At 43.5% G+C, this 270,942-nt stretch overlaps 6 protein-coding genes across 12 annotated transcripts; 3 read left to right on the top strand and 3 right to left on the bottom strand.

Moving 5' to 3' along the window:
- Nucleotides 1-12,955: 12,955 nt before the first annotated feature.
- LOC134573687 (DNA damage-regulated autophagy modulator protein 1-like) lies at nucleotides 12,956-24,824 on the bottom strand. Its single transcript, XM_063433469.1, has 8 exons — nucleotides 24,697-24,824; nucleotides 24,194-24,261; nucleotides 19,925-20,070; nucleotides 15,862-16,039; nucleotides 15,507-15,556; nucleotides 13,879-13,962; nucleotides 13,187-13,372; nucleotides 12,956-13,062 (listed from the first exon to the last, which is right to left on the bottom strand). The coding sequence occupies exons 1-7, from the start codon at nucleotides 24,822-24,824 to the stop codon at nucleotides 13,286-13,288; spliced, it is 741 nt and encodes a 246-aa protein (XP_063289539.1). The 3' UTR covers nucleotides 12,956-13,062; nucleotides 13,187-13,285.
- A 32,063-nt stretch (nucleotides 24,825-56,887) lies between these two features.
- On the top strand, nucleotides 56,888-80,280 carry LOC134573688 (volume-regulated anion channel subunit LRRC8A-like). The gene is made up of 3 exons (XM_063433471.1): nucleotides 56,888-56,929; nucleotides 58,153-60,256; nucleotides 80,023-80,280. Exons 2-3 carry the CDS (start codon nucleotides 58,160-58,162, stop codon nucleotides 80,278-80,280), a joined length of 2,355 nt encoding a protein of 784 aa, XP_063289541.1. The 5' UTR covers nucleotides 56,888-56,929; nucleotides 58,153-58,159.
- Nucleotides 80,281-89,535: 9,255 nt separating this feature from the next.
- PHYHD1 (phytanoyl-CoA dioxygenase domain containing 1) lies at nucleotides 89,536-130,817 on the top strand. The gene is made up of 11 exons (XM_063432645.1): nucleotides 89,536-89,655; nucleotides 107,273-107,431; nucleotides 108,167-108,242; nucleotides 109,241-109,288; nucleotides 118,322-118,377; nucleotides 118,456-118,518; nucleotides 118,760-118,781; nucleotides 121,449-121,577; nucleotides 128,595-128,711; nucleotides 129,211-129,337; nucleotides 130,625-130,817. Exons 1-11 carry the CDS (start codon nucleotides 89,623-89,625, stop codon nucleotides 130,668-130,670), a joined length of 876 nt encoding a protein of 291 aa, XP_063288715.1. The 5' UTR covers nucleotides 89,536-89,622; the 3' UTR covers nucleotides 130,671-130,817.
- A 4,651-nt stretch (nucleotides 130,818-135,468) lies between these two features.
- On the bottom strand, nucleotides 135,469-140,158 carry DOLK (dolichol kinase). Its single transcript, XM_063432637.1, has 2 exons — nucleotides 140,099-140,158; nucleotides 135,469-137,535 (listed from the first exon to the last, which is right to left on the bottom strand). Exon 2 carries the CDS (start codon nucleotides 137,416-137,418, stop codon nucleotides 135,853-135,855), a length of 1,566 nt encoding a protein of 521 aa, XP_063288707.1. The 5' UTR covers nucleotides 137,419-137,535; nucleotides 140,099-140,158; the 3' UTR covers nucleotides 135,469-135,852.
- NUP188 (nucleoporin 188) lies at nucleotides 140,159-183,429 on the top strand. Of its 2 annotated transcripts, none has more exons than XM_063432633.1 (44): nucleotides 140,159-140,230; nucleotides 147,118-147,172; nucleotides 147,821-147,894; nucleotides 150,845-150,929; nucleotides 151,282-151,362; nucleotides 151,438-151,482; nucleotides 152,801-152,893; nucleotides 153,367-153,489; nucleotides 154,387-154,598; nucleotides 155,178-155,292; nucleotides 155,386-155,586; nucleotides 157,587-157,676; nucleotides 159,174-159,239; nucleotides 160,389-160,505; nucleotides 160,607-160,733; nucleotides 161,083-161,238; nucleotides 162,138-162,264; nucleotides 162,358-162,445; nucleotides 162,557-162,627; nucleotides 163,013-163,121; nucleotides 163,197-163,317; nucleotides 163,408-163,471; nucleotides 163,560-163,685; nucleotides 164,083-164,216; nucleotides 164,792-164,898; nucleotides 165,384-165,590; nucleotides 166,186-166,355; nucleotides 166,450-166,519; nucleotides 166,605-166,672; nucleotides 166,864-167,056; nucleotides 167,489-167,566; nucleotides 169,712-169,797; nucleotides 170,139-170,284; nucleotides 170,435-170,616; nucleotides 171,326-171,526; nucleotides 172,130-172,225; nucleotides 172,673-172,837; nucleotides 173,146-173,283; nucleotides 178,278-178,352; nucleotides 178,428-178,637; nucleotides 179,286-179,417; nucleotides 179,823-179,887; nucleotides 182,127-182,256; nucleotides 182,708-183,429. In XM_063432633.1, the coding sequence occupies exons 1-44, from the start codon at nucleotides 140,199-140,201 to the stop codon at nucleotides 182,867-182,869; spliced, it is 5,193 nt and encodes a 1,730-aa protein (XP_063288703.1). In that variant the 5' UTR covers nucleotides 140,159-140,198; the 3' UTR covers nucleotides 182,870-183,429. The 2 variants fall into 2 exon arrangements, with proteins under 2 accessions (XP_063288703.1, XP_063288705.1); XM_063432635.1 differs by having other exon boundaries at nucleotides 179,826-179,887.
- A 1,820-nt stretch (nucleotides 183,430-185,249) lies between these two features.
- On the bottom strand, nucleotides 185,250-239,956 carry SH3GLB2 (SH3 domain containing GRB2 like, endophilin B2). Of its 6 annotated transcripts, none has more exons than XM_063432640.1 (12): nucleotides 239,794-239,956; nucleotides 207,362-207,503; nucleotides 205,854-205,982; nucleotides 203,811-203,944; nucleotides 199,676-199,768; nucleotides 194,756-194,818; nucleotides 193,473-193,496; nucleotides 191,951-192,040; nucleotides 190,606-190,706; nucleotides 186,001-186,015; nucleotides 185,693-185,864; nucleotides 185,250-185,617 (listed from the first exon to the last, which is right to left on the bottom strand). In XM_063432640.1, the coding sequence occupies exons 1-12, from the start codon at nucleotides 239,854-239,856 to the stop codon at nucleotides 185,510-185,512; spliced, it is 1,134 nt and encodes a 377-aa protein (XP_063288710.1). In that variant the 5' UTR covers nucleotides 239,857-239,956; the 3' UTR covers nucleotides 185,250-185,509. The 6 variants fall into 6 exon arrangements, with proteins under 6 accessions (XP_063288710.1, XP_063288708.1, XP_063288711.1 ...); XM_063432638.1 differs by having other exon boundaries at nucleotides 185,693-185,915; XM_063432641.1 differs by lacking the exon at nucleotides 186,001-186,015.
- Nucleotides 239,957-270,942: the final 30,986 nt, after the last annotated feature.

Genomic DNA, 270,942 nt, shown 5'->3' on the forward strand with positions numbered 1-270,942 from the left:
CCTGGCCGGACTGACAGGAAGGTGCACACTCAGTGTGCACCTTCCTATCACTCCGGCCGGGCACCGGACCGCACAGCAGCTCGGCCACGCTTCAGAGGAGGGGTGGGTAAGAACAGAGAGGGAGGGGGTGGGGGGGAAAATGAACAGAGAGGGAGGGGGTGGGGGGGAAAATGAACAGAGAGGGAGGGGGTGGGGGGGAAAATGAACAGAGAGGGAGGGGGTGGGAAAATGAACAGAGAGGGAGGGGGTGGGGGGGGGGAAATGAACAGAGAGGGAGGGGGTGGGGGGGAAATGAACAGAGAGGGAGGGGGTGGGGGGGAAAATGAACAGAGAGGAAGGGGGTGGGGAGGGAAATGAACAGAGGGGGTGGGGGGGAAATGAACAGAGAGGGAGGGGGTGGAATGAACAGAGAGGGAGGGGGGATGAACAGAGAGGGAGGGGGTGGGGGAAAATGAACAGAGAGGGGGGGATGAACAGAGAGGGGGGATGAACAGAGAGGGGGGGGGGGAATGAACAGAGACGGGGGAATGAACAGAGAGGGGGATGAACAGAGAGGGGGGAATGAACAGAGAGGGGGATGAACAGAGAGGGGGGATGAACAGAGAGGGGGGGAATGAACAGGGGGGGGAATAAACAGGGAGGGGGGAATGAACAGGGAGGGGGGGAAATGAACAGGGAGGGGGGGAATGAACAGAGGGGGGGAATGAACAGAGAGGGAGGGGAGGGGGTAAGAAGAAAGAGGGAGAGGGGTAAGAAGAGAGAGGGAGGGGGTTAAGAAGAGGGAGGGGGGGTAAGAAGAGAGAGGGAGGGGGGTAAGAAGAGAGAGGGTGAGGGGTAAGAAGAGAAAGAGAGGAGGGTAAGAAGAGAAAGGGAGGGGGTAAGAAGAGAGAGGAAGGGGGGTAAGAAGAGAGAGGGAGGGGGGTAGGAAGAGAGAGGGAGGGGCGTAAGAAGAGAGAGGGGGGGTTAGGAGAAGAGAGGAAGGGGGGTAAGAAGAGATGGAGGGGGTAAGAAGCGGGGGGACGGGGGTAAGAAGAGGGGGAGGGGAGTAAGAAGAGGGAGGAGTAAGAAGAGGTGGGAGTAAGAAGAGGGGGAGGGGGGTAAGAAGAGGGGGAGAGTAAGAAGGGGGGTAAGAAGAGAGTGAGGGGGAGTAAGAAGAGGGGGAGGGGGGAGTAAGAGGAGGGCAATTGCCCCCTCCCCTGTCCGCAGGCACCGTGCGGGCAGCCGGCAGGGGAGGGAGGAAGAGAGGACCCGGGAGCTCAGCCTGCAGCTCCTCTGGGTCCTTCTTGCACGAGCACAGATCGTTACGGCTCTTGCGAGAGTAAACTCTAGCCCTGGAGCTATGGGCTAGAGTTCACTCTCAACACTGTGACCACCAGGGATTCCTGGTGGTCGCAGTGGTGAGAGTGAACTCTAGCCCCATAAACACACTGCCCCCACACACCATACACATTCACACACTGCCCACCATACACCCACACACACCATACACATTTACACACATTGCCACACACACACATACACTGCCCACCCATACACACACAGCCCCCCATACTAACATTGCCACACACATACACAGCCCCCTCATACACACATTGCCCCACACACCCTACACATTCACACACTACACCCCCTCACACACACTGAACCTTTCACACACACTGCACCCCTTACACATTGCACCACTGCTCCTATACCCTACTACAGCCTCATATCCCAGCAGACCCCAGGTAAGTTGTCAAACTGTTCTTAAACGGTTTGACTACTTACTCTGAAAGGGGGGTCCGGCCCTCCTGGCACCATAACGACTACACAGAGCAGTAGTGGTTATTGTGCATGGATTATTTCTTTAAATAATCTACAAGTGCCCCAGTAGCCAGCAAGCCAGCCAGCCCACAGGCCGGCCAGCCAGCCAGCCAGCCCACAGGCCACCAGTTAGGCTTACAGCCAGCAAGCCCGCAGCCTGCCAACCGCAGCCAGCAAGCCACAGCCAGCAAGCCAACAGCCTGCCAGCCGCAGCCAGCAAGCCAACAGCCTGCCAGCTACAGCCAGCAAGCCCACAGCCTGCCGGCAGTAGCCAGCAAGCCCACAGCCTGCCAGCAGTAGCCAGCAAGCCCACAGCCTGCCAGCAAGCCCACAGCTTGCCAGCAAGCCCACAGCCTGCCAGCCGCAGCCAGTAAGCCCACAGCCTGCCAGCAAGCCCACAGACTGCCAGCCAGCAACAGTAATTAAGGTAAGAGGAGCTAACTTGGCCTGGGTATCAGCGAGCTATGTTGTGTTGCTATATTGTGAATAGGAACCAGAGTGTTGGAGAGACCCCCCTCCAGGCCCCATTAGACTCCATTGTAGTCTCTAATGGGACCTGGAGGAAATTCTTTCTAACACACTCTCTAAAGGACACTGAGATAGCCTCTGCTAGAATGCTCCCCCCCCTCCATGGCCCATTAGCGCTCAAATGTACTCTCTACTGGGGCCTGGAGGCGACTGTTTCCAGGAGGGACACTGAGATGGCCTCTGTTAGAAAGACCCCCTTCCAAGCCTATAAGACTCCATTGTAGTCTCTAATAGGGCCTGGAGGGGATTCTTTCTAACACACTCTCTAAAGGACACTGAGATAGCCTCTGCTAGAAAGACCCCCCTCCATGGCCCATTAGCCCTCAATTGTAGTCTCTACTGGGGCCTCGAAGGGATTATTGCACTTTTGTTCCTTGTGTCTAAAGATTGTGTAGGGTGTGGCTGGAGGCGGTGCATGGAGGCGGGACATGGGTGGCGCTTGCTGTGGAGTATGGGTGGGGCCTGTAAGGGGGCCCTTGATTTATTTTGCCCGGGGGCCCTGAGGGTTCTCAGTCCGCCCCTGTTTGTATGTTCATTTCTGTCACTTACATTGTTCCAGCGCTGATGTCACTGTCACTTACATTGTTCCAGCGCTGATGTACACCTTGGCTACCCCCTGGCCATCAGCCGGAGAGAGTGACCTAATGCGCATGCGTGCCAACTGCTGTACTTGCATTTGAACAGGTTCATAGGAAAGCATTATGCAATTCTTTCCTATGGGTTTTCAGATGACGTTGGATGTCCTTATGCACAGTATGAGGACGTCTAGGGTCAGTCGCCTAACGACCTGGAAGTTCTCTGGGACAGCCACTAGAGGTGGAGTTAACCCATAAAGTTAATTATTGCAGTTAATTAAGAAAATACAATAATTACCTTTCATGGGTTAAGGGACCTGGAGAATATGCACCAAGACCACTTAAATGAGCTGAAGTGGTCTGGGTGCCTGTAGTGTCCCTTTAATTAAATTGCATAGGTGATGTAAAAATTACAAAGTAGCAAATACAGGGAGAACAAATTCTCAGATTAAACATTTCTTATTCCTTCTGCTCCTGTTGATCGAAGAGAAGGCAAAAGTCTCCACTTAAGTTTCAAATTGTGCCTAAAAAGAAAAAAATCCAATTTGAATCAAAAGTGACAATAAGGTTAACTTACAGCACTAAATGCAGGGCCGGCGCGTCCATAAGGCGGCACAGGTGGCCGCCTTAGGGCGCACGGGCTCTGGGGGCGCAAGATTTCAGTTAGCGGCAGGAGGGAAGCAGGGCCGGTGCTTGGATTTTTAGGTACATAGGCGAAGATGCATTTTTCCGCCCCCCCCCCCCCAAAAAAACATCTTCACCTATGTGCCTCTTAACCAGCCCCTCCCTGGTCCCTTCCCTGTCCCTTAGTGTTCTTCTCCCCTCCCCCCTCTTTTCCCTGTCTCTTGGTGTTTCTCTCCCATTCCCTCCCTGTCCCTTGGTGCACCCCACACCCCTTTAGTGGTCACACTCCCCTTCCTGGTGTGTCAATGTGTACAGAGTGTAGCGGAGCGCGGTACAGGAGCTTCAGTTTTCTGTACCCGGCCGAACTGACAGGGAGTGCTCTCTCTGTGAGCACCTCCTGTCAGTCTGGCCAGGTACAGGAAACAGAAGCTCCTGTACCGCGCTCCGCTCCGCTACACTCTGTACACACTGACAGACACAGACTCATTGACAGACACACTGATAGTCACACACAGACTCAATGACAAACATACTCTCACTGATTTGACAGACACACGCCATCACTCGCACACACACACACGCCGTCACTCGCACACACACACACACACGCCGTCACTCGCACACACACACACACACGCCGTCACTCGCACACACACACACACGCCGTCACTCGCACACACACACACGCCGTCACTCGCACACACACACACACACCGTCACTCGCACACACACACACACACACGCCATCACTCGCACACACACACACACGCCGTCACTCGCACACACACACACACGCCGTCACTCGCACACACACACACACGCCGTCACTCGCACACACACACACCGTCACTTGCACACACACACACACACACACACGCCGTCACTCGCACACACACACACACACACGCCGTCACTCGCACACACACACACACGCCGTCACTCACACACAGACACATACACTCACACACAGACACATACACTCACACACAGACACACACACACTCACACACACACAGACACACACACACTCACACACAGACACACACACACTCACACACAGACACACACACACTCACACACAGACACACAGACACTCACTAATTATTTTACAAATACATATTTTCCACCCAGCCTCCCTACCTGGAGAGCTGGTGTGGATGAGGAATCCTTCCCTGGGGTCCAGTGGGGCTGCTGGGCGGCGTGCGGCTGTGCTGAGATCAGATGCGGCGAGGGAGCTCTAACCTCTCTGCTCTGCTCCCTCGCGCGCTGCCTGTCTGCTGATACCGCGGGAGCCGGAATATGACGTCATATTCCGGCTCCCGCGGTATCAGCAGACAGGCAGCGCGCGAGGGAGCAGAGCAGAGAGGTTAGAGCTCCCTCGCCGCATCTGATCTCGGCACAGCCGCACGCCGCACCGGGGGCTGAGATGGTGGCCCGGCAGGAGGGAGAGCTTCCCTCCTGCCGGTCACTGAAATCTTGCGCCCCCAGAGCCCGTGCGCCCTAAGGCGGCCGCCTGTGCCGCCTTATGGACGCGCCGGCCCTGGAGGGAAGCTCTCCCTCCTGCCGGGCCACCATCTCGGCCCCCGGTGCGGCGTGCGGCTGTGCCGAGATCAGATGCGGCGAGGGAGCTCTAACCTCTCTGCTCTGCTCCCTCGCGCGCTGCCTGTCTGCTGATACCGCGAGAGCCGGAATATGACGTCATATTCCGGCTCCCGCGGTATCAGCAGACAGGCAGCGCGCGAGGGAGCAGAGCAGAGAGGTTAGAGCTCCCTCGCCGCATCTGATCTCAGCACAGCCGCACGCCGCCCAGCAGCCCCACTGGACCCCAGGGAAGGATTCCTCATCCACACCAGCTCTCCAGGTAGGGAGGCTGGGTGGAAAATATGTATTTGTAAAATAATTAGTGAGTGTCTGTGTGTCTGTGTGTCTGTGTGTGAGTGTGTGTGTGTCTGTGTGTGAGTGTGTGTGTGTGTCTGTGTGTGAGTGTGTGTGTGTCTGTGTGTGAGTGTATGTGTCTGTGTGTGAGTGTATGTGTCTGTGTGTGAGTGTATGTGTCTGTGTGTGAGTGACGGCGTGTGTGTGTGTGTGTGTGCGAGTGACGGCGTGTGTGTGTGTGCAAGTGACGGTGTGTGTGTGTGTGCGAGTGACGGCGTGTGTGTGTGTGTGTGCGAGTGACGGCGTGTGTGTGTGTGTGTGCGAGTGACGGCGTGTGTGTGTGTGTGCGAGTGACGGCGTGTGTGTGTGTGTGTGCGAGTGACGGCGTGTGTGTGTGTGTGTGCGAGTGACGGCGTGTGTGTGTGTGTGCGAGTGACGGCGTGTGTGTGTGTGTGCGAGTGACGGCGTGTGTGTGTGTGTGTGCGAGTGACGGCGTGTGTGTGTGTGCGAGTGACGGCGTGTGTCTGTCAAATCAGTGAGAGTATGTTTGTCATTGAGTCTGTGTGTGACTATCAGTGTGTCTGTCAATGAGTCTGTGTCTTTCAGTGTGTACAGAGTGTAGCGGAGCGGAGCGCGGTACAGGAGCTTCTGTTTCCTGTACCTGGCCAGACTGACAGGAGGTGCTCACAGAGAGAGCACTCCCTGTCAGTTCGGCCGGGTACAGAAAACTGAAGCTCCTGTACCGCGCTCCGCTACACTCTGTACACATTGACACACCAGGAAGGGGAGTGTGACCACTAAAGGGGTGTGTGGTGCACCAAGGGACAGGGAGGGAATGGGAGAGAAACACCAAGAGACAGGGAAAAGAGGGGGGAGGGGAGAAGAACACTAAGGGACAGGGAAGGGACCAGGGAGGGGCTGGTTAAGAGGCACATAGGTGAAGATGTTTTTTTTTGGGGGGGGGGGGGGGGGGGAGGGGCGGAAAAATGCATCTTCGCCTATGTACCTAAAAATCCAAGCACCGGCCCTGACTAAATGTCATGCTTTGCCACTCCCCCTTCCTCCCCTGTGTTCTCCCTGGGGTCGAGTGGCTCCTGTAATCTTCCAGTTCCTCACTGCTCCTTTGTGCGCTGTTTAGTGATGCTGGGGCAGGAGAGCCATCATACTATGGTTCCTGGCATCACCGCAGGGCAAGGGAGCAGTGAGGGACTGGAAGGTTACAGAAAACACTGTACCCCAGGGAGAAGATTCCAAAGGTGGTGGAGGTTGTGTGTGTGTGGGGGACAGGGCTGTGGGGTTGCTATAACATTTAACCTTATTGTCACTTTTGATTCACATTGTTTTTTTCTAGTCTTTTGATGCTCATCTGTGCTCCCTCTGTTGCCTCTACCCACAATCAGCAGAGTAGATACCTGCTATCCTGTTAAGTAGGTGTCTACTCTGACTTAGAGACTAAGGGGCGCCCTAAGGTGACAGCCGGCCACCTCCAGGGCCATCTGTGACTATCTATTGCGCCCCCCCCCTTAGTGCTCCCCCACCTTCTGGCACCTAGCTAAAACATTAACGAACGGTTTGACACTTACTGGGTTCTGTGGGCTGCGGTAGAAATGTTGCTTAGACTACCCCTTTACACTACTGGGAAATCCATTTTATTCCCCACAGCTTCCTACCCACCATCTCATTCCCCACTGTAGAGAGAAATGTGTTGGAATACGTTAGGGGTGCTAAATAGGTAGATCCCCAGATGTGTTAAAACTACAGCTTCCATGATGCTTTGTCATTCTAAAAGCATGCAAAGCGTCATAGGAGTAGTGGTTCTACACCTGGGGATCTACCTTTTGGGCACAGTTAGAGGATGACACTGGTAATGCAGTGAATAAAATGGATGAGATTAAACTAGCTCACCTGTCTCATAAGAGAAAGAGAGTGAGGGTTATTTGATCAATCTTACTCCTCTTTTTTATTCACTGTAGTGCCTTCCTTATCCTCTAACCTAGAGGATTGGTGGGAGGCACTGTGGGGAACCAATCATTTCCCGGAATAACATTATGGGCACCCTCCATTAGTAATCTGTGAAACCATTTTACAGGACTGCACTCTTTGGCTAAAAGCACTCAGCTGATGGCGCTGCTTAGCTTGTTAGAACTCACCGGATTCTAAAGGAGAATATGAAAACAGAGGCACTAGGTGAGTATCCTGGGACCATAACCACTACAGTGGGCTGCAATGGTTATGGTACATATATTTAAAAATAAAAGTAAAGGGGCATTCCCACTGACTTTTTGCTGTTTTCAGGTTTCAGGTTTATGTTTGGATATTAGTATTGGTATAACATAACAGTACTTATTACAACTCTTAGATAGATATCACTTCATATTTGTTATGTCCTGCATTAGTGTGAGATATAATCTTGGTTTTTAAAGCACCTGTCACTTTAAAGCAATATTTGCTTCTTAAATATAATTTAATTTTCATATGTATTTTGTTATCATTGATTATTTCGATTATGTTAATTTATATTTATTTATTGTATGATGAATTATAATATTGTCCATTGTTTATATTTTTGTGATTTTGCGAAGATCAAATGTAATACTCTATGAATTATATATTATAATTGTGTGTATATATATATATATATATATATATATATCATTAATCATGGCTTTGTCATTTAAGAGCATTAGATGAGCTAGCTTTTAAATACACATTTTATCCAATTATACATTATCTAATTTTTCTCCATATCAAATATCATTAATTACATCTAGATACTATCATTATAACGGAGAGTAATAATGTTTGCTGAGGTTTGTTTATTAATATCATTTGGTTTATGTGAATATTCCATTGCCTTGCCACAAGGGTAAGCACCTGTGGCTTAAAAAGGCTTTTAATTAGATTGGAATTCCTTCATTTAATCAATTTATATTGGATCTTTCCTGTGTATAATAAATCTATTAAAGAGATTTGGGTTCATTGATTAACAAATTGTGAATTCATTGGCTGTGCTCACCTAGGCTCCTTGACATCCCTGATTTAGAAGTTGATGATTGGTGAGACAATTGTATTTTACTCAGATGTTTAACTTTGATGTTATCAATCAATTATTGTATCACATGTGTATTCACTGATTTAATATGTTATGCACCTATATATTGCATTATCTGTGTGTGCTTCAGTAGCTTGATAAAGACCCTTAGGGGTTGAAACGTCGCTTTGTAGCTGCTGGTTCCAATAAATTGCCTTTTTCTTGGAATTCGTTTGGAGTGCCTGGATTCATTTTCTATTTTTACTATTATATTTGGTCCATTTTGGTACTGGGACATATCCAGTGAAGCACCCTGGATTCCTTGGCAAGGGGTGGAGTGCACTTCCATCAATTTTCTACATTTATCAAAGATGGGGTACATTGACGTTGTGGCAGGCTTATGCAATGTATGATCATATAATGTAACTAAACCCCCATTATTTTTGCTTAGATTAAGTGCTTTAAAAAAAAAAAAAAAAAAAAACTAATGAAATCTGTCAACACTGAAGTTTCTGTTTAGTGGATAGGTGAGTACGCTGATCGTGTGTATATAATATAAATTGATGAAAAAAAAACATTTCTAAACAAATAAAAACGCTAACTTTGGCCAGCGTTTATGACTAAGTGGCTACTACAAAAGACTGGATATACCCCATTTTGAATACCCTGGGTTGTCTACATTTGAAAATGGTATGCCATGATGGGGTTATTTCACATTTGACGGCGCTCTATAAATAATAGAATAATAATTCCTGGGCTAGCATATGGTCTCAAAAGGCAACAAAGACTCAGCAAACCAATCTGGCAAACTGAATTGGGCAAGCCCTATATTGACACTGTAACATTTCAAAACACCATAAAACCTGTACATTGGGGGTATTGTTATACTCGGGAGACTTTGCTGAACACAAATATGAGTGTTTAAAACACCTATCACGACGATTAAATCACCAGTAAAAGTGCAGTTTTTGTGTAAAAACAAAAAAAAAAAAGCAAACGAATATGAACTTTGGCAAGCATTTGTGGCTAAGTGGCTACTACAAAAACTGGAGACGCCCCATTTTGAATACTGTGGTTTAGAACTAGTAAAGGGCTCCTTGTACTTATAGCCTTATAACTTTCCAAAAAAAAGGTAAGAACACGTTAGCATTGGGTATTTCTAAACTCAGGACAAAATTTAGAAACTATTTAGCACGGGTGTTTTTTGGCGGTTGTAGATGCGTAACAGATTTTGGGGGTCAAAGTTCGAAAAAAGTGTGCTTTTTTTTCATTATATTTTATAATTTGTGTATATTAAAGTATATAAAATGATGAAAATAATGGTATCTTTAGAAAGACCGTTTAATGTCAAGAAAAACAGTGTATAATATGTGTGGATATAGTAAATGAGTAAGAGGAAAATTACAGCTAAACACAAACACCGCAGAAATGTAAAAAAGAGCCCTGGTCCTTAACGGTATAGAAAATTGAAAAACGGTCCGGTCACCAAGGGGTTAATTTAGAATTTATTATCTCCTGCTCTATTAATAGCTCCCTAGACCCTGCAGGAGACTCCTATGTGTATAAAGTTCAATTTACAGAGCAGGAGTTACAAACTTTTAAAGTAAGTAAAATCTAATTGAAATTTAAACCATTTTCAATCTATATATCTTTTTAATTTATTTTTCAAAGTGCAGAATGTTACCGATATTTATTTACATTCTAATTTATTGCAATCATAATTTTAGAATATATGCACACACATTAGCTGACGTTATTAATCAAAATTTTATTAAAATAATTGTTTTCTTGACACAGTATTTAATATATACATATTAGTCTGCATTGCTAGGCATATCCAGGCATATTAGTCTGCATTGCATAACCAGGCATATCCAGGCACTATAATGAAGTCTTCAAAAGGTCAAAGATGCGAGTTTCTCTTGAGCCTGTTCGTTGGTCTTTTAGCCTTTTTAAAAAAAAAAAAAAAAAAATTTTTTGTTGTGCACAAAAAAAAAATTACAAACAGCCTTGGAGCGCCACAACAGCGGTGTCAAGGTATAGATATCTTCAAGATGCAGTACATGTCATGGTTTTTGCTAGTCAGGCACATTTTAAATTTTTATAATAGTTTACAGATGTAAGTGTGTATTTCAAAGATTAATAAGTGAGGTGACGCTAGTGTGATATATAAGCATTAAAGACACAGTGAGGAGGGTAACATGTTAAACAAGCTGAGGTAACAGGGTACTGTGTAGTGCTAAGTGCTGAGAGCATGTTTGCTGAATGTACGGAAAGATTTAAATGATATGCTACAACGATAAGCTTAACTTATAAGCATGATGGGGCTAAACCTCATTTTAGGTATATACAAACAGTGCACGTCAGGCTTACTGGTTGCCCCGGCAGATTTAGCTTTAAATTAGAATACATGCAAGGTAAGCAATCTGGGGAGAGACTAGCTAACATGTTAGACCACACTAAGTTATCTAGAGGCTAGTTAGCCTTAGATGTGTCACATAGTAAATATTCACTGTGGTCTGGGGATTTCTCAAGTGTCCTGCTGCCCGGTTCAGTCCATGGATTTGGTAAGTGGCGTGGCAAGGTCGAGGCTGTGTAATGCCCGGTTCACAGCACAATTAGGATGCCTCGGATATTGTCTCCGTCATCCGACTCCCTCTCTCAGGAGGCAGCTGGCTTTCGCCAGTGGAACTTTGCAGGTTGCCGCGTTGTAGGTGCGAGGGAGGATGTCCCTCCAGCCCCATGCTTGTGTGCAGTCCGGCATCTCTCGGCCACTTACTCGGTTGCCCCTTGGGTTCGAGTAATCTCCACTTGTGGGAGGAACGGAGGATCTAACAGCTGCTCGTCTCTTGGAAGGTTTGGTCCTCCGCCCGTGTGGGTGATGCCTCTGGGCTCTCGGCCCTGTGGTCTGCAGCCCGGGTGGGCCAGGGAGTGGGTGGAGCGGCTGGTGCGGCGGTCGTGCGCCCGAGGGTCTTCCCTTCGCCTCCCGTGACCTGCGGCTCTGCTCCCAGGCTGGCTGTGGTAAGATCGATTCGGAGTGGGACATCTGTTGCCGTCTCTTCAGCTTGTCCCAGAAACTGGCGAAGATGGCATCTAGGCGCTGTGATAGGTCTGGTAGTCCCATTGGTACATGCGGCTTGTGCTGGGTAAGTGGAATGCCGCCAGTCGCCATTTTGCCTGTGCCACGTGGAGTTGGGTCGCCGGGGACGGTTTGGCTGGTTGCCCCAGATGTCCAGTGTGGACCGGGATTACCCCTGCCGGCCCATAGGGGGGGGGAGGGTAAGCAGGGGGTTTGCTGAGGAGTCTGTCCCAGGTTTCACCGTTATGGAGAGCGGCCGCCTCTCCTCGGCTTGACCGTGGGTAGGCCCCATCTTCTTGCTCGGGTTCCCGGGCATTGTAAGTCTTGAGTCGGGTGTCTGTAGATGCCCCCGGGTTTCCCTGGTTGTGTGCCTGCCTCCTTGCTGGCGTTTCTTTTGATTTTTGTGGTAAATACCCCGTTTTTCGTCGCTTGTGAGCCGGAGCTGTGTCTCGGCGCGTCTATCCAGCTTGGCGGCTAGGCTCCGCCCCCCCTTTTAGCATTTTTTAAGATGTTATTATAACCTGTAGAAAAAAAAAATAGAATACAGTTCTATTAAGATTTGTACATTTCTAGAGATAAAGATAAGTTATTTCATCATAATGGTTAGGTGCCTTTTTTATATTATAAGTTTGTTTATACTATTAATTTATTATTAAAATTGGGTAACTATCTTCTTATTAAATGCATAACTTAGCCATTGCCACTGCCTTTTCGAGCAATAGAACAACTTCAGCAATTTCCAGTAATAATCTTATAGAAGTATTTTTACAAAGACCAGTGCTTAAACACAAATAACAGGTAACATTTAAACTAAAATACATGTATACAAAGTGGAAAATGAATATTACAAGCTCCTTCGTAAGATTTACATGAACTCCTAACGTGAAGATGTTAGTCTGGTTAAAGGAACACTGTAGGCATTGTAATTGTTTAATCGTATTGAAGTGTCTACAGTGTCCATTTAACAGCATACTTAACTAAATCTAATAATTAATAAATGTTTAAAAAATATCTAGTAAACACTGTGTAGGAACAATGAAGTGTGGAGATGATTAGGAGCTCAGTTTAGAGCTTATTGTAAGATAGTGGTGGCGCGACAGGATGGGTAGGTCCTAGGGGGCGTGGCCAGTGATGTAACTTGCGTTCACTGGTGACACCTATAAAGGTCTGTGCAATCCAATAAGAAGGGCACAGGCCTGTCCACTGCAAGTGCACGTTAGCCTGGTATCAACACACGCTCACCTGACTGACAGCCTCCAGGCCCGCCGCACACACAAGGCCTTTCAGCAGCACTCTCTGCATGGTCTTGGTTCCCGCAACCCAATGTCAATGTATTTAATGAATCGTTAGTACTGTAAACACATAGTTAAATCATGAGTGAGATATGCAACAAAAACACAGCTTGATCATCAAATATACATTTACTTTACTTACCTGGAGAGAAACGCCTCTGGATAGTCTTAGACAGCTGTTGAACAATGCTCACTCTCTGTTCTTCCCTAGTGTTCCCAGGAGCAGGATGCGATGGTTCAGAAATTGCCCCAGGACTGTCAGAATATATTAGGGAGAAATATAATATCAGGTGCCCACACAAATTGCTAAATAAAATACAGTGCAATCCAATGGATGTCAAACTACTAAAAACAAAACAATTAGATTTAGAAAATCTACCTCAGGCAGTCAGGGCAGTTGAAACTTAATGTAATGCCAAATGGATCTTGCGGTACCAACTTCGGCAATGTTTAGCGTCATGTCACGTCGATGTTATCTTTATGGAAGGTCTTCCGGGTCTTGGATTTTCTGTCTCAAGACAATCCAGTTCTCCTTCCAGTTGTCTGGCCTTCTGAACGTTAATTGCTGTTTTCAGAAAAAGAAATCTAAGGTGAATCTTATCATAGACTTCGTTTTTAAAATGTATATTTGAAAACCAAACGTATTTTCATTATATTTAATAAATTGAAATTAGGTTTATATACATGTTAATTGCTATAATGCTGGAAACCTTGTATTCAAATATTGGAACCCTCTCTCCTACAGTGCTTTAAATGAATACTGGCCCTCTTTTCTTGAGATAGATAAATAAGTTTTGATTAGAAATAAACATGTGACAAACTTTAAGTGTATGTGATGGTTCACCGTAGATGCGTAGTTTATACCCGCTATCAAATGAAACTGTAGGGTTGTGATTTTCGTTGCCATGTATTTTGCAAATCACCACAAGATTTAGAATGCAGGGTACTTTTAAAATGCTAATAATGCTTAAAGAGTAATAACTGGAAAAATAAATAAACTATTACAGTATTAAAACTAGGAGAGGAGATAAGTTAAATGTTTTCTTCTAAGATTTTTATCTATATACAAACCTGAAACTCTGGAAAGAAAGTCAGCATGAAGCCCAACAATCCAAATGTGGACAGCCACTCAAATAATGCTGTGATGAAATAAATCTAGAAGAGAGGATGCAAGACATGTAGGATGTTGTTATACTGTAATTAAATGTTTATATTTGCTAAACATGCTTATCTTTTCCACTGTTTCTGGACTTGCCGTCAAGCTCAGGCTTTCTGTACTACCGTCGACAAATTTATCACTCCTTACCTACTCTTACAATTTCCACTGACACCAGAAATTGGAATGTTTCATATTCTACCAGCCACTGTTGATCACCATTCACGCTCAACACATTTGGCAGCGGTGGCTGGGAAAACTTTACTCCAAGTCTGGGAACAACCCACCCCCCATCCTTCTCTTTATTTAAATATAAATTGTTTGTCGCTTTCGAAATTGACAAGTTCGGTATGTTAGAAAATAAAAATGTAATTGCCAAAAAATCCTACAGTGCTGGAAAACTTGTATCCAAACATTGGACCACTCTCACCTACAGTACTTAAACTCCTCCTTAGAGCAGACCTCATGGTTCATGCAACAATGAATACTGGCACGTCCGCTCCTTTCTCGAGTTATACATATATATGTATATCTGCAGTATACCAATGTCTATCCTCTTCCTTCCACTTCTAATCCATAGCAGTTTTTGTTTAGTGTTTGTTTGGTTTTTATGTTATTTTGAATCCTAATTTGATGTTTTGAGTTGTTGATACATTTACTTGTATCTTTGGCCAGAATGACTCATCTGTTTATTGATTTTTCTTTGCATAATTTATTGTGGGCCTGTGAGCAAGATTTGTTTTGGTTTTACTTCGTTCCTCCTGAAGTTTTCTTATGGCCGTTATATTCAATAAAAAATTGTGCAGAACTGTGCTATTTCTTACATTATGAGCAGTACATAATTTGCAATGTGTTTAAACAAATGGAGGAATATTTTTTAAGTTTGAGAAACAATTTCCCGTGAGACTAACAGGTCAGTAAAGGGGATTTATGCATAGAGGGATTCAGAACCGTCTTAAAACATCCTCGGTTACTAAATCTTTTCCATTAAAGTTTTTTGCTCCTTACTGATCAAGTAATGGGTGTGTCTATCTGATTTACTTGTGCCAAATTCTATAAAATTATCACTGTGCTGCTTCCCCATAAGAATGTTAATAAAAATTGGCTCAAATTAGTGTTACAGTTTTTTTCCTGTGGTGTGCATTTCTTACTTCAAAGATTCAATAAAAGCAATAACCTTTAAATGGAGGTCCTAACGCACTCAGACAGACACTTCAAAATGCTTTGTGCTATTATATGTGCATTTTTCCTGCCAAGGTATATCTTTGGTAAATCATGCATACTTTTGTATTCAGAAATGATGCTACTTTTGAAGCATCTGTTTGATTGCATTTTGCATTTGAACATCCATATAAACTGATGTGAAAATGACAACAAGCTAGACAGCCGCATTAAGGAAGGCTATGAGAAGAGCTCTTTCGAAATGCTCATGTATGGGATGAAATGCCTGGGAAATTTTGCATTGCATGGAAGCGCTGGGTTTTTCTTTCTGGGTGCCCACTAGGTCTGTCTAACCAGGAAATTTAATGACATGAAAACTTACTGTTGGGTTACCATAGCCTTTCACCTGAAGATGGATCGTGCACACAGCAACTGTTAACATATTATATTAAGGAAAATGTATAATAGATTAATTAGGTCAAAATTGCAGACTTGGGAAATAAGCCTTCCTCAAAAGGAAGACAGAGCAGGGTGACATTCCGTGAAATACTGGAAGTGGTCCATTGTTGACAAATCTGCTTTCAGTGTGAGCTAAGTTTCTTAATAAGCGATTGCACTACCTGCTTGTGGTTCCCATTATGTCCTGCATATTATTAGGGTATTTTTTAGAACCAGGGCCGGTGCCAGGATTTTTGACTACACATCCTAGTGCAATATAAGATCATTTAAAAGGATACAAGGCAGCAAGAAAATCAGTGTAATCGAAGCCAGTCCAATTCTGATGTTACACACGGTTTTGCTGTTCCATCGAGGACTAGCTCTGTAGGTGATTACTGCCAGAGATATTATGTAGATCTCCCCAAACAGATATGCACCTCCTCCTCCAATAGCATGTACGAGTCCGTATTGATTTGACTGGAATAAAAAAATCATCTAGTCAGCATCACAGTGCACCTTACTGGTGCTGCAAATAGCATCTTAAAAATAAAAGTATTGCGAGTCATTTGGAAATTGTGTGTATCGGTAGTTCACCTTCAGGTATAATTTTAGTACATATATGAATTCTAGGATGGTATTGCAGGGTTGGTACACAATGAGGTGCAAATGGTATCCCTATTTGTAGTCTTTACTGGTGTGCCATAAAATAAAACATTTTCTAAATTTTCAAGGACTAAGGGATCCTGGGTAGAAATGTAAGCTTATTGTTGATGACTGTTTGAAGTGAACCTGTTACCACTCCAAACCCTCACCTTCCTAAAGGGACTCTCCAGTGCCAGGAAAACAAACCGTTTTCCTGGCACTGCAGGTCCCCTCTCCCTCCCACCTCCCATCCCAGGTTGCTGAGGGGGTTAAAACCCCTTCAGTGACTTAACCGTATCCACAGTCAGGCTCCGCCAACTCTCTCTGCTGACATCGGCGGGGGAGACCTAATGCACATGCGCGGCAATTGCTGCTCGCGCACGGCAACGGCCGCGCGCACAGTACACTGCCCCATAGGAAAGCATTATTCAATGCTTTCCTATGGGCATTCCGGTAACACTGGAGGTCCTCATGTATTGCGTGAGGACATCCAGCATCTCTTAAAACACTAAAAGTGTCTTAAGAACCCAGAAGCTCCTCTAGTGGCTGTCTCATAGACAGCCACTAGAGGAGGACTTAACCGTGTTAGGCAATTAGTGCAGTTTATGGAAAACTGCACTAATTACACTTGCAGGGTTAAGGGTAGTGGGAGTTGGCACCCAGACCACTCCAATGGGCAGGAGAGGTCTGGGTGCCTGGAGTGTCCCTTTAACCCCTTAAGGACCAAACTTCTGGAATAAAAGGGAATCATGACATGTCACACATGTCAGGTGTCCTTAAGGGGTTAAAGGGACACTATAGTCACCAGAACAACTACAGCTTAATGTAGTTGTTCTGATGTCTATAGGATGTCCCTGCAGGCTTTTGTTTTAAACACTGCCTTTTCGGAGAAAAAAAAACAGTGTTTACATTGCAAACACCTCTAGTGGCAACTCCTCAGACATCGACTAGAGGTGCTTCTTGATTCGGCATTCAGCATCTCCACAATTCAATGCATCTCTATGAGGAGATGCTGATTGGCCAGGGCTGCACCCGCCCCGCCCCACCTCCTTGGCTGAGATCATCACAATGGACGATCTCAGCCAATCCAATGCTTTCCTATGGAACTTTTGATGATGTCAGCCAAGGAGGCAGATCTGGGACGGAGCCAGCTCCAATAGACCAACACGGCACTAGAAATAAGGTAAGATTTTAGTTATTTAGGGGGGGTATATATTGATTTTTAACACTATAGGGTCAGGAATACATATTTGTGGTTCCTGACCCTATAGTTTTCCTTTAATAAATTTATCCAGAACAAATTATGAATAGTTAGACAGCCTTGTAACTAAAGGCAAATCAAGATAAACAATAAAAAAATGTAGTAAAAGTTAAAATTAATAAATGTAATTATGCACTATAAAGTGTACAATTGCATGTAAAATAAACTGATTTGGGGGCGGGGCCGGACCGCCGACGGGATCAGACATGCTTGGTCTGAGCTCCCGCCTTGGGACCGGGAAAACGGCGCTAACTGGAGGTAAAACCTTCAGAAACATCCGCAACGACACTCACCCTGACCCCCAGACTCTGAGGTACAAGGGGATACCCTCCACGAGGTGCTCCGTGACCCGATGACGGCCCGAGGCGTGAGGAGCTTGAGCCGGGACGAGACGGCCGCTCTCCCGGGTCTCCGGCCGGTGTCCGGCGCCCCCCCCCCCCCCCTCTGGACCGGGGGGGTCATCCCGGTCCGTAAGGGAACCAAGCAGCTCGCCAAACCAGGCTCCAGTACTCACCCGAACGCGAGGTGACCACCGCATGGCGCTTCTCAAGATGGCCGCTATGACAGCCTGCACCAGGGCTAGGCTGGCGGACTGCGCCGAGCAAATAAAGACGGGACCCAGCGGTGGCACATACAGCCAGACGGCGCAAGTAAAAACCGGAGCGTTACAGGGCTGACAACACCTGCCAATTGCCGTGCGAGCAGAGAAGGCCGTACATGTCCAAGGGTGCGAGGTGGCATTATTGAATGTAGCTGTGAATCATTACCTCTCACACATCGTCCTATCCCAGGTTAATGCAATCCTGACCAAAGGATACCCACTGCCATTGCTGGATCACGTGCAGCTCACCGACGTTGTCCTGTCAGAAGGAAAACGGTAGGCAGCTCAGCTAGACAACATGAGCAGGACGGGTCCGAATCACAGCAGAGGCCGGACAGGCAGCTGCTTCAAGACACAGGAAAGCGGTACTCACCTGCAGCACCTGGCAACCTAGCCTCCAGAAGGGGCATCGGCTGACCCAGAGACTCTAAGCCAAGCGACCTACCCTGGGACTTACAACCCACGCAGAGAGTCACTGGAGCAAACCTCCCTACGCCGACAGCATCACTATACCCTGAGAGACTATCACGGGTCAAAAGGCAGGAATTATAATGTTAGCAACATTATTAACCGATAAATACCCAGCGACACAAATGATTTAGCTAATCTGTTTTAGCTGCCAGATAAGCCTGTTGCCACATACGTGTCACTGCTTGATATGCTTAGTAGGGCTAGCACTTACTCAGTTTCCACGCATGCTACCATCCCTTAGCAATGATACTTACCTGCTATTAGACCCTCCAGGCTTAAAAGGTTTTCATTAGTTTTCAGCTTGTATTACTGCTCTACTTCCCGGTTTAGAGTTACCCAGGCTAGCCATGCTGTCAGAACACACACCACATTAAGTTACAACATAGTTACTCACATTCGACCCACCATGTTATGCATGCTAATGTTGCTGTTTGACACCCTGGTGACTTACAACTAGATGTACATACCAATCTTGTTTATTCACATATAAAAACAAAATGTGCCAATACTAAATGCCATTTATGTGAAATACCATGTTTTCATAGGCTTGTATTATGCTGTTGTGGCATCGTCAGCTTGTATGTTATCTCGTGCACAATAAAAATAAAGAATTAAAAAAAAAATAAAAAAAAAATAAACTGATTTTATCCATGCTTGAAATACTTGTAGGGAAACTGTCATACAAAATGAACAAATATTAATAAAACATTCAAAATGAGTGCATTATAAAGTGTATTTATTTTCAAAAGGCATTGCTATGTGTCTTATGGCCCGTAATGTAAATTCACTTGCTATTAATACGCACAAGTTCCTTGTTCTACATTCAGCATGTGAAATGTTTCTCACAGTTTCTCTAAAAGCCTAGCTTTTCTTTTTAATTTCCCCATTGTGTACCTGTGACTTTAGGAGTGAATGCACTTAAGAAGCCTTTTGCCATTGTGTAATTATAAATCTAAACAACTCAAAGGGGTGACAAAATGGCAGTCAACGTCAGAGCAATGAAAGCATGGAGATGTACCGGTCTTGTCGACCTCTCCCCCCCCCCCTTTTCCCCCTTTTTTATTCTGTACCCCCCACCCCCTTCCTTTTGTTTGTATGAAAATAAAAACTCTAAATGTGGAAAAAAAACTTGTAGAACAAATTAGTTAGACATGTTACATAGTTACAATATTGACTTTTCAATTAAATTATAAAACATGTGATGATGTGCTTATAGGAAGATTGAATGGTGCGAGCTAAACCCATCCCTCACCGTGGGAAAACTACATTACTGATTATTCTCAACCAGCCTAAAGGGGTGTCCAGGTGAGCTGTTACCAAATCAGGTGGAAGTTTTTTCAGATGTCAACAATGGACATAGTAGGCTTTTTCCCCAAATGTTACTCACCGGTACAATGCCAGCAATTTCAAACCCAATGCACCATAAACACCCGGTGATGAAGGAAGCCTTTGCACAGCATGGTGATATATTAAAATCGCTCATTTGGCTTTTCAGCTGCATGAATCTGTATATTGCTCCCGCTGTCACTATTCCTAAAAAATAAAATGAATGAATTAATAAGCTTTGTAAACCAGCACTCGGACAGAACATTTTACAAAAAAGCACACTCCATCAAAGTATGTTGTCCAAATCCATATTGGCAATACATTGGGTGAGGGGCTTGGCCGGTGTCTGTGAGACCCTTGTTATGTGTCACAGTGCATAACCAGGAAAACGGACTCTGGTGATTATGGTGCTGAGACTGTATTTTTTTTAATTTATTTATTAGCAGACCCTTAGTTTGCAGAAGCCATACCTTCCCACATTTGCTTGGCACACAAACAAAAATGAAAAATTGCATTAGAAAGCAACAGCCAAACATTTCTTGACTCCTAAATGTAACACATTTAACAGATGAGAAAAATAGATTCTGACCAGTTGACTGCTCTTTTACAGGGGTTATGACGCTTGGGAGAAGAAAGATTTGGTCCTTTATATGAAAGAAGTGTGATGCCCCTGCAATTCAAAGGTCAGCATTTATAACCTCTGGGAATCTTGGCTTTCAAGTCCTGCCTAGAGAAGTCTGGTTAATCATTCATAATTAGACAGTTCATCCTCTAACACCTGCTTGTTTGTCTCCTCACATTTTAGTTTATTATCCTAGGGCTGGGCCCGACTGTCACGCCGGCCGCACACGATCGAGGGAGCTCCAGCTCGTGGCCTCCTAAAACGAGCAATAATCCTGTACTTCAACCCCATCGACAACGCTACTTGCCTTAACAGTATTCCTGCACTGAGTGGGGTTACTCTTGCAGTCTCTTTACTGTCTTTAGATGTTTACGCTACCAAGCGGCTGTGTGTTGTATGCCCCAAGAGTCTGAGGGAGTGGAGAGGTGGTCGATCTCTAGTATTGTGCTGTGCAGTTGCTTGGTGCACCGTTTCCCCCTCCTTTGTACCGGTGGGTGTGATCCCAGTCTACCTCTTGGTGGCTCCTCTCCTGTGCTAAGGGCATGCGGTATACCTGCCGAGACAGCGATGAAAAACAAGTGCGCAAGATGGCAGATGACGCTTGCTCCTCCGGCCCTCATGGAGGGAACAATGATGTCCTGCAGTGACTAGGCTGAATTTTTTAAGCTTTCTGGGACAAGTTGAGAGCACACCTAAGACCCCTAGCACCTTGGGAAGAGACTATCGCTAAAAGCTCAAAAGATTGTGACCTTGCAGACGGTTGATGCGGCCTATCATAATTGTACCAGAGTGGTGCGACGACACTATCAGACAACTACTCTTGGACTGGCGGTAGATGACCCCTCGGAACACTGCAGAGTTCTCAGCCTGTACCACAAGCTATACTGGGTTTCAAAGCCATGTAGAAGAATCTGGAGGAACCCACCAAGTCTACCTGACTACCACCCTGTGACCATATACTTACCCTCATGTGGGCAACTCGACTTGACACCGGGACTACAGTGGTGGAAATATGTATGGCGCCGGGGGGTATACTTTGACTACGGAGTTGTGCTGTTGTGCTCTCTTTTTCTGGTATAGTGTTCCAGCATTACACATAAAGTTATTATACACTATGTGTGAATTTTTACTTTGAGTTTCTTCTACGTGGGACTCATGGTTAGCTTGCCTAAGGCGCCTCCTGTAGGTTATTTTTTGTTTTCAGCTGTTCTACGTACATACTGCATGTTATACTTTATATGCAAAGTGTGTTTTATCTGGTCTTTAATTTTTCATATTTCTCTAAAAGTGTAGTAGCATTCCTATCATGTTGTGTTTTAACTTTCAAATTCTGTTTGATTTATTTGTCTTTGCCAACACGTTATATGCTTGTATGTAACTCCCTGCACCCAAAATAAAGAATGTGAGGAAAAAAAAAAAGTTTATTATACAAACCCTGGTTTTCACAAGTAGAAAAAGTATCCAACACAGTTTAGATGTTCAAAGTACATTCACTTGTCAATATGCATTATGTGGTTGCTTTTGGCATCTTTTATTTGATTTCACAATTTCATATACAAGAAATGAGGATTCCTTTGTACACTATTTTTGACAGTTATTGTATCAAATATCCCTTTTCTATAAATGTCTGCAATTTCTTTCAGTTATGGAAGGTTTTTTATCAATACTTTGATTTATAGTAAGGAATATATATTGTAATTGTAAATATGTCAACATGGGCTCTAAAAGTGAAACTAGAGGGGGGCGGGGCCTGACCGCAGAGCGGAGCAGACAAGTTACTTCAGCTCCCGCATCTGACCACACATTGCGCTGATTTTCGCTGAGCAGAGGCTGTGACCCACTTTAATTTGGCTGCTCGGCGATCTGGGATACCAAGACCTACACGATGATATCACACAAGTGGATTTTCGCACCGGTTCGGACTGCTCAGACACTGCGGCCTACAAGCGCGGCAGAACACCAGGGCCTTTCCGTGGCGCCCATGCAGGGAAAGACCCGGCCTCAACGAGCTCCCGAGTCTGTGGCACGCAGATGCAGACCCTACATGAGGCCTGTGGAGAGGCTAACAAGGCAGTCCGTGAACTGTGTCCACGCATATGACCGAGTGTAGTGCCTGGACTGACACCTAAAGAAAATCAAGCCACTATTGCCGAGTATTATTTAACCCACATAAGCGGACTTTGACTTTCAAAGCTCCATGCACGCTAAACGTTAAATATCCAGTGACCCCTCTAAATGCCTCAGCTACTACACATTTCTTTATTTTAGCTGTAAATAAGTTTGTTCTGATTTTTCTTTTGGAGTCCCCACAACCGCAGTTGCCATGTAGATAGCGATATATGTATGTATGTGTGTGCTAAGGTGCATATCAGCCTGTTGATTTAAGCTAATACTGTTAACTTTTGCATAGTTAAGCATGATTCACTAACCCACTGCTCCAGTTAGGTTTTAAGCTGGCACCTGCCTTGTGTTTGCTAAGTGGGACAGATGCCAGATTACTGTTTCAGCTAGCTCATATACTCCTATCTCATCACAATTGCCATTACTGCACGCTTTACTTGATCTGCCCTTCTGCACCCATGCTGGTGATGTTGCCACCAATCTTATGCTACCACTGTTTTTAAAACTACATGTTTATATATGGCCACATCCTACATTATGTCAAGGCAACCCAGGGGTCACCTCCGCTAGTAACATTACACAGGCAGCATTGACCAGCTTTCTGTAAGACAAATATTTAATGTATGCACGCCAAGTTTAAACCCTAGCAGCGCACTATGCCGAACTTGTTTTATGAATGTGTATTATTGTCTACGCTAACAGTTCAAGCATGCCACTCTCTACCACACTGTGCCTAGTCTGACCTAAACTGCGTAACTCTTATGTAACACAGTCTTCCCTCACACATATACTATATTTCGCTACTGCGACACATCAGTTAAGTCTAGATTGTTCATAAAACAAAAAACAATTTGCAACTACTCATGCCACTGTCTTGCCTGTATGAATCTATACATGCTGTAGTGGCGTTTGATGATGCTTTGTACCTACCTGCACATCAAAAAAAAAAAAATGTAAAAAAAAAAAGAAAAGAAAGTGAAACCAAACATACTGTAAAATATTTAAAAATCACGTTTTCAGAATGTATGTCTGTTTTTCACGTTTTCATAGTTTTTTTTAAATAAACCTTTAAAACTCCCCCCCCCCGCCAAAATATCTAAATATTTCAAAATATATGTAATATCGAAAAAATATATCAAAGGTTTTTAAAAGTTCAAACTTTTACACTAATTATTTAAAAAGTTTACGCAAACATATTAAATCATTTTAAAAAAACGTATGCAAAATATTAAATAGAGCTGAAATCGGGCATTTCTATTCTACAAGGAAATCTAAACTATAGTTTTGCAGTGAACCTGTAGGTATCTGTTGATTAGGGGAATGGGAGGATAGAATGTATAGTCTACCTCTATGTATAGAGATAGGCAAACTGTAGGTGCGTTATAAATATTAATGTATATGTATGGTGCAAAGGGTCTTATTTACAGTAGAAATCTCTACTTCATTCAATGTATTACGTCAAAGCCATGAATGTTGCAAGATAGTTACTTAGCACAAATAATATACAAGTTAATAATATACAGTATATGTATAAAAAAAAAAAAAAAAAAACAACAACTGACACTTGGCAGTAGTGGTGACACTTACCCAATATGGTGGAAATGGTAATAACCACAGCATGGATAATGATCTGTGGTTTGAAATTACCGAGATAGCTGGAAGAAAAGATAAAATTATGCTTTCAGTATGAAGGATACATTTTTTGAATAGATTATTGCAAATGTATATCTGACATGTGAAATATTTCTTATAAATAGTGTGTATTTATCACAAATACAGTATGTAGTTTTCCTGGAAAGTTTTCTACAATTATAAAACGAAGCCAAGCACATTTGTGCTGCCATTGTTACTTTACTATAAAATTATAATTATGGGCAAGTTATTGAAAGTCACCCAACATGATACAATGGTGAATACGTGAAAGCAGATGTGATGCCATTGTATTTAAAAGCATAAGTGCACACGTGGAAATATATTTCTGACTTTGAAATCTATATGTGCCGTTCAAAGTGTAGGGTTTGTTTAGAAAGGTTTTCCAAAGCTGTGCATTGACACTCAGTGTGTATTCTAAAAACAGCGACAATGCTTACCTTATTGTCGGCAGAATATGCTTAGGGTCTTGGTGTAAAACCTCATATATCACTAAACTAGTGACGAGACCTGAAATTGTCCAGATCGCAAGAATGAATGGCAGTATTGCTAATCCTTCACATGCCATCTTCAGTACATCAGACTACAAATCACAGTCAGGATCTTCAATAATCTCCAAAATGAGTGCAGTCTGCAACAGAAGTGTCACTAGGAATAATGTAGTGTGTATGTATACCTGAGCATACAAAGTGTCACAGTCTGTGATGTCATGACTATGTTTGTGATGTCATTGATTTCTGACTGAATACTTTTTTTTTTTTTTTTATTCAATTCTTTATTTATAATCAGATCATGGACGATACACCACTTTTGATATTTCCTTCAACAAAATCCGCTTTTCAAAAAAAGTAAAGAAAGTTAGATAACATAAGTGAGTGAACTGATTAATAAAGGAATACATAGTTTAGAGTAAAAAAGAAGAAAATACATTTGCTGTGTGTTTGAGAGTAGAACCATTATGCCTAGTGGTATGTGAGGTTTCATGAGTTTTGGTATGTTTCCCAATGGGAGCCATATTTTTCTTAGTAAAGAAATAATATTTCTCACTTGTGCTGTTCGTTTATACATTAAAATATTATCTTTAATCTGTAAGAGTACCATCTCTATGATAGGCAGTTCTGTGCTTAACCATGTTTGAGCAAATGAGACAGAAGTGTGAGAGCAGTGGAACACATAACCGAGGACAGCAAGTGGCAAGACAGCGAGTGTAAGGAACTGTTCCATACTATTCCCCAGAGCCGGAAATAGTGTGGACGTGTCAGAAATGGCCCATGTTAGTAGGCGAGGTTTCTCCTGAAAAGTGTGAGCAGTGTTTAAAATTCTATATATTTTGAATTAAAGATTTGTGCAGAGAGCACTAATGTAGCCCCATGTAGCTAGAGCGCAGCTAAGCGGAAAAAGGCCTTGACAGGGGTTAGGAGGCGGGCTTAGGAGGAAGTAAGCAAGGGTTGGATTATGGGTAAGTAGGATTGGCTATTTAAATGAGCAGCCATTTTAGGTGAGTCCTTCTAACTTTCTACCCGGTTGAGTTTGTGTTCACCTCGGTGTGCGCGGACTTTGCTCGGTTGGATTTTCTTTGTCTCCTCTGCAGGACCAATGGACGACGTGGAGCGATTGCTGGAGGGGATCAGGTCGGCAGCACGGCATCAGGGTGTGGACTGGCTACGGGCACAGCTCGGCCCTGCCCTGGCGGAGGCGGCGGATCGGGACGGCGATGGCGGGAGACCGGTCAGGGCCCGGAGGCCCCCGAGGAGGCTGAGCCCGGGCACGGGGCCCGGTGAAGTTGTCCCAGGTAGCAGTGGGGTTCCGGTTGCGACCGGCAGCAGGCCCGGGAGCCGCGTGGTCGAGGCCTTGCCTCCCCGCGTGCGGACGGAGCCTCGGACGAGCACTCGGAGGCAGAAGGATGTCGTGGACGGGGGCGCTGCTGCTGTCGTGTCGGACGTGGCCGGGCGGCCCCCTGGCGTTGCAAGACCCACGGAGGGGAGGTCGGGGCGGGCTTCCTCCCCCATCGGAGTGTACCGAGGATGACGAGGCCAGATCCGGGAGACCGCATGGCCGGCCTGGGAGGCAGCAGGCAAGTGCAGGGGGCTCCGGCCGGGGCCCTCTTGGCGGGAAGGTTGTTAAGGGGAGCTCTGCCACGGAGAGAGGCGGGAGTAGGCCAGTGGGGGGTGCCCAGGCCTTAGTCCTAAGGGGGGAGGGTCCCGGGGCCCCTAAGCGTAAGCGTAGATCGAAATGGGTGAGTTCCAGGGGCAGGGGGGGGTCTCGAGAGGTGGCCAGGTCGGAAAGCGGGTCCCCCGTAGGGGTGGTGGGTAGGTCCGGGCTGTCGGGGTCTAGTCAGAAGGGGGGTAAGGGTAAAGGGGCGGTGGGGATAGGCGCAGGAAAAGGGGTTACGGAAGCGGTCAGTCGGAGGAATGCAGGAGGTCGGGGATCGGGATCCTCGGTAGTGGTCGGGCGGCGGGGGGGCCCGGATTCTGAGAGTGGTAGCGATAGTCCATCACCCGTTAGGTCGCAGGGGTCCCGGGAGGCGCGGGGGAGGTCGGGTCGGCACTGCTCCCCCTCGGACAGCTCGGCAGGGGAATGTGCGGCAGCCCCTAGGTATGGTCGGCAGGGGCGGCCTGCTAGTAGAGACGGGAGGAGTCGTAGCCCCAGGGGTCCCAGGGTGCCACGTGGTGGTAGAGGTCAGCGGGAGGCTTCGGTACAGAGCAGGCGCTCCCGGGGTCGTGACGGGAGGGGTATTGATGTCCGTTACACCCTACCCAGGACTTCTTCTCCTTGTCCTAGGTCTCGGAGCCGTTCCGCCTCCTTGCAGGCTGATCACCGGGTGGGCTCCCCGGTCGGCGAGACAGCAGTGGAAGTTCCTCTTCCTGGATGTCGGGCGATCCGCACTGCAGCCCCCGCCGTCCCGGTTTCGGGGGGCTTGGCCGGTGAGTCCAGTGGGTCATTACACTCTAACGCATTAATTACCACACTTCAGGCACTACTCCACTCATTGGGGGCGGGGGGTGACACTAGCGGCATTGGTCAGGTGTGGGCCACGGGCGTTGGGGCTACGGGCTCGCGGGTTGGGAACTCCACTGGGCCTAGTTCGGGCGGGGATATGGTGTTGCCGCAGGACGTGGGGGAGATTGGGAGCGAGAGGGCTGAGTTGACAGGGGGCATTCCCGACGCGGCTAGACAGCACGCGTATGTGTCGTTTGCGGGCCCGTTGGGGGTCCATCTGAAACAGGAAGTGAAGGATAAGATATGGAAGGGGGAGTTTTGTGAGATCTTCTCCCTCCTCCCCCTGGAGGACTTTATAGACCTCAAGGAGGAGGATAAGAAGGACGAGAAGAAGGAGGAGGAGGAGAAGAGGAAGCGGTATCGCAAGATTCCGAAATCCTTCGGGAATTGGCTGAGGGCCTTTTGCGTGCTGGCTAGCGTGCTCGGCGAAAAATCGCCGGGGTTATGCTCCTCGCTGTTTTGTTATTTGGATGGTATTTGGGAAGCGTATCGGACTTACGGAGGGTTGGCGTGGTGGCGGTACGATGAGCAGTTTAGGCAGCGGCTGGCGGCTAACCCGGGTATGCGGTGGGACCAAATGGACCTGCCGCTCTGGATGAAGTTAATGATGGCGCAAAAGGCGCAGCCCTTTCAGAACTCGGCCGGCGCTAGGGGGCAGTCCGCCTCGTCGGCCGCCTTACCAAAGGGCTTATGTTGGCTCTATAATGAGGGCCAATGCAAATGGGGGACCACCTGTCGCTTCAAGCACGAGTGCTCCGGCTGCGGAGGCGCTCATGGGCTCAACCGCTGCTTCAAGAAAGGGAAGTCCGGTGGCGCCGGTGCTGCGGCCGCGGCCGGTGGAGGGGGAGCATCCGCTTCCCCTGGGCTTAACCCCAGTGAGGCTAAGCGCGATGGAGCCATGGCTAAGCCGCTACGTTAACAGGGCGGATGCCGCTGTGCTCCGGGCGGGTTTTGAGAAGGGGTTTTTCATTCCGTTTCAGGAGCGGGAGGGGGGATCGGGAAGGCTGCGCAACCTGAAGTCTGTGGCTGACTTCCCGGACGTGGTTAGGGAGAAGCTGGGCAAGGAAGTCGGGCTAGGCCGCATGGCGGGCCCATTCACAGTGCCTCCGCTGGAAGGCCTGCGGATTTCCCCGCTCGGGGTGGTTCCCAAAAAGGAGCCGGGTAAATTTAGGCTCATTCATCATCTCTCGTACCCGAAGGGTGAGTCGGTGAATGACGGTATTCATAAGGACTTGTGCTCGGTGTCTTATGCGTCTTTCGACCGGGCGGTCGATTTGGTCCGGCGGGCCGGGCGTGGGGCTCTGATGGCGAAGGTGGATATTGAGGCCGCGTTTCGGCTGCTGCCGGTCCACCGGGACTGTCATCACCTGCTGGGGTGTTTCTTCGAAGGGGACTACTTCGTGGACTTGTGCCTGCCCATGGGTTGTTCCATCTCGTGCTCCTATTTTGAGAAATTTAGCACTTTTCTCAAATGGGTGGTACGGGTGGAAGCAGGGAATCGTTTTATTGTACATTATTTAGATGATTTTCTGTGCGTGGGGCCGGCTGATTCCTTGGAATGCCTGCGCCTGCTGCGGACGGTTGAGTGGGTGGCGGGCCACTTCGGGGTTCCGCTGGCGGCGGACAAAACTGAAGGCCCGACCACGTGTCTGAGTTTCCTGGGTCTGGAGATTGACTCTGGGTTGGGTGAATGCAGGCTGCCTCGAGATAAGCTGGACAGGCTTCGAGGGGCGGTGGCCGCTGTGGCGGGGGCGCGCAAGGTTACTCTGCGGCAGCTCCAGTCTTTGATTGGGCTGCTCAATTTTGCGTGTCGGGTAATCCCGATGGGAAGGGTTTTCAGTCGCAGCCTGTCGGCTGCTACTGCGGGGGTTCGGTCTCCGCACCATTTCATCCGGGTGTCGGCGGCCATGAAGGAGGATTTGAGCATTTGGGATGCCTTCTTGCGGGATTTTAATGGGACAGTGTTGTTCAGGCAGGAGGGCCAGTCATCGGCCGAGCTTGAGCTTTTCACGGATGCTTCGGGTAGTGTGGGTTTTGGGGCATACTTTGGTGGCTGTTGGTGTGCGGAGAGGTGGCCGGACTCTTGGGGTTCGAGCCCTCTTATGCGCAACTTGGCTTTCCTTGAGTTATTCCCGTTAGTGGTTGCGATGGCACTATGGGGCGACATGCTGCGTAATCGGAAAGTGGTCTTTTTCTCGGATAACATGGCGGTGGTTCACGCGGTGAATCGTCAGTCTGCGGCCTCCAGGCCGGTGGTTAGGCTGCTTAGGCGATTGGTATTGCTGTGTATGTCTCGGAATGTTGTTTTTCGCGCGCGGCATGTTCCCGGTTATTTGAATGAGGTGGCTGATGCTCTGTCTCGTTTTCAGTGGTCCCGATTCTGGCTGGTGGCGCCGGGGGCTTCGAAGGACGGGCAGGCTTGCCCGGACGAGATTTGGCAGCTGGGAACATCCTGCTTGGAGGACTTGTGAAGGCTTCTCTGGCACCGGCCACTTGGGCCTCGTACAGTAAGGTTTGGGGCCTGTGGGAGCGGTCGCTGGACGGGCTGGCCGTGGACAGCGGGGAGGCCCTGCGGGATGCTTTCCTGTGGTACACTTGTCAGTTGCTGGCAAAAAGGGCGTCTCCTGCCATGGTGGACAGGTCCATGGCGGCGATGGCGTTTTGGTTCAGATGGCATGGGAAGGAGGACTTTACTAAGACCTTCATTATCAGGCAAGCCCTGAAGGGCTATCGCAAGGGACGCAGGTCGCCGGATACCAGGCGCCCGGTGTCGGTTCGACTACTGGGGGATTTGGTGGGTTTGTTGCCTGAAATCTGTTTCGATGGGTTCGAGGCTTCTCTGTTCAAGGTGGCGTTTATTTTGGCGTTTTTTGGGGCATTCCGAATTGGGGAATTGGTGAGCGCTAATAAGATGGTGCAAGGGGGCTTGCAATTTTCGGGGGTTCGTGTCTTGGATGGGAAGGTGGTGGTGCACCTGGGCAGCTCCAAAACGGATGTCCGCGGCGTGGGCCGGGACGTGGCACTGGGGGCCTTGCCGGGCTCGGCTTTGTGCCTGTTGGCTGCTACGGCAGAGTACCTGGCACGGAGGCCAGTGATGAGGGGTTCCTTGTTGGTGCATGCCGACGGATCCTCCCTCTCTCGGTTTCAGTTCACGAAAGTTTTTCGGTTGGGCTTGGGCAAGTTAGGGCTTCACGCTGCACGATTTGGAACACACTCGTTCCGTATTGGGGCTGCCACGGAGGCGGCTCGGTTGGGATTGGGGGACGAGGTGGTGAAACGGATCGGGAGGTGGGAATCAGTAAGATTCCGTTCCTATGTCCGATTGGGTCTGTTGGAATAATGAGTTTGGGGACCGTTTTATGCAAAAAAAAAAAAATGTATATATGCTGGGGATGAGCGATCTGTAACTGGCTGTACTGTAACGGTTCTCTGTGTTATTTGGGCTGGGGTGGGGGTCTCTGTCGGACTTCCCTCATCATTTGTTTTTCCCCCCAGGGCGTGAAGCATGGATCGTGGGCCATTCGTTTGTCTTCTGGGCCGAGAGGAGGGCCGCAGCTCGAGCGCAAGGCCAGCAGCTGGGTTTTCCAAGGGGCCAGTTGGCGGTTCGCTGGTTTGGGTATCGGGGTTTCTGCTGGGGGGATGTTTGTGGTAAACTGTTTGGGATGCTGGCGGCGGGATACACGCCGGACTTACTGGTCCTGCATATTGGGGGTAATGACCTGGGCCTTACGCCGCAACGACGGCTGGTGAAGTGGATGAAGCAGGACATCAATAAGTTGAGGGGCCTGCTTCCGGGGGTCATGTTGGTGTGGTCGGAGATTGTCCCGAGGCGCCGGTGGCGGCACGCTCGGGATCCGGTAGCTATGGATAGGTGCAGGAAGAAGGTAAATAGCTTGATGGCAAGCTTTGTGCGAAAGGTTGGGGGTGTGGTAGTAAGGCACCTTGAGCTGGAGGAAGGGTTGCCGGGATACTACCGCTCGGATGGTGTTCACCTCTCGGAGGTGGGTTTGGACCTGCTCAACTTGGGTTGGCAGGATGGTATCCGGATGGCTCTGTTTCTTCGGGGTGGCGGAGCTCAGACAGCTTAAGGGGTCAAGGTCTGAGCTTGTGGCGGGACGGGGAGCCGAAGGAGAGGAAATAGGCTCCCCTGGATGAACGTGAGGTGGAATAACAGATTGTGGTCATCGGTGGTTGAGAGGTTTCGAGTCCTGGAGGTGACTCAGAACCTGGTGTGGCAGGGGTATCCGGGTATACCCCTGCCGTGGTTAATGGATGGTTGGCACTTTGGAATGTTGGTGTATGTTATAAATATGTTATAAATATGTATATGTGTTATTATATGGGGGTCATTGCCTTTTGTATGGTAGCCGAAGGAACAGGATGCGAGGGGGCGGAGTATGGGGGGCAATGACCCATGTTTAATATGTTAATTTATTAGTGTTATTATTATTATTATTATAATTATTGGTTAATAAAGCTGTGGACAAATTTCCCCATAATACTTAGTGTCCGTGTGTTATTGGGTTAGGTTATGGGGGTGGTTTGTCCTGGATTCCGACTGCCCAAATGGCGACTATACACCTGTCATGCTTCTTTTTAGGTTTTTAATTTTTTTCTAGATGGACAGCCCAGTCACAAAGTAACGGACCTTTCTTTATGGCCCATTGCTTACATTTGGACATATGTGCACGGTTGTCTCTGTGTCAACCAGACAGCTAGGCGAGGCCACCCCACAGGTGCCTTACAGGGGAATTGATCCTGAGTCCTTCTGTATCCTAAGCCTGCTCTCCTGTCTCTGTGCCACTTCTGAACTTACGGTTATATGCGAGTGCCGTTTTGGGCCCAGGATACAGGGATATTTGGCGATATTGATCAGGCTGTGTCGGAGCTAGCAGAGATGGCGTCTGCTCAGGTTAGTCGGTTAGCCCCGCCCCTGGACATATTTAATTGGGACTTTTCATCTGGACTGATTTTAGTGTCAAGGTCTTAATTATCCTCTTTTGATTCAATATATATTTTTATTAGTTTTTTTTTTTCTTCTAAGTGCTACCTTCCTGATGTCGTGTGAAATACTTTTTTTCCCTTTGGCTTTATTTTTCAGTTGAACTTTATTTTGTCTCCTCTCAATCATTACACTCTTGGAGGGCTAGCTCATCCTCCCACATGGCAAGGGATCTCTGTTTGTTGGCCTTTGGGTTGCTGGGGAGACCTGGGTGGGTTTAACTTAACTTTTGTGTTATACATTTACATAGTTGCCTTCTTTAATTTTTTCACTGCTTACGCCTCTGTCTTAATGCTGGCAACTTTATTATTCTCCTTTGAAGTATGTAGATCATTATCACAACAGCTGTTTATATGCCTTTAAATGGGGGTCATGAAAAAAGTGGACTGCAAAACTGAAAAGAGTTAGGGAAAAGCAAAACAAAAAATAGAGCAATATTGTGTAACACTAGGGTTCGACCGATTATCGGTCTGGCTGATATAATGTATTTTCTGCAATTTCGGTATCTGCCAATAAAGGTATTGCCGATAATGCAGACCAGGGCCGCCATCAGGGTCCTGGGGGGCCCATGGTGGTCCTTGGGGGGCCAGCACACTCTTACCTTCCCAGCAGCTCAATTCAGCTCCCCTGTCTAAATTTCGCAAGCTCGCGGCCGTCAGAGCGTTGCCACGGGTTACCATGGCAACTCTCTGGGTGGCACGCAGGCTGTGAGAGATAGACAGGGAACCTGAATGGAGCTGCTGGGAAGGTAAGTAATAGTGTGCTGGGCCCCCTCTGCACAGTCCATGCCACAGGGCCACCAGGGAATGCCATATCTACATCCCTGGGAAAGAGAGAGAGCTAGGAATGCAGAGTAGAACTATAGAAATGTAAAAATGAAAAAGTATGGGAAAAAAACCTTTTCTTTTTGTCTTTTCTCTTCTTTTTGCCCCTTCGTATAACTCTATAACTTCAATACATTGTCGCAGCTTTAATCATCACTTATTCTTCTTATGTGCTTGTATTTTGTATTATGGCTATGTGATCAGTTTAAGGTCCAGGGATCCACATCTCCTGTGTGAGTTCAGTGCTGGAGGTGCTGTGGCATGCACCTTGCAGGGCCGTCTTTAATATTGATTGGACCCTGGGCAAGCATCTGCTTGGGCCCCCCGGGCATGCAATCACTCCCTCCACCCCAACCTAGAGGAGAAACTAATGTAGAGAGTGCCAAAAAAAATAAAAAAATTCAGGCCTGCCCTGTAGCACAAGATTAAAGAAAATATAGATCCCCATCTGTCATACAACTCCTGCGATGCTATGCCAGCTGGGGATCTACCATCCTTGCAGGGTTGTATTTTTTAGCAGTGTTTATGCAATTGAATGTCAGCATGTAGGGGTGTATTTAAATGTACTGTTACCATTGGAATGCAGTGGTGTACTTGTGTGTAGTGTTTGCGTTTGAATGCAGGGATGTGTGATTGTCTGTAGTGTTGGCTTTTTAAATGCAGGTGTACTTTTGTGTGTCGAGTTGGTGTTTGTACATAATTTTAGCGTTTTAATACAGGAATGTGTTTGTATGTAATGTTTGTATTTGCATGCAGGGGGGTGTTTGGATGTAGTGTTGTGTTTTAAATACATTTGTACATTTGTGTGTAGTATTGGTGTTTCAGCAAACTGGTGTGTTTGTATGTAATGTTTGTGTTTGCAGGGGTCTGTTTGCATGTTGTGTGATTTCTAAAACACATACACATTAATATGTAGATACACACATAAGCACACTGACACATGCTCACACCTTGACACATACTGGCACATACACACACACACACACACACACACACTCAGATACACACCCTTTGACAAACAGATACAAGCACTTTGATACACATACACACTGGCACATCCACACACAGAGGTACACACACACACACTGACACAGGTATGTATACATACACTCAGATACACACATACATAAAGGTATAAATGCAGGGGTGTATATGTGTACAGTGCTAGAGATGGAATGTAGGAGTGTATTTGTGTTGGCATTAAAATGCTGGGATGTATGCATTACCACACACTCAGATGCACACTTATACACACTGACACATACATACACACACACAAACACACACACATGTACACATACACACTGACACACAAGTACACATACATACTGACACACAAGTACACAGGTATACATACACACAGAAACACTGACACACAGACAAACACAGCCAGATACACACACTGACACAAACACAGCCAGATACATACAAGGACATAAACACAGCCAGATACACACACACACACACACACACATATGTGTACATTTACATATTTTAATCTCTGCCTTCTAAAAGCTCTTTGGACAGCAACTCCCAGCAACCTTGGCCAATATAATGTCTCAACTTACATACCCTGGTCCAGAATTTGGCAAAAGTGACATTTGGAAATGGTGTACAGCCTTTGATAACACTTGATGCAATAATATGTTAAAATAAATACTTTTTAAATTTATATTTAATAGGGAACTGTCAGGTTCTTCTAAGATTTTTAACATGTACTTATTCCCTGTGTGTTACATTACAAACACCAACACTTGAAGTGATATCAGAAATAAGCAAAACAAAAAACAAAACATATTTAGCCACCCTCCTGTCTCCTTACCTTTCGGGTACAGTGGGGTGGCTTCCCCGGTGTCCAGTGAGAGCTTGCTGGCCCAGGCTGATGGGAGTCTGCCATCAGCTTTCTCAGTGCCTCTCCCCCACAATGCTAGTATTCTCCTCCTGTGGTGTGTGCCTCCCCCCCAGCATCACCGAGGAGGAAGTGATCTGACCTCACTTCCTCCCAGCATGCCACAGAGAAGAAAAGGGATCACAGGGCAGTGTGTGAGGGGGCTAGCTGTGAGTATGTATTCAGCCAACCCACATATTACAGGGACCTGGTCCAGAGCAGTATTAAAGGGCTGTGGCCCCTGATTACCTCAGGTGCTGCAGGGGGCCCATGGGGCAGCTGCCTTAGGGCCCCTAGGAGTAACTGGGCCTGGGGCAGCTGCCCCTTTTGCCCCTCCTTAAAGACGGCCCTGGCACCTTGTAGGTGTCAGGCGATTAGTTAAGCCCAGACAATTTGTACTAGTTCTGTTCTCTTCTTTTTCTGTAACTATTCTTTTTTCCCTCTTTCTTTCTTGTGTTGCTCAGGGGTTCTCGGGATGGCTGGAGCTGGTTGGGTTTAAGCCACTGGAGGCTCCCAGAATGATTTAGTACTAATCTGCTTCTCGTGAATAGGAGTGGGTGATGACATGGATCTCCCACTTAAATATTGGTCATGGATTTAAAAATTATTTCCCTCAATGTTTAATTAGGGCATTACCACGGGGACTGCTTATATTAGGATGGGATTTTAATTTGGTCAACAGGCATTATAGATGTGTGAAGGGATCATCATCTGAGCAAGGTCAATTATACCTTTCATTCTGCTCTTTATGATTCATACTCATGAATTGATTTTTTTATGTAACGGGGTTTTGGGGATGCCCCCTAGTGTCTTTGGGGTCCTTAAACCTAGTTAATTCACTATGCCTGACAGGCGGATCCTGAGCCTCCGCTATCTGGGAGCTGGGGTACATGTCTGCGGCAGCGCCTCCACCCTGTGGAACATCCGGGGTAGGGATGTGGGGTCCCACTGGGAACATACTTGGTGCAATAAGACTGACACAGCCTAACTGGAACTAACTTTATATGGTAAATAGCAATTAAACCGACACACATAGGAAAATACAATGGCGTAACAGATAACAATGCAAATGTGGATTTTCCCCACTCACCCACCAGCACACCTGCGTCCCACCCCCTTATCTTCGCCCTAGCGGCTGTTGGTGCACATAGGAGAGTTGGGGCCCTAATAAGTCCTGCTCCACAGAGTCACTGACACAGCCTCAGATGTGTAATGTCTGTACGGGACCTCAGAGTCTTTACTGTGAGTGAGAAGACAGGTGCCCTGTGGTGATACAGGGAGAGGTTTGGCTTACCCTCACAACACAATTAACCAGGTAGTCAGTAGCAGTCTCCTCTCACTGGATTCACCAAACGTCTGGGCTCAATGCTTGTCTTTGCCAGCAGGTCCCTCTCTCATCTGGTGTGATCTTGGGTGAAACAAGTTCTCTCTGCCAGGTTCCATCTCTTTTTACAGTCTCTCACATGTCCTCCATTTCAGCTCAGCATGTCATCCTTCTAGAATCCTTTTAGGCCCTCCTTCCCCAGAGCTGTGCAGGAAATCCTCCCAGGAACTGATGATGCCACACTCCTCCCACTGATTTCAGCAAGTCATGTGATCAATGCTCAATGTTTTATTAACAACATACTGGGGCCATGTGCCATCTACTGGGCATTTCAGATAATGCAGCCTGTGTAACTTCACAGGGTTACATTTAGTTAACAATTTAAGTTTAGCACAGGTTACTAACACGACCATCGGCTCTATCACGTGGTTAGACCATGCCGATATATCCCTCTCGTTGGGAAATCTTTGTGCAGCCTCGCCCTGGATATGGAGGCCTTGATAGTTTATGCGATCCGCAAGGATTTTCAGGAATATGTCATTAAAAATGATAGTACAGATTTAACTCCTGGGGCCATTTGTGCGGCTCACAAAGAAGTGATTAGAGAGATTAGCAACTTTGAAAAATAAACAAAAGACTGGCTTAATTACTGGAAACATTGTGATCCCTAGAGCAACACAAAATAAACTCCAGTGCTACCATACTGCTACAATTAAGAGCAGTACAACTGTCCATTAGGGAGCTGCTCCTTGATGATACTGCAAGATCTATTATATGGTCTAAACTGACTTTTTAGGAAAAAGCTAATAGAAAAACGTATATTGCTTCTGTCTTTATGAACTTTTATAAGAAACTGTATAATTACTCTACCCCAGGATTCAATTCTTCAGGACAGTTAAGGTGAGCTCACTCACTATTTCCTTTCTAGGCGTGATCTACCAAAGCTTAGTCTAGAGGTGCTGGATAACTAGTGAAGACATTGATAATGCTACATCAGCACTAAAAGGGAACAAAGCCCTGGGGCCCAATGGCTTTGACAGGGGATACTATAACATTTTTGGAGAAGATTCGACGCCCAGATTGGAGCTACTGCTAAACTATTTCAGAGACGTGGGACTCCCCGACAGGGGTATGTCCTTGGCTATTATAGTTTTGATTTCAAAGCCAGAACATTTCTCTTATCAATTATTATACCAAGATATGGGGGGAAATCATAGGTGATATTAAGGAGATTAATTAACACCGACCAAGTAGGATTTATCCCCGGGTGTCAATTGTTTGAAAACACTCATAGGAATATTGATCTTATTTGGCAGCAGTCGCCACTAACACGCCTACTTTAATTGTATCCCTTGATGCCAAGAAGGCATTCGATAGAGTGAATAAATAAGGCCATTTAACCCTATCGTTTTTGAGCTTCCCAGAACCTTACATCACTGCTATTAAAGCAATGTATAGTAATGTAAAAGCACAGGTGTAGATTGCAGATGCCCCCAAGAAGCCCTTCCAACTGGGAAATGGTACACCACAAGGGCTGCCAGTTATTTCCCCTCTTTTTGTTTTTTTTCCTTTAGAACCCCTCTTGCAGGCAACACGTAAACACTGTAACATTCATGGAGGAGGTGCTGGGACTATATGGCTCCCCGTCAGGATATAAAGCTAATATGGATAAATCTGGTGCCCTCCCGATCGAACTGTCTGCGGCAGATATGGCATCCATTTAGACTATTCACCACATTCAAATGGCACAACGCGCTATTAAATATCTGGGTATTCATTTATGGCGGAGTCTTTCAAACTGTTTGAGTTAAATTATACTCCGTTGTTAAGAACTTATGGAAAGTTATGGAAAATTGCCTGGATGAGTAGATATCGTGGATTGGATGGGTTCATTCATTTAAAATTAATATATTTCCACATATATTATTTTAGTTCCAAGCATTACTGATTCCGATATCTAAAACAGATTTAGCACCCCTGCAAAAAACAATAGTTTTTTTTCATTTGGCAGAACAAACGACATAGGGTATTAAGAAATGTTTTATATCGCCCTAAATTAAATACTGCATCTTTACTTTTATTATTTTGCAGCACAACTTGCCCAAGTTGTGATGTGGCACATTCGAATCAAAGAAAGGAAATTAGTGGATCTGGAATCATTATTGATGGGAGCAAATCTCTTTCAGTTTTACATGTGGAGACAATAGGGCCGAACAGATTGAGGGACTGGTACATGACCCTGCCCCTCTCGAGTATCATTGAATTTCGATCGAGGAAGCATAAGAAAATATTGAGGCTCCTGTCCTGACCTGCGGTTGAGGTTATATGAGTAATTTTATTTACAAGCATATCATGGATTTCTATTAAATTGATCAGGAGGGCATGTTAAACTTACTGTTTTTGACATTTGTCCTGCCCCCCCAAAATACCAGTGGGTCACCGATTGGTTGAATCTCCCCCTGGGGTGGATGTGATTTATCCCTCTCTGTCCTCGTTCCCATTCTCAGATTGAGAGAATACAGATATAGATGTATTATCTTTTTTCCCAGATCGACTGAGTGGCTGAGGTTAGTGGGCGTTCAACAGTTCAAATTTACCAGACTCAGTCCCGATGTCCATCATAGGAATTATGACTGCAGCTTGAATCTATTGGTTTGACATTTGGTCCCGTCCCTTGAGGAAATGGTGGGCTATCGATTGGCCGATTTTTCAGAGGGTGTGTCCTCAATGACAAAGATTGGTGAAGATTGGCTTAGCCTCCAAGGGAGAAGGGACTAATCCACTTTAAAACCCGGTGGATTACAGATGTAAGTTTACTCTTGATAAAAGCATTTCCTACTGCGTCAAGCCTTTTGTGCTGATGCACCTTCTTTGATTTTAATTATGATTCCCTTTTTTGCACTCTTCAGAATGAGAGATTATGAGGGCACTTTTGCATCTTAGTATCTAGATGAATGCAGGAAGATTGAAGTAGGGGGCTGCATTGAAGCAGGCAAGGTCTTCTTACTCCCCTCCCCCCTGTCCTTCTTACTCCCCCCAACCCCCTCCCGTGTCCTTCTTACTCCACTCCCCATTTTATTTTTACTCCCCCCCTCCCCATGTTTCTTTTTACTCCCCCCCTCCCCATGGTTTTTTTACTCCCCCCCTCCCCATGGTTTTTTTACTCCCCCCTCCTCCCTCTGTTCTTTTTTTTTATTTATTTTTTTATATTCTTTATTTTATTTTATTTTACTCTGAGGTGAAGTGTAGGTTGAACTCATTGATATTACGTGCAAATCCAAATTTATTAAAGAGTTCCCTGGTGCCTGTCCAAAGGATCAAAAAATCATCAATATAGCGGGCCCAATGATGGATAAAGGGCCTATATGATGAGAAAACATATACTGCGAAGAACAGGTCCAGTCCAGGAACCTAGGGGTAAAAGGATGCTAGCTGGCCTGAGGCGTGTCACTGGTATGCCAAGTGTAAAAATGTAGAACGTATGGAAAGGAGTGTAACAGCGAATCTGTAGCGTAAGAACCAGTGTAAGCTGAGGGATCTGAACGTTGGTCCAGATATTTTGAGACAAGCCCCTGGATTCCCACAAATGTGCATTACTTGTGAAAGATACGAAGGCAAAGTGAGGCCTTAGAAGGAACGTAATCGTAGTGAGTAAGATTAATGATACCTGATACTGAAACATCGGGGACCAGTTAGCCTGTTAGTTTGTTGATGGTGTAGAAGAGCTAATGGACAAATTGAGCATGGAGCCGAATACATTTAAGCGGCTTGATGGGCTTGACCTATTGGCTGTTAGGAGCACAACGTGAGATCCTGAATTGAGGGATCTGAAAGGTTTAGTATACGGCTGGGACGAGTTTGCGTTCAGGAGAAAGGCTGAATGAGGCCTTGGGGTAGTGATTGCCGTACATGAGTAAAGGACGTAAGTACCTGGTGGTATGGCTGAGTACCGGGTCAGGTAGGTTGGGTATTGGTTGGGTCAGTATGACCGTGGGCCTTGATTTAACGTACGGGAACAATGATGAGCATAACTGGTTTAATGTGTAGAAACCGGAGGAGGCCTGGAAACCAGTGGAGGCCTAGAATAATACTGGAGCTAAGGATTAACCAATTGATATTTCAATAGTTAACGACAGATGTGACAGTATGTAATAAATCCCAACAGTTTAATTGAATTTGAGGCCTAGACCTAGATGAAACCAGCATGAGAAAAATACTATACGTGTTCCTGTAATAAAATAATTTGAAATAACAACTTTTTGAGAAGAAAAGCGAGAAACCGATGCAATCTGTAAAGCTAAAAACATGTGACAGAGGCAGGAATAAATGACTGCGTGATTTTAGGAGAAGATGTAGTACAGATGTGGATTTAACAGAATTATCCTAGAAGATCGTGTTTAATAAATTTATATCTGTATGTAGGGTTTGAATATGGTTGGTGTATAGTTTAGAAACTAGTTTATTTATTTGTGTGACATGGGAAGTCTATAAGAATTACTAAAATGGAATTTAAAACGTGGGTTATTAGTTAATTAGGTGTAGGAAAAAGAACCGTATGTTATAAATAATTGTAGAGATTTTAAATGTTTTAGATATATCAAACCGGCCGACATAGTTTAAGAAAAAAGGCTGGTAGTTAGACCGGGTTGTATAACCAAATACTGACATGTAGGTATCAGCAGTTAATTGACCGAACAGGGAATATACGTTTATATTTAGAATTCGTGTAAATGAAATTCGTGAATTTGTTTAGCATGGTTTACAAGAAATAACCGTAATAGGGATTTGCACCGTGCGTTCGTCTAAATCGTACGAATAGATGTATATATTTTGCAGTACACTGACCGAACGGAAACATAGAAAAACAACGAATAATATGAGCGTTATACTTATACATGATTCGGTAGTTTCCGTACGAATGTGTGAATACTGCGTAAGTGTGACGAGCGTTCGTCCTTTTTGGTGCGAACGCTGAATACGTTAGAACGAGCATGGATATATGTAATGAAGATAGAGGGAGCCTATCCCTACGTTTTTAGGCCCGAACGGAGGGAAATAGCCGAACGCTATTTCCCTCACTTAGCTTACGTGAGCATGCCGGTCTCGTGACCGGAAGCCGGGTACCGCGACCGGGAGGAAAACCGAGTGGCAGGACCTCAGAATGGACGGGGGATTGCTCTGGACCTCTTGCTGCAGGAAACAGAAGCTGTTCTAGCGGGAAGCTTGGACCGGAAGTGCTGGTCGCTATGGGGACAATCAACTGAACGGCTGAGTAGGGGCTGGGAGTTTAAGTAGGGTACTTACTCCTCCCACAAATTCAGGCCTAATGGCCTTTCTACATGTGTATATATACATATATATATATATATTTAAAGCACTGAACAATTCCAGCCCCTCTTATATCTCTTCACTGATCCAGAGGTATGCCCCTCCTCGTACCCTCCGCTCTGCCCGCGACCACCTCCTGACCGCTGCTCGCACCCGTACGGCCAACTCACGCTTGCAGGACTTCTCACGGGCGGCTCCTCTCCTATGGAATAACTTGCCTACTGCCATCAGACTCTCCCCTAGTCTTCAATCATTTAAGAAGGGCCTTAAATCCCATCTCTTCAGGAAAGCGTATGGCCTCCCAGAGTAATCTCTCCCTTACATACCTGTCCCTATGGGATAGTGCTTTGCTCTCTCCTCCAGCTCTGCTTCACTCCTACTTGATATTTCCTATCCTAATGTTTCTAATACCCCACTTCCTATAGACTGTAAGCTCATTTGAGCAGGGTCCTCTTCAACCTATTATTCCTGTAAGTTTTCTTGTAATTGTCTTATTTATTGTTACATCCCCCCCCCTCTCAAAATATTGTAAAGCGCTACGGAATCTGTTGGCGCTATATAAATGGCAATAATAATAATAATAATAATAATATGATATATACATATATATAATGTCATATATACATATATATATGATATATATAATATATAATGTCATACTAAATGTATTTTTATGTATATATGTACACTTTTTTAATTCTTTTTTTTGCGTGCTGCAAACCCACAATAGGTTTATCATATGCATAATAGCAGGTATTAACAGATTTCAACAATGATTATACAATGCATGTGTCAGAGCTTAGCACAAATTTTTCTTTTGGTTATAACAAGCAGATAATCCTAGGTGGTGAGTAAGGTCTAGAATATGTGTAGCTAATGTATGAGATTGTGGTTTTGTTACCTAGGTCGTGGGTCGGTTGCGGAGGTCTGGCCCAGTGTGAGTGTTATCAGCGGGCTGGTCGTGGTTCTGGTTCCTTGCTTGGGTCAGTATGGCTTTGGTAGAGGTTGCAATGCTGGTTGTTGAGTCCTGTGAGTAAGTCTTCAGTATGCTCTACCTCTCGGTAGAGGTGTAGTTGGCTTGAGCTCAATAGAGACTACTCATGAGTGGTGGTAGCCCTAACCTAGTGGCTGTCGGGGGGGTGTGTTCCGTCTTGCGCCGTGATACGTGTTCTGTGGACGCAGTATTGTGTGTCAGCGCAGGCTCTTATAATAAGCATTAAACTAGTGTTGTAACTTGTGTAACATTAACAAGTATGCGTGTACGGTAAATGGTATATAGGCATTTTATAACATGAACATTTGTATCGCCTTTAAACAGGCAGGGGTAGACTTCTCCCCCCCCCACCTGTCAGGTGGCCTGTGTGTCCAGTCTCTGCCTTCTTGGAATGAATATTTCCGTTTGCTGGGTTCCAGGCTTGGGCGGTGTTTTGGTCGGGTTTGTTCGGTAGGCCCAGCTTCGTTAGAAGTGCGGGTGCTTCAGTCCCCGAGGAGAGTTTGTGTGTGGTCCCTTTGTGGGTGACTAGTAAGGAGCATGGGTTACCCCAGTGGTATGGTATCCCTGCTGTACGCAGCTGACTGGTGAGTTCACTGAGTGATTTTCTCTATTGGAGAGTGGTTTTGGTTAAGTCCTGAGAGAAGGTTAGTTGGGACTCTTTGAAATCCAGTGGAGTCTTGCCTTTGATCGCATTCATGATGTGCCCCTTGTCTTGGGGTAGAATACAGCGGACGATGACATCTCCAGCAAGCGTGGTGGTGGCTCTGGGAGGCGTGGTAAGCGGTATATCCCCGCTAATGTGAGCTTCCTTGCCGTTGCAGGTGGTAGTAGTGATTGCATGAGTCTCCTAATATAGTGCGGTAGGTCCTCTTTGTTTACTGAGGCGGGTATGCCTCTGATTTTAATGTGATTGCGTCGGTCTTTATCCTCTTGTGCTGCCACTTGTACGGTCAGGAGTTGGTGACTGTGTTGCAGCTGGAGGAGGGACTCCTTCAGCGTGGAGACTTCTCCCTGGATCATTCTAACTTCACCCTCTGTATTGACAACTTTCTCTGTGATCTGTTGCATGCTTGTTTTGAGCGCAGGTAAGCCTGCTGCCAGCAGGCGTTGTATGTCCTGCAGCATGCATAACATGCAGATATATTTAAATTCTACGTGCATATTTATGTAATATTTTTACATAATTAAGTAATTTTAATGATTGCAATTTGAGGGACCTGCCTGCCAACCCAGGCCGAAAGTCCAGAGAATTTTATTTGCTAGCACTGTATTTAACCCTGTAACTTTCTATGCCACCCTAAAACCTGTACATAGGGGGTACTGTTTTACTCGGGAGGCTTCGCTGAAGACAAATATTAGTGATTCAAAACAGTAAAACATATCACAGCGATGATATGGTCAGTGAAAGTGACTTTATTTTTGCATTTTCACACACAAACAGCACTTTTACTGATGATATAATTGTTGTGATACGTTTTCCTGTTTTGAAACACTAATATTTGTGTTAAACAAAGTCTCACGAGTATAACAGTACCCCCCATGTACAGGTTTTATAGCATTTTTGAAAGTTACAGGGTCAAATATATGGGTCAAATATTTTTACATGAAAATGGCCAGGTCGGTTACGTTGCCTTTGAGAGCGTATGGTAGCCCAGGAATGAGAATTAACCCCATGATGGCATACCATTTGCAAAAGAAGACAACCCAAGGTATTGCAAATGGGGTATGTCCAGTCTTTTTTAGTAACCACAAACACTGGCCAAAATTAGCGTTCAATTTAGTTTTTACTTTTTTCACAAACAAATATGAACGCTAACTTTGGCCACTGTTTGCGACTAAGTGGCTACTAAAAAAGACTGGACATACCCCATATTGAATACCCTGGGTTGTCTACTTTAAAAAAAAATATGTACATGTGGGGTGTTATTCAGAGATTGATGACAGATAATAGTGTTACAATGTCACTATTGATAAATTTTAAAAATGTATGTTTTGAAACCGCAATATCCTACTTGTACTTATAGCCCTATAACATGCAAAAAAAAATAGCAAACAAGCATGTAAACATGTTTTTTTTAAAACTCAGGACAAAATTTTGAATCTATTTAGCATTTTTTTTCCATTCGCAAAAACATGTATTTTTTTTCAAATGTTTTTAAATTAAATTACATGAGATTATATAAATAATGGTATGTACAGAAAGCCCTTTTTGTCCTGTAAAAACAATATATAATTTGTATAGAAACAATAAATGAGAGAGCGGAAAATTACAGCTAAACACAAACACCACAAAAGTGTAAAACGAGGACTGGTCGCAAATGTATAACATCGCAAAAAACAGTCCGGTCCTTAAGGGGTTAAAGGGAGTGTTGTAGTTATATACATATCATTTAAAACAAGGTAAAATAAAAAGAAGTTATATAAATTCCATAAAAATATAAAAATGCCCTAAGATATCCTCTTAAAGGAAAAGGTGTGATTACATACATATAATCATTAAACACAAGATGCAATGGAAAGAAGTTATGTGAATTCCAATAGGTCTCTGTGTGCATATCTGAAAGTGCACAAATTATGTAAAAAAAAATGCAGTGAAGGACCTTAAAGTGACACTATAGTCACCTGAACAACTACAGCTTAATGTATTTGTTCAGGTGAGATCTATAGCTCCCTGCAGGCAATCTAATGTAAACACTGTATTTTCAGAGAAAATACAGTGTTTACATTGATTGATAGGAATACCTCCAGTGGCCGTCACTCAGACGGCCACTAGAGGGACTTCCTATCATGCAGGGCCCTAAAAAGGCCCTGTACACGTCAGACATTTGAAAATACGTCTGACGTGTGCAGGAGAGAGAAGGCACTGTGTGCGCGCCTTCTCTCTCCAGCCTGTCAGAGAGGAGAGGGGGCGGGCAAAGACCGCGAGCTGAGCTGTCAGTCAGCTCAGCTCACGGCCGCGCACACCGCGTGCATGCGCGGTAGTGCGCTCATGACTTCAGAGGGCGGCATGAATGCCGCCCTCTGAAGTATGTGCGCATGTGTGGCGAAGCCGCGCATGCGCACAAGGGAGCAATGACGCTTCCAAATAGAAGCGTCTGATTGCTCCCTGCTTGCGCCCGCCTGTTTCGTCATTTTAATGAAATAGGGGGCGCGGCTTCACGAGGCTCCCGGCGCTGGAACCAGGTGAGTAAAACTGCTTGGCTGGAGAGTCCCTTTAACACTAATTGAAGGTTAGCCAATCAGACACACCCTGTGTGTTCAGGGCCGGCGCTACCATTAGGCGGCCCAGGCGGCTGCCTTAGGGCGCACCGGCCCTGGGGGCGCAAAATCAGGCTGACTGGAAGGAGGGAAGCGTACTGCGCTCCCCTCCAACCGACGACCTATTGTAGCGTGGCCGAGCGTGCCCGCCTGCCAGCGTGCCCACCTGCCAGCCTGCCTACCCGCCCGCCCAGGAGCCCAGCAGCACCACTGGACCCCAGGGAATCCCTTCAGCACTGCAAAAGGTAAGGAGGCTGGGGGATTAAATTAAAAAAAAATATGTGTTAGTGTGTGTGTTAGTGTGAGTGTTAGTGTGTGTGTCTGCTAGTGAGTGTCAGTGTGTGTGTCTGCTAGTGTCAGTGTGTGTGTCTGCTAGTGTCAGTGTGTGTGTCTGCTAGTGAGTGTCAGTGAGTGTGTCTGCTAGTGAGTGTCAGTGTGTGTGTCTGCTAGTGAGTGTCAGTGTGTGTGTCTGCTAGTGAGTGTCAGTGAGTGTGTCTGCTAGTGAGTGTCAGTGTGTGTGTCTGCTAGTGAGTGTCAGTGTGTCTGCTAGTGAGTGTCAGTGTGTGTGTCTGCTAGTGAGTGTCAGTGAGTGTGTTACTGTGTGTCTCTTACTGAGTGTGTTTGTGTGTGTGTATTAGTGAGTCTGTTTGATGTCTGTTAGTGAGTGTGTGTTTGTCAGTGAGAGTGTATGTTTTGTAAGTGAGTGTGTATGTATGTCTGTCGCTGAGTGTGTCTGTCAGTAAATGTGTGTGTCTGTTAGCTGGTGTGTATGCATCTGTTCATGAGAGTGTGTGTGTGTGTGTCTTCAGCACTTACCTTTCTCTAGCGCCGGACTCCCTTGGCGCTGGGGATCCCTCCGCCTCTCAGCTCCGAATGCTCTTGCCGCGCACGCATTCAAACCGCCCATAGGAAAGCATTACTCAATCACTTCTGAAGAAGCCTATCAGGCGAAACGCGTTAAGTGGGACTAAATTTTATATTTTATATCTTATCATCTATTATTTTGTTTGTTTATATTAAAGTATACTTTTAAAGTTACTTTTTATATCTACTATTTTTATTTCCTGGTATCCTGTATATCCTTGGTGGGGATTATACCACCTAAGCTGTTTATACTAGAGCAGGTCACATGCTCTGGAAATTGTAAGTACAATACTATTTATTATCTATTATATTATTGGTACTTACTTCACCATATTGCTGGTATCTTTCTTTTATACCAACTACGCACATTGCACCCTGAGAACATCTGTGGCAACTACTGCAAATCCAAAGACGGGGATTGTACCGTCCAAGCGCTTCACAGCAGAGCTCTGTTATAGCTCATCTCCATGTGAGTGGACTGTACATAGTTATTAACTGCCCACCTTTAAGATAAAATTTACTGTATTGCACTATTATTTTTTTCTTAATTTCTTTTTTTGAGGTTACGATTAATTGGAATATCCAAGGATACATGTATGTATTTTTTGCATATATAAACTAATAGGCGCGGTATACGCCCTTTTTCTTTCTCTGTTATTCACTCACAAGGTTGGGGAATCCTTGTTCTGTATACTGCTGCCTGATCACTATAGTGAGCGCCTATTAATTTTTCTCTTTCCTATGGACGTTCAGTGTTTTAGAATAGCGGAAGCTCCTCTAGCGGCTGTCAGTGAGACATCCACTAGAGGCTGGATTAACCCTCGGTGAAACATAGCAGTTTCTCTGAAACTGCTATGTTTTCAGCTGCAGGGTTAAAACTAGAGGGACCTGACACCCAGACCACTTCATTGAGCTGATGTGATCTGGGTGTCTGTAGTGGTCCTTTAAGTGTGTGTGCATCTGCATGCACTGGCGTACCGCGGTCGCAGAGTAAGCGCGAGAGGGGGGGGGGGGGGCACGGATCAATTTGCGCACAATGTGTACGCCACTGCACCTACCCTGGTGTCTGCCGCAGGCTGTGTGGAGGAGACTAGGATATGAATGACATCATATCCCTGCTCCCTGTGTACCACACAGCGCGGCTGGCACCCTGTGATGGGGCTGGGCTGCAGGACAGGACTCCAAGGAGCCAGACAGCATGCATCCAGGGGACAAGATTGAACTGATGTAAGTATGTAATTGTGTCTCTGTATGTATGTATGTCTCTGTATGTATGTATGTATGTATGTCTCTCTATGTATGTATGTATGTATGTAGGTCTCTGTATGCCTGTATGTCTCTGTATGCCTGTATGTCTCTGTATGCCTGTATGTCTCTGTACAAAATGTATGTGTCTGTATGTTTCTGTATGCCTGTATGTCTCTGAATGTACAAATGTATGTGTCCGTATGCTTGTATGTCTCTGTATGTACAAATGTATGTGTCTGTATGCCTGTATGTCTTTGTACGTATGTGTCTGTATGCCTGTATGTCTCTGTATACCTGTATATATGTATGTGTCTGTATGACGGTATGTCTCTGTATGCGTGTATGTCTTTGTATGCCTGTATGTATGTATGTGTCTGTATGCCTGGATGTCTCTGTATGCATGTATGTCTCTGTCTGTGTCTGTATGTCTCTGTATGATTATTTCTGTGTTTGTATGAACCTTATTTTAAACGAGGGTGGGGGGCACCAAAATGCATCTTCGCCTGTGTAACTAAAAATCCTAGCACCGGTCCTGTGTGTGTTTATAAGTTAACCTCCCCTTGCCTCAGTGCCCTGTTGTGGTCTTTACTTATCCCAATAGCGCGTTGTACTTTGTCTGGATATTCTATTTACTGATGTTTGGCTTGTCTTACATTTTATTCTTTCTTCTCTGCTCCCTGACCTTGGCTTGTCTCCTCGTATCCCGTCTCTCTATTTCCCTTTGTCCTTGGCTTGTACTTTGACTATCCTTTTGCATAACCCATAACCTTCCACTCTAAGGACCGGTATTGCAAATCTGTCTGTTGTGTCCTGTCTGTGAGTTAAGGTTCCCTACCAATTGTGACAGCGGCACTGTCATCACCCCTTCAAAAATGAGTATTTCTTAAGATATAATTTTTATGAAATACTCATTATCACTGAAATTCCAACCCAGTCAAGAGATACACAGAAACAACATAGGGAACGACTTTGTCTCTGTATCTTTGCTCCAGTCATAGGCGTCCACAAGGGGGGGGGCACTTTCTCCCCCCTGGATTTTTGAGATTGTCCTGGATTTTTTTTTAAATTCAGAATACACTGCAATACTGGCCCCGGCCAGTATGTGGTGCTGTGTGTGGAAAGAGGCAAGGATAGGAAGCTACATCCCTGCTTCTCTCTCCTGACTGTATCCACAGGGGAGCAGCACATGCAGCCAGCAACTCCTAGATTGCAGAGACAGCCTACAGATCAGGTAAGTGAGGCATGGGGGGCAGCCTACAGATCAGGTAAATGAGGGATGGGGGGACAGCCTACAGATCAGGTAAGTGAGGCATGGTGGGCAGCCTACAGACCAGATATGTGAGGGATGGGGAGACAGCCTACAGATCAGGGAAGTGAGGCATGGGGGGCAGCCTACAGATCAGGTAAGTGAGGGATGGGGGCAGCATACAGGAAGGGTCAGCAAGGAGCAGTAAGGTAAAGTAGGAGAAGGAACAGAAATGAGCAGGAAGGTACATCAAGGAGCAGAAAGGGTCAGCAGTGAGCTGGAAGGGACAGAAGGAGCAGAAAGGTAAAGTAGGAGAAGGAGCAGAAAGGAACAGAAATTAGCAGAAAGGGCCAGAAATGAGCAGGAAGGGTCTGCAAGGAGCAGAAAGGGTCTGCAAGGAGCAGAAAGAGGCAGCAAGGAGCAGAAAGAGTCAGCAAGGAGCAGGAAGAGGCCTAAAGGAGCAGGAAGGGGCTGCAAGGAGCAGGAAGGGTCTGCATGGAGAAGGAAGGGTCTGCAAGGAGCAGAAAGAGTCAGCAAGGGGCAGGATGGGACAGAAGTACCACAAAGGTAAAGCAGGAGAAGGAGCAGAAGGGAACATAAATTAGCAGGAAGGGGCAGCAAGGAGCAGGAAGGGTCAGCAAGGAGCTGGAAAGGTCACAAGGAGCACAAAGGTAAAGTAGGAGCAGAAGGGAACAGAAATTAGCAGGAAAGGGGCAGCAAGGAGCAGGAAAGGTCAGCAATGAGCAGGAAGGGTCAGGAAAGAGCAGGAAGGGGCAGCAAGGAGCAGGAAGGGTCTGCAAGAAGCAGGCAGGGGCAGCAAGAAGCAGGTAGGGGCAGCAAGGCACAGGAAGGGTCTACAAGGCGAAGGAAGGGTCTGCAAGGAGCAGAAAGAGTCAGCCAGGAGCAGGAAGGAGCTCCAAGAAGCAGGAAGGGTCAGGGAGGGTCTGCAAGGAGAAGGAAGGGTCTGTAAGGGGCACAAGGGACAAAAGAACACAACGGTAAAGTAGCAGAAAGAATCAGAAGGAGCACAAAGGTAAAGTAGAAGAAGGAGCAGAAAGGGCCAGCAAGGAGCTGGAAAGGGCAGCATGGAGTAAAAAGGGGCAGGAAGGAGCGCAAATGTAAAGTAGGAGAAGGAGCAGAAAGGAATAGAAATGAACAGGATGGGGCAGCAAGGATCAGGAAGGGGCAGCAAGAAGCAGGAAGGGTCTTGAAGGAGCCAGAAGGGTCTGCAAGGAGAAGGAAGGGTCTGCAAGGAGCAGAGGATCTGCAAGGAGCAGGAAGGGGCAGCAAGAACCAGTGGCGGATCCAGGGGGGGGGGCAACGGGGCAATTGCCCCCCCCGAGAATACCGACGGTCTCCCTCTCCCTCCCCTGCCAGCCCTGCAATGTGCGTGCGGACCGGAGGAGAGATCACAGATCTCCCTCCCCGGTCCGCAGGCACTGTGCTGGTGGCCGGCGGGGGAGGGAGGGAGTGAGTCAGAGGGAGGACCCGGAGGTCAGGCTGCAGCTCCTCCGGGTCCTCCTCTCGCGAAATTTGGAGCGTTGCCGCGGTTACCACGGCAACGCTCCAAATCTCGCGAGAGTGAACTCTAGCCCGGGAGCGTGGGCTAGAGTTCACGCTCACCACTGGGACCACCAATGAATCGCCCACCGGACCACCAGGGAAATGTCCCCCCTCCCCCCAGTAAAGGTAAGAAGGGAGGGGGGACATAGAATATTTATTTAAATAAAAAATGTATATATATATATTAAAAAAAAAGCCCCCATACCCTTATATCACACACACACACACACTGCCCCCATACTGCCCCCATACACCCATACTGCCCCCATACACCCATACTGTCCCCCATACACCCATACTGCCCCTATACACCCATACTGTCCCCATACACCAATACTGCCCCTATACACCCATACTGTCCCCCATACACCCATACTGCCCCTATACACCCATACTGCCCCCATACACCCATACTGCCCCCATACACCCATACTGTCCCCCATACACCCATACTGTCCCCCATACACCCATACTGCCCCTATACACCCATACTGTCCCCCATACACCCATACTGCCCCCATACACCCATACTGCCCCCATACACCCATACTGTCCCCCATACACCCATACTGCCCCCATACACCCATACTGTCCCCCATACACCCATACTGCCCCTATACACCCATACTGTCCCCCATACACCCATACTGCCCCCATACACCCATACTGCCCCCATACACCCATACTGTCCCCCATACACCCATACTGCCCCTATACACCCATACTGTCCCCCATACACCCATACTGCCCCTATACACCCATACTGTCCCCCATACACCCATACTGCCCCTATACACCCATACTGTCCCCCATACACCCATACTGCCCCTATACACCCATACTGTCCCCCATACACCCATACTGCCCCTATACACCCATACTGTCCCCCATACACCCATACTGCCCCCATACACCTATACTGCCCCTATACACCCATACTGTCCCCCATACACCCATACTGCCCCCATACACCCATACTGCCCCTATACACCCATACTGTCCCCCATACACCCATACTGCCCCTATACACCCATACTGTCCCCCATACACCCATACTGCCCCCATACACCCATACTGTCCCCCATACACCCATACTGCCCCCCATACACACACACACTGCCCCCCATACACACACTGCCCCCATACTGTCCCCCATACACACACACACTGCCCCCATACACACATACTGCCCCCATACACCCATACTGCCCCCATACACCCATACTGCCCCCATACACCCATACTGCCCCTCATACACACACACACTGCCCCCCATACACACACTGCCCCCATACTGTCCCCATACACACACACTGCCCCCATACACCCATACTGCCCCTCATACACACACACACACTGCCCCCCATACACACACACACTGCCCCCCATACACACACACACACACACTGCCCCCCATACACACACACACTGCCCCCCATACACCCATACTGCCCCCCATACACCCATACTGCCCCCCATACACCCATACTGCCCCCCATACACCCATACTGCCCCCCATACACACACACACTGCCCCCCATACACCCATACTGCCCCCCATACACCCATACTGCCCCTCATACACCCACACTGCCCCCCATACACCCACACTGCCCCCCATACACCCATACTGCCCCCATACACCCACACTGCCCCCCATACACTGCCCCCATACACACGCACTGCCCCCATACACCCATACTGCCCCCCATACACCCATACTGCCCCCCATACACCCATACTGCCCCCCATACACCCATACTGCCCCCCATACACACACTGCCCCCATACACACACACTGCCCCCATACACACACACTGCCCCCATACACACACACTGACCCCCATACACACACACTGACCCCCATACACACACACTGACCCCCATACTGCCCCCATACACACACTGACCCCCATAGACCCGTACTGCCCCCCATACTGCCCCCTCATACACACACACTGCCCCCCATACACACTGCCCCCATACACTGCCACCCCATATACACACATTGCCCACACTCACACATACACTGCAATACTCACACACACACACACTGCAACTGTTACACACACATACTGACCCCACACATACACTGCATCCCTGACATACACTGCCGCTCTCACACACGCTCACACACTGTCCCCCTCACACACACACTGCAATACTCACACACACTACTGCTCCTATGCACTACTACAGCCCCATTTCACAGCAGACTTCAGGTAAGTTGTCAAACTGTTCTTAAACGGTTTGACTACTTACTCTGGGAGGGGGTCCCGGCACTATAGACACCATAACCACTACACTGAGCTGTAGTGGTTATTGTGTCTGGATTATTTCTTTAAATAATCTACAAGTGCCCCTCCCGAGATCAGGCTCTGGATCCGCCACTGGCAAGAACTAGGAAGGGGCAGCAAGAAGCAGGAAGGGGCAGCAGGAAGCAGGAAGGGGCGGCAAGGAGCAGAAAGGGTCTGCAAGGCGAAGAAAGGGGCAGAAAGAGCACAAAGGTAAAGGAGCAGAAAGAATTAGAAGGAGCACAAAGGTAAAGTAAAAAAAGTAGCAGAAAGGGCCAGCAAGGAGGTGGAAAGGGCAGCAAGGAGTGGAAATGAGCTGAAAGGGGCAGAAGGAGCACAAAGGTAAAGTAGGAAAAATAGCAGAAAGGAATAGAAATGAGCAGAAAGGGACAGAAGGAGCAGGAAGGTAAAGGAGCAGAAAGAATCAGAAGAAGCACAAAGGTAAAGTAGGAGAAGGAGCAGAAAGGTAAAGTTGGAGAAGGAACAGAACTGAGCAGGAAGGTAAAGGAGCTGAAAGAATCAGAAGAAGCACAAAGGTAAAGTAGGAGAAGGAGCAGAAAGGTAAAGTTGGAGAAGGAACAGAAATGAGCAGGAAGGGTCAGCAAGGAGCAGAAAGGGGCAGCAAGGAGCTGGAAGGGGCAGAAAGAGCACAAAGGTAAAGAAGGAGAAGGAGCAGAAAGGGATAAAATGAGAAAGTAGCAGAAAGGTAAAGGAGCAGAAGAAGCAAAAGAGGAGAGAAGACAGTGTCAGAAGAATAAGAAGACTCTGTCAAATGAAGAATAAGAAAAGGAGATTGGAGCAAGAAGGACAAGTGAAGTGATCCCTCCACTTTATTCTGGACACCACATCATAAGGCTTTTGAACCTGGGCCTGGCAGTGAAACTTTGGACCTTCTCCCCAGGTAAAAAAAATCTCAGTGTTAATGTGTATTTTATTTACTGAGTGTCAGAAAGCAACGAGTGCCATTGGGTAGGGGTGTCGCTGATTGGCTAGAGCGATCAGCTGGCACTCTAAGCCAGTCGGTTGCTCCCCATTCATAAAAAAGTTAAACATTTTTATGAACCGGGAACAAGCGATTGGCTTAGAGCGTCAGCTGACTCTAGCCAATCAGTGGCACTAATGCCTGATGTCAATTTGCACTTCCTGACACTCCGTTTCAGAAGCTGAATACCACTGAGTGACCTGGAGCTGGAGGGTTAAACCATTTGAGAGGGGTTTAACCGCTTAAAGGAAAGAGAGCACCCAGGGGCCTCCTGGCATCATAGCATTTTCATTTAGATGAAGTTGTTATGGTGACCAAAATGTTCCTTTAAGTTGATTAAAGGAACATTATAGTTTTAGGAATACATACTTGTATTCCTGACACCATAGTTGTGAAAACGCTATTCACCCTGGCTTTATGTGATAATGACTATGCCCCTCCCCTTCATGACACTGTCAAAAAGGGGCCAAACATAGATGTCATTATAACTATGCCACCCAAGGAAAAATTCCTGCGGATGCCCATGGCTCCAGTTGACTTTTCGTGGCACAAGGCAAAACCTAAGTGTCAATCCCTCCTGCTGACATAAGTGACAGCTGCAGGGAGTTGGCTGTGTCTACAGAGGATCCCGTGGTTTCGTTGGATCCCCCATAGACCTAAATGCTGTACTCTCACGCATGCTCAAAACTACAGCAGTGACGTCAGCTCCGAGGAGGACCACGCCGGACCAAGATGGCGGAGCTGCGAGGGACAGGGTTTGTTAAGTAAACTCACCTTTACATGCCCCCTTTGGCCACCGGACCCCCCTCAGTGATGTCACTGTCAGGGGACTTTGAGAATTCAGCAAAGTTCCCAAACGGTGACAGTGCCACTTTAACAGGAGTAAAGTAAGGATTAGCAGGAGGTAATGGGAAGGAAGATGGTTAGTTTAGTTATGAAGAGAGTCTGTTTCAGGTCACCTTTGGACATTCTAGAGGAGATGGCAGAGTGACTGTGAAAGTGAGTTAAGAGAGAGCATGATAGTGGTTTGAAAATAGCCAAATTCCTGCACTTTACATTAATTTTGGTTTAATATTGTTTCAGCCGACGTGAATTACCCAGAACTAAAATTTCAGATTTGAAAACAGCTAACGTTTTTTTAGGTGGAAAAATGAATTTTTTATAATAAACATTTCCATTATTGACATTCAACTTCCTCCATGGCACATGAAATATAGGAATAAAAGAGAGGCTTTTGATTGGTGGGGCATCTTCCTGGTTTGGGAGGAAGTTGTCTGCAGCTGTAGATGGCCTCCCTCTGTGCAGCAGCAGCTGGAATATTGAAGGTGCGTATATTGTTAGTAATTATTTTAATATCATTTATTTGCTTATTTATTTCTAGAGGGTCACCCTAAGCATCAAATCCTCTACAGCCCACTGTTTGCCCTGTAATGGGAAAATCATTCGGCCACGGCTTGCCCTCTAACCTTGGTCGCCGCCAGGTGCCAAGGTTCCTCTGTAGCCGGTGATGTGCAGAATTGTAGAAGCCATATGCTCTAAGCCAATGAGTGCAACTCTGTGCCTACAAATATGCACATAATTATTATTTTTTTGTTAATCAGTTAATATGCACAGAATTAACATTTGCCAGCCTGGAACTCATGTTACTGGCTGTCTAATGATGCCCCAATAATGCTGTACGCTGGTTAATCTACATATATGTGCAGAACTTCATAGCAAAATGCGGCACTTACAGATTTCACGCACCATTATCACTTCATATCACTGCAGTGGTCATGGGGCTATGAGCAGTTCTTTAGTGCAATATGTATGTAAAGTATTACAAATGGGAGTCCTGCAATGTTAGTACTGTAAACACTGCCCTTTCAAAGAATAGTCTGTGTTTACATTGTTTGGTAGGAATACCTCTAGTGGTAGCTTCTCAGATGGCCACCAGAGGTGCTTCCTAGGGTCAAGTCTCCAAACTCCCCATAGGGATGCATTTATTCAATGCATCTCTATGAGGAAATGCGGGTTGACGTACACGGGGGCGTTTTGCTGTGCATGCGCAATGGTCTCCCAATGCTTTCCATTGGGAAAGCACTGGATTGGCTGAAATCATCAAAATTGACAATCTCAGTCATGGAACAGGGGCCATGTGGCAAAACTTGTGCGGCGTGGGAGAAAAAGTAAGTAACATCATCTCTTTATTGCACAGAGAGAGGACCAGTCCCCTACACAGCCACTTCGGCACTATAGTGTCAGGGATACATGTTTGTATACCCGACGCTATGGCGTTCCTTTAACATGATAAAGCAAAGTTATAACAGGTTATGTTTTTTTTTACTTTCAGTTTTCCTTTCCTTTTATGCCCCTTGTATCTTAATGATTATATTCTTCTTTTTAAGGCTTGCCTTTATTAATACCTATTGTTTTTTTAATCTTTTCTTCCTTGCTCCAGATATTGGCGTCTGGTCGCCTCCATTTTGTTCTACTCTACCCACGGAGTCTGCAGTTTGCCCTTTGTGGGAATATTTTGACTGATGGATTGTGGGTAAATTAACTGAGCAACTGAAATGGAACTTTGCTCAAGCTCCGCCCATAGTCTTTATTTTGTATAACTATAACTAAAAAAAAAAAAAAAACGAAGGCGAATTTCAAATAAATAATATCAGTCAATCACAGAGCAGCAGAAAAGTAACATTAGCTGCGCCAGGACCAGCGCTATACGAGCAGCCAATGAAAATGCACAGTTCAGTAAGCGACAGATCCCCTGACCAATAGCAAGTCCGAGAAGAGGCGTGTCCTGGAGCCGACTGTGGTAAAAGCGGAGGAGCCAGCCATCAGCATTCACTTTCTCCTGAAGACTGACTGACAAGGTTCGTCTGGTCCTGAGTTTGCATCACTGTTTACATTGCGCCTCTTGTTATATAAAAGCAAACTAAGCAAAAAAAAAATATGAACAAAGCATTTAAAATCACAGATAAGTTATGTTAACCTTTTTTTACAGCACAGCTCAGTTTTTTTTTTTTTTTTTTAATTTATATTAAAGATTATAACGTGTAATCCATTTCAGACAAGGCAAAGCCAGGGCATACAATGCAAATAAGGAGGAATATAAACCAGCCTCCACTGGGACAGGTTGGGTGACACCCCCCCCAGTTTTTTTTTGTTTTTTGTTTCTTGCAAAATTAAATAAATTCACAAGTAGCTCTTTAATTGGGTGAGTTAGGTTTTGTGCTCTCTGGGGCTTTGCTGCTGCCTAACTCACCAAAGGGCAGACTGATATGTTGGGCCCTTGGTCCGTGAGCGAGGGCCCGACACTAGCGGCTTACCGTGTATGTCTCCAGGTGTGCGACCCTGCCACTCAGTCCCCCACTCAGAGAGGGATAGAGAGCCGAGCATACCCTCTGGTCTGCAGATGAACTGGGTTCAAAGTAGCAGATTATAAAGAATTTGTCTCGCAAGCTCCGGCCAATCAGAGTGTTGCCATGGGTTACCATGGCAATGCTCTGACACATCAAGTGCCGGAGCTTGGGAGATAACTACCACCTGGTCTACAACTCTGCAGACCAGATATCTGGCCCATCAGAATACCAGGGAGAGACACCACAGGGACGAAAAACACTGGTCCACCAGGAAATTGATTGCTGCATAAACACACTGTCACACACTGTCATTCCGCCACACTGTCACCCTCCCACACAAAAACATATGGCCCTATACGGGACTCATGTTTGAGTTTAGCCTAAGGTCTCACAAATGCTAAAGCTGCCACTGCTGCAGATAGTTTTAAATTTAGGTTTATATTTTACATGTCAAAAATGCTTATTTGTTAACTATAGAGATTTGTAAAAAAAAAAATGTAAAAAGGAAGTGACAGTATTTCTTTAAAATAAACCCTTTATGGGTTTATTTTCACATTTGATATGCTCTTTTATTATAGTTATTTTTGTTTCCACTACATTATTAATTACAACAATCTCTGAAAACCAAATCTCTGTTTCTATCTTTCTACTTATCTATCAAGTGCCTCTCTTTCTCATAATGTAACTTGGGGCCCTGGGCATGTGCTGACTTGTGTTGTATTTGCTTTATTCAGTTAAGCCATGATTCCAATCTCTGATGTGAAACGCATAGCGGAAAGCCCACCAGCCTATCGGATTATGAAGCCATTGTGGGATGTCTTCTCGGAGTACATCTCCATGGTCATGCTTATGGTAGCAGTGTTTGGAGGCACCCTTCAGATCTCCCAAGACAAAATGACTTGCCTTCCTTGCGTATCGATGACTGTAAACAGCTGCTATATTTCATTAGAGACCTGGACTATCAATTCCGAAGATTCAAACTCTAACAGCACGTCTACATCTGTACCCACAGGTATTATTTATAACATGGACAGACAACAATACGGCCTTGTGGATGCTCTCTGTTATGAGATCCATATGCACTGGTTCTCCAAATATTTTCCTTACCTTGTGTTGCTCCATACTGTAATCTTTCAAGTTTGCAGCAACTTCTGGTTTAAATTACCCAGTACCAGCTCCAAGCTGGAACACTTCCTTTCCATACTTCTAAAGTGCTTTGACTCCCCCTGGACCACACAAGCTCTCTGCCAGGCTGTTGAAGAAAAGACCCCCAATCCTAAACTCAGAGAAGACGTGGAAGCCAATTTTGAGGAATCTCAAAGAAGCACACTCCATGTGGATCAGGGTATTGTGGATAAACAGAAGATAGGTGACCTTGACAAAAAAGAAGGAGAGCAGGCAAAGGCACTATTTGAGAAGGTAAAAAATTTCAAGAAACACGTGGAAGACGGAGACATAGTATACAGCCTCTACATGCGTCAGATAATCATTAAGGTGATTCTCTTCATAGGAATTCTCTGCTACCACATTTACTATGTCCGCAGAATTATATTTGATGTGCAATGCAGGGTCGAAACTGAGACTTTCACTGGATATCGATTGTACCATTGCATCTATCCATTGGCACGCCTCTTCAGAATTCTGGCGTCCTTCTACATTACCTTAGTAGGCTTATATGGACTGGTAACTTTGTACACGCTGTGGTGGATGCTGTGGTGCTCCCTGAAAGAATATTCCTTTGACTCTATCAGAAAAGAGATCAAATACAGTGACATTCCAGATGTAAAGAATGACTTGGCTTTCATGTTGCATCTCATTGATCAGTATGATCCGTTGTACTCCAAACGCTTTGCTGTCTTCTTGTCAGAGGTCAGTGAGAACAAGCTCCATCAGCTCAATCTCAACTATGAGTGGACATTGGATAAGCTTCGTCAACACATTACCAAAAATACCCAGGACAAGTTAGAGCTTAATCTCTGTATGCTTAGTGGAATACCTGACAATGTATTTGACCTGGTTGAGCTGGAAGTATTGAAACTGGATAAGTTTGAAAGTATCATAATCCCTGTGAATATTGCCCAGCTCAAGAACCTGAAAGAGCTGTGGTTGGACTGCAAAGCTGTTAGTATTGATGTGCTAGCCCTGACCTTCCTTCGAGACAATCTGAAGACCTTACATATCAAATTCATGGATTTCAAAGATATCCCGTTATGGATTTACAACTTGAAATCACTTGAAGAGCTGCACTTGATTAGTATTTTAAATGAAGAGAATAAAAAGCACCATGATATTGATCCTCTTCGTGAGTTAAAGAGACTAAAAGTGTTGAGGCTGAAGAGCAGCCTTAAAAAGATACCTCAGGGGGTGGCTGATGTCGGTGCTACTTTGCAAAAGCTGTCAATCCACAATAAAGGCACTAAACTGATGATTGTCAACAACTTGAAGAAGATGGTTCAGCTCAAAGAGCTGGAGCTGGTACGGTGCAACCTGGAGAGGATCCCCCATATTATTTTTAGTCTTGTTACCTTGCAAGAAATTGACTTGAAGGACAACAACTTGACTTCCATCGAGGAGATCATGAGTTTACAGCACCTCCACCGTCTCACCAGTTTGAAGCTTTGGTTTAATCAGATTTATTACATACCTGTCCAGATAGGAAATCTGGAAACCATTGAACGGCTATATTTAAATAACAACAAGATAGACAATATCCCAGTTCAGCTCTGCTATTGTCGCAGGCTCCGGTATTTGGATTTGAGCCACAACAACCTCAGTTATATCCCACCTGAAATAGGGAAACTGCAGAACCTTCAGTACTTTGCTGTTACTGCCAATCAGGTGAGTTCAAAGTTTTTATACCTTTACAATGATTTGTTTATTTATTTACGAAAGACATAGCTATAGACTATAAATTGCAGAAATCCTAAAAGAACACAATAGGCACCAAATCAACTTTAGCTTAATGAAGCAGTTTAGGTGTATTTATCATGACCCTGCAGTCTCACTACTCAATTCTCTGTCAATTAGGAGTTATATCACTTTATTTATACAGCCCTAGTCACACCTCACTACATGTGACTTGCATATTCTTCCTAAACACTTCCTGTAAAGGGAGATCCAATGTGTATACTTCCTTTATAACAAATGTCCAATTTAGAAGGTATTATCTCCTGCTCTGTTAATAGCTTTCTAGAACTTGCAGGAGTCGCGTGTGTGATTAAAGTTCAATATACACAGGGTGACCAGATGCACCATGTTTCTGGGACACATATTGCATTCACAATTTGATAGGCAGCACATGAAAAGGGTGGCCCTGTAGTATGTAGAATTCGGAAGAAGGTGTATTAGATCAAGCAATTAGGCAATGAAGAATCCTGCAATTAAGCAGTTTGGCAGTAGGCAATAATGTAGAATATGCATTATACACACTGCAGGGCAACCCTTTCCATGTGAATTCATAAATATGAGATGCTTATATGTGTCCCTGTAAACATGGTTGATCTGGTCGCCCTGAATATACAGAGCAGGAGATATAAACTTCTAAAGCAAGTTAACATCTGATTAAAAATTAACACTTTTTTTTCAAGTAGGCTGTGTGAGTCACAGCCAGGGGAGGTATGGCTAGAACTGCATAAACAGAAACAAACTTGATTTAATTACTAAATAGCGGAGAACTGAGCAGTGAGACTGCAGGAGCGTGATCTATACACCAAAACTGCTTCATTAAGCGAAATTTGTTTTGATGCCTATATTCCTATGTCACTATCAAGAGTTCAAGAGGCCTGTACAAACGAATACATAGCATTACTATTCTAGTACTAGAAACACGTTTTTTTTCAATTGATAATACTTTTAGAAACATCAAAAATAAGGTTTGCTAACCAAATTTCCACTAATTTACGGTAGATTATGAATGGATGCAAGAAAGCACTTAACAGCAGGTGACAAATTTCAAGACGTTCGGGATAAGTGGCATAGGAATATCCCAGAAAACTAGCTCCCAAATAGCACAAGACTCGCCCTAGACACAATCACCTAATAGCAAAGACACAGGGGGAAAAAAAACACTTTTTTTTGTTGTTGACATTCTGTGTTTATTGAGTTTTCATATTCAAAAAGTAGCATTACAGAAAGGAAACTGTTATTAGGCAGATCATTTATAGCGTTTAACCATGTCTGTTGTTAGTCAATTACATGGTTTGTTGTCAGTAGGGCTGGCCTTAGGGGTTTGCGAGCTGTGCGACTGCACAGGGCGCCAGGCAGCCGACACAGCTCACACATGGTCGTCCAGGCTTATAATTTTTTTATTTATTTAAATCACCCAACATTGCAGCGGGGGTGGAGCGTACAATGCCGCAGGGCGGAGGCGGAGCTAAATTTGCCGGGTAACTGCAGCATGGGAAGCAGGAAGGAGTCCCTGCTTCCCCAAAAAACAGTCTCCAGGAGCTTCAAGGGATGTGGAGGTAAGAAGCAGGTCAGGAAGCTGTCATTAAGATGTCTCCAGGAGCTGCACTTCCACCCCTCCTCCATAAAGAACAGAGGTAACTATGTGTGATTATCTGCCTGTGTGTGTGATTGCCTGCCTGTGTGTGTGATTGCCTGCCTGTGTGTGTGGCTGTCTGTGTATGTGTGTGTTTGTGTGTGTGACTGTCTGACTGTGTGTGTGTAGGGGCTGACTGAGCGGTCGGGCACTTCGGACATGGTCCGAGGGCCCGTCCGAGGAAGGGGGACCGCCGACCAACTATTCTGTGCACAGTCCTCGGGCCCATCGCTGCTTACCCGAGAGGGGGCCCATCGCTGCTTTCCTGGGAGCTGCGCTTCCCCACGTACTGACGTTGGCATGCGCCGCCCTCACGGTGCTTCAAACAGTGCGCGGCACAGAAGGATCTTTCTGCTCGCTCCACAATCAATCGGATTTGGGCCACATCACTCTCCTTAATGTAGGTAGCATTTCCTTCTTCTTATTGCTTTTTTATTAAGAGGCTGGAAGGGGTTTTGGAGGGGGAGGGGCTCTGTAATAGAGTATTTATGTGTATCTGTTTGTGTCTATGTAGATGCATGTGATTTGTGTGTGTGTATATATGTCTGTGTATGTGTGTGAGTGTTTGTGTCTATGTAAGTCCATGTAGCTGCATGTGTGTCTGTATCTGTTTGTGTCTGTGTTTTTATCTGTATGTGTATCAGTGTTTGTATGTATGTATATGTGTCTGTATGTTTGAGTGTTTGTGTGTATGTAGCTGCATGTGTGTCTGTATCTGTGTGTGTCTGTGTATGTATCTGTGTGTTTGTGTCTATGAAGCTGCATGTGTGTCTGTGTATGTATCTGTTTGTTTGTGTCTATGAAGCTGCATGTGTGTCTGTGTATGTATCTGTGTGTTTGTGTATATGTGCATACATCTCAGCATCTCTTCAACACTACACACATATACACCCCTGGATTATAATGTCAACATTACATACAAACACACCCCTGCATTCAAACGTCAACACTACATACAAACACACCCCTGCATTCAAAGGTCAACACTACATACAAACACACCTCTGTATTAAAACACCACCATTACATATAAATACACCACTGCATTCAAAAACCACACTATACACAAATACTCGCCTGAATTCAAATGCCAACACTACATACAAACACATACACCCCTACATTCACTCACTCATACTCCATACAAAAACATGCTTACGTTCAAACACACTAACACTGCTCAGTGGTAAAAACATAAAAAAATATAGAAACCCTGCTCAGTGCTAAATACATTAAAAACATATAAAAAATTTGCGGGTGTTTTACATTTTAAAGTTGAGGGGTACCAAATATAGGATCCGCAATGGTTGCAAAATGCTCTAGGTATGCCCATGGGCCCATCACTGTGTGGCTGTCTGCCTATGTGTGTGTGTGTGTGTGGCTGTCTGTCTGTGTGGCTGTCTGCCTGTGTGTGTGTGTGGCTGTCTGTGTGTGTGGCTGTCTGCCTCTGTGTGTGTGTGGATGTCTGCCTGTGTGTGGCTGTCTTCCTCTGTGTGCGTGTGGCTGTGTGTGTGTGGCTGTCTGCCTGTGTGGCTGTTTGCCTATGTGTGTGGCTGGCTGTGTGTGTGTGTGTGTGTGGCTGTCTGTCTGTGTGGCTGTCTGCCTGTGTGTGTTGCTGTCTGTGTGTGGCTGTCTGCCTCTGTGTGTGTGTGGATGTCTGCCTGTGTGTGGCTGTCTTCCTCTGTGTGCGTGCGGCTGTGTGTGTGTGTGTGTGGCTGTCTGCCTGTGTGTGGCTGTCTGTGTGTGTGGCTGTCTGCCTGTGTGTGGATGTCTGCATATATGTGTGTGTGTGTGTGTGTGTAAGAATGTATGTGTGGCTGTATGTACGTGACTGTCTGCCTGTAACTGTGTATGTGTGTGACTGCCTGTACCTGTGTGTTTCTGCCTGATCCTGTGTATGTGACTATCTGCCTGCAACTGTGTGTGGCTGTATTTGACAGTGTACATTGTAACGGATCACCTGGCACCCCGACTGGTCACCTCCATTAACGGATGCTTCCTAGCTGACGCCGAGGACTATAAGACCGCACCGGACACCACAGCCACCGTAGACTCCACAACCGCCATAGCTTACTTAACTGGAATCTCGCCGTCTTCCTTCCACCCTGGATCAACCTCTGACATCCAGGACCGTGTGGATGAGACTTCTCCTCCAGGAGAGCGTAACAGGAAAAGATCTTAGAAGATCTAAGTGATTTAAACCCAGGGGAGTATACAAAGTATAGCAATCCCCAGTGTGATTATAGCAGTTCCCCTCCAATCACGAGACAAGACTACGTGTTGAGGGTCAAACAGGAACAGCAGATCTGAGGGTTTATTGAACAGCTTGGTCTTTTATACAGTTTTCCCCACATGTTTACCACCCAGGTGGGCCAATTTTCACTCCCATACAGTGTACACAATCCCTCCCCTCTGCCTGTGATATAATTAACGAAGACAATGGACTAACTCAATTAACTCTAAGCAGAAAAAAAACATACATATTTACAAACCCCCCAAAGTACCCCAAAATACAACATATCCCCACAAAAGTCACTTACCCTGATTGCCCTGCTCTGGGTGAATAACATATCCAGAAATCACCCAGATCGGGTCAGGGGTTCAGGAATTTCCTGGAAGTCTTATTTTTGCCTCACCGTGCACATGGTCCCATGCCCAAAACAGTTCCATACACTCGATGACAAAACACTGCTGGACAATTGAAGATGGCCGCCGCCACATGTTTGAATCAGTTCTAGTTAAAAGTCCAAGTGGCAGAAACAGGGTAGGAGACCGGCAAACAGGCCCCTCCAAAAACCAGTGGCGAAGTTGCTTTTGTCATATATATGTATAACTGTAGGACTGTGTGCATGTGACTCTGCAAAAATATACACCTGCATTTACACATAGGCCTAAATGCGTATTTTTAGCTCAATTAAATACCCATCACACACAGCCAATAAACCCAGCACAAATATCACATACAACCAATCCATGCATATCACACACAGTTAATCCACACATTACAAATATCACACATAGCCAACACATAGCATACATATCACACACAGTCATCACACCTATCACCATGGGCGTAGGAACCCCCACAAATCTGGGGGGGATAGCATTCTTACTCGCCGGGTATATTCTTATTCAGTAAACTGGGAGTTGTTTATCCCATTGTACAGCGCTACGGAATTTGATGGCGCTATGTAAATAATAAAATAATAATAATAATGTTAAATTTTAAGTGTGTGTGTGTGTGTGTGTGTGTGTGAAATAATATAATGTGAAGCATATCAGTGTATCGCATAGCTCCAAAGCAATACAACTGACAGTAATGTGTGAGGTGCAAGTACATCACAGAACACCTCAGCAATAAAATGCATGGGAAAGTGCAGTGTGAGAGTGTATCACAAGCTCTACAGCAAAATAACTCACAGGAACGTGCAGTTTGTGAGCGTATTACAGATCACCTCATCAATACAATGCACAGGAATATACAGTGTTTGAATATATATCAGCCAACCCAATGCGTGGCAAAACACTGCGCTGCACTGATACCGGAGAAACTGACGGAAGCCAAGCACAGAGAGATGGACACAGGTTTCTTCAGGAAGGAAGAGATTCTTTATTGGATCACCGATCGGGACTCAGAGGGACTAGCGTCACCAAAATACAGCAAAGTCTGAGTACTGAATACATAGAGTACATTCCTTATATAGCACTGTAGCTCCTCCCACAATTAACTACACCCACACATACCCTTAACCTATTTAATAAATAGAGTCTAAACTCATCCATCCGGTCTAACCACGTGGCTCATCTGATACAAAGGAGAGGGACGCGTAATTCCAGTTCTTACATTCCTGCACCTGGTCAGTACAGTGATAACAGTATCTTAGCTACGTGTTATTAACTAACTGATACTACAAACACATATACATACATATGCCTTGTGGCAATCTTAGCCTGCTAAACTTGTATTTTACTGGAATTACATCACATTCCCCCCTTTGATGCCTCTGATATTTCACAATTACTTGAGGCATCACTTAACCTTGGTTTGCATATACCTCAGGTTACCATGAACCAGACCAGACTTATCTTATGATGTGAATCTTTTAACACTCATCTTCCTGCATTGGTTCTCCTTGATCTAGAGCCTTATACTTATATATCGCCATTATCTGTGCAGCAGCCTTCCTCTCTGCTATACTTCCTATCAGGCTTTGCACAGACCTAACTACTAAGGGTATAAGACACGGTAGGAGTAGACACAACAGTAAAATCAGTAGGACTCCACCTACCACTGCCTTAAGCCCTCCAAACCACTCATACCAGCTACCAAACCAACTACTTGGATTGTACCCTTTCCATACCTGAGTAGGCACATGCGCTAGTTTAACCATATGGCTAGTAAGCTCAGCTATTGCTTGCCCTTCGTCATCTATTTGAAGACAGCAATTGCTCAGGTTAAACTTCCCACATACACCTCCCTCTACTGCCAAAAGGTAATCCAAGGCTAATCTATTTTGGTACACTGCTGTCCTCATCCTGGTATTATGCTTCGCTAGAAGATTGAGCGCTTGTGAGGTCTCATTAGTAATAATCTCAACCACCGCCTGTAATCTTATAATACGGTTGAGCATATAAATTGGGGTTCTATAACCAAAGGTACCATCTTCTGCCCACGTGGCTGGCCCATAATAATCTATGATACGCTGGGGAGGCCATTCATTATCTTCCCAGGTGCCTATCTCTAAGGGTCCCCTTTTCTTCCTATGATTCACATCATACACTTTAACACCTAAAGTCTCACCTGTTTCAATCGGTAACAAGAAGAAGGATGGTTTGAGCATACCCAACACACATGCCCCTTCCCAGTCCTGTGGCAACTCCGAATAGGCTTTCTTACCACAGATCCAGTACAAATTTGCTGGGGCTCTCCAGGTAGATGTGATGGATAGATCAAACCACACATCCTTTAAATTGGCATATCTAGCAAACGGGTTAGATGGTTCTGAGACATTTGAAGCCGACCACCAAGTTGTATTTTTAGTATCATCATCATAAGCTTTTTGCCCTAGACAAGTTAATTCTCCTACAGAAGTATTATACATTATTCCTTTCCTTGCTATGCAAACATAACCTATGATGGAGGTCTTTAATCTCCACTCAGATTTACCTCTAACACTCAAATGATAATCGGCTTGTGTAGATATTAGTTGGTCAACTGCCTCAGAACCGGACATTACCTCCTTTGCTTCCCAAGGCCATTGGTCTCCCATGTTAGTACCTCCACACACATAGCAGTTGGTAACATTAAGACTACCGGCAATACTTTCAGCTAGGTCAATGAACAGGTTTTTAGCGTTATGGGGGATCTTATTATCTATACTCATCTCTTCATAAAAGGAATGGTATACTTGATGAGTCTGGGAGGATACCGTATCAGTCTCTATTCCTATAAACAATAATGTCCCAGGATCTAAACCCGTCCCGTATATCTGAAACCCAAATAAATTTCCATACTTATCTAGGAACTTGTCGGGGTTATTAATAAGTATATGGACTGGGTTGCATTCCATAGACTTACAATAAGGGCTAGTCGGCAACTTAGTCACTATCATGTCTTTATCTACTGTCTGTCCCCAAGTCGCCCACCCCACACAAGACCAATATGGACAAAAGTTATAGTCTTTATTTGGGCATCTAGGACTCACATATTTATTTTTACTACTGGGACAAATATATTTATCATTAGACCCATACGTCCTCTCCCATCTAAGATCCCCACATACATTCCACGGTTTTCTACCACTTGATATCGCCTTACATGCATCAAATAGCAGAACACCCGAAGAATGTACGGATTCTAACACCGTCTTATTAATTAGGGTCCCCTGAGGATCTCCATTCCTGAGAGTCAACCAAATTGTACGAGGTTGATACTCTGGACTGAAGCACTTAGGTTCTCCTACTCCTAAATGGCACACACTATAGTCTATATTTAGGTATCTACATCTTGATACCTCTCCTTTACATTCGTATTGTGAATGCCAAATTAGGGTTTGGGAAATATGGTTACCTGTTCTCGTAGTCTTAATGCATACCTCACAGCTAGGAGTGTCGGTACCTCTACCTTCCTGAATATAAAAACACATATAAATAAACACAATCAAAAGCACATCTTTCGCCGTCATCCTCAGTCTTCGTCCGTGCGATGGAACCTCAGCTTCCAGGATGTGAGGGCTGCAGGGAATGGAGTTCTGCTCATCTTCACAGGTGTCCCTTCGAGACTTTCCTGGCTTATACACTATGTGATGGTAAGCGGACAGGCTTTATTATGGCCTTCTCACTCACACCTGTAACAATAAAATTTGTAATCCACAATAATTCCTCGTTACTCCGACTGAGTAGTGCGTTTTAACCGGATCTTGCAGGGATTCTCTGGATCTGCTGTAACTTGCCAAGAATCGACTGCTGCTGGTTTAACCCTGGAGTGATGTATCCACGGAGTCACTTCGGCTACTTTTATCGCTGTAGGGGTAGACAAAAGAACAACATAAGGACCTCTCCACTTGGGCCCTAACGGTACATTATTCCACTCTTTAATCCACACTTGATCTCCTGGATGATAACTATGAACAGGGGGATAAATATTCACAGGTAATCTATCTTGTACCCATTTCTGTACCTCCTCCATAGTCTTACCCAACTCTACAACCTGCTGCCGGGTAATTCCTTCTCCCAACTGACTCAAGTCCCCCCTTAAGTTACCAAGTACGGGAGGTGGTCGCCCATACATGATTTCAAAAGGAGAGAGGCCCATCCTTCTGGTAGGGGTACTGCGGATTCGCAATAAAGCTATGGGTAAGAGAACGTTCCACTTAAGTTGGGTTTCCTGACACATTTTAGCCAACTGGTTCTTTATAGTTCTATTCATTCTCTCTACCTTACCAGAACTCTGGGGTCTATATGCAGTATGAAGCCTCCACTTTATACCAAGCATATGAGTCAGTTGTTGTAGGCACTGATGAACAAAAGCTGGACCATTGTCCGATCCTATAGAACAGGGTAGTCCATATCGGGGTATTATTTCTCGTAGCAGGAATCTTACAACTTCTCCTGCTTTCTCTGTACGAGTAGGACATGCTTCTACCCAGCCTGAATAGGTGCACACAATTACCAACAGGTAACGATGTCCACCCGATTTAGGCATTACTGTAAAGTCTATTTGTAGATCGGACATGGGGAGTCCCCCCATAAACTGGACTCCTGGTGGCTTTACTGGTCCTTGTCTTGCATTATTCTTAGCACACGTTACACATCTGCGTACAATGGCCTGAGTCAAGTTGGACAATCTTGGTATGTAGAAATGTTTCCTGAGAGATTCTTCAGTACTGTCTCTCCCAGAATGTGTCCCGTTGTGATAATTTTGGACAATTTCTACCGCTAGTGATGCTGGTATGACTATTCTTCCATCTTCTAGCTGATACCACTTGTTCTCCAAATACTTTCCCGGTTCAGTCTTTAACCACTCCTCTTCTTGAGCTGTATAAACTGGAGTCCATTGGGACAGTGGAGTTGGTATAAGAGCAGCTATATGCCCCACATACTCCTGTCTTCCTGATTCAGCAGCACGCTTAGCTGCACTATCTGCCATCCGATTTCCCTTGGTTACATCACCATCTCCTCTCAGATGCGCTCGACAATGTATGATACCGACTTCTTTCGGCTCCCACACTGCTTCCAATAGTTGTAGGATTTCGGCTGCGTACTTGATTTCTTTGCCTTCTGAATTCAGTAGTCCTCTTTCTTTATACAAAGCTCCGTGGGCATGAGTGGTTAAAAACGCATACTTAGAGTCCGTATAGATATTTACTCTTAAACCTTCAGCCAATTGTAACGCTCGTGTTAGTGCTATTAATTCTGCCTTTTGTGCTGATGTTCCTTTCGCCAGTGGCCGAGCTTCTATCACCTTGTCTATTGTTGTCACTGCATATCCTGCATAGCGGATCCCTTCTTTCACATAACTACTGCCGTCGGTGTAATATTGAACATCGGGGTTCTGGATGGGAAAATCACGAAGATCTGGTCTACTTGAAAATACTTCATCCATTACTTCCAAACAATCATGTTGACTTTCAGTAGGTTGTGGCAAAAGGGTAGCTGGATTTAAGGTGTTTACAGTCTCTAAATGCACTCTTGGGTTTTCACACAACATTGCTTGATACTTGGTCATACGGCTGTTACTAAACCAATGATTTCCTTTGTAATCCAACAACGTCTGTACTGCATGTGGGACTCGTACATAAAGTTCTTGACCCAGAGTGAGTTTATCGGCTTCAGCTACTAGCAGGGCGGCTGCAGCTACGGCTCTTAGACAAGGTGGAAGTCCGCTGGCCACTGCATCCAGTTGCTTAGACATGTAGGCAACAGGTCTTTGCCATGATCCCAAGTACTGTGTCAATACTCCCACAGCCATTCTTCTTTGCTCGTGTACATATAAGTAGAATGGTCGTGTGTGATCAGGTAGACCTAATGCTGGGGCACTCATCAAAGCCTTCTTCACATCTTCAAATGCCGTTTGCTGTTCTTGGGTCCATAAGAAGGGGTCGTGCTCTGTACCTTTGATAGCTGCGTACAGAGGTTTTGCTAGTATCGCATAGCTGGGAATCCATATCCTACAGAAGCCTGCTGCCCCCAAGAATTCTCGCACTTGTCTTCTATTCTTGGGTATTGGTATTTGGCAGACAGCTTCTTTTCTCTCTGGCCCCATAATCCTTTGACCTTCAGAGATATGGAATCCCAGATACTTGACAGTTGGCAAACACAACTGAGCCTTCTTTCTAGACACCTTGTATCCTGCCTTCCAGAGAATGTGTAGTAGATCGTGCGTTGCTTGCTGACAGATTTCTTTTGTAACTGCTGCTATCAACAAGTCATCTACATATTGTAACAATACACATTCTCCTGGGATAGACTCGAAATCCAGTAGATCTTGACTTAGAGCTGAACCAAATAGGGTAGGTGAATTTTTAAACCCTTGGGGCAGTCTTGTCCAAGTCATTTGGCGTTTTGAGCCCGTTACAGCGTTCTCCCACTGGAAAGCGAAAATACATTGGCTTTCTGCGGCAATTCGGAGGCAAAAGAAGGCATCTTTGAGATCTAAGACTGTGAAGTAAGTAGCCCCGCCCGGAATTAAAGCAAGCAGGTTATATGGATTGGGTACAACTGGATGTATGCCAACAACCGCATCATTGACTGCTCTTAAGTCCTGTACAGGTCGATACTCATCTGTACCGGGCTTTTGAACAGGCAGCAATGGGGTGTTCCAGGGGGAAGTACAGAATTTTAGGATACCATACCGTATGAACTTATCCAGATAGGATTGGATGTTCTTCTTAGCCTTCTGCGGAATGTGATATTGTCTTAGGCTCACTGGATAAACCCCATGTTTCAGTTCAATTTTTATTGGTGGAATATTGCGGGCCAGTCCTGGTGGGTTGTTCTCTGCCCAAACTCCTGGTATGTTAAACAATGTCTCATCACTCCTAGGGTTTTGGCTAGTCAACACTGTATAAAGTCGCCACTCTTCTTCCTTTGGTACGGATAAAGTCATAATACCTGAAGGTCCATTAAACTTTAAGGATGTTGTTCCATTTGGTAGGAACGTAATCTGCGCTTGTAATTTTGATAGCATATCACGTCCCAGCAATTGGACTGGACATTCAGGCATATAAAGGAATTGGTGTTTTACTACGTGGCCTCCCAATGTACAGAGTCGACTTTTAAGAACCGGTTTTTCAGCACTTCTTCCAGTTGCTCCTATCACAGTAATAGTCCTTCCAGATGGAGGAGCAACTAGATTAGTCACCACTGAATGTTCAGCACCAGTGTCGATCATGAACGCACTCCTTTTCCCCCTATTGATACATCGACCATAGGCTCCGCTCGACCAAGGGGGATGGAGCCCGGTCGGTATCAATAGTCCTCCATGACCGTGTCAGCCAATCCTACGAAGTCCCTACCTTCTCTATCGCGGGACCTTTGCGCTGCTGGAATATACCTGTCTTCCCTAACACTTCCTCTGTTCCCATTACTCCCTCTATAACCATTACTCCCTCCGGGGCCTCCTCTACCTCTCGCTCTGCCTCTAAAGTTTCCGTAGCCTGCCCTGGGTTGGTCTCTCTCGTACTGCTCTCTTTGCGGACATTCGTTCCTCCAATGCCCTTCTTCCTTGCAATACGCACACTGATCCCTACTCAAAGGCTCCCTACTCCATCTATTATTGCCTCTATCTGGGCCCCGTTTATCTACGCCTGCGATCGCTACCGCTAGCATATCAGCCTTTTTACGCATCTTGCGCTCCTCCTCTTTCTTGCTTTCTGTTTCCCTATTCATATAGACCTTATTAGCTACCTCCATTAGTTGGGAGATTGACATACCTGCAAACCCTTCTAACTTTTGTAGCTTGCGCTTAATATCTCCGTATGCTTGGCTGACAAAGGCGGAGTTAACCATTCGGGAATTGTCTGCGTCTTCCGGATTAAAGGGGGTGTACAAGCGGTACGCCTCCAATAATCGGTCATAAAAGACACTGGGCGCTTCATCGCTTTTCTGGATCACCTCAACTGTCTTCGACATGTTAATGGCTTTCTTTCCTCCGGCTTTCATGCCAGCAATTATAGCGTCTCTATAGGCTCTGAGTTGAACCATATCAGCACCATTTACGTTCCAATCGGGATCGGTGTTGGGATAGTGTGTCGCGGCCCATGCTGCTGGATTGGCTTGGTTCAAAGCACGGGCTCTATCCTCTAATGCTTTAATGGCTGCTTGATTTATTCTTGTCCTTTCCTCATTGTTAAATAAAGTCATTAATAACTGCTGGCAATCAGCCCATGTCGGATTATGCGTCTGTACTATTGAGGTGAACAGATCAGTCATAGCTTGTGGTTTCTCAGTATACGAGGAATTATGGGTCTTCCAGTTTAAAAGATCGGTTGTGGTAAATGGGACATATACGAAGACTGGATCAGCGTGTGCCATTTGACCTGCGGCATCGATATAAGCTGACCCGGGATTCAGACGAAGAGGCATCTGATAGTGCTTTAATTGTTGGGCACCAGTCAACTGTCGGGTTTGGATGGGGCTACGTAGAGAGGCGTCAGTCATGGGTTCCGGTCGGGGAGAGATAGGGTATGGGGATGTGGGAGGTCGGTTTTGGGAAAAGGTCGTAAATAAAACACTTCGAGCCGAGCTAGATGAAGCTTGACCGGAAGTCTGAAGTGGCGCCAAATCAGGATATTCGTTTCTAATGGAGGTTGGTCTATCTGGTTCCGGAAGGGGGGATTTAGTACGAGGGGGGGTGGATCCTGCACTGGAGGAGGAAGCGGAAGTGGATGAGGGTAATGAGGGAAGGGTTACAGGACTTCCTGTATTTGCGTCACTTCCTCTTACCGGAAAGTAAGGGGGCGGCAAAGGGATCTCGGACTCAGGGGGCGTGTCCAAAATGGGCCTAACACCAGTCCTAGTGGACGAGCAAGTCCTAGCTACCATGAGGCGACACTGCTCCTCGTGGCATGTCTGGAGCCATTTTGGCGAGTCATTTACGGCCTGTCTCCAACAGTCAATATAAGGAAACTGGCCGTAAAGTTCAGGCCTACCCGATACAGCCACGTGTAAGCGCTGTACCAGAGTTGGATCCAAACTGCCACGTGGCGGCCATGCCGCAACCAAAGTAGGCCACTCCCTAGTACACAAAGTGACCAAACGTACAGGAGACATCTTTACCCCAAAATCACAAACTTTGAATCCCTTTTTAAAATTCTTAACCATACATCCTAAGGGATCCGGAATCGTTGACTGCGACGCACCCATACTTAACAATGGAACGTCGTCGACAACGAATACTATACACGCGTACTATTCAACAGTCACACCCGTTTCCTCTGGCAACAGCACCACGTGGTACGGTTACCAAGTGAAACGTACACAATAACAATAAACACTCAGGGAATTCCCGTACACACACAGCTGCTACACCAGTCACTATATAATCAATATTATGCCCTTTGGCGTAACTACACAGTCACCCACGCTATAATTCTCTATATACGAATTACCCGTCTATAACACACCCCAGTAACATCGTCTTTTACAAATAGCGGTTACAGTACGGTTAGCATAGGTCAAAGCACAAGTTAAGGTCACAATACAATTATTAGTGGTTATGGTGTTAAACATGCAATGGACGACAATGATTAGTACTTATTATATAATGTCAGTAAATATACAGGGTTATGGTACCGTGCACTATAATACAGCAACACACTATTAACACTCTCGCTAGACGGCTGAGCTCGCGCTATCTAACAAGATATACACTTTACTAAACAATCGTTAACACATTTACAATTCCCAACTAAACTATTGGCCAGTACCTTGAATGGACTACCTAAAACTATATACACCCGTTTTGGTTAGCCACACTGCCCAATCACCACATATATAGCGAGCTAGAGAACCGAATTTACACAGGCGCCTCTTAGTCGCACTATACAACGAGCTAGAGATCCGAATTTACACAGGCGCCTCTTAGTCGTACTATCAAAAGTCTAGTGGGTTCCAAATTTACACGCCTTCCCACTTAGCCCAGATAGGATGAGAACTAGCGAACCGAATTTACACAGGCGCCGCTTAGTCTCCCGGTCCCTCCGACCTAGCGAACGTAATATACACCCTAGAACGCTAGTCTAGACAAGACACCGGTGTCCGGCTAGGGCTATCTTACACCTGGACCCCGCCTGACTAACCAAATCAAACGGTCTGACTAAAGAGCGTTCGATCGAGCGGTGCGCCTTCGCTCCTTCCCTCCGACAGAGGGGGCAGATACAGATTCAAAAACCCCTTTGGGCCTACCGCACAATCGGTATACCCCTAGCGGGTCCTGCCGTCTAAAACAGCAGTTATCTTACCTCCTCGTTCCTGAACCTGAGTTCACACTCATCGACGGGGACACCCCAGCACTTCTCACGTAGAGGCCGATGATCTCCTGGACAACAGACCAGTGGCGCCGAGACGAAGGGAGGTCCACGCAGAAGTTCAGGGGTGCAGCCGTAGAGAACGTGGGCAAAGATAGACCGTCTCACGCCTCTGCCTCTCAGCTACCGTTGAACGATGAGCTTCCCGGCCAATGCACCAAATGATACCGGAGAAACTGACGGAAGCCAAGCACAGAGAGATGGACACAGGTTTCTTCAGGAAGGAAGAGATTCTTTATTGGATCACCGATCGGGACTCAGAGGGACTAGCGTCACCAAAATACAGCAAAGTCTGAGTACTGAATACATAGAGTACATTCCTTATATAGCACTGTAGCTCCTCCCACAATTAACTACACCCACACATACCCTTAACCTATTTAATAAATAGAGTCTAAACTCATCCATCCGGTCTAACCACGTGGCTCATCTGATACAAAGGAGAGGGACGCGTAATTCCAGTTCTTACATTCCTGCACCTGGTCAGTACAGTGATAACAGTATCTTAGCTACGTGTTATTAACTAACTGATACTACAAACACATATACATACATATGCCTTGTGGCAATCTTAGCCTGCTAAACTTGTATTTTACTGGAATTACATCACAGCACCAATCAGCATCTCCTCACAGAGATGCGTTGAATCAATGCATTTCTATGAGGAGTGTTCAGCGTGAATGCTAGTGCTGCACGTTGTGCAACACTGGACTAGGAAGCACCTCTAGTGGCCGCCTGATAAGGTATTCCTCGGCAGTAATGTAAATACTGCCTTTTTCTGAAAAGGCAGTGCGCTTACATTAAAGGACCACTATAGTGCCAGGAAAACATACCTGTGCCCCCACCCTCAGGGACCCCCTCCCGCCCGGCTCTGGGCAGAGGAAAGGGTTAAAACTTACCTTTATTCCAGCGCCGGGCGGGGAGCTCTCCTCCTCCTCTCCGCCTCCGATCCTCCCTTTCGGCTGAATGCACGGCAAGAGCTGCGCGCACATTCAGCCGGTCGCATAGGAAAGCATTTACAATGCTTTCCTATGAACGCTTGCGTGCTCTCACTGTGATTTTCACAGTGAGAATCACGCAAGCGCCTCTAGCGGCTGTCAGTGAGACAGCCACTAGAGGATTTAGAAGCTGGCTTAACCCTTATATAAACATAGCAGTTTCTCTGAAACTGCTATGTTCATATAAAAAAGGGTTAAACCTAGCTGGACCTGGCACCCAAACCAATTCATTAAGCTGAAGTGGTCTGGGTGCCTCGAGTGGTCCTTTAAAAAGCCTGCAGAGACATGCTATAAACACCAAAACTACTACGTTTAGCCGTTGTGGTTCTGGTGACTATAGTGTCACTTGAATATAGAGGGAAAAAAAGAATCATCACAAATGTATGAAATAAAAATGTCTATCATTTTTTTTGGGAAACAATGTGCAGATAGTACTGTACTAATGATATCCCTGGCTGGATGGGAGTATTCCATGTAATCAGTATGATATCCCTGGTTAACCCCTTTATCCACCCGTCCCTAATTGTCTCCCCTCCAACCACCTAGCCTCCTAACCCCCATAAAACAAGTAATATATCTTCTTGTACTTACAGTACTGAAGACACCAGCAGTGATCTGGGTTCAGGGCTGAAAGCGTGAGGCGCTGCTCTGCAGTTGTAGGAGACCGGAGCTCACCCTAGCGTTGTCGTGACATCATGGAACGCGCGTACGCAGAGGGCAAGGGAGGTCGGGAGGAGCAAACAAAGTCCTTTAATATGTGGCGATGCCGAATAGTGGAGGATTGAATCAGATCAGGATTTGAGAGGGAACATTTTTAGCATATTATTGTGGGCAGCGGGGCTCAAGAGGCAGCTGCCTTGGGCCCCCCAGGAGCAACTGGGCCCGGCAGCTGCCCTTTTTGCCCCGTGTTAATGGATGCCCTGACTTAGGGTGACCACATTTCCTAACTGCCATTTAGGGACACTTACTACCTCCTCTACCCCTTCCATTCATATTACTACCCTATCCCTTCCGTTCATATTACTACCCCCCCATACCCCTTCCGTTCATATTACTACCCCCCATACCCCTTCCGTTCATATTACTACCCCCATACCCCTTCCGGCCATATTACTACCCCCCATACCCCTACCGGCCATATTACTACCCCCCCATACCCCTTCCGGCCATATTACTACCCCCCCATACCCCTTCCGGCCATATTACTACCCCCCCATACCCCTTCTGTTCATATTACTACCCCCCGCATACCCCTACCGTTCATATTACTACCCCCCGCATACCCCTACCTTTCATATTACTACCCCCCATACCCCTACCGTTCATATTACTACCCCCCATACCCCTTCCGTTCATATTACTACCCCCACATACCTGTTCCGTTCATATAACTACCCCCTCCTATTCATATTACTACCCCCCCACAGCACCACCCCCTCTAGTCATATTATTAGCCCCCTTACCCCCTTCATTCATATTAGTACTCCCCTCCATTAATATTAATACCCCCTCCTACCCCCCTCCATTCATATTAGTACCCCCACCCCCTCCATTCATATTAGGATCCCCTTCTATCCCTATTAGTACCCTTCCACCCCCCCCCCTCCATTCCTATTAGTAGCCTCTAACCCCTTCCATTCATTTTTCTACCCACCTCTTCCCCCTCCCCCTCCCCAAATTATATCTCCCCTCTCTAACCCTTCCATACTAAATACCTGGCAGTGGCAGGGCGGGCAGGCAGCTGCTTTTTTTTTTCAGAGCCGGCGTCTGAGCTTATAATGACGCCGGCTCCACTCTCCTCCTTGCACACTGTTGTCCCCCTCCCTGCCGTTTTACCGCACAGAGCAGGGGAGGGGGACCTCTTCAAGCGGCGCACGGTGTCAGACTGAGCGCCGGGTAGTCACGTGACACCCGGCACTCCTATGCAGAGCGGGAGGGGGAGGTGCTCCCCCTCCCAGCGTACACTCTGTGCGGTTCCATTATGGAGCCGCACGCAGCCTGTCAGGGGGACGGCAAACATCACTTGTCAGTCTGACAAGTGATTTTTGCGCTCCCCTTTGGCCGGCGGACCTGGGGGGGATTTCTCCATTATCTGTCCCTCCCAGATGATTTCCTGGGGGGGATGCGTCCCCCCCATCCCCCCCGGTTCCTACGCCCGTGCCTATCACATACACAGACAACACAAACATTATATCATATTATAGTGAGCTGTATTACAGTGGAGCTCTGGTATATAAAATGCACATTACTTGTGTTTTATAGTTAGGGTGCTCGGTGATCAGTGGCGTACAGACAATCCATGGGACCCCAGTGCAAAACTGATCCGTGCCCCCCCCTCCACTCCCTCTCCCTGACAGACACACACACGCACATATATAGAGACACACACACACATACACACATACAGACAGATACATACACACATACAGACACACAAGGGACGCACCGAAATTTCGGCCGAAAATGGGCCTATCCCATTTCGGCCGACAATGGGCCAAATGTGCCATAAATTACACCCCCGGCAGGTTGTTAATTTTTTTTTGGTTTTAGTCCGGCTTCAGGCTAGCAGGAGAGGACAAGACATTGATTGTCCCACAATAAGAAACCCAGATTAGTGAGCTGCCAGATATATATAAAAACTACTTATCTGACCGTCAAACGTGCAGCGCACAGGAGTTGTAAACACCAGAGAAAGTAGCGCGCGGACGTAGCATAAGCAGCATTCGCTCGTGTTTGTAACCCCTGTGACCTCGAAGGCACAATAGGGCGAGGTAGTTTTTCCCCTCTTCCTGTATATGTGTACTCCCCCACTGCCACCATTTTTATTAATTGTTAGCTGTTATACTATAAACATCCTGTCACTCCATTTCCATGCAGCAGAAAGACCAATCATAGAACGTTGCATCTATTTTACCATACTGTGTGCAACAATTACTGCAACGTTGTATCATACTTTATATTGGAGAGGTTTAGCTCATAGTACTTTTGCATTCTACTCTAATTTATTGCTGAGATTGAGTATAGATACATACTATTAAATTGTCACCACTATCGTTGCATTATTGATACCACTCAATATTAAAGGGACACTATAGCCACCAGGGCAAATACAGCTTAATGTAGTTGTTCGGGTGAGTATAATAGCTCCCTTCAGGCATTTTCATGTAAACACTGCCTTTTCATAGAAGATACAGAAGGCCACTGGAGGTGCTTCCTGCTGGGATTTAGTAGAGGGGGGGACTGGGATTTAGTATATGGGGGGTGCTGTTTTTTTTTTTTATACTGTACCTTTTTAAATCAACCTACGTTTCTATGAAAATGTAAGTTTTTTAATTTTTTTTGCGGCCCACATAAACCTAAACCTTGTTTATTTGGCCCGTGCTAGACTTTGAGTTTGACATGCTTGGTGTAAAGCTAATATTGGATCTTTACAGATGCTAAGTGTATTTGAAGCATACACTATGGTTCCTAGTTCTTTTTTTCATTTTGTTACCCTGGGTTCCAGCAAACTCAAACAGAGTAGCAATAGGAGAGGGGAACATGGTAATTGGAGACACTTAGGGGGTGTGGAATAGGCGGTGGTGTAAGCTTCCTTTTGGGATGCCCCTGAAGGTACTCAGGAGTACAAAGAACATTGTTTGAAGGCTGCCAAGTGATGTACTCTAGTCATAAAGTGCTGCTTGTTTGACAGTTATTTTCAATTCAATTACAGACAAGATTCAAGCACTATACAATTGATACTTGATGCTACTGAATTATCTGACTGTTCCTTGCATTATTGTCTTGCAGATGTTTCTCAATAAAAACGATATTAACCACAATATGTGTGTGCATATGAATGTGTGTGAGTGTATGATTGTGCATTTGGGTGTGTGAATATGCATGTATGTGTCTCTCACTGACACACGCAGGGTTTATTAAGCCATTGACATGTAATGGTTATGGTGTCAGAGTGACCATTTAAATGTCACAAAGACTCCTTCACTGATTGACTAATCTATCTAAAGACCTGACCTTTTCTTTGTTTTTCTGTTGAAGATTGAGACGCTGCCGCCTGAACTATTCCAGTGTATCAACCTACAGACCCTCAACCTTGGGAGCAATCAGTTGGATTCTCTGCCATCAAGAGTCGGAGAGCTCACCAAATTAACTCAGTTGGAGCTCCGTGATAATCAGCTAGAGCGCCTTCCAGTGGAGCTGGGAATGTGTCCTCTTCTCAAACGCAGTGGGCTATTGGTGGAGGAGGAATTATTCAATGCCCTCCCTCTGGAAATAAAAGATAAGCTGGAAGGGTAGGGCAGAGAGGTTCTTAGTCTCGTTTTCTTGTGAATTCACCATTTTCATTTGTTGCTTATGTTTTCACACAGGTTTGGTTCTAAACATGTGCTGAGACAGTTATTGTTTGCAGTTAGATTTCTTCCATTGATGTTTGAATCATTCTTTCTATCTTCTTTAAGAGTCAATTCCCCTATTGACCTCTACTGAAAAAGAGCTATTGGATTACAGGAGATAAGGATTAAGTTCTAAATTCCCCCCAAATTTACCCTGTTTATTAAATGAAACTCAACATTAAAAAAGTGTGAATACAGGGACACCCACTGATGGAAGATATACTGTATTCCAGGGGTAGGCAACCTTCGGCACACCAGGTGTTGAGGACTACACCTCCCATAATGCTTTTACACCCATAATGCTGACAAAGCATCATGGGAGGTGTAGTCCAAAACATCTGGAGTGCCAAAGGTTGCCTATGCCTGCTCTATTCCATGAGGTAAATTTAAAGGGACAATATAGTCAGCAATACAACTTTAACAAACAGTGTTTGGTGTATTGATCATGCCTCTGAAGTCTCACCACTAAATTCACTGCCATTCAGGAGTTGATTCACGTTTGTTTCTGTTTATGCAGCCCTAGCCACACCTTCCCTGGCACTGACTGACACAGCCTGCATAAAAAAAATGGTTTTGTTTTCAACCAAATGTTGCTTACTTTAAGTTTTTATCTCCTTCTCTGTAAATTGAACTTTAATCACATACAGGAGACTCCTGCAGGGTCTAGCAAGCTATTCACCGACCAGGGGTAGGAAATTCTAAATTAAACAGAATTAGCAATAAAGGAAGTGTAAACATTAGATGACTGTTTACAGGAAGTGTTTAGGAAGGCTGTGCAAGTCACATGCAGGGCGGTGTGCCTAGGGCTGCGTAAATAAAGTGATTTGACTCCTAAGAGGCAGAGAACTGAGCAGTGAGACTGCAGGGCATGAACTATACACCAAAACTACTTCACTAAGCTGTGGTTGATTTGGCTCTACTCACAAAGTGCAGATTTATATTCACATTACTCAAGAAGGTAATGTGCATTGTATATTATGGTATCTCAATGATGTTGGTTTACTCAGATGTTGTGTAAATTGTCTAATACTTCAGCATAATAAAATTAAAATCCTTCTGGGTACAATTGAACCTTTTGAGTCTGGATTTCCTTTTTTTTTGTAATTAGTTTCCATTACAATGTTTATGTATCTCCTGTCTATCAAACAAAATATATTTTTTTAATTCTCATCAGGAAAATCAAAAGACATTCTCAGGAACATCGGTGGTAAATTTGGGTAGGGAAGCTTAGAATTCCCTCTGCAAACAAGCATTAATTAGGGACATTGGTCTTTGCAAAATAATAGGGAGTGTACATCATGTTTTAAATTGTATATATGCTACGGCAGGAGTAGGCAACCTTTTAGTAGTACGGTGCCAAAACAAGATCCTATTTTTTTGTTTTTAAATTGAGGTGTGTATGTTGTCGTATACTGCTTGTGGTATTTATGGGTGCCGCAGTTGCTTTGGAGAGTTGTGTTTGTGCGTTTGTTGGCTGTTATTTTGTATAAGTTCATTAATAGTTTGTGGTATTGTGTATGATACTATCAATGTGGGCTCTGTATTGAGGCTTGTTACACTGTTACTATCTATAACTGCTACAACTAACGTTATGCTGGATACTTTACAAAGAGCTGTTGTCACACTGGAAATACAAAACTCACGAATGGATTTATACCGAGGTTCGGCAAACGATCGACAGACCCCCCAGTTCTTGGCGTGTGCCACCACTTAACCCCGGCCACCTCTGAAAGTACCGAACGGTCGACCAATTGATCACCCAGGGAGTTGCGGTTTGCGGTTAACGGCAAGCTAATTGACGACTCTCGACGAGGCCCGTTCGTGTCGGATCTCCCGATATGGAAACTACCGAGCAGGACACGAACGGGGACCACCTACGACCAGGCGTGTGGCCTCAATCAGTAGGTGGAATGTTGTGGTTGACCGCAGACTAAGTGCTCCTTCATGGCGGTCCCCATTCGTTTACCGAACAGTGATAACACCCAGACAGAGAGCGGGGATTCGTATATCACCTTAGCCGGGGAGAGCTCCATAAGATCACGCCGAGGTACCGCTGCCTATTGTCACCGCTAAAAACATGGCCGGCCACCTCGTGTTCGGGACAAAGAACACACGAAAGACTTGTATCCAAGAGACTGACTATGTTATTCGTGAGGTCTGAGCGCTATTCACCTGGATGATGCACTCAGACCTGAGCTATATAATGATGGGTAGGATGTGAAGGATTCCTGGCAAAATGTTGTAATTATATATTTTCTACTGTTTTCCCGTATAGATATTCCACATGGGATTTTGAGCCCTTGGGGATAATCGAGGCACACTAGCCGTTGGATTCATTATCCCCAAGGAGGGAGGGGACTTATTTCAAAGGATACAGTGCATTGTAATTGGTTGATTGTATGTTTTGTCCCGACATGCCACCCGGTCCAGAGGGGGCTGTCCCTGGACCGGGAATGGTTGCATAAATAACGCTGTCCTGTGTCAGTAAAGCCAGTTCTTATTTTGACCCTCAAATCGCAGCCTCGACTCTTTTTGTGGGGAAAGGGTATCCTAGCTGAGCTATAGCTAGTGGGAGATTCTACACTTGCAGGTCTCTACCGATTACAGCTCCGTTCGACTCTTCGTGTTCGGGAACCAGGACATCCAAACGATCCAACCTCCTGCTAGACCGTAGGCAATCGTAAGAGGGCTGCTTATGGATTTGTGTGTGTGGATGATATGTCATGTGTGTTTGGTGGTGTGTGTATGTGTGGCGCTGCTTGTGGTATTGAATGTGAGAGACTGCTTGCGGGGTTGTGTGCGTGTATGTGGATTGTCAGTGGTGTTGTGTTTGTGGGGACTGTGTGTGTATGTGTTTGTGTGTGTTTCTGTGTGGGATATTTGTAATTTGTATGAGTGGAAGGTTTATTCTGTAGCCATATGTATATCTAGCAGTGTGGGTGACTCCCAGTGGTCCAGTAAGGACGAAACTGGCTAAGTAGGATGGGAGCTGCAATAGCTGATGCAGGCTGCTCTACTCCAGTGCAGATTATCATTCACAAGTGGTGGGAGGAAGTGATCTCAGATCCCTTGAGTACTTTTTGCCCTAGCAGATATCTGAAGTTCCACTGGGACTCCTGATAGGCCAAAGCCTGTTTGGCTCTGGCAGCCTTAAGTGCTGTGCAAATGCACATCAATTGCCATAGGTTGCTGACCCCTGTGCTAGGGAATTGTTTGCTATAAATAGGTAAATTATCAGTGGCGGTCTAAGAACTTGTGTAAGAAACTAGGGATACGACTGGTACAACTCTAGAAGAGGTTTCTGTTACGTTTCCAGTATGGTCACGGTTATAACATTCAATACTTTGTTATTACCGTGTATTAGTAACTATCCCCAAATATCACTGAAACTCTGGAACAACTCAAAATGGCTTTCAACTGTCACACAGAGACCTAGACAATCAAGGAGGCATGTCCTGCTCTTCTTTTTCCCCCCAATCTTTTGTGTTGACAAAGATACAAATAATAGTGATGTGGGGATATTTATGGGATAATAATAGTAAACAGTTGAGAATTGCCCACTATTTCAATTCTCAGATCCCAAAGATCGTTATCATGTAAGTGAAATGTATTCCATATAAATAAAATCACAATTTGTTATAAAAATAGATACAATTTATTGTGACAAATTAAATAATAATAATATGTAACATGCGTGATAATAATCAATGAATATTTAGTATAACATAGCATGCAATACAAATGGCAATACACATTCCAATGGTTAACACAGTCAATTGTCAAGACAAGTTTTATGATGGGCTTCACAGAGACAAAGAAAAACTTTCTTTCACGGAGCTTGCAGTGTAAGGCCATAAAACTTTAGCTAACAGTTAGAATAACCCTTTCAATGCTGGTTAGATCTTTCTGGACATATAAGATCTATTCTCATGTAATTTTAAATAACATAACATTTAAACCAGCTCATTAGTCATTTCCTGGAACCATCCAATAAGAGTAATCTACCATGTTCTATAAGCAGAATTTTAACTTTCCTAAACAGTTATCTTATCTTATTTTAGAACAAATCAATACACCTGGATAAATATCACGATATGCTAACATGTGATTTAATCACACTAATATATAATTATTATTTTCCCACCTGCAGAATGGGATGCTATAACTATATATTCTTTAGTAACTAAGATTTCTAAATATCGAAATCTGATCGTGATTTATCCAGTCATATATCATGCTATTAGAAAATGTTAATTAATTTAGATTAATTAAATTAAACCAGTATAATTACCAGTTGAGTAGACATTCTCATCAGATGAGTAGGTAGTCTCAGGAACTGAATGGATGTGTGATTGGTGTGTAAGAAATTCTGAGTGCCCTGGAGTGGATATCTGTCATGGATTTCTCTGCATGGCCGAATCTGAAACCCAAACTCCAACTCACTTCAACTCCGACTCTTTGACTTAGCCTGCTTCCGACTCTGACTTTTTTTCTCTCTTCCCTTTGTCTTAACTTTTTAAAGGGAAACATTCTCTGTTCGTCACCAGGTGATAGACCAATAGAAAACTGGAGGTGTGGTTACCTTCCAGATAGCAATTTAAGTATTTGGTCTATAGAGGGCAGTCTCGTCCCACTAAACATTCCTATCCAGGAAAGAGTTAACTTTTCCTGGTGGCTATTCTGAGGTTATTTAGCTTATCTTTATGGTTATCTATAACTCAAGTTTTCTGTCAGTTCAAAGAGTTCTTTGAATTTTCTTCAGACAGTGTGTCTCCAATTCCTGCTTTAATTTCTAAAATGACAGTTAGAAACTTAGTCTCACCTTTCACTTACAATGGGAATCTTGTAAAATTTAGAAAGGAAAATGAATTACTAATCTTCTCTGTCACTAATGTCTGGGTTTAGAATTATTTCTATTCCATTAGCATCTAGACAGAGAATCCATCCCCCGTTCTCATTTCTTATCACTTGGTTTGTATATACAAACATTCCTAAGCTCCTAGCTCAGTAGTTAGCGTTACAGAAAGGATAGAAATCTGTGTCTTTGTTAGCTTGAAATCCAAAATGGAGTCTGCTCTGTTCTGAGTGACTCTGGCAATATACACTTTTAATTTCTATCATAGCACAAAATGTCTGCCGATATAAATATCCTGACAGTGATCACCAAGGCTTGTGCAGAAGTCTGATATCAGCAAAGTGTAGTGCATAACATTGTACATACTGTGCTTTGGTCATCAGGTTGTTTTTGCATCACTACAATTGTTGTGATGGTACAGTGGTATAATCAGTCAGCTTGTAATTAGAAACAGAGTTTTTGTACTGCTATTCTTAAAGTTGTAGTCAGCTAAAAAGTTTTCATACCTCTTCCAAGAACACACCCCACAGGGCCATATAATTATATGGTATCGTAATAGGCCATCACCAGCCCATATAGCTTTGTAGAAGGATAGATTGTGCAAAGACAGGTGATGGCCTGTTTGTAAGGTGCTAACTAAAGTCAAATCTCCTTCATAGTCAGATCAAAAGGATCCAGACTGGGATGAAATTTAGGACATCGAGCATGCAGTGGTCCAGGTTGACATGGGAAAGAGACCACTTGAGTATCCTAGTGAATTGTGTTACATTATATCTATATAGCTCAGGTAGTCCTAGTCCATGATTTGGTTGGATGAGGGTATGAAAAGCCAATCTTGGTCTCCTACCAAACCCAACATAGTCTGTGAATAAAGAGAGGCAAAAAAAAAAAATGTATTTTAAGTATATTTATATGTCCCAGCCATGAAAAATTTAAGTTTATTCTATTTTGATAGATTTTGTATAAGTGAGTGTTATACAATCCAAAGGATAATTTATCATAAAGAAGGGGAACCTTACCAAGTTCCAGTCACATTCAGGTATGGTTGCAGATATACAGTTGGGCGCAAAAGTTAGCATACTCTTGGAGAATTGGTAATATATGTACCATTTTTAAAGAAAACGTGAGTGAGCAGGAAAAACACATTTATTTTATTTCTTATGGGATTCATATTTAACTGTAGGTTATAACAGAATGGCGCAATCATAAAACAAAACGTGGCAACAAAGAAAAAAATGGAATGGCCTCTGTTCAAAAGTCTGCTTAGCCTTAGTTCTTAACACTGTGTATCCCCCCTTTCCCCCCCCCCCTTTAGCATCAATGAAAGTGTGCAGTCTTTTGTAATAATTGTCTATGAGGCCCCTCATTCTTGCAGGTGGTATAGCTGCCCATTCGTCTTGGCAAAATGCCTCCAGGTCATGTAAAGTCTTTGTTCGTTTTGCATGAATCGCACGTTTGAGATCTCCCCAGAGTGACTCAATAATATTAAGGTCAGGAGACTGTGATGGCCACTTGTAAAATATTCTATATTTTGGAAATGCCTCTTACATACATTTCACACTGAGGTGAGGTTGATCTTGAGTGACATGAACAGATGACAGTAAGTGTTGTAAGCTCTTATCTATTTCTGAGTGTCCATGGAACATGGGAGGACCTAATAGGGTTATTAGAATTGCCAACAAGCATATTGTATCAATAGCATGTAGAATGTATTATATGTGTAAGAGAGAGTCTAGGAGAATGAGACACAGACACTGAGACACGGAACATGAAGGGCAGAGTGGCTTCACACTTTAAATGTCCAGCATGTACCATCAGCTGTTGACCTATTTAACATCAATGACATTGTAAGTACTGACTTTGCGAAGCAAGAAGAATAAATCTCTTTTATAAGAAAAGCCAGGAAAGTCTTCAATTTTTCTGGTTTTTGACCAATTCTGGGCATCTTTAGAGGCACATCAGGCAGTCATGTCACGTATACTTGAATGGGAATTGAATATGCGAGATCCGGGGGGTTGATGAGCCTCCTTCAGGCAAACCAATGTCTCACATTCTAGTTCCTGCTATTATTTGCCCACCTGGGCTGAGGGAAGACAGGGAGAGACCTCTCTGCATCGTCCCCACGGACAGAAGGCTGACCGCAACCAGTATACACATACCATCAAGGTATTTTGTTTCCCCTCTATGGGGATGGACTTGGACTCCATGAGCCCCCGAGTCCATAGTTCAAGGATGCTGGCAAGGATACCGGCCTAGGGCTGGAGGGATGCCTTGTCTAGTATCTGCTGTGCTACTACCATGAATGATCTATATATATCTAACAGATGCTCTCCACTACTGGGAATAGGCTAAACATCCTACCATGTACCAAGCCTCTTCTTTTTCTTGTCGACACATGCAGCTTCTGCAAAGCTGTCGAAGTCAGATACAGATCAGTCGTTCATTGGCTGAGAGTGTCATTTGGGTGCTCTCTGACCCATTAAATGAAAACATCTGCATAGAATATAAACAGAATTGACATGAGCCAGCCCAAAACTCTTGTTTCAGGTTCTCTAATGACATACTAAAGACGTTGTTGGCGGGGGAGAGTTACACTTCTAGCAGCTGAAACGTTGCACCATGACCACTTCAAATTATGGTGCTTGGAGTAACCCTTTAAACATCTCCTTTGGAGGCAATTAAATCAGGGTTCGATATTGTGCCACTGAAAAGTCTGGATGAGGGGACGTCTGCAAGGCAAAATGTTTAAAAATGTTTTATTTTGGACCGGTTGGTCTGACTCACTTAAAGGACCACTCTAGGCACCCAGACCACTTCAGCTTAATGAAGTGGTCTGGGTGCCAGGTCCTTCTAGGGTTAACCCATTTTTTCATAAACATAGCAGTTTCAGAGAATGGGTTAAGCCTTCCCCTATTTCCTCTAGTGGCTGTCTCATTGAGGCATCATTTAGGCAACCAAAAGTCGCCTATCCACCCGGAAGTCCCTCTAGTGGCTGTCTGGTAGTCAGCCCCTAGAGGAGGAGTTAATTCTAGCAGGTAATTATTGCAGTTTACAAAAACTGCAATAATGACATGCTCAGGGTTAAGAGTGATGGGAGTTTGCACGCAGACCCCTTCAATAAGCTAAAGTGGTCTGGGTGCCTACAGTATCCCTTTAAAGTGCTCCCTGAGGTAATTTTTTTTATTATGTACATTGCAGAATTGGCATTATACTAAATAATGGCCCTGTTTGGGGGAGCACTGGCCTGCCTCCCCTCCCCCCAACCAGCGGAACTCTGGGGATATAGCTATCATAAAGATTCTGGTATTCCCCACATTGGTCCTAATATATATATTTAACATTTAGAGTTATTCACTAAAGCGAGAATTCAAGGTGAATTTACATTTTTTTTTACATTTATTTGTATCATCCAGCATGAGAGCGACACAAAAAGTAAGACATTGTCAAAAAATACACAATAATTGTCAAAAACGATGGCATAGTCGCATTAACAATAATCCATGCAGAATTAGATTTTGTTATTAAAAAGAAAACACAGGGGAAAAAAAAATCACTGGGGCAAACACAGCGAAACCTAGGGGGTGCCCCTCTCCAGGGACTTAGGTTAAGCAAGCAAGAGTATAGTATTGATATAGAGTGGGGGGGATGACTCCCTCTACTGCACTTAGTAAAATCTGTTCAACCCTTGGGTTGACTCATCCTTCCGAGGTAGATAAAATGAGTTCGATTAAATCGGGTAATAGTAACAACCCCTGGATGTTGGGCTAAGGTAACATCCCCAGGATGTACTTAAAAAAACAGAGTAATCTGAATGTCTCTTACCTGGTTAGATACTTTATTATTAATATGAGCACCTTCAGGGCTAATCTCCACATGTGCAATAAACAAATTAGAAACATTTTCAGAGCGATTTGACATCAATTTTGCAATTCAGTTGTAAACACATCACCACTCACTTTCTATGAGGGTTTATTTGTTAATCCAGCAATTGTTACGATTTAACACATTTTTTTTCCCTTCATTTTTTGAGGGGCAAATTATCTGAGCAGGAAAAACAGAGTTTATTGGAGATTTTTTTTTTTTCAATTCAACTATTGTGGCCTAAAATGTGCCATTTCCCCCCGTCAGTTCTCTACAGTTTTTAGTTTAGTGAATAAACGTATTAGAGACCAAATTCCAGTGTGAAATGTCTCCCATGAAGCTTTGGCCTACATTACTTTCACAGGGGACATCTCCTGTCTGATCACATGACACGAGGAGGAATGCAGATTGACCCTTTGTGTTCATCAGTCAATCTCTCCAGTTCTCTTTTCCTCCCCCTCTCTTTACTCTCTATCCCTGCACTCACTTGGCTGAAAGCTTAAAGACGCACAATACTGACATTCGGGACTCATGACGCTAATCACTGATCAGCAAGTCCAAAAGGTGAGTTAATATTACGTAACAGGATTAATCACAAAAGTATGAATTCAAAGTGAATTTCACATATCAGTCCAAAATAGCCGATTTCGAAAAATGCTCCAAGCAAGATCTGCTTTCAGTTTGACTGTTTTAGCCTAGCATTCCAATTTCACTTTGAAATCCTGACAATTCACACTTTATTATTGTTATTGCCATTTATCTAGTAAATAACCCTGTCAGTCTTTTAATTCAGATTATATAACGTGATCATACTTCTCTTTAAGGGGAAGACCCATGAAACGTAGTTTGCAGGGCAGAGTTGATTTTATCTCAGCCTTGTCCTATGTATCAATGTTTAAAGGACACTACACTAAAGGACTTGTGCACAAATGCAATTCAGCTGTGGCAGCATTTGGACACAAGTCCATTTAATACCTACACTGCCATTAATGGATATGTCTTATAGTTTTTTTTTTATTATTATTTATTTAATTTTTTTTACTACTGCATTGCAACATATTGGACTATTTGTTATAATGCTGGATGTACAGCCATGTATTTAAAAAAAAAAATAATCAAAAATGTTTAAACAAAGTTCTGCAGTGTTTTGAAGTTTATAATAAATATTTTATACTAGCACTGCAATTAATGGGCTATGAAAATAATATAATAATATAGTTACATAATATTGTGCTGTAAGGTAACAGCCCCCAATCCTCTCCATGCCAGTGGCCCAGGCGGGAAATGCCCTCTGCTCCCCTATCAAGCCCTGTCCTGGCTGCTGGGGCTATCATGTTAAAACTGCTGCCATAATTCCTGGAAATTCAGAAAATCATCCTCTATTCTTTAGTCTATTCTTATTCAGAGTGCAGCTTCCGTCCTGTTCGGTATAGTATCAAAATGTTGTCAGCCCCTGTGCTAATCCCATAATCCTATAAACCTCATAATAACTACAGACAGAAGAAATCGCATACACCATGTGTTCAGTGGAATCGTAAAAACTGAGTGGCCATTCTAGTTTGTTACCTGTATGCATTCCACTAATTGTACAGCGCTGCGGAATATGTTAGCGCCTTAAAAATACCAGTAATAAATATGAAATATACCATAGCTCTTATGTAGCAGTGTCACGTGACATAAATATTGCATGGTCAATGTACCAAGCATCAGCTTATAGGAGGCAGTATTTAATTAATACATCGCAGCTGTTAGAAATCATACGTCCTCAAACTGTGATACCCCCTTTACAGGACCCCTCTACTGCGCTTAGTTCCAGAGGACTCTTCCTACGGGAATCATTAACTGGATTCCTGGCCTTTTTGTAAAAGTAGCAGGATGGGAAAAAAGTTAGAGCTTAGCTGGGATTGCCAGATTCATAACATTAATGCATTACCCTGATTATTAGAAAATAAAAAAAGAGGTTCTCTGTAGATATAGATTTTATATGCTGCATGATGGAGATATGTTAATTCAGGCAGTTCCTCAAGATCCCGTCTTGGTTAACTGTTCTTGCCCAGGGCCAGATTAAGAGCCCAGTGGGCCTGGTGCTGACAATTATGACGGGCCTAATTACAGAATCATATCGACCAAAAACAGTAAAACACTCCCAATCGTCATGTATCTGATGGAGATGGTGCTGGAGAGAAAGAAAACAGCAGCTATAAGAAAACACATACCCTAGGCTAATCTCTCACTAATTTATGTTTTCATCTTTCAAGTAAATCCATAACCCTAACAGCAGTGTTCAGTCAAGCAGGAAGTCAATGGGCACGGTAAAAGGGTGTGCCACTGACACAAATCACGTAACCTGCCAAAAGGGGCGAACATGCCCAAAAAGAGGACATGTCTGCCCAAAAGAATTAGAAGGCCAGCCTAGCATGAATGCATGTCAGGCTGCCTGCCAATCATGCAGCTGGCCAACTAAGGGCATACTATGCAGACAACACCCTGAGCTTGGCATAAATGCATCTAATGATGCGCTCGCTCAACGCTTTCTAAGGACTGTCCCCTAGCACTCGCTGGTCGACTTGTCTCCTTACCTTCTTACTAGCAGGCAGAAGCTCCTGGTATATAGTCTGGGACAGAGAAAAGCTTTATGTAGTGAGTGTAGAAGAAAGGGAACATGCCACAGTGTTAGAGAGACCAAAGTCAGCATTACCTTAAAGGATCACTATAGGGTCAGGAACACAAACATGAATTCATGACCCTATAGTGTTAACACCACCATCTAGCCTCCCTGGGCCCCTCATGCCTCCATAAATATAGCAAAATCTTACTGTATTCATGCCTGAAGCTGTAACTCTGCATGCTGTTAGACTCGGATAAACAGGCATTTTGCTGACATCATTAGAAGTGGTGGCCTGATCCAATCACAGTGCTGTCCCATAGGATTGGCTGAGACTGACAAAGAGGCAGATCAGGGGCAGAGCCAGCATGATTCAAACAAAGCCCTGGCCAATCAGCATCTCCTCATAGAGATGAATTGAATCATTGAATCTCTATGAGGAAAGTTCAGTGTCTGCATGCAGAGGGAGGAGACAGTGAATGTTTGGATGCATTTTAGGCAGCCATGACCAAGGAAGGTTCTCTAACAGCCATCTAAGGAGTGGCCAGTGAAATTATCACTAGGCTGTAATGTAAAGACTGCATTTTCTCTGAAAAGACAGTGTTTATAGCAAAAGGCCTGACAGTAATGATTCTACTCACCAGAACAAATTCAATAAGCTGTAGTTGTTCTGGTGACTATAGTGTCCCTTTAACTATATTCATTGTCAGCCAGTCCACACAAGTTTTGTTCCCATACATCCATCTTAAGTTTCCATACTTAAGTAAAAGTATGTGAAAAGTAGTTAGGGTTGCCACCTTTCTTGGAAAAACATACCGGCCTTGCTAATTTGCATAATTAAATATGTATGGGTCACATCACATGATGTAAATCACAAGGAGTGACATAAGAGAAAATGCTGTAAAATTACCAAAAAACTACTTAGTTTGATTCTGCTGTATAGATGGATTCCTCCCAGTGCCACCATGTCTCCCAGTGCCCCTATGTCTCCCAGTGCCCCCATGTGTCGATTACTCCAGGTCTCAGTGTTCCTATGCATCAGTGTATCAGTGCCCCATGTCTCCCAGTGTCCCCTAGTGTCGTGTCCCCAGGTCTCCCAGTGATCTTTTTTTTTTTTTTTTGTAAATCTGATTTTATTTAGATAAGTTCAATAGAGAAATGAGACACAAAGAATCCCAGTGATCTTATGTATCACAGTGTCTCAATGCCCCATGTCTCCCTGTGTCCCCATGTATCCCAGGGTCCCCATGTCACTAGGACACTAGGAAGACGGGGAGACCTGGGGACACGGGGAGACCTAGGGACACGGAGACACCAGTGAACCGGGAGACTAGGGGACTCTGGCTGGGACACATGGGGACACTGGGAAAATAGGGACATCAGGGACACAGACACTAGAGACACTGGCTGGGGGACATGGGGACATTGAGACATGGGGGCACTGGGAGACATGGGGGCACTGGGAGACATGGGGACACAGACACCAGGGCCACAGACACTAGGGACACTAGCTTGGAGACATGGGGACATTGAGACACATGAGGCACTGGGAGACTTGGAGGCACTAGGAGACATGGGGACAGTGAGACACTGGCAGACTGGGGGCACTGGCAGACTAGGGGGCACTGAGACACCAGGGACACTGGCTGGGAGACATGGGGACACTGAGAGACATGGGGACACTGTGTCCCCATGTGTCTGTGTCATAATGTCTCCCAATGTCCCTTAGTGTCTCAGTTTATGTCTCCTTGCATCCTTTCGCCCTATCCCTTACTTCCCTGAGCTGTAGGCTGTCTCTGCAGGGTGAAAGTTGCTGTCTGGACTCTCTGTAGCTGCACCCCTGCAGTGAGTATAGATAGGCAGGGAGGGATATGCTGGAACTTCCTATCCCTGCCTGTCTCCACACACAGTGACCCCTACTGGCCAGCGCTGGTATTGCCAGTATCACTCTTGTTACTGAGAAAATTACCAGCATTTGTATTGCCAGTATCACTGCAATATTGGCACCAGCCAGACAGCCTCAAATACTGGCTGTGCCAATAAAATAAAAGCCAGATGGAATCCCTAAGAGTAGTGTGTGAAAAAAAAAAATGTAAAAAAAAAAAAAATTTTTTTTTTTTTTTTTAAATCAATGGGCCTATTCCATGGGCCTGGGCCTGGAGCTGCAGCTCCATCAGCCCCTATGTTAATCTGGCCCTGCATACACTGCCGCCCTCACTCACACACTGCAACCTTCACACACTGTCCCCCTCACACACACACACTGCATTCCTCACACATTGCAATACTCACACACACCACTGCTCTTATGCCCTATGACAGCCCCATTTCCCAGCAGACCTCAGGTAGTTGTCAAACTGTTCTTAAACGGTTTGACTACTTACTCTGGGAGGGGGTCCCGGCACTATTGGCACTATAACCACTACACTGAGCTGTAGTGGTTATTGTGTCTGGATTATTTATTTAAATAATCTACAAGTGCCCCTCCCGAGGTCAAGCTCTGGATCCGCCACTGGTCCTGGGTTCATTACATCACCAACATATACATCAACGGTCCCTATTTAGGAGAGACAGTCCCTAATTTGCACCTAAATCTCTTCTATCCTAATGTCCCTTTTTTCTAGGAACTCCATATTGTTGGTGTGTCTGAGTGTGTCAGAGCTCCACTGTAATAATACTCCCAGTAATGTGTCTTTAAACTAAAATAAATGTGCTTAGAAATCAGTCTGTGTAAGTAAGATACATTGTTCTTGTTCTAAATATTGGCATAGAATGGCTGTCTGAGTGACAGCCACAAGAATTGGCATTAGGCAGTAATGTATGCAATGCCTGTTCTTAAAGGGACACTATAGTCACCAGAAGAACTACAGCTTATTGAATTTGTTCTAGTGAGTAGAATCCTTACCTTCAGGCTTTTTGCTGTAAACACGGTCTTTTCATTGAAAATGCAGTGTTTACATTACAGCCTAGTGATAACTTCACTGGCCACTCCTCAGGTGGTTGTTAGAGATCCTTCCTGGGTCATGGCTGCCTAAAATGCATCCAAACATTCAGTGTCTCCTCACTCTGCATGCATACACTGAACTTTCCTCATAGAGATTCATTGATTAAATTCATCTCTATGAGGAGATGCTGCCTCTTTGTCAGTCTCAGCCAATCCTATAGGGAAGCACTGTGATTGGATCAGGCTACCACTTCTGATGATGTCAGCAGACTGCTTGTTTTTTAGGCAAACAGCATGCAGAGTTACAGCTTCTGGCTTGAATACAGTAAGATTTTGCTATATTTATGGAGGCATGAGAGGCCCAGGGGGGCTAGATGGTGTAACGAGAATATACCCCTACACGCAGGATCCAGCTAAACAGAAGGCAGAACAGAGGAGAGATACGTCTACCGGACCTTAGAATGACCGGACTCGACGTATATAGGAGAAGTACAGAGTCAGGAACAATCCGAGGTCAAGGGCACAAAGAGACAGCGTAAACGAGGACAAGCCGGGGTCTGGTACACAGGAAACAGCAAGCCGGCAAACAGAACAGACAAGGATAAAGCGAAAACGAAGTCAGAATACAAAGCCAAGGTCAAGTACGGAGGAACACAACTGAACACAAGAAGCGCTAAAGTGAACTGTAGCAGAAACCACGATAGGGCAAGGAACTAAGGGAAAAGGGTTAGTATAAATAGGTTCAAAACTAATGTGATTGGCTCCTGTCACTTCCACACCCCCAAAAGGTAAGTGTATGGGGTGTGTGGGATGACAGGGGCCAATGGGAGCCTTTTGGCAATTTAGGCTCCCACTGTCTCTTTAAGAGCGCGCCCGAGACTTGCGGCGCGCTCTTAGATTCAGGCGGGACATGTGACCGCATCTCGCGGTCACTGCCCGCCTTCCTGCCTGAAGCGTCGGATGAGCCGTGCGCGGCTCGTGCAGCCACAGGACCGCGCGCGGCTTGAAGAGAGGACCGCGGCCGGCCCCTGGGAAAGGTGAGTAACGCTACAGTACCCCCCCCCTGAGGACACGCCCTCCGGGCGGGCATGACTAGGTCGGGCAGGAAAACGTGAATGGAAAGAACGCACAAGGCGGGGAGCATGAACAGCATCAGCAGAAATCCAACTGCGCTCCTCAGGCCCATAACCCTTCCAATGTACCAAGTACTGAAGCCGACCCCTAAGGAAACGAGAGTCAAGAACAGCAGACACTTCGAATTCCTCATGACCCTCCACAGAGACAGGAGGAGGAGGAGGAGGAGGAGCATGCCGGGTATAGCGGTTGCGCACGTAAGGCTTCAACAACGAGGTGTGAAAAACATTAGGTATGCGCAGATTCTTAGGCAGACCCAAGGCATAAGAAACGGGATTAACCTTATGTATAATATGATAAGGACCAATGAAGCGGGGAGCCAATTTCATAGAAGGCACCCGGAGACGAATATTCCGCGTGGAAAGCAAAACTCTGTCCCCCACAACATAGGAAGGAGCCGCTCTGCGATGCTTGTCAGCCTGAGCCTTCTGGCGAGCAGCAGAGTCAACCAAAGAACGCTGAACCTGCTCCCAAGTATTACGCAAACCAGCCAAATGCTCATCCAGAACTGGCATGCCCTGTGAGGAGAATGCAGCCGGGAGAACAACGGGATGCTGGCCATAGACGACGTAAAAAGGGCTTTGGCCGGAAGAATCATGAGTGGCGTTATTCCGAGCAAATTCAGCCCAAGGAAGCAGGTCAGACCAATTGTCCTGATGGTGAGACACAAAACAACGGAGGTACTGCTCCAGAGACTGGTTGGCACGTTCAGCAGCTGCATTAGACTGGGGATGGTAAGCGGAAGAAAACGAGAGAGAAATACCCATTTCTGTACAAAAGGCCTTCCAGAACCTGGAAATAAATTGGCTACCCCTATCGGACACAATAGATAAGGGAATGCCATGTAACCGAAATACTTCTCTAGCGAAGATAAGGGCCAGTTCCTTGGATGTGGGCAACTTGCGAAGAGACACAAAGTGAGCCATTTTGGAAAACCGGTCAACTATCATCAGGATGACTGTGTTACCATTCGAAGGGGGTAATTCAACAATAAAATCCATAGATAGGTTGGACCAAGGTCTCTCGGGAACGGGTAACGGATGCAACAGCCCACAAGGAACTCTACGAGAGGATTTCATACAGGCACAAGTAGTACAAGCACTTATATAGTCAGTGACATCCTTTCGTAAGGAATCCCACCAAAAATACCGAGAAACAGCTGACACTGTTTTGGAAATACCAGGATGTCCAGCAGTCTTAGTATCGTGATATAGTGACAGAATATCCCGTCTCTCGGGAACGTCAACGAACAATTTATCATTAGGCCTCTCGCTAGGTGCCATGCTTTGTTTCGCTTGTATGGCCTGCAATAGGGACGAGGAAATAGATAATACAGTAGTTGCTATTATCCTGTCTGGGGGAATGACGGCAGTAATATCAATCTCCTGTTTGTCAATAGTTTCAAACTGTCTGGACAGAGCGTCCGCTTTAGTGTTCCGATCACCTGGCCTATAGGTGATTATATAATTGAAATGGGACAAGAACAGTGACCACCTAGCCTGCCTGGAAGACAATCTTTTAGCTTCGCTAAGGTAGGACAGGTTCTTATGATCCGTAAATATGAGGATGGGATCCTTAGTGCCTTCTAACAAATGTCTCCATTCTTTGAGTGCTAAAATGATAGCAAGGAGTTCGCGATTACCCACATCATAATTCTTCTCTGCTTTGGACATTTGTTTAGAAAAGAAGCCACAAGGATGCAATGGCTTTTCAGGAGACTCTCTTTGAGATAAAACAGCACCTACCCCGATATCTGAAGCATCAACTTCAAGTATATAGGGCAATGAGGGGACAGGATGCTGTAAAATAGGTGCAGAGGCGAACGTAGTCTTAAGGAAGTCAAAAGCTTGAAGTGCCTCGGTAGACTAGACACGAGTATTGCCATCCTTTTTTGACATACGAGTAATAGGTGCTACAATAGACGAAAAACCTTTGATAAAACGTCTATAATAATTAGAGAAACCCAGAAAACGCTGGATGGCTTTTAGACCTTGCGGCAGAGGCCATTCTATGACAGCAGCGAGCTTCCGGGGATCCATACGAAAACCCTTAGCGGAAATCAAATACCCCAAAAACTGGACTTCAGATTGGTCGAATAGACATTTTTCTAATTTACAATAAAGACCATTAGCAAGAAGGGTCTTCAGAACGGTCGTAACATGTCTGTGATGAGTGTGTAAATCTGTAGAATATATTAAAATGTCGTCTAAGTACACAATAACGAATGAGTGAATAAAGTCTCTCAAGACATCATTAATAAACTCTTGGAATACTGCTGGGGCATTGCAAAGCCCAAATGGCATGACGGTATACTCATAATGACCTGACCTAGTGTTAAAGGCTGTCTTCCATTCGTGGTCCTTTTTTATACGTATCAAATTGTATGCTCCTCTAAGATCTAATTTGGTGAATACCGTAGCATGTTTGAGCCTGTCAAACAATTCTGTTATTAATGGTATAGGGTAAGCATTTTTGATGGTGATTTTATTGAGACCTCTATAATCAATGCAAGGTCTTAAATCACCTTCTTTCTTCGATACAAAGAAGAACCCCGCTCCAGCCGGAGAAGAGGATCTCCTAATAAATCCCTTATCTAATGATTCTTTAATATATTCCTCCATGACACGGTTTTCTTGAACCGATAAGGGGTACACCCTGCCCTTTGGAGGTATAGTGCCAGGCAACAAGTCAATAGCACAATCGTAGGGTCTGTGAGGCGGTAATTTGTCAGCCTCTCTTTTATCAAAGACAGTCTTTAAAGATAAATACTGAGAGGGTATAGCCGTAGACAAAGGAGGAGTGATAGGAACATTAATAGAATTCACAGGCGTAACTTCAATAGTACACGATTCATGGCAGGCCTCACTCCATGATTTTATCTGCCCTGTCTTCCAGTCAAAATTGGGATTGTGGGCACGTAACCATGGATACCCTAACACTAACTGTGAAGAGGGAGAGGTGATGACCTGGAACTGAATGGTTTCATAGTGTAAAACCCCTGTGTACATGTGTAACGGTGCAGTCTCATGAGTAACAACTGGAGATATCAATGGTCTACCATCTATGGCCTCAACGGCCAAGGGTATCTCCTTCTCCCTGATGGGAATGTTGTTTTTCTTTACAAAACCAGAGTCTATAAAATTCTCGGCTGCCCCAGAGTCAACCAAGGCGTATATATTTTCAACTATTCAACTCTCTCCCATATGTAACGAAACAGGGAGAATCAGTCGGTTAGGAGGCAATGTAGGAGACTTAGAAATCACACCCAAGGCCAGTCCCCTATAAGGTCTTAGGTGCGAGAGTTTTCCGGGAGCAAAGGACATTCCTTTACCATATGGTCTCTCCTACCACAATATAGGCAGAGTCCCTCCCTTCTCCTATGTAATTTTTCATTATCAGTGAGTTTGGCAACCCCTAATTGCATAGGTTCCTCTTCGTATACTTTTACACTTTCCGGTGTATCAACTCTGGGTTGAATAGGTGTAACAAAACGTCTATTTCTGTTCTTGGCATAGAGCCTGTCACGAATCCTATTATCTATATCGATGAGGTAGTCAATAAGGTCCTCTAAAGCAACAGGAAGCTCCTTAGCTGCTACCTCATCCAATATAGAGTCTGATAAGCCTTCCATGAAGGCAGTAGTTAACCCATTGTTGGTCCAATCTACCTGTGAGGCAAGAGTACGAAACTGTATAGCGTAATCAGCCACAGACCTAGAACCCTGTTTAACCCTCATTAATGCTCTTGCGGCATTTTTAGACCTTTTCATAGTGTCAAAAGTTCTGCGAAATGCTGTAAGAAAACTGTGAAAGTCATGCACCATAGGTCCATTAGCTTCCCAAATAGGATTTGCCCACTCAAGTGCTTTGTCGGTAAGTTGGTGCATAAAGAACCCAACCTTAGACCTCTCTGTGGGAAATGAACGAGGATACATCTCAAAGTGAAACTCTATTTGGTTAATGAACCCTCTGAATGTCTTAGAATCCCCTCCATACCTAGAAGGAGGTGTTAAATGGGCCGTAGCATTAGGCACAGTTGATACTTCAGGAAGAAGGGGTGTAGGAGGGTTAGGTGTGGTTGCTGGAATGGTTCTAGCTAGGAGCGTCTGAAGAGCCTGGGCTATCTGATCCATTCGGTGATCCTGCTCTACAAATCTAGCCTCATGAGACGCCATCTGTTGAGCTAAATCTGCGGGGTCCATGGCCCTATCGTAATGTAACGAGAATATACCCCTACACACAGGATCCAGCTAAACAGAAGGCAGAACAGAGGAGAGATACGTCTACCGGACCTTAGAATGGCCGGACTCGACGTATATAGGAGAAGTACAGAGTCAGGAACAATCCGAGGTCAAGGGCACAAAGAGACAGCGTAAACGAGGACAAGCCGGGGTCTGGTACACAGGAAACAGCAAGCCGGCAAACAGAACAGACAAGGATAAAGCGAAAACGAAGTCAGAATACAAAGCCAAGGTCAAGTACGGACGGAACACAACTGAACACAAGAAACGCTAAAGGGAACTGTAGCAGAAACCACGATAGGGCAAGGAACTAAGGGAAAAGGGTAAGTATAAATAGGTTCAAAACAATGTGATTGGCTTTGGATGACAGGGGCCAATGGGAGCCTTTTGGCAATTTAGGCTCCCTCTGTCTCTTTAAGAGCGCGCCCGAGACTCGCGGCGCGCTCTTAGATTCAGGCGGGACATGTGACCGCATCTCGCGGTCATTGCCGCCTTCCTGCCTGAAGCGTCGGATGAGCCGCGCGCGGCTCGTGCAGCCGCAGGACCGCGTGCGGCTTGAAGAGAGGACCGCGGCCAGCCCCTGGGAAAGGTGAGTAACGCTACAGATGGTGGTGTTAACAATATAGGGTCAGGAATACACGTTTGTGTTCCTGACCCTATAGTGATCCTTTAAGGGACTGTCTCTTTGCCCCTGATCTAATACATTAAGCTGTAGTGGTTCTGGTGCTTAGCATCCCTTTCACTTAACTGTGCTTTTAATTTGGTTTATATTGGCCTACAATTTGTAACTAGAAAAGCTACAATTTCTAGGGAAATTGTGTGAAGTGTTCTTGCCTCCAGCAGTAGTCTACAACTGGAGTGGGCGGAGTAACTGTTATTATTTAAATAGCACATTTAATTGCAACGTTGTTGCACAGTTACATTGTTGTTGCACAGTACAAAAGGCCCTGTCTATGACATCACTTGCTGCTCCAGCCTGGCACAGGTCAGAGTATTTTGGCGGTTGCCATCTTCAAACGGTCGTATTTTAAAAACTATAAATCCTACAGCGAAGAGCTTTATATTGTGAGAATCACAAGACCCAGACCTACATTTTGATGCATAGTATGTCTCTGAAATATTAACAATGAAGGCACAGTCGCAGTTTAGAAATTGCCCTTCAAATTTGAGCTGGCTAGAGTGGAGTTTCAATGAATGTCAATGGGCGGCGTGAGTTGCAAACAAATGGTCATATTGTGAAAACAATCATGACTATGGCTTAGCCGTGGACATTTCTAGTGGTAGCAGGGATAGCTGAACGTTTTGATATAAGATTTGTGTAGGTGGGCTTGAAAATGAGGGAGTGGTGGCAGTTTAGAAATCATGTCCTGATTTTTCAGCTTTTGCCAGCTCCCACTCTAGCTTTGAACATTCTGTCATTCATTTCTATGGGACCAATTTTGCCTCGAGAATGACGATATTCCGTGAACCATTCGGCGAAACGTTCCACAAAGTAATAGCACACCAATCGGGAACAATCCACACGTTTTGGTATATTTTTGTCTATGTAGTGTCTATGTTGTCTAAGGATTTAATTCCTTAGACAACACACGTACTGATCCAACCAATCATAAGTTTCCTGCACAGTGATATACATATATATATATATATATAACTTACATTTTATGTTTCCCTTACACACCATTATTATATAACACATATGTTGTTGGTACATAGGCCACGGCCTCCCTCAGATATCTTATTAAAGCCATGACAACATTTCTGAGTAACACATCTATTCCCATGGTATCAACATTTTATTTTCAATCATACGCCAGCAAACCTTAAAACATTGCTGCTACAGGCTATAAGTCTGTTTTCTTTCCAACAATCCACACTCATCATACTACTTTCTTTTACCCATTTCAGGCTGTCAAGCTTATATATATTTGCTCCACACGTTTTTTCTCTGTGAATTTGTCATACTACCAGGTACGTACACCTGCTCATATGGTATTTCTACCATACATTTCATTTCCCTAGGTTAGAGTGCTGGCAATGGGGTCAAAGGCTTCCCAATAGGTATTTACCCCGTCTTGGCAATCGCCATCAGTTAGTGGTCCCGCGAGGCCAACACCCCGCCTCAAACATTTCAGAGGCAAACACACGTTAGCTAGCCGCCTCGCATGTTGCATAGAGAGGGCCTCACCTGTCACTCCCTTCCCGTGTTTTCTGTCTTACAGTCACCGAGAGGCCTAAAACTCCTGCCACTACGACGAGTGGCCTCAATAACCCCTCACGCCAACGCATAGATAGAGCCTCTCAAGCCGCTTGGCAATTAGCAGGGCCTCATCTGTCACCAAATAAGTATAATGTTTTCGCCATCCAGCCTAGCTAGCCTGCCAGTACAATTTGGTGGTTTCTTATACTAATTAATTGTTTTGTTTATAGTATGTCTCAGGAAGGGGTAGAGGATTTCTCCCTGCCTAGCACCCCGGCTAGAGCTGTCACTCCCACACAAGGAAGAGAGCTAGCTAGTCCAGCATCGATCAGATCCTGGACGATCCCGCGTATAACCACGGAATTGAGGAGAAGACAAATCCCCTACCCCGCTACAGCAAGGAAAGCAGAACTTTTCAAACTGCTACGCACATCTACAAATAACATGGATGCTGGGGAAGGACCTAGCCAGTCCAACCCAGGAGACATACATGCCATGTTATCCTCACTCATGGCGTCCATGAGCAAGGTCAACTCCAGGCTGGAGAAACTTGAGTCGGTCACCTTGAGTCGGTCTTACTCTAGCAGGGCCACCCGCTGCTGCTTCACAAGCACCAGCCGACTTGCCATTAGTTGCTCCAGCCATCACCCTGGATGACCAGGAAGTTAGCCTGGCTCATATGATACCTGAGCACATAAAAAGGGATATCCTGGAAGGTAAAGACGTCAACCTGGCTTCCCTGTTGGATGCCTCCCAGGATATTGTTGAGAATAAGACGTATGCTTATGATGACGTATCTGTTGTTGTCAGGTCTAGGGAGGCAAGCCTAAACAGGAAAATGACTATCCCTGAATTTGTACTAGCTTTTGTTATTTACAGGGTATTTACAGGGATGTCAAATGTGCGGTCTATCCCAACAGAAGAGAGGAGTTTGATCTCTATATGCACAAGCTGGTAGACCTGGGCAACAAATATGGTGGTTCAGCCTTCTATGACTACCATAGGTCTTTTTCTGCAAAAGTGTCTGGAGCCTTCTCCCAGTACGGAACCCGATCCAACTGGGGAAGGATTGATACCGTAATTTTTTGCAGACACTTTGCAGGTCTAAGAACACCGGCTTGTGCATACTGCTCCTCCACAGCCCATACTACAAACTTTTGTCCCAACACGGCGGACGAACATGCCTCCACGCAAGGAGCTAGTTCCTCTGGGGTTCCAGAGAAGTTGTCACGAGACAAACTGGGACACCCAATCAAGTTTCTGGGCAAGTCCCAGATATGTAATAATTTTAATGTTGGGTCTTGTAAATACAGTGGATGTAGACTATTGCATGTCTGTTCAAAATGTTTTAGGGCACATGCAAAGACCATGTGTCCAAATAAAATGTATTCCAAGCCTTACCAAACGTCCATTAATATGCCAGTATTCACTGCATTTATGTCTCAGCACCCATCTAGACACCTAGTAGACTTTCTTATCTCTGGTTTAACAGAAGGCTTCCATACAGGTATCCTACACTTACCAGTCGGAACTCTGGAATGCCCTAATCTACAATCCGCCCAACACAACCCCACAGCGGTTGACACCCTCATAGCCCAAGAAGTGGCTGAGGGCTTCGTATTGGGGCCTTTCAAAACTCCTCCATTCATAGAATGGCGCACTAACCCCATTGGTATTGTCACAGGGAAATCTTCCCAAAAACAGAGACTCATCATTGACTTATCGGCACCCCACTCATCGGCCAACCCCAGTCTTAATTCCCTCATACCCTCTGAGGAATTCTCCCTGCAATACACCACCATAGATCATGCCATTACCGCTATCATACACGCAGGGGTTGGAGCCTGGCTCAGTAAGACCGACATTACTAACGCCTTTAAATTACTACCAATCCACCCCACACTGTGGCACCTGCATTGCATCAAGTGGTCCGGGAACTACTATTTTTTTTCCCAATTAACTTTTGGGTCCAAAAGTAGCCCAGCTATTTTTGACACATTTGCAGAAGCATTATGCTGGTTACTATTGAACATAGCCAGATGCCCTACGGTATTACATTACCTAGACAATTTCCTACTGGTCGAGGAGAATACTTCCCCTCCTACTAGTCTCAAAGCTACCACTAAGCTATTTGAGCAACTAGGTGTACCTATCTCCCCTAAGAAAACAGAGGGGCCAGACACAGTTATCACTTTTCTGGGTATCCAATTAGACTCTGCCACAATGCAAGCGAGCCTACCACACGATAAGATGTGAATATTCTCACTTACATAAACAGCTACCTTCAGCTCGGTACTTGCAACCGCAAAGAGCTACAGTCCCTGCTGGGATCACTAAATTTTGCTATGCGCATCATACCTCAAGGCCGCTCCTTTATATCACGACTATTGCATCTTTTTCCACTTTTTCTACATGACACGCACAGGTTGTCCTTAGATACCCAAGCAACGGCAGATCTAAACATGTGGAAGAGATTTTTATCCACTTGGAATGGTCAAAGTATGTTCCTCCCTCAATTGACTGACTCATCTCCCACCATTTGGTCAGATGCAGCATCTACCACTGTTTTTGCGGCAATTTTTGGGAACGAATGGCTTTGGGGCAGCTGGCCTTAAGCAGTTCAGGATTTGGAAGGTTTTTCCACTACCGCAGCTCTTTTTGAGATCTATCCCATCGTGGCGGCTACCATAGCATGGGGTCATTTATGGGCACATGCCAGTTTCGTTGATACTCCGATAACCAGGCAACCTGTCACATCATTAACAAAGGTCGTTCCAAATCCCTTACGATCATGAGTTTTCTGAGGAAACTCACTTGGTTGGCAGCTTGTCATAATTTTTTCCTATGTTGTTTCCATGTTCCAGGTGTATGTAACACAGCTGCTAACAATTTGTCTCGCTTTAAATTTCAGGCGTTTCATCAAGCACTCCCGACGGCGCCCACAGCCACCATCACTCCAACATTTCAACAACTCATACTGGACTAGAAACCATCACGCAGCATAGCAGGACATTGTCCCAATTGGCACTTTCAAACAATACACACAAAACATACAACAGAGCTTTCACACTATTCAAAAGATTCCTTCTGGAACATAACATCATGCAACCATTTGTTATGACATCTTTTTTGGGGTTTGCTTCCTTTGACCACCTTAAACTTAAAATGTCATATAACACCATCAAACTCTATCTCACTGGCATTCAACACCATATGCTAATCTTACACCCAAATAACAACAGTTTCATGGCCTCTCACCAAATTAAGACCATACTCAGAGGTATTCAGAAATCCGAACCCACACATACAGCCCAGAGGCTACCCATAGATAACCATATCTTTAAAGCATTATCTAACCTGCTTGACTTAAAACCGTTTGACACCAATACAAATTCTATCATCAAAACAGCAATATACATAGCTTTCTATGGATTTCTAACACCGAGAGAATTCACTACAACCTCCACGACCCAAACTACTCCTTTCCTCCTCTATTCCCACTTGACAAAACATATGGATCATTACATCCTGACTTTACCTCACTCCAAAACCAGTCAGCACATACCCATAAACATTCCGTACTATCCCACGCACAACAGATGGTGTCCCGTCAGGGTTCTTGATGCCTACATACAGCATCATAACTTACTACCCTCACAACCATTACTACAGCTGCAAGGTTCAGTACTCACCACTACAACCTTCATGACCTACGTCAGGTCTTTGCTCACACAACTGGGCCTCAACGCAGCCAACTACTCAGGGCACTCCTTTCGTATAGGAGCCGTGTCCACAGCCTCCAGTTTCAACATCCCAACTCATGTTATCAAAACACTGGGGCGCTGGAAGTCATCCGCTTACTCACGGTATATACCGAACCCAGTACAAGAATTAAGGGATGCTTTCAAAAACATGTCTGGTTGATAAAATGTATATGTATTGGTTGTCTGTAATAAATTTACTTAATTTTTGCCCTCTTCTTACTCAGGCCTACCTCATCGTCAGTTCCGGCACACTACAACCGACTTGCTCTTTTTATTATCCTACATTTATTTATGGTATTTCACATTGTACTATCATAAGCACCTAACACAAGTATTTAGGCAATTTGCCTGGATTTGTGGGAGGTGTTGGTTTGCTACCTCTAGCCTACTTAAGGCACTCCCCTTACCTTGCTCCTTACCGTTCGAGGTCAGCATTGAATGACCCTCCCACCACACCACATTTTAACATTTATTTATTTCTATCTTTCTTTCCCTGGGTAGGCCCTCTTCTTTCTCAGGCCTACCTCTTCGTCGGTTCCGGCACACCACAACCGACTTGCCCTTTTTATTATCCTACATTTATTTATGGTATTTCACACTGTACTATCATAAGCACCTAACACAAATAAAGGAAAATCAAATAATAGCATATGTTTAGAAAAACATAGAATACACTATATTCTCATTTAATCCTTTCGGGGCAACTGTGTCCATGAAATGGATCCAGTAAGCTTACATACATACATTCATATATCAGAGAGGGCCTTCTTTTATGTAGTGCCAAGTATCTTTGGAATAAGAAAACAAAAAAACATACAATAGTGTAAAAACTTTCAAAAATAACTATGTATCGGACATATGATAAAGACACACTCACACTTTATAGAGCTAATAAGAGCTCTGCTGTATTCAGCGTGGATGGTACAATCCCCGTGTCAGGATATGTTTTAAAGGTTTTATAGTGATGGTGTTTTTTCAGATGGTAACGTAATATGCAGAAACGAAAAACAAAACAAAAATATTCTCTGTTTATTGTTTCTGCATATTACGTTACCATTTGAAGAGACACCATTACTACTGCAAAATATAGGCGCTGTTTATCAATCGTCTTGCTTCTCTTATAGAATTTGTAATTCACTGAATTCTGACCATTTAGACTTTTGTGATTAACCCTGTGTGAGTGGTTTCTTAAATAAACCAGGAATACTTGATAAGGATAGATAGCTAATTTGTCAATTTCCTAAAATTTGAAATTCCCTCATTAATTCTACATTCCTTACTTAATGTTTTACAGTTCCGAGATGATGGATTTCTGGTCCTGGAGGGCGTCTTTAGCCCTCAGGAGTGCGAGACCATGAAACAGGAAATTGACCAAATACTGCAGAATATGGACGTCCCACTGCACTGCCGCACAGAGTTCACTACAAAACATGAGGAGCAGCTTCAGGCCCAGGTGCCAGTTATGCTTATAGGAAACCCACTTATCTGAGATAGCTCAGTGGGCTAATGTACTATCAGTAGAATATGTTCAGCTCCTAGGGCTTGCAGGTTCAGATCCCAGAAGGGTTGACCTTTCTCAAAGTGTCTCTTTAGATATTTATGGTTTATGTCCTAAATCAGGGGGTTATATTTTGCAGTCCTATGCCTTATCTAGGCCGTAAAAGTTACATACCACTACGAGTTATAGCATACTCACCAGGGTTGAATTTCTATGTGCCAAGGCTACATTTTCTCTCGTCAGAGGCTAGTGGTAAGTGGAAATTTTGAGACCTAAATTAAATTATTAAACATCCCCTTAGGTGTCAATCAAAGATCCAGGGAGGTTTGATTACCCCCTACAGTAGCTTCCTAAGGTAACGGAAAGGTCGAGCATGCTCTACTTGAGTACGCCAGTTCCCCCCCCCCCACAAACCCCGCATCTTTGACAACTCCAGGTCCTCCACAGAGCTTAGATCAGACATGCAAATAGATTCAAAGGCTTCTCAATGCGAAACCCATTATTGGCTATTTCCCCCGTGACGAGATCGTTAGTCTCTTTCAGGGAAAAAGGTTGCAGTTCACAAGATCTGCAAAATTAGCCTGGAATGGTCATTTATACAAAAATTATTCAACTGTTTGTATAACTAAAATACCATCTTGAGCCTCCCCCCAATAATTTCCACTCGGGTTGTAACCTCTCTCTTTGCAGGGCAGCGCAGATTACTTCCTCAGCAGTGGAGACAAAATCCGATTCTTCTTTGAGAAAGGAGTGTTTAATGAGAAAGGTAATGTGCTCGTTCCTTTGAGATCCAAACGTACAAGTACTAGGAACCAGATAGCTTAAAGGAACACTATAGTCACCTAAATTACTTTAGCTAAATAAAGCAGTTTTAGTGTATATAGATCATTCCCCTGCAATTTCACTGCTCAATTCACTGTCATTTAGGAGTTAAATCACTTTGTTTCTGTTTATGCAGCCCTAGCCACTCCTCCCCTTGCTATGATTGACAGAGCCTGCATGGGAAAAAAAAACTGGTTTCACTTTCAAACAGATGTAATTTACCTTAAATAATTGTATCTCAATCTCTAAATTGAACTTTAATCACATACAGGAGGCTCTTGCAGGGTCTAGCAAGCCATTAACATAGCAGGGGATAAGAAAATCTTAATTAAACAGAACTTGCAATAAAGAAAGCCTAAATAGGGCTCTCTTTACAGGAAGTGTTTATGGAAGGCTGTGCAAGTCACATGCAGGGAGGTGTGACTAGGGTTCATAAACAAAGGGATTTAACTCCTAAATGGCAGAGGATTGAGCAGTGAGGCTGCAGGGGCATGTTCTATACACCAAAACTGCTTCATTAAGCTAAAGTTGTTCAGGTGACTATAGTGTCCCTTTAAAGGAAAACTGACTATAATGTAATTTTTTATTTTCTAGTTAAAGTTTATATGTTATTGAATCTGTCAGTTGTTTAGCTTGTATTTACACATTAGCTTACCATTTTAAATGATCCTTGGGCTGCAGGGCTTCATTCATTGTACAGCGCTACAGAACTTGCTGGCGCTATATAAATAATAAAAAATGATAATAATAATGATTAAAAATCAGGAAAACTAGTGCATTAGAAATGTGTTACTTTTCCTGAGATGCCTAGACAGCGTATTGGACATTATAAGGGAGTATCACTATAATATAATAATAATAATAATTAATATAATATTCTAAGTTTAATGACAAATATTATTCTCTTTTTTATTTTATTTTGTTTTTGTTATTTTATGGTAGGAGAGTTTTTGGTGGAAAAAGAGAAATCTGTGAATAAAATTGGACATGGTGAGTTTATAACGTATGGCCATTGCACACTTACTATAACTACTGTGCTTACAGTTAATACATTTCAATTACTGTAACTACTGTGCACGAGTAATACTATTCAGTGAGTGCATACTATCAATCCATAATGGTGATGTTAGACCCATCTTCGCAAAAACCCTCCTTCTTACAGAAGAGTCACATTTAATATTCTGACTCTGATCTTCATTAAAAAAAACCTGACCGCCATGGAGAGCAGATGTGCCATGGAGGAGCTCCTCCGCGACTTTGGCAATAAGAGCAAAACTAAGCCTGTTATTACTCCAAAGGGAGGAACCCGAGCGAGGCCCTATGAACCCAATATACTGACCAAGCGGAGAATCGTTAAAAGACCTGTTGGGGGACTTGCGGCTTCACCGTGGCAGATGCGGCCTGGTGTAGGCCGGTCGGGGGACGCGGCCGAGCCCCTGGACCGGAGAGACCGGAAAGCAACTAAGCATATACCAGGGCCCCGTTACTCCCCCCCTACGGACCGGGGGGTGATCTGGAAGGAATACCCAGCACCAACAGAGGTGGCCTGGGTGACAGTAGACAGCGGCACAGTACCCAATATGGCGGACACCGCGTGGTCACCACAACCCGGCGCTGACCGAGAGGACATCCTCTCCAGGCTGGACAGACATTTCTCCAACTTCTGGAGGCGACTGGAGCGGCTGATGAGCTGCCTTGCCCCTCTACCAACAGACACTTACCGCATGCCGCGGAGTCCACCTTCCAAGCCCCCAGCTCCGTCAGTGGAGAGAGTCCCAATATGGCGACGGATCAAGCAGCGCTCCTCACTCAAAGCGACAACGCAGAAACCACCAAGAGGTTCCCACACGAGGCCACAATCAAAGCCTGCGCCAAAAAGAGAGACCCCGAGGACTACCTCAGAGCAGTGGCGGATCCAGAGCCTGATCTCGGGAGGGGCACTTGTAGATTATTTAAATAAATAATCCAGACACAATAACCACTACAGCTCAGTGTAGTGGTTATAGTGCCAATAATGCCAAGACCCCCTCCCAGAGTAAGTAGTCAAACTGTTTAAGAACTGTTTGACAACTTACCTGAGGTCCTCTGGGGAATGGGGCTGTAGTAGGGCAGAGGAGCAGTGGTATGTGTGAGTGGTGCAATGTGTGAGGGGTGCAGTGTGTGTGTGTGTGTGTGAGGGGGACAGTGTATTAGCAGTGTGTGTGTGTGTGAAGGTTGCAGTGTGTACGTGAGGGCTGTAGTATATGTCAGGGGTGCAGTGTGTGTGTGGGTCAGTATGTGTGTGTGACAGTTACAGTGTGTGTGTGGGGCAATGTATGTGTGTGGGGGCAGTGTGTTTATGGGGGGCAGTGTGTGTATGTGGGGGCAATGTGTTTATGGGGGGCAGGGGCAATGTGTGTGTATGGGGGGCAGGGGCAATGTGTGTATATGGGGGGCAGGGGCAATGTGTGTATATGGGGGGCAGGGGCAATGTGTGTGTATATGGGGGGCAGGGGCAATGTGTGTGTATATGGGGGGCAGGGGCAATGTGTGTGTATATGGGGGGCAGGGGCAATGTGTGTGTGTGTGTATGGGGGCAGGGGCAATGTGTGTGTGTGTGTGTATGGGGCAGGGGCAATGTGTGTGTGTGTGTATGGGGCAGGGGCAATGTGTGTGTGTATGGGGGGCAGGGGCAATGTGTGTGTATATGGGGGGCAGGGGCAATGTGTGTGTATATGGGGGGCAGGGGCAATGTGTGTGTATATGGGGGGCAGGGGCAATGTGTGTGTGTGTATGGGGGGCAGGGGCAATGTGTGTGTGTATGGGGGGCAGGGGCAATGTGTGTGTGTATGGGGGCAGGGGCAATGTGTGTGTGTGTATGGGGGGCAGGGGCTATGTGTGTGTGTGTGTATCGGGGGGCAGGGGTAATGTGTGTGTGTATGGGGGGCAGGGGCAATGTGTGTGTGTATGGGGGGCAGGGGCAATGTGTGTGTGTGTATGGGGGCAGGGGCAATGTGTGTGTGTGTATGGGGGCAGGGGCAATGTGTGTGTGTGTATGGGGGCAGGGGCAATGTGTGTGTGTGTGTATGGGGGGCAGAGGCAATGTGTGTGTGTGTGTATGGGGGCAGGGGCAATGTGTGTGTGTGTGTGTATGTGGGCAGGGGCAATGTGTGTGTGTGTGTGTATGGGGGGCAGGGGCAATGTGTGTGCATGTGTGTCTATGGGGGGCAGGGGCAATGTGTGTGTGTATGGGGGGCAGGGGCAATGTGAGTGTATATGGGGGGCAGGGGCAATGTGTGTGTATATGGGGGCAGGGGCAATGTGTGTGTATATGGGGGGCAGGGGCAATGTGTGTGTATATGGGGGGCAGGGGCAATGTGTGTGTGTGTGTGTATGGGGGGCAGGGGCAATGTGTGTGTATGGGGGCAGGGGCAATGTGTGTGTATGGGGGGCAGGGGCAATGTGTGTGTATATCGGGGGCAGGGGCAATGTGTGTGTGTATGGGGGGCAGGGGCAATGTGTGTGTGTATGGGGGGCAGGGGCAATGTGTGTGTGTGTGTATGGGGGGCAGGAGCAATGTGTGTGTGTGTGTGTATGGGGGGCAGGGGCAATGTGTGTGTGTGTGTATGGGGGGCAGGGGCAATGTGTGTGTAGAAGAAGGATAGGGGGGGGGGGCTTTTTTTTTTTTTAATGTGTGTGTTTTTTTTTTTTAACATTTAATTAAAATTAATATATAATTTATGTCCCCCCTCCCTTCTTACCTTTACTGGGAGGAGGGGGGACATCTTTCTTTCCCTGGTGGTCCCAGTGGGGATTCCCTGGTGGTCCCAGTGGTAGGAGTGAACTCTAGCCCTCGCTCCAGGGCTAGAGTTCACTCTCGCGAGATTTGGAGCGTTGCCGTGGTAACCGCGGCAACGCTCCAAATCTCGCGAGAGGGGGACCCGGAGGAGCTGCTGGTAACAGCTCCCGGGTCCTCTCTCCCTCCCCTGCCGGTCGGCTGTCAGTAATGTGCCCGCAGACCGGGGAGGGAGATCACTGATCACTGATCTCCCTCCCCGGTCTGCAGGCACAATGCAGGGCTGGCACTTGGGCAATGTCAGCCCTGCATTAGCCGGCAGGGGAGAATCTCGGGGGGGGCAATTGCCCCGTTGCCCCCCCCCCCTGGATCCGCCACTGCCTCAGAGCCGACTCACCTGCCCGAGACCAGAGGCTTTGCCACGCAGCGTGACAGCTCGGACCGACTTTGCACCTGGCCCGCCTGCCAAGCATCCAAAGCCGGCATTGGATAATCCAGATGGACAGCACCGGAGGAGGACTGGCGGTGAAAAGACATAACCCCACCGCCCATGCTATAACTGCTACACTGTTCATATGTCTATCGTTCTCTTAGCCTGCTAATATAATCTACATTGTAAGACTGATTTACTCTACTTTTACATGTTAGCCATGCTCCTTATTTATGCTATGCTTAGCACTTCTCATGAGATGGACCCACATGCCTGGCACTAAAACTGTAAACCCCACTTGCTATACACATAAAACGTACAGGCATGGGCTGCAACTAATTGCTTACTTTAATTTTTATTTTATTTTCACTACTTCCTAGCGGGTGATTTCCATGTTTTACCATAAGCTTAAGCAAAACCAACACTGTCACATGAATAACACATATCCAGCCTAGCTTACCTAATGTCTACGAAACCGCAAAATTGGGCATATCAAAAAGAGAGTAGAAGAGAGTTCACAGCAGACCCCAGTGGCTACTTACTCATTGTCTGACTAGCTTTTGACACAGCATATTAATCTACTATCTAGAAAACAAAGCGATGTTACTCCATTAGATGTTAAGTTTTGAAAATAACTAAGCAACGTAAACCTATACTGTTTATCTCTTTACTTGAAATATGTGCTAGATCTAACGTGTACCCCTATGTTTAAACTGCTCATAACGCGCTAGAGGACTGCCTTTGGGGTACCTCACAAGCAACTGTTATAATCGTACGCACTACAAAAATAAAGAATACAAAAAAAAAGTTATCTCCCGGGGGGTGGGACCAGCGCAAGATCGAGCAAGACGCACACTGAAGCATCTCCGTGTTTTTGCTCTGAACTACACGGTATGATTCCGGAACCGGCTTTTGTACTGGGACCCGAAAGGGACGTACGAGCTCTCCACACTATGGGAAAGCAAAAGAATCAACGGGCTGACCCTAGCCTGGGCTCCAGAGATATTGGTTTTTTTTTGCGCACTGCCCCACGCCCAGAAGCATTCAAGATGGCGCCTGAAGAGGCTTATACCTCTCCTTTGTCAGAGGACGACAGCCTCACAGCAGACAGGCCAGCCCTACCTCGTGCAAGACCCGTGCCACAGACCGTTCTGGAGCTAAGAGGCTCTGTACCATCCACCAAGGTTGACATCAAGGCATTAATGTTGGACATTAAAGCTATGTTTAATGCAGACATGGCACTGGTCAGAGAGGACATCTCTGCACTTACCAATCGAGTGGTGGCAGTAGAGAAAGGTATGGGGGGCACCAAACTCGCGCAAACAGCCACTGATGCTGCACTGCCAACTAACAAGCACAAATAGCTAGCTTGGAGAATAGGGCTAAGGCATGCAACCTGAGACTTTGCGGAGTGCCTGAGTCAGTCTCTGGAAGTGAGGTACCCCATTATTGCCGAAGGCTAATTTCAACACTACTGCCGCCTAAACAGGCAAAGCAGTTGGTGGTCCATTCCTGCTTCCGCCTCAATAGGGCTACGAAAATACCTCAAGACACAACACGCAATGTTTTGCTTAAACTTGGAAGGGATTCGGATTGCGGGGTTCTCATGGGGGCTGCATGAGGGTCTCCTACAGTGTTCTTTGAAGGAGTGCACCTAACACTATACAGGTACCTTTCCAGGCATACACTGGTGTGGCGGAGGGGAGGTCCTTCCGACAACAAACTTACCTGCTCTGTGAGCTTTCCATCACCTATAAATGGGGCCCGCATCGTTTGATGGCAGACAAGGCCGGCAAGACCCACCTGATATCACACCTCTCAGAGGCTCCAGCCTTCCTCCAGGCTCTGGGCCTTCCGGCGAACGCACCACTGACGGAAGCTCATCCATCATGGATTGTAGCAGGAATTACTCCCTTTGTACCTAGAGGGGAAGCGCAGAAGGCTTCTACATTACCGACCTGATACCCACAACTGCGGCCAAATGCTGCTTATATTTCATATATATATCTTTGTTTGAGTTCATAGTTTACTATTGATTTTTGATTTCTATACCCTGGCGCCGTAGGCGATTGGTCTATGTCCCTGTTAAGTTACTTCCCCCCACCCCCCTTCTCTAAGAGCGTACAACGCTATCTTTATGCCTAGGAACATTTCCATCGCACGCTCAGCTCACTATCTAAACCTTCTAATTTAGCATGAGGCATAACCCTAAAATCGAGAAGACTTTCCAACGGTCACCCACTTAAGTGCCTTAAGTAAGCATCAGAATTCGGCACCCTAAGATTGTGCCTATGGGTACTGTGACCGAAAGCAAGGAATTGTGCTGGAGGGAATCTATATACCTCCCCAGATTTTGCAAGGTTCCTACTTTGTGTAATTAGCCCCAGGGAAATGTGTAATGTTATAATGAATGTTGCACTTTAAATATGTGTATATTTGGGCCCTGGGGTGGAGTACTTGGAGAGTAGTTGCTTGAAACCTACAGGTGAGAAGTCCAGTTCCAGAGTTTGAATCCTAATTTAACTCACCTGAAAAGGATTGCCAATTACCGGTGCTATTAAGTACTCCCCTGCCAAGGAAGGAGGGAGATTGTGTTTGGTTTCTGTGAGTGGAAACAGAGAGCTGAAAACCCTGAAACAGTAAGGTTGTTTATGGTTATGTTGGGAAATGGACAAGCCATCCAACCCAGTTAGTTGATTATTTTGTTTAGTTAGTGCTCAGAAGAGCAAGGCTTTTGTTTTATATATTTTTGTTACCTTTATACCTTACTGTGCATTTATTTTGGAACCTCAATAAAAGAGCAAGTTAATTTACCTCATCCAGCGTGTGAAGTGTCTCTAAAGCCTGAAAAGACTGTGTGTAACATCCCAATCCCAGGACAAGGTACCAAGGGAAAGGAGTACTTCTGTCACAGTACATAACGCCTTTTACCTGTACCCCTCGGTTAATGGCTTTTTATTTCTTCAGATTTAATGATCGGAATGTTACATGAATTATAAAAATGGGTTAATGCCAGCTATGTGTCTAATCTGTCGATAATAATTTTACTGTTTTTTATGTACTCGATTATCCACATATTGTGTTGTAACTACAGCAATAACCCGCAAAATAAAGAATTAAAAAAAAAAAATCTCCTGCTCTGTAAATTGAAGTTTAAAGGGACACTGCAGGCACCCAGACCACTTCTGCTCATTGGAGTGGTCTGGGTGCCAACTCCCACTACTCTTAACCCTGCAAGTGTAATCATTGCCGTTTTCATAAATCTATCAGACAGCCACTAGAGGGACTTTCGTGTTCTTAGAACACAAAGTGTTTTATACGACGCTGGACGTCCTCATGCTAATTGAGGACCTCCAGCATCGCCGAAATCTCCATAGGAAAGCATTAAATAATGCTTTCCTATGGGGAGGTCTAATGTACGTGCGCGGCCATTGCCGCGCATGCGCATTAGGTCTCCCCGCCAACGTCATGGGGAGGAGAGTAGGTGGAGCCTGACCCAGCGCTGAGGGACATCGTCACTGGACTCAGGTAAGTCACTGAAGGGGTTTTAACCCCTTCAGCTACTTGGGATGGGGGGTGTTTTCCTGGCACTGGAGAATCCCTTAAATTACATACAGGAGGCTCCTGCAGGGTCTAGAAAGCTATTAACAGAGCAGGAGATAAGAAATTCTAAATTAAACATAATTTGCAATAAGTGTAAACATGAAATGACTCTTTACAGGAAGTGTTTAGGAAGGCTGTATAAGTCATATGAAGGGAGGTGTGACTAGGGTTCAGATACAAAGTAATATAACTCCTAAATAGCAGAGAATTGAGCAGTGAGACATCAGGGGCATGATCTGCACACCAAAACTGTTTCATTAAGCTAAAGTTGTTTTGGTGACTATTATCCCTATAAATAATAAAGGCAGAATTTTTATGAAAATCCTTTTGACAACACAATGAAAAGATATACACGGGACAATGTAGCAGCTCTTTTGTCTCATGTAATTGTCAATCTTTTGCTGACTGTCAAAATGGCTGAGGAGGACATTTGGCGTGATGTGCAATAGATGCTTTTAACACCTTCTTGTCAAAAATCAATTAAAAATCCTATTGTGCATGTATGAGGTTATCAATAATTCATAGACCTCACTTCAAGCTCTTGTGCATGCACAATTTTACAGTAGTGACAACGACTCGTGGCTAATAAAGTCTCCAGAAGCCAAAGAAAGTGGGTGTGAGATGATGACCGTTCTTTAAAGTGTTACAGACCCCTAACTATACGATAAGGCCAGGGACTTCAACTTGCTCAAATGTGTGAAGCATGTGGTCCCTTTTATTTTACAAAAAGTGCAGATTTCAATAGAAATTGTCACTTTTATTAAAGGATCACTTTATAACTCTTAGGTCCCCCCCACCCTCATGGCCCCCCTCCCGCTGGGCTGAAGGGGTTAAAATCCCTTCACTTACTTACTTTAATCCAGCGCCGGCTCCCTCGGCGCTGGTGACCTCTCCTCCTCCGCTGACGTCAGCTCCCGACGTCAGGAGCCCAATGCGAATGCGTGGCCAGAGCCACATGCACATTAAGAACGCCCATAGGAAAGTATTTCTTAATGCTTTCCTATGGATGTTCTGCACGCTGAATGCGATTTTCGCAGAAGCGCCTCTAGCGGCTGTCAGAAAGAGGTTTCTCTGAAACTGCTATGTTTACATCTGAAGGGTTAAAACCTGGGGGACCTGGCACCCAGACCACTTCATTGAGCTGAAGTGGACTGGGTGACTATAGTGTCCCTTTAATTAAAAGTCAAGCAGACAACTGGTCTTATTACTTCCTGGTTTGGTTAGCTCAGTATAGCTTAGCTCAAGAGAAAAAGAGAAACATAGAATGTGACAGCAGATAAGAACCATTCGGCCCATCTAGTCTGCCCAATTGTTTAAATACTTTCATTAGTCCCTGGCCTTATCTTATAGTTAGGATAGCCTTATGCCTATCCCACGCATGCTTAAACTCCTTTACTGTGTTAACCTCTACCACTTCAGCTGGAAGGCTATTCCATGCATCCACTACCCTCTCAGTAAAGTAATACTTCCTGATATTTTTAAACCTTTGTCCCTCTAATTTAAGACTATGTCCTCTTGTTGTGGTAGTTTTTCTTCTTTTAAATATAGTCTCCTACTTTACTGTGTTGATTCCCTTTATGTATTTAAATGTTTCTATCATTTCTCCCCGTCTCGTCTTTCCTCCAAGCTATACATGTTAAGATCCTTTAACCTTTCCTGGTAAGTTTTATCCTGCAATCCATGAACCAGTTTAGTAGCCCTTCTCAGAGCTCTCTCTAAAGTATCAGTATCGATAAGAGGCAGCAATAGCTCAGAGCTCCTGCCTTACAAAGACTTCCCATTGAGCTGCAATGGGAAGTCTGTGATTGGACAGTCACAGAAAGTTTGGGCGGAGTTAGAAGGGGAGGGCAAAGAAAGCAGATAAAAATGTTGAACTTTTGCATGCTGATTTTAGATGTACCCCGAATGAAAAAAATGCATAATTAAATTCATCCATGTTTTCATTGGGGATGTATTTACTAAACAGTTATTTTTTTTTATGTAAATTGAATCAAATATTGCAAAGATCCTACAAGTGACAGTGCAATCTTAAAGCTGCCAAAGACTCTTGGCAGTTGTAGTTCAAGTATAGACGAGAATCACATTTTTTCCAGTCTCTAGTTATTCAGGAAAACCAATTTCATGGAGTATTCATTATTTCCCCGCATTATTTATTAGCAGATTTCGGTGTTATTAAGAGTTGTTTCATTGAAGCCATCTTTTTTTTTCCTTTTAGCTTTACACGCTCATGTTCCTATTTTCAGAGACATCACCCACTCTCCACAAGTACAGGTGAGCAGCTCGGGATGGGGTGCATCCGATACCTGTGAAAGAAAGGCAATGCTAACGATACCCATTATGTCTCTGTAGGAGGTGGGTCGTGGGATTGGCCTTGTGAAGCCAGTGATTGTGCAAAGTATGTATATATTCAAGGTGAGCCTTATTTGTTGTCTGTGTAAAATAAAGAGGATTAAACTGAATACACATATAGATCGAAACACACAATGTCTGCTGTATTGATTAATATTTATCCAGTGGTAGCGGACCATACACAATTAAAGGGGAACTATCCCATTTTTTTTTTTTTTTTTTTTTTACATAGAGAATATTTAATTTACAGGGGTTATATTATATGGATGTCAGTCCAATTAACAACTGTTATTTTATTTTACAGCAACCTGGATTAGGAGGAGAAGGTAAGGGTATTATGTGGTATACGTCCAATAAAAAAACAACTATATCATTCTTTTTTTTCTGTTGGGTTTTTTATTTTTTATTTTAATTGTTTTGATCCTTTATTTTGTTGTGCCTAGGATAACAAACAGGCTTACTTCTCCGCGACAGCTGAAGCAAGCATTGCATTAACAATCATTTTCATGGCATTTCAAATAGCACAATTTTAAGGTTATAGAAAAAACAAGTTGAGGACATCAGTTTATATCACAAGACCTGCTTTTAACAGTAAGTTAGGACGTACAGAGCTATGGCTAAGAAGGTCATAGACAAATTAATAGGAATGGTAGGTAACGATTGGAGACTAGAGTAGGCCCCCGGGGAGGTCCCAGGCTGGTGACAGCTTTTGCTCGTCGTGAGTCAGCATCGCGCAGCGCTGTACTGGGATATCGCCCGCCTCTCCCGCCCAACACGCACTAGGCCTCATGCTGCGAGGCTTCAGGAGGGTCACAGTCCACTGTGTCGGTTCCCTGCCCAATCGTGGGTCAGGTAAGTCGAGTGTTGTCGCCAAGTTGAGGTTTAGTTGGGCTACAAGTGCCACCAATCACCCTGTTTTCAGAGGAGCTCTGCCAAAGCACGTCTGTCCTCCATGCTAGTCAGGTCCTAACCCCTTAAGGACCAAACTTCTGGAATAAAAGGGAATCATGACATGTCACACATGTCATGTGTCCTTAAGGGGTTAAACTTTTTTTCTGTAAACTTACAACTTTAATATGTGTCTGTGTGATAAAAAAAAAAAGTCTAATCAGATTGTTGGGCGATGTACAAAAATATGATTAAAGGGACACTTTAGTTATTAAAGCTTTTATTGTTACATGTGTGTTTACATACATAGGTATTCTGAGCGAAGCTCGCATTATACATTAGTTTGCATATATTGGTTGCTACAGTCATTTGACATTTGCAATTTTGTGTAGGGCTTTCTCCTACGCCGTTCTTCACAATGTTCTTGCGAGCCCATCAATTTCTGGTATGCGTATCTTTGCAAGGGTACAACTAGTACCTGTAACTGTATCCGCCCAACTATTTTTCAGAACAATGTAAACTTAAACATTGACATTTGTCATAACTGCGCTGTTTCCCCACAAATGTTTGACATTGTAAGTCCTACTTGATGCCTCATTTATAAGTGGGAGTTGCCTGGGACTCTCCCTCCCTTTTTCGTGTGGTTGGGGGTAGTTGATGTACAGTTTTTGCTGGTGTGCTGTAGTGTTCGTGCTGTCTATGGTCTGTTTGTGTGTATAACCAAAGCAGGTGCGCGTTCCTCCTCTTGCGTGTGCTTCTCGTAATGTCCGTTGTTCCACCGAGGGACTAGGCCCTCTATCTAAAGGGGCACCATAACAACTTTAGCTTAATGATGTAGTTTTGGTGTAGATCATGCCTCTGAAGTCTCACTGCTCAATTCACTGTCATTTAGAAGTTAAATCACTTTTTGTTTCTGTTTATGCAGCCTTAGCCACACCTCGCCTGGCTGCGACTGACACAGCCTGCATGAAAACAAAATGGTTTCATTTTCAATCAGATGTAGCTTACCGTAAAATATTTTATCTCCTTCTCTGTAGACAGACACCACCCGGGTGTCTATCTTACTAAGACAGGTACCTCTTTAACCACGGTGTGCCTGCCATAATAATATTAAATTAGTGACCCCAGACCCGTGTAGCATGGCCTGCGGTGGCAGAAACTATTTCCCACATAGTGACAAGCAGCGCTGCTTGCTACATTCACTGCCAAGCTGGCTCCCACGAACCACAGGCAGGCACCGCTCCAACAGCAGTGACTGCCATTTGTCCCACTGGCTCCCTCCTCGATCCTGTTAAGGCAAGCATTGCTCTTACTGCTGGTGCCTGCCATACTCACTCCCCAGCTGGCTCCCTCCACATATAAAATACATCAGGTGAATATTTTATAACTAAAATTCTGAATGCTGGGCTATCAGCTTCACTTTATATTTATTTTTTTTATTTCTATTTAATTTTACTGGAAAACAACTAAAAAAATCCTTTGGCGACATCTTGTGGCTAAACTCTATATTACACTTGTAATTTGTGTTTAGCCTCAAAATAGGCTATTTATTTCATTTAATATTAGGAATATGTCCATATGATTTATTCCCTATATATGGGATCATAGTTGTTCCATATATACCTATTACTATTCCCTATTAAAAATATTTAGGGACAGAGTTAAATCCATGTGTCCAGTCTAGAGGACCACCTGCTTTGTCCCTATCAACCTTAACCTATATGCCAAAAGCGTAGAAGTAAAAAACCATGGCTGCAGTTGGCAGATGCTCCGAAATCAATCATGTTGTTAAATGCCAGTTGTGTGGTATTTCTTGAAAAAAAAAGTACAATATAAAACCTCAGGTAAGTACTATACAGAGCATTGCAGGCTGTTATTGCTGTCTGAAAGAAGAGCTGTAGTGTACATCTTGTGCTCTGCACTACCTTGCTGTTAGTATACAACTAAGAACTTTTACAAACAACTTTACTGTACAGTACAGGAGGAGGTAGGGGAGTTGCCAATTACTTTGCATTTGCAAACATTCAGAAAAACAGAATTAAGTTTATTTTTGAACAGCTTTACAGCTTTACAGTCTCATGCATGTTTCCCAAATTTGCTGACAGTAACCTCACACCAGGATGCTACGTTTCTGTACACTGAGCCTATGGGTCGGATCACAGGGTTCTGGATTGCTCTGGAGGATGCTACAGAACAGAACGGCTGTCTTTGGTTCATTCCTGGTTCCCACTGCGGTGAGAAAAACATATTTATATAGTTCTTTCTCTACATCTTAAGTGGACCTGTCATTGGTAATAGGCAATGGATCATTCCATCTTTATTTGGCCAAGTCCAAGCTTTATTTTAAATGAATCTCTGGATGGTCCGTCCCATTTTTTACATTTGGGGAAATAAAAACCGTAAGAGTGCAAATATGACGCCATATTCGGGTTCTGATGTCAAGGGTAAACCCGCATGTAATGACGTACATAAAAGGATGCTGATGGCACAACATATTGCAATGAAACCAGGCTTACTGAAACTCCGCCGTTAAAGCAATATCATACTCACAAATGCACTCTGTAAAGATTGGCTCTATTTACTTATCAATAATGAGAATACAAAGGGGTATACGCAAGCAAAAAGAGGAGGAAAATTAATACTGTTTTCTTAAAGGATTATGTTTAAGAAAACAATTAAACTACTAACAATTGCATTTATTCCAGTAGGCAAAAGATATGCTAACTATGCATGGAGTAATGTCCAATATGTCTTAAAGGAACACGCTAAACACCATAACCACTACAGCACACTGTAGTTATTATGGTGCCAGGAGAAACCTAGCACCCTCGCCCCATTCTGTAAAGTGAAACCGTTTTAGAACAGTTCAACTTCTTACCTGTGGTCCACTTGCTGCCTCCTCATAGCAGTCAAGAGAGTTGTAAGTTCTTACTTAGGAACTTGTGTTAGGTCTCCTGAGCTAAGCTAGCTCATTGGTTGAACGCATCGGCTGATAGCTCTCAGCCAATGAGCTAATGCTTTGCACGGAGGGGCCTAGTTTATTTTTATTTTTTTAAATTCTTTATTTATTCATCTTGACCAGGATAGTAAAATAACATTGGCAACATGGCTTATGCATAAGCCTAAAAAGGATTGCGGTATATTGAAACACTGCATAACATTTGACAACTCCAACCATTTTCAGCTTAACATTAGTGGTGGGCTTGTCTAGTTACCCGTCAAGGATTTTTTTTTTTGTTTGCCCATGAAACTTAATAGAAGATATACTATTACCATATATGCTATACAGTATTAAGCCACTCGTCCTGTGTAATCGTCTCTCAGACAACCTTCGCCATAGGTACAGTATGGTAGGGGTGCCTTATAGGAGGGGCCTAGTTTAGACAGAAAGCCTCTGACTCTTGTGTACTGTAGCGGAGGTGAGAAGAGGCGACTGGCAGACTTCAGGTTAGAAGTCAAACAGTTCTAAAACAGCTAGACTACTTGGGGGGGACGCAAGGACACTCCTGACACCACTGTTGGTAATTATAAGGCATTTGATTGGATTAGGTAGCTACTTGCTATTGATTGCTATTTAAATTAGCTATTGTTTGCTAATAAGCAGAGGCCTACCCAGGTGTTAAACATTCCTAGTGGGAGGTGATTTTAGGAGTATATAAGGGTAGTTGTCATTAGCTTGGCTAATAGAGCTTGGTTGCTTCATCTAAGTGTTGCTTCTAAGTGTGTGTGTGGTTGGAGATATTCTGGAGAGTTTTACAGAAGCTTCAACTGTCTAAGAGCTGTGCTAAGAGTTCTTTTTTACTGTTACAGGTAAGATTCATCTGTAGGAAAAGGTTACTGACTGCACAAGGTTTGATTTCCTGTTGGTAATTATAAGGCATTTGATTGGATTAGGTAGCTACTTGCTATTGATTGCTATTTAAATTAGCTATTGTTTGCTAATAAGCAGAGGCCTACCCAGGTGTTAAACATTCCTAGTGGGAGGTGATTTTAGGAGTATATAAGGGTAGTTGTCATTAGCTTGGCTAATAGAGCTTGGTTGCTTCTTCTAAGTGTTGCTTCTAAGTGTGTGTGTGGTTGGAGATATTCTGGAGAGTGTTGCTTCTAAGTGTGTGTGTGGTTGGAGATATTCTGGAGAGTGTTGCTTCTAAGTGTGTGTGTGGTTGGAGATATTCTGGAGATAAACTGGAGGTAATCTGAGGTATCCAGGAGGATAAATAAAAAAAAAAAAAGGTAAAATTTGTTTGATTTAAATTATTCGCCTCATTGGAATGGCAGACTTAGTTCAGTGTAATAGTTGCTTTGCATTTGTTTCACGTTCCACTTTTTGGAGGTTTGGTTGTTGTCTAATCTGTAGACAGTTCTCTATCTTGCGGCAGGAGATTGTATTTTTGAAGTCTGAGATTTGTAAATTATCTGGTAAACAAATTCAGGCTGGAACTGCTGCAAAGCCATTGCCGCAGAGACATACTAGGAATGGCAGATGGATTACTGTAGGATCTGGTAGACTTGGAGTTGTGGATAAAAGGCATATTGCACAGTCTGTTGTTCTACATAATTCATTTTCTGCACTTTCAGAGTGTAGTGGTGTCCTGGAGATAGGCACTGAGGCTAGTGGTGTTGTGCAGAGAGGCACTGAGGCTAGTGGTGTTGTGCAGAGAGGCACTGAGGCTAGTGGTGTTGTGCAGAGAGGCACTGAGGCTAGTGGTGTTGTGCAGAGAGGCACTGAGGCTAGTGGTGTTGTGCAGAGAGGCACTGAGGCTAGTGGTGTTGTGCAGAGAGGCACTGAGGCTAGTGGTGTTGTGCAGAGAGGCACTGAGGCTAGTGGTGTTGTGCAGAGAGGCACTGAGGCTAGTGGTGTTGTGCAGAGAGGCACTGAGGCTAGTGGTGTTGTGCAGAGAGGCACTGAGGCTAGTGGTGTTGTGCAGAGAGGCACTGAGGCTAGTGGTGTTGTGCAGAGAGGCACTGAGGCTAGTGGTGTTGTGCAGAGAGGCACTGAGGCTAGTGGTGTTGTGCAGAGAGGCACTGAGGCTAGTGGTGTTGTGCAGAGAGGCACTGAGGCTAGTGGTGTTGTGCAGAGAGGCACTGAGGCTAGTGGTGTTGTGCAGAGAGGCACTGAGGCTAGTGGTGTTGTGCAGAGAGGCACTGAGGCTAGTGGTGTTGTGCAGAGAGGCACTGAGGCTAGTGGTGTTGTGCAGAGAGGCACTGAGGCTAGTGGTGTTGTGCAGAGAGGCACTGAGGCTAGTGGTGTTGTGCAGAGAGGCACTGAGGCTAGAGGTGTTGTGCAGAGAGGCACTGAGGCTAGTGGTGTTGTGCAGAGAGGCACTGAGGCTAGAGGTGTTGTGCAGAGAGGCACTGAGGCTAGTGGTGTTGTGCAGAGAGGCTTGAAGACTATGGTGAGGCCTAATAGAAAGCAGTTGTTGTTGGGGGATTCCATCATAAGAGGTGTGGAGATGGACAATGGTGGTCTTGTGAGGTGTCTTCCCGGAGCTACTGCTCACAGAGACAGGAGACGTATCTGTAATATTGTTAAGCAAGCAAAGCAGGAAGGGGAATTGGATGTACTTGTCCATTTAGGGACAAATGACTTGGCTTGCAATGAGGTTTCAGAGGTTAAGGAAGTTTTTAGTGTTTTTGCCAATGATATACGGCAGGTTGCTTCCACACTGTCATTCTCTGAAGTTCTGCCTGTGCATAACACTCAGAACGACAGGCGGATGCGTATTAGGGACTTTAACTTGTGGCTTGGTGAATGGTGTCGGGAGCAAGGATTTGGCTTTATTGCTCATGGTAGCTCTGTTTGGAATGGAAATAAACTGTACAAAAAAGATGGTTTGCATCTTTCTCAAAAGGGAACAAATGTTCTCAGTGAGCAGTTCAGAGGTTTTGCTAGGATGTTTTTAAACTAGGAGGGGGGGGCAAAAGGGTGATAAAACATCAATCCAATTGTCCCCCAAAACAAGGACAGAAGGTGCCTGTAGCAAGTGTGTTAAAAAATGATAAGCTTAGAGTCATGTCTACAAATGCTCGCAGTTTAGGGAATAAGATCCATGAACTTGTGGCAATAATGGCAACTGATAGTGTAGATTTAGTCGCTGTTACTGAGACATGGTATAATGAGAAAAATGACTGGGACATAGCAATACCAGGGTACTCTTTATATAGAAAAGACAGGGAAGGCAAGAAAGGGGGAGGGGTGGCCCTGTATGTAAAGGATAGCATAAAATCTAGCCTAATAAAGGTTAGTGAGGCGAACATAGAGTCCGTTTGGGTTACGTTAGAATTTGGTAATCACACAGTAACTCGTGTAGGTGTGATTTATAGGCCCCCAGGACAAATTGAAGAGTTAGATAATCTACTAGTTGAAGAAATAGCTAAAATGACAATGAAGGGGGAAGTTATCATCATGGGTGACTTTAATCTTCCTGATGTGAATTGGAAAACAAAAATAGCTACTTGTGCCAGGAGCACACATATTCTAAACTCCCTACTGGGATTGTCTCTAAAACAAGTCGTTGAGGAGCCAACTCGTAAAGAGGCCATACTAGATTTAGTGTTAACAAATGGAGATTTGGTATCAGATATTACTGTAGGTGAAAGTTTAGGATCCAGTGATCATCAGTCAGTGTGGTTTAATATAAGAACAGTGACTGAGTCACACCACACAAAAACAAAAGTTTTAGACTTTAGAAAAACAGACTTTTCTAAAATTAGAATATGTGTAAAGGAGTCATTATCAGACTGGAGCAATTTATATGGAGTCCAAAAGAAATGGGATTATTTAAAAGTTGCACTACTGAAGGCAACAGAAAATTGCATTAGGCTTGTCAGTAAAAGCAAAAAATTCAAGAAACCACTGTGGTACTCCGCAGATGTGGCCAAAATAGTAAAAAACAAAAAGTTAGCATTTAGTAATTATAAAAAAACCCAGAGTGAGGAAGACAGAATGACCTATAAGATTAGGCAGAAAGAGGCTAAGCAAGTTATAAGAGCTTCCAAATCCCACACAGAAGAGAAAATAGCACAGTCAGTAAAAAAGGGGGACAAAACTTTTTTTAGATACATAAATGAGAAAAGAAAAGTAAAACAAGGATTAGTTAGATTAAAAACAAAAGAAGGAAGGTATGTAGATGAGGATAAAGGTCTAGCTGACTGCCTCAATGAATATTTTTGTTCGGTATTTACAGATGAAAATGAAGGAAAGGGACCTCAGTTAAGAAAAAGGATAAATGAGTCATTTATTACACGTGAGTTTACAGAGGAAGAGGTTCTATTTCAACTGTCAAAAGTAAAGACAAATAAGTCAATGGGACCTGATGGAATACACCCAAAGCTATTAAAAGAGCTTAGTGGTGTACTAGCAAAACCATTAACAGATTTATTTAACCAATCATTGATAACAGGAGTAGTCCCAGAAGATTGGAAGTTAGCAAATGTTGTGCCCATTCACAAGAAAGGTAATAGGGAGGAGTCGGGCAACTATAGGCCAGTAAGCCTTACTTCAGTAGTGGGGAAAGTGATGGAAACCATGTTAAAGGATAGGATTGTTGAACATCTAAAAACACATGGATTTCAAGACCAGAGACAACATGGGTTTACTTCAGGGAGATCATGCCAAACTAATCTTATTGATTTTTTTGATTGGGTAACTAAAACTATAGATCAGGGTGGTGCAGTAGACATTGCTTACCTAGATTTCAGTAAGGCTTTTGACACTGTTGCACATAGAAGGCTTATCAATAAACTACAATCTTTGAGTTTGGATTCCAATATTGTTGAATGGGTAAGGCAGTGGCTGAGTGACAGGCAACAGAGGGTTGTAGTCAATGGAGTATATTCGAAGCTTGGGCTTGTCACCAGTGGGGTACCTCAGGGATCTGTACTTGGACCCATTCTCTTTAATATTTTTATTAGTGATATTGCAGAAGGTCTTGATGGTAAGGTGTGTCTTTTTGCGGATGATACTAAGATATGTAACAGGGTTGATGTTCCAGGAGGGATAAGCCAAATGGAAAATGATTTAGGTAAACTAGAAAAATGGTCAGAGTTGTGGCAACTGACATTTAATGTGGATAAGTGCAAGATAATGCATCTTGGACGTAAAAACCCAAGGGCAGAGTACAGAATATTTGATAGAGTCCTAACCTCAACATCTGAGGAAAGGGATTTAGGGGTGATTATTTCTGATGACTTAAAGGTAGGCAGACAATGTAATAGAGCAGCAGGAAATGCTAGCAGAATGCTTGGTTGTATAGGGAGAGGTATTAGCAGTAGAAAGAGGGAAGTGCTCATGCCATTGTACAGAACACTGGTGAGACCTCACTTGGAGTACTGTACACAGTACTGGAGACCCTATCTTCAGAAGGATATTGATACCTTAGAGAGAGTTCAAAGAAGGGCTACTAAACTGGTTCATGGATTGCAGGATAAAACTTACCAGGAAAGGTTAAAGGATCTTAACATGTATAGCTTGGAGGAAAGACGAGACAGGGGGGATATGATAGAAACATTTAAATACATAAAGGGAATCAACACAGTAAAGGAGGAGACTATATTTAAAAGAAGAAAAACTACCACAACAAGAGGACATAGTCTTAAATTAGAGGGACAAAGGTTTAAAAATAATATCAGGAAGTATTACTTTACTGAGAGGGTAGTGGATGCATGGAATAGCCTTCCAGCTGAAGTGGTAGAGGTTAACACAGTAAAGGAGTTTAAGCATGCGTGGGATAGGCATAAGGCTATCCTAACTATAAGATAAGGCCAGGGACTAATGAAAGTATTTAGAAAACTGGGCAGACTAGATGGGCCGAATGGTTCTTATCTGCCGTCACATTCTATGTTTCTATGTTTCTATGTTTCTATAGTCACTATAGAATGCCATAGTGATTACATTAGGAATATCACAGCAACTACAGCACAATGAGCACATGTGTTACAGTTGCTGTGACAGAGAGTATGACAGGTTAACTGTAGTCAGTGGAAATTAACTAAGATTCTGATTCATGTTCCTAACTGACATTCCTTGCCAATTTTATCAGTATTCATGTTCACATTTTATTTGCTTTAATCTGCATCTACAAAAACCTCTAAAATAAAGAATAAAAAAAATGGAAGAATGATTTTTCTTAAAGATAACTTCGAAACAGGTCATATTATATAATAAAGGGAAAAGAAAAAAAAACAATGTTCTTATAAATTGGAGGAAAAAGAGATTTGTTTTAATTTGAATTTTATCCACTTTTTAAAAGATGGAATCTCTCGCCGAATGGTACGTACTGCCCCGGGGACATTTCCTTGTACACAGTTTCTTGGAGAAGAGAAGCAGTTCAGTGCTGACCGGTTCGTGCCCGCCCCAGTGCCTAAAGGTACTATTTAAATTGAAAACATTGGCGTTTGTCAATATGTCTGTGTTTGGTGGAATGTTACAATGTTGCTAGGCAGACTGGCAAAACTGGGTGCCTCCAAAAAATTATTTTAATAAAATTTAGCTCTCCTTTACCAAGACATGTTAATCGGGTTTATTCATTAGTGCCACTGTCGGCAATCGAACCACTACCGCTTCCCGTAATTGTTAAATTGCCTAGAGTCCCCTGACCCACCAAATAGTTTAATATCATACCACATGAATGGCTTGCTGGCCCTCCTCAGCCTCAGAATTAAGCCTTTTTTTTAGCTTATCGATGTCAATTTTGTCCAACTTAGATGGTGGTGTATGGCTGCGGGCTGGTAAGCCCAGCACTTTCAATCCATCAATGTTGTCCAGATTAGATGAAACTGACATTGATAATGCAGAAGTCAAAACGGTTTATTCTAAGCTTGTTTTATTACATTAACTGGTATATTTTATATATTGTGTGCGACTAGGAAGCCTTGTTCTTATCCATGGGGAAGTCGTCCACAAAAGTGATTTTAACAGTTCTCCGTCTTCTCGACATGCTTATTCCTTCCATGTAATGGATGCTGAAGGAACTAAATGGAGCCCAGATAATTGGTGAGAACAAGTCATTTGCCACTCTCTCATATTGATTTTCATACAAGCTAGCAAATGTCGAAGTGAATATATAGAAGTCATACAATAGAAATAATGTTCATATAAAAAAATCTGGATAGCTGCTTTTAATTTTTACTCAACCGCAGTAGCGCTGTCACGTTCTTGGGTCTATTTTGTGAGGAGCCCGATGGTGTCCGGTGGCCATGGCATGAAAGGTTATACTCGCCTGAAGCAGCCATCATCTGCCAGGAGCCCGCACCAGTGCTGTACACCAGTGCAACTGACATTAGTACTGCTAGAAGCATTTCTGCAGCACTCACCAAGTAAGACTTGGCCATGTGACATGTAAGACCTCATAGGAAAGCATTGATTCAATGTTTTCCTATGGGGAAGCTTGGATGTGTGCATGGCACATGTTCATTGAGTCCCCAATGTTCCTCAGGTCAATGATTGGACATCAGCATAGAAGGCCATGCCTCCTCCGTGATGCTGTGGGAGGCAGTATGGTAAGTAGCGCAGAAAGTGCCTTGGCACTGGAATCATCAAGTTAATTTTATTTATACAACGGAAGTGCGTGGGGGTTGTACAAAAATCTTTTGTAGATGACACCTAAAACAAACAAAATTAAGCCACATATACCCGGACCTTCTATGCTGTGTTGGATGGGATGTGGTGTGGCGGGTTTGTTGCTACATATGTGGTGGCATTGTCCAACCGTATTAGCATTATGGCAATCTATTGGAAACTTCATTAAAGATAGTATGGAAGGGGCCTTGCCTTTTGTACCCTAATGCTTGATCTCAGGGTTATATCCTCCTACCATCTCACTTTGGTAAAAAAAAAAGCAATCAACATTCTCTTAGCAGTTAAAACGTTTATAGCCAAATAATGGAAATCCAATATGGCGGAGACTTTTTTGCAAATTATTACCTCTTAAATAAAAATCCAACGGGACGCAGAGAGATAAGTAGCCTACTGTTGGGTTTTCTTTTAAAGGTTAAGAACACCTGAATATTTTAGAGCTTTTTCTGTCAGATGCCATATTCCTCTCTGATGTTATGATCTTACTTCCTTTTTTTTTGCCCAGTCCTACTTAAATGAAAAATATAAACTTTTTTGTGACACTTTGTAAAATATGGGCCAACCTTTCCAAGATTGGATAATTCTCCAGCTTGGCCATACTATGTCCAAGTAAGAATGCCATTTGGCTTTCTACCGAATGATTCCTGGGTACATGTCCGTTTAAAGACAGAACATTTAATAATTATTATATTGCATTACTTTCAGGCTGCAGCCGACTCCTGAACTTCCATTCCCATCTCTGTACATGTGAGAAGAACCCCTTGATTGCCGTCTACCTGTCTTGATGTATTCACCACATCTAATAACTTTTAGCTACAGATGGAGATTAAATGCCGTTAATTGCACCTGATCCAGTATTTGCTATAAAAGGGACAATAAACATACTGTGAACTCCTTACACGTCTTTGCATAACACTTCTTAGAATGCGAGTTAAAAAAACTGCACACATTATTTTATATTCCTTCAAACAATTTGAATTTCTTTATTCAAATATGAAATGGTAGGTCAATTTAATTTAGAATTATTAATGTTGTGCTTGCAATAGTTTTAGAGAAAGCTTTTAACACTGATTATGGTTTAAGAAATAGGAAAACAAAACACATGCACCCAGATGCCTCTATTTTACTGAGTGCCCTGAGTATTCAAATAGAGTGTTGAAATGATGTTTGTTGATTGCAGAATATCGTGAGACTTTTCATTGTTAGAATGTTCTCCGTGAACACCTTTCGTTCTTTGGCGTCTCCAGTTAAATAGAAAGGGCCATCTTAATAAGACTTAGACTCTCAAGCATTTTTTTTTTTTTTTTTTAAAGGTCGGACATATCCACACTAGCTACCTAAACTGTGTTTACATTATTAAAGGGACATGCATCACTTAATTTGTTTTTTTAAACCAACAAGAAAACACTTTTAAAACAAACCAACCAACCAAAATAGACCAACAAAAACTTTGAAATGCATGTAACAAACATTCAAAACTTACTATAAAATCAGTCCGATTGCATTATTGATCGCGCTACTTGGCTAGGTGAGTTTCTTGAGCACCCCAATACCCACCCACCTCCGTTTTGGACCAGTCCACTAATGACAAAAATAAAGCATCATTGTGCAACAGCAGGAGAGAGAAACCCAACACGTGCTTGATTCACACTTATCAGTCTCCCTCTCTTCTACCCCTGTCAGGATGCTGCAAGGTGAAGAGATCTTCCAAGGGCATGTGTGTAAATCTGTCTGGCATGCACAATGCACTTTTCCAGCATTCCTAGGGATAGGACACTGATTGGTTAAATCAGTGTCCTCCCTGTAGTGGGTGTGAAAAGCATAAGATAGAAGAATCAGGCAAACATGGAAAAGCAAAAATCACATTTACCTGTTTTTGAATGAGACAGTTGCCTTAAAGTGATGCATGTCACTTTAATATAATTTAGATGTTGTAGTTAAAGAATTGCAAGGACATGTATAGATCAAAATGAAAAATGGGTTTAAAAAAAAAAAAAAAAACTAAGTGCATTCTGTTTCTAGTATCTTCTTATGAGCCTAAATTCTGCTAAATGTCTTTTTCTCTTTTCCAAAGGACTGTCAAGTCAAAGTAGGGTAGTCTCATTTAAAGGACCATCCACACCCATAAAGCACTTCAGCTTGTACCATTTAAAAGGCACTTTATGAAAGTGTCGATTTCAATTAGAATTAATTCGGAAAGCCGTGCAATGAGGAGTGCACAAGCACAGAGGGAACTAAACAGTGTTTTTTGTTTTTAGTAATTTACAGTCTGGAGATTTCCTTATATTCTATGTGCAAATAGTGTTAGTCAGGTAATTGGCTAATGTTACATGGGGGGGGGGGGGGGGGGGGGGGATTGCTACAGAAAAGAGAAGAAAATGAGTAGAAAATATCAGCTTAAGAGACCTGAGCTAACCACATTTTTAACAGAAAAGGTAAAGGGGGGCCGGGGAGCAGGACGGCGCTTTTAGAACCAGTGTCAGAAACACACGTTTGTATTCCTGACACTATAGACTTCCTCTAATGCCAGATTTGTGAAGAAATTGTGTTACTTTTTCAAAACTTTAAAATGTACAGAATATCAACACCTGTTATTGGCTTATCAGACCAAAAGGCAACCAATATTCATGATTGGCACTGGAAAAATATCAGTTGATCCCTAATGTAAAGATCTCTCATGTCCCAGAACTCCTTTAACCCTATGTCACATCAAACTGGCATAACCCCTCTACCCCTTCAGCAGTCTATACGTACCGTATATACTAGAGTATAAGCCGAGGCCCCAATTTTACCCAAAAAAACAGGGAAAACTTATTGACTCGAGTATAAGACTAGGGTGGGAAATGCAGCAGCTACTGGTAAATTTCTAAATAAAATTAGATCCTAAAAAAATTATATTAATTGAATATTTATTTACAGTGTGTGTATTTAATGAATGCAGTGTGTGTATATATGAGTGCAGTGTGTGTGTGTATGAATGCAGTCTGTGTGTGTGTATAAATGCAGTGTGTGTGTATATGAATGCAGTGTGTGTGTGTGTGTGTATGAGTGCAGTGTGTATGAGTGCAGTGTGTGTGTGTGATGCAGAGTGTAATGCAGAGCCTTGGTGGGGAGTAGGCATTTTTATTTTATTTTTTCGTCCCCCCTCCCTGCTTGATACATAGCAGGGAGGGGGGCTCTCACTCCCTGGTGGTCCAGTGGCATTGGCAGTTCAGTGGAGGGGGCTGGCAGGATGCACTTACCTCTCCTGCACCTCTTGTCAGCTCCCTCCTCCTCCGCTCCAGTCCGGTCAGCTCAGCTCCCTCTGTAAGTCCCAGTGTAAGTCTCGCGAGAGCCGCACTATGACCCCGCGGCTCCCGCAAGACTTACAGTGGGAGCTGACAGGGGAGCTGACCGGACCGGCGCGGAGGAGGAGGGAGCTGACAGGAGAGGTAAGTAACAGCTTCCTGCCAGCCCCCCTCCTACACAGCCCCCAGTCTGTATTATGGCAATGTAAATTGCCATAATACAGACATTGACTCGAGTATAAGTCGAGTTGGGGTTTTTCAGCACAAAAAATGTGCTGAAAAACTCGACTTATACTCGAGTATATACAGTACTTGCCTTTCTTATCAATGTACATTTAACACTGTATAATCAATGTACTGAAATGTGTACACTCATTGACAATATAGTGTATTATTTTTTGCATAATAATTTTCTTCCAGTTTTCTCTTTACACTGCATCCCTAATTTTTTACCAAACGTGTCCTATTTTCAAGTTGTTGGAGAAATCAAAGTACTAACGTATATACTCGAGTATAAGTCGAGTTTTTCAGCACATTTTTTGTGCTGAAAAACCCCAACTCGGCTTATACTCGAGTCACTGTCTGTATTATGGCAATTTACATTGCCATAATACAGACAGGGGGCTGTGGGGGCTGGCAGAGAGCGTTTACTTACCTTTCCTGCAGCTCCTGTCAGCTCCCTTCTCCTCCGCGCCGGTCCGTTCAGCACCCCTGTCAGCTCCCAGTGTAAGTCTTGCGAGAGTCGCGGGGTCATAGTGCGGCTCTCGCGAGACTTGCAGAGGGAGCTGACCGGACCGGCGCGGAGGAGGAGGGAGCTGACAGGAGCTGCAGGAAAGGTAAGTAAACGCTCTGCCAGCCCCCCTCCTACACAGTGCCCATCCACTGGACCACCAGGGAGTGAGAGCCCCCCTCCCTGCCATGTATCAAGCAGGAAGGGGGACGAAAAAAAAAAAAAAATAATAATAATATATAAATAATAAAATAAAAAATAATAATAATTAAAAAAAAATAATATAACAAAAAAACTATTAATATTAAAATAATAAAAATGCCCACCCCCCACCAAAGCTCTGCATCTCACACACACACACTGCACCCATACATACGCACACTGCACTCATACAAACACACTGCACTCATGTACACACACTGCATTCATACACACACACTGTAAATAAATATTCAATTAATATAATTTTTTTAGGATCTAATTTTATTTAGAAATTTACCAGTAGCTGCTGCATTTCCCACCCTAGTCTTATACTCGAGTCAATAAGTTTTCCCAGTTTTTTGGGGTAAAATTAGGGGCCTCGGCTTATATTCGGGTCGGCTTATACTCGAGTATATACGGTATCTTGGATTGTTAGCTTTTCTTCCAAGTGATAATCAGTAGCAATATCAATGTTAATTAGCACCATCTGCATGAAGGAACACTCTATTGACTTTAATTTGAACTATTTAGTAGATATATTCCAAAAGATAACATGTATTTTTTTCCTGCATGTTTTCTTTGGGTGTATATATATGGTGGGGTGGGTCTTTACAAGAGTCGCAAGTGCAGATGCGACCATGGCTTTAGGGAAAGAGAGGCGTTCTAGCTCTGCATACCAGCTGTTGAAGAATAGAACCCTCCTGGCTGTCCGATTTCTCTAGAAATCAAAAAACGATGGACCCTAGACACATTAAGCATTTTAGGAAGCTGTAGTGCTTTATGCATCTGGAGTGTTCTTTTTAATCAGTTACTCTGAGCACCGTGACCATTCCCGTGATTTGAAGTGGTCGTGGTGCCTGGAGGTTGCATGTGCAGTTTTTCACTATAAAACACAGCACACACCGAGTTTAATACACACTGAGTTTTAACTTCTATCAGTTTCATTAAGGCGTCAATACCCAGCCCGGAACTTAGTTGTATTTATTTGCTGTGAGCGGTCTCAACTAATGAATGGCCTTCGGGATTGGCATATGGCTTCTTCAGTTCTACAGAAGATGTATGCATGTCACAAGACCACCAAGAACGGCGGCGGGACCTAGGTTTGCCTCGTTACTGGTAAAAGGAGCCATTCCTGACAGTATAATCACTACAGCTGACTCTAGTGGTTATCATACTTGGAGTAACCCCTTAAACATTCCTTTTTGTAACTTCAGAATTGACTGAACTAATACAAAATCTATCATCCATACTCAAATTACACAACAAGCGGATTAACACTGAGATTGCTACCACAAAGAGAGATACACACAGCGTACATAGAATTCTGAGAAAAAAATTGTATTATGCAAAAAATATGACAGTCCAACTTCCATGTTAAGTAACAATGCTAATAAAAATATAACCCTTCATTGCTTGCAGTTATTTCAGACACTGGAGATTTTGGGTGATGACGTGTCAATTTAATTGGGGGTCTCAAATCAAGATGTAACAGAAGCAGCATTTTATAATTAAAGCAGATCAAAAAGTGTTTGGTTCTACACAGTGATCAGTACCAGTATTTTTTTCAAACGGAAATAGGGACTATATATAAGGTGCAATTCGGGAGTAAACATCTAAATATAGTAACTTCACAGCTTTAACCTTTCTTGGATTGCACCATTTTTAGACCCTTGCTATTAAATTGCACTTTATAAATAGCTTTCATTGTGCTACACTTAGGCCATAAGCATTATGTAGAGGTAGAGGGGTAATATTAAGTTATCATTTTGTGTAGTAAAAGCCTCAAGAAGTGAAACCAGTGCGATGGTTCCAACTATCCAAATATAGCCAGTGCTCATGTTTACACTGCTGTCACAGATCAGGATAAGTGCCACGGCAATGATTTGAGCAAACACAGACATTGTTGTTCCTTCAAATGTCTTCTTAGAACCTGGCCACCTAATCTCTCCAAAAGCGCTCCCACAGATTGATGCTATAGTGTCCCCAACACCCACTGCCAGCACCCCACTATAAGGGAGCAACGTAGATGGCCCAGAAATAGAAGCCGAACAGAATTTAGGAAAAAGCCACAATGGCAAGGACATCCCTAAAAGAAGGTAAATGTGACTCAGTATCAGAGGTCCACTGTCCCGCTCATCCATAAAGAGTGAAAACAAATTCCGTAAGATTTGCCCAAGTGGTTTGATGCGGAAATAACGCACATATTCTAAGAGGACAAATACTGACACGGAAGCTACGCAGGCCACAAACAGCAGCTGTCGGTCATATATCAATCCTGGAATATATGCAGCTACAGAAAGAAAATGGAAATATTTGCGGATAGTCGTGGACACTTGAAGCTTCTTGCATTCTGTGGAGCGCTTGTAATTCTGATACAGGACCACCGAATAGGCAAATACAACAAGGACTATCCATGACCCCAAGAGATAGAGACGTGTGTTGGTCTGCACCAGGAATTCAAACAGCCAGAAGATAGGATGCCTCTTGATGAGGTATTGCAGCCACGGCACAAAGACACCTAAACCTAGAACAGCGGTCATCATGTAAAAAAACAGGGCAGATGTCCAAGTTGACGAGTCCATAAAGAAAAAAAGAGCAGAAAAGATTATTCCCAAGACCACCAAAGCAACCAGTGCCATCAATAGAAGGTAATCTGCAGGTTCTCCTCTGCCACTAGAAGCGCCAATTGATTTTTTGATAAGTTGGTTAAGGACAAAGCTTAGCCCCCCAAGGATGATCAGAGCCTCTCCTGGAGTGAAACAGCGTGGGAGCAGGTATAGAAGAATCATGCTTAGGTATACAAAGATGAGGAGCACTTCCAAAACCTCAATAACTTCAGATACCGCCAGGGAATGTTTCATGGTATATAGAATGGCACATGCACTAAGCCCTGACACTATGCAGGTGTTTTTTGGCACAGGTTTTGTGATGCCTAGGGCAATGATTGACAAGAAGTAAGCCAAGGCCATACCGGTAGCAGCCACTACCACCCCATACCGTTCAAAGTAGACGTTCCCAGACATTTTGCATCTTTCTTTCGTCACAATTCCAAGTAATGGAATAATCATACTAGCGGGGAGAAGTCCACTGTTGGCAGATGAACGATACTGAAATACTGCTCCGTTTGACTGTAATAACCGATCCCATTTGTGCTGGACGTAGAAAGCTTGAACAGCAAGGGCCAGTGCACACCATGAAAAGCGATCCCAGACCACAGAGTGAATGCTTAGGACAATACAGAACACTACAAGCGACTCCGCAATTACTAGTTTATTCAACATGATGTCAATGTGCAAAAATCCTGCTGTGTCCCCCCTCCTCAGGCTGCGAACACTCTTCCCGTATTATCTTTCTGTATGTGTACTCCACGTCTTTGCATGGTCTCATTGCATTAATGCCTAGAAAAACAAACATAGTACATGGGTTAGATTTAATAAAAAAGTCAGAAAAGGAACATACAATGGGGTTTCACTAAGCAGCAGAGAATTGCAAATTTTAGGTGAAACTCTCGAAGCAGGCAAATTGTTCCACTTTTCATATTTTGTCCTAAAATTTGCAACATTACCAATTCAGTGGATAAATAAAACATATATAGTATATTGAGATGTGGGCACTAAAGCACAGTAGATAAGAAGATGCATTTCTCCAAAGTGAGAAAAGGGAGAATGACTAAATTAAGAGATGGGCAAGATGTGGACGGCCAAGATTTAACCCCTTAAGGACCAAACTTCTGGAATAAAACGGAATCATGACATGTCATGTGTCCTTAAGGGGTTAGAGGGTTACTCCGAGCATCAAAACCAGTCCAGCCTGATGTAGTGTTTATGATGTGAGGAGTACCCAGGTCGCATTACCAGTAATGAGGCAAACCGTTTTGCAACAGTTTGCCCTCTTACTGGGGTGCGTCTGGACGCTGAGAGTTCTCTAATGGCCTGTAAAGAGCATCCACGGATGGTGATCCTCCACCCAATCATTATTGGAGAGCAAAGAATGCAATTCCGTGCAGAGAAATACACACATAATTGCTAATGACGCTGAAGGACGTGGAGTTACACCTCCTGCAGCAAATGGGTTAAACTCTGCATGTGCAGTGCTGAAGAGCAAAACACTGCACATACAGACTCCAGGCACCATCAAGACTGCAAATCACTTAAGTGGTCATGGCGGTTTGAGTAACCCTTTAAGACCGTGAAAGTTGGGGGAGATGATGGATTAAGTCAATCCTAAAGTCCCATGTTTTGCAGAAGTGTGCAAGGTACAATGTAAAAAATAAATAAAAAATACATGACATACCGCAGAAAAGAACAATCCAAGTACCATAACCACCTATATTATCGATACAAGGAGATACCATGTCCTCATTCCACTCAAGAGACTGCTTATAACAGAAACATTTAAATAACCCTCTGTAGTGTTCTGCAAGAATAACTAATGCCTCATCTGTCTCATCCCAATGTTTGTACAACATGTACAAGCTATACACCTACCTTGACAGGTTCCTTTAGAGATCCAATAGCACCATTAACACAAATGTCAATGGGGTTATAAGCATTGGGGCTATTTTGGCCAACATTTAGAAATTTGAATTTCATTACAGTTCAGTGTACAGTGAATGAACCCTTAAAAGAACACTTCAAGTACCATAGCTACTACAGCCTGCTGTATTAATTATGGTGCCAGTAGTTCCCTAGTATTGTCCCAAAGTAACCTGTTAAACGGTTTTAGTATGGTTACCTCTAAAAAGATGAGATGTGGAGGCGATGACCTGGTGGACACAGATGAGTTCCAAACCGGTTTGACAGATCATTCAGGGACAGTGTCAGGAGCTCTCCTGGCACCATAACCACTGCATAGGTCTGTCATAGGTATAGTGCTTGGAGTGTTAGAATTTATTCACTGTGCACTGAACTGCAGTAAACAGATATTCAAATTTCAAAATATAGACTAAAATAAGCTAACACTATCGCTAATGTGGAGATTTTTTTTTTCAAAATCTTCTATTGTCGTCAATGCATTTTGGATTTCAATTTGATATGATTTGGTGTTTAGTGAATATAACACGTAGTGAATACCTAGGAAATTGTACTGGTAGGAAAATACTGCAACATGTAGGCATTGACAGCCTTAAAGAATTCTCCAACTCAAATATATTTATGCCTGAGCTATTGTTCTGGTCATACCTTTGAGAGTTTATTCATTAGACAATTAATCATACCAAATTAAAATCCAAATTGCATTCATGGGTGTTTCGGAACATCCCTGGATATTCTGTTTGTATTCCAGTTGATCTATATCTAAGATTTCATTTATGTGACATGGAGCATCACTTTAGGAATTATGTTTCATTCTTTAAGGAGAAATACCTACAAATTGCACACCAATAAAAGTGAAAACAAATTTCAAATTTACAAAACCAAGGTCACCCAGCGGTGAACTGGTAAATAATGCTAGTGTTAGTAAATAACCCTGACATTATCCTAATGGATTGACTAATGTGTCAATCCCACAGTTTAGTGAATAAGCTCCAGGTTTCTAATTTCTTCTCAATTTAGTAAATCACTCTATCTGAAAGGTGACCAAAAGATCCCCAGCAGCTGTAGGAGGAGAACTGCAACTCCCAGTAAGCCTTGCCAACCTATACCTTTTTTTGGTGTGTTTTTTTGCCCACCATGTCCTTAAATACTTCAAATAATACCAATGAGGCTAATGTAATTTAGAGCATGTTATATATATTTTAAACAAACCCTGGTAAATTAATTTAGAAAGAAAGATAAATGATGTCTTCCTAGGCAAAAAAAAAAAACCAAAAAAAAAACATCCTCTAAGTACAGATTTTGAACAAACCCTATTAAATGGGATTATCCAGTTAATCTGCCTCCACAGACCCCCATTCAGTGTCAGCCCGCTTCCTGGTCATTGTTTTGACTCCCATAACAGCTCAGTGCTATTGACAAGGCCTACCTTGGACAGCGCCATCTTGCCTGCCTGCCTGCCTGCCAGTCACGTGACCGGAAGTAGCGTCAGCTCGCGGTTTGTTTGAGGGGAGGGGGCGGGAGTGAAGATGGAGGCAGCGGCTGGGGGCCTGGATGAGAGGTACCTGGGGGGCACCGGGCTGGGGAGACCCGGGGGGGCGCGCGCACCGGGCTGGGGAGAGGGTGGCGGGAAGGAGCCTGGTGTAGGCCCCAACATGGCGGCCACTCAGCCTCTCTGGTATCCTGGTAACAGGACCAGTGAGCACATGGCTCACCCCGGGGGGGTCACAGGGGGTGGCGGGTCTGAGGACAAAATAACCGGGGGGGGGACATTCTGCCAGGGGGGCCTCAGGTTTAACATTTTGGATTTGAATTAGGTACAATGTGGTGTTTATGGAATAAAGTGTCAGGAATTTCAAAAACGTGTTTAAACTTTTTTTTAGGTCAAAATAGCCTGATTTTAAAATAAATTAATAAATCTTCAAGCCAGGTAAGTTTTCAGTTTCGCTGTTTAGGCTGACAGGGTTAATCCAAGCACAATGACCATTTTGATGTTTTTGAAGTGGTCATGGTGTAAGGGACCCGCATGTGCACTGTTTGAGTATAAAACACCGCAGACAGTGAGATGTGACAGCCAGCTACTGGGGGTGTAACTTCACCAACCGCAACTTTAGCCAGCCTGGAACAAGCTGTCTGGCCTGGCTAATGTTAGTTATGGCATATTCCATTCATTGTCTGAGAGTGCTCAGCTGATGCTCACAGCCAGTGTATGCACAAGACTGTCTGTCTGCATTCGGCTTCTGCAGCTCTGCTGAAGCCTGGCGTCATTCAGTTGCCATTCGTAGCCCACTTGGTGTCAGCGAGTCCCAGGTTAGTGACGAACCTTTCTCACTTGGTTTTCCCCCTTACCAAGTAGCAGCACCTGGTATAGTAACAAAAGTTGGGATGTAGTGGTTGTGATGGTTATTGAAGTGGTTATGGTATCAGGACCCTGTCCCTGCACTGTTACATGATACTTTTTAAACTGACAAATTAGGGTTTTAATGCAGAGCTCCATTTTAAAAGGATGACTAAGCACTACAGCCTACAGTAGTGGTTATGGTGTCAGAAGTCCAGTAGCGTTGCTTTACGACAAGTAGTCAAATTGTTTTCTGATCTAATGTGTGATGTGAAAAGTTGCACAAATGCTAAAGCAGAATGAGACCTTCTGGTTTTGTGGAATTGAGATTAGAAGGAATGATTAAACCCCAGAGATTTAGGAAATTGTCCTTCTGCTTAAAAACAGCATGGTGCTATGGGACACCTGGCACCATAACTTCTACAATTTACTCTAGTAGTTATGGTGCATAAAGTGTTTGGGGAATATTCAGAGGGGTGATCGCACTTAAGCCCAAACTTTTATGCCACTTATGATTCCTGTGAGTGATAGATATACTTGGGACCCATTCGTCACTGTATGAATTGATGATGAAGGTTGTTGGTTTATTTTTAACATTTGGAGCCCTTAAAACGAGACAACCTTTTGGTTTATACAGGGACCAAGGGGTTAATTAGTTTTGAATGGGGGAATTTTCTGCTACTTGGGGGATGCAAGACAAGAGAGGGAATGGGGACATTCTATAGGGATCAGAAACACAACATTAAAAAAAACTGTGTGCGTCTGTCAGCCTAACCTAACATATGGTCGCTCTCTGAATGAGATCGCTTGTCGAGAAATGCAACAAAGTATCTGAGGTTGTTAATGACAGCTCTAGTGTCAGAGCATTCAGTATGGACTTTTACATGGAGTTTGTGTGCCTTGATTTCTAAATTGTAACATGCCAGGACAGCCACTTGTCCTCTAAGGGACATTTGTCTTGGACTGTCCTGGCATGCAAACCATTGTGAAGGGATTGAACACCAGCATTGATGTGATGTACGAAGTCCAGCTGCAATACTATATATATCTATATATCTCCTCCTAGTCAATTCATGAGAAAGATAATGTAAACAACAAACAAACTTTGGATTGAGACAGGGTTAATTGAACGAGCTCCTTGCGAATCCTCTGATGGAGAGTTTATTTTCTGGCTACCCCAAGAGCAATTTGTACCAGTTTGGAGTTTATGTAGGTTGCCGAACAGGGCTGTCTCCAGACAGTCACCTGTATGTCAATCTGCATCAATTTGTTTAAGTAGTTGCAAGCAGATTTCCAAAACCTTGAATGCTAATGCATGTATAAACCCAGTGGGGAAGATATTTCCTTTCTCTGTTTCATTTGGAAAATTGTCCAAGTCTCAACATTCCAATGAATTTTGTTTCATAGGTGCATATTAGGAAAGTGATTGTATTGATATAAAACCCTACCCTACTCACCAACTACATGTCCAAGTGAAGCTTTTTTTTTTTTTGTATGTGTGTATATATACAGAGAGAATCGGAGGAGAATTTAAATATGAAATTGCTCTTGTTAAAAAAAAAAAAAAATATATATATATATATATATAATATATTATATTAGTGTTTTTATTTTTTTAACAAGAGCATTTTCATATTTAAATTCTCTTCCGATTTAGAGAAGCTTACACTCTGGAATATCGCCCAGATTTCAAACAATATTACACAGAGTACCAAAGTGTCTCTGACCTCAGGCTATAAAATATCGTGATGGAACGTGGTCTTCCAACCAGTAAGACAGCACCCCAAATGTTACCTGCATGAACCTATGTTTGGTATTCAGTCTGTCTGAATGATCCTTAGGTTCTACAATATTCAATTAGCGTTCCATTTCAGCTTCCTTACATAGGGCTTGACAAATTTGCTCTGAATTTAGGAACCAGGTTTTTTAAACTTACAAAGCTTTATTTTTATGATAAAAATACAATTCTTAAAGGGACACTATAGTCACCAAAACCACTACAACATAATGTTGTTCTGGTGAGTATAATCAGTCCCTTCAGGTATTCTGCAGTAAACATTGTCTTTTCAGACAGGCCACAGCCCTTTCAATAAGTAGAAGTGCTTATGGTGCTTAGAGTAGGGCTTAAAAGTTTGCTTTCAATCTAGAAGCCAGCTAAAAAAAGTTAGGAGCCAGTTTTTTTTTATTTATTTTTTAAGTTTTATTTTCAATAATTCTTAAAGGGCTTTTCAATGTGATACCTTCAGTGGCAGTCACTCAGACAGCCACTAAAGTGCTTCCTATCTCACTGTGCTGTACAGTGGGCAGTGCCTACATTTAGCGTTCAGTAAAACACATGTAGCCTATATATAATTTGCTCTTGCCTGATCGCTCCTGTTTCCTCCGAGAGAATCCCAGTGTCTGTAATAACTTGTCTCTCTCCATAGTGCGATCCGTGTATCGGTCTCATACACTACTTGCAAGGCAGCCCAGCTATGCTTTTTGTGGATTCCAACCCACTTAGTCAGGACATGCACCATCCAGGCAGTACTTCCTTTTACCCCTCCTTAATTAGTACAATTGGTCCAATCATAGGAGCATTGAGAATGTTTTAATTGCGAGCTGCTACGGAGGAAGAGAAAATGTTACCTGCAGTATTATTCAAAGAAACACCCCTGGTTAATATAAAGTATTGGCGCTGGTGAACTGTTTTTAGGAACTCCGTGGGGTTGTGTGCAGACCTAAATAGCATTGTGTGTATAAACATTGTTTTACAGTCCGTTTAAATTATTTATTTGTATTTATAAAATATTTTACCAGGAAAGATACATTGAGATTTCTCTCGTTTTCAAGTATGTCCTGGGTTAAAGAAACACTATAATGTTAGGTATCCAAACAATATCTATACTAGTGTGCCACCCCCTGCCATATGAGGGTTGGAAGGGTACATTTTACATACTTTTCAGACCTTGCCACGCTAGTCTTCGTGGTGATGATTTGCACCTCTTGTTGAGATCATAAGTGGAGATTATCTCAGCCAATCCAATGCTTTGCCATAGGAAAACATTAGAAGGCTAGTGTGCATGTGCAGCAGAATGCTTCACTGCACCAATCAAATGGTCTCCATAAGACCATCTTATTGAAATAGGTTTTATATATACCGTATATACTCGAGTATAAGCAGAGTTTTTCAGCCCATTTTTTGGGCTGAAAAACCCCAACTCGGCTTATACTCGAGTCAGAGTCTGTATTATGGCAATTTGCATTGCCATAATACAGACTGGGGGGAGAGGGGGGCTGGCAGAGCTGTACTTACCTGTTCTGCAGCTCCTGTCAGCTCTCTCCTCCTCCGCGCCGTCCGTTCAGCACCTCGGTCAGCTCCCAGTGTAAGTCTCGCGAGAGCCGCGGCTCTCGCGAGACTTACACTGTGAGCTGACAGAAGGAGCTGCACGGACGGCGCAGAGGAGGAGAGAGCTGACAGGAGCTGCAGAACAGGTAAGTACAGCTCTGCCAGCCCCCCTCTCCCCCCACTGAACTGCCACTGGACCACCAGGGAAGGAGAGCCCCCCTCCCTGCCATATATCAAGCAGGGAGGGGGGACGAAAAAAAAGAAATAAAATAATAAAAAAAAAAATAATAATAAAAAAAAGGGGTATAAGGACCACTATGGGAGGGGGGGGGGGGGTATAAGGACCACTATGGGAGGGGGGGGGGGTATAAGGACCACTATGGGAGGGGGGGGGGTATAAGGACCACTATGGGAGGGGGGGGGTATAAGGACCACTATGGGAGGGGGGGGGGTATAAGGACCACTATGGGAGGGGGGGGGGTATAAGGACCACTATGGGAGGGGGGGGGGTATAAGGACCACTATGGGAGGGGGGGGGGGGTATAAGGACCACTATGGGAGGGGGGGGGGGTATAAGGACCACTATGGGAGGGGGGGGGTATAAGGACCACTATGGGAGGGAGGGGGTGGGTTAAGGACCACTATGGGAGGGAGGGGGGTATAAGGACCGCTATGGGAGGGAGGGGGGGGGGGTAAGGACCACTATGGGAGGGAGGGGGGGGGGGATAAGGACCACTATGGGAGGGAGGGGGGGTATAAGGACCACTATGGGAGGGAGGGGGGGTATAAGGACCACTATGGGAGGGAGGGGGGGTATAAGGACCACTATGGGAGGGAGGGGGGGTATAAGGACCACTATGGGAGGGAGGGGGGTATAAGGACCACTATGGGAGGGAGGGGGGGTATAAGGACCACTATGGGAGGGAGGGGGGTATAAGGACCACTATGGGAGGGAGGGGGGTATAAGGACCACTATGGGAGGGAGGGGGGGTATAAGGACCACTATTGGAGGGAGGGGGGTATAAGGACCACTATGGGAGGGAGGGGGGTATAAGGACCACTATGGGAGGGAGGGGGGGTATAAGGACCACCATGGGAGGGGGTGGGATAAGGACCACCATGGGAGGGAGGGGGGTATAAGGACCATTATGGGAGGGAGGGGGGGGTATAAGGACCATTATGGGAGGGAGGGGGGGGTATATGGACCACTATGGGAGGGAGGGGGTGGGTTAAGGACCACTATGGGAGGGGGGTATAAGGACCGCTATGGGAGGGAGGGGGGGTATAAGGACCGCTATGGGAGGGAGGGGGGGTATAAGGACCGCTATGGGAGGGAGGGGGGGGGGTAAGGACCACTATGGGAGGGAGGGGGGGGGATAAGGACCACTATGGGAGGGAGGGGGGGTATAAGGACCACTATGGGAGGGAGGGGGGGTATAAGGACCACTATGGGAGGGAGGGGGGGTATAAGGACCACTATGGGAGGGAGGGGGGTATAAGGACCACTATGGGAGGGAGGGGGGTATAAGGACCACTATGGGAGGGAGGGGGGTATAAGGACCACTATGGGAGGGAGGGGGGTATAAGGACCACTATGGGAGGGAGGGGGGGTATAAGGACCACTATTGGAGGGAGGGGGGTATAAGGACCACTATGGGAGGGAGGGGGGGTATAAGGACCACCATGGGAGGGGGTGGGATAAGGACCACTATGGGAGGGAGGGGGGTATAAGGACCATTATGGGAGGGAGGGGGGTATAAGGACCATTATGGGAGGGAGGGGGGGTATAAGGACCATTATGGGAGGGAGGGGGGGGTATAAGGACCATTATGGGAGGGAGGGGGGGGGTATATGGACCACTATGGGAGGGATGGGGGGGGGATAAGGAACACTATGGGAGGGAGAAGGGGGATAAGGACCACTATGAGAGGGAGGGGGTGGGATAAGGACCACTAGGGGAGGGGAGGGTAAGGACCACTGGGGGAGGGGTGAGTCAGGACCACTGGGGGGGGGAGTGAAGGAACACGGGGGTGGGGAGGTAAGGACCACTGAGGGAGGAGGAGGGGAAGTCAGGACATATGGGGGGGGAGGGGGTGGCAAAATTTTTTTTGCCTACGGCGGCAAATATCCTTGCACCGGCCCTGCACACACTGCATTCACACACTGCATTCATGCACACACACACTGCATTCATGCACACACACACTGCACTCATACACACACGCTGCACTCATACACACACACATACGCACACACATACGCACACACTGCATTCATTATACACACACTGTAAATAAATATTCAATTAATAAAATTTTTTTAGGATCTAATTTTATTTAGAAATTTACCAGTAGCTGCTGCATTTCCCACCCTAGTCTTATACTCGAGTCAATAAGTTTTCCCAGTTTTTTGGGATAAAATTAGGGGCCTCGGCTTATATTCGGGTCGGCTTATACTCGAGTATATACGGTAGATTTTATTGATTAGTTGTTACAGCTTTACACATATATTATGTGTTTTAGTCCAACCATTGTACAGCGATGTGGAATTTGTTGGTGCTATATAAATAATATGACTTGGTTACTTGTGTATAGGTGGTTGGAAAAAGTCTACAATATTTCAAAACTGAAGTGCAATCCTAGACATAAGATACGTTACTTGGCTACTCTAGCAATTTGAAATATGTGATACAAATACACGATTTGCTAAAGTTGGCTCGTTTAATTTTTTTGCCATAGTTTCTGCATATTCTGGTCTAATTTTACTTTGAATTTGTTCATAGAAGCAGCAGGGAACTATGGACCATTTTAAATGGACGCTCAGCTCTGAGAAGCACTGTAAGTATAAACAAATATATTAGTTGTGTGTGTGTGTGTGTGTGTGTGTTAAGGAGTACCGAACTGAAAAATAGTAATCACTGTATACCTGGCATGGTGCTATACTCCAGCCAGAAGTTATCCATCAAATAAGAGCATACTCACTGGTCTTTAAAATGCTGACAAATAAATGGTTATCACTTACCTGATTCTAGCACCTTTGTTGGATTGGGCTCCCCCCTGTGCTGACATCACTGTGATCCAGAAACCTAATGCGCAGTCAGTGCTGTGCTCACACTTGGCCTTTCTCATCGGAAAGCATTGAATCATTGCTTTCCTGTGGGTTTTTCAAGCCATAATGCATGAGGATGTCCAGCATTGTTTTCATGGAGTTAAACAGCAGGAAGACTTGCCCCTGAAATGTAAACATTGCTGTTTCTCTAAAACTGCAAGATTTTACATTGTAGGGTTAACGGAACAGGATTATTGCACCCAGCCCTCATGAATGACATAACGTGGTCTATGTGCCTATAGTGTCCCTTTAATAATCGCACTTTGATGTTTTTTGTGTCTTGTTTGTGGGACAGTCGGGTGGTGAAGCATTTGGAAAAAAATAAAGTAAATTGAATTCGTTGCAAGAAACTCACCTGCCTTGTATGAAATTTGCAGGCACAGATAAAATTCCAACTCGATCGATATGGACAGCGATTTGTCAAAGGCCTTGCGTACTACAAAGCTCCCAGGTATGTCTAAAAAAAAAAAACAAGCGGGTAGCATTTTGTTTTTCTGCGGGTAACCTTTATTTTAAGAACCTATATTTATTCCTATTCAATTTAGTAATATAATACAGTCAGTGGGGGTGGGGCCTGACCGCCGGCGGGATCAGACGCGCTTTGTCTGAGCTCCCGCTCCAGGGCCTGAAAAACGGTGCAAATTGGAGGCAAACCGCGAACACCAAGCCATGCCGGATCCACACTGGCCCCCAGGAACTGGGTAACCGCTTTCCCGGTGCCGACAGTAATCCGATTGGGGCCCGGAGCTGGATGGAGCTTGAGCCGGGTTGAGATGGCCGCTCTCTCGGGTCTCCGGCCGGGGTCGTGCTTCCCCCCCCCTCTGGACCGGGGGGTCATCCCGGTCTGCAAGGGCATCGAGCAGTGTGTCAACTTGGGGCCTAAACACCCGCCCTGGAGAGGAACATTCACCGGCGACAACCCACAAAATGTCCGCCGCACACCAGCCATGTGCGAGAGCTGCTGGTACGACCAAGCTGACTGGGGAGAAACTATCACCAGAACACCAGGATAGCCTAACTCAGGCCTCTGCTGACAAACTAAGCTGGCAAGACTAAGGTTGGAGAACACAAGGCAGAAGGCTCCTGCAAAGATGGCGACGGCGCAGAGCAAGACACCAACAGCTCCTGCCCTACGAAGCTCCAGGGGAGAGATACAGCGTGTAGCAGGCGCAAGGGTGAGTCCACCAATGCGAGAACCACAAACTTGCACAGACACCAAGCCCGCTGAAACACGTGGAGACTCACAACCCTGAAAAGAGAAGCCCTGCTGCTGCCACACTGGGGAACCCCTGAAATAATTGCTAGGACTAGTCGGCCCATACTGTATTACCGCCACAGATCCGTAATGCCACCCCCAAACAGACCTCAGGTCTCCACAGACCCCCTTGCGGGGCAACATGTCACCACAGTGTCCCCTGGACCTCACATAGATGCCTGCAAGCTTACAGCAATTGGCGGATGCCGCTGCAAACAACAACCACCGCAGGGACTCTGGAGGACAGGCTGGAAGAAAGATCGGGGGGACTAGTGTGACTCCCGGCAGTCCAGAAAATCCATCCCTACACAGGACTCTATAGATAAACAGCATTGCAGACGACACCAGACAGCCTGAGGACGCTACCCTGACAAATAGACTGCCTACCTTATTAGCATACTAGGCTACTCACCATGCAATCTCCCACTCAGCATGACACACTCTTGCTAGGGCTTTACCGCTCAGAGACTCCCCTCCACTATCTCTACAAGATAATCTTACTTAACATAGGCTCACTCACAGCTCGCAATCTGTACCTGATGTTAACTTGCACAGCCAGTAGACTCATTAACTCGCAACGACCACATAGCCATATATGTATAGTCTAACTACGTAACGACCACATAGCCATATATGTATAGTCTAACTACTAACTACGTAACGACCACATAGCCATATATGTATAGTCTAACTACTAACTACGTAACGACCACATAGCCATATATGTATAGTCTAACTACTAACTACGTAACGACCACATAGCCATATATGTATAGTCTAACTACTAACTACGTAACGACCACATAGCCATACATGTATAGTCTAACTACGTAACGACCACATAGCCATACATGTATAGTCTAACTACGTAACGACCACATAGCCATACATGTATAGTCTAACTACGTAACGACCACATAGCCATATATGTATAGTCTAACTACTAACTACGTAACGACCACATAGCCATATATGTATAGTCTAACTACTAACTACGTAACGACCACATAGCCATATATGTATAGTCTAACTACTAACTACGTAACGACCACATAGCCATATATGTATAGTCTAACTACTAACTACGTAACGACCACATAGCCATACATGTATAGTCTAACTACGTAACGACCACATAGCCATACATGTATAGTCTAACTACGTAACGACCACATAGCCATACATGTATAGTCTAACTACGTAACGACCACATAGCCATACATGTATAGTCTAACTACGTAACGACCACATAGCCATATATGTATAGTCTAACTACTAACTACGTAACGACCACATAGCCATATATGTATAGTCTAACTACTAACTACGTAACGACCACATAGCCATATATGTATAGTCTAACTACTAACTACGTAACGACCACATAGCCATACATGTATAGTCTAACTACGTAACGACCACATAGCCATACATGTATAGTCTAACTACGTAACGACCACATAGCCATACATGTATAGTCTAACTACGTAACGACCACATAGCCATACATGTATAGTCTAACCACTCTACGTAACGACCACTCATGTACTCCAAGCATGTCATCACTCCTAAAAATTAAATGTGCTGATTACTATGCCATGCTATTATATGCCGCTGACTAGCTTGTCTTTGCTGTCGTGGCGCTACAAGCTTGTCTGTAAATGTATGCACAAGAAAAATAAAGAATTAAAAAAAAAATAATTGGACAGCCACATACATTCTGTACTAGTGAAAAAAGTGAGGGTTTGCAGTAGGTATAAATACTAGATCTGCAGCTATTGCCAGCCAAGATTTCATATACCATCAATGGGAAAAAAAAATCCAGTACAGTTAACATGCATCATTTCTTTGTGGGCATATACTTAATCAATCTTTTTTCTTTTAATGAAGAGTTCCTTTCATTGTTCACAGTCAGAAAATGAGTACGCTCTACCACACTATACTCAGCTTCCCCATCTAATTGTACATCTGAACGACAACCTTCATTTACAGCAATTCTTTTTCAGCCACTGCTTCCAATGGGAGTGCTCATCAGATCTCATATAACAGCTGTCCTCTTGTATAGTGAAAGTACAGCACGTAACCGATGATCACATTTCTTTTCAGGATAACAGATTTACTGTAATAACTTTTCCTCACTCAACAGCACGAGTTCTGCAGACAAAGTGAAAGCGAACAAGACTCTGGCTCCTGCCATAAGTGAACTTGGCTTGCGTATCAGTAAATTCTTGGTGAGCTACAATTCTTGTCACGAAAAAAGGTGGACTTTACTTTTAAGATGCATCTCTTACAGTGGAAAGCTGTTCTCTAAATACAGTTTTGCCAACAGGTTTCTAACATAACATAGGGATTTTGTGTGTGTTGTTTCTGAAGTGGACATTGAGGTCGGCTGAAGCCAAACACACAATCATGGGTATATATAGCAGAGTTGGGTGTATATATAGCAGAGAAGTGTGTTTTATTTTAGAACCATGCTATTTATTGGCTTTTCCCCACTTTCTCTATTTGCTATATAAACCATATAAATACATTCTTGGCTTTCTTATTGGGCTTGAGCAGACTTCTCTGTGTTAACCTATACAGGGTCTGGATGAAGAACAGAGTGTGCAGCTGTTACAGTGCTACCTCCAGGATGATTACAGGGGTACACAGGACTCCATAAAGGTAATATCGTTACCCACAATGCCTGTCAGAGCCAGCATGCATGGCCTCAATTTCACATTTCCTCTCTTCTTTTAGCTGGTGCCCCAGGATGAGAGGCAGAGCCAGGCCTTAATGTTGAAGGTACGTTTAATATGCTTTCTAGTAAATTGTAACTGGTTTGTGATTGCGTGTGTACAGTAATTGGACACTTCATTGGGTACATGCTGTTGTGCCATTGTAGAAAACGTGGATCATGTTACTAAGTCACAATATCTAAAGCATGCAGTCATGTCAGAGGCTTTGTTTGGTCATATTTTAGAGTGTGGAGAATGCATGAACTGATGGACTGTTCGTGCCAAATGTAGTGATTCTGAAATGTCAGTTTATATCTTGTGATATTTACACCGTACAGTCTCTGATGTGGGAATGGTGCAGTGAGCATCGGTTCTGTGTACAGAAACACCCTGTCGTGAGGAATAATCACTTTTTTATAATCTTAATTAGTTCCTTAAATATGTTCAAAGAAAAGTGAAAAAAAAATGTATAGTTCATGCTTTAGTGCAACTCTTCAGACATTACATCATAAGCCTTGAGCTCTGGTTATGCCAAGAAGTAACTTGGCCAATCCGGAGCATTTTTTTTCTTGGTATGTTTAACACTGCAATGGTAAAAGCACAGATCTGACACTAGCAGTCTAAATTTCTTTGCAGAGATTAGCAGTGTGATTACCACTAGCCATCACACAGATAATTTGCATCTATCAGGGTTATTCACTTAAGTGAGAATTCAAGCTGAACTCAATTTGAATTGAGTGGTCTGGGTGCCAACTCCCACCACCCTTAACCCTGCAGGTGTAATTATTGCAGTTTTTATAAACTGCAATAATTACCTTGCAGGGTTAAGTCCTCTTCTAGTGGCTGTCTACTAGACAGCCACTAGAGGGACTTCTGTGTTCCTAAAACACAAACGGTGTTTTAAACGACGCTTGATGTCCTCACGCTATGCATTATTCAATGCTTTCCTATAGGGAGGTTTAATGCGTGCGGCCAAATAATTCTATCCTAACATGCGCTGAATTGATATTGCTTATGTGGGAAAGCAGTATCAGCAGAGGAGGCTGAGAACTGGAAGAGTGCAAGGGACCCCCAGGTAAGTCACATTATTTAAGTGCCTATTGGCTACTTACCATGGTATATCAGGGGAAACATCTGACACCCATATCATTACAAGGGGTTGTAGTGGTTATGGTGCCTAAACTGTGGCTAAGTTAAGGTACCTTTTACCTCTGATATTAGACAAGTGTTCAAGCAGCCCTTGATGCCGTCTGGATAAACCCCTTGGTGGTACAAGTACTATTTGTGCTTTTGATGTCTTGTTTTGGCTGGGACATTTGTAATGGCGTGCCAGAACAGCAGGATTTGCTGTAAATGTTTTAATTACTTTTTTTTTCCCCCACAAGATGGCTGATTATTACTATGAAGAAAGAATTTGTATGTTGCGCTGTGTCCGGCACCTATTGACATATTTTCAAGATGACAAGTACCCATACAGGGTAATAATTACTACCAATATTGTGTGTGTGTGTGTGTTGCATTTATTACTGCCCTTATCTACTTTTGCTTTTATATGCTGTGTTCACCATCTATAAAAAACAATTTTATGATTACTTTAGGGGTGCAGAGATGTAATTTTGCTGTATTGTAGCACTTTACTTTATAGAATAAGACTACCATGTGCTCTAAGTGACACTGCAGCCTTCTCCTCTCATTCTCTTTATGTACAAAACACATTTTACTGGGAAATGGTGACTGTCAAATCTAACTAAAAAAACAGTTTGGCACAAACACAAGGGGCTGCACCCAAACAAGCCTTGCGTCCTATTTACTACAATAAACTGTGGTGGCTATTGTGGTAAGAGCGAAATGTTTATTTTTTTTCTAGACATAAAATCTGTTTCTATAAGGGACGATTTGTATATTTTTACCCTGTGGCTTCTTTTATATTTGTTTTAAATGATGTTGTCAGGAGCAGTTTGGAGAATGTGTGGAGATGCTGCACCAGAACGATATCATAGGACAGTATCGCAAACAGCTGGAAAGTCTTTTCAAGGAAGATGCACCAACATGGGAAACACACGGAAACATCATGGTTAGTCATTTTTGTAGGGGTTTTTTTTTTTTTTTTTTTCTTTGTTTTATCGCAATTTTCTCATCCGGTACCCCCGTTCATATTTATATATCTTGTCAGTGTTGTACCAAATAACTGCTACACAACATGCAGCCAAAAAAAAACTACTTAAAATTGGTTCACCTATTGGTTCTGATTGCCCCAATTAGGGCAAAAAAATCATACTAACCAGCATTGCACATTGACGCTATTTCTAACTCTTCCTTAAACCTAATGCTATTGCAAGGTAGTCCAGCAGTAGACCATTGACAGCTGATCCCAGCATGCACTGCGGCAGCAAGACGTCAGCTGTCAATCATGCTGTGGCTGCCTCTTGTGGGTGTTAATGGACAGTCTCAAGAGCGCGACTGTTCAGTAACAGAATATACAAACTTAGATCGCAGCGTGTAATGGAGGTCCTGCGACTGCCTGAGGATGATAGACATGGCAATCACAGGGACAGCTTTCCCTGCTATTTCCTGCCTTGTGGGACATCTTAAAAGCTATTTCTGTGGTGCCTCACTGGTGAAATATCCATAAATAGGAATGTTGCAGTGATTGTATTGAAATTTGCCATTTATTGCCATGACATGTCGCACCCATCATCTGTCACCAAACCATATTTTACTGATTATGTGTGAGACATGCCATCGGTCACCCGGGGGTTAAGTTGAAGGACTACATATTTTATTTATTGACATGTTTTCCTTTTGTACTTTATGAATGGTTTGGACTAAAGAACGAAAATCCATAACTATCAGCCTTGCAATGTAGCCATCATTATATTTGTAGAGCGAGGAGGAGACATACCTTCAATACTCCCTCCCACATACACTATTTGGAGTTTTGAACTAATTGATGTATGATTTCTGTTCACAGACGGAACGCCAGGTGTCCCGCTGGTTTGTGCAGTGTCTGCGTGAGCAGACCATGCTGCTGGAGATCACCTTCCTGTACTACGCCTACTTTCTCATGTCTCCTAGCGAATTACTTGCATTCACCAAACTGTTTAAAGAGCAAGGCTTTGGGCTGAGGCAGCAGAACCGGCATCTAGTGGAGCAAAGCATGGACCCTCTAGTTGAGAGAATTGGGTAGGACAAACTGATCTTTCCTTCTATGTCGCGTTACAATAAAATAACAAATGAGAAACCAATACATAAATATCAATTACGCAAATACATATATAATGTGTCTGCGCAGCTCACATATTGAAAGGGTCAGTATTGGGTTATTTTGAAGATTTTCCTAAACAAAATTTTGCTTCATCTCATGTCGCTGATTTAATGATTTAAAACACTGATGAAGGAAGCATGTCGGTGAGAATGTATACTTGGTCTTAGTTTTACTTCTGTCAGAAGTCTTTTATTGCAAAGAACAGGTTATGAGACTAGAGGACATAATTTAAAAGATCATTTTCCTGCCTCATCTCCCTCAAAAATGCTGAATTTACATCTACTCATTACCAATCTCTGGACAGCAGTGACATGTTGAGATGGTCAGTTTAATAAAAATCAGTTTTGCCTGTATAGTCCGTAGCAATGTATTCTAGTTTAACAACTATAATATTCATGTTTGGCTTTTCAGTTTTAACTTCTCCTTTTCCGAAGCTTGTCAAATTCTGATAATCATCTTCAGAAATAGGATTTCAAGTAATGTGTTTTTGTTTGCAGATACTTTTCCGTCTTAATTTTCTTGGAAGCAATTGACATAGACTCTCTGCAGGATTGTGCTTTTAGAGACCAGACCAAGAAGCATCCATTTGCATCGGAAAAACAGGTCTGCAAGGTAAGGTGCTTGTGTGACCTCCCTACCAAATGATGCCTAATACATTTATACATCTGTTGCATTGCCTCCAATAAACAAATTGTGTATTTACAGGACATAGACAATGTTTTGCTTACCTTTGGTGACCTCCCACACCATGCCCCAGTCCTTCTGGCCTGGGCTCTACTTCGGCACACACTGAGCTCTGATGAGGCCGAAACAGCCATTCGTAAAATGGGCAACACTGCCATCCAGCTTCATGTCTTCCAGTATCTGACAAACATGCTGAAGTCACTCGGTAGTAGTGAACATAATGTGAGTATAACATTCCTTATATTTTTTTTTTTTCTGTCTCTTGCTGAAAACTGTGATAGCTATTCATGTTTGTTTATTAAATCTGGAGTGTTATATGTAATATAAATGGGGTTGCTAGATCCAAACATTTTCATTAATTCACAGAATTTCTTAATGCTGATAAGCAGTATGTGAAAGCAATTATTAAATTGAAGGGAAATCAATTTATCAAGACCTAGTATTTGTTTAAGTAAGGATATTTATTAATTATGCAAAAATAAACTCGTACAGACCTTGTAATTCACACCATGGTCTTAAATTGGTGCTCCCGATCACTGCATATAGAAACTCTGTCATAGTTTTTGGAGGACTGTTATAAAGTGCAACATAAGTGCATGTTTCAAGAACTTGCTATGAACAGCTAAAGGAGGTCCTGGGTGGCTTCCAATTCACAAAAGTGTGAGAAAGGTATGTACCTATTTACATAGTTAGTGAATGGCTAACTAGTCATAGGCTGTAGGTCTTTCTCATTGAAGCCTTGGACTTTGCTGGAAACCAGGGGCAGAAAGGGTGGGCACAGTCTTCATAACTTTATGATTAAACCATTCATGAAAGGGAATAGCACATTCTTACTGAGATCCTGCTGCTACCAGACCTGAGGTTCGCTACCCCTACCTTAAAGGGACACTATAGCCACCTGAACAACTTTAGCTTAATGAAGCAGTTTTGGTGTATAGAACATGCCCCTGCAGCCTCACTGCTCAATCCTCTGCCATTTAGGAGTTAAATCCCTTTGTTTATGAACCCTAGTCACACCTCCCTGCATGTGACTTGCACAGCCTTCCATAAACACTTCCTGTAAAGAGAGCCCTATTTAGGCTTTCTTTATTGCAAGTTCTGTTTAATTAAGATTTTCTTATCCCCTGCTATGTTAATAGCTTGCTAGACCCTGCAAGAACCTCCTGTATGTGATTAAAGTTCAATTTAGAGATTGAGATACAATTATTTAAGGTAAATTACATCTGTTTGAAAGTGAAACCAGTTTTTTTTCCATGCAGGCTCTGTCAATCATAGCCAGGGGAGGTGTGGCTAGGGCTGCATAAACAGAAACAAAGTGATTTAACTCCTAAATGACAGTGAATTGAGCAGTGAAATTGCAGGGGAATGATCTATATACACTAAAACTGCTTTATTTAGCTAAAGTAATTTAGGTGACTATAGTGTTCCTTTAATAGTTGCACAAAGTTGTGGTCCAGGCACTCAAGGGATAATAATGTTGCAGATTTATTTGGAAAAAGTGCACCATTTTGATCTCAAATAGATCTTTCTCTCGCTTGAAATGTTATGGTTAATCTCAGTGACCCTTAACTGCTTCATTGAGATGAAGTTGTTATGGTGCCTGGAGTGTTTCTTTAAGGGCATTTAAACGTATTAACCAGTGCTTCAGCAGAGCCCAACATATAAGAAGCTCTGATTGGCTGGACAGCCAGGTTACCAGCCATCTTGGTTCATGTGCTCTAAGATCGTCTATCACGTGTGGGTGGGCTAGTGCATTACGGAAACCTCCACCAGCAAGCACTGACCCTGCCACTCTCTCTCCAGATTTCGGAAGGCCTGATATTTTTTTGACCACAATATAGTAAACTGCCTCTTCTACTTTTCTTCATTTCTTGGCCTATTTTATATACCAGGGCTCAGGATTTCCTCTAGCCACAGGAGAGTAAGTAATCCGTGGTGACTACCATGGACTCACCAGGCTGGTAGTGGCAAGTCATTTCTAGGCACATCTAATAGAGTTGTACTTTTTATTTTGAGCCCTGTATGTATCACAATTTATGAATCACGTAGATTTTATTACAAAATGTGAGGTGAAAGATGCAAATATAAACTAGAGTTGCCATTAAAATTTTAATTCCCATGTGACAATTACAATTAATAAGTTAATTGAGTTGGATGTATGCTTATCACACTAGTACGGCTTCACCTGTATGTCATTTAATTTTTTTAATGTCTTTTTGCAGTGTACCAGCAGCACAGCGTGTGTCTGTATCTACAGTCTGCTATGCTTTGTGTTGACTACGCTGGAGGAACACACACTGGGAAAACAACAGGTGAGATGGATATGATCTCACTTTCCCAGTTATATTCCGTAGTTGTGTTTGTATATATGAAAGCTGCATTATCTGTCTGTTGGGGATTGGCACCTTTTAAAGGGACGTTCTACAGTATATAACCACTACATTCTTAGTGGTTATGTTGCCTATGGTCTTTGGGCACCATCCACAGGGTTTTATTTTAGATCTTTTAGAAGCAAATAGATGTAACTAGAGTGCTAAAATGCCCATTATATTCTCAAATAGATATTTCTATATCCTGTTAGTCTTGAGAATGTCTCTTTAACTTACTGTTTGCCGTAGCACTCCCGATGATCCCGATGTCAGGTGCTTTGATTCTTGTCTTCTGCGAATGTCTTCACTTCCTTATTTTGCTTTGTTTACTTCAGTCTAGGGGAACTTTGGTCGGCTGACATATGCAGTTATTAGTGTTCATGCTATGATCATTAGCTAGATCAGGGAGCAGCCGGACCTTAGTAGCCCAGGTTTAGGGAATGTTTATTATGATGGCTATTATTTTTATTTTATCTTCCTTTTTCGTTTCTGTTTCTATATTTTTCTTTTTTCATTCACCGTTATTAGTAATAGTTTTGGTCTCGCTCAACAAATTATCATCATCTAGGTTAACAACGACCTTTGGTGGATATTTATATGCAGTAGCAAATATCTATTGCAAATTTATATATATATATATATATATATATATATATATATGTATATATTGTCCACTATTCTAAATATTGATACTTGTAATTTGTAAAGAAATGATATACTCCGTATATAATTGCTATTAAATGCTGTACATCTGTTAGTATAGTTTTTTCGCTATTGTAATAACTAGAGAAATATAGGGAGGTTCTTATTCACTATTCGATCTGGTAACACAGGCACACTGATTTTTTTTTTTTGTGATATACATTTTAGTTTTACACAAATTATAGTAATCCTATTTAATTATCTGCAAGTATTCCAATAGGTTTTGATCCTATCCTTTTTTTGGTCATTTATTCATCAGCTAGCATTACTTTAGCTCATTCGTTGATTTATAGTAGACCAATAATAATGTCTTTGATTAACTTAATATTTTAACATCCTACCAGAGATCAGTTGGTGATTGGAAATTCTCTAACGATTAGTTAAATGTCAAGTGATGTATAAAAATATTTAAATTGTGTTTTTCACTTTAGGCTGATATTCGCCTTTTTTTTTTAATTAAAAGTTACATAAAGGTCACGTTTTAACTTCCACCGCTTTTCTGTTGTTCCTAATAGAGGACTTCAACCCCTCTATTCTATGTTAGACTATGTATTAACTATCACTTTAAATCGAGTCTTTTTTTTTTTTGCTTCACATACTGTCTGTTTTAGTAGTAGTTGTAGTATGCTGGGATAAAATAGAACATGTTTGAACAATTGGTATAGTAATTCGTTTTGTAAATGTTTCTACCTCACTGTATATAGCTGTGGAATTATATTGTGACCTTTTTCTTTTTAGGATGTTATTGACACCGCTTGTCAAGTCTTCTCTGCTCCAAACCTGTCGGATCTTTTTTGGAACACTGTGAGTATTTAAGTTGAAAGTTTGGATTGTCTGTATACAGAACCAGTGCATTTCTAATATAAAGTGAAATGACTCTAGATTAAACTTTCGACTTTGCAAAAATCATAAAAAAATGTAACTTGGACCCAGGTTCATTATATCCATGTCATTGAAAGTAAAATGTTAAAGAAACACTATAGTGTTAGGAATACAGATACCCCATCTAGTGAGGATTTAAAAGGTAGATTGATCATTTCAGCCAATCCAATGCTTCCATATGGAGTATTTGATTCCATAGGTAGTAGTCTGACTCGGTTAGTCAGTGGAAGTGCCTCTACTGGACGTCAGGAAGACAGCCAATAGAGATGGTTTTTAACCCTTCAATCCTAGCATTGCTGTATCTACGAAGCAGCATTTTTTTTTTTTTTATCTTGCAGGGTTAAAATTAAAGGGAATGAAGTGGTCTGGGTGCCTTTTAGTGATCCTTTAAACAGGTGCTGTAGCTTGCATCTCGGGAGAAAAAACACTTACATGCTTACATGTTGTGATCACAGAGATTTTAGAAAAAAACAAAACCATTTCCATTTATTTGTTGACTCTGCAGAAATACTGAGGGGATAATGAGTTTTGTAGATTATACAGAAGCTAGTATTTTGCTTCTGGTTAACATTAAACCACACCTATTAGACTTGTAGACATTTGTTATATTGTTTGAAGATGGATCAAATGGTTTGCATGTGACCATATTGTCATATTTGTCATTCAGTGTCATCTCTATGTATGTCAATTTGTAAAGCTTGGGTTGTCATGGCCAGGTATTCTCAGTTCTTCAACATGCCTGGATAGGTGAACATCGACTGGCTGAACTATTCAGCCACATCCTGGTTTATGTGGGCAAGGCCGGTCCAGTGGGCCTCATTTCATCCTTTGACCCAGGCAGCACAATGTCTTGGGCTGGCCCTGCCTATGGGAATATCACATGGAATTGTCTGCAAAGCAAAAACTTGTCCTGTGACTGAGCATGTTGAATTTAATGATTTGTGAGCTATAGAGGAGTATAAATGTGTAGTAACAATTAAGTGGCGTTTTGACTGTTTATTACATTTCTGCTAAGTTGTTATTGTAAAATCTATATATAATTTTTTTTTTTTTTTTTTTTTTTTTTTTAAGGAGCCTTCAATGGGTTTAGGTGTCCTTTTGGACAGTGCTGTTGGGATATTTCCAAATCGCCTCTCTCCTCTCCTCCAGCTCCTCACTGCCCTGGTCTCCAAGTCTTCCGTAAAGAAGGTTAGAACCAAAACAAATAGAGGGGGGATTCGGTTATTTATGTGCATATGTTTTGACCTAATTCTTTTGTTTCTCAAAGTAATACTAGTGTCTGGTTACAGGTATACATGTTCCTGGATAAGATGTCGTTGTACACAGAACATTTCAAACATAAGCCACATGATGTAATAACACATGAAGATGGGACTCTGTGGAAGAGAAAATCTCCTAAACATCTTTATGCATTAGGTAGGAGCCTGTAGAGTGCATCATTGACATCACTATTAAGGTGTTGTGCTATGCATTGTAGGAACTTTCAATTGAATAGGTCAGGGCAATAGAGTACCTTGCTCATTGTCTTTCTGCCCAGAGTGACTTCTAATTGCAGCAATTTGTTTAAAAATCACTGCAGACATAAGTGATACTTGGATGTATTGGTCCGTATCAGTTGTTTGCAGATACAAGCAACAGATAGCCTGGCAGCTGGGATGGTTTCCCTTTTTATAAAAAGCTAAAGCCGCTATAACTTGAAGCATACGCTTATTTTGTACATGGTACATTAAACACAATTAAATTAATTTGCTGTGCATACTTTTAGGAACTGGACAGACCAACTTAAATATACCTCAAGGAGCCATTGGACAAGTGATCTCTAATGAACGTGGCTTTGTGATTCGCTGGGATTTCTGTTACAGCAGCTGGACTCTCTTTACCTGTGAGATCGAGATGCTCCTCCATGTTGTTTCCACAGCAGGTAATATTTAGAAGTCTGTTATTTTGCAGAATGGTAATATTCTTGGCTGGTGGCTTGTTATGCATTGCTGTCGTTTATTCCTACTTCTTTTGTTTAACATGAAAAAATGTTGTCATTTTCAGACAATACTATTTAAAGGGAAATTGCTTCCTAGGATGTTTTTAATATGTTTAATTTTTATATGTAGCAATTATTTGTTAGGTGGGAAAAAATTTAATGTAGAAACTCACTATTCCATCCAGAACTTGTGTGCATCCATCTAGGCTCCATGTAAGTCATTATTCTAACGTTATCATTTTCTACCATAAAAACAAAACAAAAAAAGGTTTGACACAAGTTCTAGGTGATTTAACTGGTGTCATTTTTGGACAGGTGATAGTTCCCCTTTAATTTTCGCATTCTGTTAGTGAAGTCTCTGGTTTGGAACATGTATTTTCCTGATCGTTGGTTTCCCTCTTGAAACCTAAGGCTGCTCACTGAAGTGTGTCCCGCTCTGATGGAGTTATGCATGGTTTTGGTGAAAATAGATGAACTGAATAAATTCTCCTACCTCATCTTTTTTTTTTTTTACCCTCTTCCATATCTTGACCTATAAAAGTCCTTTTTAGTTCTCCATAGTTATCAGATCAGTGCATACCCTCACCGGTGAACTATTGTGTAATAATGACCTAGTTCTGCAGAAACTGGAAACTGGTGGGAACAAAACCTTGTGTCTTGTGTAACAAAAACAAGGGTGCACATCCTTGGCCCTCCAACATTTTGTTAAGCTACCATTCCTATGTTTGTATGAAATTATGCAAGGCAAAAGCTATCCGCAGAGGATTATGGGGACTGTGTCTAGCAGTAACTGAAGGTGTAAAGTAGACCCTCTCGAATGAAAATATCCTTGTCACTTGCAGATGTGATCCAGCACTGTCAGAGAGTGAAGCCCATTCTTGACCTTGTTCATAAAGTCATCAGTGCAGACCCGTCAATTGCAGACTACCTGCTTCCCATCACGTCTCGCATCTACATGCTTCTACAGAGGTAGGCAAATTCTTGTGGCTGTGAGTTATGTTTGTCACCTGTACAAAGGCGAATTACTAAGCGAGACACTGTTTCTTTTGGTGATTTCTGCAGGTTAACAACTGTGATGAGCCCTCCAATGGATTTTATTTCCTCTTGTGTCAAGTGTCTGACTGTACTAGCCACATGCATACCAGCTAAGGTAACTGAGCCATGTAAATGGGTCATCAATGACTCTTTTTTTAAAGGTTGTGTGTACCTACCAGTTGTTATTTTTAGCCTATCATAACTTGTTTTTATTTCCCTTTGTAAGGTTTGGGCAGATTTGCACCACACGGGTTTCCTTCCATTTGCGCCTAATCCAGTTTCTGGTCAAATAATGAGGTAATGTCCTTCACTCTAACTAAAACTTGTAGCATGCATTGTATTGTTACAATGATCTGACACTGTATTTATAGGCTAGCAAATGGTGGCCAATATCTTGCTGTTCAGCTGAGAAAAGATTGCTTGCTGTGTATTTTGGATAAAGGAAGTCTACAGCAACTTCAGTGCCAAATGTCAGCCCTTGTTTTACTAAGGGACATGTGTCCATTCCAGTTGAAACTACAACCTGCTATCAGCATTGTGTGAAGTTCAAAATCCTCATCAGGGTTGCTGGTTGTGTAAAATACTTTCTGACCCCTAATCTAGAAGTAAAGTATTCAAATCAAGTCTCTGCATACATTTATATTCTCTGATTGTGAAGCATATTCTGTCTTTTCCAAATCAGTGAAGGGATGAATGCCGGCGGCTATGGGACACTCCTTGGGATCGAGCAGTCTCAGGGTGAATACGCTGTCACAATTTCTTTTCTGCGTCTTGTAACCACATTAGTCAAGGTATGCCTGCTCTGAAAATACTTGGAACACTTCAGTTCACATGTTCCCAGTAGTTATAATTGACTTTGTTTTCAGAGTCAGCTCGGAAGCACTCAGAGCCAAGGATTAGTTCCCTGTATCTTATTTGTTCTGCGAGAAATGCTGCCTAATTACCATAGGTGGCGCTACAACACCCACGGAGTGAGAGAACAACTGGGTACGTGACTTTCTATTCGCTATTCATTCAGATTTCATTTGTTTCACTTAGACTTATCTTAGGGAAGACTGACCTGATGTTTTGTTTCAGGCTGCATGATATTAGGATTAATTCATGCCATCCTTAACCTGTCTGATGATACTTCACACAGCAGGTAGGTCAAGGTCTCTCCAAATGCATGGTTTTATACGTTAGTAAAAATATGTTTGAATATCCATGTTTTTTTCTGTATGCTTCTCTAGTGCCCCAAACCTGCAGTCATTATGCATCTTTAGTTTGACAAACACAGAAGCCGGACAAGCTGTCATTAACATCATGGGAATTGGAGTAGACACCATCAATACGGTCATGATGTCTCAGGCAGGCAGGCAAGTTCTATGTTATTAACAAGTCACATCTTTTAGACTTTTCTCTAACATCACTATGGCAATCATGTCTGTCACTATTAACGTGTGTGTGCTATATGTGATAGTTTTTCCTTTTTATTGGTTCTTGTTTACGTTTTCTCATTTTTGAAATTTTTTTTTTCAATAGAATATTTGACCCTTATGAATACTTATAGTTTTCAAAAAGCAAAATTCATGTTTGTTGAAAGCTTATCCTTCAAGGGAGAGAAGTCACATCTGGAACCATAGTAGACTTGGTTTAAGTTTGTGAAAAAAGTTTCATTTATTTAAAACATAGGATGCATTGCAAGAACATTTTTTTGCTTAAAAATATAAAAAACAACTTGTATTCTAAAATGTTGTTCCATTACTTTTCTAGCAGCGACTCAGAGGGTCAGGGACAGATGCTAATACAGACTGTGAAGCTGGCCTTTTCCATCACCAATAATGTCATCCGACTGAAGCCCCCTGCTAGTGGAATCTCCCCTTTGGAGCAGGCACTTACCCAGCATGGTAATTATTAGATTTCTGTATCTCAGAATAATAAATACATTTCGGAATGTCCAAAGATCAGCCATATGCCCCAGCAACATATTTTATTTTATTTTTTAAATCAAACATTTTCAAAAACGAATCAGACAAATTGATAGCTGCAAAAATGGGTCAGTTCATGTACTGCTAAATATATACTTAATATATACCTCTCCCCCTCCCCATTTGGTACACAGATCAAGTGAGAAAAAGTCATGGGTGGAATTTAAATTCAGAAACTAATCCAGTAACCGCATGTGATTTGGTATTATTTCAGCTGTGAGTTTGAGAAATCAAACAATTACCCAGACGACCCAAATTCGGATGAATTGCAGTTTGTAACAAAACAAATCTCCAAGTCTAGTAATTATAACCAGATCTAAATGATAACATTAGAAGTTACTATAAAGGGAGGTTTTTATTCACCCACTTAATCCTGTGTACACAAATTTACACAATTTAGATTAGGCAGTTGCACTCATTAGCTACTTAGTGGAATAATCTTACTTGCACTGTTACTGCCTTCTAATCCTTTACCTACTTTTTGTTTCTAACAGGGGCCCATGGGAACAATCTAATTGCTGTCCTGGCAAAGTACATCTACCACAAGTTTGACCCTTCACTGCCACGGTTGGCTATCCAACTACTGAAACGCTTGGCCACAGTAAGAAAGCATTCTGTCATATATGTTGCTTTGGAAGGGGGCTCTTTAGTCTCAAATCCTTCAATCAACTGTTTACTTGCTGCTGGTGCTGCTCAGCTTCAGCACTCCACTCTCTGCTCTAGGCACTCCCTCAGACATTATAGAAATTCCAGGAGTATGTAAAGAAATGTATACTGCAGGTATTAAAGGGAGGTGTATCGATGTGTCTTTGGGGGAGGGTTCACCAAAGTTTTTGTTCTCAAGCTCTAGGTATGTTTTGACAAGGGCATACCATGCTACTCAAGGCTTAAGTTACTTGCCACTGAACACCTGGAGAGTCCATGGCATAGTCATGAAGGGTTCATTTTAACTAGCAAAGGCTAAATGTTCTCTGGCGCAGTGGAATATTTTAGCTCTTGAATCCTGACATTACCTCTTCAAGATGTTATCAGATTTTCTTTTTCTGATCTATGGATTGTGATTAACAGCCTCTGTTTTGTTTGCAGGTTTCTCCCATGTCCGTGTACGCTTGCTTGGGTAGTGATGCCGCTGCCATCCGTGATGCCTTCCTCATCCGTTTGCAGTGTAGCATTGAGGACCTGCAGATTAAGGTCATGATATTAGAGTTCCTTACTGTTGCCGTAGAGACCCAGCCAGGTCTCATAGAACTCTTCCTAAACCTGGAGTTGACCAATGCAAGCGATGGATCAAAGGTGAGTTTGCAAGGTGACATTTTTCTGAGTAAAACCTTTGTAAAGAAACAACATTCTCTGCATGTCAAAATTCAAAGTCTAGCCGCATTAAGGAATTCCATTATGACTCCAGCCAGATTACAATGGCCATTACGTGAGAGTGAATCAGTTCGTGTGTTGCTGGTCTATTTGATGCTTCTTCCTCTAGCGATTTAACGATTCAGGCACTATGAGGATAGTCAGGCAAGAAACTTCTAAAAGAAGATGGCTGTTTAAAAATGTAAATAAAGGTTTGTGTGTCGACAACATATATGTGGTCTGAAATGGATTCAGAAAGTTTGATAAGGGAATAAGCCAGTCTTGCCATTCTCTGACCGCAAATGTTCTTCAACTTGAAGATAAACTATAACATTTTATTGCTATATGTATTTATATATATTTCAAATAATATAACCAAATTTAATTTAAAGAAATGAAGATCAAATTCCATTTAGTACATACTGAAATTTGTAAAGTCAGCCTAAATCAACGTTAATACAATATGTGGCCTGCTAATTCAGTTGTGAGGTTTAAAGATTGTCATCCTCCCTTGTTATGTCTCCTTTGTTCTCTTCAGGAGTACAGCCTGGGCAAGTGGAGTTGTCTGCAGGTTGTACTAAACCTGATTGACTTTCAGAAATCCGAACGCTTCTGGAGCACCCCTCAGCTGCATCGCTCCGCTATTGCGTTCTTGCATGCAATATGGCAGGACCGACGTGATAGTGCAATGACTGTCCTGAGGACAAAGTGAGTGTAAAAGCCTCTAGAGCAGACCTGTCACACCAGTTGTTTTCACTGAACTGTGACTTGTATAATACATATCTGTTTGTTTCTATGCTAGGCCCAATTTCTGGGAGAACCTGACAAGTCCTTTGTTTGGAACCCTTGTACCACCTTCGGAATCATCGGAGGTCAGTAAATAAGTTTTTTCTGAATGTGTGCTTGCATTTGTGTGACTCCTGCTGCTTATAAATAATGCGTTTAATGCTTTTACAGCTCAGTGTTCTAGAAACCTGTGCCTTCATCATGAGAATAATCTGTCTGGAGATTTTCCATGTTGTCCGGTAAGTCTGAGAGCGAAGAGCCCTAAAGAGAACTACAGATATTTGGCTTCCTTTGTGTGTTCCTCAACTCCTATTGCCATTCTAGTGTGGTGGAAGGATCCATTTGGAAACCTGGAGAATTTTTTTTATTTTTGTTCAACCAACATAAGTTGGCATAAGGTTGATTTTGTAAGGTTTATTTGTTTTCACAGGGGTTTCATGGATAGTGCGTTGAAAGGTGTTCTGAAGAAGTTCTCTGAGAAGAAGAGATTCAAGTACTGGTCAGAATATGTTCACTCACTGGTCTGTAGGGAGGCCGAAGCAGAAGGAAGTTGTGCCTCTCCACCGGAGTACCAGATGTTAATCTCCGCTTGGAGGATGTTTCTCATCATCGCTGCAAACAATGTAAGCTTGCATTAAATGAACTTTTCTCATCTTGGCATAAAGCGGCTACCTTTAAATGATTGCCTTAAATAAAGACAGGGTTTTTTTTTATGAAAAATGCATTTAGACTGAGTTGGAATCTCACTGAAATTCCAGCTAAATGAAAAGACGTAATACAAAGTAAGGAACATTTTATATTCTGTAAATGTGTTTTTGGCAAAATATGGCGAGAGAGCTTCAAGCAACATCTGCCACCACTTGTAGCCATTTCGCATTATTTTGCATTTGATGAGAAGGGGGATCTGCTTTACACAATATGCAGTAACTGCCTCCTGGCATCTCATTGAATATGTATGAGAAAATTAATGGATTATCCCATTTGTTTACTAATGTGTAATATTTCTGCATGCGCTTTACTTGGATCTCATACCTCTCGCCCCCTTTTCTTCCAAGGCTGAGGTGATGCACTTGACAGATGTAGATGTCCAGCAGCAGCTGTTCCATCAGGTCCTGAATGACACTCAAACGCTGGTATGTATTCATAGCACTTCTGAAAATTCTATAAAAGATCTGCAGATTTGGAGGATAGATCCTTTACCAGGGGCTGCAGTCTTCACTGAATTTAATACATTTTCTGACTAATGTATTGGAATCTGATTAGGTTTGCAAGTTATTTTTATAACACCATGACTATACTCCTTCTCTCCCCTCTACCCTCCCGCCCACACCCCCAATTTATTTTTCTTATTATATGCACTGCTTTATTGTTGTGCAGCCTATCATTTTCTTTTCATGGCTATTCAACATGACCGCACCAATTATGGGTTAGCTCCCCATTAGCAGTCGGGACAGGAATAATTAACAATTAAATAAAGGTAGTAACCCCCCCCCACTCTCCATCCCTGAACTCCCTAGTCTTGTAAAAAGCCCAACTTAAAATTCCAGAAGGGAGAGAGTGTGATGCTGCTTTGTAGAATAGCCACAAAAAGAAAATTACAGTAAGTATTAAATGTTCGCTTTTCCTGGCTGAACATGGCAAAACCCAAGAATAAACCCAAGATTAAGGGAGGGAAAAAAACGGAGTACAAATTTTATTAAAATATTGTCATACAGTCGAAATTATAAAAGAAACCGGAAGCCAGTCAATAATACCTCACACTAACTAGCGATGATCACTTAAAAAGCACCCAACATGGTGTAACCGCGGCTGGTTCCCCAATTTACCACTATAACGTCTTAAAGCCTAGAATTTAGCAGGGCTAACCATACAGATATCTTAGCCATAATATTATATAGTTAGTAAGAGTTCCTCTATTTAAAATATATAAATAATCGAGAATACAATATAAAATAGGGATTGTCTTGGAATCAATAAAGTTTTGTCTTTTAAAATATTTGTATTAAATAAAAATCTAAATATAGACATATAAAAACGTAATAATCCATTACAATAGGTTATAGCAGAGTTTATAAGATTAAGGTATGTGCTTGCAATATCAGTAAGATATGATAACATGAACTTGTCAACCTCTCAGTCATGATAAAATGGAGCAGCGTCTCTGTCTCCAAAATCTCTCCTCTGTCTCTAATATTAATAAGTACACATATTTTTACCTTAGATGTTCAAGTAGGTCATTTTAGGACCTACCTTAACTTGGCAAAGATACGAGGCCATAACTTGGTCATTTCACATGGGAACATCTTATCTATGTTTAGGCTAAAAGGTAAGGGTGCACATGACATGGGAAATTCCCTGACTTGGGGAATTACACTAACTAGGACAAGATGGCGTCCTAACGTCTGAATATGAGTAGGTCATTTTATTAAAGAAACATTGTATGAAAAACAATGTTCCATTTCTAACCACTTGTCAGTTTGCAAAATCTCTTAAAGACAAAGTACACAGAAATACAACTTTTCATTCTAAAACTTGTAATATTTGCATATGCCCATAAGTATGGGACGGAAACCAAAGAGACTCCCACACAACCTCTGAAGATCAAGGAGCATAGGACTTGCCATGCTACACTGCCAAACAGTAGGTGCAAACTATAGATCCCAAGGTACAGCTGCTTAAAACTATTAAGAAGTTTGAACCAGTTACCAATGCCCAGGCAGCCTTGTTTACTTATTTCAGAATGAAAGTCTGAACTCCCCCAATAGAACCATGCTAAACATGGCGAGTTAGGCCAGAAAATAAAACAAAATAATGGATGTTCGGAAATATTCCTGCCTGTCAACTAGGACAAGACAAAGACTGGAGAATTCAGGGGGGAAAGAAGGCTTAAATTACCTTGTTTAATTGTTTGTTATTCCTGTCCTGACAGCTAGGGAGAAGCTAACACATAAGCAATTCTGCCATTGTTAGCCAGGAAAACAGATTTTTACACATTTGAGGGTTTTAATTTCTCTTTCAAGCACAAATGTGGTGAGTATGTTGGTATTTCTAGAAAGCTTTCTCAGCCTCTGTTAAGTATTCGCCATGGTCTGTGTAGATTGGGTGCTTGTTCAATGCATGTTTATTTTTTGGAGTTAGAAGTGTTTGGTAGAAAGAACTTGGTTTAAAATCAAATTGCTGTTCAATATGCTTGGCTTTAAAATGATTACTAGTAGTCTTGATAATAAGAGTACCAAGATGCATTGTATTGTGTGTAATGTAGAGCTATCTCCCTGTAGCTTCTGGTTCCTGGCTCTGTAGCCTGCGTGCAGCTCGGATCCATGCTGTGTACTCTGATGATCATCCTGCTCAGAAAGTGGAGGAAGTAAGTTGTACAATTTACTTTTACTCTGCTTTTCCTTTCTACAAGGGCCATAAGGGGGGGGGGGGGAGGAAATGATATTTGCAGCTTTGTGAGTGGAAACTCTTGTCAAAGAGGCAATTTAGAAACCTATACTGCTTGAAAAACAGCTTTGTTTTCCTGGCACTATTGAATCCCTTTAAGTTGTGTTGGTGCCAACAGTGTTCCTTTAATAGATTAACTACCAGTACACATACATCTATATATTAGATTGCCATGTCTTCTCATGTTGAGATTGCCAGCACAGAGCTTTTAGTCCCTTTTAACATGTTCTTCCTTGTCTTTTTGTTTTCTTTTGGTATCAGGGCAATGGGCTCACCAGAGGATATCCTTCCACCTCTTACACAAATTTTGGAAGGAATTCTTCAGATAGACTCACAGCAGATGGAAAAAACAAAATCCCGAGTGTTCTCTGCCCTGATATATGTTCTAGAAATAAAGCAGATGAAAGGTAGGATGGTGTGGATGGATGGCCTTAGAGACCATCTTCGGTCTTTCAAGGTTAAACATTTGAGTGTGTGATAAGCTGAGCAGTGTTATAAAAACTAGGGAGCAACAGTCACTTCAGTTTGTGTAACTATGTATTAATTATCCTATACAGCCAGTGAGATACCCCAGTATGAGCAGCTGGTACTCAACGTATGTACAACCCTTCAGAATGAGGTGTTGGTGCTCAATGATCAGACACGCGTTGCTCTGAAAGCAGGAGATGGCGTTGAGGACAAGGATAGTATGGAGACTGAGGAAACCCCACGTATGCAGCAGAAAGATCAACGTGATGGGGTGAATGTCAATATGTTGGTGCAGTCAGCACATTAAATGCGTGTTTTCCGTGTTAGCTGTGTGTTTTGTATTTCAAAGCATTGCTGTGGTTTTATTTTTTTTATTATTCAGTAGTTGTGTATTTTTCTGTTTTAAATATTGAAAAATTCTCAAAAATCTTGCAGGAAGCTTTTCTATTCTAGTTCTAGCACAGACCTTAAAGGCACATTAAATCAAATTCTAATCCTTTGGGGAAATGAATGGACGTGACTCCCCTATTTATAGGTCTCTTTATAATTGGCCTTAACTTGCTGTGCTGCTATAATGAAGTAATGTTTGCAAGGGGAAATACATTTTGTCCTTTTTGAATGATTTAAGGGTTAGTTCGATTTTTATTTTTATTTATTTCTTGCATTTAATATTAACTCAAATTGCAAGTCATTTAGAGAGCTCTGTTTGATTGGATTACTTCTTTTTGTTTGTGTTTTTTTTGTCCTCCCTGTGTTTGAGCACTTTGTTGTTGGAAACTTATTTTTTCCCCCTCAGTAGAACATGAAGTTTAGCTATAGTTAGCCAGATTCTAGTTTATAGTTCTATAAACTACCACCAAACTCCCACAGTCTTCATCCAGCTCCTGGTTTCCTGCGGCAGACAGTACACAGGAGTGATCACTAGTGAAGACAATAATGCCATGGGGTCCTTGACACTGCTTTCTGTTAATGTGTTTCAGGTTTGTGTCCTCGCATTGTACCTGGCCAAGGAGCTGTGCCAGGCAGACGAAGATGGAGAACAGTGGTTACATGTGATCAGGAAACTCCCTGTGCTGCCAATGCTTTTCAGTGCCTTGGAGGTCAGCCTGCAGGTCAAGCAAAACCTCCATTTTTGTGAGGCCACCCTTCACCTCCTCTTCACACTGGCTAAAACCCACCAGGTGAGATCATTACACTCCAACTCATCATGTATAGACCTTTCTATTGTTTCATGTGTATTCAGTATAGTTCTGCATTTCTCCTTGTAGAGTAAGGCAGGCTAGGCATATCCCAAGAGCCATTTCTAACTTGGAGGTGTGACTTTGTAATTACATTTTGATTTTAATTTGCGATAATTTCTGAGTTTGTGAATTAGTTAAGTGAGTGACGAGTGTCTCGTCTTCTGCCCTTCCATAGTCTCTTCCTTTATCTTCTTTTCATACAGAGGTTTTCACTAAAGTGAGAATTCAAAGCGAGTTTCAAGTGCAAGGCCAAAGTAGCCGAATTGGAAACCTACCTGACTTATAGAATGTTTCCCGTTCCTTTTGCCTTGAATTTTTTGCTTACTGGCTTCTATACAGTGAGCACGGTGCCAATCTGCACCTTAAAGAATCCACGGAGCAACCTGTTACCTGCCTGCGGAATGGGTAGACTAATGTGACTTTCCTGCCGTCAGGCGATAGACTCTCCACGTCTATGCACACACAGCTGTTGACAATGACTGATTAACTGGAGTGCGTTTCCCTCACGCTGTATTGTATTAACATGTCTGTCTGTTTCCACAGGGAGCCTCGGCCTTGGCAGGAGCTGGTGTAGCACAAAGTGTTTGCTTGCCTCTGCTGAGCGTGTATCAACAAAGCAGCAATGGAGTTGGCTCAACGGTGAGAAGAGTATGTGTGCAGTGTATAAGAGATTGATGAAAAGGCTGGCAAAACATAGACAAATAACATTTTACATCTGCTGCTGGTCTTTTGGTAACCCCTGGTGTACAACAATATATAGTCCTCTTCATAGAAGAACATTGTAACAAAATTACACTAATAAAATATTTCAAGGATTGTGGACACAGACACTTTCAAGTCCTTTGAGGGTATCAATTCAAGAGAATTAGAAGATTTTTCTAACATGCAGCTAGTTCAATTTTATATTAGTTAAGATATATATATATATATATATATATATATATATCTTATTTTTTTTTTCCCCTTTCTACTTTTGTATTTATTGAGCACCTTGTTAGAGACCCCTGACAGCATTTAACAGAATGTGAGAGTGTATGCGGAATGTTGTCTTATTGTTTCAGCAATGTGCTCTGTCCTCTCACTTAGACACAGCCAGCCATGTCCTCACGCAAAATCCTGGATGCTCCCTCCTGGCCCGGTGTGTACCGCCTGACGGTGTCACTCATGGAAAGATTGCTAAAAACCTTGAGATATAACTTCCTTAGGGAGGCTTTGGACTTTGTTGGCGTTCACCAGGATAGAATATTGCAGGTGAGCAAAATTAATGTGTGTGTGTGTGTGACTAACTGGTACAATACATATAATATAATAGGCTACTGTAACTTAGCCAGTGTGCAATAATTGCCAGTGTTATTTTTACTTACTGGCTGATGTTTTTCTGTGGATGTGGGGAAATAGCAGGATTTGTGGAAGTTGTGCTACTGCTGGAATCCTCCCCACTGAATGGTGCGGAAATCTCGAATACTTTGGTTCCAGATACAATCAAGCTTCCCTTTAAAGAGTTGTTTCTTTTGACGATACTGAAAGGATCTCCCCAACACATTTTTGTTTTTCCTCAGTGTCTGAGTGCAGTGCGCACCGTGCAGAGCCTGGCCTGTCTGGAAGAGGCTGACCACACAGTTGGGTTCTTGCTGCAGCTCTCCAACTTTACGAACGAATGGCATTTCCATCTACCTCAGTTAATGAAGGATATCGAGGTGAGGAAGACCAGACCTTCTCTGGCGATTGCTTATAAATGGTGACTTGCATTCTTCTCCCTCACTGCCTGCTTGTGTGGCTCAGTAAAATCAATGAGTTCATGGTTTGTGGGTTTTTAACCTCGCAGCATATAATTGCTAGAAATTTTAGGCAGAGGTTTTCATGTACCACCTGACAACATGTAGAAGTGATGTGTCAATGCATGGTGGGACCTTGTAGCTTTAGAGGTGTGACAGTCGTTGTCAAGTAAACCAGTTTCACTCAGCATTCAATTATCTGTTCAGGTAAACTAATGTATAAAGCGGATAAATTGTGTTCAGTGGGTGAACTAAAAGAAAATAATTACAGTCTGCTGTCAGCATTTCCCTTCATGCAGTGAGAGTATCTGTGAGCCACAATTTTATGAGTGCATGTTGGCACTTCAAAATGGTTGTCCAAATAATTTCCCATGATGCTCAACTGCTGTCTATGGTGTAGGTTGTGAAGTAATGGTGGAAGGAAGTATGGCCCCAGCTTCTGTAGAACTCTCATCGTGGTTTTTCAAGTCTTACAACTGGTAAAGCAGAATGGGAGGTTTAGCTCTTTTTTGCACCACTGTGTATTAATATAGAACGGGCTAACGTGGGTCTTAAAGGGACACTATATGCACCAGAACTACAGCTTATTGAATTTGTTCTGGTGAGTAGAATCATTACCTTCAGGCTTTTTGCTGTAAACACTGTCTTTCCAGAGAAAATGCAGTGTTTACATACAGCCTAGTGATAACTTCACTGGCCACTCCTCAGATGGCTGCTGCTTGTAATCTGTCTTGCCTAGTGTGCATCACAACATATCAGCATCTCCTCCCTGTGCATGCAGACACTGAACGTTCCTCATAGAGATTCATTGATGCAGGGCAGTGTTTGACTTGTGCTGGCTCTGCCCCTGATCTGCCTCCTTCACAGTCTCACTATATTTGGGGAGGCAAGAGAGGGCCCGGGGGGCTAGATGGTGACTTTTAACACTATAGGGTCAGAAATATGTTTGTGTTCCTGACCCTATTGTGTTCCTTTAAGGTTTAGAATAATACATCAAAAGCAAAAAAAAACTGTCTGTTAGCCTTTGTTGCTAGTCCCAACACAACCTAGTAATAGTCAGACACACACAATAGGAGGCATGTATGGGGGAAAGCGGTATTGTATGTCTTTCTGGTTATGAGATGTTATTCTTGTCCTCTGTTGCACAGCTCAGCAACCATAGAAAGGTGCGTATAGTGTCATTCTATTTAAAATACAAGTCTATTGGTATACAAATAACACTTTCAAGAAGCACAGGTTTAAAAAGTTCAAAACATGCTGGTTATTTACTACATTTCAAAATTAGGCTTAAATACTATCCTATATACCAAGAGAGAATTGTTCTCAATCAGCTCATTTTGCCTTCATTCTGCAATTTGGCTTTCCATTCACTATATTTTGCTGTTTAGTGAATAATTAGAGCTGGTTCTAGTCCTCCTCCTGTTTTGCTAGTATGTATTTCTGATCCGAGGCCAACCGTGCTTCATTGTCTTTGTATGTGCACTGCACAGAGATCATAAAGTTGAATCTGAATGTGACTTCTTTAAGGAATTTTGTGACCTGGCCGTATTCCAATTTATAGTCTGCTGAATTGAGTTGATTTTCATGGGCTTCACTGGCTTCTCCCACTTATTTAATGTAAGATTGTGGTTTATTATAGAATATACTGTTTTGGAATCTATTTTTAGGCATTTTTTATTTCTGTTCTATTTCCATTCATACTGTACATATCGGAGCAATTTAATGGGACCTTCTAAGCACCCGGACCGCTTAATCTAGTCTGAGTGTCATGGCCCTGTCTTTTTAACCATGCAACTGAAAACATTAACGTTTTACAGGAATGTCAACGATTTCATTGCAGGGTTAACACGTCTCTAGTGGCTGTCAAAAAGATTATAGGTCAAATGACTCCTAAATGTATTCAGTTGGCACAGTGCGCTGTTGTGTCATGCATGCGCACTAGATGATCTCAGCCAGGGAGAGAGAGCAACATAGAAACCAGCACACAGCGGAATGTAAAGACAATCTTTCCTGGAGAGGGGGTATAGGTAGGGAGACACTACTGTTAGGGATACAGATTTGTATCATCAACACTATAGTGTTCCTTTAAGTTAAAATTAATCATTTCAAAATATATAGGTTAATATAAAGATATTTTCAACGTTGGAATGTAGTGACATTTTTTTTAAATGCACCCTTCACTGTATTCGGTCCTATAACTAAACCACAATCTTGCACATGATCTGAAAATGTACGAGGAGCCTATGGAGCCCATCTTAATTGGGGAAATGAATTCAATACAGCAGATATATCTAACTTACTAGATCTACTAGAAAGTGACATACTGATGAAGTCTGGTTGGGAAGGAGACGTACCATCATTGACTTTCTATGGACTGGTGATGCCGTTTGAACTTTGTTCTCAATGTTGTTTTAGTTCTTTTTAAAAGTTTGAGTGTATTTTTTTTGTTATACCAATCAATGTGTATTTTAATAGAACTGCACTTTGTACACTTGCCTCTAGCATATCTTTTGGGTTGCTGATTCCCCCTTCATTAAAACAAACTAGTTTGGTGTTACTCCATGTAAAATACAAGTTTACAGGTTTCAAAAGAATACTTTTACAAGGTAAAGTGAAAAAAACAGCTTGGATTCACCAAGTAACTATGTGGGTATTAAAGGTACAGTATAGGGTCAGGACTCGGGAACAAAACCATGTATTCCTTACCCTATATTGTTAAAAACATCATCTAGCCCCCTTGTCCCTGCTCCCCCTAAATATAGTGAAATATTACCTTTATTCCAGTCTGCAGGTGCTGTCTCTGCCCCTGACCTGGCTACTTGGCTGACATCAAAAATGATGATCTGAGCCAATCACAATGCTTGCCCATAGGAAAGCATTGAAATGGTTGAGATTGTTCATTCTGAGGCGATAAGCCAAGGAGGTGGGGAGGGGGCAGAGCCAAACACTGCCCTGGCCAATCATCTCCTCATTGAAAAGCATTGAATCAATGGATCTCTGAGGAAAGTTCAGTGTCTGCATGCCGAGGGTGGAGACACTGCAGCACTGCCCCAGGAAAGCACCTCTAGTAGCCATCTGTGGAGAGGCCATTGAAGGTGTCCCTAGGCTGTAATGTAAACATTACTCTAAAAAGGCAGTGTTTACATAAAAAAAGCCTGCAGGGATTGACTATCACCAGAACTACATTAAGCTGTTCTGGTGACTATAGTGTGGTTTTATCATGCTTTGGAACTTCCTGGGTCAGTCCTGCAGGCTCTGTGTGTGACACATCATTATCAAGCCACCAACATTGAATATAATATTAACCCCTTAAGGACCGCTGACGGTTCAGGACCGTCAGCGGTAAAACGTGCGTTTGGACCGCTGACGGTCCTGAACCGTAATAACGGTTTTGGGCTACTTACCTGATCGCCGTCGGTCCCACGGCGGCGATCAGCTCTCCTCCCGGTCCAGGGGGGTTGCCTGTCTTCCCGGGCAATTCTACGTGCATATTTATGTAATATTTTTACCTAATTAAGTAATTTTAATGATTGCAATTTGAGGGACCTGCCTGCCAACCCAGGCCAAAAGTCCAGATAATTTAATTTGCTAGCACTGTGTTTAACCCTGTAACTTTCTATGACACCCTAAATCCTGTACATGGGGGTACTGTTTTACTCGGGAGACTTCGCTGAACACAAATATTAGTGTTTCAAAACAGTAAAACATATCACAGCGATGATATTGTCAGTGAAAGTGAAGTTTTTTGCATTTTTCACACACAAACAGCTCTTTCACTGAGGATATTATTGCTGTGATATATTTTACTGTTCTGATACACTAATATTTGTGTTCAGCGAAGTCTCCTGAGTATAACAGTACCCCACATGTAGAGGTTTTATAGTGTTTGTGAAAGTTACAGGGTCAAATATAAGGCTTGATTTTACTTTTTTTTTTTTTTATTGAAATTTGTCAGATTGGTTAGGTTGCCTTTGAGAGCGTATGGTAGCCAAGGAATGAGAATTAGCCCCATGATGGCATACCATTTGCAAAAGAAGACAACCCAAGGTATTGCAAATGGGGTATGTTCAGCTTTTTTTAGTAGCCACTTAGTCACAAACACCGGCCAAAGTTAGCGTTTTTGCATTTTTAACACACAAACAAATATAAATGCTAACTTTGGCCAGTGTTTGTGACTAGGTGGCTACTAAAAAAGACTGGACATACCCCATTTTGAATACCCTGGGTTGTCTACTTTAAAAAATATGTACATGTTAGGTGTGTTTCGGGGATTTATGACAGATAACGGTGTAACAATGTCACTATTGATACATTTAAAATATATATATATTGAAACAGCAATTTCCTACTTGTATTTATAGGCCTATAACTTGCAAAAAAAAGCAATAAAGCATGTAAACACTGGGTGTTTTTAAACTCGGGACAAAATTTTGAATCTATTTAGCAGTTTTTTTCATTAGCTTTTGTAGATAAGTAAAAGATTTTTCAAGTAAAAGTCCAAAAACATGTTTTTTTTTTTTTTTTTTTCACCATATATTATTTTTTTTTAAATACAATATATGACATAATTTATATACTGGTATGTAAAGAAAGCCCTTCTTGTCGTGAAAAAAACAATATATAACTTGTATGGGAACCGTAAATGAGAGAGCGGAAAATTACAGCTAAACACAAACACCACAAAAGTGTTAAAACTGCTCTGGTCCTTAACGTACAAACATCTCAAAAACAGGCCGGTCCTGAAGGGGTTAATAGTATAATCTGTTAACACTAAAACAAAAGGAAAAGCAAGGTCTCAAGGAAAACATCAGTATTCGCTATAAGTCCATATAGCTGCTTTATATTCTACAATGAATTTCAAGGTATACTGGGTGGTCCCTTAATTATTTTTATTTTACTCAAATCCCCTTTTGTAGGTGAACCTGTGTTATCTGTGCCAGTCATGCACCTCACTTTTACACAGCCGCAAAATGCTTCAGCATTACTTACAGGTGAGTGTGAGATTAAAGAGTTGGTTTGTGGTCAGACAGCGCTGTATTTCCTCACACAACTCATTCTGTCTGCAGATAAAGAATGGAGAAGCTGTCGCCCAGACGACCACTCCTCGTCCATTTCGTGGGCCTCAGACTCCTTCTAAACAGCCGACTGCTGAGACTGAGGCTCTGGAGTTTAAGGCCTTAAGATCTGTACAATACAGTCTCCTAAAGATCCTGAGCAAGACTCTAGCCTCTCTGAGAGCATTCACACCAGACCTCTGCCACATTCTGCAGGTCCAGGTAAATTAACTCTGTGTTACTGGAAGAACATCTTCACTTGGATACCACCAGAGTCACATATACACTGATCAAGAATTCTCAATAGAGCCAATACCTAGCTTTTCAGAGGACAAGTAAATGATAAGGAAGTAAAGACGAGGGAAAGATATAAACAAAAAAAGAATAAATGCATGTGAATCAATATATATTTTATCTGTACATTAGTCAGTCATAGTCAGCTGTACCTGAAGAGGATGATAAACTCTTACAGAGAATCATATTCTTTAATGCAAATAAGGGTTATATGGGAGGTCGGGGTGGTTGGACAGGAGGTGTAGGTGCGGGGTGTCAGATGTCATAGTGGCTGTATATAAGAAGGTGCATAGGTTTGTTTTAGAATAGACATTCGTGAACTATAGGAAGAATGACTGTATACGTGTATCAGAACGTGTGATGATTTAAAAAAGGGAAAGTTTAATTACCAGGCAAGCACAATTTACAGTGTATATATAGATACCCTCAAAAAAACGCTGCATTTCTATACATAGTGGGAAGCGGATAGAAAAACAAGATAATGTAGGATTTTTAAGTAAGTTAGAATGTTAGAGATGGGGCTGGTGTTCTTTGTTTAATGGTGACTTGCTTTGTTTTCTCTGGTCTCCTTCATAGCCGCTGGACCTAGCACAGTTCCATCTCCTCTTCTCTTTGAATTTCACAACTCCAGCCTTTGATACAGATGTTACACCCTCCTTTGGGACTCTTCTGGCCACAGTGAATGTGATGCTCAACATGCTGGGAGAGGTGAGACAACGCAAGCTGTCCATAAAGCATATTATTAAGAGTCCAAGGATTCTCTTGGGAGAATAGTTAGATTAACTTGTAATGACTGCCCTACCCTGTAATGTATCATTCCTGGTAAATAGAACCAGACAAGCTTTACTGATATTTATGAAGTGTGATGTGTGGGTCCTGCCTGCAAACGTGCAGTGTTTAAGTAGTGCCACTCAGAGCAGGACAGCTTGATAACCTGTCTAGAGTGGTATTGGGCAAGTGAATCACAAGGTTCAAAGAAGTGACTGATCCACAGTTCAGTGTGTCCTATGAGCGAAACAAGATGCTTGGGGTTTGTAATCTGAGATGATTTGTGGTAATGAATTTAAATTGGTATACTAACTGTTATTTAATATTTTTTGGGTAATCGATAAGAAGAAAGATCTGCCTATACTCCATCAACCTTCTTTCGCTACGGCTGAAGAAAACAAGAATATGAAGTGAGTTTCTAAACTTAGCAAACGGTGGAATTTAATGCCAATTGTTCCTTTATTGCTTGTTACAATATATTGCTAGTTATTCCAAATAAGTCAGTGACTGGGTCTAGTTCTTATTTGCACCCGTTGTTGACAATGAGATTACAAGTGCATTTATTAAGTGAACACTAGAATCCATCTGAGAGAGAGATTTCTCATGGTGAAACATAGCCGCTTCATGGATTGAAAAGTGAATATGCAAAATTTGCCTATTTGTTTTTTCAATTCACTGTTTGAAGTTTAATCTTTCCATAAATACAAGTGTAGTAATTGTAATGCCTGGGTGGTCCAGCTGCATTCAACACTCCATGCTTTGACAGAAACCAAGCAACAGAATTTTCTGCACTCTTGGTGTCTGCTGCAGCATCATGGGAGTTTTAGTCCACCTATGCTTATGGTTTAATACACCTTTTTTCTGTCACAGACTATTGACCTAAAATGTACAAACTTCTTCCAATAACTAGAAAGGAAACTTAGATCACTACCATGTACGCACACCTTAGTACGTCCACCTTGGAGTGGGGGGCACTCACCTATACTTCCCAATGGGAAGCTGACCTAGGAGAGGAACTTGAGGGAGTAGACTGGCAAGACATCTGGGAAGCCGCTGCGACCTCGTCTATATGTGTCTCCATGCAGGAACAAGCTTATAAGACCATGTTCAGGTGGTACACCACCCCAGTCAAACTCTGCAGAATGCATAAAATGTCCACGGACTTATGCTGGAGAGGTTGCGGCCATAAGGGAAACTATATACATATGTGGTGGGAATGCCCGACAGTTCAGCAATTCTGGAAACAAATAGCGGGGTTACTGAAAGATGTCTTTGGTAGAGAGATCAAACTAGACCCATGGGTTTTCCTTCTGGCCAGACCTCTGGAAGGCTGGTCCAGAACGGAACAGTTATTGATCCATAAAGTAAATCTGGCTGCTAGAAGAGCCCTGGCGCAAATGTGGCTACAAAGTGTTACTCCCCCAATTAATATTGTCCTGCAAAAGGTTAAGGATACGTTTCTTATGGACAAATTGACGGCTAAGGTTAGAGGCACGCTCTCAAAGTTTGAAAGGGTCTGGGCTCCATGGATAGATAGTGGAGTGGGCGATTAGGGGTGGGGGGGAGGGCTCATTCCCCCATTCCCCCACCTCTCCTAGAATGTCCGCACCTGTTACCCCACTCCATGCTTATCTCCAGCGGCGGGACTTTCAGGTTCCCACCGGGAGATATGCAAGCTGTACATGGTTCCATGGAAGTCACGCACCTTCTTATCGTCAAAATAGGATGCATCACAAGGATCTTGGGTACTGATATTTAACTGACTTGAAGGGTCCTAACGTCCCCTCTCCCCCCTCCCCCATTTCCTCCCAATACCACTCCCCCCCCCCCCCCCACCTAGACTCATCCTTAGATTGTTCCCCTATTTTATCGTCTCTCAGGTTACTTCCTATCTCTATCATTCTTTTTCCCTCTTGGACTTTGACTGGTTCCTCTATCCCTCAATATCTGTCGCTACATTATTCACCCTGTTTTCAGGGAGCTCCCAATGCTTGGGAATTAACATGGTTAGACGAAATCTCCACCGAGACTACCTTCGGCTAAGGGGCAGAATAGGGAGTTATACCTGCGTAAAACGTGGCTCAACATGAGCCGTGACCATGTTGTTCCGGTCAACACGAATCATACGATGGGACCAGTCGAATCTATCTCCTTCTTTCTTTTTTCTCTATTTTATATTTATCAAAAATATAGGTGGAGCACCTTGAACCAGTGTGGTCATTCGTGGCGGTTGTGCAAGCGTCAACTCCTATGTACCCTGCCGTGTATATCTTGTTGCTGTACTTTTACGCAAATTATATATCTATATACATGCCTGGATGTACTCACATGGGTTTATGTTAAATATTGTTATTGTTGCTTGTGATATTGACACCTTGTAATAAATAAAGAATTTAAAAAAAAAAAAAAAAAGAGAGGAAACTTAGCGTAGTTGTGATAGTGTACATAGTACATGGAAAACAATGCCCTACTCTACATGTAAATGGGTAACTGCGTGTCTGTGTAATTAGATCCATTCAGAGGGCTTGTTAACTAAAAATAAACTATTGCAGTTCTAAAGGTTACCCTGAAATGGTTTTAGGTCCTTACAATTTGCTGTTTAGTGAATTAACCTTTGAGTGAAAGACTATCTGTATCTCCTGTCTGTAGGTACCTGCAACTCTTCACCATGGAGAACTGTTTCTACTTGTTGATATCGCAAGCAGTGCGTTACCTGCGGGATCCATCTGTTAACTCCCGCGACAAGCAGCGCATGAAGCAGGAGCTCAGCTCTGAACTGGTGGGTAATATCTTCAATTTATTTAGCGTCGGTGTTAGATTTAACCTTTCTACCTAATTCATGGCCAATGCCCTATTTAAAAGTTGTTTAAATAGCTGCCTTAAACACATTGTGGCAAAGTATACTTTTCACTTTATCTTACTATAAATATGAAACATAAGGTTACCCAACATGTTTTCTCATGCAACCCTAACTAAAGGACAACTGGCCTATATCCACACCCCCATCCTCAATTATTTAAAGTTAAATTGTTAGTGAAACTGCTAAGTGGTGAAAGAAGTAACTTTGTATTAAAGGAACATGCTAGCTTTATGGATACCAACATGTATTTACCTGTCCGGCCAATGAGTGGCTTTAAAAACACAGTTGTGATTGATTTTGCTAATGGCTATATAAGGCTCGTTTCAAATGTCACGCCTGCTTCTCATGGGTTATTCATATCTCATTGCAGAGCACACTGCTGTCCAGCTTACATCGTTTCTTCCGAAGAGGTGGTCCTTCTTCACCTGCAGGAGGACATCTGCCTTCCCCACAGACAAGACCATTGACGTCTTCTGCACAGGAGCCTCTCATCCAGCTTGTGCAAGCATTTGTACAGCATGTACAGAGATAAACAAACAATATTCCACTGCAGCTGCTGCAATGGGTATAAATTAAATGGGTGTACAGACTGTGCCTCATCTCTCTAACTGGACAAAACCTAAGCTAAAATGTGTCCACAGGACCACAAGTTTACAACCACTGAGGAAGGACACAAAGCCTCGCCTTGTGTAGAGTGCCAATAATGCTGTTATGTATCTGCTCACATAAACATGGTTAGAATGTGTAAACCTTTCATTGCCCTGGAGCAGTGTGGTGATTGGCTACTTGCACTCAGTTACCCAGCATGCAGTGCATAACTAATTTGCTTGTGATTTTTTTTTTTTTTAGGATTATTATAAATTTGCTGAAGTTGGTAATGTTTCTAGTTTTGGAAGCAACTTTTTTTTGGAAACATATTTATACTGAACTTATAAGAAATCTGTTTACATAATATGTGTTTCAGATCTGTTCTTTGCGTCCCAATAGTGCAAAAGCAAAAATTCAGTCCTGCAGGAATGACTTTAAATTTATTAACATCTAATCAAACACATACAGGCAATAAATAACACATGAACCAAAAAAAAGAAACAAGACTTTTAGCAGATATGGTATGTTATGTGACTGACCCTCTGTCTGAAGAAATGCCACTTTAATAGTGTATGAGGTGTAAAACTGTGGGACAGGGACTGAATTTCCCATGATGCTCTACCATCCCTTAGGGACTGTAGGCAGTGAAAGAAAAATCTCCAACACTCAGGCAAATGGGATTTAAAGATGCGATGTCAGCCCTTCTGGCAGCTGAAGTGCCAGCGGCAGAAGAGGATGGCAGCACCTGCAATGGACCAGGCGTCGCTCCTCCCTGTAATCACGTCAGCCGGTGGGCGAGACGGATCCCGCCCGCTGAGGAAACCGCATGCGCAGCAATGCCACTCACTAGGTCTCCCCATAGGAAAGCATTGAAAAAGATTTTCAATGCTTTCATATGGGGAATTGAGCGACGCTGGAGGTCCTCACACAGCTTGAGGATGTCCAGCGACGCTCTAGCAAAGAAAATCTTTGCTATAAACGCAGAAGTGCCCTCTAGTGGCTGTCTAGTAGACAGCCACTAGAGGTGGAGTTAACACTACAATGATTTTTTTTGCATAGCCCTGCAAGTGTAATCACCTTTGCCTGCTCCTCCCTGCCACCAGACCCCCAGCATCTGTTACCATCTGGGGTCTTTGCAAATTCTGCAAAGTCCTCAGAGGGTGACAGTTCTGCTTTAAATCTAACTGCACCCCACCAGTCAACATGTGTATCTGTACTAATTGTTTTTCACACAAGTCTGTACTGTGATCTTGGTGAAAGCAAAAAGCAACCATAACTAACATACCTTTTAAAAATGTCCATTCCAAGTACTAGAATGCTCCCAGTATATAGTTTATGGGGCAAGGAAGTCCCTGCACATAGTGATAACTGCAGCAATTTGTAAAACCATACACATGTGCCGGTCAGTTCTCCTTTCAGATTGTTCTGGAGCCTACATGCATGCAGTTTCATTTCACAAAACTGTAAACGGATGGCAACAGCAACATATGGCTTGTATCGGTCATTTCAGCAATTCCACTAATTTGCTTTGATTAACAGAGCTGCTGGTGAGGGCAGACTGCCATAGACTAGAATGAAAGGTCTGCTATTTGATGGATTCTCATCCTAGTATGGGAATCTTTGCTGCTGCTTGCCTGTAGCCAAAGGACACTTTTTTTTTGTATTACCAAATGCATTAAAAAAAAAAAAATCCCTTCCAGTGTACACTTATCATACAACAGTAAAGTGGCAAATTCAGTCTAAATAATTCCAGTTACACAGCTCAGACTTGGCAAGGACAGGATAATTTAACTCCTTTACTGCCAAGGGGTTACATATGCACTAGACTTAAAACGCTTGGCAGTGTATTAAACAAAAGAAACTATTAACTTAGTTTAAAATGTTGCAAAGTGGTAGTGTTATCATATAAGAAATGGCTAAATAATTTGTTCTAGCACTGGCTTCGATGGGAACGTTATACCATACTGAACAATACAGGAATTCAGACGTAGCAGCAGAGCCACACCTATCCTCTGCCTAGTGCTGCTTTTCATCTGCATGCTACAAACATTTTAAAATATTCCCTGCAGTAGCCCCAACACGTTTGCTGTATTCAAACCCCTACCCAGTCAGTGGGATCATCAAAATCAGGACAGAAAATACTTTTTCTTAAAAATTCAGACAAACTTTGAAATCGAACATTGACTCCAACTCAAGCCAACAAAACCAATGCTGTTAATGTGTTTAAAAACCAAACAAACAAAAACGTTGAATGTGTAATGTTAGTGCAAGCATATTTGGTCACAGGGACTGCCATAGCACATGGGCTGCTGTATCAGCAGCAAATATGTCAAATAAGACATTGATTGGTGGAGGCCTTCAACAATTTAAATTCTAGAACAGCATAAAAAGCCCTTCTATGAATCTAAAGGTATAGCCCAGTGCTAACAGGGGGGGAGGTTAAAAAAAAAAAAAAATCAAGGACAAACGAGTGAATTGCAGAACTTTAGTCTATGGAACATGTGAAGCAGCCTCTGAGCAATGGATCAACCTTCCAGGACTGTTGGCTTTTTTTGAAGAACAATCTATGCTTTCAGGCATAAGCCTAGCTGAGAAGCTCCAGGTAAGTAACTGGTACCTTCCCTTTCTTGTTTCCTCGCTCGCCCACTAGCCAATCTGGGTCCATACCAGGGAGACTGTACACAGTGATGAACTGAAACGAAGAGAAGGCAGGCTTTAGCAACAGTCACAGAATCATGTGTAATTTATCCCAAATATATTCACTTACCTCATCTGCAGCAAGAGCCAGCTCGCTACTGTCTGCTGCTTCGTAATCATACAAAACACGAGCCTTCCTGGTTCCACTTGAAGGGGGCATCACTTCATCAGGGTTGAGGGCTCCTTCGGTGGGGTTAGGGCTGACCACTTGGAGCACAGAAAGTGTAGCAGGTGGTGGGGCACTGAAGGGGGGAGATGTAGCATCTGCATTAACCACAAATGGGCCAGGAAATCTATATAAAAGCCATAGAATCTTAGTATAAGAAGAAAATAGTTTTTGCACACTTGGCTCAAAGGCTGCCGAGAGAACATACTTACACATCATTTCTGGAACTGTCCGCAAAGGAGAATAAAAAAAAAAAATACATTGTTATTCATTCTTGGATGGGACAAAGCAGGACTTTAGATCTTCTCTCAAAACTTTTTTTGTATTCTTTATTTTTGTTGTGCAGGTGATTACAGAGCATAGTCATACGCCACAACAGCGTGCTTTTGGATTTAAACAGGATAAACAGTGACATGAAAAGGTTTTGCACATTTTTGTTGTAAAAGAAACATAGGTAAGACAGGCAAATATGTCTAGTCGAGTGTAAATTATTTGCATTGACTGCAATGGGTTATCACCAATAGCATTGTCGTCGTCAGGATGCCACAACAGCATGTTCAGACAGGTACATGTAGTGTGGGTAGTGGCATGTATTTTTTATATACTTAGGTTTGCGTGCATTGTATTACCAGACGGCCTGTACCACCACATCAACTGATACAGACGCAAGGTGTATGTGATAAAGAATGACATGGCAGGCAGAGTCCGGCACTTCTATGGAATTAGCCTAATATGGCTAGTGTGGCCTTGGTTTAGGGCAATAGGTGTGCCTGGTAACGGAGTCTCCAGGGGCCCAAGGCTGTACTAGCAGGTGGTTGTGGCATGAACGTTACGTTTGAGACACATGTAAGGGGGTCTCAGTGAGTTCCCTCATGTGGATAAGTAGGCTTGTGTGTCAAGCCTACATGTGTGAGTAGATAGATCCCCTTCCTGGGACGAGGTGGAGGTGTGGTGGCTTTCTTGTTTTGTTAGGGAGGGGAGTCTCTATTGTAGTTCTTGGTCTGGTCCCTTATTACTGCGGGTATCTTGTGGGTCTAAGTGGTGAGTCTGAAATGGGCACGACCGTATATAGCAAGTTATGTGTGGTGGAGGGGGCGTATTGAAACAGCAGCAAAAAAGATAGTAACATTAACATTTTGCGGTATCTTAGGTCTGAGTACAGGACCTAGTCAGCCTGTGGACCTGTTATGCAGTAGAGAGTCCAGTTACTAGAGCGGTGTTTTTCAGGTTTCTCCTCCGGCATGCAGTTTGCGTTGGGCCGAGCGAGGGGTGAACTCCTGGATGGTGGAGGGGTTTATACCCGCCAGACCCGTTGTGGCAAATCTCACTGGTCCGTGCAGGCTCAGGCGTTGCATATGTTGGTCCAGCTCCTGGAGAGTCGTTGCCCTGTATGTCTCGCCCTGATGGGTGAATGATATGGCTTTCGGGAACCCCCAACGATAAGGAATGTCCTTGGCCCTTAATGTCTGCAATAGTGGCTGTAGGGTCTTGCGCCATGCGATGGTGCCTCTGGTGAGGTCCAGGTACAGAGATAGGGTAGACCCCTCAAACACGGAGTGTGTCCTCAGGCAGCCGCCCGGATCGAGATCTTGTCTTGTAGCGATTGAAACCTGATGATCAGGTCTGCCGACGCCTCCGCTGGTGCGGTAGTTGGCTTCGATAGTCGGAACATGCCCTCAGTCTTGATCGCCTTGGCCTGTTTTGGCGGCAGCAGGTTATTAAGCAGGCGTCTTATATAGTGTGGTAAATCTGTCGGGCTCACAGAGTCTGGGATGCCCTGTAATTTCAAATTAGTGCGCCTCCTGGGCTTCCATTCTGTCCGCTGTGGCTTTTTGCCTCTGTTGTAGCTCCGCCAGTGCGTGTTCCACAGCCGTGAGCTGTGAGTCCTATGTGTCTGCCTTTACCTCCAGGAGGGTTATTTTTTGCACCGCTCCGTCTATGGCGACTTTATAATGGGCCATATTTGCCGCTATATTAGCTCTCAGTTCCGAGAGCATGTCCTTAAGTTGGGCAGCTGTGACCGGGTCACCGGCAGCTGGAGATCTGACTTTTGGCTCCAATGGCTGAATTTTCGAGGTCCCCACCCCAGGGATGTAAGAGAGATCTTCAGAGGAATATGAGGAACCTTCGTCTCCCGATGCCATTTTGTCCCATGTTTGTCATTGAGTGCCTCGCAGCATCTCACCGATATCATGGCAAAAGGGGCCTCTATCCGCCATATGTTTTTTTGTTTTTCCGACCCATCACACACGTATGTAGGTATGTGATAGCTTGGTGCCGGTTCCTGGCTCTTTTCCGTTCTTTTATTGCTGTAGTTTAGTTCAGAAGCCCTCTCAAAACTTTATTTATTTTTTATTATTTTTTTAATGTTAATTTATAAAACTGATCAGGCATTTGACCACAGAATGTCATCTAAATATATCATGCAGACACCTCTGCTTTTTAAAAAGGCAGAGACCGCTTTTGTCAGCCTCACGAAGCACCATAGAGCTGAAAGATGGGAAAATATTAATTTTCCACACAAACTGTACAGAGTTCTAGAATCTTGATGCTACCAGGATGTTCCAATAGGCATCTTTGAGATCTATAACTCCCATCCACTTGGGATGCCAAAGAACTCAAATTAGGACTAGTACAAAATTAATACAATATTGTAAAAGGGAAACTCCAGTGCCAGGAAAACAATCAGTTTTCCTGGCACTGCAGGTCCCCTCTCCCTCCCACCTCCCATCCCAGGTAGCTGAAGGGGTGAAAACCCCTTCAGGTCAGTTACCTGAGACCCCGCCGGCGGTGGTTTCGGGTCGGCGTCGCACCTCCCTGTAATCACGTCAGCCGGTGGGCGAGACCGATCCCGCCTGCCCGCTGAGGTAACCTAATGCGCATGCGCGGCAATGCCACGCACTAGGTCTCCCCATAGGAAAGCATTGAGAAAATCTTTGCTATAAACGCAGAAGTGCCCTCTAGTGGCTGTCTAGTAGACAGACACTAGAGGTGGAGTTAACACTACAATGATTACACTTGCAGGGTTAAGAGTAGTGGGAGTTGGCACCCAGCCCACTCCAATGAGCAGAAGTGGTCTAGGTGCCTGGAGTGTCCCTTTAAATTACGTACTGTGTGTGAAAGCAAAGCAAACTCGTAGTGAAGGCAATACTCACCTAAGGGAGCAGCTAAGATAGACAACAGAATGTTTATACAGTCTAAGATGCTGAGTACTTTGTAAACCCATTACCCCCCAATCAGTTATACATTTTTCAATTTCTCCAATAGCAAAATAATATAATGATCAGCTCTGTTTTGAAGGGACACTATAGTCACCCAGACCACTTCAGCTCAATAAAGTGGTCTGGGTGCCAGGTCCCCCAGGTATTAACCCTTTACATGTAAACATAGCAGTTTCAGAAAAACTACTATGTTTACATTAGTGGTTAATCCAACCTCCAGTGGCTGTCTTCCTGACAGCCGCTAGAGGCGCTTCTGCGAAGCTGGATGTGAAATTTGCATTCAGCGTGCAGAACGTCCATAGAAAAGCATTGAGAAATGCTTTCCTATGGACTGTTTGAATGCGCATTCCGCTCCACTAGGGAGCTATTGTCGGTGGGGGAGGAGAGGTCACCAGCGCCGGATTAAGGTAAGTAACTGAAGGGTTTTTAACCCCTTCAGCGCCAAGGGTGGGGGATTCAAAGGATGCTAGTGTCAGGAAAACAAGTTTGTTTTCCTGACACTATAGTGATCCTTTAATAATATAGAATGACAAAGTAAAAGTCTGAAATGTCTCCATTTACCTGCTAAGCAGAATTAGTTATTTCGTCTCATGTGGTTTGTGAGCGAGCGATTACCAACCCCTTATTTTGCCTTCCTTACAGGGTTTCAGGATGGAGATAGTCAGTACAGAATATCCTGTAACTGCACGTGCTCAATTCCTCCACTAGATGGCCTTCAGTGAGGACACCCCACTTAACAGCAATAAAACGTAGGATGGGGTGTCCTGCTCTTAAAATTTACCTAACTCCATGGCCTAAAACAGGTATTTTCACAAATTCAGATATGCTACTATGAGTTTAAAGTGATACAGTCAAGAAAAATAACAATATAATTTAATTACAATACACTGTTTGAGAATTTTTTTAAATTCATGTATATTGTGAAGAAATCACTTGCCTTCTTTTCCCAATTCTGACAGCCATCGTTATGCACCTCTGGTGGGATTGTCTTATCTGCCCTAACGCTCACTATTTTGCGAATGTCAGCAGTATTTTCTGTTTTTAAAAGCAATGGTCAGAAAAAGCACATGTTTTTTTAAAAAGTGCCTGAGCTGTAATGGTTAAGGGGCTTGGAGTGTTTTTTTGTTGGTCTTCATGATTGTTGCTTAGTGGAGAGTGACCAAAAAATACACAAAAATACAATATTACTAATTATTTCACTGGCAAGTGCTTGGAGCAGAGCTTAAAATGTCAACTCCTACACGATCATCTAGGCCTGAAAGTTACTTGCCACTGGAGTCCTGAAGGGACCATGGCACATTCGCCAAAAGGAGAATGGGCAAGTGAAAATCCAGATCCCTGATTTGGGGTATGGATGTCTCTCAAATATTCGTATTAATGGGAAATGAAATGAGGAAGAGGAGATTTAGACCAGATGAATAAAAATACCAGATCTCCAGCATTTAAGTAGATTAACAAGCATAGATGGAAGGGCGACATTCGGCAACATGGCTCCCATTTGTGTGTAAGTGTAATGCTTTGTTTTAACATTTCTGCTATACTCCAGTTATACTGCCCCCTGGTGTTACAGAGCCTTTGTTCCAAAAACATTCTCACCTGCCCAGCTGGTTTTGCAGATCCACCATATACTGGTAGCACTGAGCAAAGTACGTAGCTTGGGCCTCGACAAATTCGTGCAGACAGCGGAGGTGATTCACCTGAAGGCAGGAAAAATAAATAGAACGTGTTACAGGATATGAATTTCCATCACAAGAATGGAACTGCAAACATTGACCACCTGGAACTAAACTAAACTAGAAATGTATTCTGAGACCTGAGTTTGTCACGTGGACCTGATGCCCACAAATGGTGTAGATGGAACTTCAGGTCTGTAGTTAAATTTAAAGGAAAACTATAGTTTACTCACTGATAACAAAAACAAATAAACTAAAAGTTAGTTATTACTGGTGTTAAAATATAAACAACAAAAACAATTAGTTAAATCTGTGCAAACAGTGCATGTGTCCATGTGGCACTCTGCAGGGAGATCGTCTTCTTAGGATGCCTCATAAATCTCTCCAAGTGCAGGTAAGTAAGCTTTGTACATACCTCCACAGCTCTCTTCATCCTAGTAAACACTGTAATAATGTTTACTGGGACAAAGAACAAGCAACTCTCACTATACTTTAGTTGGTGATTTTTCAGCACAATGTTTAGATTAGAAGCTATACTTATCAGAAGCAGCTGTTCAGTTTTTACAGATGCAAAACCACTACCCCTAAAAGTGTGCAGCCATATATTATTATATGGCTATTTGGTTATTTCTACCTCTATGGGAATGACGTATAAGAGAAAAATTAATTTCACTCAAAATTTTATTAAAATCAAGATTTTAATTAAAACAAAAAGGGATATGAGAAGGAATGCTTAAAATATTTTTTTTTGGGGGGTGTGGGGCCAAACCATCGAGCTAAAAGGAAGCCACATCATGCAGCTCCGGCCCTGAGCACGAATAAACATTTGATTTCCCCGCTCACAAACCGACCATCTGCCCCTCAAATTAATGTATTTGAATGGGGTAATAAGCAAACATTATAGGGGGACCAGTTGTTGGCTGAAGACCCGACAAATATGAGGACTCTGAAGCATCGGGCCTACTTGATGGAATGAGCCCTACTGCTGAAGCTACTTCCTGCACGTGTACGCAAATCGATGTGATCTTAGTATTTCACTTTCATTGGGTCGATTGCGCATAACAAAACTGAGGCAAGGTTATTTATAAGTTCTGTAATTACGCCCAGGCATTCGCGATTATCCACAATACAGTGTCATACTGCAATATTATTGTGTGCCATTATATACTGCAATATGTTTTAATTTTTAACTGTAAATGGATGCAAATTGATGTGAATAAAAATACTTCTTGAATAAAAATAATAAATAACTTTGTAACAGAACGCACATGTGTGCTGCTGATTCCTTCCAGGAGCAGCCTGGTCACTTCCGCCTGACGATCAAACTCTGTCTGTGCCACTCGCAATTCATGTTCTGCCTGTGGAGAAAAACCAGATTTAAATTAGGACAAAAAAAAAAATCGTTTACACACCAATACATTCCCTGCAATCATCTCCATGTGGCAAATAACCTGGATCCTTTCAAAGATCTAGTATAATCGGGGGAGGTAGTAGGTCAGCTGACTGCAGCACAATCATTTTCACCAACTACTTTAAACCTCAAGGCTTGGTGAATACCCCTCTAAACAGTAAGGAGACTTACACCGTTTAAATAACGGAAACCTGCTATTTTTTGGTAAAAATGTGGAACTTAATACATCCTTTTCAGTGTATATCGTGGCTAACCCCCACAGGGGCTGCCGTTTGGTTAGTACACTTTTACTTTCAATAATAATAAAAAGTCAATGGTTTAATAATTTACCATAGAGTTATAAGAAATAATATCCAGCACAAATAGTGCCATAACTGGAACTCAAAGGGTTAATGCCCTTCGAATGACAAAGCATCATGGAACTTGTATTTTTAAAACATCTGGGGGTCTACCTTTTGAGCACCCCTGTTACAGACTATTTATCAACAAAACCGCTTTAAATCAAAGCGTGGTAGAAGACTAAGTGCTACAATTATCGTTATACATACAACCCAGCTCGATGATTATTATTATTGAACTCCATCTAATGATTTATCCAGCTGAAACAACGTAGTCTCCAAACCTTCTACTACATTCAGGAATAGTAGAAATAACAATGCGTGGCATATCTATCCCTTCCAATTTCATAACTATTAGCTCTTATTAAATACATCCCAAATTGTTGCCCTGAACTTCAAATCAACAATGCACTTAAATCTTACATTTGTGGATATGCTTAGGAAATATACGATTGCTTCCCTTCAAAAATACATTTTTATGATGTTAAACTGTTGCATGGAGAACGGAGTAAAGTAAAAAGCAGGAGACAGAAAAAAAACAAAAAACTAAATGAAATTGAAAAGGTTCTAGGTTTTAACACTAAAACGCTATTAAAAAAAAGAAAAAGAAAGAAGCAATACTATAGCTAAGAACAGCCAGGGCCAACCTATCACTTTCCAGTTGGAGAGACAATGTTACAAGATAGTGGCCATTTTTGTCTTGCATTGTGATGGCTGGTATCCAGATATGGTCTTATCATCACTGTTAAATGAACTGAACACATACAGGGCTCATCAGACAAACGGGATTGTGCTAAGTAAATGAATCAAGGATATAAGCTGCTCAACTGGTTCATAAATAACATTAATCCAAATGAACCACCTGTAGAATATGGATTATAGATCTCCAACTGAAGAGTTGACTGGTTGGCCTCTTTATACACGTATATGCCCATATGAAACTATTTCAGGTTCCTCCAGCTGCTGAAGGTCTCCAGACTACCGCAGGTGGCAAAAAGAAAGAGCAAAACCTTATTCCTAAGCATTTCTGGGCTTGCTTACCTTGTCCACCTCGTCACTCCAAAGCTGCAGTCACAGAGTAACAGGAGAGATGAGTCTCAGACACGTCAGAGGAAACTCAACAAAACACAACAGCAAGTGATGTTTCACAGATGCATAGGGAAGTGGTGGTAAATGTAGGAGAAAGGGAATAATGGGGTCAATGCCAGTTTGAGGAGCAACATGTATTTGTACTAGTCTTCCTTTGTTCTGTCCTTCTCTGAGCCACTAGCTTGCTCGATCGCATGTGTCCAAACTGGATTTTTAATCCTGTGCTTCATCTATAAATGCAGATTATGAATTCATGGTAGGAGTGGTGTCCTAAGAATACTTGCAAAGATACGATTGGCAGAATAGAGGCCAAACAGAAACGTACAAGCCAGCGACATATACTTCACCTCTGCACTAGTCAATGAGAGCAGCCAGTGGTTGCATGACGTCAAAGCAATGGAAAACTTGCTCTCCAATCTAATACAAGTAGACATGTCTAGTCAATAGGTGTCACTATTCTTACATCATTCAAAACTAATCTGCCCTAATCATCAGCCTAGTCACTTCTACTTCATCCATCTGCTGTGCAAAGAGCCACTGTCAAATTTCACTACTGGGGTGCGGTCTGTAAAACTAATCATTTTGCATATTGGAGAATGAAAATTCAAGATAATGTACATGCACGGGACTTGATTTGCAGAAGGGCAAGGGAAGTCAACATTAAAAACTGCGAAGTCTAGAAAAAGAGTAATCAAACACTTGTAGTACGCAGGTTATGATTAAATTAGTATTTAATGAGTGAAGTAAGACCATTCACTTCTATAAAATAGCCATAAGAATCACAAGTGAATGGAACCTTTTGGGAGTAGAATTTACTGCAATGGAGTTTAGTGGGCACATGAGTGCATATGGCATGCCAACAACCCACAACAAGTTCATCACAACAGGGTACGTTTAATTAATAAAAACCTGATTCATCGTTAAACTTAAAGGTGAGCAACAAGAGAAAGAGAGAGATCTGTATGTGCAGTGTATATATCATATTTGTGTAGAATTTGGATAATTGTTTCTCAGTCTAAAGACAGAAATAACTTGTTAACTGGAGAAGTACAGGAGACTGGAAAGGCTGTACTTTTAAGGACTAATCAATTAAATGCAGTGGACAAGCTATCAATGTCACTTGAGACTGAATGGCCATCAATGGTCTAAAATGTCTCTTTTTGCTTGAACTTTACTAGATTTTGAACCAGAGGAGCAGAAATTGTATAGGGCCAAGTAGGGGAAGGTAGTCTTACCGCTGACGCACTGGCCGACAGTACGTAATTACGAGGTCGGGTCTCCTGAAAATCAGGCAAAGCCTGCAGGGAACAGAGTTCATGTCATGCAGGAAGAATATGAGTGTGAAAACCAAGCACAAAATGCACACAGAAAACAAAACCAACAAAACAAAAAAAACAGGAAATAATGCGCAAAATAGAACAGCCACGGAGCAGGTAGAATGGTCAAACTAGCTCTTGGTCCTAAATATGGAAGGGACATGAATCATAATCATCTGATCATCTTATAAATGACCTTGAGAGGTTATCTTTATACAAAAGGCAATGTCATTAATTCAGGTGTACGAAATGTCTACACAGACCTGCACCATAAACGGGACAAATGAGACAGTTACAATCCAAGATTCACACGCAATCTTCATTCTGAACAGAGGGATATTGCGTAATCCACATTTAACTATAACTAAAGGGGTTAATCTCTCTACCAACACCACCACCACCACCACCCATGTCTAGAATATACAGCTTTAGACGCGGTCACAGCAGTCTTTCCGCACAGTCACACGGAGAAGCACCATGGGATACATTAAATAAAAGGGAGAATGAGTAGATTAATTAGTTGCAATGCAGACATCCAAAGCTTAGCAGAGAAAGGGCAACCGCATGCAGAGAGCAGGACGACGCACAGGATGAAAATACAAAGTATCCAAAAGCAAACTTAATTGATGAGAAACATGGGAGGTCTCAGATCCACAAGCACACGAGACCAAAAAAAAAAAAAAGCCATACGGTTTAGTTAATCACACATCGCTCAGTAGAGCACCAAAGTCAGGCAATCTGTGACCCCCAAGTTGGTGTAGACAAAAAAATAAAAGCTATCAGTACAATAAATCCATCACGGGTGCAAGGATTTTAGATTTCTCACAAATTGAATAGGAAAGGGTTGACTGGCTAATACCAAAATCTTGGAGTACCTAATGACCATTTGAGAACCAATAAAAGTTGTCCACTAAACCACTAAAGATCATTGAAGTAATCACAATAAGTCTCTGGGTTCTGTCCTTTGACTTTCTGTCAAACAGAAGTATTGGGCTCTTTCGAGAAATTAGACAAATTAGACAAATTAGACTTTCGCATTCTCTGCCAAAATCTGTCCAACTTTGGATGGAAATGATACAATGTGAGGATTGGGGGCATGCTTCCAGCTTATCACTTCCATGAAAAGGTTGGACAGATAATGTGGAACTCTAACTTCTACATTCTGTTTAAATATGACCCGCTGGTTACTTGTCGATATGGGAAGTGTGTCTTTCTCTTTAAAGAATACAGTTCTGTAGCTCTTCACCCCTGGCTGTCTGGAGAAGCGGTTGAGAGAAACTAGGTATTTCGAAATATTGTTTGTGGAAAACCATCAATTTGTATATAGAAATCACATATTCTCAAGGTTCTCCTATGGGGCAGACCTCTAAGAATGGACCATCAGGGCGATGTAGTGGTGAGGGTGTTATACAGGAGTGACTTGAAAATTCTACACATGGTGGCACTTTCTGGATACTTCTCCAGGAGCCAACTCTAAAGCTAAGTCGCAACCAACAAATCTTCTGGTGGCTGCAAGCCAAGTGTAGGTTAGACTTTTCTATAGGTGTTGCATAAGTCTTTTGCTATCCCCCATTGGTTACCAGTTCTTCTACTCCTTAAAGGGACACTCCACTGCCCCAAATAAAAAAATAAATAAATCACTATTAAAGAGACACTCCAGGCACCCAGACCACTTCTGCCCATTGGAGTGGTCTGGGTGCTGACTCCCACTACTCTTAACCCTGCAAGTGTAATTATTGCAGTTTTTTTTTATAAACTGCAATAATTACCTTGCAGGGTTAACTCCCCCTCTAGTGGCTGTCTACTAGACAGCCACTAGAGGGCACTTCCTGCTTCATAGCACAGAAAACCTGTGCTAGAGCGTCGCTGGACGTCCTCACGCTGTGTGAGGACCTCCAGCGTCGCTCAATTCCCCATAGTAAAGAATTGAAAAGCAGTTTCAATGCTTTACTATGGGGAGCTTTAATGCGCATGCGCGGCATTGCCGTGCATGCGCATTAGGTCTCCTCGGCCGGTGGGTGGGATCAGTCTCGCCCACCGCCCGACGTAATGCAGAGGAGGAGCGGCGGAGGAGGAAGAAGTAGCGATATCGCTGCCTCTGGTAAGTGACTGAAGGGGTTTTCACCCCTTCCGCAACCGGGGATTGGGAGGTGGGAGGGAGAGGGGACCTGCAGTGCCAGGAAAACGGATTGTTTTCCTGGCACTGGAGTTTCCCTTTAAAGGGACACTATAGTCACTAGAACAACTACAGCTTAATGTAGTTTTTCTGGCCTGTCCCTGCATTCTTGTTAATATAAAACACTGCCTGTTCAAAGAAAAGTTAGGGTTTACATTGCTGCCTAGGAAGACCTCTAGTGGTAGTCATTCAGACGGCCACTAGAGGGGCTTCCTGGGCAGCACTGACATTCAGTGTATCCACTCCCTGCATAGAGGCGCTGAACGTTCCTCATAGATATGCATTCATTCAATGCATCTCTATGAGAAGATGCTGATTGGAGCAGATTGGCATTTTGTTTAGCATTGGATTGGCTGAGATCGTCAAATATAATGATCTTAGCCAAAGAGATAGAGCCAGCTGCAACAAGACCCACGCAGGGATAGAAATATGGGGAGTTTATAACACCTTTTTAATGTGGGCAAGAGGGAGGCCAGTGGGCCTAAACGGCACATTTAGAACTATAGTGTCAGGAATACATGTTTAACTTCACGAGTCAGGATGCATTCATAGCAAATAATGTTTTTACATAATAAGAATATTTTATGATGCTCAGTACAACAGACAAACGTTAACAGGGGGTCACCTGTCTGTAAGCAATCCTTTCCATGAAATGGGTCGGGAAAATAAACACATAACGCAACAACAGAGTTTACCACTAAAGTACCCCTGTCCACTCACAAATGTGCCAATATATTCCATAGGTAACTTTAGTTAGTGAGGGGATTAAACATAGGATGAAAATATATTTTTACCAGTAGTCCATTTTGAATGTTTTATTTTTATTTTTTAAAAGGGCAAAACACATGTGATACATAGGAAATTTCCACAACCGCTCTTTCGTGATTCGTGGAAAAAAGCCCTGTTGACTGGGTGGAGGGGAGTCAGGTCCTACTGTCTCTAAGATCAGAGCCTCTGTTCATAGTAACAGCAGCATGGAGCTATTCTTCAGCATAGCTCTTTGTATGACTTAGAGCCAAATAGGAAGGCAGAAGTAGCTGCCGACACAGGGATATTTGAAGGAAGGGGAGCTGCCGACATAGAGTTAAGGGGTAGGAGTGTGGGTTGCCATCACTGGTGAATGGAAAGAGAGTGGGCTGCCGGCTAAGAGCTATGGGGGGGTGGGAAAGTAGAGTGAGCTGCCATTACTGGTGAAGTGGGCTGCTGGCACAGAGATGGCGGGGGAGGGGGACGGGGAGGAGGAAGGAGAGTGAGCTGCCATTACTGGTGAATGGGAAGAGAGAGGGCTGCCGGCACAGACATAAGGGGGGGAAGGAGAATGGGCTAATTACTTGAGGTGGGGGTAGAGAGTGGGCTATGGTTGAGTGCCTGCTGACACTAGAATAAGGGGGGGGGAAAAGAAGTCTGGTGACTCTGGAGAGGTTAAATGAAAAATAGTGCAGAAAGTGTACATAGTGATTACACACACAGGCTCTACACACAAATACACCTCTGCTATCACACATATACATACCTTGTATGTGCTATCACACATATACATACCTCAAAAAGTCATATTCAAATGATTGAATATTAACTTTTAGGCCTGGCTTAAAAATGAGGGCTTGAAATTCTGAACCCGGTATATTTCTAGATTTATAAACACACACATGCACAAACACACAGGTTTGATATCTCTGCAGAACCACACATACTCCTAATCACACTATGATTGGATTGGGCCAGCAAATATAGCAGATGAGGTGTAACTCCCTCCAGGCAATGTTTGTTACAGAGACAGTGGGCAAACAGTATCAGAGAAAATAAAGGAAATAATTCACAGCAGCATCCTCAGTACCAAATACTCACATCCCCCTCGAACTGAGCAAATTACACAAAAACAGGGAAAAAATAAAAAACAGAAAGAAAGACCACAAGGTTAGTAACAGGTGTAGTGTTAAAAAAAAAAAAAAAAAGTAAAAAGAAAATATTAGTGAAAAGAAAAAAAAAAACGCTGTGGAAGGGTAAAGGAGGAAAAAATAAACCAAACAAACAAAAATAAATAATAGACATCAAACATACACACACACGAAGTGTTAAACTGCTGGAAATTCAGATGTAAATTTTCAGTTTTAGGCAAAATTAGACAAACTGACAAAACACAGCGAAATGTTTTCAGTTCGCCCTTTGTTGCCAAAAAAAAAAAAAAAAAAAACTTTGAGTTTCCAACAGTTCACTTTTAGGGGAATAGCCCTGACAGGGGTACAAACAACACACTGACATGGTCGTGTTTTCAGACATTTACATTTAGGGCCTTCAATCTGAATTTATCGAGAAAACCACTGGAGTGTCAGAGCAATATCCCAGACACCCATCAGGTCCTCAAAGACTAAACGTGAACGAAATAAGTATTCTATGTGTGGAACTTCCTTCTCTATGCCTTTTTTATTTTGCTGCTGTCCAGAACCCCCCCCCTCCCCCCCCCCCCCACCACACACAAAACAATATAAATACAATTATAAAAAAAAATTTGAAAGAAAGAATCATCAAATGTGGCTGACATGAACAGATGAAAAGGGGAGGCATCAAACCAAAGAAATGTCAATGGTTTTACCCATGTCAAATCACCCCTCCCTTTAAACTCAATCACATGCAAGAGTCCCAGCCCGAGGAGGAGACATTACCGCGGCTTTTGCTTCGGCTGTTTTGGCTTTCTTCACGCGTGTTTTGCAGGCATCCAGATCCAAGCGGAGGTTCTGGAGAATCCTCCTTTCCTTCTGTAAACAACATTTAGAGAAGTTTAGAAATGAATACAATTTGTGAATGTTGATACAGGAGCTGTATTCTCCATAATGCACTCAGGGGGGGGAAATAAAATAAATGGTATTTTATAGAATCAATGGAAAGAGACTTTTTCATGAAACATGGGAGTTTTTTGCCCTCATTTACCCGTGAGTACTACTCTAGCAGTGTTATTCAAATCTAAGGTCAAAATCGCCAAACTGGAAAAATGATCTAAATCAGCTATTCAAGTTGGACTACTTTAATGTAACATTTTAAACTTATTTTGAATGGACTCACTTTGGCGAAAAAGACCTGTAGGTAAGTTTTAAGCAAGGAACCATTTTAAGTCTAGCACAAAAGTTCTCAAAAAACTTTTCCCATCTAGAGGGGTCACGTTAGTTGAAGGTTGGAAATGGAAATCATTTTCTCGGGAAAGAGAATGTAAGCCTCTTTCTAAATTTGTCTTTGAGTGTCAAACAATGCAATTTAAACCTAAAAATCGCTTTACAAAATCACTCCTCCTCTCTGACACATTTTCTCTTTTTTTATACTGTAAACCTATTTTAAAGGTCACGTACCAGAATTACAAGCACACGTTGCACAGCCTGAATGTTAACAGCAGCCTCATTATGCACTGTATGCTGACTTGTCCTGAACACATACACGTTGCTAGTCCAGTTTCCCCTTGATCTTAGAATAGTGTCTCGAAGCTTACGAATAAGGACAAGTACAGTTTCAAACGCATTAAAGGTTTCATTTTGGCTATTCCTCCTGACCTGGATAACTTAATAAAGCCAGATATTTCTTTCTCTGGTGAAGGCTTTATTTTTTCTAGTGTGTTCTATGGGGCATGGCAAATATTTTCTGTCTTTTTAATTAACAGTTTGAGTTTTGAACGTTCAAGCAATACAAAAATCATGGTCTATTGTGAAGGGCAACATTTGGTACAGAACAAACATGCAGGGATAATCTGATCAATTGTATAATAAAAATAAATAAAAGGGTAACAAAAATGTATTACATCTAATGAAACGTGATGATTATTTTTCTTAATGATATTGATTTAAAAAAAATAAATAAAAAAATTTAACTGGCTGTGCAGCCATGTTACATTAGACTCTACGGTTATCTACGCAACTGCTGCTCAACCTAACTTGTTTGTTTCTGCAAGTTCAAATAGAGTGCATTGATCAATCACAACAGCAGGCAAGTTAGGTAGAGGAACAGTTGGTGAGCAACAGTCTAACCCAACATGGCTGCTCAACAAGATAAAGCTTTTTCTAAAAAATGTAAAAATTCAATGTACATAACATAAAAAATATATTATAAGGGACACTATAGTCACGAAAACAACTACAGCTTATTGCATTTGTTCTGGTGGGTAGAATCATTTCCTTCAGGCTTTTTGCTGTAAACACTGTCTTTTCAGAGAAAATGCAGTGTTAACATTACAGCCTAGTGATCACTTCACTGGCCACTCCTCCGATGGCTGCTAGAGGTGCTTCCTGGGCCAGTGCTGCACAGTGAGCAGTGCTGCCATTCACAACAAGAAAAGATGGAGGATGCAACTAGATACAGATATGACTAAAAAAAACAGTTCAGTGAAGAATATGTTTGTAAAACTTCACATTTAATAAATTGGCTAAAAAGTCCAATTGGTGGACTATGAAGAACAAGATAACCCTCAGGCAAAAAAGTATAAAAATAGTACTATACAAAGACAAAAACGACAGACATAAAAATAAATATCGCTTGACTGGCACCTTAATGCATTATTGTAAAGATACGGGATCTGCAAACTACTGTATAGGTAGAAGGTATCAGAGCTCTATATCTATGGTGATCTGGTGCAATGAATAATAAGCTCCTTAATACTAGTAATCAGAGGATGGACTGTACACATAATCTTGCAAGGTGCAAAATGCAGAACTAGTGCAGGTTAGCCCAACTGATTTCACAGTCTCGCACTCAACTTTTTCACAGCCGTGGTATATTGCTGTGTGTAGAGATTAGAGGGTAAAATGATATTAGCTGATTTGTCACAGTATTACAATGGTACTACGGCAAAAGTATACTGATCTGGCTGCAATTAAGATTTAGTGATGAGCCCACATTGAGTGGAGATATTAATATCGCAATGTCCCCCCATGCATACCCTATGTACTATACGTAAACCATAAACTATCCTTCATATCAGTAGTAATATGGGGTAAGTATAAAGATTAGCCACGCTGTGGCTGTACAGGGTTAACACAGGTATCACTAGATAAACTGCTACAGAGCTCATTATACGGTTACAAACCGAAAAAATTATAACAGAAGTTGCGCAATTTCTGTCAATGATAAGGTCTGCAACAGTGCATAATCACAATAATGTCACTGAAACCTGCTACAATGTTAAGTCCGATGCATAGTATCAAGTATAGACGCTGAGTGTATAGTAAGGTAGGTCCCTAATTGCTGTTTACATTCTCATCACAACATAACAAATTGTGCAGTATAAATGACATTCATTGACTATCGCAGCCCCCAGGTATGGTAGGGAGAATCAGTGGGTACAGGGCAGGGGGAATATTCCAGGTAGAAACTATCTCCCCCTATCATGCCTTCGAGGGCATTATACCAGCAAAAAACTCGCCCTGTACTAACCGTTATCCAAGCCTCCCCCCAATTATACAGAACAAAGGCAGTGTACTCAATGAAAAGCATACATTGCTTTAGTTGCTAAGCAGTCCTGTGAATGCAGAGTGCTGGTAATATTGCCCTTGGTGTTATCTGGCTGTTCCAAAGTTCATTGAAGACTCATCCACTCATCCTAATTATGGGTAACCTTCACGAAAAGATCCCTAACTTGTCTGGTAACACTGTTCGGTAGATTGCTAGTGTGAGTGAAGCACCCCTGACGCGCGTTTCGCCTGTTTAGCTCATCAGAGGGGAACGAGCGCTGCCATTCAGTGTCTCCACCCTCTGCATGCAGACACTGAACTTCCCTCATAGAGGAAGGATATGGTAGTAGATGGTATTAAATAAAAGGCGATCAGATGAGCTAAGACTGACTGATTTGGTGGTTAATAAAGTTAAAGGGTCACTATAGTCACCAGAACAACTACAAGTTATTGCATTTGTTCTGGGGAGTATAATCAGTCCCTTCAGGCTTTTTGCAGTAAACCCCGTCTTTTCAGAGAAAATGCAGTGTTTACATTACAGCCTAGGGATAACTCCTCTGGCCACTCCTCAGATGGCGTCTAGAGGTGCTTACTGGGGCAGTGCTGCACAGTGCGCAGCACTGCCATTCAGTGTCTCCACCCTCTGCATGCAGACACTGAACTTTCCTCATAGAGATGCATTGATTCAATTCATCTCTATGAGGAGATGCTGATTGGACAGGGCGGTGTTTGCCTTGTGCTGGCTCTGCCCCTGACCTTCCTCCTTGACAGTCTTAGCCAATCCTATGGGCAAGCATTGTGATTGGCTCAGAGAACCACTTTTGATTATGTCATCCATGTAGGCAGAGCCAGCAGCTGCAGAATTGAATAAAAGTAATATTTTAGTATATTTAGGGAGGCTAGATGGTGGTTTTAACAATATAGGGTCAGGAATACATGTTTGTGTTCTTGACCCTATAGTGTTCCTTTAAGTTTTAATAAATGCAAACTTTTTAATAAAATTAGGAGTTACAAGTTGAAGGTGAAAGAAACTATTGCATAAACCAATGCATGTGTTCATTCACATCATACATTTCTTATTGATAGTGTTTATCTCCCTGGGTAGGAGTATCATTCCCATAATGCAATCCTTCCTAGACCTTGCAATCTACATTAGACCTTAAAGTCTGTAACCGGTCAAGCAGTATGGCCCTCCACTAGATGTCTACAGATGGTCTGTAAGCATCCAGTAATGATATAGAGTAGAGGAGATAACGAATAAAGATCAAAAGTCAGGAGTAAGTAGCTGAGCTGTTCGTTTAAACAAATGAGATCTGTATGTCATGTAAAGATCATAAATAGAGGCCAGACTCAGATTAATAAACCTTACAGAAATCGTTCTCCAATCTCCTTCCAGGAAATTGCGCAGTGGGGTCAAGAAGTTGACAGTTGAAGAGTGGATGAAGTCTCGTTCTGCAGTTCCTAGTTTCTTCTGCGTTTCTCCAACTTTGATGAGAGTTTGTCCTAGAGGTGGAAAGTAAGATTAAATTAGATGGAAGCTGTCAGGAGGGAAAGGGCATTGTTTTGAGGTTTGAAGAATCAGATTAAAAGACAACAGAGCTCACACAGTAAGCACAACGCAATTAAGGCAAGGACATAGTCTGCCTACAGGCTCCTATTACAGCCACACGATTCTTATCGGCTATGTCCTAGCAGCTAGAAAAAGAGCTGGCAGCATGTGGCCCAAAGAAAACACATCTGGGAAATTAACGTTTAATGTACATTCTGCCAAAGACAGGGCAAAATAATTAAATGTCTCTCTAAATGTACGTCATGCCTGTCACGTAACATGATCAGGGATTTGGGGGGGGGGGGGATTTTTAAACACTAGCAGGTTTATTAACTAAAATAATTTCTAATGTGCTTTTCTTTACAAATTTATTAGGCAAAAATGGCAGAACTGAAAATATAGGGGACTAGGGAGAATATTTCCAATTTGACTATTTTAGGGCAAACGTTCTGCCTCTGCCACTTGCGATGGATGTTGGAAACTGACAAAAGTTGGTGGGCGGAAGCTCTACTTTTTGTCACATTTTGGCAGTCTCCCTACTCGAGGAGCACTTCATGTAGATTGTTCAGCTTGCTCCTGTCAGTTAAACTTACTTCTTGGTTTAAGCCATACATAACTAAATATCCTCCATATACCGTACTGGAGAGCCTCGCAGACGAATGGAAGAAAATAGTCTTGGATGCCAATGCCAAGGAATGGACAAAAAATACAAAAAAAGATTTCGGAGAGTCTTGAGGAATATTTCTCAAATAGTACAGAGTAGAATACAATTTGGGATTATGTTAAATACATTCCTGGCACGAAGATACAATCGACGTGACTTGGATGTGGCAATGGAAAGGGCTATGAATCATCAGGATATGCAACGGGATAAATACCAGACAAGGTTGACATTGCCCATGACCTTTAATTCTGCAACTCCAAAACTATCACTAAGTTACAGGAAAATTGTAATGCCTGTATCATTAGCATAGCAATTTAGATCGCGCACTCTTCAGCGATCTTTCCAGAGACACAGATTTTTTTCATAATGAAAGTATATGTAATAATTCATTTTTAAAAAGCAAAATACTCATCCCTACCTTTAATATACGACAGGATCCTTCAGCCATAAACATGCACCTTGGGTCAGACAGTGTGTGAAAATGGACAGTCTCTATGGTCTTCCCTACTTCTGTGCAGGGAGTGAGACAGGATAGATAATAGAGACTAACTGTTGGTTTTCTAACACTGTCTGACCCAAGGTGCATGCATATGGCTGAAGGATCCGGCCGTATACTAAATGTAGGGATAAGTTATTCTCACGTTTTACATATAATTAAAAAAAAAATATATATATATATATATATATATATATATATATATATATATATATATATATATATATATATATATATATATCTCCGTTCAAAACATGATGAATATTATATTAAAAAACTGTTGTCTTTAAAGCACAATTACTTACAGATTGGGAAATGCAGTATTAAGAGGCTTTTATGAAGAATCCTGCCACGTTTAGCTACACAGCAGTGAGCTCCTTCCATGTTTAGTAGAACCATGCAGTCCCCCCATATGTCAGACTGTCTGTCCTCTTAACCCCTTAAGGACCAAACTTCTGGAATAAAAGGGAATCATGACGTGTCAGACATGTCATGTGTCCTTAAGGGGTTAAGGACAAGAGTTCATGTTGCATTTAATTGCCAGTGTGCTTGAGGGGTGAATTTAATGGTTAATCATGGTGTATAGATTAATGTTCTAAATGTTTTTTCATATAACATGAATGTCTGATTGAAGCCCTAGTGCAGGTATAATATTCATTTAAAAGGAGATAAAGTAGAGGAAAGCTTATTTCACAATACTCACCATATGGTGAGCTTGGTCCAAAATCATTTGCTGCATCATTCATGTGCTGGCCAAGCAGCTCACCATTGCTCACTCTACAGGGAACCTTCCGGTCTAGCTTTTCGTACAAAAACTCTTCAACTCTGGCACCTACAAGAAGCAGAACGTTGCTAGATGAAAATATAGATGAATGGGAAAGATGGGTCTGGTAAGTTGTGCAATTTAAAGGACCACTATAGTGCCAGGAAAACATACTCGTTTTCCTGGCACTATAGTGCCCTGAGGGTGCCCCCAGCCTCAGGGACCCCCCGCCGGGCTGGATGGAGAGGAAGGGGTTAAACTTACCTCTTTCTCCAGCGCCGGGCGGGGAGCTATCCTCCTCTTCGTCTGAATGCGCATGCGCGGCAAGAGCCACGCGCACAGCCAGCCAGTCTCATAGGAAAGCATTCATAATGCTTTCCTATGGACGCTGCGTCTTCTCACTGTGATTTTCACAGTGAGAAGCACGCAAGCCCTCTAGCGGCTGTCAGTGAGACAGCCACTAGAGGCTGGATTAACCCATTTATAAACATAGCAGTTTCTCTGAAACTGCTATGTTTATAGAAAAAAAGGTTAACCCTAGCTGGACCAGGCACCCAGACCACTTCATTAAGCTGAAGTGGTCTGGATGCCTATAGTGGTCCTTTAAGAAAAGTTCAGGTAAAACACAGACAGCCATCCTGAGGGAACATAGACCTGGACCTATAGCACATCGACAATGACCTTCTCAAAGGAAATAATGACAAAATTTCCCAACTGCCCATTACAAACCTTGCAATGTGCAGCAGACCGAAGAGTCTTTAGCCCCCTTAAAATGTACAGCCCTATTTGAGCAACATCTTCAGACAATAATAGTTACACCATGGAATGTGCACTCACCTAAAGAGACCATACATGATATTTGTAACCAGGTAGCTTGAAAGAAGACTATAGTGTTAGAATACAAACATGTATTCCTAACACTAAAGTGCTCCGGTTTAGGTGACCGGAGATAAAAAGGTATTAAAAACGTACAATTTCTCCAATGCCACGCTGGTCTCGCTGCGGCTTACACTGCCTCCATGGCTGAGATCATCAATCTTGATGATCTCAGCCAATTCAATGCTTTCAAGTAGAAAAGCGTTGGGAGGCTATTGCGTATGCACAGCAAAATGCCACACTTCACTAATCAGCATCTCCTCTTAGAGATACATTGAACCCATACATCCCTACGGGGAGCATTCAGCGCTTCCATGCACGGCGTGGAGACACTGAACTCCAGTGCTGCATAGATCGCAGCACTAAGATAGTAAGTACCTCTAGTGGCCATTTGAGTGACTGCAACTAGAGGTGTTACTGAGCAGCATTGTAAACACTACCTTTTCTCTGAAAAGGCACCGTTTTCATTGCGGAGTCTGCAGGGACATGCTATAGACAACAGAATCACTACATTAAGCTGTAGTGGTTCTGGTGACTATAGTGTCCCTTTAAATAAGGCAAGCTGTACTCACTAGGATTGGGCTGCAGGAGGACCTCCGTCTGTCTCTGTATCTTCTCGGTCCAGTTCTTGGTGATGTCAGCTCTGGACATGAGATTTTCAAAATGGGCATCTAACTCGGTCTTTTCCGCCTGACCAAGCTTCTCCTCAGTGAACTGGAATAAAAGCGAGACAGACGTTAAATTGTTACAAGCATCACACCAATTAAAAATCACTTGAATAAAATGGGTCTGAAGCATCACAACATAGATTTCATGAAGATTAATTGACAGGATTTAGAGCAAGGTGCGGTGGTTTTCACCTGAGAATTACCCATTACACAAGAAAATTAAAAATCTCAATGAAATCAATTGCTTAACAATAAATACAGATGATATCTGGCCATGATTTCAATTTGATCTGTAGACACAGCCCAACATTGAATTCAGGTGGGACGGATTTATTTTTTCTGCATCTCTTGCCAATCTTATTACTCTCTAGAAAGCTGGAGATTCTTGTTGCAGTAAAAACATGCAGAGCACGCATATTGACATACATAATGGAGATATAGGTGTGCCTTTTTCAGCCATTTTTTTGTTTGATAATGTGTTCCCCTGCTTTAAACCATATATAGAGATCTAGACTACTATCCGGATTTCTGTTAGCCTCCATAATAACCTTTCAGGATCCGGTAGGAAACCTTTGTTCCTCTCGGCTTCTACATTTTATTACCAGACATTCGCAGTGTGATGTTTAATATGGAGTCTGTAATTCAGAGACGCTATATGACTCATAGAACATTATGAACAAGCGGATACTGTCCTGTGCATCAATAAATGAGGCCAGGAGGGAGGGAGCGCTTAACACAATTCAGATCTGTCACTGCAGAATATCAATCTCTGTTTTCTGGACTGATACAAGAAACATTTTACATTTGGGAACAGGTTGCTTTATCTGGAACGCAGAAAAGATCATTATTTTATTTACAGGGTGGATATAATTGTGTGGATATAATAGGTACTTGAGTACAGGGAACTCAATAAATAAAAATCGTTGGTATGCAGGTATCTCAGATAGCCTTGGCTATACCATTCACCCATATAAGCATTTCATTTCTGTGAGTCATAGAGGAACAGACTGTGATCCACAGCTCGAATATGAAAGAGCTGTTCTAACTGTGAGGAAGAATATAATCCCTTAATAATTACATACTGCGTTAAGAATATCCACATGTCTGGGTAAATGTGTGTTTCTGTTTGGCCAGATATATACATTTTCCTCTTCGTATAGTGGCAAGATGAAAGCAGTTATTATTATTATTAGGTTTAAATAGTGCCAACAAATTCTGTAATTCAATATAAAAACAGGCAGCCCCCAACTACGAATGTGCACATACCAAAACATTATCACAACTCAAAGGTGTGATTAGCCATTAACTGAACCTCATTTATGGAGCGAGAAGTGGGTATATGGAGCTAAAAGCCACTACTCTGGCACTTCATTTACGATCCTAGGGTAACAAGGAAGGAACCTTGGCCCAGGTAAATATGGGAGCTTCTTCTAAAGTTAATACAGTATTTAAAAAGGGCATGTGATAAAAATCTATTAAATACCTGCTTTGCTTTCTTTGTATAACACACTAGAGCTGTAATATACGCAGGGGGAAAAAAAAGGAAGGAAGAAAGGAAGGTGTCCTGAAAGGGCGGCCATTGTTCATAAATGGTTTGGTGAAAAATATTTTTTGATGGATTTTCGTCTCTTCTACCTTTTGTCTTAATGCTTATTTGGCTTTAGGGATTGTAAGCTCACGTACAAGTCTTATGTAGCACTTGTGCCGCAAATGTTAAGCTAAAGTCCTCAGGTAAGGCACTCTACTTCTTGTGTGCTAGTATGTCTAAATATACATCGCTCTGAGCCCTGATCAGTTGTTAAAATTGCGATAAGATAAGAGAGTTCTATTAGAACTGCTAAACAAATAAAATACACAGATCACGGTAACTCTGTTTGGGATTATTCATGACCGGTTTGCCAGAGAATACACACTCCTGTCCAACAACTGCATCCAGGACTGTAGCCCTCCTAACTCCCAATAATCTAGGGCAGCTTTGAGACACACTGGGACATTTTTGCTGCAGTGCTGCCCTTACAGTTAAACGCTCTCCTTAGCCCAAAAACTACACCAACCCTTACACTGCCTCTAAAAATAACATTTAATATAGAAGATACAGATCAGTAAGGTATAGAAGGGGTAGTGTCATCTTTGGGTTCTGGAGACATTAATCACTCGTCTTTCAGTTAATTATGATGTGTCCAGGACTTCTCAATGGCATTATATTCCCAGAATAGAATGATCAGTGTTATGTACTCTCTATATGTCTAAAAGAAAGAAAAAGGCAAAAAATTGAAAGAAAGAAAAAATATTTAAAAACATTACGATAAAAAAAAAAAAAAAAAAAAAACCCATAACGCCTACATCAATTTGGGGCAGGAGATTTGTTCGTAAAAACATTTTTTCAAATAATACATTTTTGTAAAACTACAGAGACTTCACAGTCTCAGAAGTAAAATTGGATTTGTCATCGTTTTTCCCCCTATAATTAGCATTACAATATTATAAAATATTAGAATATGTGCTCACCAAGTCAAGAAGCTTATTTATCGGGGTCCACCAACTAAGATTTCCCTGGAGGTCCATTATGGCTGGCCCTGCACCCTTCGATATATTTTTATGGCTTTTCACAGAAGCAAGAACCCATGACCCGCTTTCATGCTGCTACCCTGATTAATAATGCAAGCCTGGCTCACTCTACTGTGAGGATCAATTATTTAGACGTATTTAGGTTTCATGAACAAGGGTATGTGGTCAATATGGGGAGAGGAATGGTATGGCGTAGCCAAGACTTAGTGGGAAATAATAAAACCACGAAACACGTAGAGATATAGGACGAGTGGTGGGCCAGAAATTATTACTTATTAGTATTAGACATTATTTGTCCATGTACATATGACTTGTGCTCAAACTAAAGAACATGCAATTTAATCTAAATGTTGTGCTAGAAGGAAAGCTAGCAAATGTAGGGATTTAAAGCAAAAAAACAAAACAAAAACAAGGATTGATACAGACAAGTAGAATTAATTTCCCAATAGACAGGCCTTCTGGTCCCCTCCACGGCAACAATGGAGCACAGTGTAGTTGCTGCATGAATTAAACTTCTGATGAATACTGGACAACGCATTTCATGTGATATGCATATTACAAAGGAAGGGCCAGAACTGGCTGATAATTCAACCACTTCCTTTTTTCCTTTGTTACTGAATTATCTCATCATGCTTAAAAAGGCAAGTCAAAGCCAGCAGGGAGTCTCCCTTTAAAATGCTTATTGGTTAGCTTTTTACATATTTTTTTAAATACTATATTTAGGAAGCTGGAAACCCTGTGGACAGCACTTTTAGAAGTAGAACAAAAAATAAAAACCACCACAACCACCACTGGAGAAAGAATCTCAAATTACTCCTTTGTGTATCTTTACAGATCCGTAAGTGGATACACAATATGGCAAGTGGCAGGAAAAAAACTGGGCCAATGTGGTTCGTATTGCTAGCAGCACTTAGTCATAGGCTGAGGAGGAGAAGAACGTTTCACTAAGCAGCAATACAAACCAAGAACCATTCTAAGAAGTGTGAAATACATTTCTCTCCGGGATGACTTTTGTAATTATTTTCCACCCATTACTCCTTAATGCATCCATCGAGAATTACTTCCCACTTTAATTGGTTCTCCGGAATGCAATGATTTTCCTCTTCACAGATTCCAATGAACAACTGATATCAACTGAAACGTTTATAGACAAAGAATATGTGATAATGGACAACACAAAACACACATGCTCTTATTCCCCTTTAAGATCAGACCGAGGCAATAAAACGGATATCCCTCAATATATAATGTACCTGAAATATTTAGATCCCTCTGTAATCGCAAAGCTCCTTCCCTCAGTTTGAACCTTTACTTTAATCTCCCAATGGCCTGGCAATGAACCTCTCCAAGAATTCAATTAGTGTTGTGGATGAGTACATTACAACATTTCAGGAAATAATGCCAATAAAAGTATAAAAGCCACAGACATTAAGAAATATGGTCTATATGTATGGTGGCAAGCAAGGAGTGAATCTGCTATGTAGTCTTGAATTAGCACGAAAGCATGTTGCCCCCACCCCCCTCCCTCTCTTTCATTTATTTGTATTGTTATGCTGGTGTGAAGCATTGGGGCAAAAGTCATCCTCAGGGTGAAGTTTTGAGGAAGGATATTGCAGTTTGTAGTAGATGGTATTAAATAAAAGGCGGTCATATCTTCTAAGACTGACTTATTTGGTGGTTAATAACGTTAAAAGGAACATTATAGTCAACAGAACACCTACAGCTTATTGCACTTGGTGAGTAGAATCATTACCTTCAGGCTTTTTGCTGTAAACACTGTCTTTTCAGAGAAAATGCAGTGTTAACATTACAGCCTAGTGATACCACTGGCCACTCCTCAGATGGCTGCTAGAGGTTCTTCCTGGGGCAGTGTTGCTATTCGGTGTCTCCACCCTCTGCATGCTGACACTGAACTTTCCTCATGGAGATGATTCAATTAATCTCTATGAGGAAATGCTGATTTAACAGGGTTGTGTTTGACTTGTGCTGGCTCTGCCCTGATCTGCCTCCTTGACAGTCTCTTGACAGCCAATCTATTTGGAAAGCATTGTTATTGGCTCAGAGAAACACTTCTGATGATGTCTGCAGACAACTTGCAGGTAGAGACAGAGCCAGCAGCTGCAGACTAGAATACAAGTAAAATTTACTATATTTCGGGTGGCAAGAGGTTTTTTTTTTTAACACCATAGGGTCAGGAATACATGTTTCTAACCCTATAGTGTTCCTTTAAAGGAACACTGTAGCATTGGGACCACATATCTGTATTCCTATTTGTAATTTATTGTCACAGCAATCTAAGTGTAATGAGCATATGGACTTATCCAGAGAAAAATAAAGCAGAGTATGTTTGTTCCTTTTTAAACGGGGTGTCCTGTGTGTATTTTAAGGATCCCATTGACAGAGTCTTTAGACCTGATGGCTGGTTTCACAATGCCTCTAGCCCAGGGGCAAAAAAAAAGGTAGACCTGAGAGCCGGAAGTGTCTATAAAGACACATACCTGCCTTGAAGAAGGACTGTAGAGGAACAGGCAAATGAGACAATACCTGCCTTTAAGAAAATAGCTCAAGCGACTGCTGGACTGGGGCTGAAGTATTCCAGGGTCCCGCAAGCGGTTAGGAAGCGGACTGGGAGGAGGTACTGCATCGGAAGCTCTGCCACAAGTACAGCATTGGGGTTTATGGAGAATCCCGCGAGATGGTGGAATTTTCCATAGACAGAGTCAATTCCCTGCAGTCTCACTGCTCCATCTCTGCCATTTACAAGTGATGTACTTTTTATGCAGCCCTAATCACACCTCCCCTGACTGAGTGAAACAGCCTGCATTGGTAAAAAAAAAAAATGGTTTATTTTCAATCGTATGTTAACTTGCTTTAGAAGTTTTTATTTCATGCTCTGGCATATCAAAGTTTAATTTGAGGAAGTGTTTAGAAACACTGTTCAAGTCACATGCAGGGAGGCATGACTAGAGCTGTACAAACACAGTGATTTAACTCCTACATAGCAGAAAATTGAGCAGTGAGACTGCAGGGGCATGCTCTATACACCAAAACCGCTTCATTAAGCTAAAGTTGTTTTGGTGACTATAGAGTCCATTTAATTTATAAAATTGCCAATTTCTATTGAAATCTGCTCTTTTTGTAAAATGATAAATAAAAAATAAAAAAGAGGGGACGCTCTTCACATGTAAAAAGTTTCAACAAGCACAAGAGCACAGGTGGGTCTGTGGAATTCAAATTGTGCCCATACAAGCGTGCATCAAGAGCCTTCTCACCACAGGCTACTCTGAGTGGGATTAACTAGTTAGAATGACATGCATGCATGCTAGGACATACCTAAACATTTCATATGGACTCAATTTAGGGGTGTGAGTGGGGGATGTGCTCAGGGGAGGGTTATTCTGAGAAAATAACTCGCTAATAATTTATGCAACTAAAATATAATATAGAACAGCTTTCTCAAACACATTTATTGTAGTTTACAGGCACATTACTGGGAGTATTATTGCTGTGGAGCCCTGGTATACACACAAACACAATAATAATATGAAGTCTTTAGAAAAGAGGGACTTGGGTCCAAAATAGGGACACTTGGGAGGTTTGCGCAGATGAAAAGACCAATTTTTATGGAGAATTTGGATAGCATAGAGCACTGCCAAGTCCCTAGTGACACACCCCTATCCTAAATTAGTTCTTCCAAATGTTGGGAGGTATAGAACCCCCAACATACAATTTATTACCTTCCTCTACATGCTCTCAATAATAATGTCTAATTATTTAGGCAGCCTGTCAAAAGGTTTCTGTGTATGCGAACTCCAGATGTAAAATTTGCAGACAAAATCTTTTTTTTTATTGCGAGCCAAAAAAATAAAAAAAGTATTTCCACCTGGCTGACAGCCCAGGAAGGCAGACATACACAGTACAGAATCAATCATTTTGAAAGTAAAGGCTGCAAGGGAAGTTCCACTGGGCTAGGAACAATCCTTTCAATAGATGGAAGTGGTTATAGTGCATAGAGCAGAGCTTGACAAATTTTCTTTGAATCTAGGAGTCGGCTAAAAAAGTTTCTTGTTTTGATTTTTCAACAAAGCTTTATTTTCAACAATCCTCAAAGGGACACTATAGTCACCACAACCACTACATCTTAAAGGGAAACTCCAGTGCCAGAAAAACGATCCGTTTTTCTGGCACTGGAGGGTCCCTCTCCCTCCCACCCACCAATCCCCGGTTACTGAAGGGGTGAAAACCCCTTCAGTCACTTACCAGGGGCAGCGACAGGTCCCACGTCGCTGCTTCCTCCTCCCCCGCCGCTCCTCCTTCTGGTTACGTCGGCCGGTGGGCGAGACTGATCTCGCCCGCCGGCCGAGGAGACCTAATGCGCATGCGCGGCAATGCCGCGCATGCGCATTAGCGCACCCCATAGGAAAGCATTGAAAATGAATTTCAATGCTTCCCTATGGGGAATAGAGCGACGCTGGAGGTCCTCACACAGCGTGAGGACGTCCAGCGACGCTCTAGCACAGAAAACCTGTGCTATGAAGCAGGAAGTGTCCTCTAGTGGCTGTCTAATAGACAGCCACTAGGGGAGGACTTAACCCTGCAAGGTAAATATTGCAGTTTTAAAAAAACTGCAATAATTACACTTGCAGGGTTAAGGGTAGTGGGAGTTGGCACCCAGACCACTCCAATGAGCTGAAGTGGTCTGGGTGCCTGGAGTGTCCCTTTAATGTAGCGATAGCCTGTCACTGCAGGCCTTTCAATGTAAACACTGCCTTTTCATAAAAAGTACCTCCGCCAAGGACCACTTCCTAGCTGGAATAGAGGACAAACCACAGCAATACAGCCCACAGTCGCCATGGCTTGACTGGGGCCCTGGAACCGCTCTCTCCTGGAGCTGAATGGGGAACTCGCTCTAGCAACCCCCAGGCACTGTACAGCACTCAGTCCTGGGAGCTCTAGTCCTTACAAGGACTTTCCCTGCTGAATCCTCCACACTGGAACAAGCTAGAACAGTGAATATTAGCCCTTTCCCCTCCCAGTAACCAGACGACACATAGTTCTGGGAGTACAAGCTGGAATATGTTTAATGGCAGCCACAACCGACCTTATATGCTGGTCTCCATTCAAAGAGCACTCCCCCCTGGACCTGAGAGTAGACTACAGTAAAAACATACACACAATTACATTGGCTCTCAGGTCCAGGACACTCCCATACAAAACAAGATAATACCTCCCCTGTGCCTGGGAGATAATTGAGTCAAGCACTGTATTAAACTCAATTATCTCCAAGCAAAAAAACACACATTTCCCAAACACCCCAAAAGTACCTTAAAAAGTTACATCCCCTGATAGCCCCGATCTGGGTTACCAACATATCCCAAAATCACCCAGATCGGTTCAGGGTTTCAGGAATTTCCTGGAAGTCGTTATTTGACCGACCGGGAACTGCAAAGTCTTAATGCCAAAAATATTTGCATGGAATAGCGGCTAAGTGCCACTGGGGACCGACCGGCAACCGCAAAGTCTTCATGCCGAAATTAGTTCCAGAGCTTTCGCGGCTAAGTCCCCCTGAAGTCTATTCGCGGTTTTGGTCCATGCGAATGGCCGCCAGGGAGCTAGCATTCGGTTCTATGCGCACTAATGGAAAGTGCCGAACCAGGGGGAATAAAATATGGGTCTTTAGAGTCGCTGACCTGGCCCATAGACTGTGGGCAGGAGGCTGGCAAGCAGACTCCTCCAGGAGCTCGTGGCAAACTCACGAGGACTGGGAAGTTTGCCACAACATTGCTGCCTAGAAATACCTCTAGTGGCACAATGTGCAGCACCTACATTTAGCATCTCTACGTGCCGCTTGGATGCACTGAAAGTTCCTCATAGAGATGCACTAATTCACGGATTTAATGCATCTCTATGAGGAGATGCTAATTGCCGCAGCATTTGGAAAGCATTGAATTGTCAGTGATCATTAAGCTTGATTATCTCAGCCATGGGGGCAGGGCATCCAGATCAAGATCAGCACAGGGATAAAAAGGTGAGCAAAAACAGCAATCCTATGTAATTGGAGAGGTGCTGGTCACCTAAACATGCACAATCACTGACACACAAGTACACAGACAGACGCTCACTGACAGACGCATACACACTCACAAATTATTTGTTTTAAATTTAAGTCCACCCAGCCACCCTAACTTTGGGAGAACTGTAGTGGATTGGTTTATCCTGGGGTCTAGTCATGCTGGTGTAATCTTCCAACTGCTTTTGTTCTACCCCCTCTGCGCCATTTAGTGATGCCTGGGCCGGAGTGACATCATATTCCAGCTCTCAGCATCACTGCCGGGTGTGGGACAGAGCAGATTAAGAAGATTACAGCTCCCTCGTCGCCTCCATTCCTTACAGCCAGCCACCCGCCTCCACTTGCCCTTAGCCAGCCGGCCGCCTGCATGCCTCGAAAGAAACGGGTTGACAAATACCCAGGCACCAGGAAAAAATTCCTAGTCGCCATGGCGACCTGGCATCTAGAATTTGTCGAACCCTGGCTTAGAGTGACCCTTCTAGTATTCTTTGGTCGGGAGCATATGCTTACACAAAGACCTGCAAGGGCCAGCATACTACATCTAGGGCCAGCACTTCCGCACACACAAGGCTTTGCACTAAAGTGAATAATTAATGGACAGTGCATTATAAATATAGCAAACCACCATCTTATTGGATTTTTCATGATAACGGCAAACTGCTTCATTTTCAAACAAATCCTCTGAAATAAGCTTACTGCCTTTCAATGGCAGTAAATAACAAGATTTTCATACCAATTGGGATTTATCCACCTACACATCACAAACAATATTTAGCTCCTCTGGTGTCTCATTATCAATCTGGCAGCATTCCTCAGTGTGAAAAGCTTAGCCACATGCGCATCTCATCAGAATGATCTCAAAATTATTAATAAATTGGTATTGTTGGCAGTCAATTGTGTAGAACTGGAAAAGATAACATATACAAAGGATGCTCTAGCATTTAATTTGCAAGAATACATCAACAAATCATCAATGTCATTATCGTTATTTTATTTTCCATGATTCCAGAAAAATGTATATTGCAAAAGAGAGAAAATACGTTTTACACTTTAGCTCCTCCCACTTAACTTCCACCTCCCAGAGGAAGTGGTCAGATAACCAGCAATGAAGTGTACAGTTGTATGTTTCTGTAAATACAAATATAGCTTTAGTGGAGAGTAATGGGTTAGGAGGAAACATGGAGAATAAGAGCTGCCTTCAGCTTCTCATTCTAGGGAGAGTGAAGTGATTTCTGCACATGCACTATAGACCCCAGTGCTAACGGAAGTATTTGACTGGACCGAGATCATCAGAACTGATAATCTTTTAAAGAGATAGAGGCTCCTTTAAGGAGTGTGCCCCGTACACTTTTTTTTTTTTTTTTACATTATTCAATTTTGGGTTGGGTGCCCTAAATACAAATATTGGGTCAAAATAAAATGGAGTTGGATAATTATGTTAAATGATTTTTACCAAATGTTAAATTCACTGGTCTATTCCTGACAATTCCCAGAATAATAAATAATCCTCAAAGTGAAATATCAAAATTAGAAAATTCACCAATTGCTTAAAAGTCGCTAGTTCAGCCTAAAATTTTAAAGGACCACTATAGGCACCCAGACCACTTTAGCTTAATGAAGTGGTCTGGGTGCCAGGTTTAACCCTTTCAGAGAAACTGCTATGTTTATAATAGGGTTAATCCAGCCTCTAGTGGCTGTCTCATTGACAGCCGCTAGAGGCACATCCGCGCTTCTCACTGTGATTTTCACAGTGAGAAGACGCCAGTGTGAATGCTTTCCTATGGACTGGCTGAATGCGTGTGCGGCTCAAGCAGCGCATGCGCATTCAGCCGAGGAGGAGGAGAGTTCCCCGCCCGGTGCTGGAGAAAGAGGTAAATTTAACCCCTTCCACCCCCTAGAGCCCGGCAGGAGGGGGGCCCTGAGGGTGCACTATACTGCCAGGAAAACTAGTAGGTTTTCCTGGCGCTATAGTGGTCCTTTAAATTCACATTGAAATCTCACTTGAGTAAGTAACCCTGCTCAGTGTTTGTAAATAAGGTCCAACGATTCTGGTCCCAAGGCTAACTCACAGCATTGTACAAGCCATTTTAATGTTACATGGAAGAGTCCTTTCCCATTCTTCTGGAGAATTAAAAAGACACTTTAGGTACTATAATCATTTTATCTAATTGATTTCATTATAGTGCCTGGAGTCATCTGGTGCTGTCCCTCCATTTAGTGTGAACGTATTTTCAAACCATTTAAATCTAATAAGGGGACCAGGTAAGGCCCAGGCAGAGATTATGAAATTCCTTCTGAAAGATGTCAGTCGACACTCTAAGCCAAGGGTCCTCAAATTTTTTTAAACAGGGGGCCAGTTCACTGTCCCTCAGACACTGTTGGGGGCCGGACTATAGTTGAAAAAAATTTGAACGAACTCCTATACATACTGAAACAGACAGACACAAACACACATAAGGACATACATACTGACATTTACATACACATACTGACATACACACACATATACATACAAACACATATAAACAAACACTGATATACATACAGACACATACAAACATATACTGACATACAAACTGACATACATACACACACACACAAATAGACATACATACACACACATACTGAACAACAGAAAACAAGAGTAAGCGCTAATTAACAGATGGGCAGCAACCCTAGAAGGGAGATCCCTCCAAACCCTTCGGAAACAAAGATAGTGAGAAAAATAGAAGTAAGGGCTGCGCCAATTCTTATAACAAAATATAATAAGCAGTGAAAATCACAACATAAAATAACTAAAAATCACAACACAAAGTAAAAAATCAAAATATCAGTAAACACAGTCCAATAAAAAGGATCTTAAAATCAGATCAAATATAGAATAAAGTGCTTAAACGGGAGTAATATGAATCCACTCATATGAAATACTAAAACCAGATAAAAAGAACTAATAGTGCAATATGACTGGTCCAACATGTACTGTATATAGATGAAAGAAACTAACATTTAGTAGAGCTATAGCTAGCTCTAGTCTGAAGGGCGTACAGCGGTATAATCCCCGCTTATGGGATATGTCGTGGGTTTCTTCAGTCTGGGGTATGGTCCACACTCAAGAAAGAAGGTAAAAATAGACAACTAATAGTGCTCACTGAATAAAAACAACAGTATATATAATAACTAAATTAGTACTCTTGTGATTATATTTAGTTATAAGAATTGGCACAGCCCTTACTTCTATTTTTCATACATACAGACATACATACAGACATACATACATACATACACACACATACTGAAATACATACATACAGATAGACACATACACACACAGCTAATTTTTCATACTTTTATTGCAGAAGGGTGGCTGATGGGAGTCGGTGTGGCTCTTCCGTCCTCGCAGCTGTCACTTCCTCCCAGCACTAGTTGCAGCTGTGATTTTTTAGAGTGGACCGGTCGCACTATTGCACGGCTGCAGCGCTGACCGGGCCCCTGAAGATATAGGGCCCATCGGGTGGTCCTAAATGCTTGGGCCGGGTTCAGGACCCTGGCGGGCCAGATCCGGCCTGCAATTTGAGGAGCCCTGCTCTAAGCCAATCACCGCCACCCAATGCTGCTTAAGTTAATGCTTCCTCGTCAGCCCAAGCAGCACAAAGGGGATGGACTGGTTGGGGACTCTCATTTAGGATTAAAATATAAAAAAAGTTTGACACTGAAAATAAATACAGAGCTAGTGGACTATAACCACTTCCATGAGATTAAGCAGCTGCAGTGCCCACAGTGTCCCTTTAGCTAATGTGTTAATCAGTTATTGCTCCAAAACATAAGAAAATCTGAAACGTTTCACATAAGAAAAAGAAGAAAAAAAAAATAACATTTATGAATGTGACTGACCTTGGAAATCATTGATCTTGCATTGGAAGAAGAAAGAGAGTCAGCCTAAACTAATCACTGCTATGTCACACTGTATATGAACCGGTCAGCCTTGTCAAATGGATCATTTGAGACTGAAAAGCCAATTTATCAAAGTAAAAGTGTGTCACTGTCATGGGGCACGACTCCAGAAATCTGGCATCTTATCAGAGTTACAAACACATACAAGGGTTGCGGAATCAAGAGAATTGAGAACACAGTGTCCAGAATGGCCAGACAGAGGACCAGTTAGCCAGTCACAGTGAAACATGCAGTGCATTCAGCTATTTACATTGAACTACAGATACATGAGTCATTCAGTGTCAAATCATCCCACTTAATATTTTTCTACCCCACAAACTTGTGTTCTTGCGATACCTTAACTAAGTCTAAATTAGACCCCCGCTGAGATATAGAGCTGTGAATGCGTTTTCTTTTTAATAAGCTTTTATATGAATGAATTAATAAAACACTTAATAAAAAACATTTTTTTTTTTTTTTTAAAACATTTGAAAATAAGTTCATACTGGTCTGCAACTATCCACACATTTTGAGGGGGGACAATGATAGGATCAGAAAGGCAGGACAGTAGTGTGATCAAGAGAGATCTGGAAAATAAAAAGTAATTTGATTATATATAACTCACATAAATGCTTTAGTTCAATCAATTTTTTGACATGCGGTAATATTGTTAGGTATCTCTCGAGCTAGTGAACTGGTAGAAGGTTTGAATAGCTTGTTGGATTTCTTGAGCAGAGATGGTATATATACGGCCAGTTCGTGTTATATGGTTCACTTAACACAGTACATACGTTTATGGATTCCACAGATTGTCTGGATGTTTAGGGTAATTGAATGAAGGAGATGGACCTGCAATGTAAAACATTGCAGTATTTGAGAAAATGTTTACATTGCAGTACTAAAACAGCCACTAGAGGCGCTTCGGGAAGTTTACCAGACTCTGGGTCGCCTAACTGATGCTGGACATCCTTACGCTCTGCATGAGGACATCCAGTATCAGTGAAATTCCCAAAGGAAAGCATTTATTCAATATGCATTAGGTCCCCCCCACCCCCGTTGGATGACTTCAGAGTAGGGATCGACCGATTATCGGTTTTACCGATATTATCGGCCGATATTCGTTATTTTCGGCAATATCGGTATCAGCCAATAAAGATATCGATATTGCCGATAATACATAACAGGACCGCCGGGCTCATTACAAGCCCGGCGGTACTGTGGGGGCCGGCAGCAAGTGCTTACTTACCTTTCCAGCAGCTCCCTATCTAAATCTCGCGAGACCCGTGGTGTTCAGAGCGTTGCCACGGGTTACCATGGCAATGCTCCGTGCGGCACGCAGGCCACGAGATTTACACAGGGAGCTTCTGGAAAGGTAAGTAAGCGCTTGCTGCCGGCCCCCACTACACATCCATGCCACCTGACCACCATGGACTGCTATAGGCCCCCTACCTGGCCAGGCAACAAGCAGGGAGGGGGGACAAAAAATTTAAATAAAACATATAAACATATAAACATTACACAAATCACATCCCTTCAGGAACACACACACACTCTGTATATAATGCAGAGTGTGTAGTGTGTGTATATAATGCAGTGTGTGTATAGTGTGCATATATAGTGTGAGTGTAGTGTGTGTATATAATGCAGAGTGTGTAGTGTGCGTATATAATGCACACAATACACCCACTGCATTATACATACACACACACACACTACATTATACACACTGTAGTCATTATATACACACACTATGCAAACACACTGCATTCACTTTACGCACACTACACACACTGCATTCACTATACACACACACACACACATTACACACACTGCACTCACTTTACGCACACCCTGCATTCATTATATACACACACTACACAAACAGTCACTGCATTAACTATACACACTACACAAACACACCCTGCATTCATTATATACACACACACTATACAAATACACACAGCTCCCCTGTCTAAACACACTGCATCCACTGCATGGGGCATGTATATTTTGTGCATTTACCTTTAGAAAGTTTTTTTTTTTTTTTTTTAAATGGTAAATGCACAGGATATCGACAAGCGATCGGCTATCGGCCTGAAAGCTCACAGATTATCGGTATCGGCTCTAAAAAGAATCAATATCAGTCGATCCCTACCTCAGAGGAAGCGTAGCACCAACCCAGTGCCGAGGAAGATCAGTCTTGGAATTGGGTAAGTAAATTGGGGGTCAGGGGGAAGGGGATTTTGTATTTTGCAGTTTTATATTCCTAACACTACAGAATCCCTTTAATACAGTATGTTTAACTGATGTCTCAACAAAAGAAAAAGCTTTGACCAAGATTTTTGTTTCACTAGATGGTGTGAAAGCATGTAGTTGTTTTACTACTTCCTTGAACAGTTTGTGCTTTGTCAAAAATTGGTTTGTTGCAGTGCCCTCTGCCTTTCGCCCATTCAAACAGGTGCCTTGGAGTCATTATGTGGTTCTCGTGTGGTCTTTGGAGACTTGCACTAGCGGCCAACCTTGTGGTCCTCCCAAACACTATCACATGCCCCTTTGTCATCAGTTGTAGCAGAAAAATGCCACTTAGCTGCAACACTGAAATCTATTTTACAGTGACAAATTTAAAACGTTTTTCTTGTTTTTATATTTTGCATCGGTCTGACCGATATTATCGGCCAATATTCTGTATTTTCGGCAATATCGGTATTGGCCAATAAAGATACCGATATTGCTGGTAATACATACCAAGACCACCGAGCCCATTACAAGCCCAGCAGTCCTGGGGGGGGCGCAGCAAGCGCTTACTTACCTTCCCAGCAGCTCCCTTCAGCTCCCTGTGTAAATCTTGCGTGTCCCGCGGTCATCAGAGCGTTGCCACGGGTTACCATGGCCACGCTCCGCACGGCACACAGGACGCGAGATTTACACAGGGGAGATGAAGGGAGCTGCTGAAAAGGTAAGTAAGCGCTTGCTAAACCCCCCCCCCCCCAGCCAAGTAAGAAGCAGGGAGGGGGACTTAAAAAAAAAAAATTTAAATAAATAATGTCCCCTCCTCCCAAATTACATACCTACAGAAACACACACACTCTGCATTCGTTATATACACACACACACACACACACACACACACACACACTGCATTTACTATACACACACACACTGCACAAACACACACACTTTGCATTTAGTATATACACACACTCTACACACACACACACACACTGCATTCACTTTACACACCACACATTACATTCACTATACACACACTACAAACACACACTACACAAATACACACACACACACACACATTACACTAACACAAACTGCATCTACTACATGTGGCATGTATATTTTGTGCATTTACCTTTAGAAATTGTTTATTTTTTCAAAATGGTAAATGTACAGAATATCGGTAAGTTATCGGCTATCGGCCTGAAAGTTCACCAATTATCGGTATTGGCTCTAAAAAAAAAATCAATATCGGTCGATCCCTACTTCTGGGCAGTTTCTGAAAATTTCTCTGCAAAAGTCTAAGAGTTTCAGTAGAAATAAATACACAGCTGCAGTATTGTGTTCTAGACACTTTGAAATCACAACACAGCCGTCATGCTCAGTGTTTGTCACGAGTTTTAAAATATACAACAAAGCAGATTTACTGTGGCTTGGTTGCTGGTCCAATCTCTTCGTCTTGCACAACCCAAGAATTATTTTCAGAAAATTACACACACACACACAATTTCTGAATCGGAATTGTGTTTCATGGAAAAGTAAAAGAAACGGAAACTTTCTCACAAACCAGGTTGACTGATTCAGAGAGAGTTTTTTTGTAACGTCACTAATGCCTCGTTTCCACTGAGCGGATCGGTTCGGGTCGGTACAGTTTGGAAGGTTTAGAATGGACTAGCCCATTCTGGTGAGCGTTTCCACTGCAAGTCAGACCTTTCAGGGCCATGCAGGGTTTAAAAAAAAAAAAAAAGCTCTTCCTGTCCACCAATCAATGGATTGTATAGTAGCTCCGCCCTAACCGAACCGTTCCATTTCCTATGGCCCTACATCTGAAGCAGGACCCTGAATGGATCGGTACGGTTCGCTTGTATGGACCACTTTCATAATGGAAACAATGTATTAAAGGATCACTATAGTGTCAGGAAAACAAACTCATTTTCCTGACACTATATAATCCTTGGGGGACCGTGGGGGTTATATCCCCTTCAGCCACTTACCTTAATCCAGCGCCGGGCTCCCTCGGCGCTAGTGACCTTTCCTCCCTCTCCGACGTCAGCTCCCAAGTGGAGAGGAATGCACATGCGCAGCAAGAGCCACGCGCGCATTCCAACAGTCCATAGGAAAGCATTTCTCAATGCTTTCCTATGGACGTTCTGTACGCAGGATGCTAATTTTGCATCCTGCTTCGCAGAAGCGCCTCTAGCGGCTGTCAGGAAGCTAGCCACTAGGGGTTGGATTAACCCCAAATGTAAACATAGCATTTTCTCTGAAACTGCTATGTTTACATGTGAAGGGTTAAGACCTGAGGGACATTGCACCCAGACCACTTCATTGAGCTGAAGTGGTCTGGGTGACTATAGTGTCCCTTTAAATGTTTTAAAAGCCTCTGAAGAAATTGATACATCAGGGTCGCCATTGGAACTTCTACAATCATAACATACACATCCTGGCTGGTATCAGTTCTCGTGTACTCACCTTGGCGGTCCGCCGGTAAGCTGTTCCTGTGATCCGGTGGACTGCTGCTCCCACATTGTCTGCTGTCTCAGACAGCCTCCTGGACGCCGAACGCTGTGACCCCGCCCCCTTTTATAACGCGGCTTACGTGAGCCGGCGTCATGACATCGTTACAGCTCAAAACACTAGAGATCAACATCCAAAAACGTATAAAACCAAATTTTTCCCAAGGCACAGTACCCTGTTGTGGTTTCTAGAGTTAATAGTGTCCCAATAGCGCGTTCTTTTGTATGCTATACTTTGGTATTGAACCGGCTCGCTCTAAAATACATTGTTTTCTCGCTCCCTTGACTAGGCTTTGTTTCTCGTACTTGTGTGTTTCTGGCTTCCCTTGACCTTGGCTTATTCTGACATTCCCTGAATTTTGTTGGAGTATCCGGCCATTCTAAGGACCAGTTTATGGACCTTCCACCAGCTCCGAAAAAACATTGAAACATTTAGTATGTGGAGACTGTGCAATACCGCTCCCGGGCGGCTACAAACAGAAATCTTGTAATCCACTCTCAAAGGAATCGCTGGAGAAATCCAAGCAAAAAGAAATGTTGGCGTTTCTAGCATGGTTCCAAGATAATGTACAGGAGAGGAGACCTTTGCTGAATTTAACATGACAGTAACAATAACCTCAAATTAAATTAGAAGTACTGTTAGAGGAAACAAAAGATGGAAAGATCTTCCTCTGAATTCATCTGAAGCAAAAGATTCAGACGAAGAAACAGGTTTTCCAGTATCTGAAATTGATAAATTCACTGGGGAGGTCTGTAAACTTTGGAACTACAGGATATTCAGGATACAAGGTATAAGTGTTTTCCAATACAGGAGAAATACTTGGAGACAATAAGGGAAACACCCAGAGAAACCTGCATTTATTCTAAGCAATTTAAAAAAACACTTTAAATTGCAGACAACAGGCACATGGAAAGATCTCCCAAAAGGTCCATGTGCTCCTAGCACAACGGACTAGAAAACCACTATTCCGATTGGAGAAGTGGCGGCCCTGAAAGATCCACTGCCTAAAAGGGCAGAAACCTCATGTAAAATAATCTTTCAGACAGCAGCCTTTCAGACAAGCTTTGCTAACGGGAGCAGAAATTAACTAAGCAGTTAAAAGCATTGCTTCAAGCCCTAGAGGACTCCTTAACAGGAGAATCTGAGGAAGACCCAGTGTATCTTCAACAAAATATCAGACTGGCTAATCAGTTCTTACCCGAAATGACAGAAGATTCCATTAAACTTGCAGCAAGAACCGTGGGCCCCACATCGGTAGCCAGGAGAACTATCTGGCTAAAATCCTAGTTTGCGGATTCAACTTCCAAAAAGTGCACTATGCAAACTCCCACTTGAAAGGAACAAGTTGTTCAGGTCGTTTTTTTGTTTTGTTTTGTTTTTTACTTAATGCCTTTTTAGGCTTTACCTCCGGAGAAAAGAATGACATGGAACCATTCTACCGTGGGCAAGAGCAAATTTACTTCTACAAGGAAAAACTATTTTGCCCCTTTAGTAAACAAGCTGAAAATAGATTGCCGGGATAAGCGCACACAAGACAGAAACTGCAAGAAATTGTGACGCTGCAGGTTACAAAAGTTTTTTGACCAATGGAAAGAAATAACAGATAATCCATGGATTTTAGAGACCATCAGGAATGGCCACAAAATATGGTTTACATAAAGACCTGCAGCTCAGTTTCTCTGTTCAAGAACAAAGAATCTGGTAAAAGAGCAAGCAATCCTTTCAGAAACTTTCAGGCTCTTAGGAAAGTGTTATTAAAAAAAAAAAAAAAAAGTGACCAACAAAGAAGAATTTGGAGAGGTCTACTCTAGGTTATTCCTGATAGAAAAACCAGGATGGCCCCCTTTGTCCAGTCGTGGAATTAAAAAAGGGTAAACCAATGCATAGCACATTAGAAGTTCCGCATGGAAACCATTTAATCCGTGACCCATATCCTACAACAAGGAGGAGATGTTATGGCCACCCTAAAGAGACGCCTATCTCCATGTCCCAATGCACACTGCATTAAAAACATTTCTGAGATATGTTATTAGGTCAGGTAACAAGATTCTACACATCCAATTCAAGGCACTACTATTTGATCTCTCAACAGCTCCAGGAATATTTACGAAAATCCTACTGCCATTAGTCGCGTGCTTCAGACAACAGGGAGTAACTCTAATTCCAGATATTTTCCAAATCCCTATGTATATTTAAACAAATGGAGGTTATTTAGTTACTCCAATGGTCATTGAAGGGAATGCCCACCTGCCACGTCAAGGCAAACCTCTTAGGTGGGTCCTACACTAACCATTCACCTTGCTTCCTTGAGCTTCTAATGGCTAAAAAAAAATACCCCTCTCTGTCTCAGAGATATTTGCCAGATGCTCAAGGAAGCAAGGTGAAAGGTTAGTGTAGGACCCACCTACGAGGTTTGCCATGACGTGGCAGGCGGGCATTCCCTCCAAAGGCCATTGGAGTAACTAAATAACCTCCATTTGTTTAAATATACATAGGGATTTGGAAAAGAGCGCAGGTAACGTTTTGCTTTGGTTTAAACTGTAAGAGCAAGAATGAGACTGCTGCAGGAGAAATTTTACAAGAAGACATGGACACAAGCATGACAGTGTCACCAGATACCTGGTGGAACGAATCACAGAATGCCTTTTTTTCCCACACACAAAAAAAAAAACGGAACTGTTTTACAACAGACGCATCATACCTCATATGGGCTCTCATGTGAAAAAAGGAAAATGGAACATCAGAATTTCACGAAAATCATAAAACTTCAGAGAACCTCTGGCAGTATTTCTAGTTCTAAAAAGGCATTTCAGCTACAAATGCATCACAAACTAATTCAAATACAATCAGACATTACAACAGTGACATACATAAACAGACAAGGAGGTACAAGAGCAAAAAAATCTTGCAGAATTATGCCAACAAATCTTTCTCTGGGCAGAAAGAAAAATCTCAGACATAACAGCTACTCATATCAGAGGAATAGACAATATCGTGGAAGACGATCTGAGCAGAGGTAAATGGAGACAAGCAGAGTGGACCGTCAGCAGAGAATTATTTGAGTGAGTTGGTCTGGTCATAGGACAGGTTTGGCATACCAGAAGTAGATTTTGATGGCCACCAGAGGAAACCGGAAACTAAGAATATTTGCTTCCCTACACAAGCAAGATTTTCCAGACTATCTGGATTCTCTCTTCATAAATTGAATTTCAGACTGGGATAAGTGTTTCCACAGTTTCTGGACATCCCAATTATCCTAAGAAAAAATTTACCACAAACGAGCTTGGATAGTGGCCATCATGCCAGATTAGCCAAACTGGATTTGGTTCTTGGAACTGCAAGATGAGGATGGCGGAGCTCGCGAGGGACAGATTCAGTTAAGTAAATCTAACGTTTCCTGCATGAACTAACTCACCTATCAGTGATGGAAGTTGTAGCCTAATACCCTATTTTGAACACCCTATTTCTGAATTACCCGGTTTCAATGGACACTCCCATCTCTGCTAGGACATTCAGGCCTGAGCATAGAATAAAAGAAGAGCCACATGATTGGCAAAGTCACAACTCAAGCCAGGCTACATAATGTCATTAAAAATATAAATGGGAATTGATTGAGAGTGCACACATGGATGCTCTTCTAAGCAGTGAATAGTTCATGCCCTCCCGTCCGCTTTTCAATCATGGAACTTATCATAAAAAATAAAAGTTAACAGATAAGTAGTGGTGCTGCCACTTTGCAGGTTAAGTTTCTAAATTAATGCTTTTTTTGTCCCCTTATTTCTCCTGGTTTTTATTTTAAAATCACCTTTTTTTGTTATACATAAGAAAAAGTATTTTTCTTTTTTTTTCTTTTTTATGGGGAGCGTGATCTGTAGCAATCTTTGGCACCAGGCAGAGCTTAAACAAAGTTCCATTTCAGATGCTAAGCTAATTTATCAGCTATCCATCAGTCATAAAAATCCCACAGTAGTGCAAACTGTAGATATCATGACAGACATAAACAAAATGGCTGCACCCAGGTATTGAGATCTGGCACAATGAATAGATAAACTATTAATAAAAGCAATTGTCAATGGGGGTGGTATAATCAATTAAGATACACAGGGCAGAAAGAATGACAATTTAAAGAAAAATAAATGTAAAAAAAAAACCAGCACCATTAAATGTTGAATCTGAAAATGCAGCAAATCTAAAAGTAATTTAAAGAGACACTATATGCACCCAGACCTCTCATTGAAGTGGTCTGGGTGCAATGTTTAAACCTGCAATATAAAACACTACTACAGGGTTACTCTGCATCTAGTGGTAGTCTCCTAGACAGCCACTAGAGGTGTTTCCGTTAATCCTATTTCACTAAGAGGGGGGAGGACCTATTATTTTAGAGACAGGGACACTACACAGTACAGGTTCATATTGCTAATGCTTTGGTTTAAGACCTGCTGCATATAATTACAAAAAATTGCATAGTGAAACAACTTGTTGTTTGCTCCACTGATCCCTGAAAAACAATAGGTGGATTGGGGGAGGAAGGGAGGCAAGGTATACTACCATTTTAACTTCCCGCAGTTCACATGGACAGATTGTGGTTGTTTAGAAACCTGCCATTAAAACACATGGTGTCGTGTCAATGTAGGCAGAACAGCTCCTTAACTTTACAGACTGACATAACTGATAACAACATAAGGATAATTGATAATTACATATTAATGAGTGATTACCCCTGGGTGACAGATGTCTAATTGTACTAAATAGCTGGAGCCATCCAGTAGCTAACCTGCTGTCATTGAACTACAATTCCCTTTTAATCTTCGGCCAGCGTTTGGTGGGAGCACACCCTGAGAAGCATGGGAATTGTAGTTTCACTCTGCTCACCCAGAGATCACAAACCAACACGATCTTATCTTTGTTTTACTTGGTCTGACTGTTGTCTTTTACACAGCCAAGCATCCTACCATTATCTCTGCTATAGCCAAGCTTTGAATTACCTTTACCTGGCTCTTACCCCATTTAGTTTTTTGTATCAACTTACCCTCCTTTATACATTGAGATTCCTTTATTGGTCATCTCTTTTTCTTTCTTATAAGACAACCAACATCTTTGTGGATGACACCTACATCCTTTATTTCTTCCCAGAACTTCACACCCAAGATCAGGTCCCACCTGTGATATATACTCCAAGAGGTCATCACACGGTCTACCAAAAACCAAGCCAAGGGGGCGGAGCCGACTGAGCAACTGAGAGGACGCATTTCTCGGAGCTCCGTCTCTGACCTATATAAAATCGGAGATATATGGTGGAAATCGAGCCCAAAACCTCCCCACACACCACCCAAACACGGGCTAAAAGACCATGGGCAGGAAATCTAAGAAGGCAAAAGTCGAAAAAAGCCCCCACGGGAGGGACATTGGCGAGATGCTTCGGCTCTCGCAACAGGCCGCGTAGCCCAATTTTGACACGATGAATATGTGCCGTTGTGGCCAAGAATGCATCATTGTTACCTTTATGCACGCAAAAAAATAAAGAAATAAAAAAAAAACAAGCCAAAAGAGGTGTGTTTTTCTTCCTTGTACCTCGTCCTTAAGCCTCTATAATTTATAAAAAACAAACAGTCTGTTCATTATTTTCTGTATTATATAAACTCCTTGTCTTTACAAGACTTCACTCCTGGATTTTCCAACATTGTGGGGTTTCTGAACACACTTTTAACTTCAATAATTTGCTGCCCATATCCTCTTGCCATGGACCTCCCTAATCCTCCTCACTTGTCTCCCCCTACTTCTATAAACTTTACCTCAACTCCTCTTCCATGCAAACCTTCTCAGTTCTACTCCCTCTACCTTAGTCCTCTACTACCATACAACTGCCAATTTACATACAGACAGCCTCTTCCTCATCATTATTCACAATTTTCTGAAAACACCATTATTAACAAAACATTTTCGAAGGCTCAGTAGCTCAACCACTTTTCCAACATATCACCTCTACGCAACGGTGTGTCAGAATACTCAGGTCACCATTTGTCATGGTCATACCATCTGGTGGTTACATCAGTTTGTTTTCACTTTATTGTAAGATTTGTTCTCTTTGTTGGTTGTATAATTAATGACTGTAATGGAAGCCACCGTTCCCCTAGCTCATGGAGGGGCTTAGAGGCCAGCTTTCTCCCTATATACTATGGACCCTGTCAAAGAACACCCTAGAAAAAGTACTCAAATGGACTACTGTCACCAGCCATGAGATTTGCTATCCTATCCAGCAAATGCAGCATACCCAAGCACCCTGGCAGTAGAGTTACTCCTGCCCCAGCAGCAATTTGAATGTAAACAATATAATTGCACCATGATGCTCTGAGGGCTCTCACTTAGGTATTTCTTCAGTACAGCCATATCAGGAAGATTACAGGTTTATGTAAACAGGGGGGGAGGGGAGAACTTTAGTAACTGCACTGGTGCAAGGAAAATACATTAAGACATTTTACATTCTTTGCCATCACATTAACTCCTCTATGGAAGAACTCTTGCCCTGTGCTGATGTGACCATTAAGCAGTTTTAAACAGCTCCAGCAACTCTTTAATCCTCTAGGACCATTCAACTCCTGTTATATATCAAAATTGTGAATAACCTAGAGTCTAGGTCCGGGGTAGGCAACCTTTTAGCAGCACTGTGCCGATATAGGATTGTGATGTCCCGTGGCGCGCCGATTCTATTTGTTTATGCTGCCGTATTCTGCTTGTGTTATTTATACTGTAATTGCTTTGTATATTTGTGTGTATATGAGCTATTATATTATATATGTTCAGGAGTAGTTTGTGGTATCGTGTATGATAGATATGAATGTGGGCTGTGTATGGGGGCTGCTTGTGGAATTGTGTGTGGATTGTTATGTCACGTTGTGTGTTTGGTAGTGTGTGGGGGCTGTTTGGGGTATTGCATGTGAGAGGCTGCATGTGGGGTTGTGTGCATGTATGTTTATTGTTAGTGGTGTTGTGTTTGTGGGGATTGTGTGTGTGTGTGGGCTGTTCATATTATTTGTATGAGGGGAGGGTTATTCTGCATTTCTGTGTATATTTACCAGTGTGGGTAGGTTCCCTGGGTTCCAATGGGGACCAGGCTGGCCAGGTACAGGTCAAGGACAGGAGCTGCAACAGCAGCTGCGGGCTGCTCTACTCCAGTGTGGATTCCCATTCACAAGTGCTGGGAGGAAGTGATCTGAGATAGTTATCTGAGATTACTACCTCTACGTGCTGCAATGCATAAATTGAGGATTGTCCTTCACCACCTCTTCGTCTCTCTTAGCAGATATCTGAAGTTTTACTGGGACTACTGATATGCCAGAGTGCGTTTGGCTCTAGCAGCCTTGAGTGCCGTGCAAAGACACCTCGAGTGCCGTGCATGGCACTAGTGCCGTAGGTTGCCTACCCCTGGTCTAGGTTATTCACAATTTTGATATATAACAGGAGTTGAACGGTGGCCTTATAGCTGTTGTTCGGCTTCAAATTAAGAGTTACAGGAGTAGAAGTTTAACAACAGATGGTGACCATAGTCTGACACTCTGATTTAAAGTGACACACCTGCCATAGGGATGCAATGACACACCTGCCATAGGGATGCAATGACACACCTGCCATAGGGATGCAATGACTCAATGCATTTTGTGAGGAGATGCAGATTGTTCGCAGTGCAGAAATTGCTGCGCATGTGCACAAGCCTCCCCATGCTTACCTATGGGGAAGCATTGGATTGGCTACGATCACCAGAGATGGAGTCATCAGCAAGCCAGGAGCCCAAGGAGAATAAAGGCAAGTAATATACTTTATCTTCTTACTTCTGAAGCGTCCTGGAAATATAAATAGGTAGGCTAACACTCTAGCGTACAAAATACATGGACCAATAATAATATATTATTCATAGTTTTCCCACTTAGGATGCATTGCCTTATTTTTTCTCTCTTTTTGTACATTTCCCCTCTTTGTACATATTTTGTTTTCGGCATATCCCATATATTTTTTTTATATAAGTTTCGTTCCGGTTCCACAATGGACTGTTTAAGTGCGTATTGTTTCCTAAGACCAGAAAGCACACGACATGCGATGCACATGTGCTGAAATTTGAGGAACAGACAAACGGATAGTCGGATGTGACATCACGAAACAGGAAGAAGGAACGCAACCGGCCGCCAGCTGATCCCCGTCACGGAATTAAGAAGCTATATAAACAAGACGACATGATGCTGTCCCAGATCCCTGAAGAAGTCCGTCCCCGGACTAAAACGCGTTGGATTCACATTGTTTGGACCTTTTTATTCTATTTGTTGTTTTAACCAATTTGTCTAATAAATAAATGTTTATTTATTTTATTTTTTGATTTTTGTAGTGGGTAGGCAAATAACAGTTGCATGTGAGGTACCCCAAAGGCAGTCCTCTAGCACAATACGAACAGCTGAACATAGGGGTACAAGGTAGATCAAGCACATTTTTTATATATAACGATAGAAACGATATAGCTTTACTTTGTTTAGGCTTTGCGTAACATAACATAGAGTGATATCGCTTAACTTTCTAGGCATGTGATTATTTTGCAGTGGCAAGAGCTAGTGAAGCTATGAGTAGGTTACCACGTGCGTTAGAGTAAGGGTGAGTGATTCAGAAGATTAGTTATCGCTAGTGGAAGCAGCAGGAGATATGTTTACAAGATATGCTGTGACATGGCTGACATAAGTTAGTAACATGTTGAGTTGGACATCATCATGATAGGCTGGTATGTCTACCTATGCGTGGGTGTTGAGCTTATGAGTAATTAGTACCCTCCTAGCCATTAAGGCTATAGATTAGTGGTCCCACGGATAAGTGTGCTGGACCAACTCTGGTGACAGGGTATCGAGGTTATACTCAGAGAGGCTCTGTATATAATTGCTTTGTCCCGAGTGGCATTCCCCCCGTGGTCCCTGGCGTGGACAGATCTATGTGCCATGCTGGATTGCTGTTCGCCAGTGCCAATGGGACATTGGGCTTAGTGTTTAGTTGGCGGCAGTGGCGCTGGCTTTACATGAAGTGTGTAGGTGCAGTTGTGGAGCAGATATAGAGCAAAAGAAAATTAAATAACACAATAAATGCAACTCGTAAAAAATGAAGGTACATATTTACACTCTTGTCATAAATAGAGTCCCATACTGTCTGTGATTAGATATGTCCGCGGTGCTGGTAAAGTCCACATATGTTCCCATGGAACCTGACGCAGGTGTCGGGCTCCGGTAGCCAGGTCAGGCAATCACCTAGCCGGCTCCAGATCTCAGGGCGTGCAGTCTGGTCGCAGAGATCTTATCGGTGTGATGGTGTATCCAGCCTCTTCGTTCGATGCAGGGGGTCTCTGCGTTGGTACGGGCATCCGGTGAGGTGGACTCGCCAACGTGTGAGAGTCTGCGTGAGGTGATGTGTCGCAGGCTGTGGTGTCGCCTCCGAGGTATGCCAGGGCGAGGGTCTGCCTCTGAGTGTTGTCGGTAGAGGGGTTGCGGTGTGGTCTGCCTGGGGCCCTTCCGGTCCCTGTTTAGTGCAGTGTGTCGCTGCAGCAGGACCGCCTTTTCATGCCTCTTAGGTAGGTTTAGTTTTGCCGGGCCCTTGTATGGGCGGGTCGCCGTCATAGGTAGTGGTAGTCGCTTGGGATTACGGGCTTTTCGGTGTTGCCGTCCACGGGCTTTGTTGGCGTGACGCGGTGTGCACGTTTGCTGGGGGATCACCGGCAGGATTGTGACAGGATGGTATGCCTTGGCCTGTTGCTCCCTGGAGGCTATTGTCCTCCAGAACCTGGCGAACAGCTCGTCCAGCCGGGTCTCAAGGTCAGGTTTCTTTGTGTCTCGAGCACACGTGGCGGCGGCCATTTCGGTCTCCATCTTGTCAATAGGGGTTTGCTGGTTGGGGATACGATTTAGGCTGCTGCCATCTTCTGCAGTCCGTATAAGCTTGTGATACTCGATTGCGTGGACCGGGATAACCCCCGCCGGTCCTGAGGGGGTGGGGAGAAGCCCAATGCTTCGGGTGCTGCAAGATTTGGTGAGCCGGGAGAGCGTCCGTCTCTCCCCTGCTCTGCATGTTGTAGGCCCCAAGCCTCCGGTCCGGTTTCCCAGCGGGCTTTTGAACGTGCGAGGTATCCTCCAGTACCCCTGCCTCCATATAGCAAGGTGGGGTAAGTTGGGGTTCTGAAGTAAGCTGTATTCCCGCTGTTTTCTGCCAAAAATCTAATTCAGGCCTGGGAGCTCACAGAAAGCGTGTCTGTTCAGCTCCCAGGTCATGCCCCGCCCCATAATGTTTATTTTTATCTACTCCTTTGGTGGTTCTGTTTTTCTACATCATCAGTTCCTCAAAGACTGCGGACCTTGACGGTAACTACATTGAACTGCTCATTATATGGAGGATCTATCTACATACCCCTTGTTGGGGAGACAAGCCTGTTTATTCTGACGTCTTGTGAGTGCTCTCACTACCCACCCCCTCCATCGCTCCTTAATGTTATAACACCATATGCAGTTTTTCTTTTTGTCTTTATATAGATGTATATTGCTACCCAAGTTCTTATCTGTGTATCAGGTAGTATCCATCCTTGTTTTTAAAGCGTCTTATTCTGGAGCTTATATAGATATATTTTCATATATATCATTGTTGAGTACGTTTTGTTTTTTGGTGGTGTGGTGAGGTTCACCATTACTAGTTCCAGTTTTACTAATATCTACACTTATAGTGATTGATTGATTGTTTGATTGTCTTTGTTACACAATAATAAGTTCTGTTTCTCCAGCCTTTACTACTGGAAGTTCTCCAACAGGGGAACAAACTCAAGAGATAAACTCAGAAACATCACTAGAAGCCCACCCAACAGGCCTGAACACCATGAAGCAGCCCAGACAGCTAATTATAAGCACATTGATTTTGGAACTGTTCCCAACTGCTGTGGGCAGATATCACTTGTGTGACCTCAGTGCTTATATCCTAGAATGGGCCCCTCTCTATAATAAATGACAGAAAAGAAAAATGGTCAATACAACAACAAAATGAGTCCTTTGGATTTTAGAGTAACAGAATATTACTAATATCTAAATGTGGCACTCATTGTATTGCATTTGTAAAGAAGAAGTGATGAGCAAACCTGTGTGGATTCTAACTAGTGAAGTGTAGGTCACACACAAATCTTTCCAGTAAGTGCTTTAACTTACTGAGCCATCACAGTTGTATTGCTTTCAAATACCTCCCAATATTTCAAAATGGACAAAGAGAGAAACGTTAATTTTAGAGGCATAAGTAGGGGTACTGCCTGGGGCGTGGCTGTTCGGATAATTATTAGGTGATTTATTAACAACCATTTGTGCAAATAAAATGTAATTTAGAACAAGAACGAACGTATTTAAACTGACTGGTTTCCAAACACATTTATTGTAAATTAAATTAATCACTCGGAGTATTATTGCTGTGAAGTTCTGTTATATACTCAGCTGCACCAACAATATGGAGAAAAGGGGGATATTAGGTACGGTATAAAAAAAGAGGGGTTTCGGTTTAAAAAAATGTCCCTCCTAAATAGGGAAACGTGGGAGGTATTCTTTTGTCAGGAGTCAAACATCCGCATTCTGTAGCATAAAAAGTCTATATGTTAAACACTGGAAAATCAAATGCATGTCATTTCACTTCCCCCAGACAGTCACTGATCACGAGAAAGCAGTTCAGAAAACTCTGCATTACACTCGATTCTACAGGAACTGAGCTACACAGAGACAGGCAAACAGGACTACGCTGGGGGAGCATAGAAAAAGCACATATCAATACTTTCACATTTCTAATAGTATATAGGACAGGGGAGCCCCCCCAAAAAATAAATAAAATGTAGACCCCAGATGTTATAGCACTACAATCTCCCATGATGCTTTACCAGTATTTGGGTAAAAGAAAAAACTCAAAAACGATTCTTGCACAATAGAACAGAGATAATTATAATTCTGATGAAAACATGTGATTTGTCTGTAAGAGGGTTTTTTTTTTTCTACACAGCTTAAAAAGTACAGTACAAGAACTGTACGGTGACAATATTATGGCAATCAATTCTTATAAACATATACAAATGCTGAATATGAAACAACCATAAAAAAAAATATTTAGGCCTCGATTTAATATTTTTGGGGATAGACTTAAAATGATTTAACATAGTGAAAATATATTTGTTGATAATTATATTATGGGGGGAAAAATCATGTTAAAAGTTTATTCAAAACGATTAAGTCATCTGAAAAGCGTATCCAAAAATATTAAAATGGGGGCCTTAATTACCGTAATTTAGTATTTCAGCAAAATGGAACTTACGCACTAAATTGTGAAATGCAGAAAATGAAAATGGCAAAATCGAGGCCAAAGTCAATTGTATTAATTGATTTTACAGTATGATTCAATATTCTTGTTGGATACGAATAATTAGCAAGTTCACCACACAAATTCATTGTTTTTATTGGAATTCATTTTTGTTTTTCAAGAGGATGAGCAAACCAAAACATAAAAACACACTGTAGAGACTGGCCAGGGGACACTCTCTTTCTGACATTAGACCGCCACCTCTGGCCAGGGGACACGCTCTGACATTAGACCGCCGCCTATGGCCAGGGGACACTCTCTCTCTGACATTAGACCGCCGCCTCTGGCCAGGGGACACTCTCTCTCTGACATTAGACCGCCGCCTCTGGCCAGGGGACACTCTCTCTCTGACATTAGACCGCCACCTCTGGCCAGGGGACACTCTCTCTCTGACATTAGACCGCCGCCTCTGGCCAGGGGACACTCTCTCTCTGACATTAGACCGCCGCCTCTGGCCAGGGGACACTCTCTCTCTGACATTAGACCGCCGCCTCTGGCCAGGGGAGACTCTCTCTCTGACATTAGACCGCCTCCTCTGGCCAGGGGAGACTCTCTCTCTGACATTAGACCGCCTCCTCTGGCCAGGGGAGACTCTCTCTCTGACATTAGACCGCCTCCTCTGGCCAGGGGAGACTCTCTCTCTGACATTAGACCGCCTCCTCTGGCCAGGGGAGACTCTCTCTGACATTAGACCGCCGCCTCTGGCCAGGGGAGACTCTCTCTCTGACATTAGACCGCCGCCTCTGGCCAGGGGAGACTCTCTCTCTGACATTAGAACGCCGCCTCTGGCCAGGGGAGACTCTCTCTCTGACATTAGACCGCCGCCTATGGCCAGGGGAGACTCTCTCTCTGACATTAGACCGCCGCCTATGGCCAGGGGAGACTCTCTCTCTGACATTAGACCGCCGCCTCTGGCCAGGGGAGACTCTCTCTCTCTGACATTAGACCGCCGCCTCTGGCAAGGGGACACTCTCTCTCTGACATTAGACCGCTGCCCATGGCCAGGGGACAGTCTTTCTGACAGGAAATTGCCGCCACTGGCCAGGGGACACAGTCTTTCTGACAGGAAATTGCCGCCACTGGCCAGGGGACACTCTCTCTCTCTCTTTAGACTACCGCCTATGGCCAGGGGAGACTCTCTCTCTCTGACATTAGACTGCTGCCTCTGGCCAAGGGACACTCTCTCTCTGACAGGAAATTGCCGCCTCTGGCCAGTGGATAGACTTTCTCAGACATTAGACTGCTGCCTCTGGCCAGGGGACACTCTCTCTGACAGGAAATTGTCACCTCTGGTCAGGAAACGCTCTCTCTCTGACATTAGACTGTCACCTCTGGCCAAAGGACTCTCTCTGACATTAGACTGCTGCCTCTGGTCAGGGAATGCTCTCTCTCTGACATTAGACTGTCACCTCTGGCCAAAGGACATTCTCTGACAGGAAATTGTCGCCTCTGGATAGGAGGCAATCTCTGTTGGGGGAGGGGTTGCTATCCCAACCAAGGGACACCATTTTCCTGACAGGAGACTGCAGCCACTTCCAGAGGACATCCTCTATATATGATAGAGAAGGTATCCCCTACCCCTCCCCCTATGATGGGGGGGGGGGGGAGCTGGGGATACCTTCCATAAGATGGGGGGCAGGGGATACCCTCTATAAGATGGGGGATACTCTCTATAAGATGGGGGAAGGGGGTACCCTCTATAAGATGGGGGGATACCCTCTATAAGATGGGGGGATACCCTCTATAAGATGGGGGGATACCCTCTATAAGATGGGGGGCAGGGGGATACCCTCTATAAGATGGGGGGCAGGGGGATACCCTCTATAAGATGAGGGGGCAGGGGGATACCCTCTATAAGATGAGGGGGCAGGGGGATACCCTCTATAAGATGAGGGGGCAGGGGGATACCCTCTATAAGATGAGGGGGCAGGGGGATACCCTCTATAAGATGGGGGATACCCTCTATAAGATGGGGGATACTCTCTATAAGATGGGGGATACTCTCTATAAGATGGGGGGACACCCTCTATATGATGGGGGGACACCCTCTATATGATGGGGGGCAGGGGGTACCCTCTATAAGATGAGGGGCAGGGGGATACCCTCTATAAGATGGGGGATACCCTGTAATAAGATGGGGGGCAGGGGGGATACCCTGTAATAAAATGGGGGGCAGGGGGATACCCTGTAATAAAATGGGGGGGCAGGGGGATACCCTGTAATAAGATGGGGGGGCAGGGGGATACCCTGTAATAAGATGGGGGGGCAGGGGGATACCCTGTAATAAGATGGGGGGGCAGGGGGATACCCTGTAATAAGATGGGGGGGCAGGGGGATACCCTGTAATAAGATGGGGGGCAGGGGGATACCCTGTAATAAGATGGGGGGCAGGGGGATACCCTGTAATAAGATGGGGGATACCCTGTTATAAGATGGGGGTATGTTGCCCCTGGCCAGAGAGCCAGTGTGCCTCGTGAGGGGATGCTGTGTGATGGCAGAGAGCTGAAGGCTGTGCTAACAGTGCAGCAAAGATGGAGGGATGCTGAGCACCAACTGTCAGAGGAGGCTGCTGCTGCAGGAGGGGGACGGGGTGTAGGGGCAGCTCACTGGGACACCCTGTATTAATGGCACTCACCTGCACAGCCCTGGTGAAGAACACCCCGGCATCTGAGGCCAGCTTCTTCACATTGAAATCCATGATGGTGACAGCAGGGAGGATGACTCCAGTAAAGCAGGCATCGGCTGTCTGTAATCCCAGAGCTCTCCCACCCACGGGTAATGCTCAGCCAGGCCGCGCAATCTATCCCAGAGCACAGCCTACCTCACACACACGCCTATCTGGGATCAGCTGATCAGCCTCTTAAAGGAGCAGTGTCAGTCACACTGCCCACATGGACAGCACAGTGCAGACTGCCCATGTGTTACCAGCATCACTTCCATGTCTGCTGATAGCTTTATTATTTATAAATTGGTTATTTCACACTGGCTTCCACATAATGCTCTTTACATTCATTTTCATTTAGGATATTGCTATGAGGATTATTATTTCCCATCAAATATTTATTTATTCACAATAAGCACAATGTAATATTATGTAAATATGACATAATATTAATAATGTTGTTATTTTCCAAGTTACTGCTATTAGGATAAGCAGGCCCATCATGTTTACCTGGACTCCCATCACTCCTGCATTCACATGAAAAGTGCTTTTTATTATGTCGAATTCAATGCTGCTAGGTGGCAGTGAATGTAATAATCTTAGAAGGCGCTATATAAGCGCTACAGAATCTGTTGGCGCTATATAAATTGCAATAATAATAATAAGGAAGAATTGATTTTCCTCCAGCAACATATGAATTCTACATACAGCAGGGCAGAAGGCTTCACTGCTGCCCATCAGTGCGCAGAATGTCGTGGATCTGGCTAGCTTTTTGCTATGGTAGACTGATACCGGAGAAACTGACGGAAGCCAAGCACAGAGAGATGGACACAGGTTTCTTCAGGAAGGAAGAGATTCTTTATTGGATCACCGATCGGGACTCAGAGGGACTAATGTCACCAAAATACAGCAAGTTCTGAGCCCCGGACAATAGTGCAGGCTCCTTATATAGGCACATAACTCCTCCCATATTAAGCTCCACCCGCACATTCTCTTGACCAATCAATACAAATAAGAATTAGCTTCCTGCTTGACCGCATGGCCTGTCCAGCACAATGGAGGAGGGGAATACTACATCCTGTATTCTTGCACATGCTCCGTACACTACTGATCGTATCTTGCCTCGTGCAACCAACTGATCGATACGTCAGCATATGCACGTACACATGCCACGTGGTAATCTCGGCCTACTAAATTTATTTTTACCGAGATTCCACCACATTCCCCCCTTTGATGCTGATGTGGAATTATTAAAAATTATCATTGTACTTGTATTGAATTATTGTACTAACTCCATTTTAACCTTATATTGTGACAATCCTCCATTTTGTCCTCCTAACCTGACTTCTTCAAATCCTCCATTTTGTCCTCATGACTTAACTTGTTCATTTTAAAACTACATTACGTGACTGAACTTCTCAACCCAATTAATATAGTAGACAAAGACTGTGTTTTCCTACAAGGACAAATGCCAGGAGGTGCTGGGTACTCCTTAAGACTTGCTGGCTACTCCTTAGAACTTGTAAGATAGTATAGTTTGAAGGCCACAGAACACAGTAGTAATGAAATGTTCTATTCATAAGAGACCTTGCACCTGGACATGAAGTCTGATATTATTGACCGTGTAAAATGACGCTTAGGACCCCCTTATCCCCCCCGTGTCCAGAATAATCCCACCTCTGATGGGTGGGCACGGGACTAACCTCTTAATTTTATGAACCAATAGGTAAGACACTAACCCCGTCACTTAACAATTAATCCAATTGATGATGTTTATTTGCTGATATTCTAATAATCAATGATGACGCAAAATGCCTCTTAAAAGGGCCTGCGCGCCCGCTTTTACTGCACTTGCCAATAAACTTTCTCGAAGTTATTTTAACCTGAACCTCGTGTGTCAGACTTAATTACTTCAGCGTATATACGCAATTTAATTTTATTGATTTGGACAGGAACAGATAGACTTTGAACATTTTGGTTTACTCTCAAAAAGTACCATAACAACTTGGCGCCCAACGTGGGGCATCGGGCTATGTCCGGCCGGTGAGCCGTCCTAAGGAAGACAAGGGTGGACGGAGGAATCCAGGGGGAAGGAAGGGAGATTGATCACCTCCAGATACACGGTAGAGACTTCTGCAGAGCCACCGGTACGTTCCGGCCCCTTTGATTGACCCGTCCACGTGTCTGTGACTGCTTCCCGGGAGGACATCAAAGACAGGTAATATCTTGCCCGGTGTCTCGTTACCCACTTGTTTACCTGCATTTTAGTCTATCTGTTGCCTGGGTGTGTTTGAATTGTGTTTGAATTGTTTGCCTGTTTCCCCATTTTGAGATAAAGGGGGGGTGGACCTGCAGGGGATTTGCCTGGGGTTCTGTCTTGCTTGTTTTCCCCTTTTTGGGATAAAGGGGGGTGGACCTGAGGGGACTTGCCTGGGTCTTCAGTGTGTCTGTCTATCTGTTTGTATTTTACCCCTTTTGGAATAAAGGGGGGTTGACCCGTGGATGTGTTCCTGGGGGGTCTTCTGTTGCCTGTTTTACCTCTTTTAGGAACCACGGTGCTGTGGTTGTAAGGAAAAAGGGGGGTTGACCCGTGGATGTGTTCCTGGGGGGTCTTCTTTGCCTGTTTACTTCTTTTAGGAGCCTCGTGGCTGTGGCTGTAAGGAAAAAGAAGTTTGTGGAACTGTGGGATCTGTGTAGAATCATAGTTTCCTGTGATCCAAGTTTGTGTCACTTTGATAGCCTAGCTAGCTTCACTGTGCGCATTCGGACTATCCAGCTCTAGTTGAGTTGGGGACGTCCTGACCCGGACCATCCAGCTCTAGTTGAGTTGGGGACGTCCTGACCCGGACCCTTCGGCTCTAGTTGAGCTGAAGGTCCACTGATTATTTAATTGTGGTAGGAGACTTAGCCTTGTGGCAGGGGACTTTGTTTCCTGGGGGAATTCAGGCAGGTATTGCTTGTTTTTCGCATCACGTGGTAGTGAGACTTATAAAGTGGGTTTTATAGGGGCACTACGGGAGTGAGGATAGACGTGGCCACATTCTTGTGGACTGCAGAGTAGAGAGAGGCTGACGGAACTCGGACCGGTGTCAGTTGTTTTCCGTGGCCGCTGGTAGTGAGACTTATGAAAGTCGTTCTCCGAGCGGGGACACTACGAGGTTGAGAAAGGTGACTTTGGAGTAAGCACATGTAGAAGGAAAGGGATTATTGTTGATTTTATTTGAACTGTAATGCATGCACTGTATTTCAATTGTATTGTTGTCTTGTCTGTTTTATTAGGAGTCTCATGAACTCCTGTGTCTGTCTCTAAGGATTTTTCCTTGCCTTTCATCTTTTCTAAACTTCCTATATTATTATACTATCCACTCCCATTTCTCTTGAAAGAGAAGTGATTGGTCACACACTTCTCACCTCGCTCCAATCCGTGTCTACCACCCCGGGTAGGCGGATTCAGTGACTAGTCTACGTTTTGGGAAGACGCACCTGAGAAAGTCCCACGATTCTCGGGTGGCAGTCGAGCATTGTAGACGTTCTTGTTCAGTTTTCCTTCTCTCTCCCTATATCTAGGACGCTGGTATAGGGGTAAAGGGATTATGGGACAGGATTTAAGCAAGCCCAGTAAGGGCTGGTTAGCATGTGATTTAGTCGAAGACAGAGAGGGTGAGGAAATGGTTAAAGGTGTTGAAAAGATTGCGAAAGTATGTAGAATTGCTGTACCGACATGTGGAAGATTGCAACCAGAAAGTTGGCGTAGGTTACTGACAGAAAAGAAAGGCAAACTTACAGATAATGGTTTATTAAAGACTGCTGAAGCATGGTATAGAGTAGCGAAGGCTATTCAGCTAGAAGGTTGGGTTGAGGAAGAGATAAATCACAAAGGTGTGAAATTGTTTGTGTATCATAATAATTGTGTTGCTGGGGTCTACCCTCAGCCAGCGCCCAAAACCGGCGCCCAGGGAATGTCTATCCCCAAGGTTCAGTCAGCCATAAGTGATAGCCAGCTGACTATGTTCCCCACTCCCAATCCTCCTAACACCCATCCCATTACCTCCCCTGTCTGCCCGGTCCTGAATTCTGATGGATCTTTCTTTTCCCCTTCCCCATCTTTGACATTCCCATCATCCTCATCCATCCCTACGCTACCTGCTATACCTTCCCCTAACATTTCATCTGCCATTCCTTCCCTACAATCCCTCTCCATTAATGATCCCCTCCCCTCTGCATCCGCCCAGCTAACCACCTCTTCCACCCTCACCCCGGCTCCTCCCTCTACACCCACCCCTACCAATCCCTCTCCGTCCCCTCCCATCTCCGCCCCAGTCCAATACCCCACCTCCTTTCCCTCCCCAGCCTGGCCCTACCCCTTCCCATATCCCATGGCCCTGCCCTATCCCGGATATCCACTACCCCTTCCCCAAGCCACTCCCCAGGTTCCGGTTATGCCCAGTCCGGCACAGGTTGCTCCAGGTGTGCCCACATCTAACATGGCCGCCACTCCTTCCCTTAACCCTAATGTAACACCTTTTCCGGCCACCAATATGGCGGCCCCCAGTTCGGCCCTGATGCCGGTAATTCCCGGTGACTACCTATCCCCAGGTTATGACTCGCTAGCCACCCCTGCATCTGGGGCTCGTTCCCAACCACCGATCCTTTCACCTCATGCGGGCCCTGCACCGCGCAAAAGAGCCAATATCATAGAATTCGATGATGACGAGATGGACAGGGTGTCCCATGTCTCATCGGAGCTTGCCGCGGGAGCCCCAACTCATCGTTCTATCGATGACCCCTTCGGCCACAAGGGTCGGGGAGAACAGGCCCCTCCTAAATATGTTGCTTTCAATCCCACTCAAGCTAGTGCTCTAATGAAATCACTCCCTGACCCAGAAAAACAGCCTATGCCCTTCTACCGAGGGATAGTTCAAATTCAAAAGACTTATTCCGCTGCATGGCGTGATCTACTGAGCATTTGTGCTATAAAAGCAGGGGATGCATATTGGCCAAGTATGGCCCGACACCTCAGTACAGATCTGCTCAGCAGTGATGTTGATTACCCCTCTGGAGTAACTTTTTGCACCCAATTAAGAGAATGGGCTAAGGACAAACTTGCGGATCAGGCTGCTGGCCTTACTGATGTTATTCAAGATAAAGGAGAATCAGTGGAAAGGTTCCATGCAAGACTGTATCAAATGTTCACAGATTTGGGGTTTGATCTTACAGACAAGATTCATTCACAAATGCTGTCAGGTGCGTTTGTCCAAGGTGTTAAAGACTCTATACGCAAGGGAATCATTGCTGCACGTCCTGAATACAAGGTTGTTCCCTTGGATACCCTGCTTTTAGTTGCTAGAGGTCTGGAATCTGTTCAGACCCCAAGAAGACCCAATCCAGCTCCACTCATGGTGGCCCGCGCTACCCCCATCACCTCTGGCACCAAGGGTGTCAAGTTAGAGGATGTAACTTGTTTTAATTGTGGGGCTCAGGGACACTACAGAAGTGATTGTCCGGAACCTAAAAAGGAACCTGGGGCACCCAGAAAGTTCTCTAAGCCTGCCCCAGGCCCCAAGACCGAGAAAAAGATTCCAATTATTGAAGAACCAGATGATTAGGAAACTGGCAAGCCTGTGTCTGTAACCCCTGTAATGGCAGCGTCTACAGGGGATAAGGGAGGGCCACTTGCCACAGTGACTTTGCCCATTGAAGACCATCCTACTACATTTCTAGTTGACACAGGTGCAGCCCGTAGTGTTCTACGAGAACAAGACCTGCCAGACCCATCCTTCCTGTCCAGTATTGATGTCTCTTGTGTTGGAGTGGATGGCCAGCCAAGACGTAGCCCTTTAACAACTCCACTACGAGTTGGCTCTAGCCTGCTTGCTCGCTTTGTAGTATCCTCCACATGCCCCATTAACCTGTTAGGTGCTGATGTTCTCTCACGCCTGCAAGCATCCATCACCTTTACCCCGGATGGGCAGGTAGAAATGTTTACACCTCTATCTGTATCAGACACTTCAGCCCTGTGCTCCTTGCCTCTGATGCTACATTTAGAAAAGCCCCATGAGGAAGCAGCAGAATTAAGGTCTAACTTCCCAGAGGAGTTAAAAACACAAGTGCCCGCCAAGTTATGGTCCTCAGGCCCAGAGGACATAGGTCACCTAAATGTTCCCCCTGTGGTGGTAAAACTTGTTTCAGGAGCTAAACTACCAAGAAAACCACAATATCCATTAAAACCAGCACAGTCTGCTGCAATTTCTGTCCACATCAAGGCACTCTTGGAGAAGGGTGCCCTTGTCAAATGTAAATCTGAATGCAACACCCCGTTATTTCCTGTGAAAAAGAAAACTCCAAAGGGTGAGCCAGAAAAGTACAGGATGGTCCAGGATCTCCGTGCTGTTAATGAAGCTACCGTCCTGGACACCCCTCTTGTACCAAATCCTCATACTCTGCTCTCTGGAGTCCCACCATCTGCAAAATTCTTCACAGTTATTGACCTGGCCAATGCCTTTTTCAGTGTCCCACTGGACCCATCCTGTCAATACCTGTTTGCTTTCACTCATGAGATGCAGCAGTATACCTGGACTGTCATGCCCCAAGGGGCACAAAATTCTCCAAGTCAATTTGCAAAGGCCATGGGCACCATCCTTGACCCATGGCAAGCTGACCACCCAGAAGTTGTCCTGCTTCAGTATGTGGATGATCTACTGCTGTGTGGAGATGATATGCCCACTACTGAAAGGTGTTCACTTAGTCTTCTTTCCTATTTGGCAGAACAGGGATGTAAAGCTTCACTCATCAAGCTACAATTCTGTCAGTCTTCAGTGATCTTCCTTGGACATTGTCTATCTCAAGGTACCAGACATCTTACTCGGGACCGGGTGAGAGCTGTGCTGGACATTCCGCCTCCAAGGACTTCTAAGTCTCTTCATGCCTTCCTAGGCCTCATTTCCTACTGCAGAGCATGGATCCCAGAAGCCTCTCTGCTTATGCAACCTCTCTATGATGCTCTTAAGTCCGACCCCTTCGGTCTGACCAATGAAGCTCTGGACAATTTTAATGCCCTCAAACGTGCCATTGCTTCTGCTCCTGCCTTGGGCCTACCTGATTACTCCAAACCTTTCAAATTATTTGTCTCTGAAAGACAAGGCCATGCAACAGGAGTTCTCACCCAAACTAATGACCTAAGAGGCCGCCAGAGACCTATTGGATATTTCTCATGTCAACTGGACATTGTGGCCAGAGGGACTCCTTCCTGTCTCAGGGCTGTTTTTGCTGCGAGAGAACTCATAGAAAGAACCTCAGACCTGGTCCTTGGCCACCCTCTGGTTGTTTTGGCCCCTCATGACATCTCTGCCATCATCAACCAAGTCCAGCTCAAGCACGTGTCTCCAGCCAGACACCTGCGCTTACAGTGTCATCTTCTTTTGCCTGACAACATTTCCATCCAAAGATGTCAAGTGCTTAATCCGTCCACTCTTCTTCCACTCCCTGAGGGGGGTATCTATTATGGATTTATCACAGATGAAACCTACATCTACCTGCTCTGTGGATGTATCAAGAAAGTCATGCATCCACACTTGTCATTTCATGAAGATGAGACACCTCTTTGTGTAAGCCCGGATTACGCCTTCTGCACCATGTGGTACAAACCGAACATTACTCCTGAACCTTGCTATGAAGATGAGCTTTACCACCGGACCGATGTAAAGCTCACTGCACAAGACTTCTATTGTGACTCTGAAGGCAATAGCATGGTCTTGATCCAGCTACCTCAACAACTTAACTACCTTTACCGTCATTGGGATACTGCTATCCCACATATTCCTGTTACCAAGTTGAAGACAAGGTCATGGAATGATCTTGGGCCCATGGCAAAACTATGGGCCACCATGAATGAAGAACAGCTACAGGAAAATGGTATTGTCAAATACCCAACAACTGACCTTCTAGAAGCATGGCCACGCCACTTCCTGGAAAAGGAATTTCAAGATCTGGTCATAAAGAATGATTATGACCCAGAAACACCTCACGACTGTTTTGAACAGATGAAAATGGAAACAGTGCACTTACCAACTGTGCATGAGAACCCATTACCAGATCCGGATTTTACCCTGTTTGTGGACGGATCGAGATATGCCGATGAAGGAGGAACATATCACACAGGATATGCCGTAACCACAACAGATGAAGTTATTAAATCATCATCCTTACCGCCAACAATGTCTGCACAAGAAGCTGAATTACAGGCTCTGACTTCAGCATGCAAAATTTCCGAAGGAAAACGTGCCAACATCTATACAGATTCAAGATATGCTCTGGGTGTGGCACATGACTTCGGCCTAATTTGGAAGACTAGAGGATTTCTTACCACCGCCGGTACACCAGTCAAACACAGCACTGCAATCAAGGAGCTAATGGATGCCCTCCTACTCCCCAAAGAAGTGGCCGTTTTGAAAATTAAGGCCCACGGGAAATTGGATACAGATGAAGCAAGGGGCAACCATTTGGCTGATCAAGCTGCTAAGTTAGCGGCCAGGGATCTGCAGGAAGTGGATGAAGAAGTGTCCGGACAAGAAGAAGAAGAAGAAGAAGTCCCTATTTTTGCTTTGCAAACTCTTCCTACTGATTTGCGAATTTTACAAGAACAACAAGCTGCAGTCACTCCTGAGGAAATCCAGAAATGGAAAAAGAAAGGAGCTGTCCAAAAGGACGGAATATATTACAACAACTTCAAATTTTGTCTTCCCAGAAATTTATACCCAGCAGTGGTCCAATGGGCACATGGGCCTGCACACCTGTCAAAAGAACTGATGGCCGCCCTCATACAGAAGTATTATGAAGCACCCGGAATCACAACATTGATAAGCAACTTCTGCAAAGCCTGTGTTATTTGTGCAAAATGCAATCCGGGAAGACCAGTCAAGGTGCCTGCAAAGAACCTGGCAAAGCCCATGTACCCCTTCCAACGAATTCAAATTGACCACATCCAAATGCCCAAGAGTGGGCCCCATGAATATGCACTAGTCATAGTGGACATGTTCTCAGGATGGCCAGAGGCATACCCAGTGGCCAATATCACTGCAAAAACAACCGCAAAGCGCCTACTTACAGATATTGTATGTAGATTCGGACTCCCAGAAGTCATTGAGAGTGATCAAGGCCCAGCCTTTACAGCAACTGTGACTAAAGAAATTTGGACTGCTCTAGGGGTGACTCTAGCCTTCCATACCCCTTACCACCCACAAAGTAGTGGTAAAGTGGAGCGCATGAATGGCACTCTAAAAACCAGAATGTTAAAAATGTCACAAGAAACAAAGATGCCCTGGCCAGAAAGCCTACCAATAGCTCTATTTAGTGTTAGGCACACACCTAGAGGGAAGCATTCACTGTCCCCATATGAGGTTCTATTTGGGACAGCACCCAGACTAGGTTGTTATTATCCGCAGCAGTTGCAACTCCAATCAGATGTTTTAGTAGACTATGTAACTGAACTTGCAAATGTCCTAAACAAAATACATGCCCAAGTTTTCTCTTCAATTCCAGATCCCGAATTGGATACAGGTTCCCATAACCTACTCCCCGGAGATTGGGTCCTGGTTAAGAAGTTTGTGCGGAAAAATACCCTAGAACCGAGATTTGACGGTCCATTCCAAGTTCTCCTGATTACCGCAACCTCCGTCAAATTGGCCGGTAGGCCAAATTGGATCCACGCTTCCCACTGCAAGAAATCTCCTGCCCCAGAGGAAGCGAATATCGCACAAACATGTATCTCTGGTACATCTTCTCCTTAATCAGCCTTATGAAGGCCCAGCAAGTAGCCATTACCAAAGACATTAGTGGGTACACCTTCTGGTATAATTCATCATGCACCCAGGTGGCTACTTATACCTTTGACTACTGTGATATTGTAGAATGCCCATTTCCCACACCACAAATCCAGAGCATCTATAGAGATATCCCTCATTCGAAAGACCCATATGTTTGTGTAGTTGACAAGCAATGGGGGCACAATTGTGACCATTGGGGGGCGGCGGGGTGGAATGCCGGACCTGCCTGGGGTTACAAACCAAAAAGTGCCGTAGCTAAAGTAGATGATCATGGTAGATCGCTTCTCCAGAGAATGACTTTAAGAAAGCCTGGGGGGAGCACACCAATGAAATTAATCCTTAACATTGAGCACCCAAGCCCAACAGATGCAGACCAGTATGTGATGGGAATGTATTGGAAAAGGGGTTCCTACCAGAAATTAGGGCATTTCTACCTCAAAGATATGTGCAACTCTTCTGAGTGGCAAGGGGCCACCCATATGGTCCTTAACCCATTAAAACCTCATATCCAGACCTTTCAGGACATGATGGCCATTGCTAACCCCACTTTTGAAGATACCATGGCCGCTGAAACAGGTTTTAATGATGTAAATTTATGGTTAGAATGGATGAAATATAATGCTAATAAGCATAATAGAACCGCATGTTATGTGTGTGGCGGTGCCCGGCCTCACCTGGGTACCGTACCTTTAATCCTACCCGTAGATATAGAAGAATGTGTTTTAAGCCTTTTTGCCTATCACTATAATTTTAACAGGTCCATATGTATTGCATGGACAAAGGAGTATCCTCTTCTAGCCAAAGACGTCAAACCCCCTGATGGTATTACCGTATATAAAGGTAATTACACTTGCTATGCCATGTACGATGGTATTGGTAAATTTGTAGGTAACTTTTCCAAAGGTTATTGTGCTACATACAGAACTGTCCCTGTACGCTTGCTGCAACATCACACTAGGTCACTAGGAGACATTTACTGGTTGTGTGGGGATTTACAGCTAAGATCCAGAATGGACACGGAATGGTGGGGGGAGTGTACTTTGACTAAGGCCATTATGCCTATACACATTATTTCTGACACACACCTCAACACCCATGAGTCCAGCCACACTAAGGTTAAACGTGACGCCCCAGTGAAAGGAAGTTTTGATCCTCATGTGTATATCGATGCCATTGGGGTCCCCAGGGGGGTACCCAATGAGTTTAAAGCAAGGGATGAAGTTGCCGCAGGATTTGAATCAATTTTTACCATAGTTACCGCAAACAAGAATTTAAATTGGATAAATTACATTTATTATAACCAACAGCGTTTTGTTAATTACACCAGAGACGCCCTCCAGGGGTTGGCCGAACAGTTGCAGGCCACATCCCAAATGACTTTCCAGAATAGAATGGCCCTAGATATGATCTTAGCCGAAAAAGGAGGGGTCTGTAAAATTTTGCCCGACACCATGACATGTTGTACCTACATCCCAGAAAACACAGGCCCTAATGGTAAAGTCACACTAGCCATAGAAAAATTAAATGACTTGTCTGAAGAGTTAAAAAGGAATTCTGGGATAAAAGATCCCTGGGAAAGATGGTTTGGTTGGATGACAGGATGGCAAAAGGCTTTAATGCAGATTGGTATGGCTATACTAATTTTTCTTTTTATTTTTGCTCTTCTCTTTTGTTGTGTCCTCCCATGTCTGAGAAAATCCCTCATGAAGACTGTTGACCAAGCAGCACCCACTTTGACCCATCTCGAAGTTGATGACCAAGAATTCCAAGACATCAACTCACCCTGTCTGCCGCTGCAAACATTCCCTTTTGTTGATAAAGTGCAGGAATTCTAGGAAGGGACTAGCTCAGGGACAGCATCTGTCAGTGAATGGTAAAGGCCCCGTGCGGAGAAGTGGTGGGTTAGCTGCCATGGGACACCCATGGGTGTGAAGTGTTCGAGAGCCATACTGATGGATGAGTTAGCCTATTAGGGTCAGTTCTAGGGACAGACTTGCACTTTGCATTAACACCTAGCTAGCGGCCACGGGGTTTCTGTGCCTTTGGGTTAACACGTCTTCTGATACTAACATAATAAAGTTTTATCTCTTAGAATCTAACATTTCATAGGGGGGACTGATGTGGAATTATTAAAAATTATCATTGTACTTGTATTGAATTATTGTACTAACTCCATTTTAACCTTATATTGTGACAATCCTCCATTTTGTCCTCCTAACCTGACTTCTTCAAATCCTCCATTTTGTCCTCATGACTTAACTTGTTCATTTTAAAACTACATTACGTGACTGAACTTCTCAACCCAATTAATATAGTAGACAAAGACTGTGTTTTCCTACAAGGACAAATGCCAGGAGGTGCTGGGTACTCCTTAAGACTTGCTGGCTACTCCTTAGAACTTGTAAGATAGTATAGTTTGAAGGCCACAGAACACAGTAGTAATGAAATGTTCTATTCATAAGAGACCTTGCACCTGGACATGAAGTCTGATATTATTGACCGTGTAAAATGACGCTTAGGACCCCCTTATCCCCCCCGTGTCCAGAATAATCCCACCTCTGATGGGTGGGCACGGGACTAACCTCTTAATTTTATGAACCAATAGGTAAGACACTAACCCCGTCACTTAACAATTAATCCAATTGATGATGTTTATTTGCTGATATTCTAATAATCAATGATGACGCAAAATGCCTTTTAAAAGGGCCTGCGCGCCCGCTTTTACTGCACTTGCCAATAAACTTTCTCGAAGTTATTTTAACCTGAACCTCGTGTGTCAGACTTAATTACTTCAGCGTATATACGCAATTTAATTTTATTGATTTGGACAGGAACAGATAGACTTTGAACATTTTGGTTTACTCTCAAAAAGTACCATAACAATGCCTCTTGATATTTCACAATTACTTGAGGCATCACTTAACCTTAGTTTGCATACACCACAAGTTACCTTGAACCAGACCAGACTTATCTTATGATGTGAATCTTCAACACTCATCTTCCTGCATTGGTTCTCCCTGATCTAGAGCCTTATATTTATAAATTGCCATTATCTGTGCAGCAGCCTTCCTCTCTGCTATATTTTCTATCAGGCTTTGCACAGACCTAACTACTAAGGGTATAAGACACGGCAGGAGTAGACACAACATTAAAATCAGTAGGACTCCACCTACCACTGCCTTAAGCCCTCCAAACCACTCATACCAGCTACCAAACCAACTGCTTGGATTATACCCTTTCCATACCTGAGTAGGCACATGCGCTAGTTTAACCATATGGCTAGTAAGCTCAGCTATTGCTTGCCCTTCGTCATCTATTTGAAGACAGCAATTGCTCAGGTTAAACTTCCCACATACACCTCCCTCTACTGCCAAAAGGTAATCCAAGGCTAATCTATTTTGGTATACTGCTGTCCTCATCCTGGTATTATGCTTCGCTAGAAGATTGAGCGCTTGTGATGTCTCGTTAGTAATGATCTCAACCACCGCCTGTAATCTTATAATACGGTTGAGCATATAAATTGGGGTTCTATAACCAAAGGTACCATCCTCTGCCCACGTGGCTGGCCCATAATAATCTATAATACGCTGGGGAGGCCATTCATTATCTTCCCAGGCGCCTATCTCTATGGGTCCCCTTTTCTTCCTATGATTCACATCATACACTTTAACACCTAAAGTCTCACCTGTTTCAATAGGTAACAAGAAGAAGGATGGTTTGAGCATACCCAACACACATGCCCCTTCCCAGTCCTGTGGCAACTCCGAATAGGCTTTCTTACCACAGATCCAGTACAAATTTGCTGGGGCTCTCCAGGTAGATGTGATGGATAGGTCAAACCACACATCCTTTAAATTGGCGTATCTAGCAAACGGGTTAGATGGTTCTGAGACATTTGAAGCCGACCACCAAGTTGTATTCTTTGTATCATCATCATAAGCTTTTTGCCCTAGACAAGTTAATTCTCCTACAGAAGTATTATACATCATTCCTTTCCTTGCTATGCAAACATAACCTATGATGGAGGTCTTTAATCTCCACTCAGATTTACCTCTAACACTCATATCATAATCGGCTTGTGTAGATATTAATTGGTCAACTGCCTCAGAACCGGACATTACCTCCTTTGCTTCCCAAGGCCATTGGTCTCCCATGTTAGTACCTCCACACACATAGCAGTTGGTAACATTAAGACTACCGGCAATACTCTCGGCTAAATCAATAAACAGGTTTTTAGCATTATGGGGGATCTTATTATCTATGCTCATCTCTTCATAAAAGGAATGGTATACTTGATGAGTCTGGGAGGATACCGTATCAGTCTCTATCCCTATAAACAATACTGTCCCAGGATCTAAACCCGTCCCATATATTTGAAACCCAAATAAATTACCATATTTATCTAAGAACTTGTCGGGGTTATTTATAAGTATATGGACTGGATTGCATTCCATAGACTTACAATATGGGCTGGTAGGCAACTTAGTCACAATCATGTCCTTGTCTACTGTCTGTCCCCAAGTTGCCCACCCCACACAAGACCAATATGGGCAAAAGTTATAATCTCTATTTGGGCATCTAGGACTCACATATTTATTTTTACTACTGGGACAAATATATTTATCGTTAGACCCATACGTCCTCTCCCATCTAAGATCCCCACATACAATCCACGGTTTTCTACCACTTGATATCGCCTTACACGCATCAAATAGCAGAACACCCGAAGAATGTACGGATTCTAATACCGTCTTATTAATTAGGGTCCCCTGAGGATCTCCATTCCTGAGAGTCAACCAAATTGTACGAGGTTGATACTCTGGACTGAAGCACTTAGGTTCTCCTACTCCTAAATGGCACACACTATATTCTATATTTAGGTATCTACATCTTGATACATCTCCTTTACACTCGTATTGTGAATGCCAAATTAGGGTTTGGGAAATATGGTTACCTGTTCTTGTAGTCTTAATGCATACCTCACAGCTAGGAGTGTCGGTACCTCTACCTTCCTGAATATAAAAATACACATATAAAAACATTATTAAGAACACATCTTTCGTCGTCATCCTCAGTCTTCGTCCGTGCGAAGGCACCTCAGCTTCCAGGATGTAAGGGCTGCAGGGAATGGAGTTCTGCTCGTCTTCACAGGGGTCCCTTCGAGACTTTTCCTGGCTTATATACTATACGTCGGTGAGCGGACAGGCTTTATTATGGCCTTCTCACTCACTTACCAAATCTCTGAAACAATAAAATTTGTAATCCACAAGGTTCCTCGTCACTCCGACTGGGTCGTGCGCTTTAACCGGATCTTGCAGGGATTCTCTGGATCTGCTGTAACTTGCCAAGAATCGACTGCTGCTGGTTTAACCCTGGAGTGATGTATCCACGGAGTCACTTCGGCTACTTTTATCGCTGTAGGGGTAGACAAAAGAACAACATAAGGACCTCTCCACTTGGGCCCTAACGGTACATTATTCCACTCTTTAATCCACACTTGGTCTCCTGGGTGGTAACTATGAACTGGGGGATAAATATTCACAGGTAATCTATCTTGTACCCATTTCTGTACCTCCTCCATAGTCTTACCCAACTCTACAACCTGCTGCCGGGTAATTCCTTCTCCCAACTGACTCAAATTCCCCCTTAAGTTACCAAGTACGGGAGGTGGTCGCCCATACATGATTTCAAAAGGAGAGAGGCCCATCCTTCTGGTAGGTGTACTGCGGATTTGCAATAGAGCTATGGGCAAGAGAACGTTCCACTTAAGTTGGGTTTCCTGACACATTTTAGCCAACTGATTCTTAATAGTTCTATTCATTCTCTCTACCTTACCAGAACTCTGGGGTCTATATGCCGTATGAAGCCTCCACTTTATACCAAGCATATGAGTCAGTTGTTGTAGGCACTGATGAACAAAAGCTGGACCATTGTCCGATCCTATAGAGCAGGGTAGTCCATATCGGGGTATTATTTCTCGTAACAGGAATCTCACAACTTCTCCTGCTTTTTCCGTACGAGTAGGACATGCTTCTACCCAGCCTGAATAGGTGCACACAATTACCAGCAGGTAGCGATGTCCACCCGATTTAGGCATCACTGTATAGTCAATTTGTAAATCGGACATGGGGAGTCCCCCCATAAACTGGACTCCTGGTGGCTTTACTGGTCCTTGCCTTGCATTATTTTTAGCACATGTTACACATCTTCGTACAATGGCCTGAGTCAAGTTGGACAATCTTGGTATGTAGAAATGTTTTCTGAGAGATTCTTCTGTGCTGTCTCTCCCAGAATTTGTCCCGTTGTGATAGTTTTGGACAATTTCTACCGCTAGTGATGCTGGAATGACTATTCTTCCATCTTCTAACTGATACCATTTGTTCTCCAAATACTTTCCAGGTTCAGTCTTTAACCACTCCTCTTCTTGAGCTGTATAAACTGGAGTCCATTGAGACAGTGGAGTTGGTATAAGAGCAGCTATATGCCCCACATACTCCTGTCTTCCCGATTCAGCGGCACGCTTAGCTGTACTGTCTGCCATCCGATTTCCTTTGGTTACATCACCATCTCCTCTCAGATGCGCTCGACAATGTATAATACCGACTTCTCTCGGCTCCCACACTGCTTCCAATAGTTGTAGGATTTCAGCTGCATACTTGATTTCTTTGCCTTCTGAATTCAATAGTCCTCTTTCTTTATACAAAGCTCCGTGGGCATGAGTGGTTAAAAACGCATACTTGGAGTCCGTGTAGATGTTCACTCTTAAACCTTCAGCCAATTGTAACGCTCGTGTCAGTGCTATCAATTCTGCCTTTTGTGCTGATGTTCCTTTTGCCAGTGGCCGAGCTTCTATCACCTTGTCTATCATTGTTACTGCATATCCTGCATAGCGGATCCCTTCTTTCACATAACTACTGCCGTCGGTGTAATATTGAACATCGGGGTTCTGGATGGGAAAATCACGAAGATCGGGTCTACTTGAAAATACTTCATCCATTACTTCCAAACAATCATGTTGACTTTCAGTAGGTTGTGGCAAAAGGGTAGCTGGATTTAAGGTATTTACAGTCTCTAAATGCACTCTCGGGTTTTCACACAACATTGCTTGATACTTGGTCATACGGCTGTTACTAAACCAATGATTTCCTTTGTAATCCAACAACGTCTGTACTGCATGTGGGACTCGTACATAAAGTTCTTGACCCAGAGTGAGTTTATCGGCTTCAGCTACTAGCAGGGCGGCTGCAGCTACGGCTCTTAGACAAGGTGGAAGTCCGCTGGCCACTGCATCCAGTTGCTTAGACATGTAGGCAACAGGTCTTTGCCATGATCCCAAGTACTGTGTCAATACTCCCACAGCCATTCTTCTTTGTTCGTGTACATACAGGTAGAATGGTCGTGTGTGATCAGGTAGACCTAATGCTGGGGCACTCATCAAAGCCTTCTTCACATCTTCGAATGCCGTTTGCTGTTCTTGAGTCCATAAGAAGGGGTCGTGCTCTGTACCTTTGATAGCTGCATAAACAGTTTTGCCAGTATCGCGTAGCTGGGAATCCATATCCTACAGAAGCCTGCTGCCCCCAAGAATTCTCGCACTTGTCTTCTATTCTTGGGTATCGGTATTTGGCACACAGCTTCTTTTCTCTCTGGCCCCATAATTCTTTGACCTTCAGAGATATGGAATCCCAGATATTTGACAGTTGGCAAACACAACTGAGCCTTCTTTCTAGACACCTTGTATCCTGCCTTCCAGAGAATGTGTAGTAGATCGTGCGTTGCTTGCTGACATATTTCCTTTGTAACTGCTGCTATCAACAAGTCATCTACATATTGTAACAATACACACTCTCCTGGGATGGACTCGAAATCCAATAAATCTTGACTTAGAGCTGAACCAAATAGGGTAGGTGAATTTTTAAACCCTTGGGGCAGTCTTGTCCAGGTCATTTGGCGTTTTGAGCCCGTTACAGCGTTTTCCCATTGGAAAGCGAAGATACATTGACTTTCTGCAGCAATTCGGAGGCAAAAGAAGGCATCTTTGAGGTCTAAGACTGTAAAATAGGTAGCCCCGCCCGGAATTAAAGCAAGCAGGTTATATGGATTGGGCACAACTGGATGTATACTAACAACCGCACCATTGACTGCTCTCAAGTCCTGCACAGGTCGATACTCATCTGTACCGGGCTTTTGAACAGGCAGCAATGGGGTGTTCCAGGGGGAAGTACAGAATTTTAGGATACCATACCGTATGAACTTATCCAGATAAGATTGGATGTTCTTCTTAGCCTTCTGCGGGATGTGATATTGTCTTAGGCTCACTGGATAAACCCCAAGTTTTAGTTCGATTTTAATAGGTGGAATATTGCGGGCCAGTCCTGGTGGGTTGTTCTCTGCCCAAACTCCTGGTATGTTGAATAAGGACTCATCACTCCTAGGGTTTTGGCTAGTCAACGCTGTATAAAGTCGCCACTCTTCTTCCTTTGGTACGGATAATGTCATAATACCTGAAGGTCCATTAAACTTTAAGGATGTTGTTCCATTTGGTAGGAACGTAATCTGCGCTTGTAACTTAGATAGCATATCACGTCCCAGCAATTGGACTGGACATTCAGGCATATAAAGGAATTGATGTTTTACTACGTGGCCTCCCAATGTACAGAGTCGACTTTTAAGAACCGGTTTTGCAGCACTTCTTCCAGTTGCTCCTATTACAGTAATAGTTCTTCCAGATGGAGGAGCAACTAGGTCAGTCACCACCGAAGGTTCAGCACCAGTGTCGATCATGAACGCACTCCTTTTTCCCCCTATTGATACATCGACCATAGGCTCCGCTCGACCAAGGGGGATGGAGCCCGGTCGGTATCAATAGTCCTCCATGACCGTGTCAGTCAATCCTACAAAGTCCCTACCTTCTCTTTGCGCTGCTGGATAGTACCTATCTTCCCTTACACTTCCTCTGTTCCCATTACTCCCTCTATTACCATTGCTCCCTCCGGGGCCTCCTCTACCTCTCGCTCTGCCTCTAAAGTTTCCATAACCTGTCCTAGGTCTCTCTCTCTCATACTGTTCTTTTCGCGGACACTCATTTCTCCAATGCCCTTCTTCCCTTCAGTATGCGCACTGATTTCTACTCAGAGGTTCCTCATTCCACTTACTATCACCTCTATCTGGCCCCGTCTATCTACGCCTGCGATCGCTACCGCTAGCATATCTGCCTTTCCACGCATCTTGCGCTCTTCCTCTTTCTTTGTCTCTGTTTCCCTATTCATGTATACTTTATTTGCTACCTCCATTAGTTGGGTGATAGACATTCCTGCAAACCCTTCTAACTTCTGTAGCTTGCGCTTAATATCTCCGTAAGCTTGGCTGACAAAGGCGGAGTTCACCATTCGGGAATTATCTGCGTCTTACGGATTAAAGGGGGTATACAAGCGGTATGCCTCCAATAATCGGTCATAAAAGACACTGGGCGCTTCATCACTTTTCTGAATCACCTCAACTGTCTTCGACATGTTAATAGCTTTCTTCCCTCCGGCTTTCATGCCAGCAATTATAGCGTCTCTATAGGCTCTGAGTTGAACCATATCTGCGCCATTTACATTCCAATCAGGATCGGTATTAGGGTAATGTGTTGCGGCCCATGCTGCTGGATTGGCTTGATTCAAAGCACGGGCTCTATCCTCTAGCGCTTTAATGGCCGCTTGATTAATCCTTGTCCTTTCCTCATTATTGAACAATGTCATTAATAACTGCTGGCAATCAGCCCATGTCGGGTTATGTGTCTGAACTATCGAGGTGAACAGATCGGTCATAGCTTGTGGTTTCTCAGTGTACGAGGAATTGTGGGTCTTCCAATTCAAGAGATCGGTAGTCGTGAACGGGACATATACGAAGACTGGGTCAGCATGTGCCATTTGACCTGCGGCATCGATATAAGCTGACCCGGGATTCAGACGAAGAGGCATTTGATAATGTTTTAATTGTTGGGTACCGGTCAGTTGTCGGGTTAGTATGGGGCTACGTGGAGGGGCGTCAGTTATGGGTTCCAGTCGGGGAGAAATAGGGCATGAGGATGTGGGAGCTTGATTTTGGGAAAAGTTAGTAAATAGAATACTCCCAGCCGAGCTAGAAGAAGCTTGACCGGAAGTTTGAAGTGGCGCCAAATCAGGATATTTAGATCTAACGGGGGTTGGTTCTGGTTCCGGAAGGGGAGGTTTAATACGAGGGGGGGTGGATTCTGTACTGGAGGAGGAAGCGGAAGTGGATGAGGGTAATGAGGGGAGGGGTATAGAACTTCCTGCATTCGCGTCATTTCCTCTTAAAGGGAAGTAAGGGGACGGCAAAGGGATCTCGGACTCAGGGGGCGTGTCCAAAATGGGCCTAACCACAGTCCTAGTGGACAAACAAGTCCTGGCCACCATGAGGCGACATTGCTCCTCGTGGCATATCTGAATCCTACCTGACACAGCCACGTGTACACGCTGTATCAGGGTTGGATCCAAACTACCACGTGGCGGCCATGCCGCAACCAAAGTAGGCCACTCCCTAGTGCACAAAGTGACCAAACGTACAGGAGACATTTTAACCCCAAAATCACATGTTTTGAATCCCTTTTTAAAATTCTTTACCATACAACCTAAGGGATCCGGAATCGTTGACTCCGACGCGCCCATACTTATCAATGGAACGTCGTTGACAACGAATACTATGCACGCGTACTATTCAACAGTCACACCCGTTTCCTCTGGCAACAGCACCACGTGGTATGGTTACCAAGTGAAACGTACACAATAACACAATAAACACTCAGGGAATTCCCGTACACACACAGCTGTTACACCAGTCACTAGATAATCAATATTATGCCCTTTGGCGAAACTATACAGTCACCCACGCTATAATTCTCTATATATGAATTACCCGTCTATAACACACCCCAGTAACATCGTCTTTTACAAATAGCGGTTACAGTACGGTTAGCATAGGTCAAAGCACAATTTAAGGTCACAATACAATTATTAGTGGTTATGGTGTTAAACATGCAATGGACGACAGTGATTAGTACTTATATACAGTGTCAGTAAATATACAGGGTTATGGTACCGTGCACTATGATACAGCAACACTCTCGCTAGACGGCTGAGCTCGCGCTATCTAACAAGATATACACTTTACTAACAATCTTTAACACATTTACAATTCCCAACTAAACTATTGGCCAGTACCTTGAATGGACTACCTAAAACTATCTACATCCGTTTTGGTTAGCCACACTGCCCAAGCACCACATATAGCGAGCTAGAGGACCGAATTTACACAGACGCCTCTTAGTCGATTACTATCAAAAATCTAGTGGGTTCCAAATTTACATGCCTTCCCACTTAGCCAAGATAGGTTGAGAGCTAGCGAACCGAATTTACACCGTTACCTTTATCCAGCCCCGGGCTCCCTTGGCGCTGGTGTCCTCTCCTCCCCTGCCAAAGTCAGCTCCCGAGTGGAGCGGAATGCGCATGCGCGGCAAGAGCCGCACACGCATTCTAACAGTCCATAGGAAAGCATTTCTCATTTCTCGCAGAAGCGCCTCTAGCGGCTGTCAGGAAGACAGCCACTAGAGGTTGGATTAACCCTGCAATGTAAACATAACAGTTTCTCTATTGTGAAGGGTTAAAACCTGAGGGACCTGGCACCCAGACCACTTCATTGAGCTGAAGTGGTCTGGGTGACTATAGTGTCCCTTTAAATCGAAGCAAAAGGGTGCAGAATTCATTTTATTTAGGGGTTAAGGGGACATAGGGTGATTTAAAATAGTAACCACAATTCTACAGGTCAGGGGGTTGGGGGAAAGAAGTTTTTATTTTTAAATAATCTAATGACAAGGAGGGAGCTGGTAATTGAACAAATGGACAAATTGATGAAGTGATTCATTGTCCTTTTAATCTGTTATCACTGCAATTCGGACACTCGTGATTTGGAAGAATGGATTAACTGACCCAGATTAGGCCGAATCCACCTTTGGCAAAATCCAAATACACAAGTCAACTAGGATGGTGCAGGTCCACGATGCTTTCCAGACCCATCATGTGCACCAGATCTCCCTAGTCACAAAATGGCACCATGATACCTGATCCCCCATCCTCCTCATCTCCAACAAACTGCAGTGTGAATGCATGTTTAAATGCACTCACAATGCTCTTAAAATTCAGGGTATTCAAGCGAGTACATGAACACTGCAGCAGTGTCCAGCCCGTCCTCCTGACGCTCATGCCCATTGTGAAGTAACGCCCCATTGTGTGGAGGTATTTTGTCCATTAAGCTAATTGCGTCATGGATACGCCCATCAGCTCCCTCCACCTTTTCACCCCCATCTCTTGTATAATATTAGACTTGATAACATCTGGTTCTTCTGGACAAATATAAAATCTACATTCAGATGAGTAGCAGCTGAAAAGTACTGCTGTATGTAGAATTCATATGCTGCTAGAGAAAATTATATTAATAAAACAACTTACATCATTTAATGGATTTCTTTTCTGCAGCATCTGAATGCTACATACTGTAAGGCAGCTTGTTTTATGTGATGCCATCTGTTTAAAGATAATAGGTTCATGAAAACATGTTTCTGGCAACCCTTGTCACAGCATTACATTGTTTAATGGAAGCCAAATATATATCCTAGAATTGCTTATATTGCTTTTCCCATAAGTCACTCCTTGCAATTTATTTATTTAACAATTTATTTGCTAAACACTGCATTACAGTGATTTGCAAAATGCAGTCTAAATTGCCAAGATGCGACTACAGACCTCCCAGTTGTCCTAGGTCCAATAGGACAGTCCTTATTTCGGACTCCTAACCTGCCAACCAAGGTTTTTTTCCCTGGTGTCCAACTTTGTGATAGATAAGGGCACGCACTGTAACAGCGCTTCCTAACTCCCCTAAACAGAGGTACTTACTCCCCTGCAGCAGAAATAAGGGGCCACCCACTATTTAAAGTCCTGTCTTTTCTTGTTATTGCGATAGTGGGGCTGCTCTGGGTACCAGCTCCGGATACACAGACCAGCCCCTGAAATGCTACGGTGGGATGAGGGGGGCTAGGTGTGACAACCCCACCCCATCTTGCTCATACCGGCCTTTAGGAGCAATAATAATAATAATAATTTTGTATGTGAATATCCAAAGAAAACGACTTCACCCTCTACAAATCAGTATGACAACCAAAATACAATAGTATGCTGACACCCAGATGCTCCAATTCAGAAAATTCTCCCAAACACAGATACATATAAGTGGGACTATATAGGGGTCTGTCAGCTGATACGGATACATCAAAACCACAGCCATACCTGCCAACATTCCTTACCCACTATCAGGTGGGCAAGCAAGGGAGCAGACTGCCCCAAGGGGCAGGGCCCAAGAATGGGGTTGGTTTAACCCTTAAGGTGGTTAGTCAAGGTGACTGATAGTCCAAGAAACACTATGCACTGAGCACAGCAGAAGCATTCTGTGAATGCCCCTAGTGGCCTGTCCCCTCCTGAATCCACAAATCCACCACTCAGATTGAACTGTTGGGGAGAACTGAGAATGTGGGCCAGGTCACAGAGACCAATTTTTACTTGGACAGGACCCCAAATTACAAGACTGTCCTGGCAAAATTGGGACTGTTGGCACCGGAAATGTACAGCTCTAAAAATTGAAACGGTGGATTTTTAGTACACGTGGTTCTGCGAATTTGAAGAATTACGCATTCAGTGTTGTAGCAGCTGCATTATTTAATATAGATAAGTGTAAATATTTTATATAAAAGGCAAACAATTAATTGCGCATATATTGGGAAAATTTACAGCTCTGTCTGGTTATATATTGACTCACTAGACTTAAAGTTGATAGTCAACTTTCAGGCATGTGAGGTAATATATAACCTAGCAGAGCTCTATATTTTGTTTAAGGGATGCAATTCTAGTGAATTCAAATTTCATTTCAAATTTAAAGGGACACTATAGTCCCCAAAATAGCTTTAGCTTAATGAAGCACTTTTGGTGTATTGATCATGACGGTCTCACTTTCTCAATTCACTGCCATTTAGGAGTTAAATCACTTTTGTTTCTGTTTATGCAGCCGTATCCACACGTCCCCTAGCTGTGACTGACACAGCCTGCATAAAAAAAGTTTTACATTTTCAATCAGAGGTTAACTTACTTTAGACGTTTTTGCTCTATAAATTGAACTTAATAACACACAGTAGGTTCCTGCAAGTTATAACAAACTATTTACAGAGCAGAAGATGAGAAATTCTAAATTAAACAGACTGTGCAATAAAGGAAGTATAAACATTAGTTCTCTCTTATAATAAGTGTTTAGGAAGACAGTGCAAGTCACATGCAGGGAAGGTGTGTATAAACAAAGTGACTTAACTACTAAATGTCAGAGAACTGAGAGTTGAGACTGCAGGGGCATGATCTATAGTCACCAAAACCACTATATTAAGCTAAAGTTGTTTTGGTGACTATAGATTCCCTTGAAAGAAACACTATAGTCGCCAGAACCACTACAGCTTAATATAGTGGTTCTGGTGTCTATAGCCTGTCCCTGCAGGCTGAGCACTGTAAACTCTGCCTTTTCAGGGAACATTTCTCAGCCTACGAAAAGGCAGTGTTTACATTGGTGCCTGGTAACACCTCTAGTGGGGTCACTCAAATGGCCACTAGAAGTGCTTCCTAGTCCAGTGCTGTACAGTGTGCAGTACTGGTGTTTAGCATCTCGACACCTTAATTGAATGCATCTCTATGAGCAGATGCTGATTGGCTCAGTGTGGCATTTTGCTTTGCATGCGCAATAGCCTCCCAATGGTTTCCTATTGGCCAGTCCGGTAGCACAGCGTGGGAAAAAAGGTGAGGAAAATCACCTTTTTATTGCGATCAGAGAGGGGCCGGTGACCCAAACAGCCACTTCAGGACTGGGGAGATGAACATCTAGATTTACTGTTAGATGTGGATAGATGCACTAGAGGGAATGTGAAAACTTCAGAAGGTGGGCTTTTGTTAGTTTAAAGGATCCTACCCTTGCGCAGCCCACCTCCTATTATTATTATTATTACCGGTATTTTATTATTTATATAGCGACAACAAATTCCGTAGCGCTGTACAATGGGTGGACTAACAGACACATAATTGAGATCAGACCACTGGACGTGCAGGAACAGAGGGGGTTGAGGGCCCTGCTCAATGAGCTTACATGCTAGAGGGAGTGGGGTATAGTGACACAAAGGGTTAGAGTAGGGGAATTAAATAGTTTGTTAGAGAAGGGCTTATTGAGTGCTTGGTAGGTCATTTTTGACAGTTGCAGGAAAGGAGTCATGGGGTGGGGGATGAGAAACCTGTTGACAGTTTAATTGATACGCTTTAATGAAGAAGTGAGTTTTCAAAGATTTTTTGAAGGAGTGGAGGCTGGGTGAAAGTCTGATTGAGGAGGGAAGGGAGTTCCACAGAATAGGTGCAGCCCTGGAGAAGTCTTGAAGGTGAGCGTCAGAGGTGGGGATCCGGGCAGAGAATAGGCGTAGGTCTTGGGCTGAGCACAGGGGACTCGACGAGATATACTTGTGTATGAGGGAGGATAGGTATGTTGGAGCAGCATTATGTAGGGATTTGTAAGCAAGCGCCAATATTTTGAATTGGGCCATATATCTAACTGGAAGCCAATGCAGGGACTGACAGAGCGTGGAGGCGTGGGAGGTGCGACCGGACAGGCAAATAAGCCTCGCAGCCGCATTCATTATAGATTGCAGCGGTGCAAGCTAGGAACATGTAAGACCGGTGAGAAGGGGATTGCAGTAGTCGAGGCGAGAGAGAACAACAGCATGAACCAGTATCTTAGCCGCGTCCGGCGTTAGATATGGGCGGATGCGCGCTATGTTCTTGAGTTGGAAGCGACAGGATTTGACTATTGATTGAACATGGGGAGTAAAAGAGAGGTCAGAATCGAAAAGAACCCCTAGGCAGCGAGCCTGTGAGGTAGAGGTGATAGTAGCGCCATTGACTTGGATGGAGACAGACACAGGAGTTGCAGCACTTGAGGGAGGAAAAACTAGAAGTTCTGTTTTGGACAGGTTGAGTTTAAGGAAGTGAGCAGCCATCCAGTTGGAAATAGCAGAGAGGCAGTCAAAAACACGAGTCAAGGTGGGCGGAGAGAGATCAGGGGAGGACAGGTAGATTTGTGTGTCATCCGCATATAAATGATATTGGAAGCCAAAGGAGCTGATGAGTTTACCAAGGGAGGCAGTAAAGATAGAGAACAGTAGGGGGCCAAGGACAGAACCTTGGGGGATGCCAACAGAGAGGGGTTGGGGAGAAGAGGCAGAACCAGAGAAAGAAACACTGAAAGAGCGCTGGGAGAGGTAGGAGGAGCACCAGGAGAGAGCAGTATCCCGAAGACCAAAGTTACGGAGAATGTGAAGAAGCTGTTGATGATCAACAGTGTCAAAGGCGGCAGAAAGATCAAGGAGAATTAGGATAGAGTATTGGCCGTGAGATCTAAACTAAACTATCAGTTTAAAGGACGCTGCTCAATTGCAGGGCACGTCCTTACGCAATGTCATTCATGCAATGTCATGACCATGTCTTTCATGCAACCCGATACCCCAAATTTTTGGAGTGACGTGGCCTATTCAGTGTGCAAATAAGTATATTTAAAGGTACAGTACACCTATTTAATTGCCCTGTCGTGGTTTCTGTTTCTAGTACTTAATTTGCACGTTTTTACTCTTTTTTTTTTTCTCTTTTCCTTCTTTATATTCTGATTTGATCTTTAATTGCTTTCTTTCTCATGTTTAGCCCGGCCATTCTAAGGTCCGGACCTGGTAATACGTCTGTTGTGTTTTTTCTGTCTGTTGTCCTAGACTCTGCCTTTCTGGGTACACTCACCTTGTCAGGTAAGGCAGTGGTGTAGGGTGCAGCACTTTGACTATGGACCCCGGCAACACCATATTTTGGGTCGGTCCAGCACGATACCCTGGACAGCACTGGGAGCGAGGCCACCAGCCCATGCACTACCCATACAGTGCTGAGCTAACAATGGCTCTGCACTATTCCTGCCTGCCGCCTCACTCATGCAGTCCTCTGCTAACTGATATCTCAACACACCTCCTACTGCAGGGGTAGGCAACCTTCCGCACTCCAGATGTTGTGAACTACACCTCCCATGATGCTTTGCCAGCATTATGGGAGATGAAGGCCAAAACATTTGGCGTGCCAAAGGTTGCCTACTCCTGTACTGCTGTTTTATCATCAGGAGAATCATGGGCGTAGGAACCCAAAAAAATCTGGGGGGGATAGCATTTTTACTCGCCGGGTATATTCTTATTCCGTAAACTAGGAGTTGTTTATCCCATTGTACAGCGCTACGGAATTTGCAGTCGCTATATAAATGATTAAATAATAACATTAAAGGGTCACTACAGGGAAGGGGTTTTACTTACCCGGATACAGCGCCGGGATCCTCCTGATGCCGCGCCCCATATTTCGTCAAAAGGACTAAATAGGAGGGTGCGAGCAGGGAGCAATAAAACGCTTCTATTCAGAAGCGTCATTGCTCTCTGGTGCGCATGCGCAGCTTTGCCGCACATGCGCAGATACTTCATAGGGCGGCATTCATGTCTCGACTAGGAAGCACCTCTAGTGGCCATCTGAGTGTCCACTAGAGGTATTCCTCAGCAGTAATGTAAATACTGCCTTTTTACGAAAGGGCAGTGCTTACATTAAAAAGCCTGCAAAGACATGCTATAGACACCAGAACTACTACGTTTAGCTGTTGTGGTTCTGGTGACTATAGTGTCCCTTGAATATAGAGAGGAAAATAGAATCATCACAAATGTAAGAAATAAAATGTCTGTATCATTATTCTAAAAATTATTTAAAAAAAATAAAAAAATATGCACATTCCTAGCTTAATTTTTAGCACAACATATGACACAAACATTTTGTACTTTGCAGATTACTTTTTATATTTTTTTATACATATACAGATTGTGTAATACTGCCCCTGACTTAGGGTGACATTTCCTAACTATCATTCAGTGACACTGTCAGAAATGCATTCCATACATTTTACTACCCGTCTCTACCCCTTCCATTTATATTAGAACCCCACCTACCCCTTCCATGAATATTAGAACCACCCCTACCCCTTCCATGCACAAAAGAACCCCACCTACCCCTTCCATGCATATTAACCCCCCTACCCCTTCCATGCATATTAGTACTCCCCTAACCCCTTCCATGCATATTAGAACCCACCCTACCCCTTCCATGCATATTAGTACCCCCTTAACCCCTTCCATGCATATTAGTACCCCCTAACCCCTTCCATGCATATTAGTACCCCCTAACCCCTTCCATGCATATTAGAACCCACCCTACCCCTTCCATTCATATTAGTACTCCCCTAACCCCTTCCAATAATATTTCTACCTCTCCCCTCCTCCCATCCATATTAGTAGCCCCCCTAAACCCTTCCAATTATTTTTCTACCTACCCCTCTCCCCCTATCCTTTTTAGTAGCCCCCCTAACCCTTTCCAATTATTTTTCTACCTTTGTCTCCCCTTTTACCTGACATAGCAGGGGGACCTCAGGCACAGTGTCAGACTGAGCGCCGGGTAGTCACGTGACACCCGGTCAGGGCCGGTGCATGGATTTTTGCAGACCTAGGCAAAAGTAAAGTTTGCCGCCCCCCCATGTGACATCACAATGCTCCACCCATATGATCTGACATGTTAACTAACGCCAGTGCTGCAGTGCCGCCGTGTTTACATTAAAAGGCCTGCAGGGACAGGCTATAGACACCAGAACCACTACATTAGGCTGCAGTGGTTCTGGGGACTATAGTGTTTCTTTAATGTGAGGTAAATTAGAGATAAGTACCACAAATAATATACTAGATTGCCTACTTACAACCAGATGAGGATGATGATGGGCTCTAGCTGCAGTCTGGATCCACTGGTCTGGTGTAGAACAGGCTCTCTGGAGGCTGCTTGTAACTGTGGTCACAAAAATCAATGTTCTGGGAGAATGGGAAGCAGCTCCGTTTTTTGGGGCCCTTTACACAGCTCAAGGTCTGGGTCCCAGGGTCCACCAATGAGTTTGTTCAGGCGGTGTGGAGTGTGTAGGGGATGTCCTGATATGTGTGTAAGGAATGCATTGTGTGAATCTGTGTTTGTATGTGTAAGGGCTGCAAGGTGTGTTTCTGTGTATGTACGGGATGCAGTGTGTGCGTGTGTGTGTGTAAGGGGTGCATTGAGTGTGTGTAAGGGGTGCATTGAGTGTCTGTAAGGAATGCATTCTGTGTTTCTGTGTGTGTAAGGCAGGGCCGGATTAACATAGGGGCTGATGGAGCTGCAGCTCCAGGCCCAGGCCCATGGAATAGGCCCATTGGTTTAAAAAAAAAAAAAAAAAAAAAAAAATTTTTTTTACATTTTTTTTTTTTTTTTTACACAATACTCTTAGGGTTGCCAGGTATTTCTCATGTATTTCTTAGGGTTGCCAGGTATTTCTCAGAAGTATTTCTCAGGTATTTGAGGCTGCCTAGCCGGTGCCGGTATTGCAGTAATACCTGCAATACAAATGTCTGTCTCAGTATAAACATAGATTATTCTGCAATACCAGCGCCGGCCAGTAGGGGTCGCTGTTTGTGTGGAGAGAGGCAGTGATAAGAAGTTACGGCATCTCCCTCCCTGCCTCTCTCTACTCACTGATCCGCGGGGGAGCAGCTCTGCACAGAGAGTCCAGACAGCAGCTCCGAGACATGGAGACGCTGAGACATTGGGACACTGGGACACTGGGGAACATGGGGACCCTGAGCATGGACGTCCGCAGGAATTTTTCCGTGGGGGGGGGGGGGCATAATTGTAATGACATCCATGCTTGGCCCCTTTTTGACAGTGTCATGAAAGGGAAGGAACATAATTTTCACATTTTCACATAAAGCAAGGATGAATAGCATTTTCACAACTATGGTGTCAGGAATATATGTTTGTATTCCTGACACTATAGTGTTCCTTTCATCAAATTACAGGAACATTCTGGTCACCATAACAACTTTATCTAAATGAAAATGCTGTGATGCAAGGAGGCCCCTGGGGGCTCTTTCTTTGAAGGGGTGAAACCGCTCTCAAATGGTTTACCCCCAAAGGCTTCCTTCAGCTCCAGATCTCCAGGTCGCTCAGTGGTATTCGACTTCTGAAACAGAGTGTCAGGAAGTGCAGATTGACGTTGGGCATGGGTGCCGCTGATTGGCTAGAGTGGTCAGCTGACACTCTAAGCCAATCGCTAGTTCCCGATTCATAAAAATGTTTTACGTTTTATGAATGGGGAGCTACTGATTGGCTTAGAGTGCTAGCTGACCCATCTAACCAATCAGTGGCACCCCTACCCAGCGGCCCTCTGTGTTTCCTGACACTCAGTAAATAAAAGTGAACACATTAACACTGATATTGTTTGTTTTTACCTGGGGAGATGAGAAGGTCCAAAGTTTCCTTGCCAGGCCCAGTGGTGTCCAGAATGATGTGGTGTCCAGAATGAAGTGCTGCAATCTCATTTTCTTCTCCTTCATTTGACACAGTCTTCTTTGTCTTCTGAGGCTCCTTCTGCTCCTTTACCTTTCTGCTACTTTCTGCTTATTTTGCGCCCTTCTGCTCCTTTCTCTTTCTGATCCCTTTCTGCTCCTTGATGGCTCTTCCTGCTCCTTGATGGCTCTTCCTGCTCCTTGATGGCCCTTCCTGCTCCTTGATGGCCCTTCCTGCTTCTTGCAAACCCTTCCTGCTTCTTGCAGACCCTTCCTGCTTCTTACTGCCCTTCCTGCTTCTTTCTGCCCCTTCCAGCTTCTTGCAGCCCCTTGCTGATCCTTTCTGTTCCTTCTGATTCTTCCTGCCCCTTCCTGCTCCTTGCAGACCCTTCCTGCTCCTTGCAGACCCTTCCTGCTTTTTGCAGACCCTTCCTACTCCTTTCTCCCCCTTCTTTCTCCTTGCTGCCCCTTCCTACTCCTAGCAGACCCTTGCTACTCCTTGCTGACCTCTCCTGCCCCTTGCAGACCCTTTCTACTCCTTGCTGACCCCGCCTGCTCCTTGCTGCCTCTTCCTACTCCATGCTGCCCCTTCCTACTCCATGCTGCCCCTTCCTACTCCATGCTGCCCCTTCCTGCTCCATGCTGCCCCTTCCTGCTCCATGCTGCCCCTTCCTGCTCCTTGCAGACCCTTCCTGCTCCTTGCAGACCCTTCCTGCTCCCTCTTCCTACTCCTTGCTGCCTCTTCCTACT

Source organism: Pelobates fuscus, chromosome 9 (genome assembly GCF_036172605.1).
Source record: "Pelobates fuscus isolate aPelFus1 chromosome 9, aPelFus1.pri, whole genome shotgun sequence".
Taxonomy (NCBI): Eukaryota; Metazoa; Chordata; class Amphibia; order Anura; family Pelobatidae; genus Pelobates; species Pelobates fuscus.

Coding starts and splice junctions, on each gene's coding strand:
- LOC134573687 (XM_063433469.1), bottom strand. CDS start 24,824: ATGGCATGTGAAGGATTAGCAATACTGCCATTCATTCTTGCGATCTGG. Junction 15,557..15,861: donor ACTGATTTTCTTGCTGCCTT/GTATCCTTTTAA, acceptor ATATGTTAACAG/TTGCTGTGTGCACGATCCAT. Junction 13,963..15,506: donor AAGGCTATGGTAACCCAACA/GTAAGTTTTCAT, acceptor CCTCTCTTCTAG/ATTTATTTCATCACAGCATT.
- LOC134573688 (XM_063433471.1), top strand. CDS start 58,160: ATGATTCCAATCTCTGATGTGAAACGCATAGCGGAAAGCCCACCAGCC. Junction 60,257..80,022: donor TTGCTGTTACTGCCAATCAG/GTGAGTTCAAAG, acceptor TTTCTGTTGAAG/ATTGAGACGCTGCCGCCTGA.
- PHYHD1 (XM_063432645.1), top strand. CDS start 89,623: ATGACGCTAATCACTGATCAGCAAGTCCAAAAG. Junction 89,656..107,272: donor CTGATCAGCAAGTCCAAAAG/GTGAGTTAATAT, acceptor AATGTTTTACAG/TTCCGAGATGATGGATTTCT. Junction 121,578..128,594: donor CATTCCTGGTTCCCACTGCG/GTGAGAAAAACA, acceptor ACTTTTTAAAAG/ATGGAATCTCTCGCCGAATG.
- DOLK (XM_063432637.1), bottom strand. CDS start 137,418: ATGTTGAATAAACTAGTAATTGCGGAGTCGCTTGTAGTGTTCTGTATT.
- NUP188 (XM_063432633.1), top strand. CDS start 140,199: ATGGAGGCAGCGGCTGGGGGCCTGGATGAGAG. Junction 150,930..151,281: donor TGCGTATCAGTAAATTCTTG/GTGAGCTACAAT, acceptor TAACCTATACAG/GGTCTGGATGAAGAACAGAG. Junction 163,122..163,196: donor TTGTAACCACATTAGTCAAG/GTATGCCTGCTC, acceptor CTTTGTTTTCAG/AGTCAGCTCGGAAGCACTCA.
- SH3GLB2 (XM_063432638.1), bottom strand. CDS start 239,856: ATGGATTTCAATGTGAAGAAGCTGGCCTCAGATGCCGGGGTGTTCTTC. Junction 207,504..239,793: donor TCTTCACCAGGGCTGTGCAG/GTGAGTGCCATT, acceptor CTTTTATTCCAG/TTCACTGAGGAGAAGCTTGG. Junction 199,769..203,810: donor GAGATTGGAGAACGATTTCT/GTAAGGTTTATT, acceptor TGTTGTTTACAG/AAGGAAAGGAGGATTCTCCA.